The 202,212-nt window shown below is 42.3% G+C and overlaps 9 protein-coding genes across 21 annotated transcripts; 4 read left to right on the top strand and 5 right to left on the bottom strand.

Annotated features, from left to right (window-relative positions):
- Positions 1 to 30,991: 30,991 nt before the first annotated feature.
- smad7 (SMAD family member 7) lies at positions 30,992 to 48,267 on the bottom strand. Its single transcript, XM_034547534.1, has 4 exons — positions 46,722 to 48,267; positions 45,744 to 45,797; positions 42,381 to 42,452; positions 30,992 to 31,894 (listed from the first exon to the last, which is right to left on the bottom strand). The coding sequence occupies exons 1-4, from the start codon at positions 47,185 to 47,187 to the stop codon at positions 31,356 to 31,358; spliced, it is 1,131 nt and encodes a 376-aa protein (XP_034403425.1). The 5' UTR covers positions 47,188 to 48,267; the 3' UTR covers positions 30,992 to 31,355.
- Positions 48,268 to 55,925: 7,658 nt separating this feature from the next.
- On the bottom strand, positions 55,926 to 102,291 carry dym (dymeclin). Its single transcript, XM_034547533.1, has 17 exons — positions 102,044 to 102,291; positions 100,376 to 100,586; positions 99,128 to 99,180; positions 98,872 to 98,965; positions 97,678 to 97,814; positions 96,619 to 96,691; positions 94,560 to 94,685; positions 93,487 to 93,626; positions 86,511 to 86,696; positions 86,228 to 86,406; positions 85,047 to 85,172; positions 84,800 to 84,913; positions 84,517 to 84,611; positions 80,612 to 80,711; positions 66,745 to 66,927; positions 64,222 to 64,335; positions 55,926 to 57,387 (listed from the first exon to the last, which is right to left on the bottom strand). Exons 2-17 carry the CDS (start codon positions 100,513 to 100,515, stop codon positions 57,238 to 57,240), a joined length of 2,010 nt encoding a protein of 669 aa, XP_034403424.1. The 5' UTR covers positions 100,516 to 100,586; positions 102,044 to 102,291; the 3' UTR covers positions 55,926 to 57,237.
- A 1,390-nt stretch (positions 102,292 to 103,681) lies between these two features.
- bxdc2 (brix domain containing 2) lies at positions 103,682 to 106,552 on the top strand. The gene is made up of 10 exons (XM_034546458.1): positions 103,682 to 103,885; positions 104,067 to 104,178; positions 104,312 to 104,355; positions 104,440 to 104,510; positions 104,608 to 104,657; positions 104,755 to 104,828; positions 105,219 to 105,269; positions 105,562 to 105,663; positions 105,797 to 105,925; positions 106,019 to 106,552. Exons 1-10 carry the CDS (start codon positions 103,739 to 103,741, stop codon positions 106,268 to 106,270), a joined length of 1,032 nt encoding a protein of 343 aa, XP_034402349.1. The 5' UTR covers positions 103,682 to 103,738; the 3' UTR covers positions 106,271 to 106,552.
- Positions 106,084 to 109,441, bottom strand: rad1 (RAD1 homolog (S. pombe)). 2 transcript variants are annotated; one of them, XR_004610590.1, is made up of 8 exons: positions 109,351 to 109,425; positions 108,757 to 108,958; positions 108,553 to 108,661; positions 108,252 to 108,409; positions 107,984 to 108,084; positions 107,735 to 107,833; positions 107,059 to 107,329; positions 106,084 to 106,195 (listed from the first exon to the last, which is right to left on the bottom strand). XR_004610590.1 is itself a non-coding variant. In XM_034546459.1 (7 exons), the coding sequence occupies exons 2-7, from the start codon at positions 108,949 to 108,951 to the stop codon at positions 107,155 to 107,157; spliced, it is 837 nt and encodes a 278-aa protein (XP_034402350.1). In that variant the 5' UTR covers positions 108,952 to 108,958; positions 109,351 to 109,441; the 3' UTR covers positions 106,475 to 107,154. The 2 variants fall into 2 exon arrangements, 1 of the variants encoding a protein (XP_034402350.1); XM_034546459.1 differs by lacking the exon at positions 106,084 to 106,195 and having other exon boundaries at positions 106,475 to 107,329; positions 109,351 to 109,441.
- On the top strand, positions 109,425 to 111,552 carry LOC117740218 (UPF0729 protein C18orf32 homolog). The gene is made up of 3 exons (XM_034546460.1): positions 109,425 to 109,519; positions 110,558 to 110,773; positions 111,208 to 111,552. The coding sequence occupies exons 1-3, from the start codon at positions 109,448 to 109,450 to the stop codon at positions 111,271 to 111,273; spliced, it is 354 nt and encodes a 117-aa protein (XP_034402351.1). The 5' UTR covers positions 109,425 to 109,447; the 3' UTR covers positions 111,274 to 111,552.
- An 82-nt stretch (positions 111,553 to 111,634) lies between these two features.
- On the top strand, positions 111,635 to 117,301 carry dnajc21 (DnaJ heat shock protein family (Hsp40) member C21). Its single transcript, XM_034546461.1, has 12 exons — positions 111,635 to 112,426; positions 112,734 to 112,827; positions 112,922 to 113,045; positions 113,709 to 113,837; positions 114,026 to 114,330; positions 114,415 to 114,581; positions 114,949 to 115,039; positions 115,573 to 115,746; positions 115,854 to 115,902; positions 116,002 to 116,171; positions 116,445 to 116,535; positions 116,760 to 117,301. Exons 1-12 carry the CDS (start codon positions 112,330 to 112,332, stop codon positions 116,919 to 116,921), a joined length of 1,653 nt encoding a protein of 550 aa, XP_034402352.1. The 5' UTR covers positions 111,635 to 112,329; the 3' UTR covers positions 116,922 to 117,301.
- A 1,249-nt stretch (positions 117,302 to 118,550) lies between these two features.
- agxt2 (alanine--glyoxylate aminotransferase 2) lies at positions 118,551 to 125,414 on the bottom strand. Its single transcript, XM_034546831.1, has 14 exons — positions 125,270 to 125,414; positions 124,358 to 124,446; positions 124,016 to 124,206; positions 123,787 to 123,910; positions 123,591 to 123,685; positions 123,054 to 123,147; positions 122,639 to 122,732; positions 121,803 to 121,903; positions 121,468 to 121,560; positions 120,866 to 120,998; positions 120,496 to 120,584; positions 120,217 to 120,366; positions 119,290 to 119,388; positions 118,551 to 118,971 (listed from the first exon to the last, which is right to left on the bottom strand). Exons 1-14 carry the CDS (start codon positions 125,361 to 125,363, stop codon positions 118,870 to 118,872), a joined length of 1,548 nt encoding a protein of 515 aa, XP_034402722.1. The 5' UTR covers positions 125,364 to 125,414; the 3' UTR covers positions 118,551 to 118,869.
- Positions 125,415 to 126,411: 997 nt separating this feature from the next.
- Positions 126,412 to 137,637, bottom strand: prlra (prolactin receptor a). Of its 2 annotated transcripts, none has more exons than XM_034546698.1 (9): positions 137,470 to 137,637; positions 132,374 to 132,458; positions 132,090 to 132,222; positions 131,205 to 131,374; positions 129,750 to 129,916; positions 129,455 to 129,596; positions 128,726 to 128,822; positions 128,032 to 128,101; positions 126,412 to 127,911 (listed from the first exon to the last, which is right to left on the bottom strand). In XM_034546698.1, exons 2-9 carry the CDS (start codon positions 132,435 to 132,437, stop codon positions 126,841 to 126,843), a joined length of 1,914 nt encoding a protein of 637 aa, XP_034402589.1. In that variant the 5' UTR covers positions 132,438 to 132,458; positions 137,470 to 137,637; the 3' UTR covers positions 126,412 to 126,840. The 2 variants fall into 2 exon arrangements, with proteins under 2 accessions (XP_034402589.1, XP_034402590.1); XM_034546699.1 differs by having other exon boundaries at positions 126,446 to 127,911; positions 132,374 to 132,455.
- Positions 137,638 to 140,913: 3,276 nt separating this feature from the next.
- Positions 140,914 to 181,454, top strand: nedd4l (NEDD4 like E3 ubiquitin protein ligase). 11 transcript variants are annotated; one of them, XM_034547399.1, is made up of 32 exons: positions 140,927 to 141,255; positions 143,273 to 143,346; positions 147,682 to 147,763; positions 149,452 to 149,490; positions 149,928 to 149,981; positions 158,394 to 158,429; positions 159,134 to 159,184; positions 160,608 to 160,669; positions 161,064 to 161,166; positions 161,941 to 162,095; positions 162,677 to 162,812; positions 162,921 to 163,109; positions 163,245 to 163,322; positions 165,547 to 165,606; positions 167,124 to 167,261; positions 168,279 to 168,458; positions 170,701 to 170,898; positions 171,568 to 171,645; positions 173,247 to 173,301; positions 173,695 to 173,753; positions 174,142 to 174,207; positions 175,018 to 175,247; positions 176,254 to 176,375; positions 176,519 to 176,589; positions 176,855 to 176,950; positions 177,080 to 177,153; positions 177,279 to 177,339; positions 177,519 to 177,578; positions 177,712 to 177,819; positions 178,402 to 178,498; positions 178,891 to 178,963; positions 179,557 to 181,454. In XM_034547399.1, the coding sequence occupies exons 1-32, from the start codon at positions 141,211 to 141,213 to the stop codon at positions 179,657 to 179,659; spliced, it is 3,033 nt and encodes a 1,010-aa protein (XP_034403290.1). In that variant the 5' UTR covers positions 140,927 to 141,210; the 3' UTR covers positions 179,660 to 181,454. The 11 variants fall into 11 exon arrangements, 10 of the variants coding, with proteins under 10 accessions (XP_034403291.1, XP_034403293.1, XP_034403290.1 ...); XM_034547400.1 differs by lacking the exon at positions 158,394 to 158,429 and having other exon boundaries at positions 140,914 to 141,255; XM_034547401.1 differs by lacking the exons at positions 158,394 to 158,429; positions 165,547 to 165,606.
- Positions 181,455 to 202,212: the final 20,758 nt, after the last annotated feature.

Genomic DNA, 202,212 nt, shown 5'->3' with positions numbered 1-202,212 from the left:
TGACACCATTAGGAAAGATTTAAGAGACTTCTGAGTGAATAACAGGACTGGAGGCAAAATGGATGGATGTCAAATGTATGGAAGTTTCAAATAAAAACATTTGCAGAGATTAGGGGTTGGACTACACCTGAAGTGATCCGAAACCAAATGTATCAACCACCATTTTGACAATAATATCAAGCAAAAAAGCAAAATTACCCGTTGCAGTCTCTCAGTATGCTATATGACTAACACAGTCTAAATACTACAACGTCCATGAGTCTCGGCTGCCAATACGATGGAGAAGAAGTGAATTAAAGACACTATTACATCCTTGAACTTGTGAATAAGTCGTGGCGCCACATTTGCCAGAATACCAAAGTGAATTGATTAATAGTCAAGCTGCAGATGGTATGATCTTTTTTTCTCAACACTGAAGGCCTAATCATTAGTTGCAGCCCACCCTTGGGTGCACATAACAGTATCTTACACTTGGATGCTTCTTCCCAATATCCATGTTGGGACTCACAGTTTACTCTTTATAAGACTTGTTCATGTATTGTATATTATAAGAATTAGTTATTTTCTAACGCATGATGTTTCATAGACAATCGCTTCAGTGAGAAAAGTATCAACGGATGAATTGATGGTGTAAAAAAAAAACATCCGTGTCCACAATTTGGAGTACACGGGGACATTTGATCGTGTGTGCACCATGGCGCCGTATCATGACTGGAGCTTTGCCCACTTTCCCCGCTGGCGTTGATGGATGAATGGATTTGAGTGTTCAGGGTGACTCACACAGCTGTACCAGACGTTGTTTCAGACAGACAGAAAGCAGGCGGCATCTCGGCCGGCCTGGATGACAAGACGTGGAGAGAGGACACTTGAATTAAGATAACTGCTTACGCTCTAACGCACACACACACACACACACACACACATTTCCACCAACTTAAACAGCACAAGCGCCAGCGGATCCTGTGTTCAAGCATCTCCTTGTGGATGTGTCTCGTATCTTCAGTTGTTCTGATGGCTCACACATTGTGTTTTTGAGACCTTTTACGACCTTTATTTTTTTTAATGTTTCGTCTGCACAGTGTGAATCTTTCTATGTTTGATCAGCACACAAACAAAACTAGAGGAGAGCGCTGCAGAATCTGTTCTATTTGGTCCGAGGGGTACAGAGGCCAGATATTGTGTAAAACAAAGTGAAGTTAAAACACACACAAGCGTCCCCAGATGTTTTCCTGCAGTATGTTTGCTGTGGGAGAAATCAATAACTGTGGGCTACGGAGTGGTTTTAGCTCGCGCTCTTGACCTTTCCATCTCGGCAGCTACTGCGCAGAAGTTTATTCTACTGCCCAAAAAACTGATTCCATCTCCACTATAATTGAAATCAGACATTTTAGTTGAATCATGGACTGATTCTGGAGTCTATTGTGGATCTCTGGACAACATGTATTTATTTATGGTACTTTTTAGTAACACTATTTCTTTTTATGTCTGCTTCTGAATTAAATCGGGGTGTCATTTCCACCTATATACCTTCTATATTTACTAATTGTATCATGTATGAATACATTTGCAGTGTCAAACTGAGCCTGCCATTATGTGTTATACGATATAACGATAAAGGTGCCCCATTTTCTCGAGGATTTATTATCTGGCGAGAGTGTTTTTGCATTTAGCTTCTCTGTAGGTCGATGTAGTTGTTGCTACAGTAAACCTACACAACTTCTCCAAATTAAAAGTAGCGTGCAACATAGTGTAGCTATTGATATGCCAGCATGCTGCTCAATAAAACAAACAGAATATGACTTAATGATGGGCAAAAAACATTCTTTTAATGGCGAAATTGAGTTTTTCCAGGAAAAGTAAAAAATGTGATCTCAACAAGAGCGGAAACTGGAAAGCTGTATTCCTGCTTCCTGGACTGGCAGTGTAGGAAATGATGTCATGACCTGCTCACTTCCTGAATGAACTGTTTCACTGCCTCTTTTGGTGAATCACCCACCGAGTCAGTAAATCAACCAAATTATTGCTTCGTGGTCTGTGAATGGATCACATGCCCATTCCGATACCTGGTGGATCCATTTAGTGTCATGAGAGTGGATTCATGACCCTTCAGTCTGCTCCTCCATTCAACAATATAAACAACAAGTAAACAACACCAAGGCACAGGAATTCACCAATAGTTTTATATTGCAAGCAAGATTAAGCATCTACAGACACAGATATATTCATCAAAAACATCTGTCCCTATTATTTGAGGGTGTCGACTATGTCAGCAAGAAGCAGTATACAACAATATATGTATTGTAAAGCCATTGGATTTGGTAACATTGCAAACAAGTAATTTTTTTTGTATTTTCTTCAAACATATGAAAAATGTTCAGACAATTTTCCAGAATCATGTGTCAATTATTATTTATTTATACTTTTTTATTATTCAAGTGAAACAATCTGCCTTATTATTCAACCTCATGGCACTCAATTCTGGAAAATTCTTGAAAGAAGCCGGTTGACCAACATTGCCACTTAGAACACAATAATACACATAATAAGATGCACGTTTTTCAACACCGTTACAGCTCAGTGTGGCAAATATGTAATGCCATCACAATTTAATTAATACAGTTGGGACATAGAGACAAATGGCCATTCATCAGTCCTAAAATAAACAGGGAACAAGTGACCCAAGGACATGTTCTTGAAACCGTCATTAAATCAAGTAATTAAAGCACAAGCCATTTAAGCCATGAATGCATAAGTCATCATATTATTTTTTTTCTGCAGAAATGTGAATAGCACACTTTGATGAATGGTCCTAAACAGCTTGCTTTAAGGTGAGGAAACATGACGTCTTTGTTGTTCATGGGCATGTGTGCCCTGACTGATGAGTGTGCTGCAACACACACACACACACACACACACCTGCCAACGTCAACAGACGGATCTTCATACAGGGAGAGGAGAACAAAGGTGAGGGTGAGGAGAAAATAGAGAAAATTAATAAACTTCAGAGAACAGGATAACGGAGAGGAATTAACAGTTCATGTACAGAGAAAACAAATGGGGGGGAACCATTAGATCATTCTCTCTCTCTCTCTCTGCCCTCATCTCTCTTTCAAGATTCATCTCAGATAAATGCTGTAATTTATGAGGAATGTGTGTGGTGGGGCCAGACTAGACCAGCCACCCAGAAGTGTGTCTTCCTTTGTGGCTGACAAGTCGGCGTGAGCAAAGCGTCTGCTGTGAGCTGCACTCATTGGCTGATCACTCATGCAGAAATCAACAAACACACACGCACACACACACACGCACGTGCACACCATAATTAGAGACTGAAAGGGACATGAGTAGCATCAGCAGAGGCTCTGCTGCTAACTAGAGCAGAGGTGAACACACATACTGTGCGGTGTACACACACACCCACACACACACACACACACACACACACACACACGCACTGCAGCCGTTGGAGGTTGATAGAAGTGTCCGCGGACAAGCAGTGGGAAATAACACCTGATGTCTTTGTTGGTAGGCTCCCGCCCAGCGACTGTCATTGTGGCAACCCGCTGTGAACAAGCGCGGCCCTGTTGCTAGGCAACCTGAACTTCTGTGACAGATAGTTTGAAAGTTCTGCAGGTGGGAGCGAAAACTGAAAGACAGAAAAAAGGTAGAGAAGTAAAGGGAAAGAGAAAAAAAATGGAATAAGATCAGTAAGGTACATGGAGGTCTGTGGACAGCTTCTCAGATGAAGCATTGAAGCACAAAACCAGCAAGAACCAAAGTGTGTCTTCACCAAAACAGCTGCATCTGTCGGCCTTCTCCTGCTTTCACCCTGCGTGCCAGCAGTCCTTTGATTTGTGAGGTGGCAATGCTGTGCAAGGCGTGTTCCCAGTATACTGTGTGTGTGTGTGTGTGTGTGTGTGTAAACACACATAAAAAGAGTTCAGCGCACAGCCAATGGATCACATGGAGTGTACAAGGTACTTCTTTGTCTGTGTCCATGCAGCCTCTCCATACGCAAACACATCAGCCGAATGCACGTCAGCTACACAACATGCTTCTTCAAAGCCCTCCATGCAGCGTCATTGGCTGCAGCACAACTCACACTGCACATGGTTTAATGCACAGCAGGTGTACGTCCACAAATACTGGATATAAAAAGTCTTAATATCAATCTGTATTTTGTTAGTTTAACCACCAATTAATATATTGTTACATCTGTTAAATGTCAAAAACTATTGTGAGTCACAACATCAATTATTATTATCAATAATATCTTTTGAATTCCTCTTACTGAACTACACGCCATGAGGCAAAAAGATGGGCTCCATCTGCATTTAACTTAATGCCACATCTCAATATAAGGACTTTAGTTCCTTCCAAATTGATCATCCTGTTGAGAAGATAATCCACAAATAAAGTGAGTTCCATCAAATAACCCCAAACTAGCAAATTAAAGCAAATATCGCAGAAACATGAAAGGAAATGTTGTTCCATCCATCTGGAATAATTTCCTTTAGCCTGGCAAGGTAGTCTTCAGATGTATAGGAGGCCGTCGGTAATGAGCAGCCTGTTGCTCATCAGTAATAAAGGAAAATAAGAACCACCCAGGTTTCTCTTCAGCACCTTGAGGCGGACCGAATCGATTGAGACAGTAGTCCTATCGCCCTCAGTAGTAAACAAACAATCAATTATCAGAATAGCTCTAAATATCAATAATCAGTAATCAAAATGAGCGATTAAGTTTCTAGGTTTCACTCATCCATGTATCCACTATTAATTTCAGAATAACTGAGCTTTAAATCATAGAATTAAAATGTTAATATGAAAGCCCAGCATTTTCCACACGTGTCAGTATTGATTTATGTTTTTTAAAGTGCTAAATAATACAATGCTGAGATGTTTTTAATGCTTTTAGAATTCCAAACACGAGATTTAATTGTATTAACAAGTGAAGAGTGTGGTAGATAGTTTTGTCTGATCCACCAGGAGAATCTGAATAATGTTCTTTAAATTTAACAGAAAAGATTGATGACACTGTATATTTGAACGCTGCATCATCAGTACATACACACTGACACATCCACAGCCAGGTGTATACTGTAGTAAGTGTGAGGAATGTCACTGAAAACAAGTTGTTAGCAAAAAAAAGTCTGTATAACCTGACATTCCTAATAATAATGGCTGAGGATGATTCAGAGGGGTAGGCAGCGGCAGGGCTGCACCACTAAATATAACTGTTAGTGTCCAAACTCTATTGGTATTGGCATTGTGTGAATACTTGTAATGTGTGAGTCAGATTGAGTTTGACGGGTGAGTGTCACACGCCCACGAGATGCTGGCATCGATGTAGTCTCTCTCTTTAAATGATGCTGCTGTCCTACACGATCCTCCAAAAACAAGTATGGTCTATATATGTATCCCATGTATCTGTATTTCTCATCCTATGCATATGTTAATCTCTCAAAATGATATGATCAATTCTAAAAAGAGATTGCAGTAATTGTGTTCAACTTTCTCTTGGACCAAACAAATGAAACAACTTCAACTTAGATGTGCTATTTATTATTCTGTTACCATATCTTTGACAGATTCATTGGTGACAGCTAATTATTTTCAATATCTACAGCTTTAGCTAAATCCACAACGTGTATTGCACTTACGGGTGTTTTTTTTTTATTGCCTTTATTAATTGTCTAAAAGTTTGGTAACACCAAAGCAAACTTCATCCTGGCTGACATCGCGGCTGCTTGTGGGGCTAGTTTGTTAACGACAGTAGCTGAAGAGCTAACCGCTAACATGCTAGTGCTAGTCACAGTAACCCTTAAAACCAAGCCCTCAGAAAGAGAGCCGGGCTGTGATGCTAATTCTTGTTGGAAGAAAACTGTAGAATTACAACTTCGGGGTCCTTCGCATGATGCACATTAGGCCCCCAAAAAACTTTCTCCCATATGCTTACGTTTGGGAAAGAGACGTCTTTTAATCAGCGGATTGTACTTTTTCATTGTTGAGGTAAATAAACTGTATGAACACTTAAATAGCACTTATTTCCTAAATCATTATATCTTAAAAGTTGTAAAGCCGAATCCAGAGTTTTTTTGCTGTCTTTCATGTGAAAGCTAGATAGCTGTCTTTAAACCATGTTAGGCTACTTTTGTGGAGCGGTTTCTACGCCGACAGAGGAGGTTAACTAAAAGTGGATGGTACGCCTTTAAAGCGAGGTTAGCTCTTCCTGAGTTGGACATGACATGAAACATCGACGCGGTTATACTTGAAATGAACCGATTTCACGGCTGAATTCAACTGTTTTAAATGAAAGAACGTGATGTTTGCATACGAGTTGAATGTGCTCGTTGCCACGTTCACCTCTATCAGTAACCCAGAGTCTCCAATCCACTTGATTTTGGGTGTTTTTTGGGGACTGCAGGAGGAAGATGTGACTGATGCACACCACCTTCCTCAGGCTTGGTAAAACATGATGCTAATACCCAGCAACACAAAGACTGTTAATGAATGAGCCGTGGCTCCGAGCCAATAGAAGAGAGAATAGGTAGCATAATTACACTGAGCTGAGAGCTCAGTTAATTCATCTAATTAAGAGTATTGTTGCAAGCGTATCAGCTCATCAGAAGATGTCGGGTGCAATTGTACGAGCCCAGCTTTGAAGTTCGCTAACAAAAGAGCAGTAAAAAGTGAATTAATAAACACAAAACAATCGGCCAGTTTGTGAATTATTCCACTACAGCATGTTAAACTGCTCTGAAGTCTTTTATCTTACAGTCGATCCCACACTGAAAGAGCTGTTTGTTTTTCTACTCCTTTATGTTCACCTTCATCTTACAGTATATATGCAAAAACTAATAAGAGTTGTTTGCTTCTTGTCCCCACCCCCTCTTTGTCTTCCCTGTTTCTCTTTTACTTGTTCATAACAATGGCGTGCCCACTTGGCACCTACAAGTGCACGCGCTCACACGCACACACACACACACACACACGGCACAGTAGGCGTCTTTACACACTGAGTCTTCTAGTCTCCTAGTAACCAGAGTTGCTGCAGCAGTAGAGCAGCTGTCTACTGTTTTATTAGCTGCCTTCTGTCTACCATGTCCACATTAGTGTGAATGAATTTGGAAATGCACTCACTGGAGTCCGATTGCCCGCTGAGGCCCGAAGGATCCAAAGAAAAACCGCACACATGTAATTCAGCGCAATTTTAGCTCCTTGAGAACAACAACCGCTGTTTATTATTTGCTCTCTTTTTACGCCGCAGTAGAGAGAGAGAGAAAACTGCTGCACATGAAAGAGTTCAAGGGGCGGCTGTAGCTCCTGGGGGAGAGTGGTCGTCCTGAAACCACGAAGTAGCCGGTTCGATCCCCGCTCGCCCCATAGTTTGCATGTCGAGGTGTCCTTGAGTAAGACGCTGAACCCACAGTTGCTCCCCGGGCGCTCCACATCAGCCCTCTGCTCCTTAATTACTAGGGATGGGTAAAATGCAGAGAATAATAACCCCACTGTGGGATTAATTAAGGATCATACTTTTTTTTTTTAATAAAGCGAGAGTGCGAAACTTTTTCCTAGCTTGCTGTAAACTTATTTAGCAAGTGCTCGAACGTAGCGGACGTTCATTTAAATGTAAAAGTCCCGCATTCCCGCTTTAAACTGGTGAAACACTATTCTATTCCATTAATTAAATATGTTTATTCCACAATACCTGATGAAGATCCCTGTTGGATTGAAACGTTGCTTTGTTAAATTAAATTTGCTGGGAGCTATCAGTACGATATGCAGATCCTAGGAAAGAGAGTTTTGGTGGATATAATAACTGAAAAAGGGACACTGCCTGCTGGCAGATATATCTATAATGGGAGCTTGTTATCCTGAACAAAAAAATCTTTGTCAACCTCACAAAAGCTTTCAACTTCTACGAGCAAGTGCAGTCGCAGATGCTCGTTTATCCTTTCTCCAGTAACACATTCACATTTTTTTCCCCAGAAAGACGGGTGAAATAAATGCTCAATGGGAGAGTTGCAGAGAGGAGCACGGTGGCAAAGCAGCTGGCGTCATAACCATCTCCATTTGAGCTTCATACCGACAACCGATTTACAGAGATTTAAGGAATATAAGACAACGAGCATTGAGGCTATTCTATTAACTTGTGTTGCATTTTAGAGCAGCTGAACAATAAAAAGGTGTTGTGATGACCTATGTGTCCGTTTTGTGGTCAAATCACTTCTTCTTTTTATTTTTTACCCTCATACAGATTGTTTGACAACCGGAGCCAAGCGGCATGTTAATGTGAACTGGGATCCGTCGATACGAACATAAGATAATAAAACATAAAACCACGCTGACATGTTGATCTTCTCCCCGTGTCCCACATGACCGAAACAGTCTTTTGGGAAACCCAGACAACACTTGCTGTCCAAAGTCAGACTCCACCTGACATCCGCCTACAGAAACACCACACACACACACACCGCCCCTGAAGGCCCAGCGGGCCGAAGTTCACCTGTCACACACACACAGCCACACCCGCCTCGCCTGGCTGGTGTCAGTTGGTGGTCAGCGGGTCGCCCTGTTAGTCATGTGGTGCCCAAATGGTAACCAGTCCAGAGGGGTAGCAGGCTTGGCGACAGCTATTTGGTTATTGCTGCTTCCTGGCGGTGAATGCTCCATTGTGTCGGAAAAAAACATTTTTTTACGGAGCCGAGATATCCACACAAACACTTCTTTTCTCCGATTTCTTTCCTTCTTTTTCCTCTCTATCTGTGTTTATGAATTCCTTCCTTCCTCTGTCTGTCTCGGAGAAAAACAAAATGTAGCTCTCTCTCCGTCTCTCCCCACACACAAGTGCAGACAGTTCTTCATAACGTGTCTCCCTCTTTATCGCAGCGTTTTCAGCACAAGGGCAGAGAGTGTTAAGCTGAAGAAACATTTTCACCGAGAAGAATCTTTATTTCATTATCGACCTACCAAAGGCCCTCCACTCAACCGATGTCGAAAGAATGAGATTTGTAGTGAATCGTTGAATTTCCATTACAGCATCTTTATTAGTCCAAGAGGTAAACATGTATATTATTGCTCCTTTATGACAATAATAACGTGTTTAATTAGATCGTATGATCCACTCTCTACATGGCCTGGTACTCCTCTTGCAGGAGCCACGTTTTCATTAAATATGTATCTTTTTTTGACATTGAGCCATGAGTGAAATGCCAATACAATATATATGATAATTACAATGTGCCTGAGCATCTCCCACCACCTTAAAGTCATTCATTATCCATCTCCCCGGGTCTCCTATCTGTGCGTGTGTGTGTGTGTGTGTATGTGTGTGTGTGTGTTTGTGTGTGAGGAGACGTCTGTGTATGCTGGTAAATGCTTCACTTAATGTAATCTGTATGAAACACAGACGCAACATTTCAGACTTGCCTCTACCCTCCCAAAAGTATCCGGTAGATGAGTGGGTGTTACAATAGTGTGTGTGTGTGTGTGTCTGTGTGTGTCAGAGCCTCCATGGCTGCACTTCAGACACGAGGCGTGTAGACAAAGGACCATTCATCAACCCATTCAGCGTATCGCGGGGCCTCTCTTGGAGACACTGGGGCTGACGCCGAGATTGGTGCCACCGGGCGCGACAATAGTGACATTATATGGCGTCAGCACAAGTACGCCACGCTCCTTAGGAGAGCGATTCAAAGACTCCAAAGACCCAGAAGACTGGGAACACACAAACGCGCATGCACGCGTGTCGGACGCGTATGTGAATCGAGCAGCGCGTCTGTGTGTGTGTGTGTGTGTGTGTGAGAGTGTGTGTGTGTGTGGTACAAAATCCTCAAAACAAAGTAAGACGTTGCCATCCTGCAAGTGTTCAGCAGTCGCGATGGCGATGCTTGTTTCTCTTCCCAGGAGCAGTAGGTGTTTAGAGGCCTGTTGTCTTGGTAACGGGCATATTTCCCATCTCCCTCAAGGCGATCTGCTCGGTTCTCACCTCTTCGCACAGTCTCACAAATACTCATTGTTGTTTTATGGTGCGTCGGTGAGGAGCACATGGTATGACTCCCCTGCCATTAACAGCCGCTGTGGGGTTTTCTTTGGTTGTCAACATGCTTTTAAAAACTCTGCAACTCTCAAGTTGGTTTTCATTCACAAAATGAAGCCCTGATTCTAAATGAGCTGTGGTTCAAAAATAAATGATCACAAAGGGACCAAAACATGAGCTTGTACATCCAAAAGTAAGACAACCAATGCAGAATTGTTCAATTAGAACTGGACCTCATATAAGTACTGTCTAATATATTGACAAACCCTTTAGACAATCAGATGGTCTTGATTGATTTTTTTCCCCACCAGAGTTGTGTATTATTGATGTAGTTGTGCTGCACTAGTTTAGGTGATATATTATTGACATTGACTGCTCATCATTCGTACCTCTCCCAGACAGATTCATTAAGTTGTTGATTGGCCACTACGAGAACACAACCAGTGTTCAATAGCATCTCCTCCAGCATGTGCTTTGTCTTCTTATATAATCGACAATGCCATCAACCTAAATTATTAATAAAGCCCACACCTTAAACGTGTGCATTTTAACAACCATGATCTATGCATGTGGTGAGATGGGGGGATGGTAAAGGAGGCCGAGAGGAGCGAGGAGACATATTGATGAACGGTGTGCGACTATGACAGTGACGGTCGGTTTTGGAATCGGAAATAATATTTGGCATTGAAAAGGGAAACATTTGCATTGAAAAAAAGCTCCACTGAAAGATTAAACACAGATGGGCGTTCAAATTCATTTAATTTTGACATTTTGTGCATTCTGACTCAAATATAATTTTGTACGTGCCACCGTTTCCTTTTTCAATGCCAGATTAGATTAGATTTTTTTTCACGCAAAAAAAAAAAGACTGTCGCCGTTCTAGCCGCGTAGATTGGAGGGTGAGAAAATGGAGAACAAAGAATAGCAGACACGCAAAACGATTTCACTCCTGATCTCCGTGAGTCGGAGGAGGAGGAGGAGGAGGAGGAGGAGGAGGAGGAGAGATGAGGACTGCTTCCTTCCATCAGCGTGGTACTTTAATCCACCTTTTGCTGCTGCGTGTATGCACAGTGCAGTCTAACGTGTGTGGGGAGTGACCGCCTGGCCAGTAATTAAACCCTAGTTTGTCTTAACACTCACCTCAGAGCCAAGGGAAACACCAACGTGTCAGAATTAACATACAGGTGTAAAAACCTGTTCTGCCCCCAGAGCCACGGGCCCGGCTGATATATCCGTGTCAACACACATATCTGAGACTGCAGGCTACCCAACAGAGGCCGAGGTGTATTTCAATGTGCATTTAGAAAGCTTTTAAAGTAAGTCGACTGGACGCTGACCTCAAAATCAAAAGGCATACACTCGAAACACCAGATGCAGAGGCAAGTAAATCAAGTGCACCCATGTTTTCTAGGTAAATAGGACTATACTGAGGGTTTTAGGCCGTTCCCCATCACATGTGTTTACTTTACATCGCTGGCGACCATTTTCATACATCCTTCCTACCTTTTAGGCAGCAACTGGTTTGTTTTTTTATACAATACAAATATTATGTTTTTTATTGCTTGAGATGAGAAACGAAACCTTTAATCTGATGTAAGAGTTTCAATGACCTTTTTACCTCGGGATGTTCTAAACAGCAGCTTTACGAATCCAGAATTTTTTCCTCTGAGAACTCGACTTTTGCTTTTTGCCATTTGACGATCGGTAATCTTTCATACAAAAAAAGTTTTAATAGCGTTGGAAACTAATATTTGGGGATTTGGACTGTTGCACTTTTTCAAAACAAGACGTTTGAAGACATCACTTTGCACTCAAGGAAATTTCGTTATAGATATATTGAACTTTTGGTAGGAGCTTGTATCAAATTCACCTAAATGTAATCAAAGAGAGCAAAGCTGGAGCCCAAGCCTCACCCGTCAGGTGAGAATTTGGGAGAAAGAAAGACTAATATGGGGCTGGGTCTGTTTACAATGTTGGTGATAAGCTTAGATATTCAGCCTTTTGGAGGTTCGGTTTCAGGTAGTTATGAGGTTAAGACGAGAACAGATGAGGGAGGAGTGGGGTGAGAGGAGAGAAGATTGAATTTAAGAAGTAAAGCGTGCAATGTTACATTGAGAAATGACAGAGACAGACATCATGTAGAAAGAGGAGACAACCAGGAACACCCTCCTGGTTGGTTAAATTGGTATCCACCGCAGACACCTCTTCTTCACACTCTCTCCATCACCCTCTCAGACACACAGACAAAACCAAAACACCAACCCTGCACATGCAAAACGTCATTGGGCGCCTTCCTCGAAACGTGAGCTTTCAAGCATATACTGTGTGTGTGTGTGTGTGTGTGCGTGCGTCTGCGTGTGTGATGGTGTCTGTCTACTTGCATTATCACCCCTCTTCTGCCCCGCGGCTTCCTGTTGACGAGCAAAGCAAGAAAAGCAAGAAAAAAAACCGAACTGTGAGGCAGAACGCGAGAGACACGCTGGATGAACTGTTAACTTCCTCGGCCCACCCCCATTCGTCTCACCCACACTCCTGCACTCTGCTCTTTGTCCCAGCTCTCTCCCCTATCCCCCCCCCCTCTATTCAGCCTCTTTCCTCCCAGTCACTGCCTGTGACCTCAACACCAGCATATAAGCCAAGCGTACACGTCAGTGGAAGGTCACTTGCACACAGGGAGGTCAAGGAGAGGTTGCGTTCGTGCCCCGGGCGCTGCTTCTGTCCCAAAGGACTGTGGGCAATGTGACAAGAACGGGGTGGGGGTGGGAGGGGGGGTTCCCGACTTGACCTCAGGGGGCTGTGGATGTTCAGCTAATAAATATACAGCTGTATGCTTCCAAGAGTGTAATAGTGTAACTATGCTGAATAGAGATCTACAAGATCATTCATGTATTTGAAAGAAATGTGTTTGTTTGTTCGGTTTACGGCACGAAGGGCAGAAAATAAAGCTTCAGATTCACATTTTGAGCAGAATTGTTCACAGTTTTATTGTGAATACAAGCATCTATATCCAAATACAAAATATTAGCAGTCTTTTCCTCCCATAGAGATTGGATATTTCATATTATAACGCGGCTTGTTATGACTTTTATATTTCGCATAGAAAAATCATTATCACTTATCCTTCATTTTCTGGATAATTCTCTTTGTCTTTTTTTCTTTCCGCTTGTCTCTGGGTGTGTGTGTGTGTGTGTGTGTGTGTGTGTGTGTGTGTGTGTCCATTGATTGTCTGCCTCCTACAAACTGATCTGTCTTCCTCAGAGCAGTGTGACAGGTCCCTCTGTGTCTCACAATAGACAGACAACCCCCTCTCTCTCACACACACACACACACACACACACACACGCACACACAGACACACACACATACACAGTCACACTTACCATACAGCCAGATGGGCTTGTGTCCCCGATCGCCAGACAAATTAAGTTTGGGCTCCCAGATTAATATTCAGGCAAAGCACTGGCTCTATATAATTGAATCATGGTGCCATGAGTGTACAACAGGGGCTACTTTAGATGCAGCCACCATGTGCACACGCGCACACACACACACACACACATCAACACTCGGCTGCCAGCTGCGTTGCGTATTCTGTCTGCTGGTTGGGGGCAGGTTATGAATACAGAATCGTAATTCTCCGTGCACATATTGTTTTATGGTGAATTTTACTTTTAAGTCTCTCTTCCACCACTACATTCTGAAAGAGAGTATAAACACAATTTCTGAAACTGAAAACCACCAATTGGCCATAGAGATGAATTGACCAATATTAGCCTGATGTAGGTGTGTATATGTGTATAAGTTGTCTGGTAAGTTACAAAAAATTGTTGTGCAGAAATTGCATTTAAAAAAACTGAAAAATAACAAAAGACAACCAGCTCATATCGGATTTTTATGAACTTGCACATATCGATGTCAGCGTCAGTCACATAAAAAAACAATATGAGTCGGGTCTCTCCTCCAGCAGGTCACTGCTTTTTCAGTCCTCTGTCACTGCTGGCATTGACATTTTTTTGCAGCAGACACCAGAATGATCTAATAGTCAATAATCTTGTCATTGTTACATGTGAAAAGGTTATTTCCTGTTGCGCTGTGGCTTAAAATGTCCAGCTAACTCAGACCTACTTCTTCTCTATTTGACAAGGAACCAGCTGGCTCGGGGAACTCCTGTTAAAGCCTCGCAGCTTGAGGTAATGTCCCTGCATCAATACTGCAATGGTGCCATCCTATGTAAAAAACAACTAAAGAATTCCCTTGATTCTGGGATGTGATCACATATGCTGTTCACATACTGTATAGCGAGTGTATGCTATAGGTAAGACGGATCAAATATTGACGTTTCCTTTTGATAACTATTTCTTTTTGATTATGTATGCTTTTTGTATAAAAGTTTCCGTATTGTTTTTTTTCTTTTTGTCTCATAAAAGTGATTTGCTGTAACGTTCTTAGTGCCGCAAACAACCTCAAACGCTAAATTAAATTCATTACCTCCAGCACTTTATTTGAAGAATACAGTTGTTTTTAATCTGCAGAAAGAATTGTGTGGAGACTAAACAAGGAGTCAGTGGCTGACTTTCTTCAAAGGCATGTTTTGGGTTTTAATATTTAACTGGGATGGTTAGTTTGGCCCTTCAGTAAAAAAGCTATTTGGTCCCATCGGGAACAAGCAGGTACTTCAACAGCATGAATGTCATCCAATCAATCTGTCAGCCATGTTTTAAAGGAAAGACGCTCAGAAAAGGGGCTTTCTTCAAAGAAAAAAGGCATCTTTATGGAAACTATACAGTCTTAAAAATTATACTTTCATGCATAATTAGTGTTTAATTTGAATTAAAATGTATTATTGTAGCCTAGTTTCTATTTCAGCAAAAGGTGACTTATGGAGATACAAAATACTGATCCTATTAATAGAACAGAGTGCTAGTCTGCTCAGCTAGCTCCTAGCCTGCCAACTCTCTCTCACACACACACACACACACACACAAACCTCCACAGTCTCCTCTGCTTCCTGTTCTGGGGCAGAGAGGAGGAGGTGACATGAACACACCCGCACACACACTCACCACTTCATTTCTCACCAGGCTTTTTCTGTCGCTCCCTTACCACCACCACCACCACCACCTCCTCCTCCTCCTCTTCCTCTTCCTCTTCCTCCTCCTCCTCCTCCTCCTCCTCCTCCTCCTCCTCCTCCTCCTCGCTTGTCTCTCACACTCTCAGTCACACTCAGTGTTCAGGTTCAGTTGTGGGTTGGCTGGCACAGTCGGCACATATTGTGTTTCATGTTGACTATTCGTCTGATTTCTACATTTGTTTGGCATCAGTGTTGGATTAAGAGGCAAACACTTTTTGGTTTTTCATCTACAGATAAGACCGCAATAATAATAATAATAATAATTCCCATCTCTTACGCAAACAAAAACACAGATAATAATGATTTCCCATCGGCACCTCTCTGGTAATTTCATGTCTCCTCTTGACATCTCCCTGCTCATCTCAAAATGAGCAGGGAGGATAGAAGAGACGAGTGAAGGTACCAATCAGTGTCTGTAGTTCTCCCCCCTATTCAAAGCTAGTCTCAGCACAGACAGTAAGACGTGCTGACTAAAGCTGTGAAAACAGCTTTACTTAGCAAAGTACCTCCCACATACAGCTCTCTAAACTGACAGCAAGTGCCATCCCCTTGCCAGTTGGATATCAATTCTTCAACCACTAGACACGACCACACACACACACGTCAGTGAGTGATTAAGGCCAGTGAGGCTGAGTCTGCCCCATGGTAGTGAGTATCTGTCATCCACAGCTGTTTGTATGCTAGACACATCATTTCCAGGTGATTAAATCCCCGCAGTCATCTTATCGGAAGGCAGCAGGACAGGTAAGTGCACTCCACTGGCAAACGTTTACTTGAGGGACGTGCTGCACATTTTCAGAGAGCCATCCCAATTATACACAGCACTTCCTGTGCGGGTGTCTTGGTTAAATCTTGCATAATCAGAACCAGACTTTCTTTGCACTAAATTGGTTGTCTTGGGTCTGTACAGCCAACAGTGTATATAGATTAGAAGGGGCACAAGAGCACACAATAGGATTTTCTAAATTCACATGGAAGCCAAAAGGAGTGCGTCCCAATACCCTAAACTGCACTTCATCTGTATTAACTGATTTCTTTTGGGGGGCTATTTGGGGTCAGCGTGAACAAGTTGTCAACACAACATTGACATATTATCACTTTTTAAGAACTGGTCAGCAAACAGATGCTCATTTGCACATCCAGTAATTCAATTCAATTCAATTTAGTTTATTTTGTATAGCCCAATATCACAAATTACAAATCTGTACACATACGACATCCCCGTCCCAGGACCTCACATCGGATCTGGAAAAAACTCCCCAAAAATAACCTTTCATAGGGAAAAAAGGGAAGAACCCTTCAGGAGAGCAACAGAGGAGGATCCCTCTCCCCGGATGGACAGATGCAATAGATGTCATGTGTACAGAATGAACAGAGTTACAGAGTTGTGTTTCTGGCCACATGGGTTATCTTTTATTACAGTTTTTGGTCTCTACCAACTACAAAATATATATCTTCACCAGCTCGTCACTATGTCTGACTGCCTTCTGTCAAGTAGCGGGCTGGACAGCTAACATGACAAGTTTTCACATGTTTCAGTACTGTGCTGCCACCACGAGTACGTGCCACCATTCAACTTGTTTTAATCGACATAAACATGTGTCAATACTGGCCACAGATGCTGTTGGCTTAAGGTGCGTCCAACAGACACGCGCTGAAAAAGATCAAAGCTAAATCAACATCAACCCCCCCACAAAAAACAAAAGAGCAGACGAAGCAGCGCGACACAAAGATGCCACACACCCGTGTACACAAATGATTACGACAACAGAGCCACGGATGGCATGCTTCATAATGCCGCACCTTTATTAACTCGCACCACAACATAAGTAGGCGGAGAAAAACCGAGGCTTTCCGGATGCAGCGCGCTGGTCCCCCCGGACTCAGCCTCTCCCCAAGGCCCACCGCAGCTTTGCCACAGTAATCTTCTGTTGTCTCCCTGGCCAGATGTGGGTATTAGCAGCATGAATAATTAGGCCAGATGTCCTGTTCTGGGCCGGCAATGCCCAGCTACTTCCCCACAGTTCAATGCAGACACACAGAGGGAGTCCCCCATGAGAGGCAAGGACAGGATGGGCAAAGGCAAAGCGGAGAGAGGTGCACATGTGATGTTGTCACGGCCACACAAACCGCAAAATGGTAAAATATCAACAAAGGGAAGACCTAAATATCCCTGCAAGTCCCTGCAGTCATTTTTTTCAATGTCTGAACCACTTAGCGAATGAGAGAGAAACAGGAAGAGGGGGAGAGAGAGTGACACACAGCACATCTTTCCAACACTAATGCAGCAGGGAGAGCGGCAGTTCTGTTGAAAAGCACATGAAGCCCCAAGGCAGCTTTCTGGTCTTTGGTAATCTTCTTGGAATCTCATCCCTTAATGCTCACTCACACCCAAACACCCATCTGAAATGTTCCCAAAAAAAGATGTCTGGATGGCGGCCTGGATGACTGACCGGCCAGCTAATTGACTGGGTGAGTGAAATCAATGTTGTGAACGGGATGTGCTTTTCAGCTCCACTAACAGTGGTTCAGTAAGAGTTCAGCATGCCACAGTAAATGGTGGGGGATTTGTGTGCGGCTCAGCTGGCGGGACAAGAGGCTACACAAGCCCCAGATGAACAAAAAAGAAACTCCAGCCCTGTTTGTGCATTATTAATCCGCATTCAGTTACTGGAGAGTCAGCTACGCAGAGTGTCTATGAGGAGTTTGCTTTAGCGGAGGTGTAGTAGCTTCTGTTTTTTATGCACCTCGACACCAACTGGAGAGACGAGTGGTAACAAGGCCACGAGCCTCACACAGTAGTCCAAACACACACACTAACACACACGACCTTGCTGCAATTGGCCTCCTCCGCCTCACGTTTCAGGGTTGCAGGGGGATTTTCTTTCCTCCTATATACAACCTACATGCACACACACACACACACACACTACACGTTGACACACACATCGCTGCGCAGGCGGGCTTCCTCTCTTATGTCCGCGGCACCTCTGAGATGGGGTGCAACATTGAAATCAGTCCCCAGGAAAATTGGATCCCTTCCACAGTTTAAATTCCACGGACTTTGAGGCATGCAGTTGCTTAGCAACAGCAGAGTCGTATCACGCTCTTAGTGTCTTCATATTCCAGCTTTGATTTAGACCCAAGTTAAGGATCTGAAATAATTCCAGTTTATGTAAATACACTTCAGTAGCATCAGACAAGCAAACAAACACTACAAATTAAACAAGTTCCTGTTATGATTTGTCATGTTTTTTTATTTATACTACACTTGGAGAACATTTACACAAGAAAGTTTGTATTTTAGATGGAAAGGAAGGTTTGTAAACAATTCCTTCTCCGAATACTGAGCCTTAAAAATGTATATTCAAAACATCTGCGCGTCTAGTGTCATCTGTTTTTTTAAAGCACTGAAATCTGTTTAACTTTGCTTAACATTTATAGACTCAGAATTAATCAATATGTTGGTGCGGTATCCTTTACTTTTCCGAGCATGTATTTCCCTCCATACTCTCCATATACACAAGAGAGCGGTAAGCTGATGAAAGTGTGTTTCTGCTCTGATGGAAGTCTGTTTGGATTTCATGTCTGATGGGACTGTAAAGCTTTAAGAAACTGGGTGTGTCTCTGGGTGTGTGTGCTTTTTGTGTCTCCTGCTCTAATCACTATACTAACTGGACATCACAGTACGCAATAGTGTTGTGTTTGTGCATGAGAGATTAGTGTACATCCAGAGTGTATCCCATTTACATTTTTTTTTTTTTTTACTTGCTTGCTTGGCGGTCCCTGCATGTCCCCATATCCATCCAACAGTTTTTCTTTTCTTCCCTTCGCCATCATGGTAATAGGAATCAAAGAAGCTCTGTTTGGTGTGTACGTGTGTGTGTTGCCAAATATATTTGATAAGGCTTCACGTTGCCCAGATAGACCCCCGGACCTGGGGACAAATTCCTTGGCTAAGAAAGGGGATCTCATTATATGAAACGGGATTTGCCGTGTGTGTGTGTGTGTGTGTGTGTGTGTGTGTGTGTTTGCGCGCTACGTAGAGTGAGGGTCTGAGTCAAGCCGAGAGTGGTCCAGTTAAATCAGTGTATGCTCAATAATCTTCTCATATTCTGCGTCGGCTGTTCAAATTGTCGTGCTCTGTGAGACATCGTCGGCTCCAGAGGTTCGTTCACATCTGGCGTCACGCTGTGCTCGTATCGATTGTCGTAACTATAAAAGCAGTCCCAAAGCTAATTGGCTTGTGTCTCTATGGCCAAAGCCGGAGAGTGGCACGGCTTTGGACCTTTAAAAGAGAGCAACTCCCAACCCAACTCGTACTGACTTCAACACCGCAGACACGACAGGAGGCCCTTCATTGTGGAGTGAACCTCAATAACTTCTGCATATGGAAAATAAGAATGGTTCAACTTTCTGCCACCCGGAGAGACAACCAATCACGCTTGTTTTGATTCCCTTGGGAAACAGAGGCAAATTATCATTGCAGTGTATCTAATATATCACTTTAATGAGCCACCATGACTTACACAAACTTCCTCTGAGGTGGTACTGAGTGACAGCGGTTCCTTGAGCTGAATATCAGAATGCTAACATGCTCACAAAGCTGAAACTGATCATAAGTATAATATTTAAGATGTGTCGATGCCACTAAGACATCAACAAAGTTATCACAAATCCTCCGGAGGGGGACATGAACATCTGTTCCAAAATGTTATGGTAATCCATCCAATAATTGGAGAAAACATTTCACACAAAAAGAGGAAAAGTCTGATTCACTTGGATACATCATCTGGATTAAAATGCTGCGTCAATGCAGCTGGAAGACGTTAGAAGTGAAAACTGTGACCTGCAAACTTCTATATTTTAAAAATACAGATTTTTAGATAAATTCTAAAGAAAAATGTCATTGAACTATTTAGTTTAAGGTTAGCAAACAAGAAGCTAATTCTGTGTGTCGTTTGTATACAACCACAGTTAATGGCAGTACATGGTCGTCGCCATCATTCATCCCTCTCAGACTCAGCAGGGAGCCCACCTGCAACCATGATCACATATATAAGAATTGCCATCAGTTATAAGGAGAAAAATAACTTTTCAGAAATGAACCCAATCTCTGAAAACAGATTCTGTATGGACACCAATGATGTCACGAACAGCACAATACAATTGGACTCATAATTTTCCCCTATTTGTCAAGTGAGTAATTACGCTATTGATTTATGTAAGAAAAGCAACTTTTCTTGAAGGAAAGCTTTGACACGGCTCTCTGCTTGTTTGCGGTCTTACTGGGAGTCAGACCAGAGGATCAATATCAATTTCATATCTGTGCGTGAGTTCAGAAACAGGTCTGGGGCACGTTTAGCCTAGTTTAGCTCAGAGAGTGGAAGTCGTCTTTTTCAAAGCTCAGTTTTCATCTTTGCGTTTTTTCTACTCAGCGAAATTAATTTAAATCGAAATACAGGGAGTTATTTATTTGAACGTTGATGTGAAAACTATTCCTAAACGGAGCTTTACAATAGGAAGTTTCTATAAAACAAGTCTTCCTCTACACATCCCTCTTCTTTAGTTGAAGTAAAATACTATTTGATTGCGTTCAAGTTTTTCCGCTTTTTACAGTATTCATCTTATTTATCTTTCCAATAAAATACGTATACTTTCCTGTAATGCGAGCGCTTGCAGTAAGTAAAAGTGACATTTCTCAGGCTCCTTGCAGACGGAGGCCTACACATCATCACACTCATAAAGCTCGTCAGCACGCCTCTCTCTCCGTCTGTGAATGTCCTCGATGCCTGCGTGAACGATGGCGGGGTACCGGAGGAGGACCTAAGCTTGCCTCACTTCAGCTAGAAAGTCTCTCTCCGACGTTTCATTCGCTGCCATTCAATATCAGGCACCGCTACACAAACCACAGAGTGATGTGTAATAGAGAGAGAAAATTGTTTAAGATGAAAGAGCCGCCAGTTGCTCACGCATGATTAGCTCCATCAAGTGTGACCGAGGCAATCTAAAGTGAGGCGTTTGTCAATATGCTGCTCGAAAAGCAGACGGAGAGAGAGAGAGAGAGAGTGTGAGGGGCCACTTTTCATGAAAGCTTTTGAAAGCAGCTTCGGATTCTAATTCAGACACACTTATCTTGAACAATGATCAAAAAAAAGGACAATGATTGAACTATATCTATCAATGCAAACCTTGCGGTAAAAGCACACGGTTGGCTTTTTGATTCAAAGCTTCCGTCGAGTCGCACAGCGTTGAAACCGATTCAAGCAGGTGGTTTAATATGTGAAACTTTGGGTGAAGCGTATCTATTTGTTCAGCTTAATATGCGCCACAATATTTCTATCTACCGTCCGCGTAGCACAGTGCGTACGGCACAAACTAATCAAGCTGTCTTTTTCTTTCTCCGGGATCTCATTCTAACAAACAGTCTCTGCCCGCTGGTCATTTTTGACCCTCGCCATCTTGATCTTCTTTCTGCCTGTGTGTCTCTCTCGGGCCTCCGTCTGTTTGTTTTCGAGAGCACGGCTCTACCAGTACGACATGGAAGTACGTCAGCATTGTTGGCTCGCGCTTAGAAAAAGGCAACAGGAAGAGACCACTCAGAGAGAAAAGGAGACAGGAGGGGAGGTGAAGGAGAGAAGGGTGAAGTAGAGAAGGGTGAAGGGTTGAAGGAGGAGGGAGAGAGACGGAGAGGCGATGAACAGTACAGGACTTTGATAACTTCAAGATTTTATCTTTTGTATCTATCGAATGCTCCTTGAGGCTTGTTTTGAACAGAAACATTCGTGCCATTCAAAAATAATACACAACCCCAACTTTTTTTCGAATGTGATTCACTTTTGGTTTTAGAAATCTGTCTCAGAGATTCACGACCCCCATCCCTGAATAGAGGGGTCAATGTGGCGCTAAAAGCATTGAAACTTTTACATTGTTAATTTTCTTTTTAAATCAACCACATTTTTTTCCAGTATCAAGGACATTAGCCTCTGGAAAGATATGTTATTTTTGAATTATATAAATGTGAGACCATCTCAAAAGGAGCGCTGGAGTCAGTGGAAGTGGATCTTTAGCAAGCTCTCCGTCGTGTGTTAACGATGAATGGACAGCAGCGTCTGTGTACTTCTGGCATTGAGCGAGGAGGTAATTAGAGTAAAAGCAGAAGTTATAGCCGGCTCTGCATTAATCCCAGGATGTTCCTCCTTTCTCCTTTTCTCTCTCTCTCCCTCTCTCTCTCTCTCTCTCTCTCTCTCTCTCTCTCTCTCTCTCCTGCCTGGATCAGCACTCTTGCTTTGATCTTGCTCTTCACATAACAAGGCCCCAGGGCCTACTGTACAAGACAGTAAAAAAAAATAAAGTCCAAACTAGAGTGTGTGTGTGTCTGTGCACGCACACACACGCACATATGTGTATGAGTACACATACTTAGAAGTGTGTGTCGAATATCGTCCTGCTTATGTCAGACACTCACCAGAGAGGTTTTCCCAGAGGGATTCATTCTTCAAGGTTTTTTTTTTTGTTCTTAAACGCTTGCTCCACTTATATTAGTGGAGGATATCGCAGCCTATTAATGATGCTGCTCGAGTGGGTTCATAAATAGTCATTGCAGAAGGTGATAACTTTGTCATAATGTTTCCTCAAATTAACTGTAGAAAAGTATCCATAATAAGAAATGGTCCTTTTACTATTTATTGCTTATCTGTTGACAAGATCTGAACATATTAGAACTGTGCACATATATGTAAAATAAATACCCTTTCAGGATCTGGGAGACTTTTAAAGTTGTTTGTGTGTGCATTGCAAACATTGAACCTTTTACCAGTGTTAAAAGGGTCAATGTTTTTTTATTAATAATGAAGAGTTGCATAGAAAAATGTAAACTAGCAAAACAAGGACCATATGTTCTCCAGCAGACGGTTATAGTGTTAATCCTGGTCAGATGATTTTGTCTAAATAACATCATACATCCAATCTTGTTTGTATCTCTCTGGTTAGACAGGATGTTTTGATGAGACAGCAGGGTCACGGTCTGATCCAGTAAGGATGATAAAGATCAACCATTTCCTTTGCATCATGTGTGTGTGTGTGTTTGTTCCTGTGTGTGTATCCTCCTCCATCACAACCCAAAACTATTTTTTTCTTTCTTGCAAAAGCCTCATTACTGATCTATGAAACATTAATAATTGATCTATTTAGTATAGAAGAAGCAATAAGTTACAACCATAAAACCCTTATAATGGATGCCTTATTGGCAGGTGGCACTGTGTTGTCTCAACGTGTTTTTTCTCATTTACAAACAAGTAAATATGCCAGGTCCAGTTCATGGTCTCATCACATTATGCCATTTGTTGATGTAGGAAAGCAGAAATTAAAGCACACTAAACATGCTCTCCCAAATCCCATGAGTAGTAAAGCGTCATGCTGCAAACTAATTATTATTTTCTTGGCATTAATCTACTGATTATTTTCTAGATTGACTGATTACGTTTTGGCAGGAAATCGTGAGAAAAGTCCAAGATGATATCTTAAATCTCTGGTTTGAGATGTTGAGAGTATGAAATTAGGGACTGTTCAATATTTGCATTAGAAATAGAAAACTAACCAAAAGTATAATTTGCCCTCTGATCCCATATAGCGATATGGCTTGAGTCGCCCTCGGGGGCAGTAAACACACCACACAAACAAGGCCAAACGGACATAAATGGGATTTTTGGAGCGAGGCGGCAGGCTGGAAGCTAAAGGCCAGGTTTGGGTTAAAGGAGGGGGGGGGTGGGGGGTTTTAAGGTCCCAGCCAAAGTGTCTCCTGCTGGAGGTGGTGTGTCGGCATGGAGGGATTCCCGCTCCTCTGAAGTCTGGCAGTCAGTATCTGGTTACTCCTGTAGGTCTGCCATGATTACCCTCCACTCACATTCCACAGCCCTCATTTAGTCCAATCCACACAAAGTCTGCACTACAGACAGAACAAACACACACAGACACACACACACATAAACACAGGGACCAACAAAAGCCAACACATCTCCAGACGACTGTTCATTCATCTCAAATGCCTACATTCGTCGCCCCCACTTCTTTAAATGTCCAACTTGAGAGTTTGGACAACGACTTCGACTGTGGCGGAGGGCATTGTGTCGCCGCTGTGGCTCTGACCCGGTTGTAAAAGGCTAGAAATGCTGTAATCCACATGGAGGTGTTTATCACGTCCCACCAATCTGTGAGGGGAGCAGCGGTGATGCGGTGGTTTAGCCCTCGACCTCGTCTGTTTTTCCTCCTGCTGGAAGGAATGCCGTTACAGGCGGCCGACTAGACGCCCAATCAGCTGCTCACACGGCCTCATGTTGCAAAGCTCCTCTGCGACGCTGCAACAGGACGCTGTGTACTTTCACAGAGAGCATCTGATGTATTACATCAGTGTTTGCACACATATCTGTATGCTTTTGTGTGTGTGTGTGTGTCTGTGTGTGTGTGTGTGAATAACAGCACGGTGCGTCTGACCGCTGCATCCTCGTGTGCACAGTCGTGCCTGCAGTCTACGTAGTCGAGAGTCTGGTTGTCTCCACCCGCTGCTTCCTTCCTCTGAAAATGGATTTCCCATTTCTTTATTAAAGTCAGCACTCTGTCAGTGAGACTGACATCAACATTGTTCCTCTGTAGGGGGTGTTGGGCCTCTGGGAGGATGGCCCGGTGGGACAGAGGACAGTTCAGTTCATAATCAAGAGGAAGGCCAGGAAATGGCTCTTTTTGTGTAATGAAATTGGAAAAGAAAAGCAAAAGGATATTGCAGTCATCTCCAGCTTGTCGCATGCTGATATTGCGCCTATCAATCATATTTCCTAGGGTGTGTTCTGTGTGTTCACTGACATTCCTCTTGATTTATCATAGTAATAATACGCACATTCTGTGTGACTAAATAAACAGAAAGAGAAGGGCCATCGTAGAGGGAAATGTATGTGACTTAATGTGATGTGATGTGATGTGATGTGATGCGTGTGGAGAGGGGGGGGGGGTTATTGAGGGAAGAATATATAAAGAATAAAGGTGTCTATGGTAAAACATGGAAATCCAAACACAATCTTTTTATCAAAATGCATCCAACAACAAAGTCCCTGCCAGATTTGAGCCCGTAAAAAATCTACAAAGAGAAAATGTTTGATATTTGGGCGGAGTACTCGTAAACAAAATATTCACTGAAATAAAGATTCAAATCCTTTTCATCCATAAAAGAAAAAGCCAGCGTCTGATAAAACTTTGATTAATTTAAATAAATCAGAAATGATTGAGTTGGATGGGTTTGTTTACATAGTGGGTTGACATACTATTTTTGCAGCTCTACGGCCTTCAAAGTCAATACCGTGAATGCCGCAGCTGCTTCAATTAACAATGAAATGTAGATATTGTATGAGGTGTCATCCTCGGGGTGAAATGTCTGATAAACATTTAACATTTGAAGACAGAAACCTCTCGTTTCTTTCAGCAGAGACATTTATAAGGTCGGTGGTGCCACAACGTGAGCTGACAGAGATTATCAACGTTACTGTCCGGACCACAAAAAGAATACTCGCATGTCTCTTTATGACGGATGATAAAAGTGTGGAATCCTCCTTTTAAAAAGCCGCTGAAACATAAGAGATATAGAGCTGAAAGGATTATTTGATTAACTGATCGACAGAAAGGAACCTAATATCAAACTAATTACTGTCGATGGGACAAAAACATATCTGAAGGGCCTTTTTCCCTATTTTCTGACATTTCATAGACCGAAGTTAATTTAAAAAATGCAACAAATGCAACAAATGAATCGATAATGAAAGCGATCGTTAGTTGCATCTCTGTCGAAACCTGTTGAAGATGACACCATCTCAAGGTTGTTTTTTATCTTTAGCAAGCTATTGCAATAAAAGCAGCGTGATCGGGTCACACAGGGGTGAAGACAGAACATTACCACTTCTTTCTCTAAAAATGCATGAAATTCTTCAGTAAAAAGGGTTCGAGGTCTATCAACATCACCACTGATATCCGCATGTCTACACTATTGCACTGATGGGATTTTGGTCATTTCCATAATTTGACTGCAAACACCAGAAATATATTGTATTTTTATCTCCAATAACTAAGAACCCAGAAGACGGTCGAGTGCAGCAAAGCAAACGTAAGGCTTCAAAACCTTCCTCCAGGAACAGACTAAAGATGCTGCATTCCTTGTGTCTACGCTGTGTATGTGCGAACGCGTGTGGTGGCACGGTAGCAGTTGTTATGGAGATGAATATGGAGATGAATAAGAGGTGACATCAAAACTCACAAACTCTAATTACAACTACAAACGGTGTACAGAGAAGCAGTCTTGTGCGTGGCTGTTCCAAGCAGCAGATCAAGGTTGGCTCAAAATCCATCACATGGAAAATGCACGACTTGAAACATTCTTCTAACGGTAATCAGCCAGCGGTGTTCCTGCCACCGTCAGCTAATTCTGACGGCAGCGGATAATATTTATACAGTCAGAAGCTTTTAATTAACCGCAGCGCAGGTTTCACGAACAACTTATAACAACTTTGAAATAAGAGGGACTATTATTTCAAAGTCTTACGTACCTACTTTGTGCATGCACACACACGTTTCAGTGAGTGTTTTTTTGTATTTGCCTTTTTTCTATGATTCATTGAGGTTAGAAAGAAGAAGAAAAACATGACCGCAGGCCATGTCGGGGTTAAATAAGCATAAGAATGCCAGAAGTGACTGTCCCCTTCTTTAAATCCCCAACAGACACATCCAGACACGACTAGGCTAGACTGTCCCCCCACCCAACCACCTCCATAACCTCCCATCCTGGGCCCCAGCCCCCCTCGTGCTGGGAGTAGGCAGATAGACAGACTGTCTTATCCCCCCCCCCCCTCCCCAGAGGAAGGGGGGGGGGGGGTCAGGCTTTGTGTCTACTGGCACGGACGAGGACTTCATGTTGCCGACATGCATACGTGCCCGTGTGCAGGAATACACGGGCATACATCCGCATGAGCACTCACATAAACAGGCCAATAATATATGACACACAGCACGCAAAGACAATACATACAGCATCCTTTGATCTATATATACCCTGTGTGTATAGGAAGTCTCAAACAATAATACGGCTTAAGATGACTCACTTTCCAAACAAGTCTACGACACAATATGTAAACAATCAAGAGGATGTTTACATCAGATTCAATGTCAGATGACGATGTAATTAGGAGAAGAAGAAAAATATTGAAAAGGTCAGGGCACAATCACACACGAAGAGCAGGCCAAAGCATCCCCGACGGACCCTGTAAGGCCCCATCTACACCACCACAACCCTGTTCATCCTCCCAACCCCCAGCTCGGCACGCACACACACACACACATATATATATATATATATATATATATATATATATATATATATATATATAAACACACACACTTAGTGGCTAACCTGCTATGGACTGCATGGGTCTATTAACCACAGATAAACCGCATGTTAGTTTAATTCTTACCATAGACTGTGTATAGGATTCATACAAATTGAAGAAAAGGGCCTTTTTGTCAACGTGATAATGTAAAAGCATATCGTTAAAAAACATTCAGATAGTCACATAACCACATGTCTGTTTTGGAATAGATCTTTAATTTGGAAGGCACTTGGCTTGACGAACTCACGGTTGCCTCAGAGCTTTTTCTGAACTTAAAAATGAAAATGAAAATCCCCTCAAATGTCAGGAAGGAATCATTTCACACAGTATGTATAGGAAGAATGATTACAGCAATAACTCTGTAAGTGTATTATATGTGGTCGTGTTTATTCCCCTGAAAATATATCTGCAAGCGACCATTTTTAATTAAGAATGAATTGTTTTGAGTGGAACCAGCTTCTCAAATTTGACTATTTGTTGGTTTTCTTTGACATTTCTGAATATCTTTGCATTTTGGACTGTTTGTTGGCCACTGTTAATATCACTAATGCTGACATTCAATATACCAAACAAGCAGTTAACTGCGGCCCGAACCATTGTGGGAGTATTATATTAAGATAGACTGGAGTCGGTCTAAACCCTTCCAGGCTGAACCAACACTGTAGCGAGCGAAAACACAAGCATGTGAAAATACTGACACAAGCATCAACAAGGCCATCTGCACTGGCAACAAACAAGGGATCCAGCCAACAGGTGACTGAACAGCCAATACGGACTAACTCCCAGCTCAGATGCTGTCTGTGCTGCTTAGACTGACAGCAAACAAGGCGACACTAAACAAAACAACTTCCACAACACCGACAGCCACACAGCAAGTAGTTAAACACACGCATTTAAGCACAAGCGAAGCCAGCAGCAAGCAAAGACAGACACACACAACACAGACACACACAGACACGCACACACACACACACACACACACACACACACTCTCAACACACACACACACACTCACAACACACACACACACACACACACACACACACACACACACACACACAGACACACGCCGAAGTTCATGCTCCTGTCTGTCATGGATCTGAAGTGCTCAATATCCAGGTGATAGTCATGTCCCTCTGCACTGAAGCCTAACGTTAGTTTGGGGGTGAGGCCTGAAACTATTTTACAGTTTCCTTTGCAGAGACACATCCATTAATAGTTTCACAAGGTTGTGACCACATCTGATTGACTGATAGTTAACTATAATAGAAGGATGCAAACTTCACTTGGCTGTCATACTCTTTCTCACCACACAGACTGAATAACATGTGCCATCCCTTACGATCCAGAGAGGCGCTGTTTCCCCAAATGAGGGAACAACAAGGAAATAATAAGAAGTCTTAAAAAATGAAAGATAACAAAATACTACTTCATTTAAGGGGTGCATTGGAAGGTTTTTAAACAGAATTATTATATTTAATTATTCAATTTTTTCAATTTCACTTTTCCATTAAGTGTTCATTTATGCTATACGTTCTGTACATTACAGTGAAAACTGTAATTCAAAGTCTTCTTCAAGCTAAACCGTTATTTATTCATTTCCTAGATATAGTCCAAAGTGTTCTTCATGGAACTCGCAAGAACAGCTTTCATGTGTAATACACAATAATGTGTAATACACAATAATATGTAATACACATGTCAGTGCTGCTGGCTAGAGACGCTGGTCAAATCTGTAATAGTTTTAATGGAATTATTGTTGGGCAGAATCCGGGTCACCCTGTCTGAGGGAAGTCGTGAGTATTACATCATTCCTCTCTCTCTCTCTCAGACACACACACACACACACACACACACACACACACACACACACACACACACACACAAAGCTTCGAGCTGCTTTAGTTGTATTAGCAGGGTGAGGGATTATTGTTCCGAGGACATACAGGCAGCCATGAGTATAAAGTACATGATGTCAAGGAACAGGGTCGACCCCCTTAGTGGGATATATTCTAATGTTTTCTGAATAATTTAGTTAAAGTTTCTTTCTGGCTTTTATAATAAATACAGTGATACGTAATGTATGCACTGGGCACAGTCATCAATAAAACAGAAGATAAAGAATATTAATATATATCCTTGGACAAGCGTTTACTCAGGGAGACTTGTAACGTTTATTATTCAATGTCTGTATCATAATATGTGTCAGCTGATACCACACAAATATTAAGTGGTATTGTCCTTTTTTCAGTGATGATTTGGCGATTATATAAAAGCACTAAACAATATGAATCGTGCTGTGGAATATTTATTTCAGGGACAAGGACATTGTTTATCGTTTAAATTGCTATTCAACTCTTTCATAAGAAGGGTTTAAGAAACAAGGAGGAAGTACACATGTATGCTTCCAGTCCTGCCTCCACCACTGAGTCATTGGGCTCAACATAAATATGTTGTTTCCTCTCTCATATTCTAAATAAAAAAGGGTTTTCAAAGCGTTGTTGAACAGAGAGGAGGACGGGGGTTGGATTGCGTGGAAAGTGGGTCTTGTAAATGTGGGTCTTTGAGACAGTGTGTGTGTGGGTAAAGCGGGCTTACTGTAGTAATCCTCTTCACAGACACCCATCTGACTAGCAACAGGATGACTAGCAACAGGACGCAGCCCAGACAGACACATGCACGTACACACACACACACACATACACGCACACACGTACACACACACACACACAGAGAACATTTGTGTTACGAGGAAATCTATTCGCTTTTGTATCGCTTTTAGAAATGCGATAGGTCATAAATAGGCCATTCATCTGATATCAACGTCTCAATAAAGTTGTAATCTTCCAGTGTGTTCATTTCCTCAGGGATGGCGCCGAATTCTTGGCGCGATTGTTTGATTCCTTACATTCCTTTTATTTTTATCACAATTACAATAAAGAGGGCTCCTCCAGGAAGCTGGACTCTCTGTTGACTTTATTGGTTCCTGAAATGTCTCATTACTGCTTCCTGGCTGTGATGTCATCAGTCGGTTAATGACAGAGGGGAAGCGGGACATTGGTCCGAAAAAACAAGACAATTGTAAAAGGCGTAACGAGCCTATAAGGACAGGCACGAGTTATGAGTCTGACAGTCTGACTCATTTTGTCTCAGAGGGAAATGCTTTTACGAACCACAACGTGACATCAAAGTCCTTCAGCGAAGTTAAGCCAATGTTGACTTTGGTAAAAAATGAAGAAAGAATATTGCTCGTCAAAACTAAAAAGGTTTTAGAGAAATAATACCATTTTGATTACAAACAAAACCAAAAGAAAACATTGAAAAACTGAATGAAACCATGTCAAACCTCAAGAGAAACCGAGACTGGACGAGAAATGTTATTTGTACTTTTTTTTTTATTTTGGCATTTCTTTGTTTTGCATTTATATTAAGCAAAGTGCATCTTATTTTCTTTTTCTCATCAACACATTGCACAATACATAAATAATGATGCATATAAAACGTCTTCATATTTACAATTAATAATATATTTATATATAACATAAAATACATTTTCGCTTCTTATTTTATTTAATTAAATCTTAGCCATTTATTAAACAAAGTCCATCAGAATTTTATACTTTCTTCTTCTTCTTCTTCTTCTTCTTTTAAAACTTTTTCTTTTCTCTGTTTGGACCTCTCTGAAACAAAAAAAAGGAAAAGTGGGCGTAGTCTGTTTGTGAGGGGGCAGAAGAGGCGAGGAGGGTGAAGAAGAGGAAAGCTGCCGCTATCGGGTGTTGAAGATGACTTCCAACCAGCACGGGCAGCTGCTGATGAACTGTCTGGTGTAGCACTGTCCCCAGCCTTTCACAAAGCTTATCTGCACCGTGAAGCCCGTGCGAGGCTGCTGCGTGAACTCGTGGTCGTTCGGCCTCTGCAGGCTGCCGGCTTTGTCATAGTCAAAAGCTTTGATGGAGAAACCGGGGAACACCTTGTGCACCAGCAGCGTGCGCGAGTCCGGGTTGTCCAGTGTGGCCGACTTAATGAAGATGGGGTAGCAGCTGCGGTTGTAGACCCACACCCCGTCTGGCTCACGCGTCAGCTGGATGCCATAGCCAATCTTGGCCCGCACCATCTGCACCAGCTGGGACTTGTTGTCGGAGCAGAGCTGGCCCAGGCAGAAGCCGTTCCCCTGAGGTAGATCATAGAAGATGTCCAGAGAGGGCTCCTGGACTGAGTAGAGGCGTCCCACGCGTGTCTTCTCCTCCCAGTATGCCACCACGCACCAATGGGCCCGATCGCCAGACTCCTGCAATGCCAGGGAATCTAAAAGGAAACACAGAGAGAAGGAGATGGTCAGACTTGTTGGAAGACATGGTCACACCGAAACGTTGGCAAAAAGGCAAAAATCCAGAAGTTGGGAAGATGAGAGGAGAGGAGGAAAATATGAGGCTTTCAAATAAAAATAACTAATAAAAAAAGGCAACACAGAGCGTCTCAAACATCTCTTCCTCCCGACTTCTTCCGTGTCCCTTTTTTGGGGAATCAGAGAATTTGCTTCAGTCGAGAGCCAAAACTAAACTGTCATCCTCAATTTCTGCCACACAGGAAAAACCATGTCGGAATTTCTGGACTCCAGACAAGAGAAGCAACTCGGAGACACTGGCAGGCAAGCGTCCACACGCAGCACAATATTTGTCCAAGCATTAAATGCTTATCTTCCGTCTGGCTCGCTGTATTTTTGTAGCAGCTTGGCCAACAATGTAGTGACGTCAATCGACTGTCCTGATCATCTCGCGCTCTCTCTCCAGCATCAAGCCTCACCCCGCTGGAGGAAATCATCAACTAAATCTTTTGACTTCATGCTGAAAGATACGGGGGGGGGGGGGGGGGGGGGCGCAGCAACCGAGCAACGAGATATGTGACTTTTTCCATAAACACATAAACCATTCCCTGTCTTGGGTGAAGCACATGGTGTTTAGCTGACGAGCGAGGCAGACTCTCAGACCCTGGTGTCTGATTCGTTGACAAGCTAGGTCTCTCCAGTCTAAAGTTTCCCCTGAGCGTAAAAGAAGTGTAGCATTGGCCATGCTCCAGTTTCCACCCCCCTCCCCCTCTCGTCTCCCTTTAGTGTGCCTCCTGCACCGTTCCTCTCCCCCTTCATATCTCTATTGCACAGCAATCTGGCTCCCAGCTACTCCCAGCTAGAAAAGTAGGAGCCAGTCAGGCGCAAGGGAAATAAAGGGAGACAGAGAGAGCGCGAGAGGAAAGAAAGAGAGGGGGCGGGGTGGGGAAGAGAAGGAATGCTTTTCACATATTTTGACTGTTACTTTTGCAACTTTGCTTCCTCCCCTGATTTCTAAGAGTCTCTTGCGGTTTTTAGGGTCGTCACCTAATTGCCGCAACTCCTCTCAACTGCTCAAAAATCTCTCATACTTCCTCTCTCCACACACACGCACTTAAGGGTTAAGAAAGCTCAAAGACGGGAAATGTATGTGAGGGAAAAAATTAACAGAGCCCCTCTCAGAGCCATTTCAGTGGCCCCCATCCTTCCCAGCCTCCCCCTCCTCCCTTCCTCGTTTCATCTGGCGGTGGCTGTGAATGTAACCGGTAATTTGGAAGGTCCCGTCTGAGACAAACTGCAACGTTAATGCGGTAGGATCTCTGCCGGCCTGAGCGAACTCGCCGCGGCCTGTCATTAGCCTTCATTAGACGCAGGGGGAAAGAAGTAAAGAAAAAAGACAACACTAGCAGAAGATAGACAGAAGCAGGCAGGAGGGGAGCAGGGGGGTGGGGGGGGGGGACTGAAAGCATGCCTTCCATAAAACAAGAGGGGCTGTGTTCTTTGAAGTTGGTCAGAGACTAGCCTGGGGGAGTTTATCGTAAATCCGTCCTCATGGGGTGCTGGGGGAAACTAAGTACCCAGCTATCTACCTTAGACTAAATGGGGCAGGGGGAGAAGCATTTATCTTGGAGATAAAAGACAGAAAGTGTCTTTTGTGTCTCAGGCCGATGTCAGACAGAATCTCCAATCCTGGCCGGGCTTTGCTCTCGGGTCTGTTATACAAGTATGTACAAGAAGAGCCAGGGTTGATAAGGAGAAGGATGCTTTGGACGTTCTCAACAGCTGACAGAGGGCCTGCTGGTGGAGCTCACCTGTGGGGCCCTGTGTGTGTTTATTATTGCTGGGAGAGACAGGGCCTGGCGTCAGAGGTCATTAGAGCGGCTGCCTGTCTGAGCCTGTCATTGCAGCCTGAAAACACCCTGCTATTCAGGACTTCACTAGCTGCCACCCCCCCCCCCCCCTTCCTTCCCCTCCTCCTCTCGTCTCCTCTCTTCCCCTCTCAGAAACTCTGACTGGTAGCAAGTGAGAACCATAGATGAGAGAAAAGCAAAAGGCTGAAGTGAGTCAGAAAAACAACAGAGGGAAACATGGAAGCCAACAGAAAAGGTCAGTTAGAAGTATGCTCATGTAAACGTTGCAATATCACGATGTCGCAATCTGTTTTTACAAGTACCATCTTGCCGAAGAGAGATTAATAAAAGAATGGTTAAAACCATTAATCCGCAGATATATCTCGTTCCCGGTTTGGGTCAAGCTCTAAAAAACACTCGATCCTCCACTTCCCACAATGCAACTCAATAGCCTTAATTGTTAGACCTTCCCTTACTGATACAATACACAGGCTTTCCCACGCCGAGTGCTTTCACCGGACGAGTAGAAAAAAAGTGTTTTCTTCAAATATTTTCTTCTGAAATGTAGTGCAGAAAAAGTATTTAAAAAGCACAGCAATGGTTAGATAAGATACCAACTGAAAGAGACCAATATAAATATAGTTATATTATTGTTCCTGCTCAAACTGTTCACAGGAAAACACAAGCAAACTTTTTTTTTTTTGTCTGCTACATCAGCAGAGAAGAAGCCAGACAGACAGACTCCTCCATCTGTGGGGCGCAGCCTTGTGAAGAATATGTTCACAGCTTGTCCCGACAGCAGATGAGCTTACACCTCATGAGTAATGTTGCTGGAGACAGAACCGCACGCACACACACACACACACACACACACACACACACACACACACAAACACTAATGTTACTGGCCCGGTAACGACGCACCTTGTTCCAAGTGCAAGGCTCATTTAACAGAATTTTAATTTTTAACACATCATGTGTTTGCGTGTGCAAAGTTGCTGCCGGTCACGCTCCTCAGGTTTCGCTCCGACACTATTTCAGGTGCTTCTCACGTAGGTGTGGGTGTGCAGACACTCTGACGACACCGTCTGACAAGCGCGCAGAGTCCCCCGACTGTCGTCGCCGCAGCAGTGTTTTCCGTCAGCTTTCGGCCTGGGAACACTTACAGAGCTCGTCTGTACATCTGTCTGCGTGTCTGTCTGCTTCCTGGACGTCTGCCTATCGAAGCATTAGTCCGTCTATCTGTCTGCCGCCCCCACCTGCTCGTCTGCTCTGCGGCCTTTCAGCCTGTGCGTCTCGGGCTTCTCCTCCATGGAGATAAGTGGGCTAGCCGGCAGCCTGAGGCCATCTGTCACCCCGGCTTTTTCTGCTCTGCTCCAGTCAGATGTCTGCTGCCAGTATGTCCCAGTCTGGTTGGTCCCATGGGGCCGACACACATAAACCCCCAACCTCCCAACAACAACAAAAAAAAGACTGCTTGTCCTCTATGAGAGCTAAAATGTTGATAGACCATTGTTGAAAGATGCTGGAGCAGATTGATGGGCATCATATCCTCATGGATTATAATAATGATAAAAGGTTATAAGCAGTTATTTGCAATGTAAGAAATTGCAACAAGCAGCTGGTGCGAGCTAATGTGGATGTTAGCCATTCGCAACACTGTGCACACAAAAACAGCATATTGCTCCCATGTTTTCTAGGCATTTAATGGATGATCAGCTTATGGTCTGCGAGGTAGGGGCGAGACACTGTAAATATCTGTGATTAAATAAAGCCCCTGTGCAATGCTAAATATTTAAACCACAGCACAGGCAGGGCACATTCGGAGAGACACACGCACACACACACACACACACTACTAGCTCCCCTGTGGATTTTAATGGTCCAAGGTCTTAAAGAGTGGACGCCATGCTAGCTGAGACAATTGGACTTGGTTGAGGGGAGGAGGGGTGGCTGAGAGAGGTGTGGGGGGGAGGGGGGGGGGGGGGGGGGGGGGGGGGGGGGGGGATGGGCGACACAGACTGTGTGCTTCTTGCAAGGCCAGTCTGGAAAGGTTAATCATTACCTCTGTCTGACTATACACACACACACACACACACACACACACACACACACACACACACACACACAACTATACTTAGAAGTCAGCAGTCACAGACCTACACCCTAAAGCACACACACACACAAAATTCAACCTTCACTCCAACACTATCAACATCGGTAAATAGTGAGGAGGCTCCTGAGAACGAGTCTCCTATCGATCCCCGAGAGCCCTATATGTGTTTGTGTGTGTGTCTCGCTTGCTCTCAGACATGCAATGACCCTGTCGTCATCAGACACACACACACACACACACACACACACACACACACACACACACACACACACACACACACACACACGCACGCACGCACAGCAGCTGAGGAGAGGAATGGGTAAGGCAGCTCTAGGGGGAAGGAAGGACTCTTCATGGTGCCTTATTTTCTAAGTAAACACCCTCTCTCCAGCCGGGGAAAGTCTATTCCAAAGGTCAAGGGTCACCCTGGAGGCATTCCTTTTGTTCTCACTGCCACACAGTATATATGTTCAGCCCTGAGTGTGTGTGTGTGTATGTTTCTGCTTGAAATTAAAGTGCATGTCTCTCTCTCTTAATCACATTTGGTTAATACAATTTGGTTAATACAAGTAAAATAGTATAAGTAAAGTAAGAGTCCTAAACAGTGGGCCTGTTGCCGTTTGTATTCACTTCACTTTCTTCCTATTCAATGACACATTTCAGACAGAAAAAGGTCAGCTGTTCTGTGCAGTGAAGGCAGAGGAGTGTCCTTGTCTTATATCAATACACTATAGCTTTGTAAGCACTGTCTGGTTTGGAGTCCTTCTTTTCTTGAGAAATGAGTCATTCTGCTTTTGATTGGTCTTGATTAGTTACTCATCATGTTGTCTTTAAGAAGGAATGTCATAAAAAAAAATCAGGCTCAATCATCCATCAGCTTAAGTGCATTGTTTCTCTTAAAAGAGTAGTCTTTAAAACCCGGCACCTCCATTGCCCACAATGCAAATCCACCGCGCAACAGGTCGGAAATTCAGGTGTGTTATGTCGCTACCCTCAAGCAAGCAATTATTTATAACTCCATAATTATCAAAACAAGTGTACTCAGTTAAAGTGCCTCCTTCGCAAAGCGACAACTCTGAAGAAGGAATGACATATTGTTTAGTCCTAGCAGGTAGATGAATAGACCGATAGAGAAATGGGAGTAGCTAACAGAGGAAGCTCTTCTTAAGCGTGGACGGTTACGTATGAGGTGTTAAGTCCTTCCCCCACTAAAGGAAACCTCAAAAAAGCCCTGATGGCAGGAAAACCACACAGGGGAGTGGCACAGTTTCCCTATCTACAGATCTGGCTGCTTGCAGAAACACAGATAGAGAGAATGAGTTGCAGACACGCCATCTCTAACTTGAACCATCCGGCCACGACCGGGAGAAGATAAGGAGGAGAAATGGCGAATGTTTTCCCAAAGCCTCCATCTACAGTATAATTTTGTCTGAGTGGAAGCTTCTGCAATAATTGCATGGTCCACACATCTTGATGCTGCTCAGGCAGTTCATCTCAGGTTTGAGATCAAATACAGGAACTGTTCATAATTAATTGAGCAGGTTCTTCCATTTGGAGCCATATTATCATAAAACTACAGCACGATACTGTTTTTTTTTTCTGAAGGACATTTTATTCCCCTGCAACACCTCTTTCCTACTTCTGCAGAGTTATGATTCCAACACTTCATCATGCTGACCCTCACACACACACACACACACACACACACAATGATCCCATGCAGCCTGGCTTTCCCAGGGTGACAGGACAAATAAACACCAGCTAGTTGGACACAAGGTGCCCGGCAGGCCGCAGTGATGTCATCAGCACACAAGTCAGAGGATCACTTGCCACGGACAGATGGAAAGACAGGACGAACAATCGCCCTCATTGTCGTGGCGCTAACACACCGTGGGAACTAAATAACAGAAGCACATGCAAACAGAGAGGCAGACAACCAGCAGAGCCAGTTGTGTGCGCAGTCTGAGCTTCTGTTGTGTCGTTACTTTGTTTTCATGTATGAACGCCGGTATGTCTGCGCATGTGACACGTGGTCTGTGACGGAGTTGTGGCGACTGACAGGGCTCAGTCTGTCGCTGAGATAAAGAGGCTCGCGCCCAACCAGTCTGAGATCACAAAGGACAAACTGACTGCATGAATGAGCAGGCGGGAGGGTGGAGGCAGCAGTAGTGTGTGTCACAATAGAAATCTGGCACACACACAGGTTTACAAAGAAGTGTCTCTAATTATTTCCATTCTCTCTCTCTCTCTCTCACACTCACACTCACACTCACACACACACACACACACACACACACACACACACACACACACACACACACACACACACACACACACACACACACACACACACACACACACACACACACACACACCCTCATATCTTCATACATTGAGGTAATGTCAAAATCCACTTCCACAGAGTGACTGCAAACCAAAACAATGTTCATCTTGTTCTGGGCTTCCCTCCAGCTCTGACTCAGAGACCAATCTGCATAGTCCACCTTTCAATCAACTGGCTGATGCTCAGGTAGGTTTTCAATGTTTCCAACGGTGAACGCTGCCTTGATGCTACGGTAAGAACACAGCATGAAGCCTCTCAATGTGATAAAACCGTCAGCACAAACCCAAACAAGCCAGGCGCCCTTTCCTCTTTCCTCTCCTCTCCTCTCCTCCCCCCCACCCCCACCCTCTCTCCATCCTCCACCATCTCCACGTGCTGTTTTTTCGATTTGTGCAGCATAATGACACAGGGTGGGGAACAGAGGACAGCCAAAACCAAAATTAAGTCTCTTGCCAAGAGGCGGCTTGGCTGCCGCGCAAGGAGAGGAAGTGGGGAGTAATGAGAGATCCTGGCCCCGGCTCGGAGTGGCCCGGCTCTGCTCTGCTCAACTCGCTGGCTGAACACACAGCCTCCAAATTACAGGGAACAGCGCAGAGCTGCCGGCCATCTCTCCCTCCACCCAAAGCCGCCATCTTCTCTCCCTACTTCATTCCTTCCTCTTACTGTGTCGAGCAAAAAAAACCAAAACAATCAAGATTCAACCAAAAGCAGAGACAGTTTTTATGGTGTCCCTGAAACTAGTTGCCACACCAGGTATGCCAGGCTGTAATAAGCTGCACGTAGATTTCTATCTTTGTAGAAAAAAAAAATTCTATTTCGTTCTTCTTCATTTAGCGCCCTCCTTCTTTCTGGTCGGTGCACTCCAGTGTTTGTTTTCCGTCAAGAAGAGGCCTCGGCTGCCTCCCTGTCCGCTCCCCTTTTCCTCAAAGACATGAGGTCATATCCTGCGCAGCCCTTTCCTTTGCCTGCTAACCCAAACAAGGCAGGAATGCCATGAGAGAGAGAGAGAGAGAGAGAGGGGAGGGAGACTGAGGGCGCTCTGTTTCTGACTTGAGCTGTTGATTAGTGAAAGTTAGCTTCCCATTAAACTCTAAGATTGTGTCTCAGGCATACAATTGGTGACCTATTATATAAAACAGTTAACGAAACAACGCAGGCGTTTCTTTTCCCACCAAAAATGGTCCGTTTCTTCGGTGTCTTCCAAACTAGTTTGATTTAATGAGGTGCCACGACTAAATTTAATCTCTGTCAGAGCCCCCGATGAAGGTTTTACCTCCAGCTGATTCCCCGGATGACTAATTGACTGACTGAAGGGCTGGCCGACTGTCTGTCGAGCGAGGTGACTGGCTGGTGCTATAAGAATACAACTGGGCCTAAATTTAACCTGCAGTGGGAGGAAGCGCCTGTGTGACAGTCGGCCGTGTGCCAGGGCTCGCACCAGGTCATTCTATCTGCCCGGCTGTGTGCGTGAGTGAAAATGCGCTTGTGTGTGTGAGTACATGTCACCGCAGCCTGACTGGATCCTCTTACACACAGACACTCCGGGTCGGTCCCCAATGGCACCATCAGGCCCGCCACCGACACACACACACACACACGGTGCTACACATCCTGTAAGAGCTGGGCAGGAACACGTCGTCTACGACCCGCCTCTAATGAAGATTAAAAGGCATGTACACACTATGGCTATGTATTGATCCCAGATACTTACTATCACTCATTGGCAAATGCGATCAATCAGATTCACAAATCAGATTACTTCATCTTTCACCAGACTGTTCCAGTCTCAATTAAAAATATTGACAATTCTATTCAGCCAATGTTCGTGTGCGGCTGATTGAGATTACACAACATTTGGCACGTGAGAACATTTGGATTCTTTTGTGAAGTGAAAGTATTGTTTTTGTATTGGTACCAAAGCTGCACTAGCATAAACTATGAAGCCCGCAGAGGTCTTTCATGGAAGACAACTCGATCCAGACTTCTTTGAGCTTGACGAAATGGACATCTGGCCACGTGGGTGCTACCAGAGCTGCTCCTAAAGCACCGAGTCTCCAACCAGTTTAAAATATTACTTAACACCCCACGGATTCATCACCAACAATCCAGCGCCCTCTTGACCCTGACTCGATCTCTCATTTCTAAATCTCTCTCTTGATCTCTCCCTTCAGGTCCTTGGTGAACCTAAACCTCTGAGCTAAGCCCTCACGCCAACGCAAACCAAGATCAGCACCCTGACTCCCAGCTCCAGGCCTGCAGCCATCGACCCCCCCCCCCCCCCACCCCCTACTCCTCCTCCTCCTCTCCTCTCTGCTCTGTTCCAAGCTGATGACGTGAGCCAGCGAGAGGAGCTTTGGAGCTGGTAGCCTGGCAGGCAGCCTAGTTTGCATTGGCGCTTGTCGCTGTCGCAGCTCACTTAACTCCTTCCAGCCTGGATGGTCTTGGCTTTTCTCAAGATGGATAAACGAGTGGAATACCAAAAAAAAGGAAATATGTAAGAGGAGGATGTTATCTCATCTACTCTGTCTGAACTGTGTTTTGTAGATGAATGAGCTTGTTCTAAAGCTGCTTTACTAGTCCACTCAGTCCAGGCATTTTCGAAAACTATGTAAAAATAATAACATCACAACTCTTTGCCGACTACAAATCTTTGCCACCCGCCTTCCCTCACAGCCACTGTCATCTCTCTTCCTTCTTCCTCTCTGTAAATATGTCTGGAGGAGAACATAAAACGAGCAGAGTGAGTGAATTAGAAGGTCAGCAGCGGGCCTCTGGGAGAGCCATGTTTCTTTTGTCAGGGCCCCAGAGGGAGGGATGGAGGGAGGGCGGGGGAGAAATAGAGCAGCCTTTTTTTCTTGGCTTGCCAGGAAAATCTTGAGGGCAAAAGAGCTTCGGCCATCCCGACTGGGCCTTTCTACCTCTACTGCTTTTACTGAGGAGGCCCATTCACTGGAGCACTGGCCGCCGATGCCATGTCATCCTCGCCAGGAAGGAAAACAGGGGGGGAGGAGGAGGGTACGCCTTGCTGAGGCAGGGAAGGCGTAAGGGAGGGAGCATGGGGGCGCCTGTTAAGACTCCAGTTCTAGGGTTTCACAGTTTGAACCGGGTCTAAAATGTGTCTTTAGTTAACGCACACAGGGAGGACTTTGGTGTCCATTTGAAGGTGAGGAGGTGAGGAGGAGAGGAGAGGAAATAGAGGAGACAGATTATTGTAGTTCCTCTGTTTATGTAAGCACTGCTCCAATCTCTTCCCCCCATCTAGGGACACACACACACACACACACACACATGCAGACAGTCAAGCTAACCCCCCTACCACCAAACAAAGGAGGGGGAGGAATGGGCAGCGAACACCAACTGACATAAAACAGGCTTTAAAGGCCCTGTAATGAGAACCATCTGAGGCAAAGGGAAGCAGAGAACAGCACAGAGCGATCTCAGGCAGTGGAGAGCAAACTCCCTCTCTCGTGAACACCATCTTATTCTGTAGCCTGCGGACAGGGCGCTGGGTAAGGAAGGCAACGCTGCCAAGGGGGATTATGGGAGAAAAGCCGAGGAAGCCCGAAACACGTCCTGCATGAGAGATGGACGAAAGAATGGCGCCTGTGTCTCGCTCTTATCCAGACACACAGAGCCCAGAGGAGAGTTAACTGTCCACAAAGATATCCCCTGCATGCACAAACACACCCAAACAAACACTCGCATGTCAGTCGAAGCCTCTCTTTGTTGCTATTTTTCCCACAATACCGCACGCATAGAGCATATTCTTCTCCAAACAACTGTTTGGCGTGTTTGTCTTCCATTACAGCACAACGCGGAAAGGGAGAAGAGGAAGACGAGACGAGGGTTGTTCAAAGAGCCAGGAGGAAGGAATTTATGTGGATGTGGGAGAAATACACCACCCTCCTTCACTGGCTTTCTTTTTTCTTTTCTTTTTTTATTACACAGGGGAAGCAGGGGCCCCCACAATCAGCGCCTCATCATCACAAGTATGGTGGGAATATGTGTGTGTGTGTGTGTGTGTGTGTGTGTGTGTGTGTGTGTGTGTGTGTGTGTGTGCGGAGAGGAATGCAAGGGAGAAGGAAAGAGGAAGAGGAAAATAGTATGACTTTGAAAGGGAAGAAAACAATGAGAAATCTATTTGTAGTAATATTTACCTGAAAGCCCCACAGGGGCCGAGTATGTCGTTCCCCCAGTATCATTGGATGACGGTCCAGAGTCTGGAGAATCTGATGGAGAAAGAAGGAGAGACTTAGCACTGTGTGTGTGTGTGTGTGTGTGTGTGTGTGTGTGGAGAAGGCAAAGCAGCAGCTGTGAGACAGTCAATCACTCCAGTGAAATCAATGCCTAATGAAGACGCTGACGAGGAAGCTCACACTCTCTCACTCACACACACACACACACACACAGGGAAGACTTACAGAGGAGTTTCTTACACCCCTGATAATCCCCCATAAGCCACTGCTTCAGGAGGAACGTTAGCCCTGCATCTCTGTGTAGAAGAGCTGCTGATCTGGAAGGAGCTGTATTATCTCCGCTAAAGACTGAGGGAAGGTTTCGATCTGCAGACGTCTGATCCCTGCTCGATAATCAAAGGGGTTCTTGGTTTCAGTTTTCTTTATAGAGATCCCACAACCGCTCTGATCTCATAATGTTTTTCCTGCTCCTGCTTTACCGTCTAAGGGCAGATAAACACGAGTCTTAAATTCAACAGCAACAGGCTGTATCAGAACTGTGTCGACATCACGCTTCGTGTTAGTTTGTGGCGGCCGGAGCGTCGAAGGGCCTTGAAAGCTGCTCACCATAAATGTACGGCGCACTAGCAGGCAGACAACTACTCATTCTCTCTTACTCTAGACCTCGCTCTGCATTTCAATGCTTTAACTCCCACTAAGACTTGTTATGTGGACTTGTTTCAACATGACACCTGAATGGAGCTTTAATAAAAAACCGCTGTGTGCGGTGAACGGAGCAGCACACCGCTGGGAGCCGGCTGGCTCTGCTGCAGAGCTGCTGCTGGTAGCTCGGTATTCGCTAATGATACATTCCTCTTGCTGCACGTCAATACTGCGCTGCACCTTCTCGCCATTCAACCACAGTGTGTGTGGTGATGATTGACCCCCCCCCCCCCCTCATTGCATGCATCGCACTCTCGCTTTAGAGCACGTAGCTCCATTTAATTACAGCTGCTCTAATCTGAGGTGTTTTGGAACAAATACAGTGGGTGTAGACTGAAGAAATATAGAGAGGCGGGGTTCAGTTATGTATTTAATCCACATAAGGCTAGGGAGGAGGAGGATGGTATTTCTGTTGAATACTTCCACCCTCACAGATTGTCCCATTGGCCTCCTGGCCCCCGAGCAGAGCCGCAGTAGCTAACAAGTAATAAAGAAACAGCATCCGGAACTGTGAGCCCTCCTCTGTGCCGCCCTTCCCCGTCGAGACGCGGCTCGTGCTGCTTGTGGTCACAGTAACGAGATACGCGGGCATAGCCCAAATCGTGCCTTGCTTTCATTGGCTGCCAACAGCCTTTGCCCTGGTCTCCTGGGCAACAGTTCACAGCTGACCAAAAGGCTGATGGGGCATCAGCGAGAAAGAGCTAAACACTGTGCGATTTACATTCCCCCGAGCTGAAACCCGGACGCATATAACCCCACTTCCTGCTCCGTTGAATCATAAAAGCATCATTATAAAAACCCTGCGCTCTTCCGCTTCATGCAGATTTTTTTTTTTTTTAAACGCCTCATTGCCTTCTAAAAGTTATCAATGCTGATTTTCTACATGTCACGATGATTTAACACAGCTTAAAATAAAGCAAATACATAAAGGAGGATAGAAAATTGTTATAGCCTTCAGTAATGAGATGGAATTGATGATTGACAGCTCCCAGAGGCCACTGGGGACCCCCACCCCCACCGTCTTTCTGCATGATAAGCTCATCTGTCCTCTGTGTGTTTGTCTGTACCCTCCAGCCTGCTCCATTGTCCTATTAATATATGTTGTCTTACACCCTCCTTCGCCAGCCAGACAGACAGACAGACACTTCTTTGATTGACCATAATAGCAGCTGCACTGACTGAATGAGGAAATAGAATGACAGGTGACTCACTCAAATACTGACAAAGGTTTCCCTTTGAAGAAAGGCAAATTAAAACTTCTCTTTAAAAGTATAAACGCTCCGCTCTGGAGCAACATGCTGATATTTCTCTTTCCTCGTTCGGTTCTTGTTGGCGATAATAAAATTCCCACACACAGTCAAACCAATTCATTTTGCAGTTTGCTCTCAGAGGGAAAGCAGGGTGGTAACAGGGGTTGTATAATAATTTCCTTTGTCTGCATCCAGCTTGCATTTCCTATTTACCTTCTTGCTTCCTTTCATCAGTGTAATGTTTCCAACTGAACTCGCATAAAAAGACGCCGCGCCAACTCTACCCGGAGACAGCCACCGCGTCAGGGAGGCGGTTAAGTATGAAGAGGATTGCTTTTGATCAATTTGGCTGGTATTCAAGGTTCTGTAAATGCTTTCAGGTGAAACATTAACACGGAAGCCTGGTAAATGAAAGGGGGGGGGGGGGGGGGGCCCACAGCTGCAGCTGCAAAGACTTCCTATTGTTTCCACTCACTGGAAGTCACTTTCCCCTTCTCTTGACTAACTGGCTGGCTGGTCATTGTTCACACGCCGAGCTATTCCGGCACTGACAGGCAGCCAGATAGACGCAAATGAAACACCTGTATACCGCATGTTATACATTTGTCACCATCTCTGTGACATGAGGATCCTCACCTCCTTCTCTTCTGCCCCCAGTCTCGCACTATTCTGGTTATAGCCTGAAATCTAACATACTTTACAGGAGATGACATAACCCAATGCCACTTTCCAGCACTGGGGAATATGATGACAACCACAAGCAGCATGTGGAGTCTGGCACAGGTGGAGGAGGAAAACAATTAAGCAACCCCCAAAGCTCCTTGAGGAGGGGGAAACGGTCGGAAGGTCTCGTGGATGAAATTAAACGGCACATGCAAACTCTCTCTCTCGATCCCCGAAAACACAACGCATCCAAACAGAGATGTGGGTTGCATACATACAAATCCTCAACCTTAATCTGATGGTTAACTCAGCTGATGAAGGCCTGCTGGCTCCAGAGACGCCGCCTTCTGTGCTGCATGGACACACAAACAATCCCCCCCTCACCCCTCGGACACACACTATGCCCCTGGTGACGTGCCAGTCAGTCTATAGCTGGTATCTCAACTTTGTGCTGCTTTGCTCTGGCTGCCAGCCAAGCTGGACCTGCCCAGCCAGACACTCCACTGCTATCATAAATCACAACATAACATGGAGCCGTTTCTGTACACACACACACACACACACTCAAAAAAGGTGTATGGTAACATATTCAAATGTCATGCTAATAGACATGTAAACATTCATGAATGGCTTTTAAGATGTGCATGTTTTGCAGGAAATAATAATAAAAAAAAGAATATGCCTTTATGTATGTGTACATTAAGCTCACCTGGTGGTTTAAGATAGTCCATGGGATAGCGCGAATATGGAGGAGGAGGAGACTCTGCATGGAGTGAGAAAAAGAAGAGAGAGAAAGAAAAAAAAAAACAGAACATGAGCAAAAAAAAAAACTAAACAAGGGAGTGATCTTAACTTTAAGATAAGAGTTTGTCATTCTTCTGGGAAAAGATTTTGTGTCTGTCAGCTCAGCCTGGGGAGACAGGCAGCGAGGCCGGCCGGGCGGCTATTGCCTTTCATTGGCAGGCAGATAAACAGGGGGCCGCCTGGCGCCAGGAGGGCCACTATCAGCGTCTAGGACAAACTGAGATACGGGCCTCTTTTGGCCTGGGACGCCAAGCAAGCCAGCAAGCCAGTACACACACATACACACACACATACATACATACACACGCACACACACACAGGCCCTGGAAACTTCCCCGTGGAAAGACTGCAAAGCCCTGGATGAGTCTGCTTTGCACTTTGGAAATGCCAATTGTGAAATGTTGAAATAGCAGATGGGTTGTTTGTTTATAAAAAAAATATATATAAAAAAATTAAATTTAAAAAAAGAAGCGGGGCTTTTGATGAAGTTGAAAAATATCCCGATTTTAAAAAAGGTGGAATAAACAAGCTTTGGCACTTCTCACGTGCCAACAAAAACACATGGTAAAGACGGGACGCAGCCTAATTAAGAAAGCAACACATTTAGCAGATAAAAAAAAAAAAAAAACACAAACAGTCGGTAAATCGTAATAATAATTCGATAGAGGGGTGGGGGTCAAGATTGACCTTATGGAAGCTCAAGACAACTATGCCAAGAGAGGTGATGTCATTTTGAATTAGTGCTAATTGTGCATTTAAGAGCCAGGTAATTATTTGACACAATGACACGGTGACCGAATGTATACTCTAGTGAAAACGACACCCGACCACCAGAGAAAATAAACGCACATTTTCACAACTTTATTGAAATAACCCAACTCACCGAGTTCACAAAGTCTGCTCATGTGGTGCGGGTTGCAGCAAACGAGCTCTGGGTTGATTTTCCCGTAGGATTCACAGCAAGACAGCCTCTTCAGCTCCGAGGAATGCCTGAGGTCCGGCCACCTGAACACTTTGTAGAGCAGCATGGGGAGAGAGTAAGACTGTTGACCCACTTTGATGTCCACTTTGCTGGGCAGGAGCAAGCAAGGGCTCCGGACACCCCCCTTGGACTCCACCGCCTGCAAAAGCACCTCTAATTGTTTCTCTTTGATCTTTTTCAGTATCGAGTGGGTCAACGCCTTCAGTTCAGCCTCCGACCCGGCGTTGGACTTGGCCACCTTTGTCGTTTTGCCCATGCAGCAGCCCCCGGAGCCATGCGTCCCTCTATCCGTCTCCCCGTCGCCCTCCACGGGCGCACGGCTCCTCCAGAGTCGCCGGACGAGCCCCGATCGTTTGGTCCTAAACATGCGGGACGAAAAGAGGGTTCCCCGGCTAAAAAACGCGCATGGTGTCCGCAAATCATGAAGATTCCGGGATCCGAGTCCAGGCAATGACAAGCAGCCTGAGAAAAGACGGTGGAAGAACTGGGAGCTGGATAAGCAGAGGAAATCTGTAGCATACGCCAGTCTCTGTTGCCTTCTCCTGCAGAATTGATCCCCGAAAAGCAGTCGAGGTTCCCGGGACAGTCAGCTCTTCCTCGGGGGATAAACAACCATCATATCCAGACGGTTAAGACGAGCCTATCAAAAAAAATGAATCTAGCAGCTGATGCACCTCAGCGGCAGCATGGAGCCCGAATGCGTTACAATTATTCCGGTGGTGATGTGCAGCGTTAGAGGGGCTTGTGAACTGACCCCCCCCCCCCCCCGCCCCCTTGAAACAAGTTCCGATTTTTCAGCAGAAAACAGTGTCAAACATGGTTCTATCTTTGCGAACTCTCGAGCGGTGGAAACGAGACGAACTGGGGCCTAATTAAGCCTCAACGCGACCACAATTATCCCATGAAAAACCCCGAAGCTCGCCGCCGTGTCTTCAAGAGCATTAATCCACAAAATCCTTGATCCGACTGCACGGAGCAGGGCTCTCCAGCAGGCTCTCGCGCAGGCTGTTAAAAAAAATAATACACTACTACTAATAATAAACGTCTTTTATATGTTATCGTCTAAATATGACGAGGACGGTGGTCTGCTTGGCAAAGAGGGAGCCAGCGAGCAAATCCAGGACTGATTCTCTCACCCGAGGGGGGTTGAGACGCGTTGGAAAGCCTGGTTCGAAAAGCGAGAGAGACCCTCGGGTTACGTCCGCGCGCCGGGATTCGAAAACCTATTTCAGTAGTCGAATCCTCTCAGATTTTAATAATCCAAACTCGTATCTCACACGAAGTTTTTATTTTTTTGTTCTTCCTCCGTGTCCGTGCGTGGAAGAGAGCGAGGCCGACGAGTGATCTCGAGGGGGGTGGAAGGCTCTCTGTCTGCAAATGAGGCGGATGGCTCGGGTGCCCTTGCTCCGTCTCCAGTCTCCAGTGCGCATTGACGCGCCCGGTCACGTGTGTGTCTAGACACCCTGTCGCTTAAAAGAAATGTGATTGTGTTGCGCAAACAACAGATCAAGTAGAGCCCACGGCGCACACGCGCGCACATGCGCACACGCACGCGTGCACACAAAAGGAGTAGGAAAGTTAACGTGTTTTCCCAGAAAAGTTTTTTCGGGAAAAAAAATGAAGAAAAAAAAAAAAAAGTTGACAAAGTGTAGAGTTGAGAATACGAGGTTGGGAAATTAAAGCGGTTCGGCAAAAACTCTCAATTCAAGTCATGTCTGTTACAACTTGTGAAGCGGTCAAATTGAGAAAGATAAATCTAGTGACGAGGCCATCTGTACCGTATTAAAGCTTCTTATTCGTGTGTAAGCTCAATCCAACGAGCTTTAGCGACATAGAAGTTAAGCAAAAGGACCAAACCGACCAATGAGATGTGCAGCTTTTGGTCATTTTAGTGTTAGTTATTTGTAGTTATGTCTAATCTCTCCGTTGTTTGATCAGTGTTTTATTATTTACATATTATATGTATTATTATAGCGCGCTGCTGCCGCCCTCTGGACGTTAGTCTTTCCGATGGGACGATACAAAGTGTACTTTGAGTGTGTTGTTCGTCTGATTTATCAACACAACAGTGTCTAACCTTTTTTATTAATCCAGAAGAAGAAAAAAAAGGGTCGATCGACTGGGGATCAATTCCCCTCCACGCCTGCAGGAGGATCTGCCCACTTATTATGACAAGCGCAATGGATTGATTTGTATCACTATTATGTGAAGTGTGAGAGACAAAGACATAGGCTTCACTACCAAATAGCGTGGCAGTTAAGTTTTTTATTTATTTTGTAATAGTTATAGCCTTCCTATAACTATAACACAGCGGCACTGGTTTGAGGTAATGATGCATATTGGATTTTATGAACCATTTAACCAGAACCGTGTAAACACATCAAACTCTGTTAAAATAATCACATTTTAAACATGCAGAAGAGACCTCCGACATGTGTGGCTGCAGAGGACCATGTATATATATATAGACTTCCAGAGGTCCTCAGTCACACTGAGCTGCATTAGCATGAATGCCTTTTTTCCTAATGTGTATGCGTGTGTCTGCGTGAGCCTAATTGAGTTCCCTAGACAGACAGTAGTCCAGGGAGGAGGTGCAGGCAGCAGTATGTAAATGTATCAGTGAGCCGGTGTAGCTGCAGGGCAGAGGGGGTGGATGGCTGATAATGATGAGATGTGCGGGGTCGGGTGTGTGTGTGTGTGTGTGTGTGTGTGTGTGTGTGTGCGTGTGTGGATGGGGGTAGTCAACAGCTCATCCCCACATTGTCCCACTGGCGCCGCAAGAGCGCAACGCAAGAGCCCCGACCCGTTCAGAGGACTGCGCCGCTTTTTAAGGTAGTCTGGAAGCAATCAGTCCGGGGAAACGGTCTTTCAGAGGAAGTGTGGAAGTGGCTGCAGACGCACATTGTCCCCTCCTCCCTCCCTCTCTCTCTCTCCTTCTCCCTCTCTCTCTCTCTACATCTCCTAGCCCTTCCCTTTGATTGTGTGCGTGTGCGCGCGCGCGCGAGTGAGCGTGTGCGTGTGCGTGACTGTTCTCCAGACTCCAGGAAGTAGCCCATTTTATCTAACCGTTTTCCATTTCAGTCTGGCTGGAGGAGTCTGTCTGCAAAGTGGCCTGAGTAAAGGGGCAGGACGGCAACACATCCCGGTGTTTGAGCCACAACCCTGGGCATTTACATATTTTAAACCCTGCCTAGCACAAATTAAAATGAACAAAATGGTGACTGGTGCGTTCAGCTGCATGGGCTAATTATATAGTGTTCTGTTTCTTAAACTATGGGTCTTTATCCTAAAAGGGTTGCAACTGACCTGCGCTCCCATACTAATAATGGGACATGCAGTCCCTCAGAGGTGGACGATATGATGTTTCCTGTCAGATTTTAGAAATAGTCCATGGTTGGAGATTTTGTCAGACAGTTTTTATCACAGTAAATCTCCATCTAATATCTGCGGTTGTAGTGGGACATTATGGTTGCAAATCAATAAGCAGCCCGGTGTCACGGCTTAATCGTCTTTTTAATAGGATTTTTGCCTCAATGGGATGAAGTTCCTTGAGTTGACAGATATTACATTTGCAGGATGTTGTCAAATAAAAGAAAAAAGAAAATTAATTAAAGTAATGCATTAGTATACATTGTTATCACAGTATGCACATTACTTCCATATTATACAATGTGTTACTGGGACTTGCTTTCCATTAAATAATGTCACACAGTTTGTGAGATGATTTATATTCTATGAATTTTAACAATTTGAGTACAAAAGTATAACTTTGGGTTCCAGCATGAAATATGTAATTGCCTCAGCTATAGTCTATCATGAAGCCCACAGAGCTGATTCAAAAGAGGCCATGCAATGTGGAAAAACAGCCGTATCGTGGCAGAATGATGATTAATATTCTAGATAGCGGTCTTGGCCTTTACTATAATTTATTGACACAGTGACTGCCTCCAGACAAGGGGTCATGCATATGCAATTAAAGAGGCTTACTCTGTCTGAACCACAGTGATCAGAATAGGCTGAAGATGGCACACAGGGAGCTCTTCATTGCTTAGATAAGAACAATAAAAATAAGACAAGTTTAATTAAAAAGATAGCGGAGAATTAATTTCTTCACCACTTTCACATCTGTTATCATGTCAGGGAAATGCAAAAACGCATACATTGGTGGATGTCACTTGCATAATTAAACACATTTAAAAAAAAATCTGAGGGGTGAAAAGCAAGAAGCCGGATGAGCTTCTGATCTAAATATATTGTGTTGAAAGAAATCTAACAATGCCTCCAGCTGTGGTTCCACCATGATGAGAGGGCGAGAGGGAAAGGTGATGACCTGTCCGCAAACATGCGGTCGACCTTGCTGTGAATGGTTAGAGGTCAAAGGTCACTGCACATTTGTATCTCCTCTTGCTGCCTGTACATTCATTATTTAGTCAGAAAATGTAGTCTTATTGAACAGTTTCCACCAGAAAGTAAAAATGAACTAAACATAACCCGACATCATAATAAACAGCTGCCACGAACAGAAACGCTGCTCTCAGGAGTCCACAAAAGAGAAACATTACGATGTCAAGTGAACAGAAAAGCTCAAGAACATATTTTTTCAATGATGTTACCCCCTCAGGGTGCAGGAAAAGACAGATACTGTAGGTTCAAATCACAGATATTATCTCAACAGCAGGGCCTTAAAAGAAAAGCAGCAGGGCAAAAGAGTATCATTGATTAATCGCTTGCTCTATAAAATAGTTTTTAAAAGCCCGTTGCAACTTCCAAAAGCCGGAGGGCATATCATCAAATTCTTTTGGCAGATGCAAGAGAATTACTTGAGCAATTAATCAATGCTGAAAATAGTTGCCGTTTAATTTTTTTTTTTTACATCTTCAGACCTTCAATGCTTCAACTGTAGCAATCTGAGATTAAACTGCTCACAACCTTTAGACATCATGCAGTCTATCTTTAAAGTCAAACTATGGCACTTTTAAAAGCAGAAATAACTAATTCTTCCTCTTGCAAACTAAAAGCTGAGTTTATGAGCAATAAAACGCAGCTCAATGCACACAGTGTAGGTCTGACCAGTAGCGTTGGGCCTAATGTTCAGTAACTTTAGGAAAGTCTTGCTGTGGGACTTTGGTGACTTTATGGCTGCTGTGCTACGGTTACATTATGATTTATCGAGTCACACGTACACATTTCAAAGGGTTTATCGCAAAAAGTAAAACGAGAATTCAACAGACTTCATTTCACTTTCGAGAACATAAAACACTAAAGATCATACATCTTAATCCATTCCACTTGTAGAAGCAGTTCTGCATCTTCTAAACAATTCAATTTGATTCATTCATTTAGATTTTTTTTCTTCTCAAAATGTATTATATTTTTCAAAAAACTAAACTGAATAAGTCAGTAAAATGAAAGACATTTATTCAACCTTCCTGCAGGTTGAAAGATGGAAACTGAACCAGAAACACTTCACAGACTACAGACACCAATCAATCAATAAAAAGAAACACCGCAATACAATATTAATCCCTTTTTATCGATCCAAACTTTTCAAATGGATCAAACTCAGGCGGATGCATTATGATGAATCAATGTTTTTTTTACACCCCTACATAACCCAATCATACATGTACTCCCCTTGTTAAAAATGAATATATAGCATGAGTGAATAGACCAACCTTAGTTATACCAGAGGCTTCAGGCCTTTTGCTGTGAAGCTTACAGGCGGACATAGTGTTTAATTCATGTCTCTCCCCCTGCAAGAACATTTCTTTACCCAAATAAATACTTTATTGTCCCTGAGTACAAGCAAACAAAAGACATTAAAGAGTACAGAAAAAACACAAAACAGGTAATACAACAGGCTGTTCTCGTACAGCTATACCTACAAAAATGAATGCACTAAGTCGCAGTTATTCCATTCCTGATTACACTGGTTACCTGATTCAACTTGATTATAACAGTGTTATCATAATCACCGGACTCTCATCTCCAACTTCATTGGGATCAAACATAATCTCCTCGTTTTTTTTTATTATCCCAAAGAAGTCGGTGATCACAGTCCAGGAGTTTTATTAAAACATCTTTTCAAGACAGGATTCATGTTCATAAGCCGCTGTTTGACAAAAGTTGCCCCCAGTGGAGGAGGCTGTAAAGAACAGGTCATTTCATATTCACGTTCCTTTGGTCGGGTTCAGGGATTCAATTTGTGACATTGTATCAAAGTAGCTGGAGGCCTCGCTGACCCAGTTCTCTTTATAGGCCATTACTGTAAAACAATTTTGAAGATCTGCACACATGTAATTGGTCTACATATAAGAGTGACGATGCCATATGGATGGAACAAGATATCTCAAACTTAATGTTGGTCTGGATGTTTTAAATATTCCCCATGAGAAATATCTTCTTCTAGGAATCATCAACATACTTGGTAGATTGCCATGAGATGTAACGAGCACATTCATATTCCCCAGAGGATGAACTTTTACCATTTTTTATACTCTACAAGCTCTCCCATCACCCTTTGGATAAACATTTCATTTGCAAAAATGACACAGAATAACTCCTAAAAAATTGTAGGCATTGTTTGCCCAGTTTTTTTGGGAATATTTGTGAGGCTTTGGATGCATGTTAGCGTGCATGCTCATATTTATCATGTAGACTGTTCATATTCTTCATCTTAGCTCAGCTTGTAAGTTTTAATGATAGCACAATATGAAAAGTTAAGAGTCATTAAGGATTCTCCTTATGGAGACGTGAATATCAATCTAAAATGTGGATGTCAACAAATTATTATCAATCTTTCCAATAGTTGACGACAGGCTGGTCAGGCTGACCAACAGGCCCACACTATCATCCATAAAGCCACACACACAACAAACCCCCATACCTTTTATCCTCAGTCAGCTCCTGTCTTGTGAGATGTTAAGCAGCTCCATGTTATAAGTTCAACAACCGGTAAGCTATACAAAAAAAAAAATGTGTGCAAAGTAACTCAACAATTCAAAACTAGAAAATAGTGTAAAGTATAGACGAGAAGCAGTAGAACTACGTGACTCGTAAAGCCCTTCCTACGGTGCGGCGCCCAGATATTGTTGACTTTCTGTAACCTGCGATGACTCAACGTAGGTTCGCTGCTATCTTTCAGACATCAAGTGCACTACGCAGCCTCTCTGTCTCTTCTTCATATCTCTTTGTGTATTTCCATTGACGGACCAGCCCATTGACACTGTTTTCATTCCACTGAGGATTTGGAAAGCATGACAGTAGGTGTTATCTGTGTTTATTTTTGTATTTATATCTAACTCCCGGTGCTGTTCTCATGCTGTGAACAAGCTTTCTCCATCCTGTGACCTAATCCTAAAACCATTGAGCCTAACGACCTTCCATCGTTGCTGTGGTAATCCGTCATATTAATTAGGTCTGTGTCACTGGGGGCTACCAGTAGTTAGTACAGAGCCACTTCAGCAATCTGGTCTCCAGCGCCCTAGTTTTAATATCATTCAATTGACGCTGATCTGGGTGTGACCTCTGCATCTGGAGCCACGCTGCGCTGGTACACCGCGACACAATCTCACCTAGACCTTGAGGAAAAGGTAGCAGTCTGAAAAAAAAGAGGAACTACCCATCCCAGAATCCCCTGGCCCATCCATCTTCCTGCTGTCACCTGAAATGGGAGCCCATGGTAAGGTGACCCCTACACCGTGATGGAACAAGGAGGGCCATGTCACTTTGTGAAAACCTCCCCTGAACCATCTGGCGCAGCAATAATAGAGCTGGAAGCAGGTGAGCGTCGATGCAGAGAGAGAAAGAGTCTGGACAATTTGTCCTGCGGCACACGGCCTAACTGTAACCTACCGACGACCCCGGGTGGAAAATGGGCCATTCTTTGCATCAAATTGCTTCCATTATATTGTCCTTGAGAATGAGAACAATTTTAGGCATGAAAATCAATACAATAGAGACGAAAAGCATGAAATTCTCTTGGGCAGTGGTAGCTCCGGCGACACAGTGGGGGCCATTGTGCCGTAAACTTCTCCCCCCCAAAGTGGTTTCATGCCACTGTTTCTGCTGCCTCTGCATCTATGACCACAACGGGCAACAATGACACATGCAGTGCTGACGTTTACTTATTATCTGTGATGCAGACATAAACAGCTTTTTTTCCGGCAAATTCATCTTTTGTGTAGTTTGCTAATTTGAAATCCAGAGCATATGTATTGCCTCCAAACTGGTTTTAAGTCTTCTTAAATACAACATGATGTTATGTTTAGTAAATTATGGTCCCATTGACAGTAAAATAAACCAGAATCAGCATTTGTCTGTAGCTCCACCCCCTCGTGCCCCTTCTGGTTGTAAAAAGCAAAGATGGCGACCACGATGGCGACTGTTAAATGTCGAACTTGAGACTTCATAACATCAGTCCACAACACAATGTGTGACGTCACAATTTGTGGGTTCAATCTCAACCGGGAAACAGACTTTGTTAATAGTTGCTTTCTGCTTTATTGATGCTCATAAAATTGTATAGAGAACCTTAAAACCTTTAGCTGAACTGAGCACTGTTGAAGTCCTCCTAGCTAAACTCTGGTCCTGAGCATATAGTCAACATGTCAGTATCGAAGACCTGAAATGTGTCAGAGCAAAGCGCTCTGCATGCGGTTCCCAACCAGGGAGTTGCAAGATAAATGTGTGGGCTGCTTGTTAATGAGGTAGGACAGATACAAACACATGTATTCCACACACACAATGACCTTTCTCAAATCATTCCCCTTCTGTACTAAAAAAAAATTCAGTTTTAGTTTTTCAGATTTTCCTCAAAAAACCTTTTCAAAAGAAAAGATCTGATGGGGAAATCCCACTGGTTGATCTGCTTGCACATTTTATAGCGGTCATAAAAAGATAATGCATAGTTTTAAAGGAATATTTCAACATTTTTGGGAAACTTACACAAGAGTAAGATGAGAAGATTGATACACATAATCTGTGTGAATGGAAATTTTTTTTATAATTTCAATGTGAAATCAAATATATTCCCCTTTATGTCCATATTATTCCCTGAATGTATACAAGTAGTTGACTTTGCTCAATAACCATACGACACTTTGGTTGTTTTGATTTCATATTTTTATTTAAACTCCTATTTCCAAAGTAATATTTGCGCCAAAATGACAGCTACAGTCATATTATATGTAATAATATAAAGCCAGTTTTCGACCTGGGAAGAATCAAAGTTTACTACCACCGTTTTTCATTCATCGTAGTAACATTTTTAGTACTACTACCATATACATTTTGGGAGAGCTGAATATGTAAAAAACAAACAAAAAAAACCCAAACAATATACATGAAAATAAATAATTTAATACAAAGTCTCTACTTAAACATGCAAATAAAGAGTCAAATCAACTGTTATTATGCTCAAGAGGACAAGAGGTTGGATGACTTGCCCTACGTTAGCATCAGGAGAAAAAAGGAAACGACAACAAACGAACCAGGAGATGGAAGTAGAATTAAATCGCATTAACAAACGCAACGTGGTCAACTAATAATATCTAGGGACTGAACTTAAGCTTTAATTATTGTGTAATTCAACGTGTGTTATTGGAGGTGGCCATCAAGCCACACTTATTGTTCTGAAATAAGAAATCCATGCACGTTACAAAAAAATCAGAGGACTTTCTAAAGGTGATCACATACTCTTTTTAAAATTTCACAAACCCAAATATTTTATACAAACCAATTGTATCCAGAGAACAATATTTGGTCAAAATAAAACACCACTTTATGAGATACTTAAAACTCAATATCATACAAGTTTTTCCTTAATGTATGTTGTACGTCCTGAATATGAAGTTGATACTATTTCTTAGCATTCAGTGCAGCAGTAAACTAACCAGAGCAGTGTAACAACACTAAGGTACAAGTGTTTTAATTGACCTTTTCTTTGTAAGCAAGAAAGAAAAACTAACAGGATTATCCATCGCCGGTGTCCTGAGCTCCTCCACAATAACAGAACACTTTACAGAAGACGTGCACCTCGGCATGTGCTGTGGAACCAGGTGAAGCTGCTCAGGGGTTAAATGGGTAATCCCTACGGGACCGAGTGGACGCTACCGAGGGAAATGTGTACCGGCACAGATGAAGCGTCACAGTGTTGAAGCAGAGGATATTTTATGATATAAGAAGAGAAAAAGAGGTTGTGCATAAAAAGAAACACCAGTCTGTACAAGGTCGAGGCACTTTCAAAGCAGCGTGCACATACTATAAAGGGAAATGCGCACACACACACCCAAACACACACACACACACACACACACACACACACACGCCATCAGTCCTTTCTTTGCTTTTGTTTCCTCTACTGAACGGGGATGAAGACACACACACACACACACACAAGTCTGCGGCAGCAGGTATTTCAGCCAGAGTCCATGCTGAACAGCTCGATGCCATGCGGGCTCCAGTGGAGGCCGACTCCAGAGTTGAAGACCAGGGACCAGACGTAAGGGATGAAGAAATCCTCCGGCTGGTCTTCCTCCACGTACTTAAACTTGAGCTCCGGAAACTTCTAAAAAAAAGAGAAGCGAGAAATGCGACGACAATTGGTTGGATGGTGCACGACCGAGATAGTTCTGTATTTTGTTCAGTAACAGAAATATTAGAAAAATGGAATATACGAAACGAGATCCAACCCGTCTGGGAAAGGATGGCAAATTAACATGGTGACAAACATTTCCTCCCTGGCACTGATTGCCAGGTAAACGGTCAAATTAGCCCGTCCTACCAGGAATGTGTACTTGCACATATTTGACTGGAGACTGCAGTGCGTTGCCCGTTGACGTTGCCCGTTGCCCGTTGACGTTGCATTGAGCTGTGACACAAGTTGAGCACGGTTCTACTTTTCGTGCCGGACGGCCAGGTGTTGTTTTCAATGTAAAGTCTGCAGCATCTCATTGAAATTAATGAGAGCGCTGCAGTTTTTCCACACAGTGCTTTTTGTTATTCTGAAAATGGCCTGAGACGTCAACGTCAACGTCAACAAGACGTTCACAAATACCAAATCGGATTTGTATAAAGTCCTTCGACCAACACGATGACATCTCCGCCGCTACACAGGTAGGTTGACGTGTTTAGGCCTCTCAGTAATTACTCCTCTTCGGGTACAGTAGCTCGCTGCCAGATGTAATTCCGCCCGTCTGTGGGGTAAAATTGGTTACAGCTGGTATCAATGTGGTCGGACGGCCATCTCCTAAAAGGGACGGCTAATGTGCTCACGTCACCTCGAGACCAACGATCAGGGCTTGTTCAGAAACTAGCCGGAGACAAAATGAGAAAAACAGACCTCAAGACAAAACAAATAAATACACAAAAGAACAAACAAAAGGCAATCTAATAAACTGAAACCAAACATAGGGGTGTAACTTTACCGAGCCGTCTGTCAGTCATCGCGGCCTTATTGTTCAGACTCGATGAGTAACCTGATTACTTGGTACTAGCCTGTCATTACAAGTCAATGGACAAAACAGTCACTGAGCTGGACCAGGAGAGGTTATCAAGTTCATGCTGGAGGATCTCAGTGTTGATTATGTATTGCGATAAATCACCAGGAAAAAAAGTGGATGTGGACTGGACTAGTGCATACTTTTTGTGTTGTATGCGAATTGAGTTGAAACAATTAGTTAATTGACTGAAAATGAACCGTTTTGATAATCAATTAAATCATTTTGATATTTTAAGCAAAAAATGACAACTAAAGAGTTCCAGCTTCTCAAAGTGGTTGGATTTGCCAGTTCTCTTTGTCCATGATAATAAATTAAATATACTGGGACAAAAGAATGAATTGGTAAATGATTTATTTTGCCTCCATAATGCTTCATAAGAATTTTGACCATCATCATCGCCAATGTCTTTGAAGCCAAAATGTGATGTATGGAGATTTGGAAAGGCGACCTAATGACAGTTACATTTGACGGTCCTTATGTTACAAGACGTGCCGTTCCTCTTCAAAGTGTCCGCACAAGAAATACTGGATGTTCGATTTTTCTTCTCCAAACCTACTTGAAGCCAATATAAACCCCCCTGAACAGCAGGTAGGCAGCAAAAGAAGAACATCAATAATACAAGGGTGCCTCATTATATCCTCCTGTCTACACACGCATGTACACATACACACACACACACACAGAGCCAGTAATCAGTCTGTGGTGAAAGACAGACGCAGAGGGCCTTTATGTGATGGTCCCAGTCCGGTCTATTGAGGACTGGCTGGCTCTATTCACAGCCACACTATCGGTATCATAATGACACAGACAGAGGGGCTGCGGGGTCACAGGCCATATGCCAGGCTGAAGAGACAAGACCACACACACACACACACACACACACACACACACACACACACACACACACACACACACACACACACACACACACACACACACACACACACACACACACACACACACACACACACACAGCCATTGTGATGGCTAGACACAATGCAGGAGCTGTATTATCTGGCTGGTATTTGTGTGTAGGTGACAGTCGCGTAGGCAAGCGCACAAAACCCATCGAATGTTCATACGATGTGCGGAGCTACTCAAGCCAGGCTCACTTTTACTTGCAATGCACGGAGGATGTCGTATCGCATAGGTTCACATGTTTTATGAAGGACATTATCTTTCTTTTAAATTTTAAGCAGCGTTGTTGATTTATAAGCACAAACTGAAACAGGAGGCAGTTTAGCTGATTGTCCTGCCTTAATCTTCTTGATGAATGAAACATTACTGGTTATGCTAATTATGCCATTAAGATAATTAAAGCATTAATCAAAAAAACACTGCTGTGTCGACAAACATGCGTGTGGTATTAACATTGTTTCTCTGAGCATTAAGGAATCAAACGTTTTCCCTCATTAATTTGCAAATATATGGAAAAAGAGCTCCAGAACTAAGCAGATCATCTATATGGGAAACATGTGGTGTAAGCAGCAACTGTCATTCCATGTTTTTAAGTGATTGTTTTCATTAAAACACATCTATGGAAAAACTGGAAGCCACTGTGGGAATATAATGCTGCACATTGCAGCTTTCCAGAGTAGGAGGACATTAAAAGAGTATTTTAGGTTTTTAGTATTACATCGTTCTCTCAAACTACGACTGGATTGCAATCGAATATGAGAAGCACTTCATCACGTCCTCTGAGTGCAGCATTCGCAGTTTACAGGAACCAATCAGAGATTGTCTAAGCATGCAAACGTTTTTTTTTTTTTAGCCAGTATTTGAATCCTTTGTGAATAGTTGTAATTGGCCTAACATCGACAATAAAAAAAAGGCAGTTTTCTTTTTTTAACCCCTGTACTTGCCAACATCCTCTCGTAAAAACAAGTATGTTCTTCCCACAAGCCTCTCTGGTGTATTGTGTCATGGAAAGGTTATTATTGGGAGATAAATACTGAAATTATTAACCTAAATGGCAGGAATATAATGTCTCACCCCATGACCTCCAGAATCAGCTTTAAATGGCAAAGTATGTGAACACATACAAAGAATTTGAATCAATGTACCGACACAAAAATCGACAACAGCTAAGAACAAGAACAACAAATCAGGACAAATGAAGCGGTAAAGAATAGGCCGCACTATTATCTATACAGGTATGTGAAAAATAGATGTATGAATCGGACCATTTTCTTCTGAATACTGAGCACAAAAAGAGAAAATCCTCACAATGGCCAACATCATTCCACCGACTTCTATATTGGACAGAGGCACCGAGGGATTCGGAGCAACGGGAAGTCTTGGATATCACTGCATGCCTCGGAGCAAAAACGTCCCCGATTATACTGGAAGAATCTGAGCATCCATCAGACCCTCCTTAATATTATCTCTGTCCCCTCATGCTGTCTATACTGTGGCTTCCTCTCTGTACGTATCTCCTCTGGCTCTTCTGTGTTGTTCTCAGTCTGGCAGCTGTCTGGGCCCACTTGGCCCGGGCTCATATCAGTTAGTTATGGGTCCTGGCGGGTCAGGCCCTCGCCCCTGAACACAGACTGGCTGGCTGGCCTCATATCTTCACTCAGGACTCTGTGTTCCTTTCCTTTCTATGCACGCTGCTGTCAGCACTTGGTCAGACAGAGAAGAATGGGGGGAGGGAGCAAGAGAGTCTCTCGCTCTCTCTCTCTCTCTCTGTTCAAAGTCCATTCTGCTGATTTTCCACACTTGATAATGAAATGCTCACTGAAATATTATACTTAAGCAGGTTTCAGCTCCACACATTTGAGGATATGAGGCTTTTCTCTGCTTTCAATCAACGTAAATGGCGTTTCTCTGGGTTTTGAGTGGTTGGCCCAACACTTTGGTCCAGACTGAAATATCGTGGCAACTATTGGATGGATTTCCACCAAATATCAACATTAGGGTGACTTTTATAGTTCTTGAGTCAGAGTAAAATGTCTCGACGACTGTTGGTACGCGCATTCATGTCCCTCTCGTGATGAATTGTAATGACTTGGGTGATTCCTCTCGCGTCATCACTTTGCTTCATGACCAAAAAGCCGCCAAGCTAATGACTTCAGCTGCAGTTATAATTTGTGTTTAATGCTTATCAGATAATGTTAATTCTAAACATTGCAGCTCAGCATGATTGCATTTTCACTGTGAGCTTGTTAGCATGCCGACATTAGCATTCATCACAAAGCACCGCGGTGCCAAAGCGTTGCCTAACAAAGCTGCTAGAATGTCTGTAGACCGAGTCTCGTTAACAACATTTACATTTTATAGACAAAACAAATGATCCGTTCTGTTATAAAACAGTAACGGCCCTATGCTTCATATATTTCTCTCTATATCTGGCTAATTTATTCAATGTTAATGCAACAACTCTACCATTTACAATCATGTTCAAATACTGAAGATTGATAGGAGCAATGCTTACAGGAGCGACACGGTGCAAGTAACTTCTACTCTATGGTTAATAATCTTAAATCATAATTCTACAGTAACTCTTGAGATCGGTTTCTCCGTTGTTTAGAAAGAGGCTTCAGAGTGACCAGGTAGCGAGTAACAGCTGGTAAGCCCCTCCCGGCCCGCCCGGAGGAGCCAGAGAGTCTGGGGGGATATCGCTGCTCAATAAGGCAGATTTCAGCCGGTCAGGCTAAACAACACATTCCTCGGGCTCTGCCCACGAGAGCCTCACACACCCTGAACAGACACACGCATACACACAAAGAACGAGAGCGAGACGGCTGAGTGACGAGGCGCTGAGGGGTCGTCCCGGGGGTATTGACCACCTTTTTCTCACCCTTTCTTTCAGTTGAGACCCTCATTTACATGTCCAACGTCTTTGTGTAAGTGCTTTAAAATCCTTTAAGTAAACAGGCCTTCTTTTGTAGCCTTGTGTCTACACCGTTCCCCTCACCTAAAACAACACGGTTCGGTATTATTTAGACTAAATTATTTACTTAAACAACTTGTCAGTTCCTCCCAACGGCAGGAGGTTTACGTCGTGTTCACACTGAGGTGGACGAACGTAAGCACGACTCATGTCCACACTAGCACTTTCAGGTTGTGTGTGAAAACTTGAAATGCAAAAATTATATAGCTTTATATTGACTCACACTAAAACTGGTTATTACAGCCATCATCTGATGAAGAGTGAGACAGACACAATCTGGTTATACTCTTCTTGGCCTGTTTGCATAGTTTGGACTTTTTCGTCTAACAACTGAAGGTTAAGTAATTTGGTGAAGACCCATAAATGTCACCCATTGACGTCCAAGCTAAGGTAGTTCATTTTGTAAATGTGTCTTTTTCTCTCAAGTTCAGCCCTCTGTTTTGACTCAAATGTTTATCTCGCCCAAAAACTGACTCCAGAGTGTATAAATCTTAAAATGCTGACGTGGTAATTATGTGTGTGTACAAGGGAAACGGCGCTTTTGCAGGACAACGACGTAAGCTCCCCAGTGAGGGCCAGAGGCCACGTGGCAGTTAAGTTTAGAAGGATTGCTTTGTCACCTCTAACTTTCTTTGCCATTGATCCTTTTAGAAGTCGACCTCGGCAAGCACGCGGTGCAGCCGCGGTCTTTAACCTGTGTGACTTCACCGTGGCAGCACGGCAGCTTTAGAATGACCGCTGGTTAACAGGATAGGAATTATGAGCGGCGCCTCAGTCGCCGTCGGTCTCAACTAAAACTACCCGCAAACGCTGAGATGGACGGACGCAAACCGGTCACACATGGAAACAGATTTTTTTTTTGTATGTATATGCCTGATATAGATGTTTGTGAACTTATAAAGGATTCTTTGAAATCCACTGTGCTGCTAATACATGTAAAAGGGACCACATTACAGAATAACTACACTAATGAATAACATGCTTAGATTGAATTTGTGTTTTTTGTAGTTTTGAGAGGAACAAACATTCTCCACACACACACACACACACACACACGCGCACACACACGCACCGAGTGTGTGCTACAGGTACAGCCCCGTTGCTGAAGGACATGGCAGGGTTATCCATATGGCTCCATGCGTAATAATATGGCGCTTTGGTCGATCGTTACATTGGAAGTGCCAAGCGAGAGCACGGAGCGACGACACGCCGACTCGTGGCTCTGCACCATCCCTCTTCCACATCGGCTAGCGGGACAAACGCCTTGCAGCCAGCCGCCAAGGATAGAACATGAAGCACATGATGAAACATGCAATTAAGAGCTTCTGTGCTGGTGAGAAGCGGCGTGGGGAGACCAGCCGGTTACATATTTCCTCACTGATTAATGGAGGAGCACTGGAAAGGGCGGGGGTTAGTGAACCCACCGGGAGTGTAGGGAGCGTTGGGTAACGAGGCGCTGTGGCAGATTTATATTCACCCTCCCCTCTCCCCCACCACTTCCTCCCCCAATCTTGTGTGCCCATGACAAAGTGTCTCCTATCCCCCCCATCCCATCTCCTTGAAATGCCATTACATGTTCGCATGCAGCAGGCCAGTGAAGATGGAATGAAGATGGGAATTAATGCTAATGAGAATTGGGATTTAGCCTTTTGTCTCATGTCCCAATGGCTCTTTCCGTCTTTCCCCCGCCTCAGTCCATGTACCTATCCCATACCTCTTCCTCTCTCAGCTGTCCAGAAAAACTAATTCTCCTTTCCTCACCTCCCCAGCACCAAAATCAACCATAACCGCCAGCTCTCGACGACACATTGCACCCTCTACACATACACCTTGATGTCCAATACGTCCCACTTCTTTTTTCTGCCGCCAGTCTCATATTTCATTGTTCCTCGTCCCAAGGCTCACCCATTACATCCAACCCCCTGCCGTGTATCTGTGTGTGTGTGTGTGTGTGTGTGTGTGTGTGTGTGTGTGTGAGTGAGAGAGAGAGAGAGAGAGAAAGATTTACCTTCAGTCTGTCTGTGGGCAGGGCCTGGGCTCCTTTCATTATGACTTCCTGAACCCTCTCGACTGACAGGTCACTTCCAGCCTGCTCCAGACGCTGACTGAAGAAGCCGATTACCTACAAGGTCACACAAGAGGAAAGGGCCAATCACTATACAGAAGCCAGCAGACGTTTTGCTGAGCTTAGCATAAAGTCTGGAAGGCAACAGAATCTGCCTATCGGCAACTCTCAAGCTCAGTAAATCGACTTTTCATGTTTGTTTAATCTAAACCTAGAAATGAACACCCAACGTTATCAGCAAATATTGGGTTCATGGATACACTGATATAAGTGTGTGTGTTGGCAGTAAATTACAGTGACTGACTGGTGCTTGAAAAAAAACACTTGCTTTTGTCCATAGGGACCGCTAAAATAAAAGTACCTCATTTATTGAAAAAAGATAGATAAAAACAATTTTGGATATAATTACAGGCGACAAAATATTCCGCTTCAATCCATATATCTATTGGTGTTTAGCCCTTTAGAGACAACACTTCCCCAGCCGCCGTAAAACAGTTTGTTCTCCTGCACACAAAAGGAGGCACACACTGACGAGTTGTATTCATTAAAGAAAGTTGATTCAAGAAAAAAAAAAAAAGACAAATCACTTCATTCAAATTGAGGATTTGCTGTTTTCTGACAGCAGACATTTTAAGCTTCCTTCAAAAACCTCAATAGAAGCTTGTACAGTACAGCCCAAAAGAAAACAACACATAATAGCAGTTATATTGTTAGAATACTGCTTCACTGTTGGCCTCAAACATCCAGTAAGAGTCGCGCTCTGGTCTTATCTAGTCTTCCACCATTAAATCCTGTTACTGTTTCGTAACACACATGATCTCATGTCATCTTGATCTCTCAAGGTTTAGTTCTGTCATGAAGCTCATTGACTCTTGTAATCCCGCTGTTGGGAGCCGTCACACCGATGTTGCAGCAGCCACACCCTATATGATGACACTGGGTGCAACTATAGAACAAAAGGGGCACCAACACTGGCGAATGTTCTAACACGGCACGTTGTTGTTGTTAACATTAAATGTTGACTAAAAGACAAGCTATTTGTTTGATTTGAGACCACATTTCGCTGCTTTTCCATCCATCCTGACGTATCCACGGGTTGTCATGTTTCCTAGCAACAGTACTAAAATGTGTCGATACTATGCAGCGATAGAGAGCGACGTATAGTATAATTTATATAGCAATCGATACCGATTGAGAATCATTGCAATGAAGTGGATCCAAGTTGAAGTAAAGGCTCCAACACTGCAGGAGTTCTGCAAGGGAATACCTCCAAACCAAATTTAACATGCCACGAACATACACTTGGCTAATAAGCCTGGAGGCTACAAACTAAGAAAGCACGTACATTCATACAGTATTTCATATTACAAATTCACTATAGGGTTTGAGAATGTTTCATCCCACTTAAAATGAACACTTCATTGGTGCTCATATTATCTGATGCCTTCTGGGTTTAAGCCCGAAGAAGACATCAAGGAAACCGTATTTTGTGTTTCCACTGCTGTGCTAGTTTCTTCCCCAAGAGAAATGTTTGATATTTGATCATTAAAAAACTCTAGGTATTACGGATTCTTTTTAATACCCTTATTTGTCTAACCAACAGTGAAAAAAAGCATCTACAGGCAATGTTTTCTCTGTTCACGCTCTGAGGCTGCTTTGCAGAATTCAAACACACCAGAGCCTACATGAGTTGAGCGCTGTGCGTGTGTGTGTGTGTGTGTGTGTGTGTGTGTGTGTGTGTGTGTGTGTGTGTCTAATACTAATCTCTTCATTAGCTCTGAAGGCCTCCCATATGGGGTTAATTTGGAGGGGCAAAGAAGCCGCCCCTCATCCTGAATCTCATGCGCTCACACACTTTTGCAGACACAGGGAAGGCTTCGGAGAATTGCCTCAGGGATACTGACTTAACTGAGGGATTCTACATAGCATGCTTCCCTTATTACTTATGAATAACAGTAAAACCCATTGCTAAGTATTTATGCAGCAACCCCCATCCCCCAAACATACATACATACATACATACATACATACATACATACATACTCATACACAGCAAAAGCTTCCTCTCCGCCTCTATATGACAAATTCAGCTATGAATGACAGCTTTCGCTCACGCCGCTCCTTCCTCCCCCAACACTCGATGAATATTTGACGCCCAGCCTCTCGACACAAGGGGACTGATTAATTCATCAATACCGCTTAAGCTCACAGGGCTCAGTGTGGCATACAGTCCAACTGCATGTTAACGATGCAGTTCGCATATGTTCCAACGCTGCCGGGCTTTTTGAAACTTTCCCTGCAGACCGAGAGGACATTCAGGGGAAATATGTACAACCTTGATCTATGGAATGAATACCACAACTCAGCCATGAGGTAAAGCGCTCCCCGGCTCATGCTTCTCAACTTCTGATATTTGAGTGACTGTAAAGGGGAGAAGAAGAAGAAGAAGAAAAAACTGTGACTGACCGTGTCCAGGTTCTGCATGATGTCCTGGAAGGACGGGTGGGTCCTGAACTGCTCGAAGAGCTCCCTCTTGTAGAGCAGCGCGTACACCAGGTTTGGGTTGTGGTGTAGAGAGCTGCACAAGCAAGAGTTGATGATTTCCAGCATCATGCGGATCACCTCCTCAATCACATTCAGGTCCTGGGCCTGGGGGGGCGGAGGGGGAGACGGAGGAGGTAAAGGTTAATTGGTTTCTCACTACACTGGTTCCACTTGAAATTGTGTTTTTAAATGATTGCTTCCTGATTGATCAGCAGAGGGGGGGGGGGGGGGGGACAGAGAGCTGGAAGAAATATCAGAAGGCGGTAGAGAAGGATGAAAGTTGACAGCCAAGGACTTAGTGAGGGACAGATAGGTGACCCTGGAAGCCACAGATCAGGTCACGTCACAGTAGGTTTCCTCTCGGAGGCAAAGACAACTGTCGCCAAGTGACGGGTGACAGTATGCGACGAGAAGGGTGTGGGAAACAAGAGGAAGACAAAGAGGGTTGAGTGGCTGACATGATGAGTTATTTACTAAGTTCTTCACACACACACATACCGTCACCATGTTGTCACGCTCGTCACAAATCAAAATACTACGCAATTACACTCAGAAATACAGACATGAAGCAGAGAAAAGTCCACATCACAAAGCTGTAACAGGCAGGAACTTGAACTTGAGTGTGTTGTAGTTACGAGAGCTCAAATTACAAAAGGTACTTAAAAAAAAAAGAAAAAAAAAGGAATAGTTTTGGGAAATATACCTTTATGTTTCGGCGGTAAATGAGAGAATCAATACCACTCTCGTGTCTGTACGGTAAATATGAAGAGACCATCAGCGGTCAGCTCGCTTAGCTTAGCACAAAGACTGGAAACAGGTGGAAACAGCTCACCTGGAATGGAACTTAAGACGGTCTTAACGATTGTGTACGTCTGTCCAATTTTCCGCATGTTCCTGCTTTGAAACCTTTAACTTTTGCAGAGTTCCATTAATGGTAGCTCTTAAAATACGTTACCTTCCAGCCTTACATCACGACTCGAAGAAATGGTAGTTCCAAGGAAATTAACGTGTACATGTAAGCGTCGAGGTAAAAATCTAATCAGACCATCTGCTCCACTTGCAGTTTACCTGCGGTTTAAAAACAGAGATTCTATCGTGCATTGTTCGGTCGTGTTCTCACAGCGATGTGTCGACAAGAGACAGACGGACAGATAGACGGACGCCACCGTGATGAGATAACGTCCCACGCGGCTTTGTCCATTGTGGCACAGAAAGGAAATGGCAGAGAGACTGTGGGAAAATGAATAATCTTTAAAAGAGATTAAAAAAAAACAACGCAGTAATGACTTGGAGAATACAGTTCAAGAGAAGATGTAGGATTTCCTGGGGTGTGACAACTGCGGGCGCTCTGCAAAATCTATCATGTGCTGATGGTGTAATATAGATAAGATCTGGAGATGATGCAGCCAGTTTCCAAACCAATCTAAAAATACAAAACAATGAATAGTAACCGGCTTGATCTCTGTGAAAACAAACACTGTTTGCAAGATGGACTTGTTGTTATTCCCATTTGCTAAAAAGCAAGAAAAGAAATTATAGCGAGTTTTAATTTTAAAAAAAGTTTAACATCAACTGCTTAGAAGCATATTTGGCCCGAGAGGTTCCTCCTCTATAAACAGTGCACTATGTTGGGCAGAACCGAGCCAAAAGACAACAGCTGAGAAGAAGCTGACATAAGCCTGCCGACTAAGAGAATTCAGGAGTCAAGAACATCCAAAGTAGCTTAGCTTAATGACAAGGTGCACTAATGCAATAAGTCTGAAGGACCAACACTGTAACACACACGGCAAAGATTCCCTATCCCTGATCATGGGTCTGTATGATTAGCAAGAATAGTTGTGACGACCCCTCCCTTCCACTAGGGGTCTGGGTCCTCTGTCCCTGTTTGCTCTGCGGTTTGTCTTTCAGGCTGTTCTTCAGCCTGATGAGCCACACCTGAGCCTGGAGGCAGAGGTCACCCCCTTGATTGGCTGGCTGCTCTCCACTACAGCTCATTTATTTAGTTTGTTTAAGCGAGCCGTGTTATTCTTTAAATAAATGTCTATCTATCGCTTTTAACTCGTCTGGTCTCCCATCCATGTTGCAGTCTCTGAGCCGGGTTGTAACAATAGTCCCTGGTATACAATGAAAAGCTGGATGCTTTGGATCTGAAAAGAACATAGATTAAATCCCCCATTTTTACATAAACAAAAAATGATTTCATTAGAATTGCTTCTTTATTAAATTTAGACCAAGATATTTACTGAGGGGGACACTTTTATAATTATATTCTTACTATTATCAACATATCTGTAATACACTAATATTGGTCTATTTATCTCATTTGTACTGTCAAAATAAACTCAATACAATGACTCAAGTCACTGAACCAGTTGGGGACATTAAAAATGTCTTGGATGCAAGAATGCATGCAAAGAAGACCTTAAGGTAGCTCGGTCCACAATGCATTATGAACATATAATGCATACGCATATAAATCAGCTTATAGCACTGTATAATTATTACAATAGGCACTCAAATATATCAATGATGCTTTATAACAATAATGAAACATTAAAAAGCATTTACTAAAGACGAATAAGGTCAAGTATCATAATACTTCATATTTGACATTCTTATTGACACTTATTGACATGCTTTGCAAGGATCAGTGCATTACAGTGTTGTAATACATTGTAACCTTTTTTTAATGTATCTTATGATGCATTATAATGTGATTATAAGTCACTATAAGTGGCCATTGTTTGCATTATGTATCATTCAATGTATGCAAGACAAATAAACAGAACATTTAAAATGACTGAAATCAGGCTGTTTTTGCAGCAGACATTTTGACTCGTCATACTAGGAAAAGCAGGTGCTACCAATAACATGAATGATGGCTCTGTTCCATTTAAGCGTCTTTCCTTATGCATTGATGGCAACGTTGCAACAGAAGTCCACTCATAAGTGGACGTGATGTTTTCTAAACGGCTATGTAAAACAAATATGTTAAAAAAAGATTAGTCTACACGACTGCCTCTCTCCCCTGTTAACACCTGTCGGTTCATCACAGATGCATAGCCTTCCTGCAGTGCCTGGGCATCACATTACATCCGGACCACCGCTCTCCAGCTACGACAAACAGACGGTGTACTATCGATCATCACGTGACCGTAGCTCAGAACGGTACGGTGACATTTTAAACTAGAAAACAAACACGACATCAGAACTACGCGACTGACTGAATCATTGTAATAACTGCTGGAATTGTGAAATAAATAAATGAGTGCTTTTAAAAATAAAAAAAAAACGTAATTGACCAATTCAGCCAGTCGCTCCCAAAACTTCTCATCTTTTGCTTTAGAGGAAGCCTCGCCTTAGACAGTACTCATCAGCGACTTCCTCTGGGGTTACATCCTGTCTCATTCCAGGCTGGAAATGAGAAAAGTGTATTCCCTTGGAAGTGTTGCAAATCCTGTAAAATACATAAGAATAATGTGTACACGTATGAATCAGTAAAGTTTTTTTTTGTAAAAATGAAAAAAAGAGCTGGTTCCTCTGCGCTATGAGACACATTAACAACCTTAATAAAGATCTTTCATGAAATCTGTTCCGTTACCATGCGCACAAACGACTTTCATAGAATATAATATGAGCTGCATGTTGTCCAAAGTGAGACTTAAACCGTAAGGATTGTTTTTCATGAGAAACATCATTGTTCTGATGACGACCTGTTTTGACCAAGAATGTGCTAATACCAGCTAAGACCGGATTGAAAACCGCAGCTCAGTGAGACGGCGACGGCGAGCTGATGGGAAGCAGCGATTCCGCCTCCAACCCGGGCGAACCATCTGCAACAGATCTGCATGTGTGAGCATTTTATATTCCATCTTTGGTGCCCTGCTTTGGAAACAAGTCCCTATCTTATAAATAACTTTGTTTGCTGTTTGGCCTCGGGTTTTTTTTTTTTTTTAAATAATAAGTATACAAAACACATCAACACACAGTCTCCCCCTGAAAGGAGCCAAGGGGATTAGGATGATTGTAATAAAAAAAAAAAAAAAGGCATGGTGTTGTGCGTTGACGATGAATCAGGCCTGCCACATGAATGCAATAACGCACTGCATTGAATATCAACAGGCCGGTGGCCGAGCGCGCACGGCGCTGTGGAGCTTTAACAGGCAGGCCTGAAGAGGTGGAAGGCAGACGAGCCGGCTATAACGAGGATTGATTGCGTGTCTGGAAGCAGAGGTGGCTCTCTGGGCTCGACTCCACTTGCCTATAGCTAGACCTGCGCCGCTCCGTTCTGCTTTGGCACGCCATAATTAGACAGAAAGCAGGGACAGATATGGAAGACAACTGTGTGGGAGGAAGACAGCAACACAAATGGAAACACGGAAGAAGAAGAAAAGTAGGGGTGGTGGTGTGTGTGTGTGTGTGTGTGTGTGATGGAGAAAGCGAACGTCGTGGAAGAGGAGACAAAAGGAGGAGAGGAAGGCAGAGTGAGAGTGAGGGTTGCCTTGTGCGTTTGTTCTCTGGCTCTGCACCCAACTTAATGAGATTAGCCTGGTAGGAAAAAAAAGAAATCCCACACTGGGGAATTCAGGTCACATGAAAATAGGCTAGCTAGACGTCTGCCTGGCCCAGTGTGTATATTTGTCAAGTGGATGAGATTAGGAGGTCCATGGTCTAGTTGAAACCCAGACAGGATTTAAATATATTGGCTCCTCCTCCTCCTCCTCCTCCTACCACTCTGTTCTCTTGCACTTGTTTTCCCCCGAAATAAGTATCCACTAGACAGCCCAAAAACACCTGACATGTTTGACTGTGTGAAACCACGGCAGCCTTTCTTTCCTAATTTTTTTCTTCTTTTCTGCTCCTTCTCCTCCAGTCATGTGCTATTTTCCAGCCTGCTGCATTGAGTCACCGCCAATCACGCCACCATTAAAATGCCTTCTCTCCGCCCAGGAAAACACAGGCCTCAGACATGAGCTATATCATTAGTCTCAATGATCCTGCCCCCATCCTACTTGTTTCACCATTTACACAAACCTCAGGGGAAGGCGAACTCGCATGTGTGTGAGCGTGTGTGCACGTGAGCGTGTGTGCACGCGCGCGTGCGTGCGTGCGTGCGTGCGTGTGTGTGTTTCCGTCTGTCTGATTCTGCTGCTAATAATTCAACACGCTGAGCACAAATGTGTTATGTCTGCAGGTATGTTTGACCTTTGCGATCTGTCTGACAAGGAAAATTATAGAGTTTGCAGATGCAATCAGTGACTGGGAAGGACATTGCCGGCACAACACTATGTGTTGTGTGTGTGTGTGTGTGTGTTAGTGTGCGTCTAGCCGTGCCATCACACCCATGCATGTTTTTATGCATGTTTGTGTGTGTGGACAGGGTGTTTAGAGACACAGACATGTAAATCCCTGTAAAGTAGGGGCTGGCATCATTAAACCAATAGCTTAGTGATTCCCTGGCTGGCCCCGCTGCTCATTGCAGGCTGTTGCAGGGCAGACAAACCAGACATATTAAGAAAGAGTACTGACAAAGACAAGGGCATGGAGATAAACACAGAGTGATACTCAGAACAGACAGAGAGCTAAAAGCCACGCCTAAAAGCCAGATGTTTTTACACCGACACAATAAACCACTAAATCAGAATTTTAAAGAATATTTGCATTTTTAATCCCAGATGCAACGTTATAATGGGGCAGCAAATAAAGACGGAAGGTAAAATAGATGAAGTAGATCATAAATAGAGAGGGGAAAAAGCCCCATGCAGACAGACACAGGGTCAGACTGGCTGAGTAGCAGCCTGCTCAGTCTTGTGGGAGTTTTTTTAAATGGGTCATTGTCTGACCTGCATTGTGGTCCCACAGCCATGTCATAATCACACCATTTTGTGGATCATTGTGCCCAGGTCAGCCTCTTAGTACCCCATAGCTTCACAAAACATCCTTTGTTTCAAACACAGACACACACAGAATGAGGCAAAAAAAAGATAGTGCTGGCCTCCAGAACCAAAGCACCGTTTAGGAAAGACGGCGTTGGACAACTGCTGCATCACCGTCTGCGTGGAGGGGAAGTCCAGCATATTTACAGACAGACACCTTATTATCAGTTCAAATGAGCGCACTACCTCTCGGAGATTTGGCCAACAATCACAGCAGGGGTTGTTGTGGGGGGAGGGGGGAGGGGGGTAAACAGCGGTAATGTTGATGATGACGCCAAGGGGTGCAACAGCACGGTGGCGGAAAGGTGGGCAGTACTAATTGATCCGCTGCTTGCTGTGTTGTTTTGCTGCGCATTGATCAGGAAAAGACCAGAGCACAGCGGGGCTGCCCAACCTGCCATTTGGAGACAGACAATCATTAGGACCCCGGAACACCTGCTGTCTGCAGAGGTGGCACTCCTGCTGCCCGAAAATAAACATAGAGAGGGCCAGAGCGACAGAGGACAGGAGACAAGAGTCTGACAGATATAGATATATATATATAGATAGATAGATATATATATAGAGAGAGAGAGACTAACAAGTAAACTAACAACTAAGACTAAAAAGAATGGGAAGATAAGAGACTAAAAAGGGTCAGTGAGTAAGTCAGCCCTCAGCAGGATACTGATTTAATGAGGACCGCAAGGGGACAGACTTATATTGAGACTGAGAGGAGAACATAATGAGCAAGTAGCATCAGTTTAAGAGGTCACAGCTCATATTTAACATTTTAATGCTTCAGGTACTGGCGGAGACAATGACCAATAAAATATGATACGGGAAGTCCAGCACGATCCCTGTGTTTGAAGACCTATCAGACACCAAAAGAGGAAGTATTTAGCTAATCTGGAAAGTTATCACGGTGGCAATCAGTTTATCTTCTATCGCGGTAATCGCGAGGTAAACAGTAGAAATATGGTGTTCGGTTACAAAATAATCTTCCAAGAATGTGCAAGCCTGCATGTATTTGATTGGCCAACATGGGCAAACAGAGTAGAGTGAGAACATTCACAACACATTTACAGGTGCTGGATCCTAAAAAACTAAGACACAAGAGCCACACATTGTACCGACAGCTCCCATCGTCTAAGAATATTTCTGTTAGAGAGAAGCAGTGCTGATACTAGAAAAATACTTGGTATAACAACCTAGTTAATATTCCTCATATTGCTATACGTAGCCAAAACCTTCAACTGTAGACAAATATAAATAGTTATGAAATTGTGAAAAGTATGTATAGGTGCCGTCTACATTTTCACATGAATTGACTCTGCGCACGTATATATATATATATATATATATATATATATACATATATATATATACATATATATATATATATACATATATATATATACATATATATATATATATATATATATACATATATATATATACATATATATATATATATACATATATATATATATATATATATATATATATATATATATATATATATATATATATACATATATATATATATATATATATATATATATATATATATATATATATATATATATGTGTGTGTGTGTCTGTGTGTGTGTGTGTGTGTGTATGCACCGTAACCTCTACGGTGCATACACACACACAGCGGAATTGGTTCTACATCAAAAGATGATAAAAAAAAATGTGACAGGGTAGTTCCCACTTCAATCATTCCATCCCTACTTTCAGGTAAACCGTGTATGATGGGAGACACTGATCTCTGCCCTTGCACATAACGTTGTCGCAGAGTTCCCATCAGCACCATGGAATTAGAGGCAATGGCCATGGAAGAAAGTCCGCGTCAGGCTGTTCGATTAACCTGCAATATTTAACAATCCCTGAGAAGTAGATGTTGAAAATGTATGAGATTCCCATTTGTGATTGAAACATGTGGTGGCTACACTAAATATAGTCATTTCACTCAAAATATGCAGTCGGGAGAAAGATCAGGCATTGGACAGAAAAGTATGAGAAAAAGTCCCAACACTTTATCTGAAAAACATTAACATACAGACATTAATATATTTCCATGGAATTTTCCAGAAAATGCAACAGTACAAAAATGTAGTCCCTATAGGCAGTGTATAAACATTTAAAAAGGTTTGTAACTTACTATAAAATAGACGGAAGCAGTGTTTATCACTAGACTATATCAAGTGGAGACTCGTGTGTAAACAGATAATAAAAGGCAATGTGGTAAAACACAGTTGTAATAATATAAAACATGTCTTCATGAGAGATGTTATCATTTTTGACAAATACTGTACATTATAAGCACTAACAATATACGTTTTAGAAGCTTAGAACTACATTATAGTGTGCCATAAACAATATATTACATGTTTATTCACTGCTTAAAAATGCTAAATGGGGGGTGTTAAAGTAACTTTTTCACCACTAGTGTGAGAGCATATCAGCATATTAATATTATTGTCCCACGTACAAGTGACTATAGCCTATACAGCTAGAGTCACCGACTGACGGGGTAAAATCAAGTAAATAAATCAAAAAGATAATCTTCTGAGGTTTGGTTGGTTGATATTATGTGTTCACCTACATGTATCCCAGAGACTGTACATACTTAATAACACAACTTCTCGTAGCTATTGTAGCATTAATGGAGAAATACAATTGTGTAGCCCAATAAGAAAGTGGCAAATTCCTGGAAGACCTGATAATAAACAGAAGGCATAATGTTTATTATCTGTTGATTTATCCTCGGGCTGTGCTTTTTTCCTAAACAAAAAGGGAATGGTGCTACAAAGCTATGGCATGTGTCTACTCTGGCTATTAAAAAGAGATCACAGATTGTGACTCAACCAGCGCACATAAACACATAGACAGGGTGGTCCAACATGCTTCTGGCTCTCTGAGTGTGTGTGTGTGTGTGTGTGTGTGTAGTCTCTTCCCAGGAATGCGCAGCAGTAAACAGACGAAGAGGCACAAAAGTAACATCACCACTACCACTGGCTGGGAGCATTAACATTGACATACAACGCAATGCAATGCAACAAGGCTCATACTTCCTTTCTTTTCATGTTTGCTTGTGTGTACAAGCATATATTGCATGTCACTGCACATATCTCAAAGGGCAGGAGAAAAAGAAAAAAAAACAAGTGCAATTAGAGATGCCGAGGATGCGGAGCGAGCAACCGAGGGGCCCCCAGAGAGCTGGCCTGCTTGGACTGGGAGCCTCTGGCTGTCCCCCGGGGGGCTCAAAGGGCCCTTACCCTTCACTCTTTCTTCCCTGACACTAACCAGACACAGCAGCACAAACACATACAAGAATGGGGGGGCACTGTGTCTGTATATATGAGAGAGAGACCATGAGGCAGACATCAAGAGGGAGGGAAATGGAGGGGGAGACAGAGAAAAAAAGAGGGAGACATTAACGCATAAGCAGAATGTGCCCAGCTTTAACCCGGGGTTTAGAGCATTTGACGACGATTTCTGTTCTTATCCTCCTCTAAGTCTCTCCCTCGTAAAAGAGGGCAATTACATGTCCAGGAAAATCCCACATTAAACAAACATTAGTTCTCTCTCCAGAGCCAGACTCGGCCAAATAACATGGTTTCCAGATGCATATCACAAGCCCAGCCTCTCTCCCACCCCCCACCCCCCCCACCTCCCACACACACACTTGTTTCTCCTCTTTCTATTGTTCTTCTTTTCTCCTCATGTTCCGGTCCTCTTTATCTCTCCCTATAGTTCCCTAAACTTCCCAAGTTAAGATGAGAGGTTGTGAACAACACCGGAGCAGGCTGCTTTCAATTACTCTGCCACATCCACGACTCCTGGAGGAGGAGAGGAGCGCCAGCGATGGAGGAAACAAAAGGAGTCGACACAACTTCTTTAGATGTCACAACTACAGAACCTGCGACGGAACGAAGCCAACGTGTGAGGTCATTATAACTGGCCAGATAGGACAAGTTATGCATCAGGTTTTATGTAAAGAATGTATGTAAAGCCTCCCTCTGATAACAGAGGGGAGAGAGACAAATAACATTTGCAACCATTAACTTGGATGGAATAACCTTTCATATTTGGGGTTGTATTTAACATTCATCATTTAACTCACCGTTTATTTCCCATGTATGATTCATTTCTGTGGTGAAGTGTATCATCTGTGGTTGCTGCTCTCACTCCTTTCCCCCCCTCTCTCTCTCTGTGTCTCCTGCAGTTTGTTTGCTTTGCTTTCCAAAAAGATTGAAATGAGTACAGTAAAGCAGAAACTGTTACAATTTGTGTAATCAATTGAGTCCTCTTTTGCAAATGGGCTAAAATACTCTCAACTCAACTATACTCTCAACTGTCAGGATTCACTGCTTTACTTTGGTATACGTTATGGATAACTCAATATCTGAGTGTTGCTTGGACAAACCATAAACCATGTGCAGTTATCAGGTTTGGCTCTGGTTTGGTGGTGGTAGCTATTTTTCCTACCATTTCTTTACAGAACACTTTATTTATTCATTAAATTAAGAAAATGCAGATGGATGATGACATTCTTAGCAGCATCCCTAATGATTTGAACCCCTCTGTGAAAGCTGTGCTTTGAGAAAGAAACACCACTAAGACCAAGATGTTGTTTACAACCAAAAACGTGAGAACAGTTCATTGTGCACTCTGCTGTCCAAGACGCAAATAGGCTAAATTCATGTCTCACGGTGGTTTTTAATGTGTGTGCACATGCTCAGAAGGAAAACAATACAATACGTTCCTTTTAATCCGGAGATGCCAATGAAGCTGAGAGTTGACTTCTAGCTGTGAACAATAAGCCACGGCAACCCTTGTCGACATGGGAACCAATGTCACATGAGTTAGTATAGTCTAAGCTCAAGGATAAACAGCGGTATCAGAAGAGTTGACCAGCTCTGTCTTAAAGGTCTATGACCCTGACTGGATAGCAGACGCTTTTTTTAGGAACAAAAGTCTTTCCCATGAAATAATCCTACTCGAAATGTGCCTTGTGCCCTTGAGCAACACCCAAAGCAGGAGTACTGTTGTATAGTCGACCTCGCACTTTGACCTATAACTGTGTGCGCATGTATGCGTCTCGTTATTGTCGTCGCTATCGTTATAGTCGCAGTGTGTGCACTCTGTGAATATAATGATAGCTCTTATGGAAACAGCTGGCTGGAATGAGGCAAAGTAATCTCTCTTCATGCTTTCCTTTTCCATTTCCAGTCATATATGGTGGGTGTTTATGAATGCGTGTAAATAAAACAGAGCATTAAAATAAGGCCTGGAGGATGGAAGCATCAAAACAATGCTGGGTAATTGCATTGTATATGTTTTCATGAGTTTGAGTGTGTGTGTGTGTGTGCGCATCGATGTCTGTTTGTAAGAGGGCCTCATCAGACAGTTGCTACAGGGTTGAAAGAGCACTCCAATACACTCATGTTTCCACAACACCTAAGGGTATCTACCGGGACCTCCTAATATATCTCCAACCCCCAAACACAAACACACACACTCAGAGAAATATGTTTACGCACACACACTTATCTCGGACCAAGCCAATCTAATGAGACGGGGAGACTGAGATGTATACAGACAAACCCGAGGCAGAAGTGCCTGAACACAAATACAGTTATACAGTCAATAGTAAACAGTGTACTCAGGTGTGGCGTCCTAACAAGATCTATAGATATGCGATTGCGTTGGGACAAAATAATATGCAATGTCTTGGTTTAAACTCTTACTTAGTTACTGCCGTTTAGATTTCAAATTTCAGATATACACTGATGTTCCAGAGACATTTCAATATTACTTTGGTGCCACTGGGAATGACCGTTTTTTAACATCCAATTTCATGAACGCTCAAATACTTTCATTTAATATCATTCTACAAGTGGAGACTATGTTTCCGTAGCTGGAAAAGTAATGTGAGGAAGAAGACAAAAGGATCGCAGTAGACGGAGCCGCAGACTGCGACTCGATGCTGGACCCCGCAGGGACGGGACTTCAATGGAAATTGTAGGAACCGCATCAAACTGTGCACCACATCCTTAAAATGAATCCCAGTGAGTATCTAAACTGGTCCACACAGCGGGTGCCAGGAGCGAAATAGGGAGTTGTCTCAGTGTTTTACAGACATGGAGAGACATAATAGTAATCTGCCTTTTTTTTTTTACATAATGTTTATTAATTTTCCTATATTGTTTTTAGCCATTTTCTCATGTGTTTGTCATACTGTATTGTATCTGTGCCATTTGTGTCACTTGTCTGGACTGTGCTACTGCCTCTTAGCCAGGTCATCATTGCAAATGAGAATTGGTTCTCAATTGATTTTACCTGGTTAAGTAAAGGTCTAAGAAAAAAAAGAAAAAACATCAAGAAAACCTTTAAAAAACACGTACAAATATCAAGGAGATGCTACAAGGCAACGCACAACATTATGTTGTCTCTTCTTTACTTGAACAATATCACATCATGCTGAAATGCGAGGACTGTCTGATGAACTGAACACTGAGCAATTTGGATGGTTACAGCTTTTAATTAAAATGCTATGATGATTGCTTGTTTTTACGAATAGTAATACGGTTACTTTAGATGAGAAGATCAATACCTGTATGCTAAATATGAAGCTTCAGCAAGAAACCGGTTAGCTTAGCTGCTTAGCTTAGCATAAAGACTTGACACAGGAGGAAACAGAATCCGCCGACCAGCCCCTCCAAAGCATACTCGTTAAAATATGGTATTACATTTGTTCAATCTGAACAAAAAAATTAAAATAATACCATAAACAAAAGGATAAGATTGCAGTATTTATCCTTTCATCCAACTCTCAGCAAGAAGGTGAATTTCTAAAACCATGTCTTGAAGAAACAGATTTTTCATTGGCAAAAACAATTGAATAAATAAATGAATTGATAACTTGATAATTATTTTAAAATGCTAAACTCGACAATAAAAAAGTCAAAACTCATGACACATTCAGAGAGAGAGAGAGTGAGAGTGAAAGATATGTTGCCATTCACTAAGAGGTGCTACAAGCTTGATAGTAAATGTTACTGTTAGATTTCATCTGGTTCAGAGTGTGTTTAAAGATACTGGTAACTTTAATATAAATAGCTCTCAGTCATATTTGCTCAAAGTATTAATAAATCCTGACAGTAATACATAAAATGGATGAAAAAAAATATCAGGTTCCTCTGCCTCTTTTTAGTACTCTTGAAAGAAAAAGAAAAAAAAGACAGCTGTCAACCACTACTTGTGAAGCAGACTGCCAAATCTAGTGAGCTTGATCAAATATGAGTCAATATTCTGTGGCTGTATTTGCCTATTTCTAACCTCAACTGTTTAGCTGTAAAATGAGAAAGTTTGCTCCGGTTGCTGGGCGGTTTGCACGTTAACATGTTTCTGAATACATTTTACATGAGAAATAGGCAGTAGCGTAACCTCGATTCATGTTTGATCAGCGATGCCTAGTTTGATTGGAGTTCACAAGCAGTGATTGACAGCTGTGTTAAGAGACTCCTCGGCTCTGATTGGTTGTTATTCTTCAGGCGCAAGAATCTTGCAAAGGAGGCAGAGACCCCAGATTTGTTTTCACAGATTATCTGCCTTGTGAACTGTATCCAGGACACGGTGACAGTTTGATCCAATATGACAAAAAAGTGATCATTATTAAAAGTTACCCACGGTAGCTTTAAAGTGCATTTGTTACCTTTTGATTATCAATTGAGTTTTCTTGTGTAAAACATAATTATTCAATTATATGTCATTTAGCTTTGGCAATAATGCACCTGGATTATTCGTGCCAATGAAGCTAGTTTCAATCGGAATCAGAAAGCGCGAGCGAGAGGGATACTCACGTAGTCGGGCAAGGCTGTGTTGTCTCCCTGTCTGCCTCTCAGAGACTGTGTTGCCTGCTCCAAAACCTTGTTGTGCTTTTTGGAAAGCAAAGCAAACAAACTGCAGGAGACACAGAGAGAGAGAGAGAGAGAGGGGAAAAGGAGTGAGAGCAGCAACCACAGATGAATGATACACTTCACCACAGAAACCCAAATACACAGTCGTCATACAGCACATGCCAGTAATTAATGCGCTGTAAATACCCAAACAGTGGCCTTAACTCAGTGTACATGAAGAGAGAAGCCCTTATTTATTTAAGACAGATTATTATTAGAGAAAGGTCTGCTTTGCTTTCTAAATGAGTCCTTTAGAATAATTAATAATAATTACTTTTGGAATAAAAAAAAATAATGATGGAAATGGCAGGAGACAGCTTCAGAAATGATGTGTCAAAAATAATAAACATTATGCCACGTGCATCATCAATTTATAATTACAGCTCCTTTTTTCCAACCTGGCTTATATTTGGCCTGCGCAGGTCACAGGCTGGTTACTCTGGGGAAATGTCCAGTATTTATACGTGTGTGCATGTTTGTTGCACTTTACAGGGGACAGTCTGTCAGTTGACCGACAAGTTAACTAACTTGCTCTACCCTTATTGTGTGTGTGTGTGTGTGTGTGTGTTTACACACACACACACACACACACACACACGGTTGTCACTGAGATGCATGTGATGGCTAGACACAGACATACAGTACATCAAGAGTCCTCCAGTATGCTTGGGCGACCTTGGGTAGCCATAGGGAGGGTGGGTGGGTGTGTGTGTGTATATATATATATATATATATATATATATATATATATATATATATATATATATATATATATATATATATATATACATATATACACACACACACAGTAACTTTTCAATGCAAACAACAAGTTCTACTATATTGGTTTCACTCAAAATGTTTATCTTGTTCACCTCTTCATCTCACCTTACATATCATCATTATATTCGGGTTTTTTTCCTCCAGTGTCTCATATCGTATTCATTCGGTGTTTATCATTATAATTATTAGTGACCTTCTGTTTTAATTACAACTTTTTAATAATCTTTCCAGGCCCCCAAGGCTGTTGAAAGTTTAATTTGTGCGTCAATCAAGAAAAGAAAAAATTACAGAATAAATTAAATTCAATGACAGCAAAGGGCTAGCGGAAACTCAGATGCAGAGCTCCTCTAAGCCCCTCAGAGCAACACCTGTCCATCCGTCAGCACTGACACACACACACACAGCTTTTCTTCTTCCGGCTAATTGGCCAAATGATAGCTGAATGGCGATATGTGAGCAGCTGTGAGGAGGTCTACTTGTAATCTACAAACCGAATGGGACCTCTTGTACCATCAATTCAGGTTTTTTTCTATTTCAAATGAGACCACAGAGCGAGTTACACCTGGGACATTTGCCCACAATAACATCCCTCATCTGGGCTGAGGCAGTGATGGACACGGCCCTGGAAACAGCCACACAGAAGGATTTCCACGCTGCTGGCCTGATCCCAAAATGAGGCTGAAGTAACGACAGACGTGGGCCCCCCGACACACTGAAGATGTGTAGGAGCTCTGTTTCTACCAGTTCAAAGGGATCCTTTTCTATCTGGACAAACACAGTGAGTGGATGTGTGCTGTTCACACAACTCTGTATGGATGTTTACACATTCATGTTGAGGCTCGCATGAGTGACTGTTGAATTTCGGATATTTTGGAAAAAAGTAAATAAGTAAAACATTTTAATAACTGCTTCAAATCACCTTTATTGTAATATATCCAAGAAGACACACATTGGAACATTAACAACTGCCCACCAAAAATGGCATTTGTGTATATAAAAAGGGTTTTGCGGTTATGTGTACCCTCAAAACCCAATCTTTATTTATTCTTAGACCTTAACACATCATGCAAGCGATATTTGGTCTTAATCATATCTTTTAGAGATGAAATTGAAAAAACATATACAAGTAGGTTTGAGTTAGTTAACTGTGGACTACTGCTGAAACAATCAAATGACACTAAAATAGATTATTTTATCAAGAGGAAATTAACAGGCCACTAGTTTGTTATTTAATTGAATCATTTAAAAAAAGGTAAGATTGAGGCTCCAGCTTCTCAAATGGGCTCTGGAAACTTGTACTGGGGATCTTTTTCAGACCAAACAATTAATCTAGAGAGTAATGTGTGTATTAAATCACACAAACAAGCACGTGTGGTGACTGAGGAGTGTGGATACGGAGGACAGGAACAATGCAGCAGAAAGGGAGTATTGATTGTGGGAGAAAATGAAGAGAAAACGAACAAAAAAAAAAAGGGAAAGATGTGAGGTGGTGGGGACAATTTAAACCCACAGCTGCCTGTAAATAAACAGCAACAAACTGAATTAGGGAGCAGAGTTCCTGGCAGACATTTGGAAATTCCTGGCAGGAAATTCCCTTTATCTCGCCAGTTCAGCCCAGCCTTGGCCATCACAGTCATCATCATTATCATTATCATCAGACATGGAGTCAGTAGCTCTCCATCGCGACAGCACAGACATGTACACACAGTCACAGACAGTGTTCCTCTCTGTATCTGTGACTCTCCGGTGTTTTGGAGTCCGAGAGCGAGAGACCCAGGCCGCGAGATAAGAGGATCCTTGAGGGTGCGTGTCTTCAGGGAAGGAAACATTCCTTCCTGTTTGTCCGGAGTTCACGGACAGACATGAATGGCTTGATATGTGTGTGTGTGTGTGTGTGTGTGTGTGTGTGTTTGTGTGGTTTGGACCTTGTCTTCTAAAGTCTTCCGTCTCCTCAAAAGGCCAACTCCGGCCCCTCATGTGACATAATATTCTTCTCCACACAGGCCCTCCACTCTCTCAATATTTCATTCCTTAGTCTCGTCTGCTGTACTGTCGAGTTACTGAAACCATCATTAAAACTAATGAACATGCTTGTGTGTGAACCGTCTCTGGGCAATTTCTGTCTCTCTTTTGGCGTCTTCGCTTGCCTCACAGATGAACATTGTGCGTCAAAAGCCTGCCACTTAACTTGAGGCAGCAATTGAAGTGATACACACCAACTGATGCTGTTGATTTCAGGATGTGAATCTACACAAATGTCAGGAAGCACGTTATCTCCTGCGCCACACTCTCGTTAGAGCAGACTGTAGTCACAATCAGGCCCTGAGGAAGGCCTCTGGCTGAAATACATCAGCTGCTTTGATGGTGTGTCAGCCTTTTTGCCATCATCAACTGATTTATATTTCTTTAAAAACACAGTTTCTCTCTCTGAGATGCACGCATGTTGTCTTTGTTATTTAAATTGTCACCCAGAAAAGAAGCACAATCAGCTAGTTGTGAGTTAGTAGGAGTCGGAGATATGAAGATATTACGGGACGTGCCATACATTTTATACTGTGGTAATATATATTACTTTTTTTAAATCACGGAAATATTGCAAGTCAAAGAGCAGAACTATTTCAAGGCAATATTGGATGTTTGTATGCATTTTGGATCATTTTTGATAAAGTGTGTTTTATTTGAATGTATATTTTGTGGTATTTAAAGCCAAAAACAGGCCTCCTTATATATCGTGATATAGAAGTTCAAGATCCAGATTCTAATTTAAACCACGAAAGATAAAGAAAAGAAATATATTCATATTCAATGTCAAACAGGTGAAACACACAAGAAAAATATACTGACTGGTATCCGATTTTACATTTTGTTTCAAACCACATGTAATATTCGACCAAAGAAAAGAGGAGAACAAGAGAGAGAACACGTTGGATGGAAAGTGGAATAATGGAGGAAAGAAGCTCCCAAATAAATTATTCTATCATCCTTTGTTCTGCTCCCTTTGTTGTATAGTTACAATATGTCCTCACCTGATGATGCGCTGGGCAGCGTACTGGTGGAGACAACGAAACTGGGCCGACATGTTGGCAAGTGCAGCAAGACAGTTGGTGTGGAGGTACTTATCCTTGGGGAGGATGCACACAAACATACACGTTACCTGACGAGACTGTTAAACCGTCAATTACTTTCTTATTTAGATATTTAAAGCAAATGCCCGACGCGGCTGTGATTAATTACGAACTGTAGGTGTCTGAACGCGCGGCTGTTTGCTTTTGCACGTGCACAAACTGTGTGAATACGTGCAAAACGTACCCGCGTCCGGGTCATGTTGAACTGGATGGTGCGGATGACCACCAGGATGAGCAGACTGCCCAGCGAGATCTCCGTCAATGTTCTCTCCGAGTACCACGTGACGTTCTTTAATACCTGTGAGAGGGAGAGACCCACAGGAATGAGACATGTCAGTGTTTATTTTACGATTCATCCCGGGCCATCGCAAATAAAAAAAGGAAGGTTGCCGTGGCAATGACCGAAGCGTGAACAACGCGTTTCTACCCACCACCTCATGGACGGAGCGGTTGAAGGCGTCGTCCTCCGTGAGGATGAGGAGGATGATGAGGGCCATGTAGACGTGATGAGAATTTCTGTCCTCCACGTGGTAAAGGATCTCGAGGATGGGTAACACCTGAGAGGAAGCGTGGGAGAGCAAGGACGGGGGGGTCTGAGCATGTCAGTAGGTATAGTTGCAGAAATTACATCTATTAAATCCTCGTTACAAGATTTCACAATGAAACAGCCGAAGGAAACAAAAATGCTAATATCAATCTTGCTGCACATGAAACTGAAACGCAGAATACCTCTTCTACAAATAATGAGGTGCGCACAATCAAACATGTATCTTTGTATTATTCTAGTCAGGGAAAGGAAGTTTTTGTTGTCTTGCCGAGGGGGGTTTATTTAAGTTGAATGTATCAACGAGCCCAGTATAAATTATAATGTTACTGTAATACATAAAGCCCCGAAACGATAGCGGTGTTGCCACCTGTGGTTCAAACTGAGAACTAAATATTCATTCAAGGCTGCTCCACTATAGGTGGAGGCAGATGTTATATTCAGAAGTATGCAAAACAGATGGTAGAAGTGATTCGCTAATGACAGCAATGTGCAAGATTGAATTCTAAAAATCATACTGTCAGAGTGGGAGCAGTAAGTCGCTAGCATGGGGTGAGCGATGAACCCACACAGATGCAATGTAAGCTCATTACTCTGTCGTGCAGCGGCGCTTTATTGTGGCTAGACACATTAGGAGCTCCCCCCCCACCCCCCCCCACCCCCCTTCATAAAGATCTCAATCTAGATTTGCTAATGATGATATTTTATTACAGCAGAAATAAAAATGGAACAACACAGAAAAGGTCCTAATGAGCGACGTAAATGAATCTAATTGACCTGCAGTTTCAAAATATGAATGTATAATAACTACATTTCCTGCACATGTTTGGGGATTGCCATGAATTTTCTGTTGCAATTAGTTCAGATGCCTGGTCTTTTTAAACCTGGTAAAAAAGGCAAAACACACACACATACATACATATATATACACACACACACATATACATGAGGATATACAGTGTTCTTTCCTTTTGCCTTTGTGTTTTAAACTACACACAAAACACCAATTGAGACGGGGGATTACAAATGTGCGTTATTACCAACTGTCAACCTCGCCGTCCTACCCACCAGATTGTCCATGTCTGTTCTGGAGAGCATGTATGTCCTCATGTTGGCGTTCTGGTGGAGGAGGGTGTACAGTAGAAGCGTGGCCTGGTCGGAGCGCTGCTGCTCACACAGCGCCGTGTACAGACTGTTGAAATTGATCTGGAAAGTGTGAGGTTGCTCCACGGACAGTGACGACGTGTCTATAGAGTAGAGGTAAGTATTATTAGGATTATTACTGTATTACCCTCTGGTACACGTCATACACAACTCTCAAATGTGTACAGTGGTTAAACAAACATTTGACCTTGCGTGTTTCTGAAACAAGTGATAGCCTGTCGGTAGGGGTTGGGCCAGTCAGGCCCGTCTGTCAGATTGGCGAGGACCAGCAGTAACAGAAGGCTCTGATTGGACAAAGGTAATGGGTTGTGCTCCTGGTCGACCCCGACTTTGCTGCCAGCACCACCTAATGTGAAGACACTCCACAGGCCACCTGGAGACAGACAGATACACAAATAGTACAGAGTTAAAAGAATATACACACAGACATGTCGCTATACACAAAACATGCATTGCATTTCCTTCCTTTTCATGTTTCTTGCTGTATTATTACCCAATTCTTTTATTTCTTAGTTTTGCTCATTTTGGTTACATTCAAAGCATATTTCAAAATGTTCAAATAGTTCCTGTCGATCCTCTACAATATATCCATCTGGTCTAAAATCTTTGCATTACTCCTTATTGAACTGTTCGACCATTAACTATGAGAAATCAAATTTAATCAGTTTTTGGTATGATTCCATTTCACTAACTTCCTATTTTGTCTAATTAATTTATAGTATTGTTTTATTTCACCCTACAGATTCTAACACATCTGCCTCGACAGGAAAGCACTCGATTTGATTTTAAATGTGCTCTCCATGTTGGATTTCAGCAGAGAGAGTTTAAAGACTGGCCTGAGAACTAGTATTCTCACAACTTGCAGCCTGAAACCGGTTTACTCTTCATTGGGAAGCGAAGGCAAAAGGAGTGCATGTGCAGTCAGACTGAAGTAATCAAGGCCAAAATGAACACAATGGAGTCACACACACACGATACTTCGCAGTACCTGAAATGTGAAACAACATAGACGGCGCCACAGAAACAAAGGGAAACTGGAACGACAGGCCAACGGCAGTTTTTCTTGCTGGGAGATGGAGGCAAATTTCCTACAGAGCCACAGAAGTGCTGGTGCTTTCAGGCGTCATGAGAAGCACAGGAAGCATGAACACCAAGGTACACAGATGACAGCCTCTGGCTCCTGCACGTCTAGCCACACAGAATGCACGAACCAAGCTCTGGTGAGAGACCGCGAGCGGGTTGCAGGGCCACACTGATCAAGCTACGGAATTTGAGTCGAAGCCCAGTAGATTTGTTGCCATCTAGTGGCGAAGGATGGAAGAGCAGATGAACTTCCCCGTCATCAAGACATCCTGATCCATCCAACTATGACACACTCGCATCGTCAGTTGACTTGGTTACTGAACCAAACAACGATTTAAGTCACGCACACAAGGAGACATTAGTTCAAAAACATTTCAGGGGTGACATGCTACAGATTAACTCAGTGTTTGGTTCTGTTTTGAAAGGAAGGAGACAGAACAAAAGGAACAACTTGAGACTGTTTCCAACTTTGATTGGTTTCAACCTCAGTGTCTTCATCGATTATCCATGCAGAATAAGTTCACTGTCTGGCTCTTTGAATACTCTGCCTTAAGGTTTCTTTTCGACAGCGTATGACTGTGTCAAGTTCTTAGTGACATCTCCAGGGTTGACATAGGGATAAGGTTTAGGGTAGGTCTGCCTCTAATATCACTGAGGGCTGGTGGAGAACACAGAGTCTGACTTTGCATGCATCAATGTGTATGCAATTTCAGTCGGGAGGGGAATGAATTTGTTTATAGTTGAGCAAAAGAACATCCACAACAGAAAGAAATCCCCTTGAGAGAAATTACATCATTGGTCAGTGTCTCTCTCTCTCTCTCTCTCCAAAAGAGAAATGAGTGGGAGAAAAAAAAAAACGATCTTCAGAGAGAGAGCGAGGGGGCCAAGTTCTGACGAAGCCTTGTTCATCTCTTCCTTGGCACCACGGTGACTAGCCCAACAGTGTCAGAGAGCCCCGGTCTGCCAGCCACATTTCCTGCACTCTCGCACACAAACTTTATTGCTCTCTCTCTCTCTCTCTCTCTCTCTCTCTCTCTCTCTCTCTCTCTCTCTCTCTCTCACACACACACACACACACACACACACACACACACACACACACACACACACACACACACACACACACACACACACACACACACACACACACACACACACACACACACACACACACACACACACACACACACACACACACACACACACACACACACACACACACACACACACACACACACACACACACACACACACACACACACACACACACACACACACACACACACACACACACACACACACACACACACACACACACACACACACACACACACACACACACACACACACACACACACACACACACACACACACACACACACACACACACACACAGCTCTATTTTACCTTAGTGGGTGCTGTTTGTTATCCGTCTGGCTCGGTTCCCTCGGCCTGTCTGCCTGCCCACCACATAAACCCAATAATGCTACACTGCTAAGGCCTGCTCCGGCCCTGGCCGGCTGGCCGGCTGGCCAGTGGAAAAAGAGGTGGTGCAGGACATGGAGAGGGGGAAAGGGAAGGAGAACGCGGGGAAGAGAAAGTCACACACGGACACAGAGGCTGGCACGCTGAAATCAGAATCTGGGCTCCAGGATTCGGGGCTCATTAAAAGGCATCCTACCAACACAAGTGCACCCACAAAGTCTTATTTCACTTGAGCTTGTGTTCACAACGATTATTAACTATTCGTTACCTACACATCCCTACTGGTCTCTATATTTACCCACCGTATATGCTTATTAAAAGCCATTAAAAGAGGCTCAAACACTGCCCATAATACAAGTTTCTGCAGGAAAAGAAGCGCTCATAATGTTCGACTCAGCCTTGTTTTGAGGACAGAAGGCTGTTGTGTTGTCTTACATAATGACCACCACCGTCAGACACGACTCCTGGCAAACAATCAACTTCTATATTCAAACCAATATATCATAACTAAATATTCAGACGCAGGCTGTGAACCATCCTTTGTAAATCGGCATCTTTCCCCTGATATCTACCTCTCCTGACAATAACCTCGCACCAAATGCAGATTTATATCACGGGTATTATCAAACACAAACACACACGCTGCGGTAAAGCACTTAATGATGCTGCTTTCATACACTGTTGATGAGGGAAATATAATTCCCTTACGTTACTCATGAAGCGCTGCAGTACTTCTTAGTGTCCGTGTGATTTAAGCCTGTATGTACCCCATTAATAATTTGAGGAACACAATTCTTCCCTTACATTATTCATTATGTATGTATACTTACAGTCACAACACATTCACATTAACGCAAATGATCCCTCCTCTTTGTTGATTCTGATACACAGTATTACAATGATGGGTAAAGGCTAATATCTAACAGGTAATATCTTTAATCCTATTTCAATATGACGCCCAGAACCGTATACAAGTCTAGATCATTGATTGAAATAAGAAACTATTTGGAATATAGTCAATAGCTTGTTCATTAGTCAGTATTTATAAAATCACCAAAAGAGACTCAATCTCTGTGAAACAAGTTCAAATATCATCCTGTAAATTACAGAATTATCTTATCTGCATTTTTAGTTCACTTGTGGCACAAGCAACATGTGCGCCAGATGTGAACAGACACAGACAGATCGTGCTACTTACTTATTAACTTGCATAGCAGTGAATGAAATATGACATCAGGGCTTCAGGCCAACGCCTCAGCACACGCATGCACGCAAACACGCACACACTAGATGATTGTCCAAAAATGCACACGGGGAAACATGCTGTACAGACAAAAACAAACATACTATTCTGATTATCTCACACAAGTGAACATATATGCTCAAAGCATTTGCATCCAAAACCCGACTGACAAAAACATTCAAAGCATATGAAAACATTCCACAGATGTTGTGTTGTATCAAGTGCTCAAAATCATAATAAAAAGCTTGGGCCAAAGCGTTAAAACTAATCTTCTGATACTCTTGCCCAATGTGACCAGCGAACGTTGGGCTAAGTGTGCTATACAAATGAGGACCTAACCCGCATACAAGATGTCTGTGTTTGTGTAGCTGTCAGCAGTAATCAATAGAGTAGATTGGGACCAACGCCCTTGGACTATAAGAGGAGCAGTTATCGTTTGCTTCTTGATGGCAGCAATGTGAAACATGAGGATTGGACAGGAATTATCTGGGTGGGTGATTGCAGGCAGATGGATGGCTTGAATAGTATTGTGTGTGTGTGTCTGTGTGTGAGTGAGTGAGTGAAAACAAGAGTCAAGTCGAGGAGAGGAGAGTGGAGTAACAATGGAAGATAGTGGAGAGAAACATGGAGTAGAATAGAATAAGTTAGAGTCATGTTGAGTCAAGTTGAATAGAGAAGGAGAGGAGAGAAGACAAGAGTGAAGTAGAGTACAATGGAGGAGGAGAGAAGACAAGAGTGAAGTAGAGTACAATGGAGGAGGAGAGAAGACAAGAGTGAAGTAGAGTAGAATGGAGGAGGAGAGGAGAGAAGACAAGAGTGAAGTAGAGTAGAATGGAGGAGGAGAGGAGAGAAGACAAGAGTGAAGTAGAGTAGAATAGAGGAGGAGAGAAGAGTGAAGTAGAGTAGAATGGAGGAGGAGAGGAGAGAAGACAAGAGTGAAGTAGAGTAGAATGGAGGAGGAGAGAAGACAAGAGTGAAGTAGAGTACAATGGAGGAGGAGAGGAGAGAAGACAAGAGTGAAGTAGAGTAGAATGGAGGAGGAGAGAAGACAAGAGTGAAGTAGAGTAGAATAGAGGAGGAGAGAAGACAAGAGTGAAGTAGAGTAGAATAGAGGAGGAGAGGAGAGAAGACAAGAGTGAAGTAGAGTAGAATAGAGGAGGAGAGGAGACAAGAGTGAAGTAGAGTAGAATAGAGGAGGAGAGGAGAGAAGACAAGAGTGAAGTAGAGTAGAATAGAGGAGGAGAGGAGAGAAGACAAGAGTGAAGTAGAGTAGAATAGAGGAGGAGAGGAGAGAAGACAAGAGTGAAGTAGAGTAGAATAGAGGAGGAGAGAAGACAAGAGTGAAGTAGAGTAGAATAGAGGAGGAGGGAAGAGAAGAGTGAAGTAGAGTAGAATAGAGGAGGAGAGAAGACAAGAGTGAAGTAGAGTAGAATAGAGGAGGAGAGAAGACAAGAGTGAAGTAGAGTAGAATAGAGGAGGAGAGAAGACAAGAGTGAAGTAGAGTAGAATAGTTCAGAAGGGTATAGAGGAAAGAAGAAAGGAGAGGAGAGGAGAGGCAAAAAGAGAGGAGAGGAGGAGAGGAACAGACATCCTATCCACCCACACGTCAACATGGTGACAGCAATGAAGCACGGCTTTGCTTTGCCAACGCTCGTTTCTGAGGGGGAAATCCAGACGCTCTATGAATGTGACCGTGTAGGCATGAATGATTATACACTCGCACGAGGAACAGGATGACAAGCAAGATCATGTGAAGGAAGTCGTGGCGGTGTAATCGAGTCCAGGACACTAGATGTGGATTTACAGACTTAATCATGTTTTTAAAAAAAAGGTGTGGATCCTTCGGTTAGACCTTCACTGCTCGGTAAATGCAGTTTGTAACACCGGGCGTGTCTGTTGATGTAACCCAGAGGACATTACAACCATTTACAAGATACTAAGATGACCCACATCTAAAAAATTTTTTAAAAAAGAGTGTCGTTTCCCTTCAGCTGGCTAGGATTATTTTCTAATTCTGTAATTAAAGAAATGTAATTGATAATTACTGTTAATATTGTACAACACCCCTGCATACACCCATGTTAATCATTCAAATGAACATGTGTACTCTGCCAATCCCTGATGACAGTGTGCTCGTACGAGACAGCGAGACGGAGAAAGAAAACAAGTGTTGTTTCTGAGCTCGGAGTATAAGAGCGCTTGTGTCTTTGTTGGTCTGTGCGTGTGTGTACAAGGGAGGCGGCTGCAGACAGACAGGCTCTAGGGGATTACAGAACAGTACAGGGCACCATAACTCATTGGGCCGATCACTGCCACAGACAGACAGGCTGGGTCGAATGCTGATGGCTCACTGATAGGAATCTGCCACCATCAACCGACAAAGAGCATTTATCTGCAGGGGGAAACCCAGCCCTATTCTCACACTCAAACAAACATGCATTCAACACACGCGCACACGCACTTCATTTTTGACTCATCACTTTCATCCACGCTGCCACGGCTGTCAGTGTGGCTCGCACTTCAATGCATCAGATGAATGAAAGATCTCCAGCATTGGCTCCAATGAACAAAAATAATAAATTTGCTGTCTGGCTCTTATTTTTTTAATTTTTTGAAGATGTTTTTGCTAACCAGCTTAATTTGGATGTGGGGAATGTATCGACATCACTGCAACAAAGTGCAAAAGTGGCAAGCCACAGTGATCAAATAATGAGAAAGACTCTCTCTTAAGGGGGTTAAAAAAAAATTCTACAGCGTCACAAGACGATTAAAAAGGATGCGAAAGAAGAGAATATATTTCCAGAACAATATATTAGGTTGATTGTTTCCTTTTTTCTTTGGAAATATTGGCTAATTTTGCATCTTAAAATCAGCTCACCAATCGTAGCCACACTAAGGCCATAACCTCTGACTGGGGGTCATAAGTCGACATTAAACCACTGATGGCAATATAGTTTAGGAAAAAACACACATTGACTGCATCCAAAATGCCCATTACATTCATTCAAAGCAATACAAAATAAAAAAACTGATGCCGAGTCTAAATTAAACCTGAACTTTGCAAACTTCAATACAAAGTTCAATTACATTTTTACCTACAGAACTTAAAACTACAAATAAACAGGGATCTTTCTACTTAAAGAAATAACTTATTTTAACTTAATTTCTACTTAAACCCTAGAACTCAGCCATTGTGTTGAGTTTGTGGTGTATGTATATGTATATATATATATATATATATATATATATATATACACACACACACACACACACATTGTATTATGATATAGTTTTTCCCTTTGCTCCGTTGTGTCTGTTTGTGTTGCTCCTGTGTGGATGTGTGTACTCGTACTTGCCACCCCTGACGCCAGGCCGTAAAGCAGGCCTGCTTCAGCTTTGGGCTCAAAGATGTGGGTTGCTGGAGGTGGACATTTCTCCTGCCTGATGAAGTTATAGAGCAGGGTCTTCACCATACGGCTAGTCAAAGACAAACTGAGGAAAAGAGAGACAAATGGAAAGACAGGTTTTTAAAAGACTGCTGGAAACCAGGAAACCTCTTTTCGTAACATTGTTTTTTTAATTAAAAATCAATTTGTGAGGTCTTCAACATTTCAGGAGTTACGTGAGTGTTTCTAGAACACTGGAAAATATGTTGCAACACAAGCGCAACCTCAGCTGCAAATATTTTACAATAAAACCATCTAATCCGGTGGCTTTAAAAAGGCAGAATGAATATTTTTATAAAAACAAGCAATCCTCTCAATCGTCACTTATGACCCATTAGAAGTGTGTGTTTGACAATCCAGTCATAGAGTAATAAAAAAAGCAAAGCCAATTTTATTGTTGGAGACTTTTAAGTAATCTTATCTCCACATTTTTTAAATGTATTGGTATTATCAGCGTCTCTGGTTCACTCTTCCTCGGAATCACAGACGACACGGTCACCGTGGAGACAGAGGCCTTGTTTAACTAGATTCACTTCTTTTTCCCCCTCCCTTTAGTATACACTGAATGACACATGGAGACATTCGTTTGGAACGTGATGAGTTTGTCTCGAAGCCCAGAGAGCAGCAGAGTCTGGATAGTTGAACACTAGGCTGCATCAGATGGTGCCAGGACGAGATCCAAAATGATCTGGGCCCACGTTCAAAAAAAAAGGAGGCGACAGATTGCGGACGACCCAGTTACAGAGGAGAGTGAGTGTAACTCGTGGAGCAGTTTAGCACATTATTCCCTCTTCATGTGTCTATTTAAACATTTTTGAAGTCCTATTTTTATACAAACCTGGTTTTGGGGTTTAAGGTTAGCGTTACTGATTCTGTTAAAGATATGGGTTAAGTGTAGACATGTAGCTTTAATACAGTTTGGTGCATTATGTTCATGTTTGGCTTCCATAGAGTATGAACTTGTGTGCGTTTTACTCACCATCGCCCCTTCATGATGTGCCGGTAGATTAATCCATCTCGGAGGATGTCTTTGTGGAAGAGCTGATAGGAGAAGAATACCAGCAGCGTGGTCACTGCTTCAAATAGGATGCTATAGGTGATGTCACTACAAGCAAAAAGACAGATGCCAGTAGAGTTAATACACATAAATCATCATCTCTTATATCAACTTCAAAAGATATAAATGAATGTATTGCAAGACTGTGTTTAGATCTGTTGATTCACAAAGCATGTCAACGGGGTTTTCCTTCTACTTTCACAGTCCTTCCCAATGACATCATCTCTCAGTTATCACCTGACTGTGTACACACATGAACACTTAAGAGCTTTAAATCAATCTTCTCATTATTATTCCTTCATCTTGATTATTTTCCTTGGTCTGCTACAAATTCTACAACGCCCAAGTTGATTGCTTGAAAAATGCCAATAGATAAAAAATAGATTTTGGTATAACAATAAATCATACAGCTTGGTGTAAAGGTAAGACACGTATACTATATATATTCAGACTCCAAGGAATTTAACAGGGAAACGTCCCAGTATGTGTGGAAAAACAAAAAAAAAGGTAACTGGTTTATTTGTCAATGTGCGCCAACTGCATACCTGGAAACAATCTAAAAACTATTAAAGATCCATCTTTCTTGCGAAATGGAGCCACAAAAAGTGAAGATGTCAGCTAGGGATTTATGGGGGGGGGGGGGGGTGTTCACGTCCGAACCAGAAGCACGTACAGAGGAAGTGGGCTGACAGCCCACAAAGTGGTGGAGGGGAGAGCAAAACAGGTTGAAGCTTGGAACAATGAATGACGCTGGAATGCTGACCGCATTCACACATGAGCCGGGGGTTTGATGTCCCAGAGACAGCAGAAGAGGAGAGAGAGGACGTCGACTGGTTGACAGAGAGAGGAGGATCAAGAATGACACAATACAGACAACGGGAAGAGAGGAAGATGCCGGGTCAAGGAAAAGAGATAAAAAAAGAAGCAATCGTGAGTTGCGTTTCTGTGAACTTGTTTTGACACCGCGGAAGGAGGGATTTGTCCACAGAGACGTGCGCACTGTATCTCTGACTCTCTGTGACAGACGGAGTGGCGGGCAGGAGGTCATTCCAGCGCTGATGAGTAAACACACTGAAATATTCACTCATTAAAGCTGAGAGTGTTAGCGTGCATGCCGCCCACGGGGAGTAAAGGATAATACCGTCTTCTTTTTTTTTTGCAATTATGACGTCTCCTCCTCTCCCACTCATTGGCAACGCTCCTAATCAAACTTTAATTTCAAGCCCTTTTTCTCTTCTTCTCGAAAACAAACACATCATTAGTCACGGCCCCTACTTTTTTGATTTTGTCCTTTTACTAATCCAGTTGCCCGCTCGGTGCTCCTGCACGTCAGTCTGGCTGACGACTCTGAAAGGAAACCTTGATCCATAATGGATTTCAGCTTCTCTCGGTTAGTGAATCGAGGAGCAAATGAGCGAGTGGGTCACGCGAAGAGAGTGTTACAACCTTTTCAAGCTGCTTTTTTTTTATTAACTGCTCAGCGACTAACATCACAGATACAATAACAACCAAGGAATAAAAATAAGGAACTCACAGATGGGCTGGGCTGAAAGTCTTCATGTGAATATTGTGGGGCGACTATGGGTCAGTGGTTAGCATGCCCGTCTTTCAATCAAGAGGTTGGCAGTTCAATCCCCGCCCTAGTCAATGTGTCCTTGAGCAAGACACTTAACCCTGCATTGCTCCCCGTAGCTGTGTCTACGGTGTATAATGGAAAGTGTCTTTGAGTATCTTGAAAAGCACTATATAAATTATTATTATTATTATTATTGTGCTGATAGTATAATGTCAAACAAGTGATCTTGAACAGTTTGCACCATGACATGAAAAAAAAAATTAATCCCCGTGCGGAGTGTAAAATGTCACTTTACAGTGTTGTATCCCAATCAGCCTTGAACCTGGGACCGTTTTAGTGTATGTAAGACACAATGGGGTGTTTAATTTATTCACACACACACGCACACGCACGCACGCAACTTACAGCAGGGGCACTTCTACAATCAGGTGGATCAGGTTGGACAGCAGCTCCTCCAGGAGGTCCTCGCTGCCGGTTTCTACACAAGAGACACATTTGTTAATTGGGATAACAGGGTTTCTGCCTGGTTGGCCAAGTTAAATGTAATACTTTAGACATTTTTAATACACCACAGAATGCAATTTATAATGCAGTTTCACAATCACACCAGCCAAAGTAGGAAAGTAGGATGTAAAACCAGGACAGACGACAGATTATTAATTATTAAAATCATAGTTTCCCAGAAGTATAGAGCAATAATTCCTAATGATATAATTAATCAAATGAACGCGACCTGAACACAGATAAGGCAGAAAATGAACGGATGATTAAACAAATTAAATGTGATTCATTTGTTGTAAAATGTTATTTATTAATAAAAAGGAAGAAGGGATAATAAAAAATAAAAATGCCATGGCAGGATGATAAAAATGAAAGAGTAGTAATTAAATTTCTTTCTGCAAATGAGCACCAAAAAACACGTTGTGTTATTTATGTTTGTCAAGAGGGCACACATTCGCAGAGTGTTTGTTTGGAGACTTACGTCAGAGTGTTCGAGGCCGACAAGCGATGTGCAGTCAGTGGACGCAGATTCAGACTTTTATTAAAAGAGTCTCTCAGAGACCGCCGATCCAGGTCAGTAGCTAGGGGTATATGTGCTCAATTAAAAAGCCAATTTCTTATCTCTCTTTAGGTATGATGGGAAGTGTTACACGTTTGACCCTTGTGGCTATATTCTAATAACTCACGTCTTAGGAGCCGACTGGGAGCCGAACACTTTCAAGAATGTTGCTCGAAAGATTTCAGCAGATGGAGTGGATTTTTGTATAAAGTACACTTAAGTGTAAAACAAAAATCTCTAAACTGATTGTAATTTTTTTTTTTTTAAAGCGCCACGTCCATATGTACAAAACGAGAGGTTTTCACTTAAAATCCGTAGTTGAATCCTGTGTCGTTGGTTTATTTAAACTATGGGTGGCCCCACGCCTTCCTTTTCCACAGCAATCTGTGATGGATGGGACTCACCTCCACAGGAGCCTAGCGCCCTCTCCTGGTAGGAGAACTGTAAGTGCAGCTCTTCTTCGCTCATCTCCCTGATGAACACCTTGAGCAGGCAGCGAATCATGAACAATGCATTGTGGGCCTGCCAGATAAACAGCTGACTGTGGAAGGGAAGCAGAAAAAAAAATATCAAGGTCAAACAGCAGAACTGTGCCATAGTTGGTGTATGCCCTAAATTCAGAGGAAAGCTTTACTGTCCATGTGTGTTCTTCGGTAATATGATGCTTTGAATGTTAACAGTTACATATTCATTAAGTTGTTTAATAAATAGTGGTATATTTGCTTGGGATTAAAGCCCCTGTGTATTTTGCTTAATAAAGCTAGAAACGACACCCGAAGGCTAAATATGAATTAATAAATAAATAAATAAATAAAGCATCATCTCTCCCTGATGGCCTCTGACGGAGCAGAACCAGTGCAGTGAATTGAGGGTCTAACTCAAAGTAGTGACCCTCTGGTGCTTCTCAAATTTGATGACGATACAGTTTTCTAAAAACTGCATTAGAAACCTTCACTTTGACAACAAAGAGAATACCGACACAATGATACTAAACAAGTTAATTACGTCTTCCTTCAGACAACAAATGGGGACAAAGTCGGTGAGAAAGAAAAGAGGGGGGGGGGGGGGGGGACCAGAAATGATTGGATGGAACCATTCGGTGCAAGCCAAAATGTTTCACAACCACTAAACACCAACACGGGCGTGTCTAATCAGTTCCATTGCACATGCCAATTGTGTTAGACTCAGAGGGCGTAGGTTTGTTTACGGGACAAAATGTGAGAAATTTGGGGAAATTATAGGAGAGCGGACGGGGAGCGATAACTACGACCTCGAATGATGTTTGACGGGGAATGAAGAGTTCCTGCCCGAAGCACTTGGGTGACGGTGGGCGGGGCCAATCTCTGGGGATATGGATGGGCTTGGCAGCGAGTGCAGAATGATGCCACATGTGTTGATGGTTATACCTCAGCAGTTTTTCTTATGGGAAACAACAACAACCGCTTCCCCAGTAAAGAATAAGAATTCCCTGACGGCCTGTGATCAAACAATAACTGGTCTGCACTCCCGCACCGTGAACGCTGCCCACGTGCACGGGCTTTATTATTACCGACGCACTCGTCTGAACTCGGCCTCTCCTCCGAGGTTCCCATACTCACTCTTGGCATTCTGTAGAGATTTTCAGCTCTTTGGTTCTTCCGAGGAAAACTCTAACGAGAGAGCCAAAGTTCCCCGATCTGGGATTGTTTTCAACTTGAACAGAGAGAGAATTCATCAGCTGCATTGCATTAGATCCAGAAACATCCCAATATGATAGTTTGGCATGCAAACAATAACAAGAAACAAATGGGTTTTTTTTTTAAACAACACGTATTGAGCAGTAAATCTTTTTTTTTATATCATAAAGCCACATACTGAAGATCTTGGCGAGGGGGATGACAGCCTCTTCCAGTAACTTGGAGTCTCCACTGGTTACAAGGAAGAAGAAGAAAAACACAAGGAATGAGACAATACCTAAAAGATATGCAAAATGAAATGGATCATCATCTCATGCTCAAAAACTGCAGGATAACCAAACTATAATAGCATTCAAATAGTTTGCAACTGCTTTGACTTCAAAAAAACAGACTGAATGAGACGTTCAATATCATGTTAAGACGTACAGCACAACGTTCTGTAATATTGTTACGACCAAGTATACATACATTTAAAGATTTGTTTGCTGTTGGCCGAAGAAGACAAGAAACCTGAATATGTCAACTTTGGCTCTTGGAACTTATGATGGGCATTTTACACTATAAACCCATTTTATTGACTCAAGACATTCAAAGATACATTCAATCATGAAAATAATAGTTAGTTGCAGCACTCATTTAAACCACTCCTTTTGTTATGTCGTCAGTGCATATGTTATATATGTAGTGTATGTTGACTTTGTGTCTTTCTCTGGTATTTGTGTTAACATTTTTAAAAAAGACAGTAGGATAAGTACGCCATTATATATGCTCCGTTATCAGTCCGGCTTGCAGGACAATAACCCTGTTGAATCATTACTGAGGTGAGCTCTGCAAACATCCTGCCTGCAGTTTAATGTTGGATCCTGGTGGAGAATCTTAAAGGACTTCCTCTAGTGGAAAGGTTGCGTGTCAAACGTCTTTTGGTATCGCGCACTTTAGCTCTCGAGCAGACGCTGGGGGACGTTTGTCCAAACGTGAGATTTCAAGAAGCTGCCAGTAGAGGCGTTAATAGTTTGACGTCCTCTAAGTTATCAAACACACCAGTTATAAGACTGATAAAAAAAAAACACTTCCAGGCGATATATTTTAAAAGGTCAATTCAGGAAATGTTGCTACTGTATTGATCAATTTTACCTCCAATTTGTTTTCCCTCCTTGCTGGCTTCTTGCTCTTTTTTTTCAATATTTCAATGTTCAAATTAATTAATTAATTAATTAATAAGTTTGTCTAGAAACCGCTAACACAAGGTTCGCTTACTAGCTTTCATCTCTCGTTTCAAATTGGTTTCATCATCCTTCTGCGATGCTTCTGGAAATAAATTCATACCTTAAGACACGTCTCACAGAACCTCTCCGTGTGTGCGTGTGCGCGTGCGTGTGCGTGTGCGCGTGCGTGTGCGTGTGCGTGTGCACGTGCACGTGCGTACCTGCTGGTGGGACTAATGAAAGTGAAGGAGATGAGCTGGTTCCAGAAAGGATCATTCTCCGATATGGAGTCGGTGCCCAACAGGGCCTTGAGACTGGGATTGTCGGACAGGTCACTGACCTGGCTGGTGTTTGCTCCCATCTCTCTCTACTGGCTCCACTCAGCCAGACTCACCACTCTTCACTGCTTTTTCACCAGGCATATGCCAAATCCTGGGACAAAGGAAATGCTTTAATCATTGATGCCATAACAGAAAATAAACATCCTACAAACATACTAGGTGCGTTGAAGCCACTTCACAGAATGGTTTTACGGCTGCATTCCGGCGTCATTTAGAGCCCTCCCAAATGTAAATATGCAGAAGGGAGGGAAAGGGTTTAAGGCTCTAGTCAGATAAGAACAGTATCCTGAGTTTGAGTCGGGGGGCTTTATTTGTTGCATGTCATTATTCTTCATCTCCCTGTCTGTAACATCGACTGTCTGGTGGATGCATAAACCCGCCTCCCCTCCCTCCATTATTCGTATTTGTCCTTGATTTAAAATGTCCTGGCAAAGACTTATCATAAACTCAACACGCGACACATCTGACAATTGTTGGTTTTCCAAAAATAAAATGTATTTGCTCAGTGGAAACCTTCAGTTACATTATCTGAATCAATTTGATGACCATACTTCAGCAACTACTGCCTTCCTGGATACTGTGATTTGTCAATTAACAGACACCCAGAGTTTGACTTCCCTCTTTAATACATTCATTAATTACCAATAAATTAGATTTTAAGTCACAGAAATGCCTAAAAGGGCCGGTGCAAACATCCAAATGCAGTAGCAGATGAAACTAGCACATAACTGAGATTCCTCATATAATTAAATCACTTGTAAACATTATTACAACTCAGATTTAAACATCAAGTTAGTTTCATGTAATCACGAGTAGCAGAACTATCATGTAGAAATCTACTGTGATAAACATTAAAGGAAGGGACACTCCCACTGGAACGGATGATGTGGACCTCTAGCCTCCCTCTCCTTGTATTTCTAAATCAACTTTTTGATTTGAGTAAATATATGCAAGGAAAATCCCCAAGTCCAATACATAAATGATTCTGATTCTGATTGATTTAAGTTCAAGTTGACTCCAGGATAACACAGAAGGAACCAGGATGTGTGTTTCGTTTTCTTGGAATGGCACACCTTTAACACACAAGGGCCACTCCAGTCCTGGCTGAGGTAAACAACACAGAAGGACAGTTGATACCTCTTTTAGTGGTTACGGTAATAAAGAGGCACACGTCTGATTTAAGGGGGTATGGCGTTAAATGGCACCAAAAGCAAGACATTGTTCCAACAACTGTGACCTGGCTCGATCATAATGAACCTAGCTAGATTTCCAGATTCAGTGTGCCATCTATCTGCATTGGCATCTGCTGCTCGAGTTGACCAACTTGCATGACGTTAGCTAGCTGTTAGCTCGTCCTGTTTCAAGTGCAACGTACAGCCTCGGCAACGTTGACGGTAAACGGGCGCACTGAAAGCCACACATTTACAGCATGAACCCGTAGCTCGGTAAATCACCGATTCGTGAGCGCGTCCGGTAAACCGGGCGGTTAATAACTCAGCTAACGTTCACACGTCCACAGCTTGTTTTTTCTATCAGCTGACCGCTTACCTGTCATAAATGCTTCTCGCAGCTTCTGTGTCTCTCTCGATTCCCGGGGTCCGTTAAAAAGGCGACGGATTTTCACACTAATGGCTAGTTTTGTCCAATTTTGTTCCGCAGGTTTAATTTCCAAACGCAAAGCCTTGAAACTGAGGGCAATTTTAGAAAATTAAGTTTACTCTACATACTCCTTTCCTCCATGTTTTCCACGTCGCAACCCCTTGCGTAATGACGACATGTGGGCGTCGACTGCGTCTGAACAGAGCCGTTTAAAGAGAGAGTCGCGTCGAGGGGTCGTGCATGACGTTTTCTTGTCACGTATTCATCAGGTATATTCACGATTATATCATAAGGAAACACTTGTATCAGTGCTCTGTTCTTTTACATGACTTAATAGTTGTTTAACAACACATATAGAATTTTAATAAAACAATAACATCTGAAAAGAATTAGGAAGTATTTATAATTCAGTGATAACTAAATATTGTTTCAACAGCAAACACATTATAGTCTTTACAACAACAAAGCCACTATATCAAGGCATACATATCTCACTGGAAATTCTGAAATGTTAATAAATAAACAACATTCCTTAGGGGAGTTTATAAATGATAATAATCAATAACGAAGAACACAGCCATCAGATATCAGTCATTCCTCCTGTCTGCTCAGCCACCAGAGAAGTTTACAAAAACAAACTGAGATAAAAAGACTATTTACAGATTGTTGTTGTTTTAGCTTGTTTGTAAAAAAATAATAAAAATGTTTAGGGATCGCTTTCACCTGGTTCACTTCACCTGGTTCACTTCACTTGGTTCACCTGGTTCACTTCACCTGGTTCACTACAGTGTCTCCTCTCTGCTTCTGCTCTGTATGCTGACTTAGTTGTTTGTGTTTGTACTTGTGCGTGTATTTGTGTGTGTGTATTTGCAGGATCTCAACACCGGCAGAGAGGGCCAATGAGATGTACTCACTGCAACGTGATAATAAATTACACCAAAACATGTTAAAGCACCAATAAAACGCACCAGTAACGTAGCTGTATATGAATATGGTTATGAATATTATATTCCATGTGTGCCAATGTAACCCCCCGAAATGTTACACACTGTTCCTCTAATCTGCAACACTCTACTTTAAGTCTATATTGTTTAATATTGATTAAATAATTTTAATATTGATGTGCAAATGAGTTGAGATAATTTACAATTGTTTAAATATTTTACAGTCAATTGTTTTATTCATTAATGGCTGTATGTTATGTGTTTTGATGTAATCATATTGAGTTGGCTAAAATAGTCAAAGTGTAACAGTCTTACTTTACATGGAGTTAATGTAAAACATGTTGAATATAATATACATTTGTCATACAATGTATATCTTAATACGGATCAAGAGCATTTGTTGTGGATGTTAAACCCTAATGGTGATACAAAAAACTAAATCCATACCAGTAATGATGTATCACAAAATATCTATCTTCATTTGTACTATCATCATGATGCACGTGTTCATTTTAATCAGTTGTGATTAAACGGTTCTGGTTTTGGTATGTGTTTTTTTTTTTAGTTGACGCTGTATGTAACGTGTGCCTGCGGTACCACCTCCACGCCGCTAGGGGTCTCCGCGTCCGCTCCATCCGCACGTGTGCTGTTTGAGTTGGATTCTACACGAGTTCCTGCGAGATTTGTGTCGGAGTACAACATGTCGGCGTTCAAGAGAAAACGTGGAAGACAGGATGCTAATAAAAAGGCAAAGAAAGTGAAATATGTCGCCGCTGGAGGCGAAGCGCCGGTGGAAGCCGAACAGGAGAAGAACAACGAAATCACGATTCCACCACCGGTTTCGTCGGTAAGTGCTCGTGCTTGTTATTAACCACCGAGGCTGTAAGCTAGCTAGCTAGCTAACTCGAAACACGGGTTATGTGTTCTAAAAGTTATTTAATGTGGTTGTTATACGAAAACATCCCGCAGCTACAACACCCACATTGATCTCCATAATAATAAGCGTGTTTGTTTTATTTCTTTAACAGGGGAGATGGACAAACAAGGAAAGGGTTCTCATTTTCTCCTCAAGAGGCATCAACTATAGAACAAGACACTTGATGCAAGACCTGAGGACTTTGATGCCTCATGCAAAAGCAGGTTAGTACCTTGAGTCAACCATGTACAGTATTATTTCAGCCCAAAACATGTGCTGACACCACGTTGTTACTTATGCTAGGCAGAGATGAAGGTTTTGTTACTGCTCTAAGAACTTTTTTCTTTTGTCTGTTAGATACAAAAATGGACAGAAAGGACAAGTTGTTTATTGTTAATGAGGTAAGAGGTTTTTTGTATTCAAAATGTGAACACTGTGTATTATCACATACATGCAGCATTACTAAAGATCTGTATTGTTCCCAGGTTTGTGAAATCAAAAATTGCAACAAATGCCTCTTTTTTGAAGCCAAGAAAAAGCAGGACCTCTATATGTGGTGAGTGATCTTTGTTACTCCCCCTAACATGTCCTTTTTTTAATTGGTATTATAGAATGCATCCAAAGTAAATGCAACAATTTTTCTTTCCTTGCAGGATTTCAAACAGCCCTCATGGACCTTCTGCAAAGTTTCTGGTTCAAAACAGTGAGTTTCTTCTGTCCCACAGTTTTGAAGCGCAGTAGACACCATCTGTAATGTGCCAAGGTGACCTAACGGGTCTGTATGATTGTCTCATCCACAGTTCACACACTGGCTGAACTCAAGATGACCGGAAACTGCCTCAAAGGATCCAGACCGCTGCTCTCGTTTGATCCTGTGAGTAGTACTGGAGGGGAAATGCTGTCAGTTATTCTGTCAATAAAATAATTTCATCAGGAGTTTTGTGTTAATGATTGGGCAGCTGTGTGACACAAAGACCTGTAATTCAATCCAAACATCACACTAGATGATTTAAATGATCATCACACCCAATTTCAGTTTGCATTTGGATGAATTGATCTCTGAAATGGCAGACATTTAACAACAACTAACTTACACACCGTGTTCACTCTTGGTACATCAATTCCCATCATAGATCTGAGGAATGAGTGATATGCCTTGACAAGCGGTCTAAAATAGGCCTTTTATGTATATTGGTCAGTAAAGGTAAGAACTTGATTGAAACGTAACTAGAGTTGACTTCTCTTCTGTTTTTTTTTCTTCCAGAAATTTGACACAGAACCCCACTTTGCGTTGCTGAAGGAGCTCTTCACCCAGGTGTGTACAAAATGCACACATTAATCGCGACGACTTTTTGTAGACCTTCCGTTCAACTGTAGCCAGAAGATGACATTGTAGAAATCTGATGGGGAGCAGATCATTGTTATTGAACTGGAATGTTCAACAATTTAACATTCATTTATCTGTCATTTGGCTTGAGATAGACAGTGTTGATGGTTTAATTGATGTAATTATCATTGTTTAAATGCAGCAGTGTAGGTTGAAAGCTCAGGTTTCATACCTAAAATGTCTTATTTAAGGAAGTATTTAATACGTTTTACGGTTGCAGACATTTTCCACCCCACGCTACCACCCGAAGAGTCAGCCTTTTGTGGACCACGTCTTCACATTCACCATCGCAGACAACAGGATATGGTTTAGGAACTACCAGGTAACTATTCTATAATTCTTCACAAAGTCAGAGGCTTACATCAGCATATTTTTGTAAATATTTCATTATTCTTCTGTTGTGGGTTCAGTGTTCAGATACTTTTATTCAGCTAAAAATCCTCTGCCACATTCAGATCATGGAGGAGGATGCCGCTCTCGTGGAGGTCGGACCTCGCTTTGTTCTCAACCTCATCAAGATCTTCCAGGGGAGCTTTGGAGGGCCTACGCTCTTCGAGAACCAAGGATTCCAGTCTCCTAACATGGTAAGAAAGTTGATTGTAAGCATGTGATGTGCGTGATTCATTACCTTCCTACTACATCATACGTTATCCGATTGTCACCTTTCTCACACACAGCACCGGCGAGATATTCGAATGGCGGCAGCAGCCAGAGTGCGTGAGAAGCAGATGGTGAAGGAGATGCAAAAAATGAAGAGGGCTGAAGCGAAGGAGGACGTGACCACCGATGTTACAGCGGACGTCTTCATAACACCAGCTGACGAAACGCATGTTCACATCCAGACAGACGCACCCCTACCAAAAGAAGTGAAGAAGAACAAACACAAAGCTTTCAAAAGACAAAGGATAGCACGCAGGGCTCAAGTATGAGTGAGTCGCGCACTGCTGCCTGTGGTAATGCAACACTGCAGTTTGGTCTTCTATCCAATATGAGCTTCGTTAGGTTAAATAAACAACTTTGCAACACGTCATTTAATTGTCACTTTCGACAGAATTTGAGAATTTAAAATATGCACGTGTTGTGTTCAATGTCTGTTGCCAGTCTAATCAAGACTCAACTTTTACTCGGAAATATTCCATCTATGTAAAAAAAATATGTTTATTGATTTGGGGTGTCCAGTTTTCAATAACAAATAAAACAATGTAAACGTTCTGCATCATCTTGTGAGTACTTCCAGCAACTGGTGGTCAAAGGTGTCAGCATACACATACAAAATGAAGGACATGTATAACAGTGCATAGAAGTTGAAGGCCTGTGGAGTGCAGTCCTACTGTACACAAACTAGACACCTTGAGCAAAACGACCATGTCTTCAATATTTTATGGGCCGTCAACCAGCTCGCTGCATGTGTAAAGGGACAAAAGGCAGAAATAAATTTGGACCAATCATAGTCTCAACTACACAACACTCAACAACTGTGAAATGATAGGGAATTGTTTTCTGACCCAAAACACCTGGGACTCCGTGAACGCATAATAATCCAATATATACAGTGTCTATGGCATTCTGTACTTGTTATTATGGTCCAAGTACACACCAAGTAGGTGACTGTCTTTCCACTAATCCAGTGGCAACACTCCACTCAAACTGTTGGCAAATGCTGAACGTGGTTCTGTTGAAACAATGAAACCTTGCCCATAAGTTCAGCATGTATTACCTGTGTGCACCCATCTGGCTGCACTGCCACCGCTGGCAGACTTTGCCCACTCATTCAAAGCGAATGGCTGCCCCTGAAGTTATTTCAACAGACTCATCACTCCTCCACCTCCTCATCGGGACAACAAAAGTATTCCACAAAGCAGATCTGTCCGTCGTCGTTCCTGACCAGGTACTGCAGAGACAGGAAGCCCCTGCTGTCTGTCCTCACGGAGACTTTACAGGACAACGCCAGGGCTTTGGTGGACGGCTTCAGAAGGGACATCTTGTACCTATCGCAGTTAACAGACCAGCAGGCAATGTGGAGCGTTAATAAAATGAATTATGGACAGATAGACAAGATTATTCCTCAGTGTGTGATGTGAAAAAATAAAGCTGAAGCAGCATAATTGGTCTCTCTCATAGCAGGTATTCTGACATGTAGTAGAAAAAGCACCGCTGTAATTAATAATACTACCACCAATGGTTTCATTTGTATGACTCAGTGAGACATTAATATGGAACAAGGCCATCATTACTGTAATTAAACAAGTCAAATGTCTCCCCTCGAAAAGTAGTTAGAGTAACGAGGTAATATACATTTTATAGTAATCAGTTGTTTTCAGCTTTTAAAGAGACAAGTCCTTCACCACTTACCACAACATAAGACGACTATTGATTGATTTATTTGCGCTAACCTGTTTGTTTGTGTCTTGTCGCATCGGAACAGCTCCATCATGTCAGAGTCTTTGGGATAATCATAATGGGCATTTCCAGAGTTCCCAAAAGTAGACAATCTGGATAGGAGAACAAATCCCAGAAGTGTAATATAAGAAAAGTAAAAGGAAGAATTTTCCAGTGTGATTATTTCACTTTGATAGATTACATTACACTGTAGAACAAGTAGTGATGCTTTAAACAACAGTTTCAAGTTTTTGACAACAAACCTAAAGTATGGCTGGCTGGGGGACATGGTGATCTGTAGCACCTCACTGGTCATGTCCAGCTCAGAGAAGGCTTCCTTCAGACTCTCTGACTGCAGGATCACCTTTGAAAAGAACCAGAGGTACATCAGTCGTAAAAAAAATATTGTTTTTAGAAAGCTTGCAGACACTGTCATACACAGTATATTCCTCATGGGTTTGATAAACTGCCAAATGTATGTAGGCGTATATATAAACAGTCTACCAATGATATGAAATAGTGTAAGTTCACCTTGTTTGTTACATTGGTGCTGCAGAACTCAAAGTCAACTGGCTCCTCTGGTTCTTGTGTGTTGATCTTGCACACAGTCACTACCCCACCCTCCTCCAGGAACAGGGTGAGGGGGTAACCGTACCCCTTGTAGCACATCCGCAAGGCTGTTGACACACCTTTAACATCGGACAAGAGAGATAATGAAAATGTTCAGTCATACCTGAGATGGATAATAATCTAAAAGATGAACTCATTTAGTAAACTGTGAACAAATAGGATTGAATATGTTGAAGTTATTGATTGCTTCCTTTATCTGTACCAGGTGCTGTGCTTCCTCCAAAGATATTAAGGCAGTCCAGCAGAACTGTGAGGTTGACCTGGAAACCCACCGAGTCTTCCCGTATGGTGAACTCTTGGAAGATCTCCGCCTGGATGGAAAAAAAATAAGACATATCTGTCATTCCAGACTCTGCTGCTTTTCAATGAAACAAATATAAGGATGCATATGTAAAAGCAAACACACCTGGATGAAGGCGTTGGCCTGCAGACATTTGGAGTCCTCCACAGTGACCTTCAGGCCGTTGGGTGTGGCGCTGAAGATGGCATGGTCTTTGAATGCGATTGCTTTCAGGATGTTGGACAGATTGCGAGCATTGTCCAAACTGGCCACTAAAACGTATTGTTCATCGTCGGCTTGCGACTGCGTTGACAGGGGCATCGTGGCGCTGAAATGAAGACACGCAGAACTCAGTAAGACGTGTTCAAGCGTGTAAAAGACTGCACAACACCTATTAAAAAAAAGCGAGTTGAATCTCCAAAATATCGTTAACAGAGGTGTTTCTTTCATTGCTATCCGTGATACTATTTTCATTAAAAGTCAAGAGCAATCGCTTAGCCCAAAAAAGGACACGTTACTGTGCTATAGACGCACACACCTGTCATGTTGCTGTCTGTTATTTACCTGTTTTAAGCTAGGCTAACGTTATATGACAGCGTATCACATGTAGAGTTAAAAAAAAAGATTATTTAAGTGACATGTATCGAGTGCCATGGAACTGATTTAGCATCCCCGGTGAGTAAACTTTAAAATGCTTCTGATACTGCGTCAGCTACTTACAAAGATGTATTTCAGAACCTCATACGCATTTGTTTTGAAGAAAGGCGCCGCGGACAACTTCCGCTTCTCTCTTTGTCTACGGAAGTAAGGTGTGCGCATGCGCAGATACATTCCAGAGACTTCGGAGCAGAGACCAAAACACAGAAGAAGTATCTTCTCTTCAGCGGCAGTACGTGACAACAGTTGTGTTTTTGTGATCCAAATAGGTGAGAATTATAACTCAGTTAAAGTGTTATGACTATAATAACGTTGTTTAGACTACAGGCTAGCTATAATTCTTCATACCTGTTTCGTTCACCGAGCGATGGCAGGAAGCTAGCTAGTTATTAACGTTAGCTAACGTGACTGATGGTGTGAGGTTGTTTACTCACTGACAAGGACAGGTATTGAGACACAAAATGTCTTAAGAGTCTTAAGAAGAGCCACGACAGGTTGAGAACACAGTCTTTCTTCTGCTATTTTTGGCGAAATATTCGCTTCTTGAGCACCAGTTTAGTTGTTACAGGCTGCTGGTTAATCGGTGCTTTGAGAACTGGTGAAGGGAAGCTTTTTAAATGTGGTTACTAAAGTATGGAGACTAAACTTTGATATGTGGTATCTTTACACGTGAAATCGGCTTGTTACATCCCGGTTGTGAATGTATCATCTTGAAGATGGCTAATTGGTAAAACTATGTTGCTGTTTCGGCTGTCAGTCCTCCAGTAGAAGTCACAGTGAGCAGACATCCCAGAAATAATTTTTAAAAAGGTATTTTTACAGCCCAATATCTCAAATGCGTCTCAAGGGGCTTTACAGTATATGGCACCACTCGTCTTAGTCCCTTGCTTTTAAATAAAGAAAAACTCCAAAAAGAACCCCAAATTACAATGTTAAAATAGTATTTGTCAAATAGCATTTCTTAAAATATAATTTTGGATAGGTTTTGTAGTTTTTAGATATTTTGGACAATCTATAATCAGCCCTTGGTTGACAGGTGTGTAGAAATGTAAAAGATAATGTTGCATTCCCCCACACTGTCAGCTCAAAATCCTTATTTTGATCCTGTTACACTGTGCTCTGTCCAAGATTTGTGGACGCATAGATCTCAGCAGCCACCTAGCATCAACCTCCAAGCCTAAGTTTGAAACGCTGTGACCACTGAGAAGAAGTCATGTTATTATTTTCTGACAACTTGTGGTTCTGTGTGTGTTTTCTTTCTCTGCTTCAGGTTCTTCATTTTGTGCAGCCTGTCCGAGCTGCAGTCATGGTGTGCATCCCCTGTATTGTGATTCCTGTCCTGTTGTGGGTCTACAAGAGGTTCCTGGAGCCGTTCATCTATCCTTTCATTTCACCAATTATTAATAGATTCTGGACCAAAAAAGCCGTCCAGGAGACTGCGACTAGCGACCAAAAAGTTAGCGAAAAGAGTAATGGCACTTGTGAGGTAAGTTGATTGAAAAGTTATGACATTATTATAACATTCTACTTATTTAACCCCTTTGCCTTTATTTAGTTGTGTAAGGCTCAATATTGTAAGTTGAATATCAGTAGAATATTGCATAAGTATTATTTCTAACAAATATGATATTAATGGCAGCGATATTGTCCTGCTCTGATTTAGGAATACCATTTAAATGTTTCAAAATCAAATATAATGTTTCCTCAACTCTCCTAATAGGTGCCACAGCTCATCCAGACACTCTGAATGTATTTCTCATATTTAACATCACTTACAGTGATAGAAGACGTTTGCCTGTTTAGTTGTTTCACTTGAGCTAATCATGACTCCCATTGGTGTTAGTTTCAAAGTCTCTTTCAGGATTGTATCTTGTTGATAACAACAGCATATTTAAAGACATTCCTTCTCATGTGTTTCAGCCTGAAAGCAACAGTGAGGCCACTGCCAATGGATCCACGATAGCAGCAGATAAGAAGACAGATTAATAGCTCTAAATTATTATAATGCATCTAAAACAGTGTAAATATTCCATTACTATAATGTAGAGAAAATATGAATTAACTTATAATACTTCTTTGAATGGATTGTTTTTTAATATATATAATCGGATCATGTTTAACATTTATTTCATTCAGTTGTACTTATTGTTGAAATATGTTCCTTGTTATGCATTTAATTTGTTGATTATTCACTCAACAGAATATTTTTTCAAGTCAAATTTCCAGTTTAATGAATGAATAAAATAAAAACTTCAAATAGAAAAAGATTCTCATTTATTGCTCCATACTAAGCTGTGCTTCCACGTGAATGCAAGTGTCCCTCACCACTAGAGAGCATCATGGTATTATAACCTAAATACAGTCTATGATTATAACTAATGACAGTAAGCTGGCATCTGTGATACCTTATAATCAATCTACAATCCCAGATTCACCACAGCAGTGAAATAAATGGAGAGTTGCGGTAGTCAACATGTATAGTAATTAGTTAACAATCTAGTGGTTGATTTACATATGTCATGAAGTAGTGGAGGACAACATACAGAATCAGAACTGTGAACATAAACATAACGTGTTCATTGTCAGTTAATTAATTTATATTGTTTAGTGTTTAATCACCACAATGGTCCTTGTTCCGAGCGAGTAGAGCCTCACAATACGGCAGAAGTAGCGACTTAAGATGAACAGTAGAGGGCAGCAACACGTGGTTACAGCTTCCTGTCAATTCTCGCGAGATTTACCGGCACCACACTGTACAGATATGGCTTATGCTCCTAGCAACCGGTCGGAAAGTAACTTAGCGCACATAAGCGGTCTTTGATAAAGGACATTGTGTTTATTTAAATATGTAATATTTTACTACACTAGTGTTACTACAGCCCGACAAGTCTGGATCATTTCAGAGATCACAGAGCTGTTTCCCGGTTGCTAGCATGCTGCGGTTAGGATAGCTAGCTAGCTTACACGCTGCGGTTAGCTCCGTCTGGGACAACGTGAGGAGCATCTTTACCGAGTAACGTCATCTATTCTAGTCGGTTCACGATGAAGTGTCACTACGAAATCTTGGATGTGAAACGAGACGCGGGAGACGGCGACTTGAAGAAGGCGTATCGTAAATTAGCGTTGAAATGGCACCCCGGTAAATTGTGGTAGAATATCATGCATTGACCTCTCAAGCTAGCTAACGCTATTCCAATAAGTGTGACGCTGCTGTCGTAAAAGTACACTATTTAGCCCACCTCTGAAATGCACTAGAGGCACTGCATTTATGCTCCTGAGGGAAACCACACTAACAGAACGCAAACACTTGTGATGTTGTAGATTGGTATATTGTTCCCTGTACTTTCAGTTTGTTGTTCTTGCAGCAGTATGTGATGCTGTCATTATATTTCGTTTTAAGGTTTTTATTTTAACAACAGCTGGTGGTTTCCGTCTGAAATTTCCAGATAAAAACTTGGACAATGCGGATGATGCAGCGGAGCAGTTTAAGCTGATTCAAGCAGCTTATGATGTCCTGAGCGATCCCCAGGAGAGAGCATGGTGAGTACTAAAGAGTCCCAACATGTTATTCGCTGTTTTTTTGTGGGTCAACTTGGTGCTTCTGGGTTTGATGCCACTGTCTCCTGTGTGGCAGGTATGACAATCACAGGGATGCTCTGCTGAAAGGAGGAATCAGTGGAGATTATGAAGATAACAGCATTGACCTGCTGCAGTACTTCACGGTCACGTGCTACTCCGGCTTGGGAGATGACGAGAAGGTAAGCTCTTATGGTCACATCAAAACCTTCAACCGGGGTTATTGGGATCTCAGTCTGCTAAAGAAACTTGAATCAATAGTGTCACCATATGATATTTGGACAACATCGCCCAATATATTGTGTGCTTTGTCTGGTATATGCTGATGAGAGAAAGAAAAGAAAAGCTTCCGATTTAACCACAATAAGACGATGTTTCCCAGGAGTCGTGGCACCGCACAAGTAAATAACACGTCAGACTTTCTATCCTTGTTTGTAGATGGTACAAGTAAGAGGATGCAGTTGTGAGATGATCAAAAGGCTGATAAAAGACAATAACAACGTTTACCCCATCTGCAGGAATGTGGACAAGCTTGGAATTGTGCCAGGTTCCTTTTTAAAAAGTATGCAAGAACCCACAGACAGTCTAAATGGACCTGTACAGTGCTTTTCTAGTCTACCAGAACCGCACAGGAATAAAATAGAGATTTGAATGAAACCCAGATAGAATCTTTTTGGATTGAATTCCAAGCACTATGAGGACACCTCACAGGACTTGCGGTTCTGCTACGTGGTGGCGTGTTCATCCTTCAGGACTCTGGGGGAAAGCAAATTAATTGTGCAACTCGAAAACATTTATTTTCTCATTAAGTATTCTCTCGTTTTGATCTGCTCTCTGTCCCTTAGGGCTTTTACACAGTCTACAGGAACCTCTTTGAATCCATTGTTAAGGAGGAGATGGAGCATGGCAAGGTGGATGAAGAGGAAGAAGAGGAGTTTACTCCCTTCGGAGACTCACAGAGTGACTATGACAGCGTAAGCCAGCACTGCACGTAAAACTCTCATGGTTGGATGATGTAAGAGTTCTTTAAACAATTCAGTCCCGTGAATAAAATAGTATGTTTTCTGTGAAAAAAAAAAAAACAAGAATAGGAAGACTAAAATATTATTAAACCCTGTTAGTCGGCTTGCATACTTAATCACTCTCCCGTTGCAAATTACAGGTAGTTCACATGTTTTATGGCTACTGGCAGAGCTTCTGCACTCGTAAAAACTTTGCCTGGAAGGAGGAGTTCGACACTAGGCAGGCCTCCAACCGCTGGGAGAAACGGGCTATGGAGAAGGAGAACAAGAAGACCAGAGAAAAGGCCCGGAAAGAGCGCAACGAGCTTGTGCGTCAACTTGTCGCTTTTGTTCGCAAGCGTGACCGCCGCGTGCAGGCCCACAGGAAGCTGGTGGAGGAGCAGAACGCTGAGAAGATCAAGAAGGTGGAGGCGCAGAGGCGGCAGCAGAAGCTCAGCCAGGCCAAGTAGGTCGTGGATGGGTAAATGTGACATTTATATTGCTCAAGTTTTCTTACCTTATACCCCTAATACTGTACTGTGTGTCCCAGACAGGTGGAGGAGTACAAGGAGCAGAGCTGGGCGGCCATGTCTGAACTTGAGAAGGAGCTGCAGCAGATAGAGGCTCAGTACGGAGAGGAGTTTGGGGATGTGTCAGAGAGTGAGGAAGACGAGCTGGATATGGACATGCGTGAGAAGAACGGTGAAAAAGGAGGAGGTCAGTGAGATGTTGGAGATTTAAGCCTCATTTATTTGTCTGTTTTAATGATTTTTGTGGCACCGTAACACTCTGATCTTGTGAGACATTGGACACACTTTCAGAGCCCCCTGTTTGTCTTCTGTTCCTCTAAATTAAAAACAGTTTAAGACATTGTTACAGTATCCTATCAGGCTGTGTTTGTACAAAGTCATTTGCAGTTTGAATATAAGATTACAGCGGGTAATAACTCTGCAATTTTCACAGATTTTATGTTTGAATAGAAGTTGATTGTCAGTGAAGTACTTGTCTGGTTCTTTGTGTGTCTGGGGCCTTTTTAATCTAATCTATTTATTTTTTTCAATCCATATATATTCATTCACTGAAGCAGAGCAGCTGGACGGAGACAAACTGACAATTGATTATTATGATGATCTGTTCTGCCCAGCCTGTGACAAATCCTTCAAATCAGATAAAGCGTGAGTAACCTTTGACTCACTCCACCTACAGCTGTCCCCTCGACCTAGAAGCCGTGAATGCTTCTTAGCAACGTAACACAATGCGTTATTGATTTCAGCGCGGCATTAAACACAAAGCTTATTTTAATCCAAAGTGTTCATAGTAGGCCTGTTGTGGCTGACTCTACGCTCTGATGTATATGACAGGAAATATATGGAGTTGTAAATCACTTCACCACGAACTGATTGCAACTGAGCAATATTTCATTTCTGTGGTGAAGAGATTTTAGTTCTTAAACAATGGAGAAAATCTCATAATAAACTTGAATGACGATGTTATTTAGACATTTTGCTTTTGTTGTCTGCATTTTGGTTTAGCTTTCTCACTCTGGGTTTAATTCCTTAATGTAGCTGTTCCATGGAGAAATGTCAATCATTTTTAATTGATTATGTTAGTTCTGCAAAGGGTGTTCATGCACTTCACACACTGTTAAATCTGTTTTTAATGCAGTTTAGGTTTATTTTCATTCTTCCATTTCCTTTCCTTTGTACAGTATGAAAAACCATGGAAAATCCAAAAAGCACCGTGAGCTGGTGGCGTTGCTACGACAACAGATGGAGGTAGAGGACGATTCATTTGGTCTTAACGTAAACGGAAAGGAGGGAATAGAGGCGGAGAATGAGGAGGATGAGGAGGAAGAGGATGAGGAAGACAAGCCTAGACAAAAGTGTGTAGCTTTCTTGCCTTTCACCTGGTTATCAGGGCTGTTGGAATAACCTGATGACGCATCGACATTTTACATAATTTATGACATTTATTTTTTCACTTACTCAGGCTCTCCAAAAAGCAAAAGAGAAAAAAGAAACAGCAGAAAGTAGTACATGTGAGTATTATCTTTTCTTTCTTCCAGAAGCTGTGTATGGTTAAGTGTGAAGTGACTCTAAAAAGCCTTGTCTGTTCATGTCATCCTCCTCCACGGCAGAGTGCTCCAGAGGAAGTGGAGGAAAAAGTAGTGGAAGAAGTGGTGGAGGGAGTGGAGGAGAAAGTGGAGAAGCCAACCCTGACCACCTGTGAGGACGACGCCCCCGAGACGTCAGAGAACACAACACAGCCTGAGAAGCAGGATGATCCCCCTCCTACAGAAGTCAAGAGGTCGGTCCAGTTCACCAGTCAGTCTAACGCTGTCTGTTAGTTGTTGCTTTGCAGGTAGTGAACCGTTAGTTTAGTGGAGCCTTTATGCTGGAAACAACCGCCTGTTGGAAATTAAATTACAAAAATGCTCCGTAGAGGTGAGGAGAACTGCTGTGGCAGTGTGTGGAATAAGTGTGATTCAACCCAGTTATTTCCGGAATTATGTGTCAGGATTAGAGTTTTAGATTAAATGGTGTATGCGTTGTAGCTAAGAATGTGAATTATTTGCCTCAGCAGCTCTGGGAAGACGAAAGGAAAAAAAGGAGGAGGAAAGGACCAACCAAAGAGTGTCAAGTCAAACACAGGAGGAGAACAGATTCCTGAGGTTTGTTTACAAGGATTTGTGGGAGTGGTCTGTATTTATCATTTATCATTTTATCCTTACAAATCTCTTCTGCTTACACATGCGTCCCCCACTTGTCAGTTTAACGGCATCCGTTTTTTTACTTTACCATTCCTTTTTGAGTTATCAAAAAATAACCTTATTACATTATTTACTGTTAGAACGACATCCCTGCTTATGTTATGAAATCACATTTCCACCTCCAGAGTGAAATAATCCTCCGCTGTGTGACCTGCGACGGCGAGTTCTCCACAAGAAACAAGTTGTTTGACCACCTGAAGACCAGCGGTCACGCCATCGCTGCCTCCTCGAACGCTCCTCACAGCTCCGTGAGCAAGAGCAAAAAAGACAAGAAGAAGAACAGATAACACCTCTTCATCAGGGACACAGGGAACTCTGGGAAGGTGAACTTAAAGAAGCCTTTTGAAAGTGGACTTTTTATGGACCGGTTGGTTGACTCCCAGGGAATAGTTTTTTTTTAGTTTTTTTTTAAATTACCCAATAAGCCTGTTGCGTGAGACAAGGTGTTTGTGCGATTGAGACTCTCGGTGCATTTCCCAGTAACTTATGAACGTCTCTGTGCTTATAGAAACCTACAGGCTGTGAGTAGGAGACATTTTATCATCACATCCTTTACTGCTTTGGAACTAACGTCTCTTGGTGTGTCATGAAGAGCTCTGTGGCGGTATTACTGCATCATAAAAAAATAAATAAAGGTGATACTGCATGTTGGTATTTATATGACAAACTCTGGAATGATTTGCATTAATACCTCTACTAACCATTTCTGACACTAAATCACCGTATATGTTTACATTTATTATGTCTTGTTGGTGAGACGCAAGCAAATATTTCAAAGCACAACTATATGTTACATTAAACAAATGTTCTAGTGAGAAATTAGCACTGAAGGGTTGAGCAATTGTTCACATTGCTTAATGTCTTTCCATCTGCATCGTCACTGAATGAATCAACAGCTTTTACCCTTCACCCTCTTACACTTGGCAGCACACTTACTTCAGGCTCATCCTTTTCTAAAAAGTGTCACGGATGGGTGGCCAGTGAGCAGCCAATGGTCCCCTGATCCGACCAAACTACAATGATTCCTCTGAAACGTCACAGATGATAAATGTGTAACCAGTCGTCTCTAGATTTCCTCTCAACATGCTCACCGATTAGGTTTGGGAGAAAGGCCAGATATTTTGGGTGGTGCCGGTTCTTTCCTGTTTGAGGCCGGAGAAGACCTCCCCCACTGAGGTGAGTTAGTGTGACTGCTTGCTCTGCACAAAACTGGCAGCTACATTGATGACGGTTGTCATGGCGTCTGGCTGCACCTGACGAGTTGCAGAATCCCTCATCATGGTGTCCACAACCCCTTAGGTTTCCTAAAGAATACTCAATAACAACATACCGCTGCTCGACCACACATACCTTCCATATCCCCGTCCTCTATCATATTTTTCTTTCTTTTATCTATTAGATTTTAACTAAATTGCCATGTTCAACAAACTATACAACTGTACAAATAACTTAGTGTTTTATTTAGGAGAGTATTTGTAAATTTGCCATGAAAGTTGTCTAACTACTAACGGATGGGATTCCTCTGGGAGATTAGACACCTGTATGGAAAAACTTTCCCTTGTCTGAATATTAACAGCTGGTAGAGAGGCAAATCATTTGAGAAAGTAACGGCACTCATTTGTCAATAGTTTTGGTATTAAAAAGAGTTGGAAGCATATAAGTATTCATGGTAGACGGACTGCACAGATGAGTCAAGTCCTTAAATGCCCTGGCTCTGGTTTTCATATTTGGATTAGTAGTGCAGTTATTATAGTCAGACATTATAGTTATTATAGTCATGCTTCTTGGGTTACATTTTGCATCCAGCACAGTTCAATGTCTCATGGAGCGTTTGTTTGGGGACAGTACTCTTGTATTTGGACAATGTGTAACACCACAAGGTTGCTTCAAGTTCACAGATTTATTATTATTATTATTACATTCACATCTATGATCAGCAACAAAGCATGTGTTCAGAAATTACAGTTACATCCAAGCATGATTCAGCAGATGGAAACAAGTAAAGTGATCTTCAATTCAGTTGTCATAAAAGACACGGTACAAGATTATTATTATTATTACATATTTACATTTTTCATTATTTGCCCAGTGAGGTGTATTAAATCTTGTGTCGGTCACACTGGAGAAACCAGCAAGAGAACCCTAGCTTTTAATGATTCAAGTATTTTAATTACAACATAGTTGAATGGGGTTAAAACGTATTATTACTGCAAAGGCAGAAGGTAGGTTTGACCTTTATTTTCTTTCCATGTAGTTGTGGATGGACTTGTTAAAAATGTCCAGGAAGAACTCTGCGTCCTCCATCGTGATGCACATTGGTGGTTGGATGCGGAAGGTCTAAAGTGGGTAGAAAAACAAGAAGGGAGCTCATGGACATGTCCATTCAGTGTCACTTAGTAAAGGCAGAGCTGACATTTATGGAATATATGTTAAGCAGCAATGTTCATAATATGAATCCATATTGAAAGGTGTTATCAGGGTGAATCATTTTGTCAATCCACTACCAAAAGCATCATGGGTCTGTGATGATGCAGCGTGAAAATCTAACTTTGTTCTCAACAAAACAAGAAGCGTGGTGATGTCGTTGCCAGCTGTGTTTATACCACATGCTGACTTGGCAAAAAGTGGTGCGAGAGAGAAGGTGAGTGCTGTTACCTGTCCATAGAGTCCTCCTTTCCCGATCAGCACTCCCATGTCCTTTATGTCCTCGAAGATCTCACTCATTGCCTCCAGAGGCAGCGGGTCTCTGCTGGCCTGTGGGCGACGGAGAGGAGGTGAAAGGATGAACGAGGCTGGATGTGTTACGGTAACCATAGCGATAGCTGTAAAGAACGCTGCGCAACTGTTTGTCAAATAATGTTATGATTGTGACTCAAGTGCCTCACCTCATTGGCTCGAGAGGTTATACATCTGAATATGAGAATGGCATTTTCTGACATGGAAGATGGAGATGGTTTCTTTGTGAGGGACACCGAAAGATTCGGACATGTTCTTTTTTATTTCGTTATTCTGGAGACTCAATTTGATGCTCAGGGGCTGTAGTTTTAGCTTTTGAATTTTATTTCTCGCCATTGCAGTTGTCATTTGTTGGCTATAGGTATCATACATTTGGATATCATTCTCCTTGCTACTTGACATCATTTTGTGGTGTTCACAAATAATGGAATAAGGAATTTGTCAAATTATTTGGGAAATCAAGTGGATCATAACGGCACGGCATTACAAAGGTGTTAGTCCCGCCCCTGGTGCTGATTGGCGTTAGTTCTCCCTTTAGAAGCCCTGTTTCATGTGACCATGCCAGACAAATTGGTCGACTTGAATGCGATGGTGCGGTCCCATGAAAGGACAGCTGTCTTGTTTTATTTTTTTGTCTCTTTAGAAATAGAATATCTGCCATTATCAACAAGCAAAAAAAATGCATTCACTGCAGCTGAGATTGTTTTCTTCCCAATTACAGAGGGTCACTGCTGCGCCAGCTAATGGTTAACTAGGGCACTGCTGAACCATGCCCCAGGGAGGCCCGGCATGCACACGCTGCTCAAGCATGCGAGCTGAGCATCACTTTTGTTACAAAGTAAATACCTTGTCTTTGACCATTTCCACACCAATCTGCAGGCCTTTTCCACGGACGTCGCCGATGATCTCATACTTGTCTCTGAGTTTTGCCAGTTCCGTCATCAGATAGGTTCCCACAGTAAGACTGGACTGCTGCGCGCCGTCTTCGGCGATCGTCTGGAACGTAACAATACGTGAGCCGTGTTTGAGTTGTTACTTCGTTTTTTTTTTTTTTCAGATACAATAATACTTTGCAGAAATACATGGAAAAAGTGGTTGATTTAAAAGCAGAAGATGAATTCTTACATCGAGCACTGACGAAGCGACAGCACAAGCCAAAGGATTTCCTCCAAAGGTGTTGAAGTGAAGCCCCTTGCCAAACGAGGACGCAATTTCTGGGAAACACATGTAATAAACAAGCTCACACCTCGAATCGCTGCTTCTTTAAATAATGAGGCTGTTTTGAGCATGTTTAGTGGAGAGAGTGCAAACTCTGAACTCACAAAATAAATCTGCTTGAAACATCCCTATCTGGGAAACCACGTTGTCATGTCTTCCCATGCGTCTTGCCAATTTAATAGTGGAAATAATGAAGAACAATACACTTTTTCACACTCACTTATAACTGTTGTTATTATTTTATGAACATACAAGCAGTCTTAGGCTATTATCTCACCTTTTGTTGTAACAATGGCTCCCATTGGGAATCCATTGCCAATGCCCTTCGCCATTGTAACCATATCAGGAATGACGTCGTGACCTTGGAACCCCCAGAAGTGGCTTCCTGTTCGCCCAAATCCAGTCTGGACCTGACGGGTGCAAAAAAGACGATTTTTTTTATTCTCTTCTCACTTTTTCTTGAACCTGCAATGCTCAGAATTTGTATTTTATTTGTATTGGTAGTGGGAATGATCACGGTCTGCAGTTCTTCTCGGCTCCAAAGACTGTTTCAGGGTCTCTTCCCTATCATCAACTTTGTGTCCAGCAGCAGCAGCAGGAAGCTGCTTTTACCGAAACGCTCTAAGAACTCACTCTTTACTTCCTGCCCAGAACTAAACGGCAGACAGGCAAAGTTAGAAGTTAGTTGTTGAGCAAAGTGGAACATTAATTTGTTAGCTAAAGTGCAGTTCAATGAATATTGGACTTACATTCAGCAACTTGGCAGGAAACAAATCTCCAAATCAATCATAATGTATTTATTGTACAAACAATATTGCTTAAGTTATAAATAGAACATCCAGAACAAATCTTTTAAAACATATGAAACGTGTATCTAACCTCATCAGCAATGCAGATCCCTCCTCTCTCTCTTACAAGTTTGTAAGCCTCCTTTAGGTAGCTTTTAGGGTACTGCACAGCTCCTCCGGCTCCCTGTACAAATCAAACACACTCACATACCACAGTCCCAACACCAGCAACAATGAACATGGATGGCATACTAAGTAGTACTGATTTAGGAAATAAATTAATCAATTACCTGCTATTACTGTATAAAGACGTGCGACCCACAATGTTAATATCCATTGTGACAAAGCAACAGATCAGACAGGTAAAAACATTAACAACACATTGACACTACAACATTTCTTGTATTTCTCCACAAAAGAAATTACCTGAATCGGCTCTCCGAAGAAAGCAGCAATTTGACTCGGGACACTAGTCTGAAACGTCTCCTTGAGCTGTCCAATGTACTGGTCTTTAGCCATGCAATGTCCTGTGGGATCAAACACAGGGTTCATTTGAAACTAATACAGGTATTAGCTTTGTATACATACAAAGGGTAATGCTACTCTTAATACAAAAGCTACAGGCAAAATATTGTTAATCATCTTTCCAGAAAATAGTATAATGAAGAAATTATAGAATACCACATGGTTCACAGCTTATAAATGAATGAAAGTTAAATATAACCAAAATCAGTCACATAGTTAGATCCTCAATTTGTGAACAAATACAAAACACCTTTTTGTTGTTGTTGAGATTTCACTATTTCCATCAAATTTGAATATTTTTGCGTTTGTATTGTATTTTTGTGGATTAATATGTGGGTGTTACAATCACCATGATCCAAATGTTGTCCTAATTGTCCACATTTAAAACAATTTCAATTCAATTCAGTTTATTTTGTATAGCCCAATATCACAAATTACAAATTTGCCTCAGAGGGCTTTACAATCTGTACACATACGATATCCAAAGCCCGGCAGCAGAGTTGTTATTGACTGATAGCAATGTCACATTACATAAGCTTAACGGTTGTTTGTTTTGTATAAACACGTGTAGATACATTTTGCAGGTTGCAAATGATGGAAAATGGTAAATGATCAACAGTGGGAGACTTTGGACTTTTCAGGGTTAGAGCTGAGCTGTTTTATTGCTGATGACTTTAAATCAGATATTAGAGAAAGAAACTTGAAAAATGAATTGTAACTGTCCATAACTTAAGTACCTTGGGCGCACCCACATTCTCTGTTGGTCTGCACAGGAGAGTCCCTGCAGTGGCTTCCTCCCCACGGACCTCTGAACACATCGGGACACATGGTCTGTTTGTTTGGGCAGAAACCGAGTCGGCGAGATCAACATGACAGCAACAGTCACTCAGAATGTACACGACACAAATTCATGAAACTAGCCACAGCATTTCCCAACTTCAAAACATTGTGGAATCGAATGAGTTCATTAATGCACTGAACATATGCACGAAGAGGCCGTGAGAATACAAAAAAACTAATTAGCGGCAACGCAAACAGTAAATTAAATTCCCATATCCTATATTCACCTTTTATTTGAATATAAATTATATTGTGCATCATCAGTTTTGTGTACTTTTAATATGGCACTGTAGTATATTCATGCATACATACATTTGTGCAGCCCAAACCATTGGCGACGGGGTATTTGTATGCTACGTTGGAGGTGAGACCCAGGGTCTGTTGGCTGCCACCGTGGTATGAGCCTCTGGAAGAGGAAAAGCAATCAAACATTTTGCTCATTTAGCTTGAAAGTGTAACAATTTGTGAAATGCTGAATGAATATAATAATGATATTTAAACAGACTTTCAAGACATTTTTTTTTTCATATTCCCGAGTAGGAGCTGAAAACATAAACTTTGTAATCTGCTGTTGTTATAGAAGTAGCTATGTTTGTACAAATAGGATCTTGCATTAATGTGGAAAAGGGACATACTACCTCATATCTAATATCTGGGGAAAAAAAGGTTAACACAGCCTGTGAATTAAAATCTTTAGCTTTTTAAAACGAAATCTTGTGTTACTTATTTTTACGTAATGTCTTTTTTTAGCCATTACTATTAGATAAAAAAAAAGAAAAAAAACACTTCTGCACTTTCGTATATTTATTATGTAATTGTGACGTCATGATTCATGAAAAAGACTTGTACCTGAAAGTGATGATGTCAAAGTTTCTTGTGTGAAGTCGAGCCATCAGCATGGCCAGGTCATTGGCTTCTGAGCCACTGTTGGTCAGATATACCACCTGGACGGGGACACCGAGACCAGCAGACATTTGAAGTTAGCCCACGTATTTAACCGGGATGCTGGTCTCAGCTGAGAGGAGAAAATAATCCCTCGATGTACCTTGAGAGGATCTGGGAAGTAGGAAGCTAGTTTCTCACAGTACTCATGGAGAGGAGGGTTGACGTAGATGTTTGTAGTGTGCCACACTCTCTTCAGCTGCTTCTCTGCAGCTGCTACTACTTTCCTGTACCCACAGATGTCAGAAATCAGATATAAGAATTGAAATGATTGTTTTTATTCTGAACTGTATATTTAGTCAGCGACACAGTAAAGAAAAAAAGGCCCTTACGGGTGGCAGTGGCCCACACTGACAGTAGCCACACAAGCAAATAGATCCAGGTACCGCTTCCCGTCCACATCCCACAGCCACTGCATGTATCCCTGGTGGATGAACACTGGCTTCTTATAGTTGGTAACCTTCATGACCATGGGGTTGCAGTTCTGCCTGCGGATCTCCATCATCCGCTCTTTGGACATACCCTGGGCAGAGACAAATACACAGTGCAGGAGTTACAGTCAATGTCAGTACAATATCTACATTTTATATGAATTACTTGGCGATTTGTAATTACAAGGTCCAACTGTGCGAGACAGAGACGCTGAATTCCTGGAGGATATTGTTCTTTATTACCGTGTATTCCTCTGGTTGTAAAATGCATGGGGGCATATCCGGGACGTCTGTGGGACGGGGCTTGAGGGTGGATTTCTGACATAATGCACCTGTGAAACAAAAGAGATTGAAGTTCAGACAGTGAGGTAAAAGAGACATGTATTCTCTGAGGAACTACATGAGCGGACAGCGGTAATTGGCCGATCAAAGCTTTACTCTCAGTGACATTTTACCCAGAGGTCGCTAAAATGATTTCCCCTTATTATCTACAGACCGACAGATGTACACTTTTAATTTGGTGTTAATGCTGTTATTGTTTAAGTAAAAATCAGACTTTCGTTATATAATCTGCCTCACACTTGGCTTGCACTCTCAACCAAATACATTCACCATGACCCTGCATTGTGTAACACAGGATAAAGTCCTGCCTGTAAACTTGTGGTTGGAAAATGTGAGATGGAATGAGCACTGGTCCAGTCCGGTGACTGAAATATTCTATCGCAAACACCTTATGCTGCAATTGACTTGTACCTGGATACTCATCTTTAGGTCACACTATCAAATGGGACTTGATAAGCTTGAATAATGCTCAAACTAATGCAGTGCAACACAACAGTCCTGCAATAAACCATATCACCTCAAACCCAATCAAACCAAAAGCAATAGTGACACACTGATGTGTCCTTGGCTATTGCATCCCTCCACATTTATTTGGGCATTTAAACGTTTTACGTTGTTTAGTTCACGGTGTGCCATCAGACAAATGCTTTTCGTGACATAATTGGTAGATCATTTTGCAATGAGTCACTTTTTTTCGGGTAGGAGGTCGGAACGTTTTCTGGAACAAAATTAATTAGTTAATTAATTAAAATTCACCCCATGTTTAGTTTGTGCACGTAGCATTCACAGAGCATAATAAACCAATTAACTCACCACTTTCCAAGTGGAATTTGACCGAACCGGACCAGGGACTGGACTGCGCTGTTAACACATAACGGCCCCTGAGAGAGGAAACTGCTTTCAGCATGATGAGCGCGTTGAGGGCCAAACTTCGGCCCGACGCCCTTCACCGTCTGACTTTAAGCTTTACTGCCGCTGGGCGTCGACGAGTCCACAGCCAAGTGGCCCCTGTGCGACGTCACAGGGTGCGTGCGCACGCAGCACGAGTGGCATTTGTGAATAAAATTAAACTTTTAATTGTTCTCCCAATGTCATACAAGTGTCCCGGTGACTCACTGAACTGGAGACACAGGGCAGGACATGAATAAATACAATTACATATTACTAACTAAATATTGAACTCTATACTTCAATGACCAACTTCAGCTTTTAATGCTGTTTGTGAATGTGAATAAAATTAAATATGGCGCTGGAAGTTATTGAAAAACAAAATCCTGAAACATCAAAGGAGCAGTAACATTTCATATGAAGAGTTGTGTCCAGTGTAGTGACATTTGCATGTTCAATTTGAGTCACTTTGTATAATTACATGGATGCTATTGAAAATAACTTCCATCATGTCTTAATCCGTGAAAATATTTATGCAAAATAAACGATTACATATTTATAAAGAAAATAAGTGTGCTCCATGCAGAATAGTTGATCACTCAGCATTTGTTTGCCTAATTCTTGCGAATTACATACATGCAATAACAAAAAGCATGTAATCATTAATATAGCAGTTGTCACAAAACATAAACCTACTTCCTGTTGCTTGTAAATTGATTTAGCTTCCAGAAATATTTTATTGCGGTTTCAAATTGCATTTTGTACAGGGTTAGTTGTTTATAAAGCTAGATACATAGACATGCAAAAGAGAGAATTTATCGTTCGAATTAGATACATAATCAATCTTATTATCATAAAACAATTTTGCCCATTCAAATTTCTTCTTCACTCTTATCTACGGTGAAGGCATGCAGTCATGTAGGAAAGCAAATATATGTTTATCTGTTAACTTTAACATTTTCTTCATGGATAATGCATGTCCATATACTACTTGAACTGAATTAATGCAGTATCCCATATTGACTTTAACATGCAATGTTCAGGGAGCAGAGAAAATACACACAAACAAAACTAAAACATTTTATTTTTGAGCTTTCTGCCATTTTAATTTTACACAAATCCTTTTAACAGATTCTCACATTCCAACAGCATCAATACATTTCATGGAAGGCATTTTAAAAAAGTGAATGAAACATTCCAGCGAGGTGAGGAAGATTTATGAAATATGAAGACATAATATGCAGCATATGGTAACAAATAAGTTATATACAATCAATCATTCTTTAGAAAGTTAACTGAAGATTATTATTCATATCATTCAATCAATTTTGATTCGCAAAACGTGTAACTGAAGTGTAATCTGAAAGAAAAAAAACCCATCTCATACAGGAGCAGAAGTTGTTACTTAATGTCTGAGCCATCCAGTCTTCCTGTTTTTTGTCTCAGTCCCGGCCTAAAACAGATCTTGCAGTGTCCCAGACCTGCCAGTTGGGCACCTAGCAAGTGTGCAGTGTGCACATGGTGGCAGTGTCAACATAGCCATTCGCCATCGTGGCCATTTCGTCCCGTACCGGCACGGCAGTGTAAATGCATCCTGAAGGCTTCTGCGTCGTGCTCACTGTGCACGACTTGTGGCAGCTCCCTGTCACTTCATTTGTTTCCTGCTCCACACAAGGGCACCTGTCTTCTCCCATCCCCTCTCTCTGAAGCAGCAACACGTTGTCACTGTCCACCCCCTTCACTTTGCTGTAGACCTCCCCGTGGGGCATCTGGAAGCAGCCCCCCATGCGGCCGCAGCCCTGCACAACGGGCTGGAGAAGCAACGTGTCCTTATTGTCGACTCTTTGGACTTCGACGTACTCGGTGGTGTGGAGAGCGGGTGACCGCGGACCAGCAGGTGCCCGCTTGTGGCCGATGCTGGAGATGTTGACGTCGCTGTGGGCCTGGAGTTCTCGGCAGACCGGCGTCGGGGGATTGAGCAGATGAGGTTGCTTGCTGCTCAAGCAAAGGTCCCAGTAGCTCTGTCCTAGAGCCTCCTTGGTGCTGTGGCCAGGCTGGGTGAGGTAGGAGGACGTGGAGAGGGAAAGCTGTTTCGCCATCTGAAGTGAGCTCTGTTGGTCCAGTGGGCTTGAGCTGTACCGGGGCAGTGGAGAAAACACAGAGGGCCAGGTCTTCACCCTCCCGCTGGACATTTCAAGGCTAACTATGCCTGCGTGAGCATAGTTCAACGCTTCCTCCTCCCAGTCCTTCAGGCGCCTCTGTGCCTCCGTCCTCATCGGACTGCATTCCCGATCTGTTTGCCTCTCTCCCTCCTTTGCCTCCCTGCACTTAGCCATCAGCAGAGTGTGGCTATCGCAGCTGCCTCGGCCAGAGTCGCAGTCAGATGTGGAGCTCTCAGATTTGAGGCAACTGTTGTGTAGATCCTTGCTTTCCTCCAGCACCAGCTCCTGCTCCCTGCGGACATAAACCTCTAAGTACTCCACCTGGAAGTCCTCATAATTGGATGATGTGGCCGGAGGGAAATCAGGCACCACCAGTGCACTGAAGATCTGGTTAGATTTACCATTCTACACAAAAAGAGGAATATTCAGTTAGAGAAAAGTAGTGATACGATCAGTCAGAAGGAGCTTTTCTTATTCACAAAATATTATTAAGTCAAAACATTGTTCCATATGTAGCTGCTTTACCTTGAGAAGCTGCTTATCAAATCCTTTAATCTTAGGACCAGGGACAGGTGGCAGAATACAATGCTTCAGACTTCACACATGGAAAACAAAAAAGATCTCCGTCAAGTCTCGTGAGAAGCAGATGAAAATAAATAAATATAATATAACACAAATCAACAATTCTTCTGTTGTATACTATAAAAGCCCAGAGTATTATTTTATGACCACAACTTAAGTATAACATTTTCTAATTAATCTGTTTCATTGTAGGATTTTCATTATCTTGCAATAAAAAAATTATCATCTAGAAATAAATACAAATAACAACAACTGTTACAAATGCCAATAACATTGTAGTTATTCTTTGGTGGATCATAACATAACATAACATATTCCCATTATCTATTATATTGTCGATTCAAAAATTTCCCAGTGAATAAAGATGTCAGACTTTCGTCCTCCTAATTACTAAAACGTTAGCTCTTTCTGTGCTTTTCTCAATAAAACAACAATTGAATAATGTGCTTAAAATTACAAAATGTTATTACAATTTGAATGGGATATAAAAAAGTTATGGTCAAAGTCATGATCACAACATAAATATCTTAAGATAAGCAAATGATTAGGTTTGGACCTCTGTTGCAATAAACATGTCACATGTGTTCATATTACAACAAAGATACATTGCATCAGAATTGCACGATCATTGTCTTACTTGTGTCTGTTCATGTGGAGCAACCACATGAGGATGAGGAAGGTAAAGGTAGAAAAGACCGTTATAAGAATCCATGTAGACTTCTCTCGATGAAAATCTGTAAAACACAACAGAACATCGGAAGTGTCTTATGTTCTATTTTTTCCACATGGTGATTATTATTACAGGATTTTAGAGGATGAAGTATCCCAAAGGAATATTTCACATTTTGAAATATATGTCAGACCAGAACATCTGTCTGTTCATCATAGGACTGAATTCAGGATATAATTAGCTTAGCTTAGCATAAAGACAGGGGGAACAGCTGTCTTTATGGCGACAGCCAGGCCAGCCCTTTCTCACAGTTTCCAGTTGTTATGCTAAGCTAAGCTAACCATCTCCTGACTGTAGCTTCAGTTGGGATTTTGCTTAGTTAATTTCCTGTTTTATTTTGAAGTTCCCTGCCTCTTGCTTCCTGTGTTTGGTTTCACGTCCCCCCCCACCCCCTCTGTTTTACACCACACCTGTGCGTCATTAATTCATTAGCGTCTTATTTGCCTCAGTTTCTGTTTCTTGTCATTTTTCGTACCAGCTTTTTGCTACACACAGCTAGCTTTCTGTTCAACCTGCCTGCCTCAAGTCCTGCATTTGATCTGACAAGCGTGACAGCTTCAATAAATGCATGATATCTTATTAACAAAGTATGCTACCATGTATTATACTGTACATAATGGATGGTAGATGTCTTACAGTCAGGAACTTTGATGTAGGAAGTGGAACTCCATTCACTCCAAAAGCCGTGGTCCGGTTTACAGCGCACCTCTACGAGGTATTTACCACCTGACCGCAGGCTGAAAATGTTAAACATCTTCTGCTGGCCTGCAAGGTGCATCTGGAAATAAACACACACAGTTGACACAACGTGAGTGGTTATGCAGTCCAAAACATTTTGTAATAAGTTTTAAGGGTTTCATTTAACAGCTAGTTAATTAACATGAGGACCGAGCATTTTAACCACCGCTCCCTTGGACGATGAAGTACGTACCTCCCAGTCAATCTCCTCCTCCAACTTGACGCGGAGCTCGTAGATGAGAGTGATCCAACCCGAGCGGGTGTCGGCCTTATGTGGCGGTTCCCATGACACCCGGAGGAAGGGCCAGCCCTTGTCCTCCATCACAGTCACTGTTACCTTCTCTGGAGGATTAGGCTTGACTGGAAAGGAGGAGAGAGAAAATGTGAATGAGAGTGGATGTGTTTGTGTTTGTGTGAGACTGAGAGGGATGAAGAGAAACAATTTTTAAGTGGATAATAATGTTTATTGTGTAAAGAGTGTTTCCTCTGGCAGGAGTGTGCACATGTCTCTTTCTCTATGTAAGAGTGAACCGATGCACACCTCCAGCGGAACACTTGCAGCAGACGTTAATATTTAGGCTTTAAGTTAACTTCTTGGAGACACAAAGTTGACAATGAAAGGTTAGGACTGATACCACTCAAATCAGGTCAATGCAACTAGTAAAGAGGAGCCTCAGGGGCAAGGAGGAAACGTTGTGTATTTCTAAGGCTTTACACTACCTTTTGGATATTTCCTTAACAACATGCTTCTGTTGTAATAAGCAACATGACAGGATGGGACTCCACACCTCATACAATATCCATATGTTGTATGAAGCAGAATTGCCCAATTGAATCCGATGCCAGATGAAATAAAATGGCTGGAATTATTCAACATGTTTCTTCAATAAATCAATAAATTCCATGAAAAGACCAAAACCAGTGAGATAGTTCATCTCTCAGAACTTTCAAACTTCCTTATTCTGTCCATGCCTCATTTAATTATTTAACTATTCATTTTTTTTAAGGGCTATGTCATTTCCACAGTGGGCCACTATTGATTTTATAAAATGTGAATCATCGAGGAAGAATTAGTGTAGTACTTGCAGAGTATTTTCAGCAATGGATTATTACGTATTTGGTGCTCCGGTGAGTATTTTCCACCAGCAATTGTGTATGTGGGACTGACTCAAAATAAACTACATAAGCAATATGCCAGTTCAAAAGTGGGCTACTTTTATGTGTTTTTCATAGTTTTTGAACATTCATGTAGTTCTGTGGCACAGATAAATAAGTTATACTAGACATATCACAACACATGTTAGTAGGATCAGTTAATTTTTGGTTTAAATATAGAATATGAAAATATTCTTTAACTCACTTCATTTCTTTTAAATTTGGTTTGATCATAATCAACGTTTATCAAGCAGACTCGCAACACTTTTGTTTTCATTCACTGCTTTTAAAGGGTGACCTTCAGTGTGTAGCTACAGCTGGAGGGCGGGTGAGTACACTCAGAGAGCAACAGTCGCAGTGTGCCATTGAGCAGCTGTGTGAGTGTGCGTTAAAAAAACACTTTTTTAAAATCCTCATGTGGAAATTGTGCCCCGAAGATCAAAAGAACAAATACAACAACACCCTCTCCAAAGAAAAGCACACATTTCCTCACCAATGTAGACCACATCTATTTCCACGGGGTCAGAGAAGGCCCTGCCCAGTGCGTTGGTGGCCACTACCGTGATGTTGTAGTTGACCCAGATGGACGTGTCGTTCTTGTTAAAGAAGCAGGAGTTCTCTCCAGCGGTGTGGTAGTCCGGGCACTCGTACACTGTCTCCGAGCTGCAAGAGAGGCAGAGCAACTGCATGTCATTGCATATGTGCGTGTGTACTCTGATAAATGGGGTGCCATGTTTTTATGAATTGAAGGTATAAGAAAACATTCTGAGCCATGAAGTGCATCAAAACACAATAATACCTGTGTTAATTATTATTTATGTACTTTTATTCCTGCAACTTGTAAAATAACTTTGCTAACATGCTCTGTATGAGCATTTGTTACAGCACTTTCCAGTGGACCTGGGTCCTCTAATAAACACAACTGTTAGTGTCTATGTTTAGAAAGCTGGAGGACGGTGTCGTTGCTGTCTGCGTTGATTGGTCAGAGAACCTGAGAAGTAGTGGGAAGAGTTCAGAAAGATGGGTTACGCCTCTGCATGCATTGCGTTCACCCGGCGGTGAAGTGAAAGGAAGCAGGTGGCGGCAACTCTGAGGATGGTGTACGGTTGTCTAAAAACCTCCCCAGTCCAATGGCAAAGGTATCCGATGCCCCCAAGTACCTCACTGAAAACTGTACCGACAAGACGTCCAATTGTGTTTGCTGCATTTGCTGCATTTGCTGCAATGACAATGATATGATATGATATATATATATCCCCGTCTTTCCTGACTTTCTCTGTGGAGCCCTTCAGACTTGACACAATCAAACCTGCTGCTGAATCCTACATTAGACTTCTCTCTGGACGCTGAACAATCCAGCCCTGTCTCTGCCACAAACCTCTCTTTGCGATAGTACAGGGCATGAGTAGTGGGCAGCCCCCCATCGGAGCCGGGCTTCCACCAGCAGGTGAAGGTCTCTTTTTCGGGAGAACGACAGCTGGTGAGTCCGGGCTTTGCTGGAGGGCTGTGGACTAAAGACAGACATGAACAAAAGAGGAACGGAAAGCAGTGTTAATTATATAACTATATATAGAAATGATGTCCAATATACCAGGAAAATATCAACAGAAAAACAACACTTTTACTATTACAGCTCTGGATCTGTGTTTTTACATCACTTACGTTTTCCCCTGGTATGCGCCGTGAAGCACAGCAGCAACAACAGCAGGATGACTTTCCTCATCATGGCACCTCAAAGCCGTGGCTGCTGGATGGAGAAAAAATAAATACACAGTGACTGAGTATGGGGCAAACTGTCAGACAAATCCTGTAAACCACGTGCAATGCTATCCATCACAACAACAGAACTGCACGTCTTGTGTTGAGTCACAACCCACTTCAAAGGAGATGATGTGTTTTCATATTGCCACACACATTGCTTGAGAGTTAAGTCATACGCGCAATACTTCAATTAATTAAAAACCCCTGAAGACATACTGTAATTAGAAAGAGAAAATGTTGAAGGATGCAATCCACAAATGAACTGTTTCGAATATCGGATGCATTACTTCTGAGATCGTTAATGCTTCAGCAGGGATAGAGAATATAATTCAAACACAATGTGCTCGAGAACCTGACTGAATCCTGTCGTTTATCATAAAGAGAACATTCATGCCTTAAACAGATCAATGCTACTGTTAAATGAAACCAAATCGGTTCACAGAACGGTAGATATGACAAACAGAAAGAAAATCTCCTATGAATGATGTCTGCAGTTTCATTAGGGATTAAAAGGCATCCTCTCCGTTTCTGTCTACCTCTACCAGCTGGCACATGCAGCGTGACTGATTGCATAAGTTCAGGCTGCTGCCTCAATGACAGAGACTCACAAGCAGAAGGGTGATTTGCCCCGACTCACAATCGCATTCGCATCCACGTGCAGATGTTTGAGTTATTACAGAAACCATGGGGCGGGCAGGCCGGCAGGGGGATAGATGGGAAATAGATGGGAGAGCTGATGTTGCATTCGTGGAAAGAAAAAGTTGGTAGAAAGCACTTCTTCATCGCTCGCACGCTCACTCCCTTTCTTCTCATTACTGGTGAGGATTTATTCTGCCGTTGAGGATTTGACATATTGAATAGAGAGACCTCTTGAGTCGATCTCTATTGCTGCAAGGAAAAGTTACATATAGGCATGCTCCCATTCTCATTTCATGCTGCTGTAAGGACTCGCCTTCCCACACCTAGCCTATCAGATATGAACCTGAGTTATTACACGCTTAGCACTCACAATAGCAAATGGCAGCGATCACTTTATTCTTAAATTAAATAAAGTTTAGTCTCGAATAAATATACTTATATGCAAATTACTTCTCTCTATAACAGCCGCAAAGTAAAAGGCTTTCAAAAAAAACATGGTAAACCGAAATGTCTGACGGCACAGGTAGCAGGAACTAAAACAGAAGAAATGTATTTCTTGTCAGACTGTATTGGTATTTAGATTTGGAGCTTTTCTAGTGCTCCCACAGGCCGGACACACAGTGGCATGGCACCACACGTTTCTTTTTGGTTCTTATTTTTTTCCCCACTCACAATTTAACACAATATACAGGTATTATGTGGTATTATGTGGTATTTTTTAAGGAAAATAAGTGGCGCACACTCAAAATGCATTTCTTTTATTCTGATGACATTTCAGCTCTCAGCCCATTTTCAAGATCACCTTGACTTCTTGCAAAGTGTCTTGGGGAGTTGACAATGTGTGCATTTTTGAGATGGTGGGCCTCATGCAGGTAGCAGTACGCAAACAAATGTCCTCATAGTTTTGTTCTCATTCTGTTAGTACCCATTGATTGGATTCACCAATGTCTCTGATTTTTGCTCTTCTCTTAGGTAAGACACAATATCTCATTTTGCAGTCCAAAGTTAGATTTAAAAAACAAGAATGTCATATAATTTACATTAACGATATACATTTGCAATTATTAGATGTTGAAGAGTAATTATAATGATTGGATTATTGAATAAAGAAATAATAGTTCCCAATTAAGACTATTAAATACCCTTGGATGATATTCCGTTTGTTCTCTTAACACAAAAAATATATAAGCACAAGGCCCACGTACTGTACTGATGAATTTGAAACATCAATAACAGGCTCCGAGATTAGTCAGGTTTTCTGCTTTTGCAGTATCTTTGCAGACAGCATGGTTTCTAGACATTATACTTCCTTTATATCATAAAGACTGTTGGCAAGTGACCAACTGTTCTCTATGGGGCCTTAATTTCAATAACGTCATGATCTGATAATTGGCATTAAGGTCAAGGCATTGGATTAGCCTCCTGCTGCATATAGCCTTCTTACATAACCAGTAGCCCAAACTGAATAAGCTGCTAAGCTGGGAAAGTGCTGGCCAACAGTGAGAAGCTCCTCCCTCACAGATAATAATGGCTGGTACTTTTCTCAGTTTCACCTCAGGAGCCACTTGTTTCATGTGCTGTGTATCCCTCTTCCTATATGCTCAACATAGAAAGCCAGCTCACATATAACTGCTTCCTCGCTGACCCACTGCTCCATAGTCGTACCTAGGTTCAGCATGGTGACCTTATGTACCGCACGGTTAAAATGACAGACAAGCAACCAGCGTTCAAGGTAATTATGAAAAACGTTTTGAAACGTAACGCCGTGCAACGTACAAAAAAAGAAAATCTGAAATTCGTCAGTCAAATCATCCTGAGGCTAAGATCTAAAGTCTGGTGATTATGAATAATTTATGATTTGTGTCAGATGCCTGTCAAAAGGGGTGCAGAGGACGTGTCAAATGACATGTTGAGTTTAAACAGTGAGCGGTGAAGCGAGAAGATGCCCGCGGGTGCACGGCTGTACGAGAGCTCACCTTTTCAAAGGTGATTTATAGGCAATGTTTCTTTCTCATGCACCGAAAGACATCCGAGCACCACAAAAGCAGAACTACAGAAGTCCCGTTTCCCAGGGCACGATATATCCTCGATGATTTACCGCACGGTGACAGGATTCGGTTTCACACATTAGATCAGCAGGTTTGGCGTGACAGAAATGTGTCTTGACGAAGCAATAACTCGAGTATCTGTCCTCCTATGAGAACATATAGATAGTGCAGGTTACAATTCATATATTTGGTCATGAATTAAAGGAATATGCAAAGCATATTCAAGGCATAACTCACACTGCTTTCATATCAAAACATAGACTTGTACTCCTGCTCAGAGTAAAACACTTCCCAGGACTATAAAAAGAAACTGTTTTTATCATCAACACCCACGACTTTCTAGGAACCTTTTTTCTGACATTCAAGGGCAAAGAGCAACAGAAAACAAGACATGGAACTTGAAGTTGCTGTGTCAATTTCAAAGGGATGAACACATTTAATTAACCCATTGCTGAACTTTTAGTCGATACTGAAGACTGTCGGACACATCTTAAGATTAGTATGATGACGATATGAAATCCCAGTTTAATACCAGTTGATATGTAAACAATTAAATCCCCCCGCATGGTTGGAGATATCCCTCACTGTAAAGGCAGGATTCCCTTAACCCCTGACCCTATAACCCTGTGACACACATTCTGGATACAAAAGCACACGCACAATATGTACGCGGTGCAGACACATGGTGGTGCTCACTTACACACAAACAGCCATGCCCATGTAACTGCAAGAATAAACGAAGCCCAGAGTGCATTTATGCCAACTACATACAATAAACCATAAACAACGTGAATCACGTGCATCCCTTTCTTTCGTCATTGTTGCTGTTCAATCATTGTACTTCCTCTAAGGTCTCGGCCAGCATGTCTGTGCCCTCCTGTGTGTGTTCTTTGAAGCACTCACACAGAGGAAGAAAGGCTTCAAGGACAGCAAACAACACACCTACTTACCTACCTGCAGCAATAATGACCCCACTGACTGTTTATTGATATTTAGCTGCAGGTATGTTGTGGGCGTAATAACACTCACTTCCATCTGGGGTGTCTTCACAAATAGAAAACATTGAGTGAGATAGTTGTTTGATTAAAATAATGTTGGGAGAGTGCATTGGTTAGCACCTGCCTTACACAAGAGCAGTGTAGTCATATGGTTGTGAAGATCATTTATGATCATGAGTCACCACTTATTTTTCTAATTACTTTGTGCACAGATTACTATTACACATGTTGATATACTGTCAATGAAGCTTGACAGTTCTAATCCAGCCAATGCTAACACAGGTAGGAGTTGTGTCATATGATATGGGCTGGGCCTCACCTGTACAGATCGTATTCATATTACAGTACACTTCATCTAATACCGGCCAACGCCAGCACTACCTTTCGGATCTGGAGAACTGATCAAACTGATATTCACATTTAAGAATTGTGTTGTTTACGCGTGAATAATTTGTTATAATTGATGAGCGAGAACTTCCAAACATGGGCAAAAGCAAGGTACCACTTTAAATACAACCGTAGAAGGATTTGTTTACTTCAATCAGGCTGTGTGGCCTCATAATTACAGCTGCAGGTAGCTGACTATATAGAAGGCCTGATGCAGGACTAACAGTGGAAAGAGTTTGTAAACTGTGGCCACCTAAAATTGTAATCCGATATTAAGTTGATCAGCTTGCCATAATGTCCAACAGCCTCTTTAACCTCTTCTTAACCAGAGCAGGAGCAGATCATGACTCTAGAAATCCAATTACACTGCTGACACCCCAGCATCATCATCCTCCCACGCTGGAGGAAATAACTTGCCAGTCAGTCAGCGGTCAATGAAGGAACATCCCTTCATCCAGAGGGACACGCAATTAGTATGTGGGAACTGATTCACAGTTAACTTGTTGATACAAATGTATTGCTTTTCTTCTCTAAATTACTTGAATGCATTGTCAGTGGGACACATAAAGAGGTCGTTGTGATGCACAAACAGTGCTTTACAAATTAAGTCTGATTGATTAATATGTGCAAGCCACATAGATTCAATTTAGCTTGAGGCAAAACCACTCGACCGATTCACATGGTCTGGAAAACATCACTCTCAAAGAATCAAAGATCTCAGTTAAATTGAACTATTTAACATTACTGCAAGTATCAACAAGTGTGATCTTCTATCTCTTTTTTTGCGACAGATTGTTCTATTATTTTTGGCATATGAACACACACGCAAGCGATAAGTGCAGTGAACTCTCCGTGTGCCTGCGTGCCCCTCAGGTCGGTCCTGATGAAACACGAAGCTCTCCTGGGAAGTAAATGGATGTCTTACCAGCAGCTGAGAGGAGTTTCCGGGCTCTCGCTCGGCGCCCTCGCCGTGGTGACCCCTGCGCCGGCTCCCAGAAAGAGCGCACGTACACCGGCTTGTATAACCGCTTTACCGGGATGGCCGTATAAACCCGCAGCTCCGGCGACGTCAACTCTCCCGTCTCTCTGATCCTGAGGAGGGCGGGGCTAGAGGATCAGCTCCGCCCATGGCTTGGGTTGCCATGGTTGCCACAGACCTGAATGTCAAGTTGAGGTGAGTTTCACGTGAGCAGAAGTTCCTCAGAGGTATTTCAACTGAAAATGTACAATTTATTCAATGTCAAATATGGTCATACACATTGATTTGTATTGTGACTGCCACTATATTACGTAATATTATTTACGTAATATAGATTTTGTTTCTATTTTATTCTTCTTCTCTCTATCTGTGTGTGTGTGTGCGTGTGTGCGTGTGTGTGCGTGTGTGTGCGTGTGTGTGTGTGCGTGTGTGCGTGTGCGTGTGCGTGTGCGTGTATGTGTGCGTTACCGGTCGGGATCATGTTACAGTGGTTGTGGATGACTCTCCAGGAAATTAATGAGAGACAATACAATTTCTTCCTCGATGACAAAGACAAGAGAGACACATACCTCTAAGAAGCATTCTCTCAAACATGTAAACACACTGTCTCACTATCTGTTCTGGGCCAATATATTGAGGGATTCCTCGTTCACCGTATTACTAAAACAGACTTCAAAGTGTTGCTCTGTAGTTGACCAATACTCTAGATCCTTGCTTAAGGTATATTCATTTTGTGCATTTAAAAAAAACTGTGGGGTCCAGGTTTTCTCTGCAAAACAGTTAAAATCACTTCTCCTCAGGAGAACACATATTAGTGACATTCACTCACATTTTACTGGTAACCATGTTTTATTGTCATATTACATATATATATGAAATTTGTTCTCTGCATTTAATCCATCCTTAAGAGCAGTGGGCTGGCGTGAAGCCCCCGGGGAGCAACTGGGAGTTCAGTGTCTTGCTCAAGGACACTTCGACATGCAATTATGTGGATCAAACCGGGTACCTTGTGGTCTCAGGACGACCACTCTCCCCCATGAGAGACGCCTGGTTCCTTTTAGGAGCTGCAAGGTCTCCCACTGTTTTAGATCCCACTCCTATTTTTACAACAGGACATAACCCTGACCATGATGTTCCCACTGAACAGAGTGTATGATTATGAAGCTGCCTTTGCCCTGAACAGGGCTAAACAGGTATACGGGCATGGGGAAAGAATATGTGTCGGTGGCACCAGATGGAAATAAGGTGGGCGTGGCATTGACATGGAGGAAGTATTAATATCCATTAAGTAAAAATACCAAAATATCACCTGTCACTTATGTAAGTGGCATCATCAGAATGTACTTAAAGAATCAAAATAATAAGCACTGAAATGCGCTTTGGTTGGAATAGGATGCCATATGAAGTTGCATGAAAGGGAAATACTCAAGTTGAATACAATACCTGATTTGTACAGATGTACAGTTGCATTATGTCACTGTCATCTATATGTCATAACACAGGCAATATGCCCTCTTATGGCGAAACAGCCTTCCTGTTAGAAACATTTCCGTGATGTGTGTATGATGTATGAATAAAAAAAAGACAACATATTTTGTTTTTTGGGCTTGGTTTATTGAAATGCCATTGTGCATATTTGCATGAACGCCTAGGTAAACATGGGTTTTTGTGAGTAAACATATACACATTCTATGAAAAGCCTTTGAACCGAGAGACTGATTGTACCATGAGAACTCCAGCCCTCCCCATTTCAGCTTAGAAGCAATAATGTTATGTAATATGACCATCTGCTCTTCACGTTGATTTAAAAGTCCCGTTAAGCGACCTATCCATGGTGAATGCCAGTGGACGTTTGAACCTGGATGCACTTCATGAATGTAGATAAAGAGTGAACTGTGATGTATTACCTTTAAAACAAAAAAATAACTCATCTGTCATTCATAATTCACGTTGTCGTGCCAGTGGCAGAGGATGTGTCAGATATGTTGGTATGACAGATTGCATGCCGTACTCTTCGATACGGGTGCAAAAAAGAAAAAGAAAAAGAGGAGTGAGGCACAGATGCAGTCAGAGAAGGACTGACCTCTAACTCAATAAAACCCGCTCTCGCGGTCTGTCCATGTGACATTTACCCTCTCAATCACTGGACATCTGGTATCAGGCTTCGGGGCCAAACGGGTACAAACGATGGAGAGATTACGACTGTGTAGTGACATCTAGCGACGCTTTAGTGAGCTGGTTTGACAACGCAATCTGTGTCTCTGTAGACTGGGATAATTGGATTAGTGGAGTGGGCGTCGACAGGCGGCAGTGTTGGACCACCGGTGCTGCAGGGGTTTAAGAACCAAACAACATTCCATTTACTTGTCTCGATATGTTAGAGAGCATGTGAATGAATGACACATTAAGACACCATCGCATGTAATAACCTACGCATTGCTTAAACTACACAAACAAAGAGTTTATTTTAAATAAATGAGCATAAAGTGTGCAAGAGGATATCCACTGAGACCGACTGAATAGGAACTCTTCCCATCTAATGAGTTGTAAGAATAACCATCACCACCACCATAACAAAAACAACAACAACATCCAGACACCACTGAGGACACACGAAATAGTTGCCCTCTAATGAAAAACGTGCCCATGAAACAAAATGATCAATCAATAAAAATGTTTAAATAAGTGTACCGAAGTTTATACATGAACAACTAAATATTGGCCACGACAATGGAAACAAACGACAAGAACAAGAACAAGAATTACACACATTGACTGTGTTATGGTAATATTTTATTTTCTTTTTATGGATTACTTCCCTATGCTAGAAATCTATATGCAGCTATAACCATTAATGTACCATGTTTATATCCTTGTTTTCACCCTCTAGTTGTTATATACAATTAAGCATGCTGAGTTTGAATGAGAGAGAGTTTATTTCCAAGGTGACTCCTCTAACTTTTTCCTTTTCATCGACCTAAATTCGTGAGGCAGATCAGTAGTTATATCTGTTTTTTTTCTGACTATGTAGCCTGTGATTGGCTGTGTCTTTCACAAGGCCCGCCCCTGACATGAACGCGCTCAGGGATGAATGGTGACAGCTGGTAGTGGTGATATTATATATTATAGAGATAGTTTAAAAACAATCCTGACAACGGTAAACTTAGTTGCTTTGCGAGACACAGCCTCACACACCCTGAAAATGTGAAAACAGACATACAGCCACAGCCACAGACACACACACTAGCGCCACGCCCTCTGCATATATTATTGGCCGTTGAGGAGTTTTGGGGGAATCTCCGTCGCATTTGATTGGTCGATGTTGACCGCAATCACGTCTAATCGGCACACGATTGGCTGAGCTGTCAGGAGGAAGTCAAGTGTCAAAACATTTCGGGGGGGGGATAAGCTCGGAGTTGACAAAAGCGATCTGTCTCAGTTGAAACATTGTGGACACTGTTTTTTGTTGTTGTTGTAATTTCCAGGTTGTGTCCTGGACGGACAACGCACGCGAGGATTACGTTATCCGACTGCCAAACCGATTCCCCGTGCCGTGCCGAGGACCGGGTCTCACCGTGGATTTGACCACCACCAGATAGAGCAAAGTGGGACTTTATTGTTAAAGGCTGGCTAGCTAGCTTTGCCGAGCGGCTTGTTTTTGTGTGTCTAGCGTGGACCGCAGGCTATATGGCTGCGAATTACGAGCCGATATATGGACTTTCAGAAGACGAGGTAAGCGTTGAATTCAACAAGGCTTTTGTTCGATAGATGTCAGTCATGACTCTGTCTCTGAGTCGGGGTTCAGCCGTTAATAGCTAACACCAAGGCTAGCCGAGAGTCAAGCTAACAAGCCCTCACCCACAGTGACATTCCGTAGTAATTGTCGAGCAGCTGTCAGTTTCCTGCCCCCGTATATGCTTGTCCACTAGTTTACTTATCTTAATTACATTAACAGATGCAACCCATTGCCTTCCGGGATGTTGAGATTAAACCGTTACCTACGGCCGAGCAAGCTTATCCACCTCTCTATATCCTCTTATTTTAATTAATGTATGGACGACTTGTAGCTCCAAAGAGATATTTTGCATCCCAGATGTGCAGAGGAGACATTTCTGGGGGGGGGGGGGGGGGGGCGGAGGCGGAGAGCTGGATGGCAACCCCTCTTTCAGACCTAAACGCCGCCTTTTGTCAGTAAACAAAAGCCTTTTGATGGCGAGCTGTGGACGGTGGTGTCTTGCTCTGTCATTTGAGGTCAATATTGGCGTCAGTGGTGAACTGTGTGTCGCCTTTGACACACAGACGTCTCACGTTACATCCATAATGTGGTGCAAAGGTATGCTGGGATGCAGACGTTGTTCCACACGGATGCAGGACGGCCAAACACGAGGACACTTGAGTGACTTAACACGATTATTTGCTAATAACGAGCTGCAAGTGCTGTCAAAATCAGCCAACCACTTGTCAGATATTACTAATGCAGTTAGAAATAGTAAGGCTGGGGATTGATTTTTTTTTCTTTCTATTTTTTAGGATCCGGTTGCATGACTAAACATAATAATTTAATGTGTATTCAAGGTTCGTCGGGGAGAATAGGGGCGTGACTCTCAGACAGCAGGCAACACTGTGACTACACGAATGTAGGCGAATTTGAATGTAGCCTTTTATGGCAGTTATTTTTGGACATGCGTCTCGTTAGATACACTGAACATTTATCTGGATGATATCTGTAAATATATATTACCAAACCCAATGAATTTGTGTTGCATTTAACTTTAGTTAAAAAAAGAAAATCAAGATCAGAACAGGTACTGATGCACTTTATTTCACTGGGTTCGACCTATCTAACGCAGCCAGTGTTTGTACTGCTTTGTCTATAAGGTAGCTCTTTTCACTTTCATATCTTTGTGGTGCCTGTCAGTCATTACTGGAGGGGAAGCATGCCAGTGAAAACATTCCACACAATGCAACACAGTCGACCATAGAAAGGGTTGGCGAGTTTTTGGTTGAGGTTAACCTTATTGCAGGCGTTAAATAACATTGTGTAATCTCCACAAGTAATGGTTTGAAGACAATTGTGGGTCTGCATTCCATGAGACACAGCACTTACTGTGAGGCAAACATTCAGAAATGCTACACTCTCTGACCAAGGCCTTTGCCTAAGGTAACAGCTGGGTTGGTCTGTGCGCCCACCCACTCCCTCCTTTGGTCCATATATATATATATATATATATATATATATATATATATATATATATATATATATATATATATATATATATATTGTGACAGAGCTTATTGTAAAGCTTTATGTAAATATCAACCCACCAAGAAGCTGTGTCAGCGATTTTTACTTAAGACGCCATCTCAAGTTGCAGCCAAGTAGAGAAGATTGTGTGAAGCCGTAAACCAAACATGGTGTGAGGTGGTTTAACTCAAAGTAGAGTTTCCCCTACAGGAGGTGCTGTGGGAATTAGTTGCACACACATTAACTATCATAACATTGTCTTTCTCTTCAATATTTTAATATAGCTTTAGCTTATGTTGTGTCATCTGTCAGGTTCTAAATGTTGGACTCACTGAGGACTGGAAGCTTTTCTAATACGACTCCAAATCCAACTCTTTTATTTTCTAGGTCCGGGTTATTGACTTAAAAATGCAGCTTTAAATGTTTGAAGTGGCCTGAAGTTATGCAATATTTATTCCATGAATTTGATTTAGTGTTTTGGTCCATCATCTCTTCCTTCTGCAGAATGAAACGAGAGTGCTGCGGGTTAAGGTCATTGCCGGAATGGATTTGGCAAAGAAAGACATCATTGGAGCCAGGTGAGAGTCACATGACTTTTTTAAAAACACAACAGAAGATTCTGCCTTATTAGTGGTTTCTTAGTTTTTATGCTGTTGTCATCATCGTCGAGTGGGTGTGAAGGGCCTGGTCAATGCTAGTCTTATTTTTGAATATGTTGGCTGCTTTCTGGCCCGCTAGAGCTCAAATGTGTATCGTCATTTTTTAAATTTTCGTAACTATGAATATTTACATGTGGAAAAACAAATATTAGTCCATGTAGGGACCTGTTATTTGGTCATTGCATGTCATATCCTGCCCTTAATTAGTGGAAGTTCTTTATTCTGTCTTTTCAACCTCGAACCGCACAATATTAGACAATGACTACACTCCGTTTCCCTACAAAGACCTTGAACTCCAAATGTTAATCAATCATTACCCACCTGCCTCTCCTACTCCTCATAACCCACCTCTTGTACAGTTTTTCTAGATATAAACGTTTGACTAATAATTATACATACCCACATACTTTCTCACACGTAGACACTGTTGGTTAAAATTAAACGTTTGTGCGTCTTTATCACATAATGGTCATCAAGGGGCCATTTTCTTATGCTGTCAGACCTCCTCTCTCCTTGTGCAATTCTGTGATGAAGTGCAACCCACTGTTATCACAACTTGCATGCAACGTTACATAATATCCCTCCTGTGGAGGTGTATTTCAAGTCTGTAAGATAGTTTTTGTTTTTTTATATCATGGCTAAACGCATTGACTTCTGCCTACCTCTCTGTAGTTGCTACAAGGGTGTGATCAATTCATAGTACACAGAGTGACCATCAATCATTGCCAAATCAGATATCATTTTATTTATGTGCTCTTACTCTAGGCCAAATGCATCATTCGGTCCAGGGCATAACTTTAAGGCTAATAACTTTATGTTGAATGGGTTTAGTTGAATTCACTGAAACAAGTACATGAATGAGTACAGCCAGAATGACCAACCATCCTTTCTGCTATAGATTTGTTTTGTCTTCAGGAAGTTATAGACTGACATTGTTTTTCAAATATACACTGGTATTAATGTCATACGCAAGCTTTAAGCCCAAATAAAGTCTAATGTACAGGAAGAGAGTAAAATAATTTAAAGCTTGTTAAAATCAAAATGTTATTTAGGGATGCACATATAATTCAGTGTCTGCAGTCATGTTGCCTTTTCTCCCCTCTTGACAACAAGCTACCATGAAAGCTCATTTTCAGACGGCTGAACTGATGTTCTTGTACAAGAGACAGCTCTTTGGCCTTCAAAGGTCCATTTGAAAAGCCTGCATACATCTGTACATACAAATGTAATGCAAATACATGTAGCAGTACGGCAGTAATATCACCCCAGGCTATCTCACTGAAGATTGCATATCATCATTCTTTAGCTGCATGTTCATCTGGAACCTTTGCTTGCAGACGGCATGAGAAGGTCCAATAGGTGTAGGTGAGACTGCTGCATTTGTAATGCCCTTGGTATCTGGCTGAAATCACCATATGACAAGTGTGAGCCTCATCTACATTTGAACACCGTTCCAACTGTTGTTCACAGTGATGCATTGTGTCTGAGCTACGCGAGAGCCAACGTTTTTTGAGAAAGAGCCTGGCATGTTTAGGACTGAGTACTGCTCGCATGCCAGAGTGCATGTGTTCGCATCCCGATGCCCTGCTGGCAGGACGGCTCCGCTCGGCTCAGGAGGAATCTGAACTGTAATGAAGAAACTACTGAATGAGGTCTGGATAGCTACCACAGGAGACGGTGCTGACATGGCAGTCTGTCGCCTCCATAAGATGCTCAAACAGGGCTGGCTGGGGCTTTTCCCCATTTCGCTTCAAACGGGTTCCTGTTGCTGCTGTATTCTGTTCTACAGCTACTTTGATCTATTGTGTTCCGCTCTGTTATTTTGGACTAAGTGAAGCACCCCATAGGCCTTCTTTCTGTTCTGGTGAGGTGTTGATAGGAACTTGAGGATCTCGCTTGCAATCAAACAACAAGTGGACCGATGCTGCCATTTGAATCTAGCGACCCATGCAGGCTTTCATCCAGTCAGAGTTGACCTGAAGTAGCCTGTCTCCCTCAGCAGGATTTTTTTGGATAGAGGAAAGGAGACAAGAAGGAGTCTCAGTGCAGCCGAGATACAGTAGGCCCATTGTTTTAGTATAGTCACAGCACATCACAGAAGCACACATACACACAATTAGAGGCTGTGGGGTTTCTGGAGACGTTAATTAATCGAGCAACAGCAGTTTCGCTTTGGGTACAATTAAATAAATAAATAAAATAAAGAAAAAACATTTATATTTGCCATCCCTTCTGCCCTTTTCCTTTTCCTCTCTCTCAGCAACTTCCTTAGAATCAATGTCAGGCTGCACGCCAACTGGCAGGCCACATCTTATTTTGGATATATCCAGAATTGGATTGCTGCTTATATCAGGTCTGGATGGGAAAACTTCCCAAGGAAACTGATTATGGCAAATCAGATTTAAAACACAAAGATGGTTTGAAATGGTGATGCAATTCAAATGTCTACCATGTGTGCTTAGTCTAGCCACTGGAAAAAGTACATTATTAGAGGAAATGCAACATACAACACCGACCTCTCACACTGAGCATGGGGAAAAATAAAGGTTTTATTCTCCTCATCCCTCATCATCTGGGAAGATTGAAAGACCGATATTATGTTGTTGTTGAAGAATTAAATATGATGTCTCCTCTCAGGTAGCCTGCTGTTTTACTTCCACATTGGAGAAGCACATCAGCAGATGTGTGTCCTAAAATAACTTCTGTCAATGTACACACGCATAACCTAACAGATGGTGTACACATTGATATATAAGTTATTTCAGGATACACAGTGAGCAGAAACGGGCAGAGCTTTTTGGGAAAACTTTGACACCTCTGAAGTAGATGATACATTTGAAAAGTCAGGTAATCGAGTAGTTGAGAAAAATGATCAGCAAAGCTTTGGATTATTTAAGTATGATATTTCCACAAAGCAAGACATTCAAAGATGTTCTGGGTTCTACGATATTATGGGCATTTTATACAGTTAACATATTTTTTTTTTTACGGTTTTATTGACCAAACAATAAATCAGCATCAACATAGTAATAGGCAGATTAATCAATAACAGAAATAATCATAAAGTAATGGAATGTATTTTTGATTTGATCGTTGTGTTTAAAATGCAGCAGAAGAAAGCCAGGTTAAACAGCATGACTTATCTTTCACATCAACCTGGCTCCACTGAAGTGCAATCAGCCCTCCGCAGTCGTCTCTCTTATCCACTCGGAGCAGTCGCGATAGTTATCTTTTCTGCTGCCTGCTATGACGCGCTTAGAAAAGGCAATACAGGACACGAGCATATGTAAGAGGCACCATGTTTCTCTGTGTTGACAGTGCAACCTCTCCACATACTAGCTGCTATATGTAATATACACATTCATTTGTAGTATTTTTGGCCAGAATACAGGACTACATGTTGGTGTGAAAGAAATGTGTTCAGAACAAATAGTAAATCATATTCGTACCAGTTATTTTTGTTCCCACGGTTTGTGTTTTTTAATGTGAAACGTTTCTCCTAGGTATAAATAAGATTGTCGAGAAGAGTATCTTCTCATGGAGGTTTTGGAGAGGTTATAACCCGATACTGTACCGTGTGTTGCCTGTTGGGACTGAGATCAGTGCAGTAATTTGTCCGCCTGGTTGAACAGTGCAGCTCTACCTCTCCATCGACAACTGACTGGAGATTTTGTAGCCCGTCAGCACCTTCAAATAAACCGGTTGGCTATTTTTAAGTAGCACGCTCCAATACTCTGCTTCCTATTCACCTCAAAAATGTTTGTCAGTTTCTATTTTTGGTGCTCCGCTTCGTCAATAACACATTATTGCCTTATCTCACAATGCCCAAGCAAGCAGCTTTTATCTGCTGGGCTGTTGGTGGCCGAGGCAGACTCGGGTTTCAGGTCTGGAAACAACCTGTGTGTCACAGGGAAGGTAGCCTAGCAATATGGAGTCTGGCACCTACTACAATTAACTAAGTTCAAGACCTAAAAGTGTGTTTCAGTACAATGTTAAATACAGTTGCTACTAATGCTTTGTCGGATTTATTACTTTTTATTCTAAAACTTTCTGATTTAAACCATCGTGCGGCTTATTTTCTAAAGATTTTAGAAAGATATTGTTTTAGTATTTGGCATTGGAGTGTATGTATCTTGTCAGCAATATTTTAAATATAATTTTCTAAATATACTAAACATAGATCTGTGAACTGGTTTAAGCTGGCGAGAACTGTAAAAGGCTCAAGAATAATTCTGATTTTTTGTTTCTCTGCAGCGATCCTTACGTCAAACTTTCCCTCTATGTTGCGGATGAAAACAAAGAGCTTGGCTTAGTCCAAACAAAAACTATTAAAAAGGTAAGTCCTAAGGTAAGAAGTGATGCGCGTGTCTTTGGCTTCCTGTGTTCGGCACAGAGCTTTTGGCTCGTAGCTTCAGGCCTAACGAACTCTAATGTTCTCACGGGATCAGATCGGCCTTTCCTGCTGCAGTTATCTCCTCCCACATATGCACCTTGCATTTACCATTCAGCCACTTTAATGTGGCTTTGTTCACTCCCCTTTTTTAAGTCACAGGCTTTAGGTCACCACATCCTCCTAATCCTATCAGCAACACTTCTACCGCCCTTCCTTCAAATCAAGGCAGTCGGATTATTTTGAGGGATGGAAACCAGAGGAAGGCAACCTGGGAGGCAGTGCTTCCTTTACTGCTCACTCGAGTGTAGAGGGAGACATTGGGCAAGCTCTTTTTCCCCAGTGGCCTATTTTAGGGAGGAAATCTATTCACAGCAGGGGGAGCTATTACTTGTTATTGGTGTAAACTCCACTCGCAGCCTATTTTAATGTGTAAGTGGGCTGTGATTGTCAACCAAATGTCCATATTTGTTGCTTGCACTGTGGAATGCTCTGCGCTGTATGGTTTGAAATGAAGAGGATCGAGAGAGTGCTGCATTAGATGTTATTCACATGTAATGCATGTGATTCTGCACAACATGTTACATAATATGTAGGCGTGAAACCCCAATGAAGCAGTTTGCTTCTAACAACGTAAAGCAGCCCGACTGAGTTTCTTATTTCATTATAGATTTCTCCTCTTCTTGGTAGTTAAGGTTAGCGAACATGGCGCTGCCAGCCAACCCTCTGCTGGAGTCGGGCAGCTCCGGCCTCCATGCAGGCAGACATATGCTGCCAGTGGCCATAGTTGCCTTACGGGATATAAATAGCTGACAATGCATTGCTATGTGGAGCAGAAAGTGAAGCATCACTGCTCGGCTCTTCCATGGACTCCATGTGTCTTTAAGTAGGACACCTTTGATGGCATCTTTGTCGTTGAAGCTAAGAGTACAGCTTGTGGGCTAATGGCATGAAAAATGATGACGAATGAAGAGCCAGTCTGAGACTAATATCAAGAAGCTAGCCTTTACCAAATATTGACATTTGGCATACATTTCTGGAAATGGTCATTATTTCACCAAGACGAATTTTAATTGAATTGGGTCGAGGTGGCTTTTTTTTGTCAAAAGGCACTGGGTTCATTCGTATTTTCTGCTATCTCAGCAGTTGATTTAACAGAGACGTTATTTCATCGTTGCCGTAAAATGTTGGGAAGCGCTTATTAATCTGAGAGACTTGTGAAATTAAGGCTTCGTTGACATTCTAGTGTTTAAGTCCTTTCAATCACTGAAGGAATTTTCATGAGATGTGCCACATAGTTCTCAGTCCAATAAAATATAAAATGTGTGAGGCAGGAGGAGAGAGTCTGTGCGGCGTGTACACTTACTGAGCTGATCCACCCAAGAAGGGCATGAACATCCTGTTAATCTAGGGACAAATGCCAATCACGGGGCCATGTTGTTAGCCACAGACTTCCTCTAACAACGTAAGAGGATCATCAACGCACAAGATTGAGTCCAATTTCTCATTCGGGCTCGTCTCACTCTTGAGTTGGATCGGTTTCATACATCTGTTCCTGTTTCCTCGTTAAACTAATGACGGTGTTCACTGTTAATTCATCATTGGCCTCACCATGTCTGCACTTTCTGTTTCAGACCCTCAATCCCAAATGGAACGAGGAATTCTACTTCAGAGTGAGTTCAGATTTTGAACTCTTTGTGTGCTCCATTATGTGTCAGATTCCCTGTCTTCCCAGTACCCTCCGCTGCGACGGTCTGTTATTGCACTTGTTTACTCCGGAATGGGAGTGTCAGAGTTGTTCATCTTTGGTTGCAGTTTAACTCCGAGTCCAGTCCGACCTCCTCCACCCCTGTAATCAAATGGACCATATCGGACTGTAGAAGCTTAGCTGCATGTGTATGATTACTCCTCACTGGTTATTTATAAAATAATGATTGTCCAGCCCTATAATATAACCATTCAAAGATTGACTACCTTTTAGCAACAGTAGTCAGGAATTATTGTGACGAAAGACCCTTTTTGTTTTGTTTGTTTGTTTACATGCATGTTCAACTACATTGGCTTTGTACAACTGGATGACTGCTGCATATGCACTTTGTTTCCGACTCAGGTGTGTCCGCAGAATCACAGGCTACTCTTTGAGGTGTTCGATGAAAACCGATTGGTAAGATTCACACTTTGTAACTTCTCACGGTGACATGATTCGCACATTATTTTGAATCTAATTGCAGTGATGTTTTGACACTTGGCCTCGGCAGTTGAGTTACTGAGTTCCAGCCACCGCAAACCTGATGCCTCTTAATTTACGTGATGCAGTGTTTTTGCACTTCAAACTATTGGGACATTGTGTTGTCTTGATAACATCTTCTTTCCATTAATTTTGGTTTATAGTGGGCTTTCCGTTGATGAGACTATAATTTAGTCTCAGTCATGCAGATAAAACATTAATGTGCCATCAAATACAATGTGATGATCCCCACCTGTATTGCTTTATATGACACTTCCCTGAAATAGTTCCGCTCTCATTTCACCACAGGAATCATAATTATATTGACTTTATCTGCACTCCTGTGTCTTCACAGGTTTCTTCTTGAGAGCTCTCTGACACCTTGCCAGATTTGATATCCCATGATTTCAGCTGTAGGCTCGGTCAAAAGAACTTAAACAAAAGAAAGTCTCGTGCTCGTGGAAGAAACGTGGACATAGGCAGCGTACGGCCTGTTTAGTGCCACTGTTCTACTTTAAGGCTGTAGTCCACGAACAACTCCTACATTCCGCTTATGTCAAATTTCTCAGATTTCCACCACAGACGAGAACACTAGTTTCATTGACTTGTGAAATGAAGTCCGTTGCAAGCCCTCAGTTGCCATGACAACTAGATTAAGTGTCTACACAATGTCAAGAGTTGCAGCAATTTAAAAACTGCACAAGTAGGTTTTGATAATCTATTCACTAATTCACACTTTTGTCTACCCTTCACCTTGGCGAACCATCTTCAGAGGCGAGTGAAGTGGTGGTTGACCTGATGAAGACATTGTTCAGTGGAAGAAGCGAAAGGCTTCCCTCGAAGACGTACAGGTCTGCAGTAGGACATTACTCTGGGGGTTTGATAATGCAAACGGCGGATGCAGCCCCAGAAAGTATTGAAGTTCTTGAATGAGGTACATTCTGTCCTGGCCTCGCAGGTTTAGGACTTCTGTGCTTTTGTGTTTGCAGCACCGACGTGGGAGGTCGTAAGATTAGAGCCTTTTGTTCCACCACATTCTGCAGTTTTCCTGATAACTTAATTAAGGGAATTGTATGACTTTATTGTCATTCAGTCACTTTAATGTGCAGGTTGCTGATGGAATCAGCGCATGCATTATTGTGTGCTGTCTGCATGTTTGATAGAGGTGGAATTACTGGCGCTCAGCCTGCTCAGAAAAGGGCAGCTCAGTTTCTTCCCTCACTACAGTTGGAGCTCTCTGCTGTCGTATACAAGGGGATGACACACGAGCAGCTCAGCGCAGGCAGCCCCAAGCCCGGTCCTCTCCTTATATGTCTGAGGAGGTGCTTTTCTGTCTATCTCTAGGTGCATGCCAAGGCAGCTCCTCCACCACGAGCCAGTATTTCTTTGAAGGGGCTGCTTGTTCTCTTGCAGCCTTCAATATAGTGTTTATTTGTCTTTATAGACATGACATGTTTGACTAAGCTCTGTTTTATAGCACGTGTGATAGATTGTTGTTCACTTATCTGTACTTATAAAGATACACACAATTCCAACTAATGTTCCTACTAAATGCAGGAGAACGACATGACTGACTGCTAACAGTGAATGTAAAGACAGGTGTAATAGGCCTGCGATACAGTGTAGTGCTTTGCTTGAAGCAGGCATGTTATGTCATTTGGCAAACTGGGCCTGGTGCCATTGGACCACACATTGGCATTTTGTTTCTTTTTCTACAGAACATTCTTCATAACATTTCACACACATTTATTGACTAACACAGTGGGCCGTGTGTCATCGCAAAGTGTAATCGGCTGCCAAGCCACGATTTCTTCTGGCTCTCCAGTCTTTTTCTTTTGGCGGTTTCTCTGCCTGAAGTCAATATCTCTCGTACTGTATATCACAGAATGCTCGCATGAACGTACAGTATGCTGTGAAAATCTCTCCTTCTCTGTTTATAATCTTGTAATTTAGCCAAATACTACATTACAAGTGTTGTAGGCATCCTAATTTGTTTGCCTGTCTTCAGCATCGCAGACTAGAATCACAGCGGAGTCGTGTTTTGGGAGGTTTCTGGATGCAAACAGAGTGGCCTCTAATACCACCAGACAGTTAAGTGTTTGGCTGTGTATGGTAGACGGCGTAGTTTACTCTGTTTGAGGACTTGGATATCTTCCTCCACAGAGATTTGTGCTGTTTGCCTAATCAAAGCTGCAATCTGTCAGATATTCACTTTGGCGGTGCCTTTCTTTTCGATCTCACTTCCTTATGAGTTTTCTTGTCTGGTTCGAAGCTACAAGAAGGAGCAGGGCTCAATTTGTCCTTTCAAATGTGTTGGTAAATTTAGCTCATGATGTGACCAGTGTACCTGTTGAGAAATGATATGGATGTGGGCAGATCAGTAACAGCAGAAGGCTGATGTTATGGCCTGACGGCATTAAGTGAATGAAGAGATGGAGGGTAGAGGTCACATTTACCAGGACAAGGCATTGAGTTCCACTCTGATACTCAAGTTGTCACTTTTAGGTAAAGTAATGAAGTGGGAGGTAACATTTTGGGGTCTAAAAACTACCAGACCGTGTGGTCCGAGAAGTGAGAACATTTGTGAGAGGTGTGGAGGCAGGGAAATGAGCGAAGGTTAGAAAGATCATGTGAATGGAGTAAGTGATGGACAGTGGTACGTGGGGTGTGTTTAGGGGCCCCAGTTGGCACTTGAGGGCAGCATGGGGTTGTAACGAGAGGTGCTGGGGCCATTTGTGGTCACATGGCTTACAAGCAACCCACCGTCACCTCGGAAACCAGGAGCGCCGGCCGCTCTTATCCAATCATGTCAGGAATGCTGGCCGTCACTCGGCTCAGGCTATTTCTGCTGTCTGTCGCTAGAGCTTGGTAGTGCTAAGAGTCTGGCATACAGGGATCCTTCTTACCCCCCCTCCCACACCTTTCCCCTTAGCCACCATTATGCCAATCCTTTGAGTGCGCTGTGTAAAGTTGTCTCTTTTTGCACCGTTTAGTTTTTGTGGTGTGAATTCTGTTCTTCGTACGGTTCACTGTGGAAGGAAAGTTGTGGAAGAGACTAAGAGAGGGTGGGAGGGGTCGGGGTTAGGGAGAGTAGAAGAAAAAACAAAAAAGGGGATCAGTCATCCAGCCAGCCAAAGGAGAGAAGTGGGCGACACTAAGAGACAGAGCCTGGAGCCAGAGGAGAGAACCAAACAGCCAGTCAGAGAGAAAGTGAGAGGGAACGGGAGCTGTGGGACGTGAGGTGAAAATGGCTCAACGTCTGCGTTTGTACTTTGGCTCGGGCCGCAGTAACACAGCCCCGGAGATACTGGAAGGAGACTTTGAGGAGCAGCAGGGAGACAATGATGTGGTCGCGGCGTTAGGCATGCAGCGGCCTCGGGTATCGACATCCTCTCAGGAGCCAGCTGCGCAGCATGCCCCACCGAGAGCTTCGTGGTCAGAGACTTCTCTTAAACGCAGCTCCTCTATGTTCATACCCCAGCTCGCCACCTACGCTGAGCCGCGGCCCACCAAGAGCTCCTCCATGCACATCTCCCTCCAGCGCTCCAATGGATCCAGTACTGGAGATTTCCGTGGTTATGCCGATGATGTCCCGCCACCCTGTTATACGCCTCCGGGACCTGCGCCCGCCTATTCTGAGCGGCTCCAACCAGACGTTCCACGGCACCCGCCGCCTCCGTACTACGACCCAGATACTTTAAACTCTCAAACTTTTATGACGGAGCCGAACTTGCCCAAACGCAGGGTCTTTAGCATTGGCTCCAATGGCCATACTATGTATAGCAGAGGCCAACCTAATATCAGTGTTGGTGGTATTTGTATCCAGAGGAACTCTCCTGATGGTTCTGATGTCCAGCATTTCAGAATCCACCCCTATGGTGGTAATGGCTGGTCTGTCCAGCAGCAGAGCTTGGACCAGTGCTCTGTGGTTAATGGTGGAACACAGAGGCTCGTGTTTCAGCTCCAGCAAAGTCAGAACCAGGATCCGAGCCAGGGCAGGCCACAGTCTGCTGCATCCCAGGACGAATGCACAGATGTTGGCGTTGCCAGCTCAAGAGGTAGCCGCGTTGTGCGTTACCCAAGAATTCGACTGGAGAGACGCTCGTCTCAACCGAGGCTGTTGCTGGAAAATCAACACAAGGAAACTGGCGCAGAGAGCCAAGCTACAGAGGAGATCCAAACCGACACAGAGAGAACGGAAGCAAGAAACCGACCTAATGGGTGTACTTTCAAAATCCGTGGGGATTCTTCCCAGAGGCAGCCTCATTTCAAGATCTATTTTACCCCAGGCGGAGGGGGAGACCAGGATGTTAGCTGTGGCAATGATTTGACGAATAACAATCTCAAGGTAAATATTGTTGGAAAACCTTTAATAGTACTAGATACGTTTTTAAATGTAAAATGATTTTGTAAATATTGTGAAGGCATTTGAGATGAGGAGTTTTTTAATGATAAAGAAACCCTTTGGAAAATGAATCGTAACCAATCACGTTAAATCGTGCACGGATCTCCCTCATATGACATTTAGCTGAACACATGATGGCTTGTATGTAGTGTAGCCAGAAGGAGGGCATTTAGTAGAGCCATGGGTAGACAAAATGAGAATCAGGGGGAGGGAGGTGTGTTATGCTATGTAAATTATGCAAAAGTTTTTGGGTGTCTTAAATATTTTGCATCTAATTTATCACTCGCTGAATCCAGCCCAGTTGACGAGAGATCAGTATGATGCAGGAAGAGGGTGGTGACATTCTTGGAAGTGAAAAGCACAGACATGGCTGCTGCACTAAAACACGCACACACACGCACATATATGCATATACATGCACATACATGCACACAGGCTTTCTTTCACTTCACTCAAGGCATTTGAAGTTTTTCACACATCGGCCAAACAGGAACAGGAATCATTTCTCCCCGTGCACTTGTTGCCTTCTGTTCCACAGAAACGTGACACTTTAGTTTGGTAATGCCCGTAACTGCAGCCAGTGCTCTTTGAGAGTTGGCCGTTTCTATCTTTAGTCTGTTTCTAGTGTGGTTGTTGATTTTGAGAGCGGGGAGGCGGCATGTCTTTGGCTCTCGACTGGTATGGATCCGTATCCTTGCAGCTGCTCCATGAGTGATTAGAACTAAGATGTCATTATGGGCCAAACGATGAAGGAGTTAAACAAGCCAATCAGTATCCGTTTCCTGAGAGCCTGAAGTATTCTGATGTTGTTCATCGGTTCTCCTATCATGTATAGTTAAAGCTTTGGAAGCAAAACAGATGTGTTGTGTTCTGTTTTCTTGTTCTCCCCCACACGATGCTGTTAATCATCTCATGACTCCTCATATTTTTCTTACGACTTTTGGGGCATCCCGACCCCCAGGCTGGAAACTACTTTACTTACCCAGGGAATAATGATCAATAAAACGTAGAGGCACCCTGTGGAGCTTTTCACCTTTCATCATGCAATGGAGCAGTTTATTGAGTTTGCGTTTTGTAGGCGTGTTGCACAATATACCATCTTGCCAATAGTTTGATGTTGGTCCACTGGTTGACAGATGGTGGTGATGTGCAATGTAAAAAACAATACAGCAGTCAACATGGATGTAAACAAATTAGGTTTTAAAATATTCAAAAAGCCAGATGTGCAAAAGTTTTCTAAGGAAGAAAACACATTCATCACATTAGTTAGACCTGAAAGCACGCGCACAATTAATTTGGTTGCGAAATACTGAATGTAAACATAACTTTTGTTTGTTTAAAAGCTCCACACATCAATTTCAGTACTGAACCCCAAATTGTGCACTGTAATATTTTTTATTAATATTCAATGTGACTGGTGATAAACCAGTTTCTCTTGCCTTCCTGGCCATTAAGGCATCCAAATGTGATTCATCCAAGATGGTGAAAGATTTGGTAAAATCTTAATATATGTTTTGGTTTATTTTTGACAGCTATACTTGAAGGCATTTTCCCCCCCCCCCCCCCCCCCCCCACACACACACACACACACACACACACACACACACACACACACACACACACACACACACACACACACACACACACACACACACACACACACACACACACACACACACACACACACACACACACACACTTCTTTCACATGGTGTTGTGTTACCTCGGGGCATCCTGTTTCTCAGACAACAAGGAAATCCTCATTTAGACCATAATGACAGGTCTTCCCCAACTGTTAGCCTGAAGTTGGAGTGCCCCTTTTTAAAGCCCTGCATGGGATACTATGAGAGTGTGCCAGCGAGACTAGCCGGAGACAGCTACGCCGCAGTGCCATGCCCTCGTTACAGCCCTGCCTCGACGCCCCCCCCCCCCCCGGTTTCCATTCACAAAGAGCTCTTGCAGGCCAACGGGTTTGCTATATTTACAAGGTTGTGGATGGATGGGCGGCGAGGGGGGGGATTCTCTTTTTTATTTTGGTCCAGTAGCATGTAAGAGGGGTTCAAATTGCTATTGTTGGGAAGGGCTTTTCTCTGTTCTGATCTCTGAGATCTGATACCATGCTGGCATTGTAATTCAGTCGTGTCAGCACGGAGGCGCTTGAGTAGGTGAGACAACCTTTTCACACTGCAGTGCCAGCCTGGACCCGTTCAAGGTTTCTGTATATCATAAACTCTGTCTGTTACCACCTCAGCAGTTCAGTGCAGCTACATTTGGCTTTGCCAATTTGTTGTTACTTAAGACTACGTAAACAGTTGGTCTCCAAGAATTTTTTTTTTATCAATTTGCGTGAAAAAAAGATTTAAAGTCACAAATCCACAAGGACGCACATCATTGGATCAACTTAATCACATTATAGAAGCCGCTGCTTGGCATGCATTATGCCTGCTGTGGTTGACCTAATCAAATTAGACTTGGCAATAATAATAATAATAATAATAATAATAATAATAATAATGCTCTAGATTTTAGCCAGACTTTGTAGAAACATTGCTGTGAATTGGGCCTATTCAATAAAAATATCATACCGATTTGAGTTTTCTTTTAATTCTAAAATGTGTCGGCTTTTTCTCGTACATTTACTGCTTTAATCTCAGAAATTCGTAGGAGTTTTTTGCACTCTCCTGGCTTCGTAAATTATTTATGTGAACTGTTGATAATGTGCTCCACAAATTATTTTAGAGTTACAGGGACATTGTTTCTGGAAAGGAATGTTGCTCCCCTTTTTTTTAAAAATGTTCAAAGCTGTGAGCAACCCAATTTAAATTGCATTCACCTCCATTGTACTGATGCTGCAGCAGAAATCTCCCAGACAGATTTATAGAACCCCAAACCTATCTGCATATGACTAGAAGTATGTGAGATGAGGTGAATGAACTGACCTGCTTCTGTCTTATTCTCTAACTTTTTTTGAGCTAGTTTTACAATCCATCATCTGCCTCCTTCACTCTTCCTCCCTCCTTCTGTTGGTCTTCGGTGGCACCCTCCCTCTGAGAGTGTAACCTGGCCCTGGGAGGCAGCTGCAGGCTCAACTGTGACCCTTTGATGACACTGCAATTATATCCCTCTGCTTACACATACCCACAGCTTAAAATGCTTGTTATTGTTATGGACAGAAGAAGAAAACTGCCATTGCCAGTGACTATCTCATAGGTCACAAGCCGGAGTGCCACTATGTTTTATAGGATCAAGCATGTTAGCGAGTGAGACTTCAGGTAAAGATTACATCATCAGTGCCGATAGTCTTGGCTTGTTAGTAACATCTCTGCAGCATTTATTGTTGTTCTAAACTTGATTTATGAAGCATGAATTGTTTCACAAATTCACATTGTAGGTTACAGGTCAGAGTGTAATACTATAAACACTATTAAACCCGTGTTGTGGTCCAGATTGCTTTTTTTTGTACTCCAAGTTCAGATGAACTTCATGATTCGCTGTTTTGAATTACTTGAGTTACGCAAGAAGTCAATTAATTTTGTAGCTGGTTTGGGAAATGAAAGCAGACACTGCTGTAACTTAAAGTGTGTGTGTGTGTGTGTGTGTGTGTGTGTGTGTGTGTGTGTGTGTGTGTGTGTGTGTGTGTGTGTGTGTGTGTGTGTGTGTGTGTGTGTGTGTGTGTGTGTGTGTGTGTGTGTGTGTGTGTGTGTGTGGCCTCACTTTCCAACACTTATGACTATACTAATTTTGTGCAGCAGTGAAGCATCTTTTACCGATGCCACAACATTGACATTCTCTTCTGTGGACCGTAGCTCAAAGAGATAAACACGGGACTAATTAAAGTGGCCAGCATTGTTTCAACTCAGCCTTTTCCTGTCAAACCAGTGTCTAATACAAACATCATTGTTAGTTAACGCCTGTTGTCTCAATCCGTTGTGTCCCACACACAGGCTACTTCCAAGAATGGCATTTTCCATCTCACACAGGTAATCATTGCCCCCTCTGGGGGGCTGCTGCTATGCAGCTCAATCACCCGTCAATCTCCCCCTGTTCCTCTCAGAACGGATCAACGGGCTTCTTGAACCTGAAACGCTAACCTTCCCTGGTTCTCCCCTGTCGTCACCTCTATCCTTTTCTCCCTCTGTCTGACTGACTTGGCTTCAAACTGGTGGCAGTGGGTGGTGTTTTTCCTTGCTGGGTTCACAGGTTCTTCTCCTATGAAATGATACCAAAGGCCTGTCCATAAATAAAACCTTACACTCAGCCTTCTGCAATGGACACTTTCAAAATGTCGAAATTTGATTGGTAGAGAAGATGTTGTCACCTAATAAGTCTACTAAACAAGGGCACACATTCGTTTGATCTGACTGTGGTCGAAATTGCGCAAACATAATTGCACTTCCATCTGAGATTTTCAGACCACTATAGGTGTTCATAAAGAAGGCTTGAGGTTATTTCTGGAAGGGGCTGTCCATGGAATTAAAATTGTTGTCTCTTTTTCACTCCGTGACAAATAAACACAAAGTGCTGCTGGACCTTCTGGAGCATTTAGTTAATTCATCATTGTGTTTTTTCCTCTCTTCCCTGCTGGGAATTTTGGCATTCCCCAGGCACACTCAAAAAGCTGTTACTCCTAAAATAAAGCTGCTGAAGGTGACCTTCTTGTTTTCTCCCCCCCCCCCCAACCTAGACGAGAGATGATTTCCTGGGACAGGTTGATGTTCCTCTCAGTCATTTGCCGGTGAGTTATTTGCATTTTTGTGTGTGTGTGTGTGAGAGAGAGTGTGTGACCAGACTGAACACTCAGCTGTTTCTTATCTTCAATTTTGCTCTGCCTGATTAACCTCTGTGAAGGTCAGGCAAAGAGTCTGTTTGTGTGCGTCTGTCTTGAGTGTGAGAAAGTTCAAGCCTCGCACAAGAAGCAGGGTTGTTGTGATCAGACAGCACACTCCTCGAAATGGAAAGCGGGCTGTCTAGAATATCAACAGAGCAGGCTGTACTGAGTGCGGGCTACCATCAGAACGTAATGGAAAAAGCTACTCTGACATGTACTCGCTTGGAAGGTGTTGACTGCTGTGAGATGAAGGCCTTTTGAAAATAATAACATGCAGAGTTTTTACAGTTTAGGTTTGATGTAAGTGAACAGGACCTAAAACTCAAATCCTTCTCATCTCCTGCACTCACGCTGAGAACTGTGAGACGGATTGAGGCTCCATGAAGTCCTGTCTAAGTCGTGAGCTTTAAAAGCACATCGGTACAAGGTGTTGGTTAATTATTAATGTCCCTTTTTTGACTCCCATTGGTCCCAGGAAATTAGCAGCAGAGAAAAGCCTTAGCTGAGTCAAGTTGAGAGATGAAGTCAGTGGATTGGATGCAGACTATTTGGTCCTAATTTAGCCATAAATTGAATAAACTGAGCATGCTAATCCTTGTTTCAATGGCGTGATCTGGGTTTTATGTTTGTTTTTGACTTGATTCATTAGTTTCATGCATGACTACATGTTGTCGGAAGTCTTGTTCATAGTTCCTGGACATAAGTTTAGTCATCGCCTTTTTTTTTTTTTCTTCTACACAAGCTTCTCCTCTTTCACTTTTCATTAATCCAGTGAGCCGTCTTGACTCATGTTAACCAATCTGGAAGCCATTTATCCTGATGGAAGCTTGAACTAGCTAAAAACCTTATTTGTGCACCATACGGCATGACACCATGTTCCAGTTCATGTGCCTATAGCCCCGTTTGGCCCTATTAACACATACAATGGAGTGCATGTTGCTTCAGGCTTTTAACAGCAATGTTTTCAAACAGTTATTTTGATGCATTATTTACTAAACTTGATATCAATTCTTAATGTCTAAGATGTGAAGGAGCGCCTCACCACATCTCTTTTCATTATTATTTATTTTGCATTCAAGATCGTACATTTGAATATGGAATCTGCAGCCAGTGTGGACTGGTTTGGCCCAGTCAGAGAGTAGTGGGAGATGGCTGTGGATTACAAAAGACCTTTCTGGCTGTTCAATATGTAACAGGAGAAGCTCACAGTTGCATCATGATCGCGGGACGGCTGGGCATAGGGTTGCAGCCGTGCTGTAAACTCAACATGTGTATTTGCTTGTGTGTTCGATTGATTCTTGTCAACAAACACCTCCCTTTTAATTTGCAGACAGAGGACCCTGCTATGGAGCGGCCGTACACATTTAAAGACTTCCTGTTACGGCCCAGAAGGTCAGTTTCTGCTGGATGTGAAACAAGTAAACAGTGGAATTGGATACCAGTGACTTCGGTATAGCCAGCCCCGTCGCTTTGATACCAGTAAACTTCTAAGGCTAAATTGTGTCTGATTTTCCCCCCATGAGCAATTAGACATTGGCCGATTATTAAACTCAGTTACTTTAATCATGGCTTGCAGCAGTACTACTGGTGTCATGTCTCCAGAGAGCAGTAAGTTCATGTGACGGTCAGTTGAGCACTGAATGTGAAAACCATCTGGTGCTAATAGTTTGGAAACCCCCCTTAATTTCTAAGCATTAGCCAAGCGGGGGTTCTGAGGTTTGCAGGCCGCCTGGCTTTAATGTGCTGTTTTGACATGCATCTGTTTTTGCTGATGGTATCCTTCCAGTCACAAGTCCAGGGTGAAGGGTTACCTGCGTCTGAAGATGGCCTATCTGCCCAAACAAGGAGGACCAGAGGAGGAGGCTGGAGAGATGAGGGAGGAAGCTGAGGTAAGGTCTTGGCTATTGATGTTGTTGAGAGTTCATTTGAACTGCTGATTTGGCATTACTCATGGTTTGCATTTTTTAACGTCTGGTTCATAACAACCTGAATCGGCCAAAAGAATCTTGCTGCCAGAATCTGGTGAAAGTCTTTTCCAGGTCAGGGTATGGAAAAACCATCTACAATACTGCCAGTTATTTGGAGAAATAGGAGCTGTGTGTGTGTGTGTGTGTGTGTGTGTCAAAGAGTGCGAGAGAGGTGCTAGACATTTCAGACAGTGAAAGGTTTCAAATAAGGTGCCATTTAGCAGCAAACGTATGGAAATGTGACTCTCACTCTGAATACCACATTTCTCTACAGGCTCTTGCAGTGAAAAATGTTTTATTTTCATTCTCTAGATTGTTATTTACCACTTTTGGCTCATGGTTACTTCTCTGCCAACTTATCCTAAAAGTTCAAATTTGTCAACGCTAGTTGTTATATTGATGATGCACGTTAGCTCAGGTTACGTCTTATGGCCGGAGTTATCCCACCCAGCTGGCAGCTTGTCAAATAAAAATAATAATACCAGTAAATGCAAAAAACATTTGAAACCACAATCCAGCAACACATTTGAACCAGTCACCAGTCACTCGGACATCTTTAATGTATTCCAATGCTCCAAAATTGGATGTTCATGTGTGTCTGACAAGCTGTCAGCTCACTGGCATATCTGTGACCACGGGCTGCCAGTGAGTTACTCACACTGCCTCATGTCAAAAATGTTGAACTTTCTCTTTCAGGGATGGGATGAGTCTGTGGACTCGGGCTCCCAGCGACCCCAGCAGCTGCTTCCTCCGTTGCCCCCTGGCTGGGAAGAGAAGGTGGACAACCTCGGACGCACCTACTATGTCAACCACAACAAACGCAATACACAGTGGAAAAGGCCTTCCAACACGTACGCCTGATCTCTCTCCTGATGTTCTTATTTTTACACAAGTTATATGTGAATTTAGCACAACAGTGATAACAAAAGGCCTGAACCGCACCTTTTAGCCTCTGAGGTGAGGAGAGGAGAGGAGAGGAGAGGAGAGGAGAGGAGAGGAGAGGAGAGGAGAGGAGAATCGGATGTTGAATGTCAATACCATTTACAAACGGGCGCTGCAGTTAATATTATTATACTGTTTGTAAGCTGGTGACTTTGTAGGAAACCAAATATGTTCAATAACTCAGAAGTGTTGTAGATTCCAAATGTCAAAATGTATTGAAAAAAGATGGATGTAATCATTTCCCTTTCACAACATATTTTTAGAAAAACAAAACATTCTGCTTCAAACCATATTTGTTGCCGTTTCGACCTTTTTTAAAAAGAAAAAGAAAAAACAGTTTGCCTGCCGCACTCGAAGAGAAAAACCGACAAGTTATGATTTAATAAAAAAAAAAATACTCACTCATTTAATCAGATCCCTTATTTATATTGAAGACATTCGGTACAGACATGCATATTGCTTGAAATAACTTCCTCTTCTTCTCCCTCAGGGATGTGATTTCAGAGACCGAGAGTGACAATCAACAGCGGCAGATCAATCAGGAAGCGCACCGTGTTTTCCGTTCGAGACGCCACATCAGTGAAGACCTAGAGAACGAGCACCTGGAGCCGAGGGACATTGACAATGTGAGAGCGAAGAATATACACATGCAACACTGAGCCCCAGCTGTCTGGCGATAAGGTCACTGAACGTTATTATTGTTTCACGGCTGCATCTGGTTGTTACCCCTGTAGTCCTGGGAGCTCATCACAGAAGAGGATCCTAACGACAGCCTGGCCCAGTCTCAGCCCGGCACTTCCTCCGTCTTGACGCCACAACTACCGCCAACACCCGCCAGCCACGAGTTTTCCGAGGATTTAAATCTGAGGCTGTCGCTCACTCCCGATACCAACGGCGAAGTGCCGGGGCCCAGCGCCGCTCTGGTGAGACCGCCATTTCTAGTCGTCAAAAACCCTCAATCACGCCACATTTAAATGGCTTAGTGGTGTTAAATGTGGGCAGGTTTGTTTTGTTTCAGATATTAGAGTGACCGCTTATTTCTTTATTTCTTACCACAGAGCCAGCTATCAAGCAGACTGCGATCCTCAAGTATGACGGATGGCGTCAGCGATCCGACCCAAGCTCCTCCTCTTATGGTACATATTTCTTCACCCCTACATTGTCCTACATCTTCTTCTCGTGCCTCCTTGACTTCCTCCCTGTCTTTGGCATGTCTCGGTGCCGTGGGTGTGCCGCACATGAAATCACCTTCTTTGCTCCTCCTTGCGTTTTTAAAATGTCCTCTTCGCACTTGGCTCGTACGTGCTTCCTCTTCACCTTTCCTTCCTGCTCTCTATGCTTCTTTTGGTTTTACTGTTCCCTCTTTTCTTCTTGCCTCCGTAGGATTTACCACACCTCTTCCTCCCCCTACTCTACCACTACTACTGTCTGCTCTTTGTGATTCACTCGCTGTTATGTTTAATATGTTGTAGAAATGTTGGCGTTACAGCTGTTCGCCAACAGTGTGACCATTCCAGTAGAAACTACTGGCAAGGGAGATTAAGGACAGCGCCGATCAAACGTTCCCCAGTAGAGTCCTGAGTCATAGCTTCACTGGGGATTCAGCTCGAACAAACTGTCCCAAGATCTGAGTCAGATGTTTGTCACACAGCTGAGTCACAGCAGTGAGCTCGGTATTGTCAAGCCAAGGACAAGGACAGGTGATAATGTCACCTTTTCCTTTGAATGACAAGTCTCCAAGGACTGGAGAAGAAGAGGCTCATTTAGAAGCCAATAAAGGGGAAATAAAATCAGCATGTATTAGGGCGAGGACTTGGGCAAGGTTAGTTATAGTTCCACAATTCCTAATAATATTAAATGTGTAGGTGGATGAGTTCTGTTTGTACAGACCAATGCACATGAGGTTGCCTCTTGGATAAAGATAGCCTCCACTTGTGAATACAGGTTAGCTAACCTTGATGGATAAGGCTGAAATTATTCTAGACATCTTTTATTGTCGTCAAATCATCCCAACGACCAAACCAACGATGTGTCAGTCCGTCACTCAAAACGTTCCAACTTCTCTAACCGGTTTATAGCAGTCAGCCTCAAACCCATTGGTTCCTACTAAAGATCAATGGATTATAAATATAAATAATTAAAAAAGGCTCAGTTATTTCCTAAAACAGCTGACCTTTTCTAGCTTTTAGGAAACGTTACTCAAACAGAAATATATAATGCATTTGTTGCAGAGTATTTGAATACACATTTAGTGCTTTGGTGAGTTTTAACAGAAGCATAATGATGCATGTGGGATTGACTGCAGATAAACTATATTAGTTTATGTTCATATTAATGAAGGAACTTGTCACTCAATGCAACTCACTGATGTGTGTTTAATAGTCGAGGAACAATCAACTGTACGTCAGGCTTTTGCTGCACAGACTCTTTTCGTAGAATCAATTAAGTGGTTTTGGTCTTCGGTTTTATTGACAATAATAAAAATATACACACTTAACCTTGTAATTGCAGGTTGTGTGTTGACTTTAAATGTCAAAACGGCTTATATACAGATGAGGGTATGTATGTATGCTTTTATTTTATTGTTTTGACATTAGAAATATTATAATAAATATATCATTTACTGTTATAGTGTTAGTAATGATGGAACTGTAAATGCAAATCAGGTTACCAAGTCTTCCAGGTCATGTAGCATAGAATAAGCAAAACAATATTGGATTGATTAGATGAAAACATTTTTTTTTTCTTTCCTGCATTTGATAATCGTCTTGCATTTCATGTCTGAGATTCAAACTTTCTGAACTTTCTTTGAACTTCAGCACAGTAATTCACTTTTACCGCTCTCAGATTTTCAGGGACGCGTGACTCTGCTTTCTCTGACTGGTGTTTCTGTAGCTTAAACATCATTTTCCACTTGGGTTGAGATTAAAGATGCTGCACTCGCCGGGGGTTACATGTATTGTTCAGGGGAAATAATCAATGTGTTTTTCTTTTGTCTGTTCTAATATCAAAGTTCATTTGACTTTGCTCAAAAGTTCCTGGAAGGACACTGCTAAACATTCCCTTAACCCACATTTTGTGTAATCACGTCAACCAATCAAAACTTGCAGTTCCTTCCGAATAAATTGTGCTCCTTCCTGCTACTGTCAACCTCACATGCTCCAGTGGATGACTCTCCTTCCCTTCTGTCACTTCTTACCTCCTTTGAGTATCAATTCACCCCCTTTTGTGCGTTCAGTTTTTCCTCACTTGACCTTCACCACTGTCCCACACACACATTGCCCCATTAATTCCACCCTGGCATTTAAAACATAACATCATGTGAACTAAAGACCATCTTCCCCTGTTGTCTACCACCAGCAGGGTTCCCAGACCAGAAGAACAAGAGCTCAAACAGTCTCAGGTGGTGAGGAGTCTATGGTAATATCTGCGTTAATAAACAGTTTAAACCCTATCAGTCGTCCAACTCGTAGTTCCCATACACCACATAGGGTGGGCTGTGTGTATCCCCTGGCTAGTTCTGCGAAGCACTTTAATACAATCTTGCACTTGGGCAGAAGGTCAGATAAAGACGTTCAGTAATATGTTATCCAAAAAGGCAGCACACACACACACACACTTTCTTTTCTCCGCCAAGTTTCATGAAATCAGGCCAATAGTTTTTTCATTATCCTGGTGACAAACAAACAAACAAACCAGCGGAAAACACAACCTCATTGGTGGAGATAATGATACCGCAAAAACATTCACTTTTTTTGTGAGTACATTCATGAAAATGTTCACCCTGGCTGGCAGGAAACGATCGGCTGATGAAGCCATCGACAGCCAAATGAATCTTTATATTTAGTTCTGTTACTGGTGATGTTATATGACATGCTGAAAATGCTTATTTAGATCAGCAATTGTCCCCGAGTTGCTGTATACTATGTGGTTTAGAGTGGAACGTGTGTGTGTGTGTGTGTGTGTGTTGTCTCCTGGTGTGGCAACCTGGTAGTCACTATTAAGGAATGTCACTGACCAGCCGTTGATAACGAGCCATAAAGCGGCATTATAAAATGTATCTGATGGTTTTGTCTGGATCAAAGTTTTATTTGGCCCCAATCAGAGTCTTTTAATATTGAGTGCCTGCCAATACAGAGTCTGATCTGATACATGTGTTCACTTAAATGTTGATCAAATATGTATCTGAGACATCGCGATAACTGCTGTCGACTACTTAATGTGACACCTTATTTTTCAGGAGCTGCGTCGCGAATACTGGAGGTCTTGTTCAAAACTAATATTAATATTAATATAAGAGAGTCAACAAGAGAGAAGTATCACTCTGTTGATTTTTGTTTGAATTACAGAAACACAGATCCTCAGTGACTCAGCTCGGTGTCACTCAAGTTCAAACTAGCAGGCTGAGGTGGAACGGTCGAGTACACTAAAGAAATAGGGACATTTTGATCACCCATTAAAATATACACGGTTCAGTTTAGGGCATCTCTGGTGTCCAATGTTCAGTGGTGCTATCTTTGAGCAGGCATATCTAAATACCGGCAGCGTTAATGATGTGATCGTTTGGTATTTCAGTAATCTTAATGCTACAGATGGTTAATAGTTCACTCAGTAAAGTAGTAATGACTCACTACTTTCCCCCATGTGGTGTTTAGTTTAGTAAGACTCTGTATTTCATTGTTAGTAGGTGATGGTTCACATCAAACGCACTAACTTTTCGTTTAAGTTTAAACATTGTGTTTTGTCACACGATCCTGACATGTTTCTGTCACTCTGCTGCGCGGCTGGAATGGGAAAACATTTTCAAGAAAGACCTGCCTATAGGAGAAAGGAAAAAAAAAAAGATTTTAATATTTTTTTCCCTCCACACGTCCTTGAGCATACCAGCATGTACTGATTAGTTGTCTTTGCTTTGCTCTTTTTCTACACTTGGCCAGTCTCCCTCGGCGACTGCTTACGCCTTGACCACCCCTGGCCTGCCCCCTGGATGGGAGGAGAGGAAGGACGGCAAGGGACGAACTTATTACGTCAACCATAACAGCCGCACCACTACGTGGACTAGGCCAATTGTGCAGGTACAGCAGGTCTGAAGGCTGAGCTGGACTCTATGCATGGGACTGGACCTTTACCAAGGCCACCTGTGTGTCGGACCTCTTTCTCTACTCTCCCCCCCCCCCCCCACCCCTGTGTTTCTTCTCCATGTAGCCATAAAGATTGACCGAAAGAGACGCGGCTTTGCAACCTCAAAGTCTCCTTTTTCTGTCTTTCTCTCTGCCCGGTTTCCTTCTCTGTCCAACTGTATTGAATGTCTTCCTCCTCCTTGTCTAGCATTGTGTGTGATACTCTGGATGAAGTGCAGCTCTGTATTAGTTTTGCCTTTCCAAACCCTGGCATGGAACTGCAACCACACTTTTCCCTCCTTTCTCCCCATTTCTGCCCTGTTTTTCCACTTGTCTTCCCTCCTGTCTTTCTGTCTGCAAATGTGGCAGCTCCACATAGTCTGAGTTCAGGGAGAGACTGCTTCACGGGACTGGATGTGCGCTCCATGCCTCTCTTTATTTCTGCTTTTATCAGAACACCAGCGTTATATTACACGTGTTCATCTGTTGTCTCATCACATGGTCTTCTCATTCTCTGACACTCATCAGTTTTTGTTATGAGTGGGAGAGGACACTACCAAATGATTTACGTATCATAGCATTGCTTTGTTTTTGGTACATAGTTGTGGCTCATTTTAAATGTATGTAATTGCCACTTTGGGGTTAGGGCTGTAAGTAACACTAACTTTTATTCTTCCAGTACATTATGTTACTGATCCCAGGCCTTTGTCCCTGTTTTCCATTCGGATGCATAATCTTAATCATTATATTTTTTTAAGTGGACATAATGCATTGTGTTCTTGGGCCTCTGTGGCCCATGCTTTTTGATATTTTAGGAACTAATTCTCCTATGTGAAAAGCAGACCTTTCCGGTGCACGCAAGCATCTTCTGACAGCATGGATTACGAGAACAAGTTTTTGCAATTTTGCAAACGGCGTCGTGTACCTTAATCCTACCCCACTTAACCTCAAAAGTGTTATTCTCACTGACAGCTGACTGAAGACGGAGCCAGCACCTCAGCAGCAGCAGCATCAGGCGGAGCCTCGGCCCTGGCACCCCCATCCACCCCCTCCTCCTCTTCCAATGCCTCCAACAACCACCTCCATGAGCCCCTAATCCGACGACCTCGTAGCCTCAGCTCCCCTACTGTCACCCTTTCCACCCCCTTGGAGGTGAGAATGAGTCACCTGTACCATCCCGCTCCCCCGTATAATTTTCCTCTTCTCACACCCCAAGGACTTATTTCCATCTTGTCTTTCCTCCAATCTTAACCCTTCCACACTTCGTGGTCATGCAATCCTTCTTTTCCATTCCTTTTGAAGATGACCACATCCTCATCCTCCCCCACCCTTCTTCAATATTACACCATTCTTTTTGTCATCTCTCCTTATTTTAGGTGGATTCTGTTTTGATGCTGCTTTTCTCTCTTTTAATCCCCTAACACTCCTATGGGAATATTAATCTCTTCATCTAATTTCTTCATACTGCTCTTTTTTTCTTTTTCTTCTTCATCTTCAATGGATTACGAGCCGATGACAGAGTGCTAAAACAGCTCTGTTAAACAATGATTAGTCACAAGAAATGCTCAGAGCTTTTCTCCAGCTTTGTCTTTCATGAGGATGAGTTTTTATGAACAATATGCTCTCTTGACCCACTCGGCATTTCATTCTGCAGCACCGTGTGTTTCAAAGCAGTAACCGTAATCCAGGATGATAGATTCACTTACTGCTGGATGAATGCATAATTTGAATTGTTTGGCTCAGCCACGAGTCGTGGGCGGATTAAACATTGGCATTGTTTGTAAAAGAGTGGAACATTGTTAACTTACCCTAAATGTTCACTGATCTTAAATAATCTATCTGGGAATGACCAGTAATGGATTCAAAGATAATTTATTGTCAATAAGCAACACATGGTTGCACAACAAAATGCAGTTTATTTGCTTCCCAAGGGGAAAAAAAAGCCGAAACAAAAACCACAGTGCATTTAAAAAAATGTAAACAGCTGCAATAAAACAATTTCCCCCGGCACACTGGGAAACATTGTCCTTCATCTTTGACCATGTTTGAACACCAGCCCTCATTTACGTAAACACAGAGTCCTGCAAACCGCCCACTAAGTGCAGCTTGTTATGTTGTCGTGTCCTGGCTGAGTTTCCGACTTATTGGTCTCTGGGTTTAATAATCAGACGGCATGGGTGGTTAATGTGTTAGCCAGATGACTCTACAGGTAATAACTGTCGAGCAACTTTTTGTTTTGGCTTGAGCGGACCATCTTTTTTAGGCGGTGACGTTGTATAAATAAATAATAATGGTCCTAAAACTCTCATTTTTAGTTGGCTTTGGTTAGATGTATCAGATTTCATGCTCTCATCATAACTGATTTGGTGTATGTTTCTGTTGGGAATGTTTTATTGTCGAAAATGCAATTGCAGCTTATGTTTAGAAAACTTGTGAAACTTTTGGTTTAATTACTTATTACACATTTATCCACTATGCTAATTTAGTTTAAACTTTTAAAGTAGCTATAAATACACCACACAAACGGACAGTCTGACTCCTGCATTTAATGGTTTGACTCTGCGCTACTATCAAGGGAACAGACCTGAAGAAGGTTTAATTAAGCTGTATATCTGTGCACAGCTGTGCTTTAACGAGGCATCGCAGAGGTAAAAGGAAGTGAAACGTCAATGTAGAAAGTTGTAATTGCAACTTCCAGGAGGTGGGAGGTCTGCGGATTAATTAACACGGCCGTTTCTTTGGTTAAAAAAAATCAGATCAGTTGACGATAATTACTGTTAAAAGAATAATGGGATGTGTCAACACTCATTAGCCTGAGCAACTTTAGTTGGTTTAAAGTTGCTTCAGTAGTTTGTAGGTTTCATGTGACCAAAGTCTCTTTCTTTTACCAGAAGTAGATTCATAAAGAGTTTTGGTAGTTTAACAGTAAATGATCAGCAGTTTTTCAGTGCTTTTATTTTCCAGGTAACCTAATGGTGTGGAAATCTACAACAATGTTGTCATTGTAACACGAAGCCTCAGAAGCAATGTCCTGGGAATCTCAGAAAAAAGCTGAGCTCTGTAGAATAGTGATTTGACATCTAGACTGACGACTTGACAGGCCGATACGCAGCCTGGGTGCTGATTTGCTCCAAACCTCTTTACATCCCAAATAACAAAAATAACCCGGACTTTCTCCGATATATGATAATGTGGTGACGATGGTTATTGTTTTTCTTTTTTTTAACAGAACTGGTTTCCATCCCTGTTGTTGTCCGTTGTTTTTCAAAGGATCAGTGATGTTTTGTTTCATGCTGTCAGTCATCAACTCTGTTCCAACTTTAGTGCTTCCCTCTTCAGTCCCAACGGATGTGATAAAATGACGCTTTATTTATATTTCCATTGCGGTTTCCAGGGAGCCAACAACGTCCAGGTGCGGAGGGCTGTGAAGGACACGTTATCCAACCCGCAGTCCCCCCAGCCGTCGCCCTACAGCTCCCCCAAGACGACACCTAAGGCACAGCAGAGCTTCCTGCCCCCGGGCTGGGAGATGAGGATAGCCCCCAATGGACGGCCTTTCTTCATCGACCACAACAGCAAAGTCACCACCTGGGTGAGCCAAAACGCTGTGGTAACAGGCTGGAGTCGAATTAGGCTTGAACATATTTATTAAAATATGTTTTTTAATATGACTGAAGGATAAAGCATTATTTTACGGGGCTGTAATTTCCTACCACGTTTCCAGGGAATGGACCATGTTTGGCGATTTTAATTATAGCGAAAGAGACAATTTCCAGTGAACTGTGCAGCATATATGAAGATTCCAATATCACATTAATAATAAATTAGTATTTACATGGGTTTGATAGCATTCCACACATCTGTGTGGAAACGCCACTAAACTAAACAAAAAACCTTCTTCCACCGTTGTTTCTATTTTCCTTACAATTAGTACCAATTTACATAGTTCTTTCCATTAAAACCTGTTGTGACCCTAAAGGAACGTGTACAAAACACACAAGGCTATGAAAGTTGTATTTTATTATGAGAGTTTGCATGTTCTTATGAACATTATTTGACAGCTCTAGTTATCAAATAGACAGAAAACATCTTATAAATCTAGGGCAGTGGTTAGTGTATATCTTCCAAGACCTTGCAGTGACATCTAGTGGTGGGAAAGACAACTTGACATTTACTTCAGTCCTTAAATCGTTTCTCCTTCACCCTGTTTCGGGATAACTAATTTGCTCTTCCTTCCTCTCATCTCTCATCGGACACCCAGGAGGATCCCAGGTTGAAATACCCGGTCCATTTGAGGAATAAGAACTCAATTGAGCCCGGGGAACTTGGTCCTCTTCCTGTAAGTATACACTCACAATTATGCCAACTTGCATATTTTAACCTCTGGACCACAACATCCTCACACTCACTCACTCATTAACTCATCGTTACCGATATACATACTTATTATGTGTTTTTTAGATTACTGTAACTGTGTAACTAGTTCCCTGAGATAGCTTTGAATGAGGAAAAGGTATTTATTCAACCTGTTGCAACATCAGTGACTTTTCATGTTTTTGTTGTGGTTTTTGTCTAAAGGTCGTCATTTTTATTTTTATTTTTTTTAAAAGAAGAAAGAAAGCTTAACTCAATGCTCCATGTTTAACTCTGAGCTATGTGAATGACGTGGCTTTTGCAGAAAAGGATAAGACATGATCTTGTGATCAGAATATAGCAGACATTTCCCTTTTTAGTCCTGTTAGAAATGAGGGTGTCACTGAGAGAGGATGAGACAGCGGAGTCTGGGGGCTGAGTGAGAATCCGTAATTGCGAAGGGAGAGACTGCTACCTGCGATACACTCCCAACTAGTCAGCCTGACGTTACCTTAGGTAGATGTTGAATAATCAAAGCTTCGTAGGTGTGTACATCTCACAGGCTTGTGTGATGTGTGCATGTGTGTGTGTTCTCTCTCCTTCTTTCTCTTTCTCTTTTCTCTCCGTTCTGGTGGATCTAATGTATGCTACTTCTTCTACACCTGGCCATGTCTGTTTGGCAGAACCTACCAGAGGAGGTTGGTTGGTGCCTCCCTCCCTCTGCCTGCCTGCCTACCTGTCTGGTCCGGTCCAGTCTGGTCAAATGCCTGCAAGACAGCCTTGTGCTTTTTTTTCTTCTTTCTTTCTTTTGTTCTACTTTTCTCTCTCGCTCTATCTTTTCTCTTTCTCTCTCATGACCGGCATGGATGGACTGTCCCTCTCCCTTCCTTTTCATCAGCATTTTTACACCCCGCCCCTCCTCCTCCCCCTGCACCTGTATCAGTGTCTGAGGCACAGATAGACGAGTCGGGAAAGTGGATCGAGGCCCCGCCACATTTGTTAGAGAGGGAAGGAGAATGAACAAGAAGTACTGAAGGAGGAGAACCGGGTTGCATAAAGGGGTAGAGGGAGGGAGAGAACCAAAAGGAGCTACACATGTATGTTAGAGGAAGTAACTGTCTGTGTGCTGCATGTGTTTTCAGCTTTTCAATCTGGTCTCTCCACCAGCATACGTAGAGACTCACACACACTGTAGGTTCACCTTGTTTGACACACGTTGTCAGACTCGCTCCCTTTCCCCACCCCTTTACTCTCAATCTACCGAGTGGTCACCGTGTCAGTGGTGGTGTACTGGTTTGATTTAGTGGTGGTGATTCACATTTTTTTATGTTGTGGTCCTATCCCCGTCTCTGGCCTTGACTCAAATTGGCGAGAGAAATCCTTTCCGTTCCTTTTGTGTGATTGAACTTGCAGTCGGTGTTTGATGGTCAGTCAAGTTCAATCAAACATGCATTTAAAAAAAAAAAAAGGAAACACACACAGTCTATGTATTTGAATTACTATCTGAGCATGGCCTGTTTTGATAGTGCAGTCTCATGGTGACTGTGTGCCTGTTCTCACTTTTTTTCTTTCTTCCCCTCTTTTTAGCCTGGATGGGAAGAAAGAGTTCACTCAGACGGACGCACCTTCTACATTGACCACAGTAAGACGACTCCATCTTTCCACTTTCTGTCCACACCTGTATGCTCTGTGTCGGTCTTTCTCTTGAGTAACCGGTTTTATAGTGTGTAGTGGTCGCAGTGCACAAGCAGATTTCTTTGGTGTAAGCATCTTCATGTTGTTTAAGAGTTATTGTATGGTGGCTTGATGGAGAGCAACAGTGTCTTTTAACTGAAAGATGACTGGTCATAAGAGTTGCTGGCAACTAACAATAATGTTCATTACTGCTTAATCTGTTGATTTAATTCATGGATTAATTGTTTAGTGTTTGTCAAAAATTGTGAAAAGTATTAATTTGACAGGGAAAAACAGCAAAGACTCACATTTGAAAAGCTGTTGAATGAATGAAATAATTAATCAATTATTTTTTATCCAGATACAAAGAACACGCAGTGGGAGGATCCTCGTCTGCAGAGTCCCGCTATCACAGGACCTGTGAGTAGCCCCCCCCACACACACACACGCACACGCACACGCACACGCACACGCACACACACACCTCAGGGAATCTGTTCCACTTTAACATTGTAGTTCTATCTATCGCACTCTGTCATCAGCCTCGGCGTCATTGTACAATGAAGATAAATCACCGTGGCGCCGCAGTTGTCACCGAACACGCCGACACCTCCGTGTCACTCTGTGGGATGACTCCAGATATCGTTATGTTTCCTCGTGTTGCCAACTCCCCTCACTGCATTTCATTTTTTTTGGGGTGTTTTAACAGAAAATAGGAGCCCATTTAGTTTGACTGTTTTACATACACATCACAAGCCAAATGGTCATCAAGGGTATTGATCAGTTCTGTTGCTGTTTGTCTGTGCAGGCCGTTCCCTACTCCAGAGAGTTCAAGCAGAAATACGACTACTTTAGGAAGAAGTTGAAGAAGCCGGTAAGAAGCGATTAAAATAAAATGGGTTTCTGGGTTCGTGCGGGGGTAATTTCTCACAACAAAGCTAAAACCTTCTGACTTTATTTTGAGTGTGCTTGATTACATACTTCAACTTTCGTCACACTGTTGTGACACTGTGTGACTGAGTTTGACATATTTACCGCATGCTGAATATTCATTGTAATCATTTCACACTTCTCCGTGATTAACACTTGGTAGGTGGAGTGCATCAATATATATATATATATATATATATATATATATATATATATATATATATATATATATATATATATAATTTAAATCTTTGGTAAATTGTACTGATTTTAGAGTAGAGATTAATGTGCGCTGACTTTAGCTTTGACACAGCGTTGGATGTTTAAGGTCAGAAAGCAGGATTAAAATACTGAGTTTAATATGCACACTGACGTTTTCAAAGAGGAAACTGATGTCTTATTTTTTAGATGTAATAATTACTTCAATAGGTGTCCAGAAAATAATCAACCCCCTGGACTTTTTTGGCATTTTGCACTGTTGGCAAAGGAATTCATCAATCTGTATTTTACATTTATCTTCATTCAAGGACTCATGTGGAAAATGTAAAAGATATTTAACAATATTGTATTATATATTATATAAGTAGTCAGTGGTCTAAAGGATCACTAATTACACGTCCTCATTGCTTAAATTAGTTTACTGTCTTTGTATAAATGTCACACTAATCTAATCTCCCCCCCCTAGCCCCCCCAATAAAAACAATATAGTTTGTATTTGCTTTGAAGTTAAAGAGTTCTTTGTGAACTATTTCAGGCGGACATCCCCAACCGCTTTGAGATGAAGTTACACAGGAACAACATCTTTGAGGAGTCGTACCGTCGGATCATGTCCCTGAAGAGGCCGGATGTTCTGAAGGCACGGCTGTGGATCGAGTTTGAGTCAGAGAAAGGACTGGACTACGGCGGCGTGGCCAGAGAGTGGTTCTTCCTCTTATCCAAGGAGATGTTCAACCCTTACTACGGCCTGTTCGAATACTCGGCGACGTAAGTCTCAGCTTGTTTGTGTGTGCTTGCTTTAGATGACTAACTGAGGAGAGAGGTGGAGACAGGATGGCCTTGAAAAAAACCCATTCTCCACTCATATTTTATTTGCTTTTTCCACAATGTGGACTAAGGGGCGGAGCTGTCGTATTGTTGCCCTCATGAGACTTGTGAAAGTTTCCTTTAACTCTGATTAACTTTTCCTCTCATTCAAAAAGCCATCCTGGAACACATTTTTCCCACATACAGCGATATTAAGATAACACGAGTGACGTGCGCTTTGTTCCATTTCTTGGCACCGTCATCTACAGATGATCTCGCTGTTGCTTGTCTCTTATTTTTTTTGCCCTGTAGAGCAAAGGTGACTAAAGGTAAATATTACAAAATTAAGCTGTTAAAAAATGAAATGACATTTAAAAAATGAACCCTTCCGTTTTAATTAAGTTTGCTTGATTAAAAATTCATCACAGTACTTTTTTTAATATTTAGTTTTAACATCAGAGCGCAGCTGCAATTTTATTGTGTTTACTCCCGTGTGCATATAAACACACTCTTGTTCTTAACCGTGCTTCTGAGGTCACACAACAGATTTAGCAAAATTCAAGTCATATTTGAATGATGTTTTGATGATACATTGATGATGTACGATGCTCCAAAACAGCGTCTGTGTGAATCGTGCAGGGATTTTATTGCCATGGTAAGGAGGGCAAAGTAAGACATGTTTTACATAATCTGCTATAAAAACAAACTTAAGATTTCCCCCTCCCAAACGGTAACGGATCAACAATATAGAAGAACAGACTTTACAGGAGGATCAGCAGAGTCCATGTGATTCCGAGTGTCTAGTGAGCCGGCATTAAGCTCGACGGATACCATGAAATACAAAATGTATGGAGCAGAAATAAATCACAGCCACACTGACTGCTCCGAGCTTTACGAAATATCCTGGAAATTAAAATGTGTTTTTTAGGCGTCACCTTTCTAACCTGGAATTTCTTCCTCTGCGCAGAGACAACTACACTCTCCAAATCAATCCTAACTCCGGCCTGTGCAACGAGGACCACCTCTCCTATTTCAAGTTCATCGGGCGTGTGGCAGGAATGGCTGTGTTTCATGGCAAACTTCTGGATGGTAAGCTGTTTGACGTCGTATCCTGTCTTCAATATTAGAAATGTATTGAATACATCTTTTGTATTGATTTTTAATATGCTTTTTTGTCGTCTTTTTAAAACACACATAAAGTTACAGCACGGTGTTGTTTTCTGCTCTCGTAGGTTTTTTCATCCGACCCTTCTACAAGATGATGCTGGGAAAACAGATCTCCCTTAAAGACATGGAGTCTGTGGTAAGATCTCCTTGCTGAAAGATTATTAACCGATTACTTGAAAAAGCTGCCATTGTGGGCTACTACATTTTACTTTGTAAAATAGATTATGCTTTTAATTTGCTTTTAATTGTAATATTAGCAATCAGGATTGATTGTTTGATTAAAAAAAGCATTTTTCATTAAAGCAATTTTGGCAAAGCCAAGAATTAATGTGTGCTGTCTCACAAATAGAAGCCCACTGAAGGACTTAATATTCTCTGTGTAATTTGTATCTGCCCTGCAGGACAGTGAATACTACAACTCTCTGAAGTGGATCCTGGAGAATGATCCCACTGAGCTGGACCTCAGGTTCTGTATCGACGAGGACAACTTTGGACAGGTTCGCACGCTCAAAATCACTGACTTTGAGTCCGTTAAAAATCCCCATTTTTAAATGCAGTAAAGTAATCTATTTTGGCTTCTGGACTGGACGAGCCTTATTTCATCCTGCTTGTCTTGTGTTTCTCAGACGTACCAGGTTGACCTGAAGCCCAGCGGCTCAGACATGGTGGTCACCAACGAGAACAAAAAGGAGTACATTGAGTAAGAACATGACAAATCATTTTCTTCTTCCAGCTTTTAGCAATTGTACAATATATATATATATATATATATATATATACACACACAATATAGCTATATTATGTCAATGATCTTCCCTCTGACAGCCTGGTCATCCAGTGGAGGTTTGTCAATCGAGTCCAGAAGCAGATGAACGCCTTCTTGGAGGTATTTATGTGCAATAATAAAGTCACCACATGGGGGCAGTGTGACCTCAGGCATTGGCCCTCTGTATCTAAACCTATACTTTTTCTTTGAATATCTTTGCTTTCAAAACTTGATAAAATTGCTATTATAGTTTGAGGTTATGTTGCTTGAATTAAACTTCTATTTTGTTTAATTTCCAGGGCTTCACTGAGCTCATTCTCATAGACCTGATTAAGATCTTTGATGAAAATGAACTGGAGGTATAGTATGGATTTATTATTGAATCAGTATTTTCTTCCGCTTATCACATCTTTGTACATGATGACAACTTTTTAAATCAACGGAAGGTGGCAATGTGTGTTAATACTTTCTTTCTCCCGTGTCCCTGTGTAGCTGCTCATGTGTGGTCTCGGCGACGTCGACGTCAACGACTGGAGGCAACACACGGTTTACAAGAACGGCTACTGTCCCAACCATCCTGTGATCCAGTGGTTCTGGAAGGTACGCCTGTGATGCACCCATACACAGACGTGTCGTATTAACCTACCATCTAAACGTTGCCACATATTAGTTATGGAATCTGGATATTTCATAATGAAAGTTGGTTGCCGTCATCCTTCCCTCTCGTTCAGCCTGTGACTGGTTTGCTGACCTCACTTTTCAAGATCAAAGTCTGTTTGGAAGAACAGGCTTGTTTGCACTGATGAAAGTAGTACCTGCCCTGGTTATCATCTGTCTTGACTTGAGCTTTATCACATGCAGCAAACACACACAGGCCATAACTTGTGTGTGTTTGCATGCTTATGCACACAGACAACAGTGTCATGTCATTTTGATTAAGTGAACTGGCTCAAACAGCTTCTGTTTGAATTTGGGCTGTTTTCTTTTTTGATTTTATGTTTCACACACACACACACACACACACACACACACACACACACGTACACACACGGGCACAACAACAGCTTTGCTCCTTTGAAGGATTTCATCATCTTTTTGTGTGCTGTAGTTGTAGAAATGAGAGTTTCATATCGTGATTTGATATTTGATAAATGTATTGATAAATGAACTATCTGTCGTCAGGTTGTCCTGTTGATGGATGCTGAAAAGAGGATCCGACTCCTCCAGTTTGTTACGGGAACGTCACGAGTGCCCATGAACGGCTTTGCCGAGCTCTATGGTACGTTACCTCACCAGATAACCCTGAAGTATCCTTTTTTCCTGCTTGTATAATAGTACCAGTTATTTAAAACCACGTATTATATCTTTAAACTGAAGGGCCTGATGTAAGTCAACAATTGCAGTTCCAGGAATTAAAGTACTCTCACTGTACACACACAGATAGATAAATGTCTATAAAACAGAAAAGGAATGACCAAGATATGAATGCTAAACTGTTCCAGATATGCATACCATTGTATACACTAGAACATAAGTTACATTAAATGATCTCCTTCCTCCTCTTTCACTGCATTTATTGAATTTACCTATATAAGTTCAATTTGTTGTCTGATAGAATCATTTCTATACTGTATCTCAACTGTGTGTCAATTATGTCTTTTTTTGTGCCAGGTTCTAATGGACCTCAGCTGTTCACAATAGAGCAGTGGGGAACACCAGAAAAGCTGCCAAGAGCTCACACATGGTATGTTACAACTGCACACACACACACACATGCGCACACACACGCACACACACACACAGGAAAAAAAAACACCCAAGTGACCAGCCATGCTGGCGGCTTTCAGGCTGCACTTAGGCATATCAGTGTGTTGCGCTTAATGCTAATGTCAGCGTGCTCACAGTGCCAACGCCAACGTGCTGGTGCTAGGATTAAAGTGCACCATCTTAGTTCAGTATGTCACCATTTGCCTTCAGCAATAAAAACTAAAATACAGCTGATGTCTGTGTTGAAGGTGTTCGGTCATGAACAAAGTATTGGATCAATTAGAAATGTATCGTGATCTATAGCGAGACACTGTTATAGGAGCAGTCAGGGGATCATGTAAGTCATTAAGAACTGTAATTTTTACCAAATGTTGTGCCAATAATTAAAGTAGTGGTTGAGAGATTTTAGTCTAGACCAAAGTGGGGCAATTGACCGACATTGCTGTCCATGAAGCTATGCAGCCAGCATGTTAGCAGCTTGTACTTCTGTTAGCAGCTTATTTTAGCATTTTGCAGCCTAGCCCCATGTTGATTTGTTTTTGTAATTTGTCAAACGTCTTGTCTCCCCAGTTTCAACCGCTTGGATCTGCCCACTTATGATTCATTTGAGGACCTGAGAGAGAAACTCCTCATGGCTGTGGAGAACGCGCAGGGCTTCGAGGGGGTCGACTAAGACGGCGGCGTCTGACTGCATCCATCCAACCAAGCAACATTAAAAACAAACAAAACAAAACAAAAAGCCACAGGGATATCAAACCAGCTGCTGTAGCAGTTCTGTGCAAGCATGTTGTACTGTAAAGCCTGACCGTGAGCCCATTCGACAGCACCGGTGGCTTGAGACCGTACAGCGATTTGTCGAGCCGATGCGCCTACGTCTTTAAATCTTTTCAGAGGTTAGGTCATTCCTTACAGGTGCTGGGGAAAGAACGGGAGAGTCGCACTGTTGAATACTGAAATCTATTATCCACAGGCATGAGCGATGAATGAGCTGGCCCCTGATCTGCCGTTTCTTTCCCTTCTACCCTCGTCCTGTGAAAATCTGCAGTGCTGGAAAACACTAATGCATTTCAATAGCTCCTTTATGTACACTATAGCACAGTATTCAAGCACCCTTCAATGGATGGGACTTAGCATGGCCTTAATCTGGCTCTTACATGCACTATTTCTCTAAGAAACTGCAATGGCACTATGATCACAACTCTCTTCAAATCCTTAGACCAACACCAGATTACCTTAGGAATGCTAGCCAATCACATTTCAGGAAATCGGCCACACCCCTCCATAGAGCCTTGTCTATATGTTGTTTGATCAGAAATCGCCGCTGCAGCCTTTTTGTAGAACAATGTTTTCTGTTTATTAGCCACTGGTTAGGATTCAAGAATGGGGGATGAAATAATCCCCAACCATGTTTTCTTTTTTTCTTTTTTTATCGTTTTTGTCATGAAAGAGATTTGTTTATTTGTTTTTTTTTAAATCATTGGTATAATTCTTGCAGGAAAATACTCAACGTATTTGTACTGATGAACAATGTTGTTTACTATTTTGACAATGCTATATGACATGATGTGTGAAGTGTAACTCGGGCTAGTCTGGGAATTAATTAATCCATATCATTTGTTACGGTGATAGCAAATGTGTTGAATAAAATGTTTTATATTGTAGTGCTATGAAAGCAGCATGAAACCGTATCTTGTGGTTGCTTTGACTACATCGTAGTAATTTGGACGTATAATCGGTCTCGAGGTCAAGGAGGGCGAACTAAAAACTTTGGGGTAATTCTCTGAGACGTGTGCGTCATGATTATATTAATATCCTCATGCCTGTTGCTGTTTATAATGCTGTAAATTGTTCTGGGAGGGGGGGGGGCACATTTTAAGTTCTTTCATTATATATAAATATATGTATGAATTTAACAAGTATTACTGATCAACAACACTAAAATGAAGCTGTGCGCGGGTGTTGGAGAGAAAAGCTGTGATTGCCACTGAATATAAAGCAGCACGTTTCTTACAAAGAAAAAAAAAAGTTATTTTCTTTTTTTTTTAATGTTTTTGTTTCCCTCTCCTTTTTCTAACACCATTGAACCTAAAGGGCACTTTATAGATCACTCTGAGGTCACGTCGCCTATTGTATGTCTTTTGTCATTAACTTGAATGTGATTCTTTGTTTCCATTCAGAGCACTTACCTGGTGCAATATTAATAGTCTGTAAATCTGGGATGCTGCTAAGGTAGATAAAGTTGACAGAAATGAAGCAGAGACTTCACACCCTTTTAGTCTCCTCTGTTTTTGCTCTTCTTTTGTCCCCTCTCTCTCCCCCTTTCCTCCCCACTCAAACTCACTCAGTAAATATTTGTCCTTTTTTTAATGAATGACAGGAAATATCACTTTTGTTAAAGATTCCACCACTCTCTGCAACTCTTTGTGGTTCATTTAACTTCCGTCAAATAAAAATGAAACTACTCTGTGTTTTTGTTTGAGTTAATATGACTGGACACACACACACACACACACACACTAATGAGGATAAGCGTTATTGAAAATGGATGGATGGATGGATGTATATATATACATATGTATATATACGTGTGTATATATATATATGTGTATATGTATGTATATATATATATATATATATATGTATAAATGTATTTGTGTGTACATATGTATGAACATACAGTATGTGCTTTACAATATTTTATATAACACATTTTACCATAACATTTTGAAAATTACCGGACTGACTTCTAGATTTATGTCACTTCATACTGTACTGACCTTTGTGCTTCACTTCTGAGTTCAAATGTACACAAATACCTGATCGGTCTTTCAGGCGTAGCAGTTGTTCAGCTAGAAATGTGAATAAGTTTTAAACCGGGTCAACATGTTCTTTTCACAGCAGATCAAAAAGTTCCGGAAGAAGTTGTACTCAAACATAGACGGGTGCTGCTGCTGAGGGAGATATACAATAATAATAAAATCACACGTCTTGAGAAATGAATGAAACTTAAACTCTCCCTGTCTCTCTATGCTTTTTTTTGCGGTGTGTGTCTCTCTGTGTGTGTGTGTGTGTGTGTGTGTGTGTGTGTGTGTGTGTGTGTACGTGTGCAGATGGTGTGGTGAAGGGACCCCAGTTCATTCACACAGGCAATCTAGGAGTTATCAGCTCCAAGGACAAGCAAATAAAAGCCACCCTGCCTGTGCGGGGACATTTTATCGAGCCCTGCTCTGGTCACAAACAAACCAGGAGCCAACTCTTCTTTAGATCCACCTCTGAAAACCTTTTTAGAAAATAATAGTTGCTAATAGTTGTTATGTTATGACAATAGAATGACTCGTAAAAAAAAAAAGCACAGACATTTCATTGGTTTCCTATAAAAGGCGAGACAGTTTTAAAGCCTGTCAGTCTCTCCGACCGGCCTCTGTTTCTGTGTTGTGTCACATCACTGACCTCAATGAGGCCCCGATGGGAGGTTAAGGCAATGACCCGGAGCAAAAGAAGATGCTTATAAGTAGAAAATAGTCTCATGTGGGCAAACCTGTCGAATATTTGTTTTTAATATTAGTTCATAACATCCGGCAACAATATTTTAAGACTTAGAACTGCCTCCTGATTCCTGTCATCACGTTGCAGTGGAGCGAGTGTCAAGCAGTTTAATGTTATCTGCGCTCCGGCATTAAAGTATTACTGTAATATCTTAAATAACATAATTAGTGACGTGTGTGGTTCAATCACAATCGTCATGTTGCCCTTTTAAGATTTAATGTAAGATCAGACACTACATGATCTATATTCACAGTAATATCATTATTAATTAATTACTCGACATCATTTCAAACAGATGTCTTCAGATTGCGATTCATTTACCCCCCACCCCCCTCCTGTTGGCGCTGCTTTGATGGGAACAGTTTATGTTTGACAACTTCAAAGGTGCAAGTCACTCCGCTGGGGCATCACTGATTTAACATGATGGCTTCAGAGGGTGAAACCTGAGCAGATTGACACAAACAGTCTGATCTCCAGTTAAAGAGATGCAATTTCATAATCTGACTTCGGTTTGATTATGAAATGGATTCTTGGGAGCGACATATCACTACGAATAGTGCACCCATTAACTCTTTTATATCTATTAACTATTAACTACTAAGAATTTGGACATTCACTATTCGCAATGTTTTTCGTGGATTCAGTTGACTTGACTCTTTGACTTGCTTTTTACTTTACGAGTGTCTAATTTTACTCCAAGCATCTGCCTGCTGGTTGTGAACCTTGCTCACTTATTGGCCCCATCATCCTTCACATATCTTATTACATATGTTTTTTAGTGTGTTCTCCTGTCAGGAACCATCACATTCAGCTCATGGTGACTTACAGTGAAACCTTGGTATTTCGGGCCCCTGTTGCCTCACCGGGGCAGTTTTTTTAATTTTGGTCTCCCCCTCCTCCACCCTTCACCCCTCTACCTCTGGTCAGGGTCGATCAATACTTCCCCTGTAGCTTATCACCAATGTGGAACTGGCTGTTTGTCCAAACCCTGCTCTGTCTACATAAAGACTTGGAACGGGACAGCATCGAAACCCAACGGCACCGCATATCACCCCGTGAACCTGCAGCTCCGTACGCACGACTGGACTTTTAACTGTTTGGAAAGACCAAAAGACACAAAGACAAGCTGGAGAGGGAAGGAGCAGACGAGACGAGGAGCTGTGAGCATAGGGAGCAGGAGACGAATGAAATGGATCCAGAGACTCGAGGTGAGTTGGTTGTTGTCCTGAAATAAGTCTGAATTCTTAAACAATGTTTTTTTTAATTTTTTTATTTATTTAGTACAGTTTGAACTAGGATTACATTTTAAAATTTAACAATGTATTTTATTTTCAGCTCGGAAATGTTATGTACATAGCAAGACATGCGGGAGGTTTTATATAACTGGTTTTCCCAATATAACTTGACCTAGCGGTAGGAGTCATATAGTTAAAAGCAGAAACAATAAATATATATTGACTCACCAACTCTATTTTTCAACTTCACAAAAATGTTTGTTATATAATGAGAAATGTGAATCACACAGGTGTTTCTTTACTCTCTCTCTCTCTCTCTCTCTCTCTCTCTCTCTCTCTCTCTCTCTCTCACACACACACTCACACACTTTACATCATCCCCACAATCAGTAAAGAACACGTGGGCTCGGGACACTTTGAATAAGTATTTACTCAGCATGATTTCCCCAATTTTCTATAGTTTTTTCAAAAGTGTTTTTCATTTTTATTTCAGTAAAAAAAAAAGAAGTGCTACACAGATGATATTAAATCATATCTTAGAGTGGGATTTCAGCCTGGTTAGAGTTATTCACAGGTCGACGCACCAACATCACGTGTACGCTATAACATTATCATCATTTATGTTCTCACTTCCACTCCATTGCTCTTCATTAATTCCACGTGTCACTATTCTTCCTTTTCCCCCTTTTCTTCACCAGGTCGTCCATCTGCCGGTTCTCCTTAAGGAACGCCTCCGTCTGCAGTGTCTCCAGTAAATGTTGTCCTCCAGAGCTGTGGAGTGTGACAATGGTGTTTGTGTCCTGTGTATCAAACGCCATTATCACACTAAATAGCTACAGTGTGAAACGGACCTCAATATCTTCCTGGTCTGCGTGGTCGTCTGCTTTTGTTTGTTTTGTGACTTCTGTATTTGAACTATTTGTAATATTTTTCTGTACAGCCTAACGTCACATTAAGGACGCTTCAGAACATGCAGCAGGGGCAGAGATGGAAATAGATGTGTGTTGATCCCCAGCACATGATCTCGAGCCTCGGAGTGTGTGCCACTTACTTTGGCGTTTGAGGTGGTAATTTGCTGCTGTAGACCTTCGACTGTCACTGTGAATAATAATAGACGCCCATTTGTTTTCAACGCTGCCGCTGCATTTCTTGTTTCTTTTCTCTTCTTCTTCTTCTTTCCAACTTGTAAACAGTTCATCTCCTGTGATTTCACAGCCGTTTTCATCCATGCGAAGAATGTAAATAAAGTGTTTGTTTTGGTTTGTTGCCATAAATAGACATTTAAGAATCCAATAAGACACGATGTGCACGTTTTTTATGTGCACCTTCATACCCAGCCGCATGTACAAAGGCAGGCAGATGTCTGCACTTGTACATAGACACGTCCCTCAAAACCTGTAGGTCAGAGGTCCTATTAGACGAGATGTTAATTTAACTTCATTAAAAAGAAATCAGAATGCATCTTGAACCAGTAACAACTCTTTAATAACTAAGACCCACTGTGTGCTGCCTACACACCGGCCGTAGCAGCAGCCGGAGAGCCATGTCAGCAATTTGGGTCGAATATATAAAGACTGTTTGAAACTGCTGATGAACAGCTGGTATGTTACTGGGTAATGTGTATGTAAGTATATTCTGGGTGTCAGGTTTGTGTTTAGTTTTACAGTATAGATCCTTGAAATCAATATTTACAAGCAGTATTGCACCAGACAATAAAATGATAAATCAATAAATCTTCACATCTTTCAGTGAATACATTCAAATGCATACTTTACACAAGCTCTATATATACAAAATGGCTTTTGTTGTGGTTTCCAGAATATAAATATGAGTAGCTTTTACTAAATGAACAAACATTATGATGGTGGAACATTAAATCAAATACCTCAAGTATGACCTGCTCATAATGAACCCAATACAATACACGTCCTCTACTGTGGGTATTTCATCATACAACATAATTTAAAGACATTTCGTTAACACGTTCATTAATTTAATGAACTAATTGTTTGAAAACATCCCCGACGTAGAAAAAAAAAAGAATTGATCTTGCAAAGAAAAATCCTCACGACTCATCAATAAAGCAATCTCTAAGACGTCACAGTTCAACACTTTTCCAAAAAACCACCAACATCGTCGCTTTTCAAGTGTTTTGTTAAATATGTCACAATTTCCCCCCCCAAAAAAATCATCAAATAAAGTGTCCTCCCGAAAAATAGATGCAGTCATATGCAGAAACCATCTCATTGAAATAAAATATATACCTCTCAAATGTTCAACATGAAATGAAGCAACACCTCTTTATGAAGCAACAGTCGCTGGTTAACGTTGGAGTCAAACACACCTGTCCTCTCCATCATCTGCCCTTCTGCAGCCCAAACCAGTAGACGCCTTCCTCTTTCCTCCTCGACGGGCCGAACTCTTGCGTGACAAGGTTCACCTAAAACCCTAAAAATATAAATAAAACCCCAAAGTCCAAGATTCTCTTCTCTTATTATGACTTGCCCTTCACCGTTGGCCCACATGTTTTCTTCTTGGCGGCGGCAGACGGTTGTGGTTTGGCTTTCGGAGCAGACGCAGGCTTTTTAGGTTTGGGCTGCAAGGATTTGAGACCCAGGATCTCACAGTACGTGTTGCACTGGTGCAGCGCTTTGAACTGCTCAATGAAGGAGGCGGCACAGTTTCCTTTGAATCCCTTGTATCTAAAAAAAAAAATATATACAAAAATTACAAATGCATCAGTTTGCATGTATGAACCAAATTTGCTTCTCTTGTTTGTGTCAACAAAAATATATAAACTCACCCTTTCTTACAAGTGGCTATTCCCACATCAGTAAGCCTCATTCCCACTCCTGAGAACCATAAGAAAACAGCAATTTAAAGCAGATAAAACATTTTTAACGTGCACATTTTTCAAAATGTCATTTCTTTCCCCACAGACCTTGCATGTCGGTAACCAGCAGGTTGCCCTCAGTCTTATGATAGACCCAGTGCTGGAAAGCACAACATTTCTGTCCCGCCTCCGAGTCGCGTCTCATCAGGTTGATCTCTTTGCCGTCCTTCACCGAATACTTGACAAAGTCTCCGAACAGCTCCTCCTCCAGTGTGGCATACGGGATGTCGTTGGAGGGACGGTGAACCAAGTAGATGGGAATGATCCTGGTGGAAGCACGAAAACATGATTCTGAAATACTATGAAGGCAGAGAGTCGTGTTGTTTACAAGTCGCCATGTGCTTCCACTTACTCTGGGATCTCTCCGAAGGCTTCAACAGACTGGGCCGCGGTGGTGTACCCCTTGATGTACTCTCTTGCTGTGTTCTGCACATGGCACTCCTGCAGAGCAGAAGCTCAATTATAATACACTTACTTTCTTTATTAGGAGATCTGTGCACACAATAATAAATTCAGCTATATTTTCCATTCTAATGCTTTTGAGGGCTCGAAATAAAAGGCATCTCATAAAAGCTTTGATAATAGATTGCGTTTGCTGCAGTTTCTTTATTAAAGTTTAAATAAGAACTGAATGATTTAGGTATCAAAATATAGACATGTTCAAGGTTCAAGGTTCAAGGTTTTTTATTTGCCATCTGTGCCTAGACCCGCAGTCCAGACACATCGGAATTATTTTTGCAGGGTTCTCCGAGTCAACAGAGGTACAAAACAAACACACTATAATAATAATAAAAATATGAAAAATGAAAAATATATTTAAAAAAAAATATATATATTTTTTTAAATATATTTAAAAAAACACTGTAAAAAAGACTATACATAGTGGTAAAGTGTATGCAGTATTTAGTATTTACAGTATTTACAGTGTCACCTTTTAAATGTAATATATATTGTGTGTTTTTCTGTTGCGCTTGGTTTTCATTAACTCCATCAAATATAAGTAAACAATGCATGCAATTGAATGTAATATAAGTTTGAATTTTTATTATCAAATGTTATATAAAACTACAACTTTTTTAACTTTCAACAAAAGCAATTCATGAGGTTTTTCCGGACATAAGTTGTAATGTTTTGTCACAAAATCTTTTGTTATTGCAATTCTACATGAGTTATTTCATTCCATTGCCTTCATTTTGTGGAGGGACAAGTATGTTGTGGCAGGTAATGAGTTGCTTGGTTCCCAAACCAAGTGGTGCCCCATGCACATATTCTACTTTGAGCTATGAAGGAGTGCTGGAGAGTCCTGTGATGCTCTTACCTCCACAGCCAAGCTGAAGTTCTTTTGGATGAGCTCATCGCTGCTCTTTGTCCCGTAGCTGATAGATGTGTGTACTTTGAGCACACAGGAGTGTCCAGGAAGTACCAGCAGTATCTGACCAGCCTGCATCTTGGTCCGGAAAGCCCGCCGGTGCATCCCCTCCCCGAAATGGACCTTCTCAGTGATGATGCTGGCGGCTTGGTTCTCTGCAAAGTGTTGGTTGGACAGGAAATCCTCCTTGAAAATCAGCTTGGAACAGTGGACGTTCTCTTCTTCACTTCCAACTTCCACAGGGGCTGCTGGAGATACAAAATAAATACAAATGGGATCTTTCCAAATCCAATACAAGCTTAACCGTGTATAGTTATAAACTCTTGATCAACACTTACGTGCGATTGTCTTCGGAGAAGGAGGGATAACAATCTCACTGAGAACTGGAAAATGGTCCAAAAGAAGAAATGCAGTTTTTTTACTTTTATTACTTTTATTTTTTTAAAACCATATTTATGTTGTAGATAGTCAAATGATTTATAGACCTTCATATGTTAGCAGGTAGTCCAGGGTAACGGATCCATGTAAACTGGTGAGCTGACACTGGTACTTGCCCAAATCTTTGTGAGAAGCATTGGAGATGCTCAGCGACACTCTGCTTTCATCCCCTGCACTTCGGAGAGAGGTACAGTGTCACAAAAAGGTATTGGATCAATTTTAATTCACATTTAATTAAACACATTATGGCAATCCAGGATCCTTCCTTTGCCTTTAGGTAAAAAGTGTGATGTTTTTGTTGAGCGCCCTCATGCTTTTCTGAAAGACTTTCTATTATGTTCTTGATTATAATGTTTTATATCTTTTTTTATGTCTTTTTTTTTGTGTGACAAGTTAACTAGAGGGTTTATCTTCTGGCTTTGGGGTTTTATGAGTGTTGTGTTTTTTCCTTGTCTCATTTTATTCATTTGTTTTATCTTGTTGGTTAACTTCTCATGGGTCATGTTTTGTTTTACTTCCTGTCTTTGCGTGTTGTCCCGCCTTCGTGATTTTCTTCCCCGCCCTGATTTGTTCCTCCTGTGTACGATCACCTCCTTCTGGATTTAATCTGTGTGTTTCCTGTTTCATTGTCAGTTCGCCGGCTCTCCGTGTGATAAGTCAGTTCCAGTGTTTCTGTATCCCTGTTTTGTTTTTTTGGATTTTCCTCTGTTGCCTGCCTGTCTGCCCTGTAAGTTTATTTTCTGTCATTAAATCATTAAAAACCACTTGCTGCCTCGTCATCAGTGTTTTTGACAAAAAGTAATAGATAAACAATGTTAACTAGCTACAAATAGTTAATGAATATTCTATTTAATAATCAGCTAAAAGTAAAGGTTTAACCGTTTAGATTTTGAGCTAAAAATAGGTTAATGGATGAATGACTGTCCATTAGACAGCTGGTTAATCTGTTTGGTAAATCTCTGGTACGTGTAGAAGACTGGTTGGTACATCGAGGTGTGAAGCCGAGTTCTAAAGATGTAAAGATAAAACTCCTGTAAACTGAAAGTAAATACCTTCTCTTGCTCTCAGACAGGACCGTGCCCCCTCTGCTCCAGGTGACGGTGTGTTGGGAGGAGACGGCCGCAAACTGACACCACAGGCACAGACTCTGGGGATCCCCGCTCACTAAGACCGCCTGGATAGGCTGCACCACCTTGGGCTCTGCCGACATTGTCACATGCTTAAATTATGATGCATTTACATCATGCAGGAGAACAGCTGGAAAACCTGTGTTTACAATCTGTCATAGATGAATAGTGTATAATGCATATCCCTTACCTTCCTTTGGTGGGATTTTCAGTTTGACCACTTCACTGTACGCCTTCTTGCGAGTTGCCGTGCTATCGACCTTGGGCTCCTCCCCCTTTGTGTGGATAGAAACGTCTGGCTTTGATAGTTTAGACTCTAATACACTGACAGTCTTCCCAAACTTATCCTCCGAAAGCCGTCGTCTTTTAATAATATCATCGTTCAAAGGACTGGTGAAGTTTTTAGGTTGGCGGTCCTTCTGATCTGCACGATGTGGAGGTTGCTCTCCCTGGGAAGCTTTAGCTTTACCCTCTGGTTTCTGTGACTTTCTCTCATCTGACTGATCACTGTCCTTTTGAGCTTTCCCAGCCTTGGCGCCCAGCTTGGCCTCAAACATGTCAATCCTTCCTTTTGCAGTCTTTGGTTTTGCTCCGTTCTCCACTTCCACCAGTGGCTCCCCTGCACTTTTCGCTCCTGTTGCATTCGGAGTGTGTTTCTTTTTCTTCTTGACATGCGGCTTGCTCGGAGCCTTCTCAGTGGCCACACCAGTCTCAATCACCAATTTAGCCTCCATGTCCAGAAGCCCGACTTGAGTGTTCTCGCTGGTGTGGCTTTCCCCAGCGAGAGGATGAGTTTCTTGCTGTTTGCAGACCTGCTGGGCTGAAACGTGATGAGAGAAACTCTCCTGTTTCTTACAAGCTTGTACACCATGATGATGACCGGATGTTTTGTCCTTTTTAGAGCGGGCTTTGCTCTCCCAGGTGGATTTGTGTGTTTTGTGCGGCATCTTTTCAGCTGTTTTCAGATTCAGCTCCGATTGTGTGCCTGTGGCGATGGGTTTCGCAGCCCTGGAGACAAATGGGTCCTTTAAATCTAAAGTGATGAACGCAACGCGCTTCCTCTCTGACACAATGAAATGATCTGCAGGGACATCAGCCAAGTTTGATAGTTCTCTACTGAGGTCATGAATCTCTTTTCTCACAGTGATCAAGTTCACTTGTCCCTCTGGTGGAGACTTCTCAGCAGACTTTCTTGTATTTCCCTTTTTATAAATCAATTCATCCCCTCCCAAGGATTTGATGTCAGTAATTCCCTCCACGGTTGGCCAGTGAGCGCAGGTTTGCATGTGATCAGAACCGGGCTCTCTGTCATTGAGAGACCTTTTGGCACACGTTTTATCTCCTTCCAAACTTCTGCTCGTCCGACAGATGAGGGAGCTCAGGGCTAAATTACCGAGAGGGGCTAAGGGCATAATAAATTCAAGACTTCCCCACTGTGGCTCCACTTGTCGTACTCCGTCAAGGTCTGGGAGAGGGTCAGACGGCACGTGTGTGCGAACATTGATATGTAAGCCCGGTTGTTTGTGCACAGCTGGCACGTGTGAGTTTGTCAGAGCGTGTGTGGTGTCAAAATGAAGATCGGTCGGTGGGTCAGTTGGTTCACGGGCGACCTCGGCTGGCCCGCGGCTCCTTTTGACTTCCAGCTCAGTTAACGAGCGCAGATGGGAGACACGGTGTTCATCTGTCACTTCACACACGTCATCGCCGAAGGGCTGGAAAGGAAAATGGACAAATGACAATAAAGACATGAGGTAGTTTTATATTGCTGAGACTCAGATATTCATCCAAACCACAGACACTTAAGTATAAGACTGTCTGATAGTATAATAACAAGTCGTATGATAGCATGAAATACTGTTAAAGTACTGGCATCAATACCATTAATCAGGTAATTATTTTAAAGGCAGAACCGGCAGATGGTACGTTACAAAAACACAACATTCAGATTGGTTCAACACATACCTTGCTCTAGAGCAACAAGACAGAAGTTTATGAAACACCATGCTTCCATTTCCACTCCCACAGTCCATATGTCCTGCATGCAACTGAAACCTGCACAGTCGCTGTTATAGACAGGAGCTTCAGCTATGCCCTGCGCACCTTAGCCAATCAAAAGCAGTCTCCTAGACCAACGGACCTTTTGGCGTCCTGATCCCAGCTTTTTAAAGGAGATGTGATGGCAATGGGTGTGTTAAAGGGTGTGTACGTAAAGAGAGAGAGAGAGAGAGAGAGAGAAAGAAAGCAAGGGAGGGTCGTGTTTCATTCCTCAGCTGTGCTCTCCTCTCACCTCTCCCCCCCTGACACGCCACGGATGCATGCTATTATCATTGAACTGCCTGCTATTATTAGATGCCATTTCTGTCCATCTGAAGTTTTCCTCTCATGCACTCCCGTTTCCTTCAGCGCACACAGCTGTCAGTCTTTGAGATGGGAGCCAAAGGACTTATCCACTAATACAGAATCAAGACCGGATGAGAGTCCTTCATGGGTGCAAAATGAGTGGCTCCAATCCAAAGTAAGGCGACAATACTCATGGGTGTCGTACGTGGATTTTCTCTCTCAGAAGTACACTAAGTACCACGCAGGCTTTCCATCAATACTGTAGGTATGACAACACTGACAAGGGCAGGTGCAGGAATGTCTCTTAACGTTCTGGCCATGTTTCCAAAGCGCATGACTGATTTATCTGTTGGCCCGCACGACTGATGTGAAGGTGATTGCTCCAGCATAAAGGGTGAATCTTTCCACTGCTCAATCCGTCTGTCTGCCAAACACTTCAGTGAACGTGGTGTGTGTGTGTGGATAGGCTCACGTCTCTGTGTCTGAGCCGACACACAGGAAAACAAACACACCTCATAGTTCATGCTTTTCACATAAAGCAGAGCGCACGTTTTCCACCTGTCACTTATTTAATTGTACTCAATTATATATATGTATATGTATATGTATATATATATATATATATATATATATATATGTGTGTATATATATACATATATGTATGTATACGTATATATATATATGTGTGTATATATATATGTGTGTATATATATACATATATATATTTGTGTATATATATACATATATATATGTGTGTATATATACATATATGTATGTATACGTATATATATATATATGTATGTATACGTATGTATATATATATGTATGTATATATATGTATATATATATGTATATATATATGTATATATATGTGTATATATATGTATATATATGTATATATATGTATGTATGTATGTATATATATATATATATATGTATGTATGTATGTATGTGTATATATATATATGTAATCCATCTTACCATCTCAATCATCAGATCTCCAGGTGTATTTTGTCCCTCCAAATCTGTATCCTCTGTTATATTCAGTATGATTTGATCTTCTTCACTGCTGATGAAAAGGTCTGACTCGACAAATCCCTCAAAGGGAGAAGGGTTCAGATCAGCAGAAGAAGTAGATCCAGGGGTCACACCTACACCGTGTCCTCCAGGAGAGGCCGCCGTATCACCGGATGATCCCACGGATGAGTGCTGGTGTGTAGAGCGCTCCGCCTGGTCGCTCTGGATTTCTTCCGACTCCTTTTCTTCTAGTGCCGTGGCTGTTGAATCACACAACGATTCAACGCTCTGGGAGCCCTCTCTGTCTCGGAGCTCAGGTCCTGCAGATTCGAGGCACAAAGAGGGACATCTATGCCCAGAGAGGACAGAGCTCTCCGGGAGGCTTTGCGCCTCTAAAGGCCGATCCTGGACACCCATGGGTGGCTGCGATTGTACACGCACTGCTGGCTCTTGACCCTTTCCCTCTGTTCCTAAATGAGTTTTTACCTCTGCTAGTGCCTGTGTCAGAGCATCTATCTCTGCCCCGATTTCTGTGAAGGCAGCCGTGAAATCCTCTGGCGGAGCCGCGATAATCCCAGTCCAGTCTGAGAGTGCACTTGCCCAGCTGTCCACTGATGACCACCTCTCAACCGGTGGCCCCCAACCTCTGGTGTCATCGCTGGACCAGCCAATCCCGTCGCTACCATCAAGGTTGTAACCTGACACTTGTGTCTCTCTTGGGGGAAAAGACAATTGACTGGTGAGCCCTCCTTGCGTCACAGAATATCTCGTCTTGTCCAAAACCTTCCAGTCTTCTGTATCCTCACCTGCCAGATACTGGCATGCATCCAGCCACAGCTCGATAGGGCTATTACTTTGCTGTGGTTGGGGGGTTAAATCAATGGTCTCTGCATTCCCTCGGCTCTCATCATTTACCGACATCAAGCCTGCCTCACAGGCATCCGCAGCAGGTGGTCTCGCATGTTTGCTCACATCTGACTCATGGTCATCCATAGCTCGTGCCTCACTGGAGCTGCGATGACATTGTGTCACCGCGCTGTCTGAATCACACATCGGGAAATGTGTATCGCAGTCAGTTTTTTTTTCTCCCGTTTCCCCCGGCTGGTATTCAGGACATTGAAACTCCTGGGGATCTACGTGAGAGCTCAGGATGTAGTCCTGTGTCTCACTTTCATAGATGTAAAGGTCTGACACAGGGGCTACCGCGGAATCACTGTCTAAACTATCCGACTGATGTGAAAACGACCTTAATAGATGAGTGTCTCGACTGTGTTCAGAGCTGGAGAGAGGCTCGGTGACAAATGTCTCCATCGAACCCTCTGAAGATGACATGGCCCCGAAAGATTGAGATGTACTATCTCCTCGTAAGAGAGAAAAGGAGAGTGCTGGTTCTTGTTTAACGTGAAACTCTGAAAAAGATCCAGACAGAGTGGAAATAAGGTCACGAGAGAAGTGAGGTAAACGAGGTAATACAGCTTCTGATGAGCCAAATTTGCTACAAACCCTGAAATCGTCATTCTTTTGTGCAGGCTCTGAGCAAAGTGACAAACGCTCCGACATATTATAGCCAGATGATGAGGAAGGCTTCAGACTGTCCGAGTCGGTGCTTCTCTCCTGAGCGATGCATTTGGAAACATTTGGTGAATGCTCAGTGGATTTGTCTGTGAGGTCTGAGGGATCTGACTCGGCTTCTGTCTCGTGTGCAGACAGCATGTTTTCTGTGGGACTTTTCAAAACAGAAAGTTTAAATCCTCAGTTTGTCTGTAAGAGCTGCTGGTGGCCGTTTGGTCATCTGTGCAAAGCAGTGAGAGATCCTTCGGGACTTCTAGTTGTGCTGCAGGAGGAGGTTGTCAGCAGAAAGATTTGGGCCAAGTTCTGGGACAAATTGCATTAAGTTTTGCTCACAGATTGTTTGTGTCTGCTTTTCTGGTGTCATTTCCTCCACTCGGTCCAGCTATATCCTTCGATCCTCAGATTCAGTACCTGCAAAGTGAAGTCGGAGAGTTAAATAATCTCTGACCTGAGGGTCTTGTGTTTATAAACCTCCTTGATCTGAAGGATGTGAAGTAAGGCCCATTATCTCCTAGCTGTTGCAGGAGATGCCACTTTAAATGATGCGTTGCATCTATTTTGGAAGCGTTTAAAAGACACTTGACATACCTTATCAACAGGAAGCCTGTTGTTACTTTATATCTGATAAAACATCTAGTGTGTGGTGGCTGTGTTGGTACCAGCTGCACACTCCACTCTCTAATTCCTATTTTCTTGCTCAAGTAAATTGTGCGTTGTCTTTACTATCAATATATAATTATTTCAGTTATCTTGCCCATAAGTTACTGAAAAGTATCCAGATATAAAGGTTTTGGGAAGAAACCTGTAATGCAAATGTAACGAACAACACTTTATTTTGCATTTCATGTCCTTCTGATTTAAGATTCTCAAGACAATCTGCTACATTGATGCACACATTCAGCAGAGAACCGGCAGCTTTAATTAATGCCACATATATGTATGAAAGCTACAGTGGATGTTTCTGTGGTATCACTGTTGATAATGCCCTCAGAATGCTCCAAACTTCAAAAGACATATTGAATAAAGTGTATTGAAGTAGTTGTCAAATTGGAGGAATTTCCATCTTAAACGATGAATAACATCATGGATTTTTCATTTGTTATTTCTTCGATTCAATTTGCCTTTATTTAGAGATTTAAGGGGACTGTAAAAGCATAGCTATTGCCCATTACTGGCAACCTGACATGGAGGCCTTCTATGAAGTGTTGAAGGGGGAACCTTCAAAACATGCACCCTGATATCCAAGATTGCAGGAGGAAAACCAATGGCACAGACACTGGAAAAATACCAGAACAACTTCACCCATGACCTGCATTTGTGACATTCCTGCTGCAGTGAAGGACACCTAGCCCAAAACTCCAGCCTGAGATGTTGACTATGCTATAGACCCTAAATTTAGATAGTCTATTGACAAACACATTGAATATAAATAGAATTCACACATTCAAACAGGGACCAAATCCTAATATTAAAGATGGCTTTCCTTTAAATCACTGCAATCAGTTTGATACGCCACGATCACATGTACTACACTGACTCCATATTTAGATTGAATTATGGCATGCATATTAATAGTCCTATACATCTAAGTTGTAACCCACTTTTAGAAGAACATGGAAGGCTTAGTTAAATCAGAAATCAATGTTTTGGGTGTGGTTGATTAGTGGATTAGATAAGACTTGATCTCTAACAACATAACAAAATAATAAAGCTGTCAGCACCTGCATGACGGAGAGCAGGAAAGTGTAATTTGATTTCATCTTGAATGCGTGTGCCAAAATAGACCCATCCTCAGTCACAGAACACCCCTAAGACATCTTTAAAGCTGCTGCACTTGACTCGCTTGAAAGACATGAGCTGGAGTGAATTCGGAACACAGTTTTGAACATAATAATAACACGTGCTGCCTCCAAAACATCACACTGACGGCTACAAATGAGCAGAGAACTGAACAAGTATTCAACACACTTGTGAATCACTTGGTGGCATGAGTCCCGATGCATGAGTGAGAGACGAAGCCGTGACAACTGACATTTACTTTTCCCAGAGGAAAACACAAGCTATACGTCTAACAGGTTGTTACCTCGCCGCTGAATCACACGTAATCATTCCTCGAGGCAACAATAAAACTGTTGTCTCAGCCTGTGAGGGGGGTCTTCAGCCATGCATGCAGTACGTACCCTTGTCATAGCTCTGCGGTTGAGAATATAGATGTAGGACTGAGTATGAGCTCAGGCTATTGCCGAACGTCTCGGGGTATGAGTCTATTTTTAACTGTCGTCCCCCACAACTCAGTTACCTGATATTGAGGACATGTGCCAATCTTAAAACATGTACCCTCTATATCTATATTTACAGGCAGTTTTAGTGCTCGCTTACTTTTTTGGGTGTTATTGACATTTAATTACAGGAGGTGTTTGACTCTGGCAAGTGAGATAAATAATGAGAAACTTTAAGCGAGCCCATACTGGGGTAATAATGTAGACATTCTGTATGTCTGTCCAACCCAAAGCAGTATATAGAAGAAATATATAAAATAGGGACAAGGGACTAATGCAAGATTAAACATGAGGTTGCTTGTTTTTTCTAAAATATTTAAGTACTTATTTATTTAAGTACACTCTCACTCCTAATTTCCTGAAGGTTACTATCCTCTTGAAAAGGTTGTAAATTATAACTTGTGTGAGAAACCTTTAACAGATTGAGCTTTTATCCATTGAGATACAATATATTCTACAAATAAATGGAGAGAAAAAAAGTTACGATACCCTACATGGGAAAAACCTAAAACAAAATATATTTTTGGCAACATAAATGCCCCTCTAACTGCTTTGGCAAAGCAACAATGTGCTGTTGTGAGTCGCCAAAACAACTTAATGAAGACAGACTTTTCTTGGCTGTTATGTCAAATTATTAGTCGTCAATTATCTCACTATGACCATATCTCAGACGGTGATTAAATGTGACTTTGCCTATCATTTATCCAAATTACTGATCTCATAGTGGACACAAACAACATCGATGGCAGGTCAGTTTTTCATCATTTGATGGTCCAGTGATTATAGTTTATTAGAGAATTATATTATGTTGTTTGTACTTAAAGGCATGAAACAATTATAGTGGTTCCTAATTATTGACCAAAATGCTGCAATAGTCTGATAAATGTGGTTATTTAGTCAGCTTGACCTTTGTCTATATTGTGCAGGCTTGTTATACTAGTTATCATTGTGCATCACTTGATGCTTCTTATAACTAACATTTTAAGCATTATCTTAATCAAGGGACAACTGAGGAAACCCGGGCCCTCGTTGAATGGCGGGCGGCTAACAAGAGAATAGAATGCCTGATGGAACTGGATCAAAGCCTGGTGGGTTCTAGAATGTTGAGGAGTGTATGAAGCTGCTGCCTCTGCATTCAACCCTCAGTATCTTCAACAACACCACAGACGACACCTGGACTGATGCTCTGAGGCAGGCCATGAAAAGATCAACGGTCAGCGTCTGATGCTACCCTGCGTAGCATGGCGCTCTTTTCTTTTTCTTTATTTATTATTTTCCGTTGATGGGCTTCCTGGGGGCTCCCCACCCATCTCCGTTGGTTCTGGGATGGTGGACTTCTGTTGGCGTGGGAGGGATACACTGCTCGGGCTGATTGTCTGATGGAGTGCCAAGCTTTCCAGACGTCGTCTACATGTTACATATGTAACTTTGTTCCTACGGAACAACAGCTACTTGTATGGAACCAACCCAGGAAGTACTGCTGAGTTTAGGTTGGGTGTCTAGGTCCAGTGGTGGAATAGTCTGTCTAGGAATAGTGCATTTACGTCAAGTATTGTTCTTTAGTACGAGCATGCTTTCTCCACGACTGGCAGGTTATCACCAGGCTAAATCTGGTGGAAAAAGTTTAATTCTTCAAGACATCCGTGTCCAGAAGTCTTTGCCTTTTCCATAACAATTAGCTTTAACCTGTCTAGACACCTGCAGGTCAGTTAGTGCTTACTGGGAGACGTCTGAAACCAGTTGCACTCTTCAACCTCTTTCAGTCGGGTGTTAACCTTTCATGTTAGCAGAGTCACACTCAACTGTGTTGAGCTGTTCGGGGAGTGACCTGCAGCAAATTTGTTAAGCACTGTTATCCTAGGGAGGACATTCAGAAGTCACCCAGGTTGGTAGCCCTGGCTTCTCAGAACCGAGCTGACGGAGGGCGTTTGGGCTGTTGGAGAAGATCCAGTCCCGCTCTTAAGCCCCGCGTGGTGACTGGTGTCGCTGGGCGGCGGCAAGCCCCCGTGGTCCAGAGGACTCGTTCCTCTGGAGCTTGAGTGGCTGACGGCAGCGAGGTAATGACGAGAAGCCGGTCTTCAATGCTTTAACCAGGGGGCAGGAAGTCTGCGTGTGTCTGCCGCTTAGCTTCAGGCCTTCCGGTGTGTCCGACGTGGGAAGCTACTCGCACCAAACTCCTGTTGTGTAAACCAGCAGCATGTCTGACCTGTACCTTCGGGTTCAGAATAGACTTTTGCTGCGACCACGTTTCATAATTTGTCTCAGGATGTTTGGTGCCAACATAAGGTTTGAATATCAAATTGTCAACGTTGATTATTTACTTTGAGTAAAGTCTTGTAAAACTTAGGAAGAGAGCTTTGCTTATAGGAGAGAAAGGGACATGGTCTAACAGTTGTAAAATAAATAACGTAAACTCTATGTAACTTTTTGGGATTAGGGCAATATTTTTATGCTCTCATTTACTGACTGGGCGATTTTGCCACAGCCACCCTAAGCCAATCATATGTGTACCTTCAAACTTTAAAGACCTGTTAAGCTGTCCTTTCAGTACGACCCGATGAGACCCGATGAGACCCAATGAGACCCGATGAGACCCGATGAGACCCGATGATACCCGATGAGACCCGATGAGACCCGATGATACCCGATGAGACCCGATGAGACCTGATGATACCCGATGAGACCCGATGAGACCCGATGAGACCCGATGATACCCGATGAGACCCGATGAGACCCGATGAGACCTGATGATACCCGATGATACCCGATGAGACCTGATGATACCCAATGAGACCTGATGATACCCGATGAGACCTGATGATACCCGATGAGACCTGATGAGACCCGATGAGACCTGATGAGACCCGATGAGACCTGATGATACCCGATGAGACCCAATGAGACCCCATGAGACCTAATGAGAACCTCCTCCCCATCACATCCGGTTCTCGAGGTTCCTCCACTGATCTCCGTGAACTCAGTCCAGCTCCACATGACATCATCTGGGAATATCATCTCCACAATTATAACTTTGTGCCCTGTTTAATAAATCTATTTGTTCACCGCAAATGACGTTCCTCCTGACTTTTTTAAAGTTCAAACGACGATTGATGACATTAAAGAAAGGCTTTTATTTTTATTGCCAAGGCAAATTTTTTCTTCAACCTGAACATTATATCAACTGTTTAAAACTATACTATAAATATAAATAATACAAAACACTTGGCTTCAAACTATTGCTTTAAACTTTTTACCTTCACACTATGAATGTGTGGGACACATTCAATAACAACAGTTTACAGTATACTTAAATAAATATCAAGAAATACAAAACACACACATGTATCTGTATACAGCTTCAAACTTCAGCAATTCTGTTGCAGAAATATGAACATATTTGGCTTCTCTGGCAAAATACGACACCTCTCCTGACTGATTGCATGTCCTGCACAGGAGAAAACCCTCTCAGATGGTGTCGATGAGGCCTGCACACACAGGTATGTGTCTGAAAGTGCAGACAATATGGGGAGGCTGTCCTTCATCCACCGCCAGGCTGCAGGGTCTTGTCCTGATGGGATTGTAGGCAGACTTTTGTAGATTTCAATCTCTTTCTGGACCTGTTCAGCGATGGAGAGGGCTCTCGTGAGGAAGCTCTCGGTTCTGATCCTGATCCTATATTAAACTTTCAATCAATTTCTGAGGACCTCCGCTATGTCCATGGTTATTTTCATGAAAATTTACTGTACAAGTTAAAGCCAGCTAAAAAGCAATAATGATATCCATAATTTCCCAATATTTGAAAAAAATGTTTTACAGCAGATCCATAAAAGGTTATATAAAAATGATATATACCATTTTTTTTATTTAAGAGGACCGACCCCTACTATGTCCATGGTTATTTTCAACGGTTATATAAAAACTTTCAATCAATTTCTTTTGAAGTTGATCCAGTTACTCTCCAGTTTTGAGTACATTTTAGTGTGCTAGTGTTAATAAATTGTCCCACTATGATGAAGGGAAGGACTTGGATGCACACTTAGAAAGCATGGCACAGGGACCTATGGCGATCACTAAGGGCTGCGGAGATTTTCTCTGTTCGATTTCTCATAGGGTTCTTTCCTATTCTATCTCAGTTTAATACTGGGAAAGTTTGTCTCTGTTGGTCCTTGGACAAATTGCAGAGGGGCACGGAGAACCTTATTAAGTCAGATGTTCAGTCTCTTCATTTATTGAAAACATCCAGGAAGCTGAAAGAGAAAGAATCTTGAAGAAAATGCTTCCTAGACTCTCTGTGGCTATGTTCTTCTTTATGAATGCTGGTAAAGTTCAGGAATAGATGTTGTTAATTATAACTAAATCGTTTGTGTGTTGGAATATTGTTGTATATGCTGTGTGTTTTTTTTAACTTAATGGCTTACTTAAAATGATAATTAATAAACCTGATAATTGATCAAACTTAATATCAATTGCAATAACTTTGTTACAATTTGACTTTTTACAAGACAAAATTAAGTACATGTCAGAGTTGTACTGTGCAGTACTTAATTACAGTTAATACAGCCTAATTTGTTTAATTCAACAAATCAACAAAATAACTTTACACTAACAAAATAAACATGTCAGGAAAAACATCTAGAAAAAAGCAAGACTAGGATGTTCCTTCTGCTCCTACCAGCTGTTTTAAAACATATTTATTTATGTATAAGTGTGTACTGTATATTGTGAGAGGTTCAAAAACAGACTAAAATTCTGAATATCATTATTTCCTTTTAGCTAACTTTTTTAGTTTTCTTAGAATTTTACAGTAAAATCTCATGAAAATAACCATGGACATAGCAGAGGTCCTCCTGAATAACAAGCTAGTTTCTATTTTATATACACTTTTAAGGACCTGCTTTAAATATAGTTCAAATATTAGAACACACACACACACACACACACACACACACACACACAGACACAGACACACTCTATAAATAAATAAAGAAGAGCAATGTGATTAAACCATTCAAATTAAGCTTTTCTCATAATGTGTGACATCCACTGACGGACTATTACATTAATTGAGTCACCAAGCAGCATTTAGACAGGACTTTCATCAGGTATGGGCTTGATATGATGTATTAAAAGATAAGTGCACGTGTGTGCATGGATGTGGCTCTCAAAAGAAACACATTTACTTTCTGATGGGTTGAGATGGCAGATGGACTTTTGGGCAACAAATCAGTACAGAGATTAATTTAACAAATTAAAAAAATAACCACTTCCTGTCTTCTGCTACTGGGTACAACAGCAAAAACAGGTTTATATATAATCACATAATGTGCAACGTATCTGGCCACAGCATGAATAACAGTATCTCGGCCATGCTCGGTATTTCTTGAACTATTAGCACACTCGTTTTTTTTTC

Source organism: Cyclopterus lumpus, chromosome 12 (genome assembly GCF_009769545.1).
Source record: "Cyclopterus lumpus isolate fCycLum1 chromosome 12, fCycLum1.pri, whole genome shotgun sequence".
Classification (NCBI taxonomy): Eukaryota; Metazoa; Chordata; class Actinopteri; order Perciformes; family Cyclopteridae; genus Cyclopterus; species Cyclopterus lumpus.
The sequence above is the reverse complement of the archived record's forward strand: the minus strand, read 5'-3'. Positions and strand labels throughout refer to the sequence as shown.

Coding starts and splice junctions, on each gene's coding strand:
- agxt2 (XM_034546831.1), bottom strand. CDS start 125,363: ATGCTGAAAGCAGTTTCCTCTCTCAGGGGCCGTTATGTGTTAACAGCG. Junction 123,686..123,786: donor ACTTCCCAGATCCTCTCAAG/GTACATCGAGGG, acceptor GTCCCCGTCCAG/GTGGTATATCTGACCAACAG. Junction 123,148..123,590: donor TTTGACATCATCACTTTCAG/GTACAAGTCTTT, acceptor TTCCTCTTCCAG/AGGCTCATACCACGGTGGCA.
- bxdc2 (XM_034546458.1), top strand. CDS start 103,739: ATGTCGGCGTTCAAGAGAAAACGTGGAAGACAGGATGCTAATAAAAAG. Junction 104,179..104,311: donor GATGCCTCATGCAAAAGCAG/GTTAGTACCTTG, acceptor TTTGTCTGTTAG/ATACAAAAATGGACAGAAAG. Junction 104,511..104,607: donor AAGCAGGACCTCTATATGTG/GTGAGTGATCTT, acceptor CTTTCCTTGCAG/GATTTCAAACAGCCCTCATG.
- smad7 (XM_034547534.1), bottom strand. CDS start 47,187: ATGTTTAGGACCAAACGATCGGGGCTCGTCCGGCGACTCTGGAGGAGC. Junction 45,798..46,721: donor GAGCAGACTTTGTGAACTCG/GTGAGTTGGGTT, acceptor CACTCCATGCAG/AGTCTCCTCCTCCTCCATAT. Junction 42,453..45,743: donor GGACTATCTTAAACCACCAG/GTGAGCTTAATG, acceptor TTTCTCCATCAG/ATTCTCCAGACTCTGGACCG.
- LOC117740218 (XM_034546460.1), top strand. CDS start 109,448: ATGCGCAGATACATTCCAGAGACTTCGGAGCAGAGACCAAAACACAGA. Junction 109,520..110,557: donor GTATCTTCTCTTCAGCGGCA/GTACGTGACAAC, acceptor TCTCTGCTTCAG/GTTCTTCATTTTGTGCAGCC. Junction 110,774..111,207: donor AGAGTAATGGCACTTGTGAG/GTAAGTTGATTG, acceptor CATGTGTTTCAG/CCTGAAAGCAACAGTGAGGC.
- nedd4l (XM_034547394.1), top strand. CDS start 153,292: ATGGCTCAACGTCTGCGTTTGTACTTTGGCTCGGGCCGCAGTAACACA. Junction 165,607..167,123: donor CAGGTGGTGAGGAGTCTATG/GTAATATCTGCG, acceptor ACACTTGGCCAG/TCTCCCTCGGCGACTGCTTA. Junction 177,154..177,278: donor AACAAAAAGGAGTACATTGA/GTAAGAACATGA, acceptor TCCCTCTGACAG/CCTGGTCATCCAGTGGAGGT.
- dnajc21 (XM_034546461.1), top strand. CDS start 112,330: ATGAAGTGTCACTACGAAATCTTGGATGTGAAACGAGACGCGGGAGAC. Junction 113,046..113,708: donor GCTTGGGAGATGACGAGAAG/GTAAGCTCTTAT, acceptor TCTGTCCCTTAG/GGCTTTTACACAGTCTACAG. Junction 115,747..115,853: donor GAAGACAAGCCTAGACAAAA/GTGTGTAGCTTT, acceptor TCACTTACTCAG/GCTCTCCAAAAAGCAAAAGA.
- dym (XM_034547533.1), bottom strand. CDS start 100,515: ATGGGAGCAAACACCAGCCAGGTCAGTGACCTGTCCGACAATCCCAGT. Junction 80,712..84,516: donor GCTGCCCAGCGCATCATCAG/GTGAGGACATAT, acceptor TGTCTCCTGCAG/TTTGTTTGCTTTGCTTTCCA. Junction 66,928..80,611: donor ACACAGCCTTGCCCGACTAC/GTGAGTATCCCT, acceptor CCGCCCCCCCAG/GCCCAGGACCTGAATGTGAT.
- rad1 (XM_034546459.1), bottom strand. CDS start 108,951: ATGCCCCTGTCAACGCAGTCGCAAGCCGACGATGAACAATACGTTTTA. Junction 108,085..108,251: donor GCACCAATGTAACAAACAAG/GTGAACTTACAC, acceptor TTCTTTTCAAAG/GTGATCCTGCAGTCAGAGAG. Junction 107,330..107,734: donor GACAAGACACAAACAAACAG/GTTAGCGCAAAT, acceptor TAACTGCGATAG/GTACAAGATGTCCCTTCTGA.
- prlra (XM_034546698.1), bottom strand. CDS start 132,437: ATGATGAGGAAAGTCATCCTGCTGTTGTTGCTGCTGTGCTTCACGGCG. Junction 131,375..132,089: donor CTGTACTATCGCAAAGAGAG/GTTTGTGGCAGA, acceptor CCTCTCTTGCAG/CTCGGAGACAGTGTACGAGT. Junction 129,917..131,204: donor AATAGATGTGGTCTACATTG/GTGAGGAAATGT, acceptor CCTCCTTTCCAG/TCAAGCCTAATCCTCCAGAG.